The sequence below is a fragment of the Dipodomys spectabilis genome, unplaced genomic scaffold (genome assembly GCF_019054845.1).
Source record: "Dipodomys spectabilis isolate Male_0828 unplaced genomic scaffold, ASM1905484v1 ptg000009l, whole genome shotgun sequence".
Classification (NCBI taxonomy): domain Eukaryota; kingdom Metazoa; phylum Chordata; class Mammalia; order Rodentia; family Heteromyidae; genus Dipodomys; species Dipodomys spectabilis.
The window spans coordinates 16,105,672-16,368,193 of NW_024870686.1; the positions used below are offsets into that span (position 1 = coordinate 16,105,672).

Below are 262,522 nucleotides of genomic sequence, written 5' to 3' on the forward strand. Positions count from 1 at the left end.
TTTCTAAAATATGGAAAACATTACTTCAACAGTTTCAAAATTATATTCCAAGTTCTCATTCATTAGTACAGTTCCAATGCTTTCTTGGACCAAATGTCATTACAGTACTTTGGCTTTCCATTTGCATTTAGGCCCATATTTCTCTAAGAAAACAATTACCAATAGACTCTCAAAAGCCTATGCAAACTTAATTTTCTGGGGCATATTTGGAATGAGCAAGCATACTAAGATTTATGTTTATGCATATATGGTATGTATGTATATATGAATATTTGGACAGATCTGTATAGATACACATATATACATTTATATGTCTGAAATTATACACATGTAACAAACACTACCATTTGAACTACATCCCTTGCCTTTTTTGGTTTTTAAATATTAATTGTGTTAAACATTAACATGAAATGTGAATTGAATTAAGTGTCTTGTGTAAATCTCTACCAAAAAAACCATGAATTAGATGCTAAAATTCTCATTTTGCATATGAAAAAGTAAGATAATAATCCAACCTTATAGAATTGTATAAAACTTGATTATCCATTGGTATGCCATTTACAGAAACGAACTATGGCCTCAACTATTCCTTTACCAAGCCATTTGATTTTAAAACTATGCTAAAGGTATATATTAATTGCATGGTTTAGTAGCACTAATTGCTTAACTCTTTACATTTGAAAGGGTTTAATTAGGCAAACTTAAAAGCACAGAACCAACAGTATTACAAGGCAATAATCTCAGGAGCTGCATGCAGGAGGCCATTAAATTAATTTGAAGAGCCAGTTTCTGGAATGTTGCAGCTTTGTTGGACTTTCAAGAAGAAAAGGGACACTGACCTCCCCAGGAAAAGAATGTGGTGGATATGCTGATGAGTTACTTATCAGCCCACTCTTGTAGCTGTGCCAACCAGACATGTTCACATTACTTGGACATGATGTGCACTGGTAGTTATAGTCAGACCGGGTGATAAAGATAAAACTATGAGTTCACTTTCCCTGGATAACTCACCCTTTGTTCTTTGGAATTCATCATCCTAAAATCACATGGGACAACATGGAGTACCATAAAATGTTCCAACTCTGATTACTAGTGCTTTTTACACATTACTTCACCCAAACTACAGTTTAGAAATAGCAAGTCTGTTAAACTTTTTTAGTAGTGTTCTATCACAGCAGTAAGAACAAGCTTTTTAAAAATCAAACCTTAGCATAACAGCTGAATTTAGACTAATGATTATTTGTTCAAAAATGGTTTCCCTCTTAATTTTTGTTAGTGGATTTAGATTTTCTCAAAATCCTTTACAAAGAAGAATTATTCATAGAAAGGTTTCAAAGATGCTCATATCCAGTAATGTTTTTAAGCAAATCTTTGAGCACGAAAGCCACACCTAGACAAATTAGACTACTTTTAAGTTTGGGGTTAAGATCACATCAAGACATAAGAAACTATGATCAAGGGATAATTCCTTTGAACCAACTATTCACAAAATTATGCATTAATTTACAATAATCCAAACAAACTGGGACTAGATGGCCAAACCAATTGTTTGATGACCAAATTCTTCTTTCATTCACTGAATATCAAGACCTTATTTCAAAGTGCAGAATTTGTTTTATCTTTAAGCAACCAAACTAAAGAGAGATAAGGCTGATGAATGTGATTTCATAACAATTTCATTAGAGTAGATCAGGGTTGCTGACTGTTTTAAGGCCAGGTCAGCTCTGAGGTGCTTAAACAAACTATCTTGAAATTAAGAATAATACAGTATTTTCAGGTATAAATAATGGTTATTAGGAAAGGTTGTCTACATGAAATAGTTTTCAGACAAGGTTTAGAATATGCTAGCTGTTTTTTAAAGCCCACTGTCTGCTCAGAAAAGATAACAGATAAGGGAACATCTACATATAAAATGACTAATACTAACTGATAGAAATTATTCTGACCTATGTACAAAAAGCAAAAGTTTAACCCAATTCGTGGTATCACCCAAGTTGTTTAACCCATTTGAACTTCACACATTTTTTATCTTCGTCATTTATTTCTGACATCTTGTTTCTAAGAAGTATTTGAAGTATCCTGATAAAAGAACCACATAAGACTTTTAGTGCAAAGACAAAAGGTGAAGTATGACATACTATAACAAGGGGTAAATGGCAGGGCTCGGTGGCTCTTGCCTGTAATCCTAGCTACTCAGGAAGATGAGATCTGACGATTGTGGTTCAAAGCCAGCCCAGGCAAGAGTGTCCGTGAGACTCTTAAGTCCAATTAACCACCAGAAAACTGGAAGGGATGCTGTGGCTCAAGTGGTAGAGCACTAGCTTTGAGCTGAAGAGCTGAGGGACAGCGCCCAGGCTCAGAGTTCAAGACCCACGACCAACCAAAATAAAAAAGAAGGGGTAAATGACTTCCAAAATCAAAGCTCAGGATAGCTGCTTCTAGAAATGAGCTTGAAATTTAGACTGAAAGTTTGTGCAGAAAACAGAGCATCTGTTTAACAGAACCCACCCCTCCTACCCTTCTCTTCTTCTGCTACATTTGGCCAAAGCAATCTGCTTCTGTAGGAGTCTTGGAGAAAAGAAGAAAGTCTGAAATAACAACTTTACTGTCTGATTATTTTTAATTATTAAATCAGCCCAGTTCTAGATGATTCCGTTAGGTCCATTTCAGAGTACATGATCAAAAATTTAAACAGCAGAACACCTTGGGAACAAAAGTATGTATGTTCTCAAAAGACCCTAGGAACAAAAAAATCAGAGTAGCTCCAATATTAAGGAAAGATCTGAAGGGCAGGCTTAAAGCAAATCTCACACACACACACACACACACACACACCAGCAGCAGCAACAGCAGCATAAATGAGCCTCAGCCCTCTCCTGTACACTGCCCTATTATTGGGAACACAAGCTACCATGTGGAAAATAAGAACATGTTCAGCTAAGTCACAGGGACCCACCTTAAAGAGATTACTAACTGCCCCAGGAGGGTTGTTTGTTTTTGGGTTCAGAAAGCACAATTTGATAAGAAAAGAATTTGAGCTGAATGGTGAGAAAGGTAAATAATTAACCAGGTAATTTCAACAAACAGCTGCTAGCTAAGATCCGCCAAGTTTTACCTCCCAAACAGAAGACATCACACCACAAGGCTCCATCAGTAAACATTCATCATTATCCATGGGTGTCAGCTTTTACTTTCACCTAAGAAGCCAGGACCGTGTTGCACCTCACAGATCAAAAGGAAACCTTTTCCTGAACACCAGATACAATGCTCCTATTGCTTCAGTGTTTATGATGGTGTTTGTTCACCTGCTGCCTCCCATAACTGCTTTCTGTTTGCGATTAAGCAAAATCACTTTTTATTACCCCATAGCACCACACATGTCTTCTAAGTTTCCTATTTCTATTTGGAAATCCTACATATTCCTCTATTGGGAAACTCTCGGTAGCTCAATGACTCACTTCATTAACTATTGCTCAAGAAAATCTAATAGCCAACCATAATGCATCTTCATTGTGCTGCACCTGGGTTAATACCAGGCACTAGGAATAAAGGAATTTACAAAAAAATAAAAACTATATGAAGAAACAAAAACAATACTCTGTGTGTGTGTGTGTGTGTGTGTGTGTGTGTGTGTGTGTGTGTGTGTGTGTGTTGTGTGTGTTCAGTGGGTTTGGAACTCACACTTGCTAGACTGGCATTCTACCACTTGAGCCACACCTCTAACCCTGCTTTTTGTTGGTTATTTTGGAAATGGAATCTAGTGAACTTTTCTGTCCAGAATTGTCCTTGAACCAAAATCCTCCAGATTTTAGCTTCCTGAGTAGCTAGGACGACAGGTGTGAACCACTATTGCCTAGCTGACTTGGAAAAATTGCCAGTATAAATGTATAATCAAATGACATGCAATTTTGTGCCTCTTAAAATTATATCATGCAGAGACATTGGAACACTTGGAAAATTATAGTGGAAAATCACTTTGAATTAAAAGGTAGAGTGTGAAGGAATGTTAATTATACATCCCAGGTTCTTCTTCAGTCCAGTTCAGAAACATCATTTCAAGTGAAGATTTAAATTTGAAAATTGAACTGTTTTGATCTGTGGTACTGCTCAAAAAGTTGGGTGGGAAAATTAACAACCATGGATCATATGGGCCAGATGACTGGAGTCAATAATTAATGTAAAATACCTTATGACAATTCTTATGAATAATTTTTTCATTGCTGTTTTACTCCAGTGGGTGAGTTTAGAGTAGGTGTTCACAACTTATAAATAAAAACTATATGACAGAAATTGAGAGCAAAGCTTAAAGAAAGAAATGTTGCTTTCCCTATCTTTTGGTAAGTGGGATGTTCAATCTGCTTCATTTAAGTCGTCTAAGTCATCTTTTTTTGTGTGCTTGGCTGTCTAGTAGGTATCAAGAAAGGGATAGACATTACTTTCCCGATCATTCTCTCCCATTTCCCCCTAATTTTTATGTTATTCTGTCCAACATTTTATTTATTTTGTGTGGATACGTGATTGCTTTTGTAGGCATGAACATCCTTAAAGAAAGTATCAACCAAGATCTCAATAGTTGGAAGGAGACAAAGTTGAACTTTACATGAATCTATGGGGACTGTACTAGCATTCAAAACCAGCCTGCTTCCTTAGTACAAGATTAGAGAAAACATGGCTTAAAACTAATGCTTGATTTGCCAACCGTATAACACCATTTACACATAGAGATTAGAGGACAGTATTTTAATACTAAACCATCTGGCACAAGAAGGAAGAAGGTTGTCTTATTCTTCTTTACTTAGGTTACAAAAAAAAAAAAAAACTTGGAAACAAAGGAGGAGGCTGCAACGCTTGGTAAGAAATGTACGCATTATCCTGCCCATGTAATTGTAACCCCTCTGTACAGTATGTTCACAAATAAAATAAAATTAAATTAAAAAAAAAACTTGGAGTAGAGATATCACAGTTAAAAAGGAAAAATCAGATATTTACAGGGTCAAAGCCAATAATTTGTTTTGAAAGTATTATGAATTCAAGGACAACTTTTGGGAACTGAGCTTGTTTCAAAACAAGGCACAGTTCAAAACTCTGAGTTGTATGCCTATAGACGGTAGCACATAGCACAGTGTGCTATGTGTTGTACATAGCACAGTGGTGGAGGAAGAGAGGAAAAAGATGAGAGAGAGGAGAGGGAGAGGGAGAGGCCCACTTGGAAGAGGATTCTAGTCACTTAGGAAGAAATCCCTGACAATAAAATAAGCTGGCTGGGAATATGGTACCTCTTCACCACTGATGCTGGTCTATCTAGTAGGGGCTAGATTAACAGTGTTGTACAGGAAGTTCAACCAGAATGGTAGCATTTGAATCAACTGACCTTCAAAGTCCTGCCCCCTCTTGAGAATCTATCATAATGAATGAGATGGAAGCTGAGGGTAATGAATGTAGAGATGAAAGCTACTGATGAGGAATCGGTGTACAGAGTCTGCTTCTTGGGCTACTTAGGAATTTTATTTTGCCATGATTGGGTAGTAGGTCATAGTTTCGTGCCTTGTCACGATGCTTTTGAGGTTTAACTATAATCTGGTGCCAATAATCAGGAGGATTCTTTCTTTTCATGTTATGTTATGGAAAAGAAATGAAATGAGGACATTATGTCCTCTTAAACTCATTGAAGCCTATCCCAAGGCCCAGACGACGCTAATGGTAATTTCAGTGAATATTCCACTATCTCACATTTCCTTTTCAGAACCACTGAGCTAACCCCAGGCTCCACAAGGCTGCTTTTAGTAAGTCCTATCTTGTTTCCCATTTTAACATTATTTTACCTGATAATTTTACTCATATTCATAATCATATTTTATTCATAATCATAATGTTTACTATTTTGAATTATTTCTTTCCATAAATTCATTTCACTAGATTATATGAGTAGCTGTGTTGTTCAAGAAGTATGATGGCTTGCAGCAATCCCACTTTTGGGCATTTACCCTAATGTTTACAAACAAGACCACACTAAAGCTACCAGCACAACTATGTTTATTGCAGCATTATTTACCATAGCTAAGATATGGAACCAACCCAGATGCCCCTCAGTAGATGAATGGATCAAGAAAATGTGGTATATATACACAATGGAATTCTATGCCTCCATCAGAAAGAATGACATTGCCCCATTTGTTAGGAAATGGAAAAACTTGGAAAAAATTATATTAAGTGAAGTAAGCCAGGCCCAAAGAAACGTAGGTCCCATGGTTTCCCTTATTTGTAATATCTAGTATATGTATGAGTCAAGCGGAAAAGGTCAGATAATGTGATATCAGGAAAATGAACCCTTAGATGTGTATTTTAATGTTTTTTTCTTTCATGCATGTGTTTCTAACACATTTATAAGATTATCTCTTTGTTGCTTTGTATGTCCCTCCCCCACAGTATAACCCTTGCTTTCACTATATTTGATGTCAGTATAACTTGTGGAGGAGATGGGAAAAAACCAGTTGTTTAAGGATACAGGTGGACCTGTTGCAACAATGAGAAGTACAAGTTGTCATGTCCAAAACGAGCTTTACAACGTTGGTTCCGGGGGGGGGGGGGGGGGGGGGGGGGGGGAGGAGAAGGATTGGGATTAGGGGGGGAGGGGGGAGGCTGGGAAGGGATGTGAAGGGTAAACAAAGGAGGAGGCTGCAATGCTTGGTAAGAAATGTACGCATTATCCTGCCCATGTAACTGTAACTCCTCTGTACAGTATGTTCACAAATAAAATTAAATTAAATTAAAAAAAAAAAAAGAAGTATGATGGCTTGTACATAGGCAACCTACAAGACAAAGAAAAAAATAATATTAAAAAGAAAGCTGGCTGGGAAGGTGGCTCAGTGGTAGAATGCTTGCCTTGCATGCCTGAGGCCCTGGGTTCGATTCCTCAGCACCACATAAGCAAAAAGAAAAAAGCCGGAAGTGGCGCTGTAGCTCAAGTGGTAGAGTGCTAGCCTTGAGCTGAAGAGCTGAGGGACAGCACCCAGGCCCAGAGTTCAGGCCCCATGACTGGACCCAAAAAAAAAAAAAAAAAAGAAAGAAAGCTTAGCCAGGTGCCGGTGGCTCACACCTGTAATCCTAGCTACTCAGGAGGCTGAGATCTGAGGATTGTGGTTCAAAGCAGCCCAGGCAGAAAGTCCATGAGACTCTTATCTCTAATAAACAAACAGAAAACTAGAAGTGGTACTGTGGCTCAAGTGGTAGAGCACTGGCCTTGAGCTGAAGAGCTGAGGGACAGTGCCCAGGGCCAGAGTTCAAGCTCCATGACTGACCAAAAAAAAAGAAAGAAGGAAGGAAGGGAGGGAGGGAGGGAAGGAGAAGGAAGGAAAAGGAGAGGAAAGGAGGGGAGGGGAGGGGAGGGGAGGGGAGGGGAGGGGAGGGGAGGGGAGGGAAGGGAAAAGGAAGCTTAAAGCCAGACACCAGTAGCTCACATTTTAATCCTAGCTATTCAAGAGACTGAGATCTGAGGAGTGTGGTTCAAAGCCAGCTTGAGCAGAAAAGTCCCTGTGCAATTAACCGCTAAAAAACCAGAAGTGGCACTGTGGCTCAAATGGTAGAGTGCTAGCCTTGAGTACATATGCTCCAGGACAATGCCCAGGTCCTGAGTTCAAGCCCTACAACTGACCAAAAAAAGAAAAAAGAAAGAAAGCTTGAAAAAGATTTCTGTGGCCTTCTGGGCTGTACTTCTGGGTTTGTGTTTGTGTTAGACCAGAGTAACCTGAAGAACAGGTATTCACGGTCAGTGAGTACACACATTTCAGCCAGATAAGTGCTCTTAATGAGACACTGTAGGAAAAAAAAATTGCCACCAAGTTCTTACTACAAAGAAAACCTTGAGAGAAAATCCCCATAGTTCTACAGTTCACATGAACACTGAAAAAGGTTTCTTACACTCTGTCCACTTTGATGTGGCAAAATGAATTCAAAAGAGTTCTGAGTCCACATACGATGAGATATCTGATTAAAATACAGCTGACTAAAATATTGCTTCCCACCTAGATTTTCCTTGAATGCAGTGCTTGTTTGGCTTGTTAGTCTGGGGACTTTTGTGGATTGCAGGCCAGCTTGTTTAACCACAGAAAGACTTTCTTGTGGTGACTTGAGCTGTTTGACTTTGTGAAAGATTAGGTGAAGATATTCTATGGCAGAGGGAAAAACTTGAACAGGCCATGGGCTGTTGCAACTGAGAGGAAATCAAAATGGTTCTTATTTTCTTCACAACTGATTTAAGTTCAGCATGAAGAACAGCTGGAAACAAACTTCACCTTAAAAGCAACTTAGCAATTTAGAGATAGTTGGTGCTAATAAGAAATCCAACCTGTAATGAGGCTTTCTCCCATTTGTTGGGAAGGCAAAGGTGTGACGTGATTCCTCACCTAATCTAAGGGTCACAGCAGACAGTTTTATAGGAAAAATAAAGTAATGGGAGAAAAGATAGCAAATCTAGTTAACCATTTCATGTGACATGGGAGCCTTCAAGAAATGAAGATTCACAAACCCAGGGAAAATCACTACATTGGTGTTTACAGTGATTGGACAAGAAACTGTGTCACATAACGTCATAGACTATGGGGAAACCCAACAAGGCTGAGATTATTCACAGCCTCCTCCTGCAGTGCCGTCGCCTCCTGGTAAGGCCCCTTTGTAGAATGAGGGTCTTCTAGGGAGAAGGGAAAAGAGAGAGCATGATCTAGCTTGGTTTTGTGGATTCCTTTGTAAAGAGATTTTCTAGAGTCTCTGGCCTGGCCTCAGGGAAGAATTCAGAACCAGTTGACTGGTGCTTAGGGAGGAAGAGAAGGAACAGTCAAGGAGAGACAGGGTCAGAAACAAGTTGGTTCTAAGGCCTTTTCATATTCCTCAGTTCAAAGTACTTAGCATGCGATATGCCGATCATAGCCTACCGTATCCTGAGCCCCCGCAGTCCTATGTACAGTGCCTTTTATCAATGGAAAATGGAATACCTTTCTTCTACATTACAGAAATGGTCATAAGTAAGATCATAATGATTTAAGGGGAAAAAATCAAAAGGACATGGAAAACATCATCACTTTATGGCTGACTTTCAGAAATGTGATCCAAACAGAATGAACAGGAATGAATTGGAAGTGTATTTAAATAAGAAACTTTGGGTAGTATGAAGATTGTGCAATTCTCTAACTTTCCAAGTTGTAATTTTGTAAGCCTAATTTCTCATCTGTCAAATAAACATAATTCCTTCTTGGCAGATTTTCTGTAAAGAACAGATTTAATATTACAAAACCTGTAGCCTACCTGGCACATAGTAATTTGCTAAATAAATTACGCTGACTTATTTATTACACTAAGCTTTGGAATATTGTGTAATATATTCTTTTAAAAAGCAGAGCAAAATGATCAAAAGATTTTTTTCAGAAGATGTTCTCTAAGTATCTAATAACCTGGAGATGTAAGGCTTTTGAAAGCTACAAAAATTACTTTGGATTTCTGGGGTAAATTAAAGCTTCTAAGAGGACATGCCCCACCACCAGAGGATGGTGGAAGGTCTTGGAGAGTTTGAATTGGAAAGCCATATCTGCATGTGGAGATACAGCAAAATCTTACATATTTCAGAAAGTACTGGTTGTAGACTAATCCCACAACCCATTGATCTCAGAAACCATGTCCAGGCACTGAGCTGCTTGCTCCCCAGTGGGCACACACACACACACACACACACACACACACACACACACACACACACACACACACTTTGTCCTGGGAATTTGGATTTGGAGATGTTCCTTTGGAAGAGTCCTCTTTTTGATTTGGAAAATTCCACAATTAGAAAAAAAATATTCAGTATGATCTTTTCAACCTATTGGATATATTGCTTTTAATTGCAGTTCCTTCCATTTTATGGTGATAGAACAGTAAGGGTTCCTCTGACCAATTCAATATAGAAAGAGAAGAACAGTTAAATAGAATATGATACTTACACCAGAGCCCTGGAAGTATTTTTTTAAATTCCGATTGATTAAGCTGTCTATGACTTAGTTCTTTGTAGGATTAACTAGAAAACAGCAAACAGCTTTTTCCTCAAAAAGAGATAGATAGATAGATAGATAGATAGATAGATAGATAGATAGATAGATAGATAGATAGATAGATAGATAGATTAGATAGATAGAGATAGGTAGGTAGATATGGATTGATGCACTTTTATGTGCTGAGTTCTATTCACCAAAGGACATATGCCAGTCCTACCCTCTAGAAATTGTGAAGTGGCCTGATTTGGAAATAGGGTCTTTCCAGAGGTGATGACTGAATGAAGTCAGATTTGACTGATTCATGTTCTTAAAGGAAAGAGACATTTGGACACAGGCAGACACGGAGAAGGTATTTCTAGAAGGTGGTGGTAGAGACTGGAGTTACCCTGTCACAATTCAAGGACCCTTGAGGTTTACCTTCTCCAGCCCTCAGAAAGATCCTGGCCTATGGATATATTGGTGTCAGATTTTCAAACTTCAGAACCCTGACATAAACCTTCTGTTGCTTAAACCACCTAGCTGTGGTGATTCGTTTCCAGCCCCAGGAAAGGACCACAATAACTGTAATCATTGTAATGCAAAAAAATGAGGACCATGAAAGTTAAGAAAATCATCCAAGGTCCCCTAATTTATAAGATTCTTCTAAATTGCAGATAGGGCAAAGCATCATATTCATAATCATATTGGTGATGGATCATAATCTAATTAATTAGGAATAATCGCCATTATTCCTATGTACTCTTTTCGAAGCTTATTAAATTCCCAGCCTCTTTCTTTTCTAAGTCTCAAAAGAAAGTGCCATATTTCAATAATGCTAAGATTTGCCCCATTTGCAATTCAACTTGCCAGAAAATAAAACATATCTCAAGGAAATCTCAGTCATGAAAAACGTGTCATGTGTTCATCAAAGAAAACTCGCCAAATAAAAGGAAAGTATTGCAAACAGAAGCAGGGCACTTGCCTAAATGCTTCTGTGCTGACAGTTCTCCAATCTTTGGGGATCTTGGAATTTTATAGACTAGAATAACAACAAAGAATACAGAACCTTAGATTTGTTAGCATGGAGTACAGACTGGATCTCTTTTCTGCTTACTTGTTCTAGTGGTTCCAGCACATATTAAATTTTGAAAAGCACAGGACAGAAAATACTGTTTGGAGAGATTCATAAATACCAAGACTGTGTGTATAAAAGTCATTTTCTAGAGTTGAAATCCATGTGTGAACTAGCCCCTGGATCATCTTAGCAAATAACTCATGTTTTTCTCTTGTGTATAGAGAAAAAGACAATGAAATTTAACCAAAACACATGTGAAAGAGCTCTTCCAACAAGTATTCATAAAGATTTCAATGTACAAAAGTACATTATCTTATTCCTTCGGCAACCTCTTTTCTGTCTTCATGTGTCTTATAATTTATGGGTCCTCCATTTTGTTTGAACCTCTCTTGGCACCTAATATAAATACCTTATATAGAGAAGATGTTCAGCAAATGTCTGATAATAATAATGAGTAATAAAAATAACTAGAGCACAGTCCCATGACTGGCTCCATTAAAATATATTGCTGAAGTAAATGTATCCCAAAGCTATCTTTTGAAACTGCAAGTATGGTTGCATCTTTGTTCTTTTCTAAAGCCTGTAGAAATGATTGAAGAGGGAACAGTAACACACAATGAAGCCAGCTACTGAGGAGGCTGAAATCTGGACAATCACAGCTCTAAACCAACCCCAGACAGAAGAGTCTATAAGGCACCATCACTAACATAACCAGCAAAAAGCAGTGGTTGGAGACAGGACTCAAGTAGTAGGGCACCAACAAAGCAAGAAAGCCAGGTGCCAGTGGCTCATGCCTGTAATCCTAACTACAAGGAGACTGAGATCTGAAGATGGTGGTTCGAAGCCAGCCTGGGCAGGAAAGTCTGTGAGACTCTTTTCGCCAATAAACTACTCAGAAACCACTGGAAGTGGCACTGAAGCTCAAGTGGTAGAGCACTAGCCTTGAGCACAAAGAGGCTCAGAATAGAGTCCAGGTCATGAGTTCAAGCCCAAGGATGGGCAAAAAAAAAAAAAAAGCAATATGTAGAATTAACAGTATTTGAGTACACTCTTATGTTGTTGTTGTTGTTGGTGGTGGTGGTGGTGGTCATGAGGCTTGAACTCTAGGCCTGGGCACTGTCCCTCAGCTCTTCAGCTCAAGGCAAGCGCTCTACCACTTGAGCCACAATGCCACTTCCAGTTTTCTGGTGGTTTATTGGAGATAAGAGTCTCATGGACTTTCTTGCCCGGACTGGCTTTGAACCTTGATTCTCAGATCTCAGCCTCCTTAGTTGCTAGGCTTACAGGCATGAGCCACTAGCGCCTGACTGAGTACTCTCTTGACTCTACCATATTTCAGTTAATACATTTTTATACACTTGCATATCACCCAATGTACTTAACTTGTAAGTTTATAAGCTAAATCCAGCTTCCACATATAAGGGAAAACATGCATTCTTTGTCTCTCTAGGTCTGACTTGCTTCACTTAACATAATATTTCCCAGATCTTTCAATTTTTTATTTCACAATGGCACAATATCATTTTTTGTAATGGATGAGGAAAATTCCATTGTGTATATATGCTACATTTTCGCAACAGTCTTAACCTCCTAAAGGAAAGCTCTTGTCCAATAATCTGCCAGAGAACAGAACTGACTTTCTCAAAAGGGGTACTCTGTCACTGCTAGGCCTTTCACTGAGCATCTACTCTATTTCAAGGTGATTTTCAACTTCTTTTCTCTTTGGACTAGGGATTCTCAGTGCATGTCATGCTGTAAATCACTCCTGTGTGTTACTGTGATGAATGTATCCCTCTGAGTATTTTGTAGGAAGTGTTTCTGAAGGGTGAAATGGGACCTACCTTATTTTCCTTTTTCTGGGACTTGCGTCCTTGGCTGCTGAGAGCTTTGCTGTGGTATTTGTTTCTTCAGCTCTGGTAAACGCTGCCAAGTTTCACCTGTACCTTGCAGTTTGCTTCAGTAGCTTGGGTGAAACCAACTGCATTTGTTTTAAATGCTTCTTGCCAAGCTTTGTTTGCTGAAGCTGATGGGCCTCGTTACTAATTCAACACTGCAGTGACGGCAGAACCCAGAGTCTTTTCTGTCTAACCAGGTATGATGGCATATTGCCCACAAGTCCCTAGGACTCATTGTTTCCACACGACACCATGTGAAGTGGAAAAGGTCACGGGAGTTACACCCTGTTAATTTGGTCAGAGTGCCTCCTTCTCCCAGACTGATAGCAGCCAGCCTCCTCCTCTCAGGTCGTTTTTTTTCAAGCTTATCATTACAAGGCATAAACCATAATCAGATTCCTTGAGGGCAGGGACAGCCTTTGCTATGTTGCTTCCAGAATTTCTCAGCCTTATTCATTCAGGCACAGTGACAGTTCCTCCTCTGTATCTGGGCATGGTAAAGCATAGTAAGGTTGTGGGCAAATGCTCAGGGCTAGTAGTGGGTGGGTGGATGGCTTAATTGTGGGTTAGATTTTGTTGTTGTTATTGGATAACACCACAATTTTCCCCTGAGCTGGTACTGACACATATAAATACATAGCTTAAGACAAAGTAGCCCTTTAAACTACTGCAATCATAGACATTAGCAATGCAAGAACTGGATATACCTAGAATATTTAAATCAACACAGCTATTATTGACCAGTTAGAAGCAGGCTGTCCACCCTAGGCCAGGTGTTAACCCTTTTACCTAATCCTCTTTCCATATTTTCTTTATTTCTCTTAATCTAAAACTGATACAGAACCTTCAAGGCTTCTGGTAACTACTAGTGGAATTCTCTTCTGTGGAACACATATATTGTAGTTTTGTGTTCATGGAGTTTACTTTATATATTTTATGTACTTACTTTATATATTTTAATTTTATGTCTGTTATTTTTAATTTTTTTATCAGTATTATAAAGGTGATATACAGGGGCTGGGAAGGTGGCTCAGTGGTAGAGCGCTTGCCTTGCATGCCTGAGGCCCTGGATTTGATTCCTCAGCACCACATAAGCAAAAAAAAAGAAAAAAGAAAGAAGCCGGAAGTGGCGCTGTGGCTCAAGTGGTAGAGCACTAGCCTTGAGCTGAAGAGCTGAGGGACAGTGCCCAGGCCCAGAGTTCAGGCCCCACGACCAGAAACCCCCCCCCCCAAAAAAAAGGTGATACACAGAGAGGTGTTGTTACAATTTCATACGTTTATCTTTTTATTTTTGTAACAACAGTTTTATACTGCTAACATGTACATGCTCATCATTTGGCCCATGGTCGTTTATGATTCTATTCTTCTGTCATCTTTTATTTTTCAGTTTCAATTTATTCCACAAGTGGATTTCATAAGGCTTTCACTGGACTAGGCTTGTTTGGGTTCTGCGTATCTCTGATAGATCGAGGTCACTCTAGATATCAATGAAGATCAGACTTTCTGAGATGATGGGAAGGCAAGTGATTAACAGCCTGTAGGTCTGTCAACTTTTGAATGTAGATTTCTCAGTGGCTAGAACTTTAGAAATCAACCTAATTTGTTTATATGAGACCTTCCATTATTCTACTTCATTTTGCTCATTAGACAATCACACATGTCATCAAATTCCAAATTCCCAGCATTCATTCGTGCTATGGTAAAAAAATAAATGCAAGATTTTGGAACAAACTTTGGCCATATCTGTTATTAAGAATTAGAAATGTTAAGCTTTATAAAAAGTCTATATGACCCCATTTAAACAAATTATGCTCAAATTTTTATTTACTATATTAAGTGTTACATGCAGGTTTCTTTGTTAAACCAGACAGTGGAATCCTCTGAAAGAACCTAGCTTTGGAGGCTCTCAAAGAATTATATCTGAAGAATACATTGATTTAAGCAACATGGATCTTGTTGGATTTTTACAGCAACGAAGAAATCGGAGGAAGAGAGATTACAACATGATAACCTGAAGATAAATGGCTTTAGATCAGGATACTAAGAAATAGTCAATGTAGGAAAAAAGTGAACTTCTTTCAAAACAGTGCAAAATTTCCAGCAGAGATTTCCAGTAATTTATACCAAATATCAATAATAACAATAGTAAATCCTCCTTGGTCCATAATTGATCAATTTCTTTACTTTCAATTTTGATAAAGTTTTATCTCCACCAAGCAACCCTAACTTCAAAGGTGTGCCTTTTCTAAATACTACATTATTATTATTTTTTACTCAAAAACTTTTTAATCGAAGTTATAGAAAAGCAAAATAGTAGAATATTATTAAATAATAAAAACAACTAGAAATGTCCTACATCAAAATAGTAGAATATTATTGAATAATAAAAACAACTGGAAATGTCCTTCATTTACCAGGAATTCATATTTGCACATTTGTGCCTTCCTTCAATGATAGGAAAATATTGAGGTAGATATGCATCACTAGATTTGTGTATGTGATATAATTTAGCTCTTACAATGATTGATAGAGTCTAGTATTAGAGTATTATATTGAAAATTTCTTCTGAAATATTGTATTCATTTTAGAAAATACTATTATAGTGTGGTAGTACATGATTTCGTACTGAAAGTAATTTCCAAATGGAGATTTCTACCCATGTTCTTCATTTTTATTTCATCATAAGAACCAAAACAATTAGTAGATGAATTTTAGGGCATCTATTCTATCTCAATGGATATATTACTACCTTTCAACCATCTAAGAAAATTTTTAGTGTTTAGACATATAATAACTTGAAAATATTCCCATGACCATTTTACTTCAAATTCCGCATTAAGACAATACTTCAATAAAAAAAAAAAAGAAAACAGGCAAAAAACTATGACCAGGAAATTGGCAGAAGAATATCCCCAAAGACCACAAAAAAAATGAGATGTTCAATCTTATCAGTAGAGACAACAACAACAACAATAAGCAATCCCTTCATGGCCATTTCATTGATAAAACTTAAAAACTGAGCAATGTCAAATATTTCTGGCATAGCTGACTGATCCAAGACTAGACAGTACAGGTATACAGGTGCTGACTCAGAAAGTTGAGCTGGAAACAAATATATTTGTCTCCTGAAAGTCTGTATTTAGGAACTTGCTTAAGTGAACACTTTCAGAAGAAGAGCAGTCAGCGACTTGAGGTGGAGGTGGTAGAGAGCCAGAGCCACATGGACGGTCCCTAGGACACAGAGACATGGGAAAGGAGCTTGGGGAAAGGTGAAGAGCAGAGGGCATGGAAGGGCCCATATGCTGTAGATAGCTCCACACAACTGCTCTCTGCGTGAGGGAAATCAGCATCTCTGGATTCAATCAACTGCTAAAATAGTTGAAAGCAAAAAGTACATCTGTGCCAGACATGTGCCAGCTTCTTTTCTTATCATTATTCTCTAAAGAGTCCAATTTAACCATTTACATCTAACTTACTTTGAATTAGGTAGCATAAGACATATCTAAAGATGATTTAAAGTACACATAAAGATGTATTTGCTGCCTAGCTAAAAGGGGCTTGAGTACTTGAGGTTTAGAGCATCCTGAATGTGTGTCCGGGTGGGATGCCCTGGAACCAATCTAATGGGGTAACCTAGAGACAACTGTTTGATGATAAATACAGATGTCAGGAGGATGCATTGGGGCCACAGAGAGGAAAAGGATTAATTTCCATTCTAACCAGCTTTCCAGTTCCCAGCCCTGTGCAGCTTAAAAACTTTTCAATTCTATCATCATAGGAGGGGAAGTTGAGGGTGTATTAGATTAAGTTGTAAAATAAAAGGAAAAAGGCCCTTAGCAATCCAAGGAAAAATGCCTTCACAGATTCTTCTATTAAACCAATCAAGCAATGATGTTTGTAGAAGAAGATTTTCAGACATATAATGAAGAAGAAAAAAGCTATCATAAACACAAGATGAACTTGGAGTGTTTTCTGTGCAAACACTTAATCAAAATCATTTTAAGTTTTTCTTTCCTGAAGCAATAATGTCAATTAATAGGTGATACTGAAAAAAAATAAGTTAAAACATTGACTTCACCCTATCCAGTCATTACTAAAGGTGCCATGTTAAATGCTTCTAGTTCTAGCTACTCAGGAGCCTGAAACAGGAGGATCACATGACTCCAGAAGTTTGGGCAACACAGAAGTTTCTGTCTCATAATAGTAAGAATACTCCAGGCATGGAAAACATTGACCAGATTGGCTTGCAGGCAGTTGACAGAGAGTTGAGGAGTCAGGTATCAAATGAAAGCTGCTAGTAAGTGAACAGGGCATGATAACTACTTGTAATGGTAGATGTAGCTTAGAGTAGAGCAGAAGAGTAGCAGTGGCCACAGCAAACTCCCCCTGAAGTGCCACAAATAAGCTATTTGAGCAAACTGTCCAAACATACAATAGGAGACAGTTGGAAAAGGAATTGAAAGGTGCCTCCTCCCAGGAGGTAGAGACACCTACAGCAAAGGAAACAGCAAAGATTCTGTAACTCAAAATTCTGAACTTTGAGAAGAGAAGGGTAGACTAGACAGGGGCACCTTCAGGAAGAGCAACCTTAGTGACTTACAGGAGGCAGCTTCTATGACAAAAGGCGAGCAGGCTTAAGACCAGGTGAGGTGTGAGAAAGGACTCCAGCAAGCAGGGAAAGTCTGCCCACAAGCTGCTCAGACCTATCAAATATAAAGACAGGGAAGAGAGTTGAAACCCCCAAATTTACAGCTAAGGATTCTGATGCGTGCCAGGCCTGGTGGTTCATGCCTGTAGTTTATCTTAGCTACTCAGGAAACTGAGATCTGAGGATCATAATCTGAGACCAGTCCAAAAGACTCCTATCTCCAATTAACCAGCAAAAACAACAACAACAAAAAACCTGGACGTAGAAGCATGGTCCAATAGCTCAATGGCTCAAGCTTACCAACTCTGAGCAGAAAAGCCCAAGAAGAACATGAGGACCTGGGTTTAAGCCCCAGTACTAGCACACACACAAAAAAAACAAACAAACAAAAACTCAAAGGATTTCTATGCATATTAAGGTTAGGGAATTATCACCAGAAGAAGGAATGTTACCTTGATTCCGAAAACATAGTAGTTACAAAATATAAATCAATAACTATTAGCAAAGCAAACATCTATGTTTACAAGTCCAAAGTTTTAACATACTGTCTCAGATTCCTAGACACAGAATAAATGGGACAGTGATTTGGAAAGATATTGGCTAGAATATTGCTGGTGACAGTGTCTAAGGAGAAGAAAGAGCTGAGGGGTTTGCAGAAGTTTTAAATTATTGATGGCACCAAGCATCCTTGCAAAGGTGAGATTTAAAAGAAAAGTAGGATGTGAATAGTTTAGGAATACATCTATTTCTGCCTTGGAGGTCATGTTTAAAGACAAAGGATTTTTTATTTGTTCCATATTGTTTATGTACTTTTTTCAACTCAAAATAAATAATTGAGTTAAAGTATCATTTTCTATGGCAGAAACAGGAGGACTTAAAAAAATCTATTTAAACTTTAATGAGATAATGAGATAAACATGTTCTCCAAATAGATACTTTCAAAAATCATATTAAAATATTGCATTTGATTCATTTATTGTTTGAACCCTCAGTAACAATCCTGAGGGCTTTGTTTCAGTGATTGGCTAGACTATCCCTTCAAAGCAAAAGGCACAACTTCCCCCATTTTCCTATTTCCGTGGAGTTCCTTCCATGACTAGAAGGTAGAGTCTGTTTTGACAATGGTTACAATTAGTGTCTCTCCTGTAATTTGCATATTATTAACCTGATAGACACTAATGTGGCTTCACTTCCCTAGACTTGATGTGGCATTGGCTCCTATAACAAAAGTTCTTCAGGAGAGGGGGGGAGGGGAATCAGAGCACATGCATTTATTGGTGACACATTGAGAAAGATAACAGAAACTGCCCTTCTCAAAAAATAAAATTAACACGATGAGTTGGATGAAAAGAAATTAACAAGCTGTGTCACAGGCTGCACTTGATCAGCCATGCTTGCGGTCTAAGTCTGTCTGTTGGTTGTTGCCATGGCTACGAAAAGCCAGTGGAACCCAATGAGCTGTCTGCAGCAGAGCTGAGAGGACCAGCCATTTTACTTATGGAAAACAGTGTGGCATATTTCTGCTGAGCTTTGCCCTGGGTGAAGCATTAAAAAAAAAAAAAAATCTATTCAGAGTAGAGGAAAGCAATGGGTATGAGAGCATACAATGATTACAGCCACGCATGCCTGCAAGCAGCCCTTTCAACAAGCTGCTGCAATTAGCTGATTGGAGAAAGTGGAATGCAGGGTGATAATGCTGTATCAGGCAGCAGAAAAGGGTTTTGTCTGGGGAAGGCAAGCCTTCCTTCCCTACAATATCATCTCCGCTGTCCCCTAGCTGCTGCTTCTGAAAACCAGTGATCCAGAAGGAGGGTGTTGCCCTCTGCTAATAGAGGTCTTGTGCGTGGCTGTCGCACAGGAGCGGCAGGTCTGAAAGAGCAGGTGTGTGCTCCGATGGGCACTGGGCTGTAACGCGGGAGGACGCTCCCGGGTTTACCTGCTTCCTGTTAGAGCAGATTGTTTCTCCAGAGCATCTGCTTGCACGCTGAGGCCGAAGCAGAGAAAGGGGATTCCAGGCATTTCATTTGATTGACAGAGGTAAGCTTTGTATTTCTTTTTTCCTTTTTCGAAGGCACAGCCTAAAAATAACTTGGAGCAAAACTTAACCTTGAAAGATACAGATTGTTGATATGATCTGAATTTACCCAGGAGACACACACGCGCGCACACACACACACACACAATAGTGTAAGAATCATCGAGTTATTTCAGTGAATTTAGGCTCTAGAAAACATCTGAGAAAGAAAATAAAAACACTGTTGCTAGGCCATGGGGTTTTAAATGAATATTTAAAAAACTATGATAGCTTGCCGTTCTGAATAGTCTTTATAGCCTACAACCTTTTTTGCCCTACAAACAATAGATTCTTTTAGGACCTGCACTTTGACACATAAGAAAACTACATGGAAAGGCCAGTAGCCACGCTTTAACTGTGAGACATGGCTTTTTAAAAGATTTGCGTGGCTCTTAACACACCTAGGTACACCTTTAAATTAAGGAAACCTGCCTTATGTAGGTCAGAATTTGCTAGTGGGTTTTGTGCTTGCTTATTCTGGACTGAGGAGCTCTGTGTACTGTTGGATTTAGTTTGGGGCAGCGTTAGAGCAAACAGTGCAGGTATTGGAAGCTGCTCACACCTCCTTTCTGAGTATCACACATGCCAGGCTATCCCAGAGCACAACACCTCCATTGTGCTCCTAGGCTCAGAATCAGGGAAAGAAAGGAAGTAAAGTCTCCACATTGAACTCAAGCACAGCCTTCGTATATAGGGGTAAAATGTCTTTATTGTGCTATTTTTCTAACAAGCAGATAGGTTTCATAAACCCCAAACACCACACACCTCGTACACATGCACCCCAGTGATTACAGGGTATGTTTGTTGCCAGTCACTGTGTGTGATAGCACAAAGTTTGAGTTGCACTACCAATTGCCCCTCAGTGAGTATTTCCTTGATTTATAGTCTCTCTGGAACAAAGCTATTACTGTGAATTGTAATTGGTCAGTCAAATCAAAGTCCCTGGTAAGGAAATGACCAAGTGATGATTAAATTCTGTTCCAGACACATTACCAAGTTTTCCATAAGTCAATTCTATTGTTGGTTTACCAGAAAATGCCAGATAGTTCAAAATGCTATGAAAAATCTTTAATGAAAAATATTGGGTTGTAATTATTTTAATAAAATCTCTGTCAACAAAAGGCAAACTTTACCATAACATTTAAATTAAACTATTATCAAGAGCTCACTAAGAGATAATTTTTTATTTGCTACCTCTTTTCCCCCAGTGTGGCTTGAATGAGGAGTCTCCTTAGCATTTTAATGTTTTCATCAATATGTATATGCTTAATCCCCTGCTTCACAGGTATAGAGATTTAATAAGCATATTTGTAGAGAATTTATGAGGAGAATTCATTCAAAACTTTTTTTCCTATTATCAATATTCAAGTGGTAAAGATGCAGGCTAAGCTTCTCATCATAGAATATCAGGTGTAACTGTTCAATACGGGAAAGTGGGAACATGGTTTGGGAAAAAATGGTAAGGTGATGACATTGTATTTTACTTACAGTTAACTTTACAAGAAAATCTAGACTTAGTTTCAAGTCAAATTCTCTGAATAAATATCAACCAAGTAAATTATTCTATTGGAATAAATGAAGGGTAGAAAAATTCTTACCAATTTCATTGCCTTTGTGAGTCCAAAGAAATCCTTAGACTGAACACCATGAAAAGACCCAGGGCAAGAAAAGGTTTCTTAGTTTGTCTGTGGAACAGTTAGAAGAACAAGATGTAAAAATCCTTAAGTCACACCTGACTGCTGTCGCCTTTGGGATAGCTTTATGCAGGAGGAAACCTTAAGCCCACTGGAAGACTGACACACAAACTTCATACACACTCTGTATTTTCTTGCATTACTAACCTTTTGGGTGCTAGCTATGAAAGATGAGCAGTCTAAGTCCATGTCACCAGAATATATATGCACACTTCTTCATTCAACCGCCCAGAAGACCAAATTCAGGGACAGTTTTCATGCTTCAAGACGTAGCTGGATTTTATTCTACTTGGGGACTTTCATTTTCTACCACTTTCAAACTTTCTTGCTGGCAAAATCGCATATTTTATAATTTCCAAAACACATTCTATCCAGTGTCGACAAGTTTAATACCTTCCATGTAGACTTTTCCTTTAAACCTGCCCCAGCAATACCAGCCAACCACCTTGCCTGCATCTTTAAAACACAGCTAGTATGTCTCTCCAGACCACTGCTTGCCATCTTCAGCAACTTCAGAGTTTCAGGTCTCTGGTTCTACTTCACCATACTGCATTTACCTCTACTCACAGAACCCCACAGGTTTACTGATGTCTGATTCTAAAGCACTGTGTTTGGTGTCTAGAACTGGCTGTTCAGACATGGTACTACTAAACTTGGACTTTATTATTTGTTACTTATTATAAACTTGACCTCAAAACAGAAATCCTAATACTAGTTTGTCTGGTTTTTTTTAGTCAGAGAAATGCAAATCATTTCTAAAACCAGTAAGGAGGATTTAACTTCTCTAATACGAAAATATTCCTTCCAGATCATAATTTTATAAAAGCTATAAATGTTCTCTATTAGATCAAAATTTTCTGAGGGAGAATTTTACAACATATAAGTTGTAAACAAAATAACTTGTAAGCTTTAATACAGAGGTAATGCTATTTTTCTCTTTAACTGTTACAAAATTTTAAAGGGAAATATATATATTCCTATTTGGAATTTGCTGTAATATAAAACTGTTTAAAACTACTGTTTAATTGATTAAACTGATTATAATATAAGATATTTATGCAATTGTTGCTCATACTGAACTCAGAAAACAGTGAATTATCATGAGCAAATAATCAAATAAAGTCAATACTAGTGGGACTGCTTGTAATTTTCCTAAATAATCCTGGAAGTTTGCTGGTAATTGCAAATTATCTAAGTATTTTCTATAACTTAAATTCATAGATTAAAAAAAGTATACCACTCTTGATATAGACATAGTTTTGTTATATAAATTCATCATTTTTGATATTAGATGGCACTATTACTTTTTAAATGCTCTAATTTTAAATAACATTTTTCTGGAAAAATTGCTACAATGTTGTCATCAAAAATAAGAACATAGCGGACTTGCATACATAGTCTCTCTTCTATAGATAGCCAGGTTGAAAGCAGAAGTTGTAAGTAGTAAAGTTTTGGCAAATAAAGCAATGTAGATTAGGAACTTCAAAAATATCCAGATGTTTGGAATGAAATAGCAAAAAATTCAGATAATTACTTAAATTTATATTTCTAGATAGTTTTACATTACTATTCCAGTATTATATTTTCTTACAAAAATAATATTAAAAGTGGTTCTTAATTGTTATGTTGTCCCTTAAAGGTTTATTTTGGATATCGTCCAGTCAATTTTAATGTATTACATGCTATAATTAAATGATAGTTAAAGCTGACATCATAGGTTGAAATTCATCTTAAAGGTTAGCCATATTTCATAAATTATCTCAAATCATATATCATAATTAGATTTGAGGGTGCATAATTTCATAGTACTCCTGTGCCATTTCAACATTTTGTATTTTAAATTATATTCTTAAGCTATAAAATATATATAAATACGTTGGGTAGAATAATGAAATGAGTTGCACTTTTAATCAATGATTTTCTAAAAGTTTAAAGGAATGACTTAACTATAGATCTACCTGCTGAATTTTGAACTTACCGCCAAGAATTATATTGAGGATTTCAAAGTATCTGTATGTCATTTCTTTAAAGACATATATATACATATATATATAGCTATATGAAATGCTTCCATAATGGTGAGTTCTAAATATTGGTGAATAACTCTCATTTCGTCTTAAGCTCAGTTATTATATTAGTGGAATGAAAGACAAGGAATCTAAGCCTTTATAGCATAGCATGTTTACACAGAACTGTACAGTATTTTATTATCTTCAAACTAGAAATATATTAGTTCACTAAGTAGGAATTCTGGGCAAGAAAAGGCAGTGGTTTCTTTCTTCCTATAAAGATCAAATATACAGAGGTCCAGCATTACATATCTTAATTAACACAATTTTGCTTTCATTAAGGTGTTTTACAGAAGAGTTACAATTCCATAAGTCAGGTAATGAGTACAACTCTTGGATAATGTCACTCTTTCTTTTGCTTTTCCTCAGTTTCGCCTTCCGATCCCTGTCCACATTTGCACAGTTCATTTTTGTGTAATATTACAACTTGAAAAAGTATTTTTTTGAGCAACTATCCAGAAACCTGTGCTTTTTTTTCATTTAACCAAGAATCCAGACAAAGACAATGTTCTCATCAAAACATTCTCATATTTCCTAATTTCTTTTTTATCCATGTTAAAATTTAGGAAAAGTTAGAAAGAAGCTTGTAATTTATTTTCTGTCATTTTATACTATTGCATTGTTTACAGGTTTTAGTGTGCTTTTATCTATTTTGGCTATTAAGACATTTAGTTCTTCTATCTTTCCTTAGAGATACTTTCTCAATAGTTGGCATAGTGTCAACAGTACTTTATCACAATGAAGTTCTATCATTTCCCTTGAGAAGCATATAGCTTTGTATAGTACTGAAAAACAAAAGTTTAAGAAACAAAACCTGCTTGCTTGAAGAAAAAAAAAACCTAAGCTAAGCTTTTGGTATATTATGAACCTGATTTCTTACCAACCAGTGTGTAAAATGAATATTTTCAGATTTCTTTTTCTCATGACCTTTTTCTGGAATGACTGAAGTGGAGTGCAAGGGAAACATCAATTCCTCAGGTACCCATTCTCCTGATGTCCTATCAATCTGCATCCTCCTAGAGACTAAAATAGAATTATGAGTCTCAGTTCTAAGGATCCTACAAGCTCCTATGAAAAGTAGCCTTTAAACTAAGAGCTACAACGAAATAAAGCAGAGGATACATTGAGCACAAGCAAGGACTGAGAGAAAGAAAGATAAATTTTAAATAGACAGCAAAAGAAATACAACTATGTGAAACATTCTGACCTCATTGGTGAAAATGAATTTGCATACATCTTCATTTCATCCCCCTCTACAAAGGAGTCTCTCTGCCTGCTTCTAGCTGAGAATAACCGCTTCTCAGGGTCAAGGAGTCTTGCAAGCAAGTGCATTGCCGAGGCTGCATCCCTGTTGGTTGAAACATGCTTACGCTTTGGGCTGTATGGAGAGTCATCTTCCACCTATTGATGAGAATTAGCTATCTCTGCCTCAATGGGGTATTTCAGTACCACATCTTAATACTTTATACCATTTGCTTATATTTCACAAAATATTTAAACAGAAGTTTAAGAAGTACACACTTAGATGCTTTAAAAGTGAGCTGACTTTTTATAGCTTATCAAGGTGCCTTCACACCTACCCATTACAGTTCTCTGTGCTAAAGTTAACAGAATGGAGATTAGATAACAATACCTCCAGCTATTCCTGTTCTCAGTGGTATCTGCTGAAGTTTTCCCATTTACTGAAACAAGTACAGTTAATCTGTTAGATGTATTGTTGCACTAGAGGAAGTACTAGGGAGATAAGCAACTTTAAAAATAAAATTAAAAACTTGCCTCTCGCTATCTAGAGCTGAACATTTATCTAGCATAGCATTTACTGGTGGTTCAGATAAAAAAGATTAGTATTTGTTTTGTGGCTACCTTGTTGTTCTGCTAGATTGGGAATAGTCTCCTATGGTTTTATGTATGTAGAACACCAGTTTACATCGATTTAGGTAAATGGAAGCCAGTGGCAAACAACAAACAAACAAACAAAAGCTACAGGTTGTTTAGGCAGAATAAAAGCCACAGGAGGGGCTGGGAAGGTGGCTCAGTGGTAGAGCACTTGCCTTGCAAGCCAGAGGCCCTGGATTCGATTCCTCAGCACCACATAAGCAAAAAGAAAAGAGCTGGAAGTGGCGCTGTGGCTCAAGTGGTAGAGTGCTAGCCTTGAGCTGAAGAGCTGAAGGACAGTGCCCAGGCCCAGAGTTCAGGCCCCACGACTGGACCTCCCCTCCCCCCAAAAAAACACCACAGGAAAAAAGTCAACTTGCTTTATTTAGAATGGCAGCTGGGATATTGCAGGCATTCAGCAAACAGGTCGGCCTATTAAATATTCAGTCAGCATTTGTTGAATGAATGAATGAATGAATGAATGAATGAATGAATGGCTCACATTAATGGAATCATGTCCTGGTGTTGTGCTAATGCTAACATGGGATTAAGAAGTGGATGTTTGCAACTACGCATAAAAGGAAACTTTAGAAACTTTTTTCTTTTTTGATGTTATAAAACAGATGAAAAGAAACAGGAAAATTTTAGAAAGTGTTATTTTTAAAAATAAACAAGGGAAACCATGGGACCTATATTTCTTTGGTCTGGCTTACTTCATTTAATATTATTTTCCCCAAGTCTTTCCATTTCCTAACAAATGGGGCAGTATCATTCTTTCTGATGGAAATATGGAATTCCATTATATATATATATATATATATATATACATATATATATATATCACATTTTTTGATCCATTCATACTGAGGGCATCTGGATTGGTTCCATATTTTGTTCCATACATTTATCTAATTTGGGGAGGGGAAGGGGAATCACAAAACATAGAAACAGGATGACCCATTGCAACAATGATACCACAAGACAGTATATTGGAAATGAACTTTACAACTTGGGGAGGGGGAAGGGGAGGAGTGAAGGAGGTGGGGGAGGGATGGGATAGTGGGAGAACAACAAAGGAGGGGGTAACAATGCTCCCCAAGAAATGTGCTCATTGCCTTACTCATGTAACTGTAACCCCTCTGTACAGCATCTTTACAATAAAATAAAATTAAAAAAATAAAATGTAATGTTTCTGAGAAACCCTGTATTTTAACATTTGTTTTTTACAAAGGAGTATTACCAGAACTTTAGATAAAGCTGAAACATAATTCCTAAACAACTGCTCCCTGAACTGTCTGAGGTCTTCTGGTTATAGTCATACGAATAAAAAAAATATGATCAACACTGAAGAATTAAAATTTTTCTCTTTAAATAAGCATAGGAGAGAAATTTTACCTATACAGTCACAACATTTAAGAGCTTTATTTTTTATGCTTTGGAGTATAAACAAAACAGCCTTTAACACACTAGAAGTGTTAAAGATAGTCAGGGTGATCCATTCAGGCTGACAAACTCATAAGAGCTACAAGAGTTTGCAGGATCACACTGCCTGCTTTTCAGTAAAGTCAGGAAAGCAAAAGTATTAGTAATCCTATGGAGTCCAGAGATTAAAAACCCTATGTATTTCAATTATTATTATTTTTTTTGGTGGGTCGTGGGGCTTGAACTCTGGGCCGGGGCACTGTTCCTTAGCTCTTCAGTTCAACATTAGCGCTCTACCATTTGAGCTACAGCACCACTTCTGGTTCTCTGAGTGGTTTATTGGAGATAAAAGACTCATGGACTTTCTTGTCCAGGCTGGCTTTGAACTGCTATCCTCAGATATCAGCCTCTTGAGTAGCTAGGATTACAGGTGTGAGCCATTGGTGTCCAGCTTATTATTATTATTATTACTCTTTAACAAGTACTGAAACCGAAAAGAATGTCCATTTTTAATTTGTGCAAGATTTATTTTTATCAGAGATAAAAAGTTTAAAGTGTCCTGGGAAATATGTTCATCCTAAATATTGGAGATGATGATGGTGATTGAAATGCAAAGCTTTTGATATGAAATGCTATTAAACATGATGTAAAATATTCTATCTGATGGAACTAGGTACTCTATTGAATTTGAAGGGTTTGTTTATTTTTTAAGAGAAGTGAGTTTGTTTTGTTTTGTTTGGCTGGGGCTTGAATTTAGGGCCTGGGTACTGTCCCTGAGCTTTTTTGCTCAAGGCTAACACTTTACCACGTGAACCACAGCTCCACTTCCAGATTCTTAGGAGTTAATTGGAGATGAGTCTCAAGGACTTTCCTGGGTTGGCTTCAAACCTCAGTCCTCCAGTCTCAGCGTCCTGACTAACTAGGATTACTGCCATGAATTTCTGATGCCTTACAAAGACAAGTGTTTTGAGTGCTTTCTTGGTATTATCTTGGGGCTGAACAGCCCATGATGTGGCTGATGTTTTATAAATCTATTTCATCGCTGTGAGTGAATCTCAAAGTTGCAAGGCAGTCAGATTAAGAGATAAATTGAGACATGGCAGTAAGTTTTCAATGGTGCTCCTATGATGGTTTAAATGTTTCAGACTGTATCCAAGAGCTGGGTCAAGCCCCCAAAGAGTTAATGGACTGGTAAAACTGGAAGAACATAGGAGTATCTTGGGAAGAAGATGAATAGAAGAGATTCAATCCTCCTGGGCCTCCCAAGGGTTTCCAGGCAGTTCTCTGTCACAGAGAAAATGAATGCTATCTTGGTGCAGGGCACATAAAACAATGAGACCCCAACTCAACCAATGCATAGCTGGGTGTGTGTTTCTACCTATCATCCCAGCTACTCAGGGACTGTAAGTAGGAGAGTTTATATCCAGGATGGAGATAAATTACAGTCCTTGTTCAAAAAGATAACTAAAATCAGAGGTCCTGATTTCAAACTGCAGTAATGGAGAAAGAAAGACAGAAAGAAAGAAAGACAGACGGACGGACGGAAGGAAGGAAGGAAGGAAGGAAGGAAGGAAAGAAAGAAAGAGAGAAAGAGGGAAAGAGGGAGAGAAAGAGGGAAAGGGAGAGAAAGAGAGAGAGAAAGAAAGAAAGAGAGAGAGAAAGAGAGGGGGAGAGAGAGGGAGGGTGGGAGGGAGGAAGGGAGGGTGGGAGGGAGGAAGGAAGAGAGGGAGGGTGGGAGGGAGGAGGGACGGAAGGAAGGAAAGAAGGAAGGAAGGAAGGAAGGAAGGAAAGGAAGAAGGAAAGAGAAAGAAAAAGGAAACAGGAAGGAGAAAGAAAAAGGAAGAAGGAAAAAAGGAAAAGACTATTTCCACTGATCTTAAACTATTTTCACAATGATTTAACATTTACTTCTTCCTTGCTAAATATTCTCAAACCACTTTGCTCCATTATATTTTTATGTCATCTTATTTAAGATTTTCCTTTTGGACCCAATCTTTCCATGTAAAAGTAAAGTCCAATGGAAAGCAATAGTATTTAATTTATGTTTTTGTCCTATCTTCTTGCTGTGATCCTGACCAGAACTCAATGAAGGCTCGATGGCTGTTAGACAGTTGGTTATTTTATGGAATGTTAAACATAAAATTTATGTGAAAGACTAAACATCTACCCAGAGTAAAATAAGGTGTTACTCAAAGAGCAGTGTAAGAACCTACCTCAAGGACCATAATGATAAAACGCAAAAGGACTTTAGCTCTCAGAACACTTGTTATTCATATGGCCACCTAGCCAAAGGAGCTTTAGGTTCAAAAAGAATTAAGAAAAGTGTTCATTTAAAATTGAAGTGTTTTCATTTCTAACTCACAGTAAATCATTTTCAAGAAATGTATATATGCTTAGAGAACACAGGCCAACACAACAGAATGGCTCCTTGCTGACTTATATTGGGAAATGTCACTTCCCAAAGGTCAGATTATTCATTGGCCAATGCACCCCTCTGTATACTCATTATATGAGTACATTGAGAAGATTAAGTTGACTTATATATACTTCGCTTGTTTTTTTATAGGATTTTTGTTTGAGGCTGTTTTTTGTGCAAAGTACTAAACTGAATGTTCACACAATCCTTTGAAGTCATCAAGATATCAACAACATAAAAACACTTGGCTCATTTAAGCCACTCTAGACATTGTTCTCCAGATTTTAATCTTTTGAACAATGTATGTATTGAAATGTTAGTTATTTCTGCCAATCAACCCCCTGCCCCAATGCTGGGTGGCCGTGGCTCACTGTAATCCTAGCTACTCAGGAGGCTGAGATCTGAGGATTGTGGTTCAAAGCCAGCCTAGGCAGGAAAGTCTGTGAGACTCATATCCAATAAAGCAACAGAAAACCAGAAGTGGCTCTGTGGCTCAAGTGGTAGAGCGCTCGTCTTGAGCTGAAGAGCTGAGGGACAGTGCCCAGGCCCAGAGTTCAAGCCCCAAGACCAACAAAAAAAAAAAGTAGAAGGGGAAAAGAAAAGAATCCTTACCTGGCCCAGGTCCAGTAATAGAATAAACATCCAGGTTAAACTTCCAATAATAATAATAATAATAAAGAGTTATCTCCTCTTCCAGAAAATAAGTTGTTCACCTTTTGTATCTATTTTGCAAAAAAGTTTTTCTTAGGTTAAATCTCAGATGTCTAAAAATACATCTTGAATTTGCTGAATACCTGGAAACATGCCTCCTTATTGGTATGTGCCCTGAAATCGGGTTATATAGTTGACTTCCTTTCAACTATAGCTTTAGTTTTATAAAACTATCATTACTAATGAACTTTTCCCTTAAATTGAGAGGAATTTAAAGTTTAAAATTAAAAATGCCTTTCTTCTAAAGTGGCAAAGCATTTTTTACTACATTTTTAAATTAATTTTTAGATTTATTGGCCAGAAAGGGAAATTACCATCTTCCGTATTTAATAAAAGCAAATGATAATTAAAACCATGAATAACAGCTCAGTTTGAAAATCATCTTCCTTTAGCCCAAAGTTTCAAATGTCCTCTCAGTGATTAATAATGACAGTTATCTGGCAAAACAACTGGATTCGATCTATAGATTATTATGTGATATGCTATTACATCATAATCAGTTTGAACCTTCAACTTTTACTTCCTTTAGAATGGGTGAGGAAAACATACCCTCAAAACTCATGTTTCACCCTTTTGACTCCCATACTTACTTTGGCAACTGCTAAGAATAAAATGATTGTGATTATAAAATTAAGTTTCTGAGGAAATATTCACAAACTGCTTCATTCCAAGACTTCTATGTCATTTTGCATGTAGCTTCTAGCCTAACCTGTGAGAAGAGGTGCTATATTTCCATGGTAGAGATAGGCCTGTAAGAGCAGTGTAAGGACCTACCTCAAGGACCATAATGAAAAAAATCAAAAGGACTTTAGCTCTCAGAACACTTGTTATTCATATGGCCACCTAGCCAAAGGAGCTTTAGGTTCAAAAAGAATTAAGAAAAGTGTTCATTTAAAATTGAAGTGTTTCCATTTCTAACTCACAGTAAATCATTTTCAAGAAATGTATATATGCTTAGAGAACACAGGCCAACACAACAGAATGGCTCCTTGCTGACTTATATTGGGAAATGTTACTTCCCAAAGGTCAGATTATTCATTGGCCAATGCACCCTCATGGGAAAGAAAGTCATAATCTCACTTGACAAGTAGCATGCCAGGTATCAAAATAATTTTAAGTCTATTAGAAGTACATTCACTTAGCCAACATTATCAGCACCATGAGTTCCTATCTGCCAGTTGGTCTAGAATGTCTGGAGTTACCCTTTCCACGATTATAGGCATCATCATAATTCATGTCCTAACTTATATTTTCCAGATTTTAAAGACTATCTCTTGATTTTTGACCCATTTGTATAAGGTACTTGGTCATGCCCATTTTAAATTTTATCTGGTATTGAAAGCAAAATCTTGATGAGGGAATAGAGAATATGAGAAATATCCTAACCTTCAGGTATAATTTAAAGAGTCATAGGACTTGAGGGTAGATGTCAAAATTGTTATTTTATATTTTAAAAGATATTTTCCACATAAAGTATTTACTTCACACCTGTCAAAGATGTGTCATGAATTTAGGGTAGAGGAAAAGGTTGAAAAGATAATCCAGGAAGTCTGCAGTTCAGTGAAAGAAATAAGGCAGGGATTCTAATTTTTTTTTTTGGGTCCGGTCGTGGGGCCTGAACTCTGGGCCTGGGCGCTGTCCCTCAGCTCTTCAGCTCAAGGCTAGCGCTCTACCACTTGAGCCACAGTGTCACTTCCGGCTTTTTTCTTTTTGCTTATGTGGTGCTGAGGAATCGAACCCAGGGCCTCAGGCATGCAAGGCAAGCGCTCTACCACTGAGCCACCTTCCCAGCCCCTCTAATTTTTTAAATTAGGGATTCCAATTATTATAACGGAAGAGAGAAGGTATTAAAGTGCTTTAAGTTAGGTACCATCAATGCCTTGATTTATCCCTTCAGAAAGATCTGTGTAGAAGTTACTTATATAGTATAGAAACTCTGGGTCTCAAGACATACAGTCCAGAGGATAGCAATAAATGGCTCAGAGAAAGAGGTTTCCTTTCTTTATTTGCTTGTTGTTTTTTTTTTCAGGTAATGGGGTTTGAACTCACAGCCTCCAGCTTGTAGGCAGGTGCTCTACCTCTGCACCACACCACTAGCAGATTTCTTAGAGGGTCAGGCAGATGGCTTGGGAGAAGCAATAATGACAGTTCAATCCTCATTGGATTGCTCTGCCAATTAAGACTCTGCATGAAAACATGAGGTCTTGCTAAACTGATGCTTGTTGTGTGAAGTTATTCTAGATGCCACAAAGCTTGTTTTTTTTAAGCAAATTATAACTATCACCTCACTCAAGGCCAAATTTAAATATTGTTTAACTATGCCATTGGTGAAAACATAAATGGGTGCAGCCACTGTGGAAAACAGTATGGAGGCTCTTCCAAAATAAAATCTGTAATTGCCAGGTGACCTAGAAATCCCACTTCTGCGTGTATATGTAAATAAGAAACACGGAAACAACCTAGTGTCCACCAATAGATGAACAGAGCTGTTCAAAACAATAGAATCCTACTTGGCCTTTTTAAAAAAAGTTAAGAAGTCCAGTTGTTTCCAATGATATAGATGAACCTTGAGATCATTATGCTAAATACAACAAGCCAAATAAGCTAGATGTTGTGGCACATGCCTGCAATCTGGGCGCTTATAAAGCGGAGGCAGGAAGACTGGGAATTCAAGGCCAGCCTGGGATACATATAAGACAATGCTAGAAAAGAAAGAAGTACAGTAGGGAGCAGAGAAGAGAGGGTAAGAGAAAGGGAAGAACTGAGAAGAGAGGAAAATGATCTCAATTATATGTGGAATCTAAGCATGTGGAATTTACAAAAATAGTAGGAGGGTAGTTGTGAGGGGCTGAGGAGTAGAGAAAATGGAGGAGATACAGGTAAAAACATACAAATATTCAGTTATAAAAATAGTATGTCCTGAGCAGGTAATGGTGACCATAGTTAACAATATTGAATGATTTTCTTGCAGTATGCTGAGTCAGTCACTTGAGCCACAGATGCACCTCAGGTCGTTTTGGTAATTAACTGGAGATAAGAGTCTCATGGACTTTACTGCACAGGCCAGCTTTGACCCAGGATCCTACACAGCTAGGATTACAAGCATGAGCCACTGATGCCTGACAATTCTAGTTGTTTTGTACTTTGATATTGAACAAAGGGGTTTTTTTCCACTGAAGTTTATATTGCAAACTTAGTTTGTGTAGGACATGCCTAAGGAGGCAAGTGATAAATTACGTTAAAGAGACTTGTGCAGATTAAATGGATTATGTGTTCTAATTGTGCAGAACAGTGTCTGACATGTAAAAAGTATTCAAAAAATGTTAGCAATACTATTGTTCTTATCATACAAGAGAGTTTACTGGAAAGACAAGTGCTGAGGTCCCCTGAGTCTCCTGGCTATGTGACTCAGTGGTAACTAGTCAGAGTTGCTGCTGTTGGAGACATTTCAATCACTAGGGACAAAGGAAGTTAAGAATCACACAGTCACAGGTCCAAGAAAAAGTGAGCAAGCTGTATAAGGGAAGGCATGGAATTGATATGATTGGTCCTATATAGCCCATTTCAGACAAGGGAAAACACAGGCCTGTGATGGAAAGAGACCCCTGTGCAGGTGAGCAGGCCATGGAAGAATGCCAGTGGTAGGTTCCTGCTTCTGGAATGTAGGGACAATAATGGTAATCTGGCCTGGTATGTTTTCGGGCGAATACAAGGTCTTTGCAGTCACATGAACTTGGAATTCATTCCCAGGATTGTAATTTATGACTTAGGGAATGTCAACATGTTCCAGGCTTCTCTGTAACTCTTTTTCCTACATTCACTCCTGAACCTCCCCTTCAGGGTAGACTGATATGATTGCAAAATAATCAGCATAACTCTTGAAACATCGTAGACACAGGATGGATGGGAGTAACACCTGTTTCTATTGCCAGTACCAGGCTAAGCAGTTACAACTTTCCAAAAAGAAGAGTGGGAGGAAGAGGAGGAGGAGGGGCAGGAAGAAGAGGAGGGGGGGGGAGAAACAAGAAGGAGGAAGAGGAGGAGGAGGAGGAGGGGAAGAAATAAGGAGGAGGGGAAGAAACAAGGAGAAGGAGGAAGAGGTGAAGGAAGAGGAGGGGGAGGAGGAGGAGGGGGAGGAGAGGAAGGAGGGGAAGGATGGGGAGGAGGAGAAATAATCATTGGAGTTTCTTTAAGTGGGAAAAGTAATGACCAGTTTGGGGTGTAAAGACAAGCCTTCTCCAGTTCAGCATTTAAATCCTCCAGTTTTCCCGAAAAGGAGGGGACAGACTAAGCAGGAATCTGCAGAACTAGAGACTGAAGTCCAGGCAAAGACTTTGGCATGCATAAGTCTGAATGTCTTTTAACCACAGTTTGTGTAGAGGATATGATTTCTTTCCTTCTATAGTGCTAGATTCCTGGCTGAGGCACCAATAATTAAAAAAAAATAGATTAATGGCAGTAAAGCATGCAAATTTGTTATAAATTTTACATGACGAGGAGCTTTCCAAGGAAATGAAGACCCAAATATACACTGGAAAGCTGCACATGCATTTCTCTTCTAAGTTTGGTGAAGAAGTAGAGAGTTATGGACACGTGTGATTGGACAAAGCTGTATGGTCTGTAGCAACAAGGGGGAAGCAGCCAAAGGGTCCCACAAGTTTTCTCTTGTCCCCTGTCTTCAGAGATGGGCATGTCTTTTCTCTAGGAGTAGAGTGAGTTCCTCTCATATGAGTGCCTACTTTAGAAAAGGGTCAGAATGTTCTTTTATTCTCAGAAGAGAAAGGTGAGGAGAGGCCAAAATATTTCTATTGTTTTCTTGAATACCACATCATCTATATTTGGGGGCAACTTGTTCCAAGCTCTATCTTTTGGCATCTGAAAAAAAAGAGATACATCCAGAGGAAAGGACTATTCATTATATCATATGAAACAGTTTATGCCTGGCATATAACTGGCTCAGATTAAGTAATAACTTTGTCAGCAAACCAATAATATAACTTATAGGATAAACAGAGGAATGAGGAATCTCACAGAAATTTTGACATAATAAATTTTGAGTAGGCCCAGAACAAAACAAAAACAAAAACAAACAAAAACCTTACACACAAAAAAAGTTAAGATGTTTACTATAAAACCAGCCAGGTGCCGGTGGCTCACACCTGTAATCTTAACTACTCAGGAGGCTGAAGTCTGAGGATCATGGTTCAAAACCAGCCTGGGTGGGAAATTCCATGAGACTCTTGTCCCCAATAAATGACCAGAAAACCAGAAGTGGTGCTGTGGCTCAATGGTAGAGTGCTCACCTTGAGCTAAAGAGCTGAGGGACAGCACCCAGGCCCAGAGTTCAATTCCCTCGATTGACAAAACAACAACAAGAAACAAACAAAAAACAGACTTTCAATGATCAGTATGTTCTTAAATTTCCAGAAGAGCATATTAGCTCACTTGCTTGTCTTCTAGTCCCACCTGGATTACAGTTCAATAATGTCAATTATTCTTTGGGTAGAAAAAAAATATGTATATAATATTATATATATTATATATATTATATGGCTAGAATGCATATTGTTTTACCCAAGTGAATTGCCTGCTTACCTAATTGTTTTTTTGAGCTAATCTAAAATTAGTTTTTACAGCCCATAGTATTGAACTTTTGGGATCTGCAGGCTGAATTAGGAATGTAAAATAATGTAAGTATTCTTACAAATAACAATAATGTAGGCTACCATTCACTGGATGCATACTGTGTCAGGCAGCATGCCAAATTCTTTAAATACTTCTCATTGAGTAGTCACAAAAGGACTCAGATGAGGGTATTATTCTCCTTTTACAGAAGAGGAAACAGCTCCACTGAAGCTAAACAACTTGTACAGGGTCATACGTGTGGGGAAAGTAGGATTCAAACTTGAATCGGTCAGATTCCAAACTCTTTGCTTTTCATGCCAGTCAAAAGAAAATGTAATAATTCTCATTTGATCATTCTCTGTCTAGTTTTTCTTGTGGGCTCTGTTACGCAATTATTTATAGGCATATACCAAATGCCTTTTTAATTCTCAAAGGCCAGAAATAACACAATATTTTGGCATGGGGAAAGAATCTACATGTTAATAATTTTCCTCGAGTGTCATTTCTTTTTGTATAATCATACTTTCTAAGTCTGAAATTTCTAAGTTCTGAAATTTTTAAAATAAGGAGACACTTTGAAATGAGGATTAAAGGGAATTTGTGGGGTTCCAATCATGTTTACGTATCTGGTTATGATGTTACAGAACTAAGCAAGGGAGATCAAAAAAAAAAAGATTCAAATAAGCCAAATGCAAATATTTTATCAATTTCTATTCATTCTTAAAATGTTGCATCTACTTCACTGTGGGAGATTTATTCAAAAATACATACCATTGGAAAACTGGTCACTGACAACTTGATATTCTCTGCTCAATGTCAGTGGCGTGTGTTTATCGGCAAAGATGGTTTTACTTCTGGATTAGGAGTGATTAACTCTACTTTGGAACCAAATACGGTTTAGCTGGAGTTCGAAAAGAATCAACAGTCTTACGGCTTTGTCCTCTGGTGAACAATTTCCCTTTGTGGACTGTAGCTCTCTGATATAAAGAAGGAAATTCTGTCTTAGAGTTGTGTTCTTGGGTGGAAACTATCTATCTTACTTTCTCTACATGGTTAAGAGACTATCTTGTATGATAGACAGAAAACATGAGCACTAACTGATAAATTCCATTTCACAGTTAAATAAATCTTAACTTGCTAGGTCAAAGAGTTCATTTACCAATTTGAAAAAGGGGTTGGTTGGGTCTCAGTGATAAAACTCACTGAACCCTAGACCATAAGGCCCTGACTTTAACCCCTAGCACCAAAATGTAATAAAATAAATAGAGTAAGGAAAAATAAAGAACAATTCCACACCTCCACAAGGCATTCACCATTCATTCCACACAATGCTGGTGGCCCTGGCTAGCCTTATATATCCATTATGTATATTTTGTTGACATAAGGTAAATTTTATCTGGTCATCTAGAATTATATGAATAGAGATCCTTGAACTCAAAAAATTTATTTACTATTTAGGTTCACTTATACTTTGTGTATGAGGATTAAATGACTAAATCATGGACCTATATGAACAAAATCTGAGTAATTTTTCTTAAGTATATACTATATAAATGTGTTTCCTATCTTTTGTCCTTCTGTAAGTGAAGCACTTACACATGCCATTGAAAGATAATAAAATATAACTTGTGGCAAAAATGTACTCATTCTAATTTAAATAAATTGAGCTTCTAATTTATAAGTGGCATAATTTTCAAAATTAGTAATTTGAGAAACCTTTAAGTTGCCAATGAAAAAGAGCACTTAATAACCATTATTGCAGTGTTATGCTCTTTAAAGCTCATCATCAAAATTTAACATTTCTTTCTCTTGCTCATGGTTTTTAATTTGGTGTTCAAATTTTTCAGAGGACAGACACTGTGGACTATTATAACTAAGTACCAGAAGTTGGAACTTCTTTCCACTTATCCGATGTAGAAGAAGGAAGTACATTAAATGCCAAGACATGAATGTGGTTGATTCTAGGGACATGTAAGCAGGCAATCTTTAGCTGGGCCCTAAATTAATGAAGTCTTTTGTTAAGTAATAAACACATTTTTGAGTTTTTGAGAAATGGGAGAGATTTCCTACCAGTTCCAGGGACTATTTTATGAATAAGGATCTTTATATTATTAGCACTTAATGATACCAAAATTTCTTTTACATGGATAGGACATTTCTACTAGCTGTACACAACATTCATGGAATCAAGCACAAGTAGAGATTTCTTAGCTCTTTCTTGAGAAGTCATTTTCAGTGCTAGAGTCCCCCAGCTACTCAGGTACCTTGTAATCATCCCTACATTTGGTAGCCCTCATCTACTTAGGGGAAGCTATTAGAACATATCCAACAGATGAATTGACAAAGATACCTTTATTTGACTTGTAAAACCACAATGGGAGTCATGTAAGTGAGAATGAGGAATGTTTTCATTATAATGTGTCTTTGTGTGAGTATGGATGATAATCAGTATGTGTTAATGGCCTGGTTTACTTTCTTCATTATTTGGGAATATTGAATCTTACCCCAGCACTAGTTTCTTGTAAGACAAGTTAACATAACCACTGAAGCAGGGAATAGAGATAACTGTAATCAGAAATGAAACTCTAAACCTCCTGCCTCCTTGAAAGCTGTGAAATTAGAGACACCTCCTCAGCCTAGATATTAACAAACACCATACATAAGCCTGTTAAATGTGGAAGGAACGTGTTTGTTCAAGGAAATGCCAACCACAAGGGCAACCAGTGGTGGAATCATTTAAAATACTCACTTTAAAATGATGCAGGTGTTTTATGTATTTAATGTGTAGGAAGAAAGTTCACAGTCAAAGGTCATTTCTAAATACACTAAGAAAAACAGATAATGGCCAAGAAGCCAGTTTAGCAAAATTATGAAACAAATCTCCAATAAACTTTAAATACTTAGAATAAGAGCGTAATAAAAAATTTCATTGAAAATTTAGACAATGTGAAGTCTAAATATTATGACTCCTTTCTTGAATGGACCGTATTATAAAACAGATTCTGAAAGCATATTGCAACTTTATCTTTTTTAAGTAAAAAAAAGAAAGAAGGTGGAATATAATTATTACTTTATTTGTTAAAATTTACTTATATAATTCCTTATAAAATATGGTTCATTATTTGAAAAATACCTTAGATAGTATTTAATAAATAACATTATATATGATATTATATGTAAGAGCATATTATTACCATAATCTATAATTCATTTGAGAAGCTACAATTTGGTCAATAAAGTCATTATTATAATTTTAATTTAAATAACTCCTACAGGAACCTAAGATAAATTTTCTATATTTCTAATTAGAAGTATATTTCCAGAACTTTATATTTCCATGTATTTCCATCACTTCAGCTCTGAAAAAATCTTAAGTTCCTAATCTCACATACCTGTCCTTCACTTCTGACCAGTATCATTCACTATTTTAAGAAAATTGTAGCAAGTGGCACTGTGGCTCAAGCAGTAGAGCACTTGCCTTAAGCTGAAGAATGCAGGGACAGCGCCCAAGCCCAGAGTTCAAGCCCTACGACCGACAAAAAAAAAATAGAAAAGAAAATTGTAAATAATACTCTTAGTGGGTTTTTCTAAGAAGAAATAAAGAAGGCGGTCTCATTTCCTCTGAATCATAAAGGTACCTATTGTTCATCCTAACACACTACAGGCTTCAAATCAGACCTTAAGCTGATTTTTGAGAGTTAGAGAAAGAGAGAGAGAGAATTATTCTATTAACAAAAAGAATAGAAACATCACAACAAAGATGACATAACCTGGAACTGATCAGCAAGTCAAACACCCCAAAGAATAACAAGAGCCCTCAGGTGTGTTCTATAACCCTCAATTCCTGTATTCACCAGTTTATGTTCTGAAGTTTATAGGTCCAAGGCGTTTGTTTCTACCCGAATTTTCCAGTACTTTTGTGATGACTACAAACAGAATGTGGAGTCTGATCTGGAGTCTCTATGGTGTGTTCAGATGTGTGTACGTCTCTTAAAAAAGAGGCCAAGTGGATAGATCTTAATCAGTAACATGAACACAGAGTTCACGTTACAGGATGAGAGAGAGAGCTGTAGCCAGATTGGCCCATATGATGGGTATTATTTGTTATAATCCTTCTAGTTCCTCCTTCTCTTACCCAACACTGCATATGCAAGTCCAAGAACAACTCAAATTTAGTCTCTTTATCTGTCTTTGCTGGTAGGATCCATTGTAAGGTATAACTATAAAATTGACTGTGTAATATACCCCCAATAGAACGTTAGTCAATGAATTCTGCAAGGTTTTTCTCTTTTCAGTAGAATTTGACTAAGCAGGCTTGACAAATATTCAATCCAGTTATCTCAGAATTATCTTATTTCTTGAGTCATGTTTCCTAATTATTATATACTATTTTATTCTCCCTTCATAACTAGTTGATCCTAAGATTTATTCCACTCAAATGTCTGGTTACACTTCAACTAAAATATTTTTGAACTTCAAAGCTCCAAATTTTTGTCTTTCTCTTAAGGAAAAGAATCTATTCGTTTCTTTCCTTGCTAATTTCATTCTCTCTAAAATTTTTCACATCTCATCTTTGCTGGTCATTGTGTTCATTTTCAGGTTTCTCCATCAAGTCCCTTTTTTTTCTGCTCCATTGAAACTATCATCTGATACTTAAATGAGCTTGCTATTGTGAGCAACAAGCTCACCAAGCTTTGAAATTGCCAGTCTATCAAGGCAGCTCCCAAGCAAATGAAATCTATTCCTCTCACCTGTTAAGGGAATGAAAGTCCTCCAGGCTCTGACAAAGTCAATTCTTTTCTGTTTCTTCCAGTTGTTCCTTTTAATGCCAGTATCTTCTCACTTCTACCTTCTGCTTAGCACATGGGGTAATGATAATGCCATTAATTTAAGTCGATTATTAAATTAACTATAGGATGATGAGAATTTTCTTAATCCAGTTGTTAGACAATCCCCTTAATTCTTCTTTAAAGATGCTATAAAAAGAGAACATCAAACTCTGAATGTGAGATCTCGAAAACGAACTAGGAAAAACATAAATTCCACATCTAGGTGTCTGCAATCCATTTTATTTTCCCCATCAGCAAAGTAAAAGTAAAGTACATCAATTTTGAGGATCAGTTATATTTACAAATAATTTTCTATGAGAAAGTTAAAAGTTCTTTTCTAATAATGAATGTATTCCTGGTATAGTTTCCCATGCACTCTGTTCTACAAACTATTTTTTAAAATGCTTTCAGCCATTGAATGATAAATCATCATTGACGTTCAGAGATTATGCCCAAAACCATGGGATATTAAAAACAGAACCAGATGTTTAATTTAGAACTACTTATGCAGAGTGCCCAGGCTTTTAGCTACACAGTATTGGGCATTGATATGCTTTTGCTGCTACAATTTCTGCTGCTGTTGCTTTTTGGTGGTGGTGGTGATGACCATGATAACTTATAGCATTAATCGATGTTGAGTGGCCACTGTGTGCCAGGCATTGTTTTAAGAATTTTACATCTGCTAACTCTTTTAAACTCCATAATAGCCCTATGAGGGAAGTGCTTCTATGGTTCTTATTATGCTACTAAGAAATCTGAAACACAGGACAATTGGAATAGCCATGCCAATTAGAAACAGTCGATTTGGTGGGCAGTATTTACTCTAATGAAATTCTTGGCATCTATGGATAAAAGCTGAAGCATTTATAAGAGACTACCTATTTCTTTATTGTGATTAAGTGATTACATAAATTTCACAAATTTCACAGTATTGTGAGATAGTGGTATGTAGTTAAAGTCACAAACACATTCTAACCTTCATGGGGCAAATTGTCTTTATCATGGTCTATAAAGTTTGTGAATTCTATGAGCTTTGACAATACAGTGACTACCTATTGTAACATCACACGTGTTACATTTTATAATATGTTTTCCAGCTTAAAGCATTTAATTAGAAACCATGAACAAGAAAGCCCATAATAATTCTTATGCTTTATATGTAACGATAACATTATATATTAAAACACATATAATATATGTTATATAACTATTACACATATTTCCAAAAGTTTATTTAGTTCTGGAAAGTTTTTTTAAGTTCCTAATCTCACATACCTATGCTTCAAGTATGACTGACAGCATTCACTATTTTAAGAAAATTTTAAGTAGTATACTTAAGGGTATTTTTAATATACGAAGTCAATATATTGCTAGTCTTATCTTTCAAAATCACCTTTTCGGTAACAAAGACAAATGCCATCTTTCAGTTTAGATCTTAAAAGCTCTGTAAGTGGCATCGAGTGACCCTGCTCAAAGTTTTCTGAACAATGACCTGGCAATGGACACTGAGAACAGGATAAACACTGGGTTCCTGTTATGTATTTCCTGTGGATTTTTGCTATGTTCTTATTTCTCTTGATATTGCTGAACATTACATGTTTTAGAAGAATTAACTACTTTGCTCTTATTTAGATCTAAATACTTTAAATGCACCTCCTAGCACATCAAGCATGTTGGCTCTCTTTTTCCTTGTGATTTTGACTCCATTAAGAAATGATAATAGGCCTGAAACCTAATGCCACAATGATTGTAAGAGCTGGTTGTTGATGTCCAGAAGTTCTTTCAAAACATCTGAAACTATTATTTTACATGATATTGTAATGGCAGGCCTAATAGTTTCCTGCTATCTTTCAGCCAACCTCACGTAAGAGTTGATTTTAGAGGATTGAGTTAATTGTTTGAAGTAACAGACTACCTCAATTCAGCCATTTAACTAACCAGATGAGAGACTGAATTTGCTTTAAACAAGAAGTCCAGGGAAAGACAGCCAGAATAGATTCAGTTTTCTCTACCTTAGCCTGGGTTTCCCAGGATGGTACCTTGTTTCAGTGAATAATGACAACAGTAGAAGGTACAAAGAACCAAAAAGGTTAAGGAAGTTTTGTGGTGCTGTGTATGTAAAGAGTATACTTTGCCAGACTCTGGTGGCTCACACAGGTAATCCTAGCTACTCAGGAAGCTGAGATCTGAGGATCGCAGTTCAAAGACAGTCCAGGCAGGAAAGTGGGTGAGACTCTTATCTCCAATAAACCACCTAAAAACTGGTAGTGGTGCTGTGGCTCAAGTGGTAGAGCACTAGCCTTGAGCTGAAGAGCTGAGGAACAGTGCTCAGGCCCAGAGTTCAAACCTCATGACTGACAAAAAAAAAAAAAGTATACAAAGAAACCAAGGAAAACAAATAATAAATGGCTCCTATGTTTACTTCCTCTGATTCAGAAGTCAACCCCCATCTCTCTTCCTGGACACACAGCACCCATCTTTGCAGGCCTCTGCCCAGTCTAGCTCAGTCAAGAGGGTCTGAGCAAAGATCCTATTTGTGCTCTTGTTTGGGCTAGGACAGAAAACTGAAAATAAAGATACCATTACTGGTTTCTCTATACCATGCCCCCATGCTCCCTTACTTTTTGTGTTTCTTTATTTTTGTTGCTATTTTTAGGAAGCTGTTCTTGCTGGTTAAAATATTTCCACCCTGACTTCTGTGTGTCATGGTACATGTGAAAATATCTGTAGGCCCATTTCCTGAAAGGTTGAGAATAGCCAGCAGTGACAGGTCCAGGGACCTCAGCACCGAGACCTCTACTGGACACCTGAGAACTGAGGGACTAAGTTCAGCAGTGAGATGCAGGTAGATCTGTGGCCCACACAAACAGGCCACATGAACAAGCAGGGAGGTTATGGCTGAAAGGATGGGCAGGGTGGAGACTATTCCTATGTCCAGCCTGCATTTATTTAAGAACAAGTTTGTGCTATGCAGGTAGCATAGTAAGTCCATAGTTCCTTCTTTCTTTTTTTCTTTCTGATTTTGAGCCAGAATCTTCCCAGGTATCCTAGATTCTTCTTTGGCATGACTTGTGCCTTTGCCAGGAAACAAGGTTACAAACCTCCCAACTTCTCAGTCAGTGACTAGTAAGTCATTGTACGTCTGTAACTAATCCACAATATGAATAGGAGAAAGGCTTTCACACAATGAGAAAGTAGTAGACCTAGCCATTGCTGGTGGCCTGGTTGATATGATACTTCATACATGTCTGGTAGTGTGTGTGTAAACTGTCTCATAAACAACATCAGATACAGTTTACAGAGAACCAAGTAAAGTAATTGGCTGATAATACGTAGATCAGCATATAATTTCCTCAGCAACATTAGTCAGAAGAAATACTTATTATGAACCACATGTAAGGGATTAATCCATCAGAGTATAACACAATTTAACAAAAGGTCTGGAGACAGTGTGTATGTGTGTGTGTGTGTGTGTATGCACACATGCGCATGTGTCTGTGTCTGTGAGTCTATGTATGCTGAGAATATGTTTTGTTTCAAATCTATTTCAGAAGGTAAATGCAAATTATCAAGACAACAGAATTTATTAAATCCTCAGAGGAAATCCAGTGACATCTGTCTCTTAAGATAGTTTTTAATTTAAGCCAAATATGTAGCTATAAAGCAGTGGACTTCAGAGAAACATCTTTGTTGGAAACAACTGCTTGATGAGATCATTTGGGTTTATTTCTGTTGTTATTTTCACAGTAGTTTCTAATTTCACAAGTTCTGAAGTATCTGAAAGAAAATGTACTTGTATGTTGAATAATGTCTAAGGATTTATTTAATCATTCAGACATTCAACAAATCTGTAGGGGACAATCACACCGCACCAGGCACAAGTACAGTACCTAGGCAGGGAGTCAGTGTGAGAGGAAAACAGGAGCTCAGAGACAGAGGAGGAAAAACTCACTAACCAACCCATCACTCCAGCAAAGGGACCTGAGTTTGTAGGAGGAATGTGATTACATAAGAGCTAAATGGAGAAAACGTGACGTAGGAGGGTGGATGAGGAAAGGCCTTCCTGAGGAAGGACATACCAACTAAAAGCCCAAGGATGCAGGCCATTAAGTGCTGAGTGGGGAAGGTAAAGGCTTCCACTTGCAGGGCATTACACTCACCGAGGCCTTGAATGTGGAACTTTCCAGAGATTAAGAGAAGGCCACAAAAACGGAAAGAAATGGAAATAGAATGAACTTACTGGAAGTGGGCTAAAGATATTGGAGGGTACTAGTCCAGTGGGGCCATAAGTTAGCCACCATAGAGGGCTTACCTTATATGACTTTTATATCCTATCTAGCAGCAACTTTTGTAAATGTTCAACTCAAATAGAATATAAATACCAAGAAAGGGTAAATCTTACTTGTTACGTAGCAGAAGTACTTCTGAAATGCATAAAGAATTAAAGCAATGGATTTAAAAATAACAACGTTTTACTTAGAAAGTTGAGTTTTACGCTATTGTTTCTAACATATCGATGATTTCTTTGTTGCTTTGCATGTCCCTTCCCCATGGTATAACCCCTGTTTTCACTGTATTTGATGTGGGTATAATTTTTGGAGGGGAAGGGAAAAAACAAATTGTTTTAATAGGGATACAGGTGGACCCATTGCAACAATGAGATGTACAAGATGTTATGTCGAAAAACGAACTTTACAACTTTGGCGTGGGTCGGGGCCGGGGAGATGGAAAGGGATGGTAGGGGAAATAAAGGAGGAGACAACAATGTATTCATTACCTTGTTCATGTAATTGAAACCCCTCTGTACTGTATTTTCATAATAAAAAAATTATTAATTAAAAAAGAAAGAAAGTTGAGTTTTAACAAACATTTACTGAGTTATTTCCACATGACCACTTGTAAATTATGGAGATGTAAATTATGGAGACACCAAATATAATTTATATAAGCTCATATAAAAGTATAGATTTTTTGAAGGTACCTAGCATTGATTTCTAGTCATCTAATTGCATTATGTGAGCATAGGGGTCTCATGTGACTCACCTGAAGGCCCTCAAGCTTTAGTCTTAGGTTTTCCCACTCAGCACATTTGTGATTCTCGTCATACACCTGACTCAAGGCTCCCAAGGATAACCTGGTAGATGTTTAGTGCATGATGCTACCAATCATCCTTATTCTTTGTGTGTGACTTGCTTTGCTGAATATAGTTGAAGTAAGCAAGTGTAAAAGCATTATTATCGCAGTCGTTTTCTACCTCATTTTGCATGTCTCATACCAGTGATCCACTCTTTCCTTTAACCAGACTTATCTGGTTTCTATAGTCTCCACAGTGTGGGATTGACTGACTATCTATTCAGTACATTTTCGAAACACTTGCCTGGGGTTTCAGACAGTCCTGTTGCCTATCCCTCAACACTAAAACATTTCATTGGGAGAATGACACATTGTTCCACTGGAAGATTAGACAATGCTGCTGAGCTGACATGGGCCACAAAAGACTCCAAACATCTACAGTGCAATTCACTTTTCAAAGGACTTTGGGAGGAAAAAAAATATACTCTTGAAAACAATATTCATGGGAAAACGACATCCCCTTCCTTCCTACTGAGATCCTCTGGAATATAGGAAATGATGATGAATCAATGGAGAATTCTGAGTTCTCTTGGGAAAAAAATTACACAGCACTCAGAAAGTCTCAAAGTTTGTATGCATATATATGAATGTGTGTATATATATATGTGTGTATAGTCAAAATCATGTGGTATCTGAAATTAATTACTCAGTTTAGCCATATATGAAAATCTACACATTAGTCAAATATATTTTTGTTATTTAATATGAATAAAACATTGGTGATACAACAGGCTTTATTTTGGCCAAGTTAACAGCAGTTTTGATCATCACAACAACACAAAGATGGATCCTGTTAAGAGGAGGAAACTGAGGCAAGGAGAGGTTAAACGTTAAATGGGCCAAAGTCATATATAAGTACAGAACCAAGGTCCAGGCCCAGGCACCTTGGCTCTAAACTGCTTTGAACCATTACCACCCTCTAAAAGTTTGAAGCTGAGGGTTGAGGGTTGGTGGTATAAGCCTGTTATTCTACCTATTCAGGAGTATCTGAGTGGTGAGATTTGAGGATCTTAGTTCAAATTCAGGCCAGGAAGAAAAGCCAACTAGACTCTATGTCCAATCAATCAGCAGAAAGTTTGAATGGGAGGTGTGGCTCAAGTTGTAGAATGCCATCTGTGAGCAGAAGAATGGCAAGGAAGAGTGCAAGTCCCTAAATTCAAGCTCCAGTCGCAGCACAGTTTTGTTTTCAGTTTTCAAGATGATCAACCAAAATAAAAGATAAGAAGATACAGAAAGTTCCCAACATACAGAATTGACACATAGTTTTTGGCTTGGGTGTCGGTGCTAGTGAATAAACCAGAGGTCTGAGCCCCTGAATTGAGTGTTTGAGATGCCACTGATCCAGAACCTGGATGTTCTCTTCCAGTGAAGACTGACTTTGAATGAGCATTATGGGACACCATCTTTTGTAAACTTCTATGAAGTTCCCGAGCCACTTGACAAAGTGAGGAATTATTTGACAAGTATGCACATTTATTTAGGGCAGAACACAGGTATAATACAGAATAACAGAAGAGGGCTAAGTGCAGTGGTTCATGACTATAAAATCAGCTATTCAGGAGATAGAGACCAAAAGAATTTTGTTCAAGGTCATCCCTGGCAAAAAGTTAGTGACACTTCATCTCAACAAAAAGCTCTGGATGTAGTGGTGCATACTAATAATCCCAAATAAAGAAGAGGCATAGAACCTGCCCCTCACAGGAAGAAACAGCTGTTTTCTGCTGGGCCTCACTACCCACAACTCCATGCTTGCTTACACATTGGAATTATCTAGGTGTCTGTAAGATTGATTAAATAACACTTTTTAGAGGTGAGTCTAGGTTACTGGGAGTTTTGTTTGTTTGTTTTTGGTAATTCTTGAATGCACCCTCTCTATTTCTGTACCAATCTATGCGTAGGTCTGGATGCTGCCCAAGATTTTTGCATTTCTAACAAGATCCCATGTGATGACATTAACATTGAAACATGAATTCTTTTTTTTTTTTTTTGTCAGTTATGGGGCTTGAACTCCAGGCCTTGGCACTGCCCCTGAGCTCTTTTGCTCAAAGCTAGTGCTCTACCACTTTGAGCCACTATGTTATTTTTTGAGTGGTTAATTGAAGATAAGAGTCTCATGGGGACTTTTTTGTCAGGGCTGGCTATGAACCGCAATTCTCAGATCTCAGCCTACTGATTAGCTTGGAGTACAGGCATGAGCCACCAGAGCCTAGCTGCATGGAATTCTTTTAAATAGGGAGGCTACTTAAAAAGAGTAGAACCAAATATTCTCCAAGTATAGTGAAGAATCATCTAGGAATTTATTAGAAATACAATTTCCCAACTGTCCTTGAATCCGATGAACTGGGAACTTCAGAGACTGGACTCAGCTGTTTGTGTTTATCTATCTTCCGTTGACCAGAGCTTGGTACAGAACCATTGATGAGATGACACTGCCCAATAAAAGTACAATGAAAATAGCTAAGCGGCTCATTCTTGTAGTCCTAGATACTCAGGACTCAGAGATTGGGAGGATTGAAACTTGAGTATCTACCGGGAAAACGTTAGCAAAACTCATCTCCACAAACAAACCAGGAACAGTGGTTATGCTTCTAAGTCACAATTATATGGGACAAATGGGTAGTAGGTTTGTGGTTCAAGGCTGGGCCTAGTAAAACAATGTGAGACTCTATCTGAAAAATCACTAAAGCCGAAAAAGACTGGAGAAAAGTCATGGCTCAATTGAGAGATCACCTGCCTAGCAAGTATAAGACCTGGGTATAATTTCAAGTACTTTAAAGAAAAGACAAAGGAAAGACGGGGGAGAGAGAGAAGAAGGAAAGAAGGAAGAAAGAAGAGAAAGAAAGAAAGAAAAAGAAAGAAAGAAAGAAAGAAAGAAAGAAAGAAAGAAAGAAAGAAAGAAAGAAAGAAAGAAAGAAAGAAAGGAAGGAAGGAAGGAAAAAAAGAAAGAAAGAAAGAAAGAAAGGAAGGAAGGAAGGAAGGAAGGAAGGAAGGAAGGAAGGAAGGAAGGAAGGAAGGAAGGAAAAAAAGAAAGAAAGAAAGGAAGGAAGGAAGGAAGGAAAGAAAGAAAGAAAGAAAGAAAGAAAGAAAGAAAGAAAGAAAGAAAGAAAGGAAGGAAGGAAGGAAGGAAGGAAGGAAGGAAGAAAGAAAGGAAAGGAAGAAAGAAAGAGAAAGAAAAAGAAAGAGGAAGGGAGGGAGGGAGGGAGGGAGGAAGGAAGGAAGGAAGGAAGGAAGAAAGAAAGGAAAGGAAGAAAGAAAGAGAAAGAAAAAGAAAGAGGAAGGGAGGGAGGGAGGGAGGGAGGAAGGAAGGAAGGAAGGAAGGAAGGAAGGAAGGAAGGAAGGAAGGAAGGAAGGAAGGAAGGAAGGAAAGGAAAAAACAATGAAATATGTGTAACTTTTAAATTTTCTAGTAGTTATAGTTTAAGACACAGGTAAAATTTATTTGAAGGCAGTATCTTTTTAACCCCAAATGCACAAGATATCATGCCAACATGTAATCAATATAAAATAAATTTGATGAAATCCAGTGTGCATGCTCTATTTATGTAAACATTTCATTTCCCACTAGGTACGTTTTAGAAACTCAATAACTGCACATAGCCCCTGTCATTTTGGATAGCACTGTTCTAGATTTACAAAAGTGACCATCGCACTAACTTGGATCAAATGCTTGCTGGACAACAGAGTTCACTCGGGCGTCTTTTAGATCTACCATACAGTCATTGATCACCTCATTTGTGCCTTTCTAATGGCAACTTCGGGAGCTCATTCTAACATAATCCTTTTGGATTTATTTCCAGTTCATTTATTTATTCATAAAAGAAAAAGGGAGGATGAGAGAAAAAATAGAAACAAGATTTTAAAAAAATTAATGGCATTCAGGAAGACAGCAAGTATGTGTAAATAACTGAATAAGTGGAAGCAGTAGAATTTATTGTTCTCCAGCACTTAAAAAAATATGATTAAAAAATATGACTCTTATGTGACATCGGAGCTGTTGAAAACTGCTTGTGACTGGAGCTACATCAGGATCCTTGGGGAACAAAGGAGAGGAGACCTTAATGACAAATGAACAGAACAGGATTTACTTATTTATTTCCTATTTATTTATTTATTGCCAGTACTGTGTTTTGAACTCAAGGCCTTGATCTTGCTCAGCTTGCTTGCTCAGCTGGTAATTCTATCACTTGAAGAATGCTTCCAACTCAGTTTTGTGCTAGTTGTTTTTGCTATGGAATCTCTCAGGTTCTTCTGACAGAGCTGGCCTAGTACCATACTCTCAGCCTTATGAGTAGCTAGAATTATAAGTGTGAATCACCAGCACCTAGCTTTCAAGTTCAGGCTTTGATGGAATTTCACTCTGTTAGGCTAGGTGAGGCAGTGGGCTTTCCCTAGGATTCCTGTGGGGAGCAGGCAATCTGGAATTTTAAAATCATTCATTTAGGAGTCACATTGTTAATCTTTATTTGTTTCTTTCTTGTCCATAGTTTCTCAAAGAAGGCCAATTATTACATGTTTTTCTGTTTTCTTACATAATATTGTAAGGAGGAAAACAAAATATTTTTAATTTGTCTGAGAATAGATTCTCAGTTTTATGTCAGAATTACCATTCATCAGGTAAAACAAGTATCTTATTTTAAACCAGTAGGCATTTAAGATAGGATTGAGTATGACTAACTAAAATAAACAAACAAAAATTCATTATTCTGCAGTAATTTTTCTATGGTTTATATTCTACTTTGTGTGTGTGTGTGTGTGTGTGTGTGTGTGTGTGTGTGGAAGTTAATCTTTGGTAAAATTCTGATTAGAATTTTTGAAAATTGGAATTTTTTGAATTTTAGAATATTTGAAACTTAAATTGAAGTTCTTTGATTTAATTGAAATATCTGCAGGTTTCATGTCAGCTGGGACTGAGCAGAAGAATATGCCAACTTTAATAATACTTTACCAACTTTAATAATATTTGAAGTAGCCACACACTATCCCCATTTTGTGTCGTATGTAATCTTCATTATTTTCTGTAACAAGTCCCAGTGTCTTTATGGCAAAGAATTGGACTTGACATAAGTACCAGCAACTATTCCTCATAATATTAACTGTGAAAAGTATGGAGGTTTTTGTTCTGGCAATATCTCTACTTCCTTTTCTGATGGATTATGGGCAGCAGGGAAGGGGGAAAAAATTCAGGGATTTCAACCAGGCACCAGTGTCTCCCTTCTGTAATTCTAGCTACTCTGAAGGCTAAGATCTCAGGACTGTAGTTCAAAGCCAGCCCAGGCAGGAAAGTCTGTAAGACTCTTACCTCCAATTAAAAGCCACAAGTTGAGCTGCGGCTCAAGTGGTAGAGCACCAGCCCTGAGTGGAGGGGGAAAATAAAGGTCAGGGACAGCAGCCAGACCCTGAGTTCAAGCCCCAGGACCAGCACACACACCCCAAGTCAAACCATTGAAGGATTTCTTTTCAGGTAATTGCTACTTCTCCTTTTCAGTGGTACAATAGAGGCTTATATGTCTCCAATAAGATCTCTGTTTTGAGCTGGCAGGATTTGAAGTCTCATGAAAAAAAGAGGCTGGAAAATGTCACAAATTCTATTTTTATTTATTCTTGCGGCATGAATGTGCTGTAAAACTGAAGGCCAGAGCATAATTTATTCTATCTATCACTGCCTTTTTAGAGGGTCTGACACAGAGAGATTGAATGAATGAATGAATGAATGGATGGATGGATGGATGCAATATCTAGATCTTAGTAGCTAGTTCTAGAAACTGAAAAAAAGTTAAGAGTTGGTCAATCAATATTGGACCCAATGTGAATTATTTCTTCATTTGTCTGGGAAACAACAGCAGGACATGAGCATCTGTCTATGGCATGTCACTGAATGGTCCCAGGCCTCTGCCAGGAGATAAGAAATGTCAACAGCTTACCCCTGTAGCTTTCAAAAATAGCATAGTTGATGAAACTAGAAATTTAGTTACGTGCTAGAAAGAAACCATTTGGCTTCAGTCCTCAGAAGAATAGGGTAACAAAAAGATATACCTACCTGAGGGATCAAAAATATAGTTTTAAAACCCATATAAACAAGCAACGATTTGAAGAAAAAAAAATCTCCCTGTTAATAAGCTGCAACATCTGATTTTCAACAGACCAGGTACATGGCTTTGAAAATTTGAATATAGCAAGGTATTGTGTCTCTTTAAGAATCAAGACAGACGTGTATGAGAGAGAGAGAGAGAGAGAGAGAGAGAGAGAGAGAGAGAGAGAGAGAGAGAGAGAGAGAGAGTATATTTTCAATAGGGCTGGCAGTGGCCTTCAAAACTTACATGAATGTTTGTACAATGAACCAAGTTGTTGTGGGTTTCCTGGTTTGTGTTGTTTTTCCCCCCTGGGGTGGGGGTGGGAAGGGAGGTATTTTCATCCCTTCACTGTTAATTCTGGAAATAGCTCCAATGCTCCCAGAACAGAAGCGCCACCCAGCAGCTGGGATTCTTCTCTCGTTCATTTGCCTTCTCTCCTGTCCTTTTCTTCCCCCTCTTCAGGCACTTGGATTGGACTTAATCTCAAACCTCTGGAGTTCAAGACCTTTTAAAAAGGGCTAAATAAACAATCTCTACGTGTAAAAGGCCACCAACTCCTGCTTCCTCTGTGAAGATCAACTGTGAAACTCAGCTGCCAGTAGGTAAGGTTTTCATTCTGGACTTACTGAATTGTTTTCCGATATGTTCTGACCCTTGTTTTCAATGTAACTTCTTTAAAATAAAAATAAAGGGAGGCTGTGAGGGATTCCACAGAAAATACTGGGTTCCAACACCCAGCAATAGCATCCGGGCATTTTTATGGCTCTAATTTTAAACTTTGCCTAAAGCTGTCTGTGGTACAGACCTGGCTGTAGCTGAATGTTGGGTCAGAGCTCTTATTAAGCCTGATTGCCACATCAGGAGGAGATAATCTCAGACACTATAATTTTGTTGTTTAGACTGCTCTTATTTTTAACTTTCTGGGGGTATTTTTAAAAACAGGGAAAAGATGCAATCACCTGGGTGAAGAAAATATATTAGTAATTAGAAAATATATTAGTAATGACAACGCAGTGGCTGAGAACATCAATGTGTTTCATCCTTGTCTTGTATATTCCTAGTGTGGAATTAGCCAAGTTACATTTCTAGTTGTTGTTATATTCTTGGAATACTTCACAGGACTCACCAAAAATTGTTTCAGATAGTTTTCTGGGCCTCCCCTCTCATCCTTATATACTTGCACTAGACATTTCACAAAGAACTTTGATCTTGTGGACTTTAACTTCAAACATGACATTTACTTTGTGAGTATTTACTAAGTTTAGTAAAACGCTTTGTGTGTGTGTGTGTGTGTGTGTGTGTGTATGTGTAGTGTCCTGATAATGTTGTCTTCAAATAATTTATTGGGATTTTATTTTTCTCACTGGTATGTCTTAGATTTTATTTTTAAAGGGACCCCCCCCCAAGTGAAAGAAAAGGGTTTTCTGGCAACGTTCTTTCAGTATATACACATTCCAACAAACTAAATGCTCTTCTCCAAAGTAGATGTCTAAAAGCAGTCAGCAGCTTGTGCCTGTAATCCTAGCTAAACAAGAGGTTGAGATCTGAGGATCACTATTTGAAACTAGCCTGGGAAAGGATGTTCATGAAACTCTTCACACTCCAATTAATCACCAAACAGCTAGAAATGGAGCTGTGGCTCAAGTGGTAGAGCTCCAACCTCAAGCAAAAAAGCTAAAGGATTGTATGTACACACGCACACACACACACACACACACACACACACACACACACACACACACAAGCAAGCAGCAAATGACTGCTCCAGAACTGATTCTATCAACCTCCATTTGAGTGTTTAACTTCCTCCAAAATGCCATGTGGCTTGGGACCTAATTGTTGCTTTTAAAAACATGAACACTGAAACCCTTGGAGTTTAGTGATTCCTTTTTCCAAACAAGGTTATTGGTATCACAGACCACATTTCAGAGGAAAACATGCATTTAAACTCATGGTGATCTTCTGAGTAGCAAAAGGGAAAAGAAAGAAAGAAAATAAACAAGCAAGAAGGAAAAAAATTAAAGAAAAAGGAGATTAAAAAACAAACCATTAAAGAGAACTCTTCAGTAGCCAACAGTCTGTTATATTAGTGAAAAATTTTCTATGAAGAGATAATATTTTTAAAAAAGTGTTTTCTGAAATGAACAAAACAGTACATTACTTGTCAATCAAACATCGGTTAAGTTGCCCCTATTTTAAGGAAAGTTCTAGTGAGTTGTTACCTGTGCTGGTTACTCTTCTCCTTCCTATCCCAAGCATAGGGTATCAAGACTCAGGTGTGGACAGTCTACTACTCACATCCCTGCACACTCTGTGAAGGTGAGGCACACAATGAGCCCATCCTGTCAGAAGACTGTGAAGCTCCAGATTGGCTCCACAGAGCTGTCACAATCTGCTCTTAGCCATCTGCACCTTGCTAGAGAGGAAGCAAGTGGCCACAGGGCCTTCAAGGGGTGGAGCTAAGGAGAATCTCAGGGAGAATCTCTTCTCCTGCTCCCACCCCATCCCCCATAAGGAGCACATGTGATATGAACACACTTTGGAAAACATTGAGATGTTTAGTATATTTTTTTCTTTCCCAAACCTGGACAATTCATTGTTACTTTCCCTCTTTCTAATCTACATTATAAGGAATGTATTCATTTATCGCGTTTCTGTGAGTGGTCAATTTTTTATATCCCCAGTTATTTTAAGCAAAGTGCTTCTTTGCTTCTCAGAATCTTGGAAAGGTCTTGAATGCTACCCCTTCACTGGGCTTGGCCCAGTAATAGCAGCTACAAATGTCTTGCAAAAGGCAGTATAAATGCAGTTGCAAAATTAAATGGCACCAGGAAGAAATCTGTTTGGAAGATGGGAGCCAGCCATCCCATTCCCACTCAAGCCATTGAATTAGTTGTACTTGTTGGTATCTCGTACCTCATCCTCCACCCTGTTACTGTTTGCCTTGTAATTTTACTTTGAAATTTGGGCTGGTTGGAGTGCAAAACTCAAGGTGAAACCTAGCCAAAGCCACTGAGTTTCACACAGGTTCTACATGAAAGAAGTATTCTGCTAACCCGGCCTTGCTCGAAACTTGGCCATGTTTGCCCAAAGTTTCATGAATGTCAGCGAGCCCGAGTTTGAAACCCAATCCAAAGCCAGGTGACTTCTGGCAACTTTGAGGCTTTGTTGTATGAGTACAGAAGCTTCCTTACAGTACAGGACTTTCCTTATTTCACATGCATAGGCATTTTTCCCTCTATTTTTCCTACGACATTTCAAAGTGAACTTTGATTCAAATATGAATTTTTGTAGCTGTGGTATTTAAGAACTGGCAAACAGGAGTCTGCATTTTCGATTCCAATGCAGTCTCTACCACAGTGGTGTGAACATGTTGGTATAATTCAGCTGAAGGGAAGAAATCCCTGGAGAGTCATGGAATGTCTTTCTTCCCTTAAATATGCCTCTGAGCTCCTGGGAACAAATGTTAACATTTTGTGCAGCTCTGTCTGCTTGACAGTATCCCTTTTGTTGGCTCTACAAAGGTGGTGTCAAATATATTAGTAGAAAAATAATAAACTTCCAGATTTTTTTTTCGCCTGTTCAACTGATATACTCCTAGGGAACATTGTAAGCATTCAAGAGTTTGGTACTATTACTTGTAAAGTACTGAGTATAAAAAATAAATCAGTTCGAGTCAGTTTCCCTCAAAAAAAAATCTCTAGAGCTAGAGCTGATATGTGAGTTAACAGTCAAATGGACACTTGTTCTGAAGGTGTGTGTGTGTGTGTGTGTGTGTGTGTGTGTGTTGGGAAGGAGTAATGAATAGAAAGGGAGGAGCTTTGTTCAGCAAAATCTCTCCCATTAGAAACAAAAATAATCAAGCCCAGGATCTGAAAACATTCATTTGTTGATGATATAAATTTGTGTTGGCTGGATCCTGAAATCTTTTTGTATTATTTTTCTCATTAAAGACATCGAGCCTGAGGATGCCAGAAATAGTGAATAATCTCCAAAGAAAATAAGGCCATTGGGGAGAGAGAATTGCATAGCTGTAGATTAATTTGCATGAGTCTGTCTCTGAAAAAATATTTAAGGTTCTATGCCCATCATAATGCAAAGTCACCCAAGAAACTAAGATGGGGCTTGGCACTTTGTTGGAAGATTTGGGAATATATCTGAAGACTTTTCATAAAAATGAGCTTGTGACCTCCACAAAAATGTAGTCAGAATAAATTCAGTAACACAGATTCATGATGAAACTAAATTGTTGTCACTTGAGCCACATCTTCTGACCAGCATTTTACTGCTAATTGCAGTTTGGGGGTTTTTCTTCTCAGGTTGGCTTCATGCGTCAATCTTCATATCTCAGCCTCCTAAATAGCTAAGATTACAGGTGTTAGCCACCAGAGCCCAGCTTTCTTAGTTTTAACCTAATGTCCTTCTTCTGTGCTGGGATCCTGCCCAGAATATCATATTACATTATTCACCATCTTTCCATAGATTCCTTTTAGCTGTGACAGTTTCCCTTCCTTGTTTTTGACGGTTTTGGAGTCGACTGGGTCAAATCTTTCTGAAATCTTCCATTGAGATTTCTCAGATGTGTTTCTTTGATTAAACTGAAGTTACAGGCTAGAGACAGGAAAATCAGAGAGAAAAAGTACCATTCTCATCATATGCTAATCCAAGACACATAGTATCAACTGGGCATATGACTATTTTTGATATCTTTGATCACATACTAGTGTTGGACAAGTTTCACTACTGAGGACACAGATCTGCACAAACCACCAGAGAGAAGTCTGGCAGTTAAGTCACTTTACCTTCTGAGCAGAATATCCACATAAATTATGGACTTTTACATATGGGAGATTCATCTATACTCCTCCATTGTTTTAAAGGCAATCATTTATTCATGTCATCTATGAATATTTATTTGACTTTGGGTTATAATCCCATACTTACTTTGTGGCTCCGATTCCTTTGGCATTTTATTCCCATCATTTTGGGATTCTCCTCCTGCCACTACAAGATGTTCCAGGCTCTTTTTTTTGTATTCCTAATTCTCATCCTAAAATCAGCTGTTACCTAAAAGAGCTCTGGTTCCTTCTATCGAAAATGTTATCACTAACCAAGACAGGGATACTCGTCTTAAATTTGGAATGAGACATTTCTAGTTTTAACTCCACTGAAAGGAAAGTAAGCCAAAAAGGGGTGAAGATTACAGAGAAAGACATGAATATACCAGTGGTTTAATGAATGAAAGGTAATGAATCAACAACTCAATGCAGTTTAAATTGAAAATGTTAATCTTATAAAAAGGCAATTCAGCATCACAAAGGATAGGATGGAAATATCCATTTCTTATTCTAAAGATACATTTTCAAAAAGATTGAATTTGTCTTACTAGGATAATGCATACCTTTAAAATCAGCATGTGTTTTTTAAAGTATTGCATTTGGTTTCTTTGACGCATGAATATACTGGTCCAAGTACAACAGAATTCTAGTGGAGTTCTCAGTCTTAACAGGCATTCAGCCCAGTAGTACTTCTTTTATTCAATTTCACAAACCTAAGAAATTTGCTTGGTTTCAAATTTAACGGCAGATGGTATTCAGAAGTTTTGTCTTTGTTTGTTTGACCTTGGAAATATCTTGAAACTATATAACACATTTTTGAACAAATTCTTAATTTAAAGAAAAACACAAGAATGTTGAAAAAGTTATTTATGGTTACTTAGTGAATGAGTTTCATGAAACTACAATCTAATATATAATTTCCAAAAACAAAAGCGTTTCAAGTCTATATTTATCTTTTTGTACTATGAGAACATTTGGTTTCTGGGAGTAAGGTATTGCTGGGGATTGAACCCATGGCTTCCCCAATAGATTATGTGCTCTACCATTAAAGTACACTCCAAGCTCCTACTTTTTAATAAAATGGGTAAAGACTGTGGTTAGGTATTGGAGACTACAAAACCAAATATGGCTATCTTAATGTGCTTGCATCAGAGACCACATTCATGTTGGAAGGTGTGGCCTTCACATGCCAGAGCAGTGAACCTGTAAGGGAGGATTCCAGAGAAATGTTGCAGATAAAGATGGTAGGGCTCATGTTAATCCAAGAAGGGCATTAAATGCCTTATTCTGGTATAAGAAACAGACTGTGTCCTGCTTGTACAGAACAGCAATACACGAACTTTGGGGAGATGGGTATAGCCTGCAGAAAATGACCTTTCCAATGATGAAATCATTGGGATTTTCTTTTGTATCTTCTATGATCATTTTCATTTAAGGCAAAGAGTAGGAGCTAAATTATGTGCTAAAATGTTCCTCAATCTTATAGTGAGATCATAAAAGACCATGATTTGCAATGAAAAACAAAGAAAGAAACTGAGTGAAAATATAAATTAGTGGATGATATATTATGAAAACTATGAGAGTTACTTTTATGATCATGTCTTGTCTGTCTACAAAATAAATTTTGAGTTTCAAATGGCCTTATTCATCATGAGGTATTTATGTGTATGCTTTTTTAGACTTGCTCAATAATGATAATGTATCATCTAAAAGCACAGGGGGTAACTTTTATGCTATGTTTAGAAAACCTGAGTGCAGTTTGATTTTTATTCTTACATTATTTTATTTGAAAACTAAAAATCATTTGTAATCACATTATAATTTTGCATATGCACATAAATCCTTCTTATAATCAATATTCTATAAGACTAAACAAGAGCATATGCATGAAAATATTTAGCAGATCAGTCTGAATTTTCAGGGAACAGTAAAATCTTAGCATGTGACTTATTCTTATTAACCTAAAGAACAATCTTACAAATAAACCTGAAAGAAAAAAATTACTAATAAAGCCAATTGTGCTTTAAGTGAACACAAATAACTACTTCTAATGCCTTGAGCAATTTTATATTCATGGAATTAGATATTTTCAGAAGGATCTTTGTACAGTACTTCAATTGCTTGTGTTTTAAGACTGTATTTGGGGCTGGGAATGTGGCTTAGTGAGAGTGCTTCCCTAGCATGTATGAAGACCCGGGTTCGATTCCTCAGTACCACATAAAAGAGAAAAAGCCTGAAGTGGTGCTGTGGCTCAAGTGGTAGAGTGCTAGACTTGAGCAAAAAAAGAAGCTCGGGGACAGTGCTCAGGCTCTGAGTTCAAGCCCCAGAACTGTAAAAAAAAGAAAAAGAGAGAGGGGGGGGAAAAAAGACTATTTGTAGGGATCACCTGAAGTTTGTGATTTAAAACTTATAGTCTAGCTTTTTAAAAAAATAAATAAATAAAAATAAAAGTTATAGTCTACCAAGCAATACTAATGTAAAAACATTAATTGAATAACAGCTTTTCAAGATAAAAAGAAACCACTTATGATACATAATTTAATATATGCCAATAAAAAAGCAAAGAAATAAATGATAAATATTATAGTTAAACAAAGTTTTATGAAGCACTTTGTAGAACATATGGTAAATGGAGACTGGAAAAGCTCTTAATTAAAAAAAAATCTCAAAACCAGACATAGGAAAGTATTACTTTCATATTAAAAAGAGAATCTATTAAAATCTACTTTGCCATAGTATAGAGAAATAAATGAATTGATAAACAATAAATTCATATACGGTTACTCTGGGAGAAAGGAAGGAGATTTTAATTAGACTGATGTACAATGGGTTTTAATCAAACTAATAACATACATTTTAAAACAAAGGATAAGAACATGACATATTATTTCTTCCTATTGTTCTTACCTACTTAATGTCTGAATAAACACCTGCATGAAAAACCCTTCTCCTTCACACTCAGGACTTCACCCACTATCAGCTTGATTGCTCACTGGGCTGCTGCTCTACCACTTGAGCCACAAGTCCAACCCAGACACAGAGCACCAACAGCAGGCTGTGATTGCTTTTTTAATGTAAGGACTTCATTCTATAAGTTAATACATTTCTTGCAATATAATTTATTCAAAAATGTTATTCACAGCTGTTCATTAATATTTATATTCAACACTTCTTTAATAGCACAGGGAAAATTTGGTTGCTTTTCATCATCACTTGGCAGAAATCGCTTAATTTTTTAAAATTCCATTTTTTCTGTTTGTTTTATCCCCTAGACTTAGTCCAATATGTTAAATTGGAAATACTGGTAGATACATATATCTTTTATTTTTTATTTCAGTGATGTATAGGGATTTGAGCTCAGGACTTCAGCTTGCTTGCTCACAGTTGGCATTCTACTACTTGGGCCACACCTTAACTCCTTTATTTTTTTGGCTGTTTCTTTTGGCAGATAGAGTCTGATAGGCTTTTCTGACTAGGCTGGCTTTGAACCACAGCCTCATTTCCACATCTCAGCCTCCTGAATAGCTAAGCTTACAGGCAAGAGCCATTTGCCACCTAGCTTATAATTTTAAACCATTAATTTGAAAGAAAAACTAGTTTTTTGTTTCTGCGCTAATTTTTTAGAGTTGAAAGTGGAATGAGCATAAAATTAAATTGGCATGAGACAGGTTAAAAGGATGAATGCATAAAAATTTATTCAACCCAAGAATGTATATGCCACGGGAGCCTTCATATTTTGAAAGTAAAGAACCAAAGACAAGGTTACAATCAACACTTACATGCTGAATTACACATCTCCTCCCACCCCACCCCCCAAAAATGGTAAAAATAGTAAATTGTGACAATGTGACAAGTCAAAGACAAAGGATGGTCTAGGGTAAGTGGGAGAAGAGAGGTTTCCATTCGGTAGAGTGAGGCCAAGAAAAGTAAGGGTTAATCTAACCAGTCATGTTTGCACAGATTTCCCTTTACTTCAGCTTCTAGTCCTTGGTGGTGAGAATGGTTACTCTCCTTCAGGAGCAGAAACGAATTTGGAATTCTGCTTTTAATGAACAGAAAGGAGGTCAGACAAATCTTAAAACTGCTGTTCATGGAGTACCTTTGATTTAAAAATGTCAGTGTACTAAAGTGGCACATTTTGGGATAACACATTTTTAACTCTTTTATAGGAAAAAACTGAAAGAATATAAAACTACTCTAAAAAATAAGCAATAAATATATTGTGAGAAATCCTGCAGTTCTAGTCACACAAAGAATCACCTTGTATTTCCTCGTGTCATTGTTGTTAAAGCAGGAAGCCAAGTATCACATAATTAGCAAGAATAATATTTGCAAATGAATGGTAGGAAAAGACTTAGATTACTGGCATTGGACACTGTTGACTCCTTGACCTTCATTAAAATCTCTTCTCCTGTGCGTTCTATGACATAGGCAGCTCTCAATTCCTCTTCAGAGTCTCTGATTTCACCCTCTGAATTCCACTTACATGTCTTTTTCTTTGCCTAGCCTTGCACTCATTCCCATGGATTCCGTGTTAATTCTCTTCTTGCCTTGCCTGAATCCAGCTGTTTATTCCTTCACCATGATTCTGAAATCTACATCTCTGACCCTGATCTCCCTCATGGGTTCCAAACTCACTTCTTCAAGTAGCTCACTAGAGTGCCCTTTGTGTACCTTTTTTATTTTTAAATAAGTTTTTTATTGTGAGAATACTGTACAGAGGAAGGATTACAGTAACATGAGCAAGGTAATAAGTACATTTCTTATCAAGCATTGTTGTCTCCTCCTTTGTTTTTCCCCTACCATCCCTTCCTTTCCATCTCCACAACTACATCCTCCCACCTCCCACCTAAATTGTAAAGTTCGTTTCTCGACATAGTGTCTTGTACATCTCATTGTTGCAATGGGTCAACCTGTATCTCTGTTTAAAGAATTTGTTTTTTCCTTCCAATCCCCAAATTATACCAACATTAAATACAGTGAAAATAAGGTTATACCATGGGGGAGGGACATATAAAGTGACCAAAAAAATCACATGGTACCTTATAAATATGTTAGAAACAATAGAAGGGAAGAAAAAACCACTTGTGTCCCTATCTTGGGGTTCATTTCGCTTAACATCATCTTATCTGAGCTTTTCTGCTTGTCTCAGTCATATACTAGTAATTGCGAATAAAGGAAACAATGGGACCTATGTTTCATTGGGCCGGGCTTACTTCACTTAATAGTATTTTTCTGAAGAGGAAATAAGAATGGCAAATAGACACATGAAGAAATACTCAACCTCTCTAGCCATAAAAGAAATGCACACAGCATTGAGATACTACCTCACCCCGATTAGAATGGCTAGAATCAACTCTAATAACACTAGATGCTGGAGGGGATGTGGCCAGAAGGGAACCCTACTGCATTGTTGGTGGGAGTATAAACTTGTTCAACCACTTCGGAAAGTAGTATGGAGGTTCCTCTGAGTACCTTTGAGTATGTTGAGTACCTTTATGGAGGGCACTCACCCTTCTAAAACTCACCCTCTTGCAACTACCCATCCGTCCTTCCTCCATGGGCTGAATCTTGATAATGGGGTATCTTTGATAAGCATTCACAAGATATTCACACCAAAATGGTGATAACTCATGAATTCTTCACTAGATACAGGATTATTGCAACAGTTATTTTTTATTCGCACAAACTAATTGTACAAACGCCTTTTTATTAGAACATTTCTGTAAAGCATATAATGTGTTTTCATCAAACTCATCCTTCTATCAGTTTTTAGTGGATTTTATTATGCTGTTTTCATATTATACCATCTGCTTTGATCCTATTTACCCCCATTATCCTCTCCTCTTCCCCTTCCTCTGTCACGGACTCACCTCAAGGCAGTTCCTATTTGCAGTCATGCCTTATTATTATTATTGTTATTATTATTATTGTGTAGTTTCTGTATATGAGAAAAAAAGTGATACTTGTATTTCTGAGGTAGTATGATTTTGTTCAGCAAGGCAAATAACATAATTTTACTTATATTCATGGTCCAGTGTACATATACTGCATTTTCTTTAGCAATTCATTAGTTCTTGGGCGCCTAGGTTGGTTCTATATTTTGGCCATTGTAAAGAATGCTTTAATTATATTTGTGTACAGGTGTCTCTATTGTATGCAAACTTACATTCATATATATATATATATGTACATATATATATATACATATACTATATGTATATATATGTATATACTATGTATATACATATATACATATATGTATATATGTATATACTATATGTATATATATGTATATATATATATATATATATACATATACTATATGTATACACCCAGGAGTGGAATAGCAGGATCATATGGTAGTTCTATTTTTAGTTTTTGAGAAATATCCTTACTGATTTGCATAGTGGCTACGCTACTTTACATTCCTGCCAACAGATATATGGGCTCCTCCCTCTGTCCCATCCTCTCCAACATTTGTTATATTTTGTTTGCCTGATGACGGCCATGCTGACAGGTGTATGCTAGAATCCCAATGCTAGTTTGATTTCTTAAAAATGCTGAACATTTCTTCCCGTGTTCATTTACCATTTGTACTTCTTTTCACAACTATCCACTCATTTCATTTGCCTATTTACTGCAACACTTGATTAGAATTTCTCCGCAGCATTCTGACTTCTCTTTGCCTCTTTTCTCTCTGCCTTCCTGTCTTACCTCCTGCAGCAATAATTATCTTGCCAAAATAAACAAGCTTTCCATGTTAACTCTTCATCCACCAAACTCTCTTATCATATAGCAACTTTCCAAAATAGACTCTGTCAACCTATGGATGTAAACTCAGTGCATCCTATTTAGGTGTAAATAGCTCTATGTGTCCCAAGATACAAAACAGAGTTGGCAACATTTTCGAATCATTAGTAAGGAAAGGGTGTGACTTACTGTGATGGGCTTAGAATGGAAATCCACTGTCAGCCCTATTTCTCGTGTCAGATTCTCTTGATACGATGCTAACAATGCTCACAAATGATTTGCCGCATTTGTTAAGAGCAAAGGCTAACTTAAAGCATTTTTGTTACAAAATTGGCCTACCAATAACTTGCAGAGGTCAAAAACACTAACTCCATATCATTCATAGTTACTAGGAAAGACTCCATATATAATATTAAGAAATAAATGAAACACCACAAAATATTATGACAATACTTCATTCAACAAAATAAAAATGCTTAAGGAATTTAGTTCATGATAATTGAAAACACCATTTTATTTTATGACTAAACTTCTAGATTCTTCGATGATTCTTACACAAGATCATTCATTTTAAATAAATAAACAAAATAGTGTTAAAAATACCAAGTTATGATGTCCAGAAAATAATAATAATAATAATGAGCCAGGTCTGGTGATGTCAGCCTATAATCCTAGAATTTGGGAGGCTGAGGAAGGAGCAACATGAGTTCCAGGCAAACTTGTACTATATAGCAAGACTCTTATCTCTTAAAAAGAAAGAAACATGGGATGGAGTCGTACTTTGGGACATCCTAGAGTAATCATTCATTGAATTGCATTCATTGAATTCTAAATAATTAAACTCCTAGCTCTTCTACCATTTATTCCAGCATTTTATCACTGGGGAGAATCTACTGGGTACTCTGTATTGGCCTCTGTGATGAATGTTAAGGACATAGTCTTTGGCTTCATCATGGAACATAAATGCAGAAGAGACACAGGCAATTACCCACCCAGCACTGGTGGTTCATGCCTGTAATCCTAGCTACTAAGGAGACAGAGATCTGATGATCATGGTTCAAAGCCAACCCAGGCAGGAAGGTCTATGAGATTCTTATCTCTACCAAAAATTCAGAAGTGGAGTTGTGGCTCAAGTGGTAGAATGCTGTCCTGGAGCACAAAAGCTCCAGGACAGTGCTTGGCCCTGAACTCAAAGTCTGGGACTGGTACCAACAAAAGGGGAATTACCCAATTATGTACGTACCTAACATCATAATAAGTGCTATGTAAGGAAGCTGCAGAGATGAGGAGAGCAGAATCTATTAAGACCAGCCATACAGGACAAAAAGACTTTTAGACTTGAGCTTAAAGAAATGATTAAGAAGATCAACTACAAAATGTCATGTCAAAACCAGCTTTACAATGTCGGTGTGGGGGGGGAGGGGGTATGATTGGGTGGGGGGGAGGAGGGAGGCTGGGAAGGGAGGTGAAGGGTAAACAAAGGAGGAGGCTGCAATGCTTGGTAAGAAATGTATGCATTATCCTGCCCATGTAATTGTAACCCCTCTGTACAGTATGTTCTCAAATAAAATAAAATAAAATAAAATTTAAAAAAAAGAAGATCAACTAGGTAGTTTAAGAATCGATGGAGCATGGAGGCGTGCTAGACTAAGAGTCCTTTGCATCCCTAACTGAAGGTGAAAACTAAAGAAAAAATGGAGACAATTGCTACAGAACCATCACAAAAAGACATCAGTTTGACCTTTCAGACAGCTGCTCTCTAAACATAGGTAAATTTAAATGATGACCTTTGTCCTTTGGGAAGACAATCTCAAGAATGATAGCTACCTGTACTAGTGTATATAAAATTATTCATGGGTTGTGATAATATTGTTGGTTTTGTTCCTGTTTAAATATTACAGGAGTATTATTTCTGAAACAGTCTATAAAAGACGAATACAACTTTAAGGGAAAAAAAAAAACTTTTCTGAGCTTCCAGTACAAGATAAACATTCTTCCAAAAAAGTTTAACAGAAGAATATTCAAACAAGATTTCTCAATGAATAAAGACATTACTGACTGCAACTATGAATTGGAGTGTTTGAACATATGTTCAGGTGTTTGCTTTGGGTCATGTAAGGAGTTAGAAGTGAAAGAAAATGTTTAAAGTTTGCTTCTTCACTGTGAACCTCATTCAAAGGAAATATGTAGTTGTACTATAAATGATATATTTTCTCCATAGGCCAAAACAAATCTATATGTGCATGTGTTTGAACTAAACTTCGTGTGTTCAGGGTTATACCAATTAACTTTCATTATGCAATTGAAACACACACACTCATTTAATATATAATATATTATCTTTTCCAAGTGTGATGACAAATTATTATATATGTATATATTATATAGGATTTATAATTCTTCCCTCTGTACCCTACTCTGTCATTTGCTTTTTTTTTTTCATTTGCTTTCTTGAAATTGGCAACAGGGCTGATTTATTTTAATGATATCAATGTTTTCAAATAAAAATATCTGCATGCAGATACAAAGAGATTTTTTTTTCATATTGCTTTGCACATTTTTTGTTTTTCTGGATCTGTTTGTGAACTTGCATTTGTGGAAGGGAGCAGAGCTCCCTTATGGATTTTCTTTATCAGAGCTCAGTATTCTTCTTTAGCAAGGAATGCTGCTAAAGTCACAGAGACTGCAGAGATGCATTATACAGATATAGAGGCCTGGGACAGGGTATGTTATTAATTTTTGGAGCATCCCATCTTCATGTTTGGCAGAATCACACAGAAATTTAAAAAGACAAATTACTTCCAGTTTAGTGGACACTAAGCACAATATACTACATAAAGGTTATTTCTGATACAAGATTGGAACTTAAGGTGAGAAATGGAGCCAGGATGGGAAATGAGTATATGTTCAATAAATGAGAAGCCTTCATGGCATGGAATGTTGTAAGCTATCTTTGAGTCTGTAACGTTTCCTGAGCCAGACTGAAATGTGCCACAAAGGAATAGCAAAGTGCTATGGTTAGACTATTTTAAAGAAGTTGAAACTCTAACCTTCATTGTCTGCTAACATTCACTTCGAATATTGAGAGTAAATATAGGGCTCCTCAAAATGTGATGAACATTGAAAACACTAAGATCAGAGTAAAATAAGACCATGAAACCAACATGGAGAATTATCACAATGGCATCTCACAGGATTATGCTACTGATTTTTCTCTAGAGCATCACCATCAGTTGTTCACTAGTTATGACTAGCGATAAATTCTGAAACACGGCTGAATCTTACCAAATTAGCCCATTGTTCCATATCTCTTTAAATTGTGAGGAAAGCCTTTTGAATTCACAGGAAGCTCATGTTTCAGAATTTCGCTCTTGATGGTGAGAATGTGTGAGTGGTAGCTAAGTATGTCGTATCACGTCATCATGTAGCTCCGTCCTTGGGAAATGATGCCTTCCTCCCACATGCACCATTTAATCTGCACTGACCATCACCTATAACCAGAAAGGAACAGAACTTGATGGTACATGGTGCTATGAGTATTACTGAGGGAAAGCACAGCCCGTCTTAGAGGTTGCCGCCGGAAAGCTGCCTTCTGTATATTATACAGAAATAGTTTCTATCTCTCAGCAAAAAGCAGTTATCTTCCTTGAAGCCTTTTGACGTACTACTGGATGAGCTTCCAGTCTAAACTTAGAAAGACTGACGTGCTCGCCACTCTTGAGATAGCTCAGCCATTCCCTCATATGCACTCAATTTGAGAAGCTTCTAAGAGCAAAGAACTGTTCCAAGGACTCGGGACACATCATTGAGCAACTCCAACTTTTTTTTAAAGCATTGATTTCTAAGGTTTCTTGACTCATCATAAACTAAAAAAAGAAAGGAAATCATTTTAAAAAAATATCTAAAAGTCAGAATAAATAGTACAAACTAAGATAAAAGAATGAATAGTACAAACTAAAATAAAAGAATGAATAGTACAAACTAAGAGTTGGACAAATGTGACTGCACATGCCAATAATCCCAGCCCATTGAGATTCTGCCCCCAAAGCAAACTAAATCAAATCACAAACAACAAAAGCAAGACTCATAGGAGGTCTAATTGTATGGGTTTTTTGTTTGTTTGTTTGTTTTGGCGGGGGAGAGGGGGGTCCGGTCATGGGGCCTGAACTCTGGGCCTGGGCTCTGTCCCTCAGCTCTTCAGCTCAAGGCTAGCGCTCTACCACTTGAGCCACAGAGCCACTTCCGGCTTTTTCCTTTTTGCTTATGTGGTGCTGAGGAATCGAACCCAGGGCCTCATGCATGCAAGGCAAGCGCTCTACCACTGAGCCACCTTCCCAGCCCCTTGTATGTTTTTTTCACACTTAGAAAATACAAATTTGAAAAGAAGCATATAGGTATCATGCCCTGCTCTGACTTCTTTCCATCCGTGAATATTCTGTCGTATTTCTGAGGCTAAAGGGACAACGTAATCAACCCGACAGTACTTATAAAAGCCCTATGTGCTGAAGGGATCTTCATCATAGCTCTGTGTTATGCCATGGTAGAAGTCATTGGGGTCCAAAGAAGAGAAATAACTTTGCAATATCTTGAAGGCTTTTTTTCATAGACCAGGCCCTTTGAAACACAGTGCTGCTTACGTATCCTGCAGTCTAGCCATCCCCATAGTGAAACAAAGGCTTTACCTACATGAAGTAGGTGCTCATATACCAAATATGTAGGGCAAACACAGATACCCAGCCACACTCAACAAGAGGCAGTACTAGTGTTTGGGGATGACTTACACGCACACTTTATTAAGTCTGTGGACTGATGGACAGTATTCTACCTCAGACCAAGATCCAAGAACACAACAGTAAAATGTCACAAAAATATTCCAGTTATCAAGCCTGTGATCTTGAAAGGTATACACAATTAAAACTCCATTAGCTACAAACAGTAAAATTACAGCTCTACTAAGGGGGAAATTTTTTATTTGATTTATAATAATCTTTAAATTTTACAGAGCTATAAATTCCATTGTGAGTAATGGGCTGTATTGGAATAAACAAAGTGATATTTATGAACTGGATAGAGCAGAGCATGTAGAACATGTAGGACTAGATATTCTTAGTACATGCTCTCTTTAGGAAGATACAAATGAAGAGCTGTACTGATCTAATATCTAGTTTGGCAGCCAATGATCCAAATAGTCCATACACTATTAAAATTCTTGGACGCCTTTGTTTAGAACTATTTGATAGTTCCTTTAAAACAACATTTGTAAAAAGCTGGGAATTTTAAATTTTGTTTTGTTACATTTTATTTTTATTTTTGCATCTTGGCTGGTATATACTTGAATTTGTTTTATGATGCTCTGAGTGAAATTTTAGCTAACATGGCTAGGTATATGATCCGTATGGTATACCAATATGACTAGGTATGCGGGCAAGACAAATAAGAGGAAGAAACATGAGACGAGAAATATGAGAAATTTTGAGATGTTTCCTTTCTTACAGGAAGTTAAAAGGAAATGTCTTGAAAGAATGAGTATGAGAACCACCTAGTTTTAATGCAGAAGGATAAGAAAGCCTCAAAGAGACTTTTAGCCTGTGTGACACATCCCTTTGCAATCCAGCCTCTGCTTTGATGGTCACACATTGGTTTTCAAGCTTTTTGCTATTTCCTTGCTTTATGACACTTCGCATGGTGTCATCTCCTGCTAATGCCTGCCTGGAAGAAATGTGGCTGGCATTCTTCAGACTCTGCTGTTTATACCAAATGTCAAGTTATGTATTTATGACTAACTTCTGTGGCAAACTCTGCCCATTCGTGTACATCTCAGGGACCTTTTTTCTTGTGGCTTTTCCTTTAAAGGAGTATGATCCTGATGTAGGATAAAGATAGTAGAATCTCTAGTCACATTCCCAAAAACAGTGATTTCTTCCCCATGAAGAAACAAGTGACACTAATCAAATATTTCCTCATACTTTCATAAGCAGCAAAACAGGCAATCACAAGTCCAAAGATGACCATATCATCCTGGCAGGCAGGGAGGTCACCTGGGAGGTATGACTTTTGACTCAGTGTAGGGCCAGCTAATGCAGGTACACTTGGATCATCTTGACACGGGCCTTAAGTTCAAAACTATACTTCAGATCATTATTCTGTCAAGGAAGAGAAGTGATGGTTGATACCTACCAAGCATAGAATGACACCTTTCCTTTCCAATGTAATTGTCAGAAATGATGCTATGTGTTTAAGTAAATGTTTTTCCTCCATTCCAGGGCACACAGGTAGATTGCATTCCCAGCAGTTAAAAGGAGTCTTTTGACTGATTTCTGACCAGCACAAATGTTGTATTTCTGCTTCAGGATCTGCCTCTTAAAGTCTGAGCCTTGCCTCCAGATTTCCTCTTTCTTATATCAGCCAGATGAGTTCATGTAATGTAGAAACCCCTTGAGACCCTGAGTAATAACAGATGAAAGCAGCCTTATTCCTAAGTGACTGCTACACAGAGAAACATCCCTGTCTCCCACTGATGTGCACTGGATGTTTAATTTCTAGTGTTAAACCAACTAAGATCTAGGAAGTATGGGTGACACAAGATGACTAACCTTTCATGGTTGATGAACCTGTAGAATTACATAACTCTATAATACGTAAATATGCCTTAATAGATTTTGTGACTATATATGAAATTGTATTTCCTCATAGGTAAAATTTTAAACATACGTAAACAAGTTTAAAAAACACCTATCCAATAATACTGTAACCTTAAAGGAATAGAAAATAAGATTAGAGAATTTAACTTTGCTATTCCATTTGAAAAACATTCAACTAACATACATAGTTTGTCTTTGAAAAATGCAGCTGAAATATTTCCACCCCAGAACAAATTATCTTATTAAAACTAAAGGAAGGCAGGGTACCAGTGGTAATCCTAGCTACTCAGGAGACTGAGATCTGAGAATCATAGTTTGAAGCCCCTCAGGGCAGGAAAGTCCATGAGACACCTCCAGTTAACCAGAAAAAAAGCCAGAAATGAATCTGTGTCTCAAGTGGTAGAATGCTAGCCTTGAGCAAAAGAAAAGATAAGGGACAACGCTAAGGCCCTGAGTTTAAGCCCCAGGAATGACACACAAAACAAGCAAATAAAAAAAAAAACAACTAAAAGAACAGGCATTAAAAAAATTATTCCAAAAATTATTATCCTTTTTACTTCATCTTAGAGGAATACATATATATGTATATATATTACAACTAATCTTTAAAAACACATTTGAAATCCTGATGTTGGTGGTGGTTAGGACCTATAAACATAGCTACTCAAGAGGCTGAAACCTGGAGGATCATGATTCAAGACCAGCCCTGTCAAAAAAGTAACTTCCCATCTTCAAACTAACCAGTGGGAAAGCAGAGCTGGAAGTTTAGCTCAACTGGCAGAGCACCAGCTGAGTGAGCATAAGGCCATGAGTTTCAAAACCCAAAACCAAAAAGAAATAAAAAGCAAAATAGACATTAACCTAGTCAAATTACAAATGTGTAACCCAAACTATATAGCTATAATATGTATGTTGTATAAGATATAACTATATATTTGCCAAACTATATATGGATAGAGATAGAGATTTTTGGGGGGGTCAGAGATTTTTTGGGGGGTCAGTCGTGGGACTTGAACTCTGGGCCTGGGTGCTGTCCCTCAGCTCTTCATCTCAAGAATAGTGCTCTAACACTTGAGCCACTGTGCCACTTCTGGTTTTCTGAGTGGTTTATTGGAGATAAGGGTCTCACAGACTTTCCTGCCTGGGCTGGCTTTGAACTGCGATTCTTAGAATTCAGCCTCCTGAGTAGCTAGGATTACAGACGTGAGCCATCAGCGCCTGACTGCCAAACTATATTTTTAAAAAGCGTCTATAACTTGACCTTCTCAAGGAAATAAAATTAATTAAACCAAGGAATTTTTTTATTCATATGAAGTATATTACACTAGATCTTAATGTAATTTAAAATGCTCCTGATGCTTTCTTTCTTTCTGATGCTTTCTTAACTACATCTATCTTTTATTTATAAAAGACTTCTAGTTGGTTCTTCATTAGCATTGCTTTCTGAAAATTAATAAAAAATGGAAAATGATAGCAGTGGTATTAAAATAATTACAGTTCTAAACCCATTCTGCACTAGTCTTTTTTTTTAATATCCATTTACTCAGTGTCCTATAAAGACATCACCAATTCAGAATTAAAATTCATTAAGTCAAATTAGGATCAAATATTTATTATGCACCAGTAAATCCACTAAGTATACTTCCTAGGATGGAAATTGTTTGTGGCTAATGTGTTGGCACAACCCATGAAGCACTCATGGTTGTGTTAACTGGTTCTAAGATAGGCTTCCCCTTGAGAAACGACTTGCATCTCAGTGGCTGCTCCACAGATCTGTCTGGAGCTGCCTCTAACGTTCTAAATGTGGCCTATTACTGCCAATTTAGAGATACACTATTGTGAGTACATGACATGAAATATTTTCTTTTTGCTACACATCTATCAGAAGAATATCACAAAAGATTATTTAGGATATACAATTTTGTCTCCACTTAAATGGATCAACATTCACTAGCAATTTGGAAAGATAAATACAAGATGGAATGTATAGGTTCATTAAGTTACCATTTCTTTTAAACTTTAAGATAATTTTCTACTCTTTACACTTGCATTATTTCTGGAAAGGACTGCGCTTACCATTGGAATCATTTGGGTGGAAGTTGACAGAGCTCAATCTATTTTTTGAAATATCTTTTTTTATTGTGAAAATGCCATACAGAGGAGTTACAATTACATGGGCAAGATAATGAGTACATTTCTTTTTTTCATGTGTATTTTAATTGTAAAGATACTGTATAGAGGAGTTACAGTTACATGAGTAAGGTAATGAGTACATTTCCTATCCAGCATTGTTACCTCTCCTTTGTTTTTCCCCTACCGTTCCTTCCCTCCCCACCTCCATTTTATGGTACATGGAAAGATTTTAGAAAACTAGAAATATAATAACTGTTGCTGAGGTTCAATTTTAATAAATGCACAATGTTATATATGTCAATTGGGTGAGACTATTTTGCAAATAAGTAATATCATTTATTTTTCAGATATTGTTCTATTTTCAGTAGGATCCTTTGAATTAGGTTTCCTACTTTAGGCACCATTAATATTTGACCAGCTATTTTTTACTGCATTGTATTATCTGTAAGTAGTTACACAAAGGAATTGCCCTTCAATAGAGCAGTTTATGAGTATGATGTATCTTGACCAATGTCACACCTTCCATCCTTCTCCCCACATTTCTTCCAACCCTAGCCTTTCCCTCGATTTTCTTAATTTTGTAGGCTATGCATTGAATTTTATGACTGCATCCCCCTATACACTCCCTGCCACTTTCCTGTCTTCATTCACCTACCCACTTCCTTCTCCCCTTGACATTTCTTTTTTAGTGCTAGTCCTGGGGCTTGAACTCAGGGCCTGGGCACTGTCCCTGAGTCTTTGATTTTTTTTTTCTCTAGGCTAGTGCTTAACACTTGAGCCACAGTTCCACTTCAAGCCTTTTTTGGTGATTAATTGGAGAAAAGAATCTCATGTACTTTCTTGCAGGAACTGGCTTCCAAATGTGATCTGATCCTTAGATCTCAGCTTCCTGAGTCTTTGAGGTTATACACATGAGCCACTGGAAACCAACACTACTAGATATTTAGTAGCATCCCTTTTTTTTTCACCCTGAGATGTCAGCTAACATTTCCTCACAGCCCAGCTAATGACAGTCGCAATCTCCAGACTGTCCCATGAGCCATGGGGAACAAAATCATCATGGCTAAACACCATTGTCTTAGATAATACAATATTCCTAACTTTCACATATTAAGGCAATTTTGCTTTATTGTAGATGCTAGAACAAGTCAAAACCCTTCTCTGGCAGTACTTGGTGTCTTTCCTTACTCTCTTTGTTGGGTTTGCTCTCTTCTCTGACACCACTGTCCTTTTACATGCATGTACACATGTACACAAAATTGTCTCTGCTGTGATCCACATTCTGCTACTTGTTCAGAGTGCTGGTGCCATCTCTCGAAGCATCTGGACATCTTCTTTTAACAGTATACCACTCTTTAATCAGCCCTCATCAAGTCAAGAGAGAAATCAGCTTTGCCCTAGGGTCATGCCCACTGTCCCCTAATTTTGTAAAATATCAAAGATGATCACCAACCTTCTGTTTGTTGCGATTTTTAACAGGCCCGTCTCATATCAGGTTGCCATTGATTTTTCTCTTCACTTCATGCTTAGTGTCAGTTCTAGCCAAACTGACTTAGCCACCCATGTCATTTTCAATGAGTTCATATTCTTGAACATATTCTTGAATGTTCCCTTGTTATGTAACCATTTATGCTCTTGTTTAAGTCCTCTATCATGAGCTTCTCAGGGAGTGAGGGGTATTTTTTGTCTCCCTAAATAAAACTATAAACTTTTTGAGACAAAAACTATGTGTATAAGTCCTTTGAGCTAGAGAGAGAGAGAGAGAGAGAGAGAGGGAGAGAGAATTTAGTGTCCTTCAGCATGGAGGAGGTAACCCCCAAGATTTAAAATAGAAATGAAAGAACAACAACAAAAAGAGCCCTATTTTCTTATGCAAATTTCCTGTCACTATTGAGTAAGATTCGCTGTACTAAGAGGAAGTATTTCATTTTCAAATGAGTAACTTATTAGTCGATGTGGTTAGAAGGGGCAGGTCTACTTGCTATTTCGGATAGTTAATATATTTTCAGTATGGTACAAATTAACTGTGTAAATGTCCATCAACACCCAATGTTGGAGACTCCACAGCAGCAATTGGTCTACTTTGGATTTCCTGGTGTGTAATATGACTTGGATATGTGAACAGTACATACCAGTCATCTTAGCTGTTAGGGTGTTGTAGGTGATAGGATCATATTGAATTCATGAGAGTCTTTTCAAACATACGGTTTGAGCAGTGTGGCTGTAGAACATAGATGTGCTCTAAATTCATACTTAACAATGAGAAAGACACTACTACCATCATTGGGTTATGAACAAATTTAAAGCTCCTGTTCAAAAGTGATGAACTTAAGGCAGGGTTTTATAACATGTTCATAAGTACGCAGTTGATACTTAGAAATGATCTACCACAGTTGTTCCCATCACACATCTAGGAAAAGCCTGAGGAGAGTTAAAAAAAAATCTTGCTCCAAGTCACATATCCAGTTTATGAGAACAGTGATTCTGACTTAATTTATAAGTCAGCTCAGTGGATAGTATCACATTAGATCTATCATCAACAAATCAATACCATCAGAGAGTATATTTAAATGTATACCTACAAGTGGTCTCCTTTAAACAGTTAAGTATCTCCACAGATAATCCACTTAGCAACCAGTTCAACCAGTGTTTGTGACACAAAATGAAGCCATACACCAAAGTAGGCCAGCAGGCAAACAGGAATTCCCAATGAACAATTTCTAAAGTTTTGTTTATAAGTTTCTTAAAGGATATACATTTGGTAGACATATGGGTTTTTTCCCACCTTTGCTTACATGGCTTTGGTCTCATTTCTTTACACAATTTGTTTCTGTCTAAATGGGCAACTGAAACTCTTCTTTCAGCTCTAGTAAGTCCTGCTGAACTAGTTTACTCTGGCACATCCTGCTTTTACCTGTCCAACACCAGCAAACTTACTTCCTCATACATTAATGGACTAACTTATCTTTCCAGTTTCTTCCCTGCATAAAATGCTACTGGTCTAAAAGTCCATGTTACCAAAGGTTACACAATTGAATCACACTGGTCTTTGTAATTCTGAATCCAAATTATGGGAGTCAGACACCTGTGTGATTGAATAACTGGTTTCCAATACCATCAAGAATTCAGATGAAAGGGGTTTATTTTATTTTTTTTTTGTTTTGTCTCTCTCTTGTTTCTTAATCCAAATGAAGACTTTCTCACCCTGTCTCCAAGGGCCGACTCTCAATGGGATATCAGGAAGGCATGAAGGTCAAACCAATTAAATCTTCCCTGACTGTCTCTGATGCTCCCAGAGGTAGCTCTGAGCAAGTGTGATTGCTGGAGTGGCTCTAAGCAACAGTGCTGGAGCGTCATTAGGCTGTGGAGCTGTGGTGTTCCAAGATCCCAGTTTTGTCTGCTGACTGTTCTTCTATATTCAGGGAAGCTGAGTAGCCTCCCCTCATGGCGCCACCTCAGGGGTTAGACAGTGGTTAGTCAATGGTTGCATAAGGAAGTTCTCTGTTGGGTGGGGAGTGGCAGAATTTCCTGGCTTTTTTCAAGGAAACTTTTTAAAATTTTTATTGTATTGGAAAGATGCTGTACAGAGGGGTTGCAGTTGCACGAGTAAGGCAATGAGTACATTACTTGTCGATCATTGTTACCCCTTCCCCTGTTGTTGTCCCACTAGCCCCTCCCTCCCCCACTTCCCACACTCCTCCCCACCCCCCTACCCCACCCGACCCCCATTAAAGTTGTAAAATTCGTTTCCAATATACTGTCCTGTGGGTATCTTTGCTGCAATGGGGCATCCTGGGTCCTTGTTTCGCCATTTTGTGATTCCCCTTCCCCTCCCGAGACTAGACAAATGTAGATACAAGATGCAGGGTACCAAAATCAAGTACGGTGACATCAGGGAATATGCCATAGGAGGAACATACAAACAAAACAAAAAAAACACATAGTACATTTAAAACAACATCAAAGACAGACCTCTTGTGTCCCTATATTGGGTTTCATTTCACTTAGCATCATCTTACATGAGCATATGTACATAGCGTTTGAGCTTTCCAGCTCATCTGATAAGATTATTCAAGAAAACACTTTTATGGTAAGATCTTACTCCAAGTTCTGTAAAGGTACATTTCAACAACTACAAAAAAGCGATACGTATAGCAAACAGAATCATACTTTTGAATACTTTTTTAGATTTCCATTTAGTATTTGAGAACAGTTTCCCATCATAGCTTGAGATTCTCCTTTATTCCTTCTCAGCTTTTCTTTGGAGAATACTGTTGGTGGGATGAATTACTCTCTTCAGTCAGGATAATATTTCTTCTTGCAGGAGAGCACAGAAGTTTCTCAACACATTTGACTTCAGATATTTCCCAGGGACACTCATAGCCATCAAAAGTAGAAAGTAAACCAGATCTAATAAAAAGTCAGAGTTACTTACTATTTTCCAGAACATTACTTAGATTACAAAAGCTGATGGATACGTTCACTAGCAAAATCTAATTGTATGCAAGAATTATTTCACTGAACTAAACAACTTCACGCTTAAAATGCTACTAATATCAAAACCCTATATACAAAACACAATAAACCTTCTCTAACCATTAATGTCAGGTACCACCATAAAATTGTCCCTCAGCCTTTCCTGGATAACTTAGTTTAGTTATGGATGTTGTAGTTGCTTTCATGTAAGGGAGATGTGTGCGATCCTTTAAAGGATTTTAAAACCACACTGCCAGCTCACTTTATTCCAAATTCCTGAAGCAAATATAAATATAAAATGGTAAGATTGATGGAAAATAAATTGAAAATATTTTCAAGAATGTGTTGCATAAACCAAAGTCTGCATAATTAAGGTGTTTTCTTGGTGAATATATGAGGCTTCTGTTAATGGAACTAGTCCTTCTCAGTCACCCCATTCACACACATGATGGCCCTGGGTTGAACTTCCTTTCATTAAAAGGCCCATAACCAACCAATAAGACCAAGATGGAATAACCAGGTGTTACAATTAAATACTGATTTCCCAGTTCTACTGAGAGCAAGCTTCTCTATGTAAAGTGGGTCACCCCAAAACTCACAAAGTATACTTCAAATAAAAGCAAACTTTGTAGACTAAGCCAAAGAGAAACAGAAGGATGCTTAACAATTCAGAAGAGAGAAAATCAGTGTACCCTACTCCAGGTATAGAGGAATGCATGCTGAGGGGTGTGGCAAGGAGATGCTATTGGCCTGACCACTTGTGAAGAATTAGCTCATTTGTCTTAGGCTATGGTGGGCACCATCAGGATATTGGCAATGGTGGGCACCATCAGGATACTGGCAATGGTGCCATATTGGAATCCAGTTGCTTCTGACAGAGAACCACAAGGCCTTCTTTTCTAGGTGGTTTTTACTGAAAGAAGTCAAGTACTCTGAGCACACTGTCTAGGAACTGTTGCCTTCTAGTCCTTTCCAATCACAGTACTGAATGCTGGCAAACATCTGCATCTAAATTGACATTATCTCGCCTACAATAAAATTGCATCCTGTACTCAAAGTTTCAAGCCCATAGGCTTGTATTAGTCTGCTAGTAATACTAAAGGACATGCCTCAGATTGGTGACTTAGATAACAAAAGTTTATTTCTCAAAGATCTGGAGATTAGAAGCCCAGGACTGAATTGCCAGCGAGCTCTCCCAGCTCACTACACAAACATAGCTTGTTCTTCATCTTGCCAATGGACACTTTCTCACTCTCTGGTCCTCACCAGATCACTATTCTTTTCCTGTGCATACATCTCTGGTGTCCCTTTTGCTTGTCCTTTTCTTTTTAGAATACTAACTATGTTAGATTAAAGTCAAACACAATGAGTTACTTTTCATTAATCTCTCTTTTAGAAGGCCTATCTCCAAATACTAGAGTGAGGTAGGGGCAGGGCTTCAACATATGAATTTGGAGTAAACATAACTTATTAACTGCAGCTAATTTAAGAAACAATCTAGTTTATCTGTTGTCATAGAGTGCCTGAATCTCGTACTGGGTGTTCCTAATGAGGAATCTATCCCAGGATGCATGCGTTAGCTTGTCAGTGCTTGTCTCAGTCTGTAATCACAGACTCCATTCCCACTTAGGTAATTCTAATCAGATAAGAGATGATATAAAAACCTATAATCTATCACACTTCTGGAAAAAGCCCTGACTGATAGTGATGTTGGAATACTTTCAGACACAAGACAATGTGTTTGCTTTATATCCTTACGGAATCAGCTTCTGCCTGTAAACTTTTCAAGCCACTTAGATAAATCATCCTGAAAAGCAGCCCAGGTGAAAGCCTGTCATTGTTATTCTTTCTGTGCCTTCTGATTCTTTTTCCATTATTTCACATTGTAGAAAGGCATAGCTAGGGTTTTGCTGCTATATCGAATGACCAAAAGTAGACCAAGAAGACATAAAATTTTCTGACAGTGGGATTGTCCCTAACTTTTTGAGATGCTCTAAATTGTAGTAAACGTCAAGGCCAAGATATAGTGACTACAAAGACCAATTAAACAGTTTTTCATCATGTACATCCTGTAAACATCCTAAGCTGATGTCTTCAAATTGCTGTGTATATGGGAGGGAAGGGATATGTGCCTAAAAAAACTCTATCACCTAAAAAGAAAAAGATTGAACCAATTGAGAAATGATGTTTTTCTGATGGTATATTTTTATGTTTTATATATAATAGTATCTAGCTGTATATAATCCACGAGTATTAAGCTAAGGGTGCTACAAGCTGTGATTATAAACTATTCAAGCAAATTGAAATATATTGACATTCTTAAATCAGAATGCTGCTATGTAGTACAAAGGTACCATGAATCAAATATTTTTCAACATACCTTCCTACAAGGAGTGCAAATCAAAGGCTCTACTACATCAACTCCTTATTTCAGGGATCTTGCTGATCTGACTTCTGTTCTCGTTGGTTCTCTTCAGAACATTTTGGATGGACACTATTGCTTCTAAACTCATTGATACCACCCACTGGGCCATTTCTGTGGTAACATTTTCCTCCTCCATGTTCATTATCACTTCAAAAATTTCCTACAGTGAATGGGAAAGTAATCACCCCACCCCCGCTCCATATGTCTGTGTATCTCAATACAAGCCATTGCTACTCTCCATTCTTGATCTAAAGCATAGTGTCCTTTCTTTGATTTACCATCTCCTTATACCTGCATGTCAAACAAAAGAGCTAGATCAAAGAATTTGGCAACTCTCTCTCATCTGAACCCCTGTTCCAAAAGAAGGTTTACTAGTAGTAAGAATTCCATCGCCAAAGTTAAGAAGGAAATCTTACATCATATTTCTAAGAAAATCATTAATGGTAGGTAAGACTTTTAGTAGCTTGATTTTCAGTGTATTATGGCCATGAGGTTGTTAGTGTCATACAACTTCATTCTGAATGGTCTATATTTTCAGTCTGCCAAGCATTATTGAATGTGTAAAAAATAAAATAAAAAATGTTCTCATTTCTGGGATTCTGAAAATTGAAATATTAGTTAACATAATTGGGCTTATTAGTACAGTCACTTGTATGTATAGCTTGCAAAATTATATAACTTTATTGTCTGACCTGAGCTAGAGAAATCTGGTGATCTGAAAGATGAAAACTTGTTAATTCTGCCCTGTGTGAATCAAAACCACAGGTTTCTTTTACTGACTCAGAGTCAAAAATACTCACTAGTTTGTTCCTCTCCTGACAGTTGCAGAACAAACTAGAATAACTCACTGATTTAGTGAAACAGAAAACTGGATTCAAAACCAATTAAACCTGGGAAGCCTAGTAAAGGCCACATGAACCTACAGAGGTTCCAAGTTCCATATGAATGCAATCACTTATACGACAGGGAATATTGTTTTGAAACCACTATCCCACATGTGGTCATAGAGTGATTATGGAATTATAATGGCATCCAACCACATGAAGTTTAAGGGAGCAAAAAATGGAGATGGAAGAACAAAAAAACAGAGAAGGAAAGCAGAGGAAGGGATGGAGGAGGAAAATGAAACATCATCTTATAGGTTGCTTTGTCCAACTCTTCCTTGGATATCAGTGAGATGTGGGAAACACAAAAGAATTCAATAGATTAGGGAGCATAGGAAGATTAAAAGAGTTCTAAATTACTAGAATAGCATAGTTAAAGGATGCCATAAGCCATCATGTATCATAATTTTTAGCTGTATGTCTTCATCTTCATCACTAAAATATAATACGGAATAAACAATGTCAAGACTCATCCTTGTTTTAGACTTGCTATTGATGGATTATCTGTTCTTTATCATTCTAGGTAACAATTAGGTGGAAAATATTTGCAAAATCAAAATGAAAAATGAAACTTGCTTTCTAACTGAGCTATCAGGAATAAAGTGGGTATATAAAAGAGATTCAAGTCAGGTGCCAGTGGCTCACGCCTGCAATCCTAGCTACTCAGGAGGCTGAGATATGAGGATTACAGTTCAAAGTCAGCCTGGGCAGGAAGTTCCATGAGACCCTTGTCCAATAATCCACCAGAAAACCAGAAGTGGTGCTGTGGCTCAAGTGGTAGAGCGTTAGCCTTGAGCTGAAGAGCTAAGGGACAGCACCCAGGTTCAGAGTTCAAGCCCCACAACCCACAGAGAGAGAGAGAGAGAGAGAGAGAGAGAGAGAGAGAGAGTTGAAAACATGCTATTACTGCCCCCCCCTGCTGTGAGGTCAAATGACTTATGAACAGGAAATTTCTCCGTACTAGAATGCTATAAAAACCAATACATGGAAATGACTGTAAATCTATGATAACTTAAAGAGGACAGTGTATGGAATAAAGAATACTACAAACTTCAATCCTGCCCTCTTTCTGATGTTAAGATCTAAGGTTCAGATCTGAGTTGCTTTTGTAGGTAGGTGTAAACAAGATGCCTTTCCAGGAAAATGAAGCTGGTGTTGATGGGGGCCAAAGGGCTAGGAGCTGCTCATGGCAATGCTCAGCAGGCTTGCTGGCATTGCTGTGCGACAAATGTGGGAAGAAGGGCAATGTGGTATTGAATGAGCAGATACATATGGATCTGAATTACCAGTTCCAGGTATGGCAGCGCATCTACTAGCATAGATCCAGGAAACACTCTAAACCTACACAGTATCATATTCCTATCCTATTTTTACCAAAAAAAAAAAAAAAAAATTCCCCTTCCCTGACTTTCCTATATTTTCTCTCCTTTACTTATATATTTTTTTTGCTTCATGTAGTTAAAACTCTGCTACAAGTTATTTCTTATGGTTAGCATAATAACTAACAGCTCTGGAGTATTTCCCACATTTAAGGCCTTTTGCTGTGCAGTTAGATGGTTATTTTATTTGATCCCTATAAGCATCATTAAAACGTCAACTTCAGGAAGGCAGAGATTCTTTTCTGTTCTGACTACTTCAGGATCCCTTTTACCTGGGAAGTATTAGTGATCAATATGAATTTGCTGAGTGAAAGCACAACACATAAAATAGATTTTCATTTTCTGATGTGAAAGTAAATTAATTATAGCAGCCAAATTCAGAGCCAGGCCTTTTAATCCCAGTCATGCTGCCAGTGTGACTAAGTCTCACCTTTTCTTAGATTAGTTGTTTTGGCTTTGTTTTGTTTTGTTTGTATTCACTGGTACTGGTTGCTTTCGGAGTTGAGTAGCTCCAAAGTACCAGTTAGCAGGTTTGAAAAAAAAGGTTGTTTATACTCTACACCCAAAGTTTTGAGCCAGGGCAGGGCCCAGAGAATGAGAGATTATATCTTCACTAAAAATTAGCAAGGAAAACAAGCCAAAGAGGCAAATTAAAATCAGAAATAATGCAAGGGCGTTGAGAAATGAACTTCAGAGAAAAGCAAGTCAGGAAGAGTCTCCAATCTTGGAAGGACTAGGAGTATACCAAACACGAACTAACAGGTCTGAAACTTAGAAGATAAAGCAAATGCAGACCAGGCTCAAGGAGTTGGTAGGCATCTCAGTATTTATTTCCAAGGCCAGGATTTCAAGTTTGCTCTTGCAAATCATAATCATACTCTGGATGGTGTAGAGTTCGTCCAACTTAATGGACTAGAAATGAAGCACATAATAAAAACAAGAACACATCTCCAGTTTATTTGGTAGAGTAACCAAACAGGATAACAAAAGCAAGGGCATAGTGAAAAGAGAGGAGAAAGGTGAGTCTTGGCCTGGGTCTGTGCTTTAAAATAATGATAGGTTAGCTGGGCGATGGTGGCTCACTCCTATAAATTGAGGAGGCTGAGACCTGAGGATTGCAGTTCAAAACCAGCCAAGGCAGAGAAGTCCTTGAGACTCTCACCTCCCATTAACCACCAAAAAGCTGGAAGTGGAGCTGTGGCTCAAGTGGAAGAGTACCAGCTTTGAGCAAAAATGCTCAGGGGTAGCTTCCAAGCCCAAAGTTCAAGCTCCAGTACTGGCACCAATAATGATGATGATGATGATGATGATGATGATGATGATGATGATGATGATGATGATGATGATGATGATGATTAAGGGAAAGGAACAAAGGGGATTTTGAACACCTATCTTCCAAGTCTTCTCTTTGCCTCTCTTCTTGATGTCTCTTGGTTTTTCTTATTGTTAAGTGGTGTTTCTCTTTAATCACCTTATGTCATATTTTGTATACATACATTCATAGGCATTATAGATTCTACACAAGGCACAGACTACAAGTCTTACCATTGCAGTTAGTGGTTCATTTTTCTCTACATATCTTTGTGCTTTGAGTCCATGTCAGAACATGTAGTTGGTACTGGGATGAGCTGCCTCTTATATATTTTGGCTTCCCAGAGTTATTCCATACCACCTGGAGATGGGGGAAAACTTTAAGCCTTTATGTCACTGACTTTCAACTTTCTTTAAGCCATACCCATAGCACATTCTTCGGTTGGAAATTATGTTTTTGCAAAAGCAAACAGGAAAACCCAAGCCTTAAAGAACTTGGCCTGACCACTGTACAGTGATATTCCATGCTCATTAAATTCTAGCAGGAGTGTGTATGTTTAGCTCGCTGCCATTTATGTAAATTGAATCAGGCATTGCCTGTGCCCACAGTGCTAAATCCCTGACAGATGTGTATACTGCATGGGCTGCTACTTGTCAGCACAGACAAGCCTTAAGATTGAGGAATAGACAAGACCACCATTTCTGTCTGCTCTGTTCCTGTGCAAGCCACACACAGCAGACTTCTGTTTCTGCCCAGAGCTCCAGTTTTCCATCATCTATTTTTTATAACACTGATACTAAAGCAATTGCAGCAAATGAAGGGTATTATTTCTGACCTGGGTGCATCACGATGCTGATTTACTGTTTCTACTGTGTTGCATTTTATCATTTTACCATGGGAGATCTGGTTCAACAAAACGTAAGTCTTCTAAGATGCTTAATGGTTTCACAAGGTACATATCCAATCCCCATGCATGAGGGGAGAATGGGTTATGGAAAAATAAAATGGGAGAGAGATGAAATAATCACTTAGTACAATTTCTAGAAGGATGATGGTGGGTTGCAGACTGCAGGAAAATTTGTCACATCCTCTAGTTTCTTGAGCTATCATTGATCTTTAATAGTATTTTGATTTTTTAATAGTATTTTGATTTTGAGGAATTTTTATGATATTTCAGAATCATATTTCCACATGCTGTATCTGAAATGTTTATAGCTCTATCTGAAATGTTTTTCTTTATCCTTGTAAGTTCTCCAAATACAATGTTGTTGCATTTTTAGATTTAAAAAAAGAACAAAGATCTGCTAAGAAGTGTAAGGAGCACCACTTATAAAGACTAGAAATTTTCCCTGTTTCTTGAACATGTACACACACACACACACACACACACACACACACACACACACACACACACATCTTCACATGCTAACAAATACTGACTTTAAAAATTAACCTGTTAAGGATAAATAGCAGTATCTACCATCTTAGAATACTTTCTGCTTATAGTAATTTTATTTTTAATCTTTAATTATCCGTAAAAAATAAATATATTTCAAGTTGCCCAACTTGAAGCTTTAAATATGTAGTGTAGTTTGTCTCTCTTTAATGGTTTTAATAAGAGCTAACACCATTGAGCTTATTTCTATGAGTATTTACCTCATTTTAGATGCACAGATATTCTTTTCCATGCAGGTAGCTATCTCACCCTTTATATCCAATTACCATACTACCTTTCATCTTTTTTGCCTTGATGAATGTAATTAGCTGGTTTTTTTTTTTAAAAAAGAAAGAAAATACCAAACCAACTGCTAACTTTCCAGTGTTTTGTGCTCTACCCCGGATGTAAGATCAATAGGCTACCAGGTGTAGAAATAAGTCTGCTCTCAGCTGCACTATTCATTTTCTATTAAACTTGACAGCTAATTTGCAAGTTCACAGTTTTTTTAATACTAGAAATTTTGAAACTCTGACAGTGGAACTCTTGGAACCACAGCTGACTGAGCAACTAGAGAATGGAACCAGAGAGATCCCTTACATTGGTATTGTTTCCAGGGAATTATTTTGGTCAAAGACAGGAATTACTTCTGATTTAATGCTTCCTAATACAAAGGAATAGTGTAAGGACAATGAGAGGGAAAAAAAGCAAACCTAAGAAGATTAAAAATCAAGCCTGAACTTTGAGTTCCTAACAGACTTCCCAACCTTTTATTTTATCCAAATTAATTTAACAAAGTCATATTGAGCCAGAATCCTTCCTTAGACTCACTAGCAGATGTTTCAAATGCTTTTTCTATATAAAGATATGTTTAATCTAATAGACCAAGTGGGCATTTTTATAACCCAGAAAAAAATTATTTATTCTTAGAAGAGAAGAAATCTTGGACATGTGTCCAGATATGGGGAAAAATATTTAGGGATGTGTGTGTGTGTGTGTGTGTGTGTGTGTGGCATTTTTGGCATGAAGTAGAAAGAAAATAGATTTTATGAACACTTGGTGGAGCAGGAGCATCAAAATGTCTCTAAACTTGTCCAGTTACAAAAACCACACAGTATGCTTGGCTTTTACTGCTATTGAAGTAGGAAAATCCCTATGCTGGAATGGACTAGCCATCTGAGTCCTGTCACTCCACTGCTCCTGACGGAAATTAGTTAAATTAATTAAACCTCCGTTGGAATGTCCAGCCTGTCATCTATTCTGCACAAAATTGAAACATGTGACATTTAAGAAAGAACCAAAAGCAGCCAGTTTCTCAGAAAAAAAATATTTGAATAACCCTTAGAGGTTAACAATACCATCATTCACACGAAAATTGCTTGAAAGGTGGATAATGTCTTCTCCTAGGTCAGTAAAGTTTTTCTCTGCTAAAAGCTATGCATAAACAGACGGCCTTGATTCAATTACTAGTGAAGACACATGTTGGAAATCACAGACATGTACTGTTGTTTTTCCTCATGAAGCCTCTAGCTTCCCACTGCTCAGTGCTTTCCCTCTCAGATTATATTTCATGTATGTGCTTTGCTGAACCGGTGAATTTATTCTTCTCAATGGGTAAAGAATGGCACTCTTTTGGCCCTCTGTTTTGAGTCAACAAAGTGTGTTTTTGTTTGCTGAGTGGAGAACAGAAAAGTCTGTTAACTGAAATGAAACTTTACTGTCCTATTAATTTTTTTTCCATTTTTACCTTGGGGCTCAGAATGTGGTCTAGCTGTTTAGACAGTAGACAGAACCAGCTTTTGTGGAGACTGTACTATTTCGCTGGGGAAATCCTTTAAATTCCCCACACCTGCCCTCCCATGTATGTAAAATGTGAGTCTTCTGGAAGGGGTGGGTCCGTGTGCACCAGCCTTAGCATGCATCTGAACTCTCAGGGGACTTGTGGCACTCTTCGATTTTGACTAGACAGTATTTTAAAGCTTTCTATTTTTTTGACAACATTTTCCACTTCTCCCCATTCCCAATTGCTGTTCCTTTTTAATTCTTTTGAATTGCTCTGATACTGACAATATAAGCCTCCCGAAACAGTACAATTTAGAGCAGAAAAGAACTTGCCGTTGATTAGGGGAATAGGAGACTTCTCCTGTCCCACCCCTGCCCAGCTCTTCATGGTCCCCTTGTTCTCCATCTTTTCTTTCTTCCTGCCAATTCTAACGCTGGGACCACCAAAGCTCCTCTGTAACAAGCTAATTTAAGTCCCAAACCTGAAGCTTGAAAGCAGTGGAAATTCGAATTCAATTGCCAAATTAGAACAGTCATTAGAAAAACAATCCTTCCTTCTATCTTACCTTTAGAAACAGCAAAAGAAATAGTGTTTTCAGGCACTTACATAATTACAGAAAATGGAGACATTGTGGGCGATCTTGATGTTCAGTTCTTACCTTGCTTTCTATTGTTTGGTAAAGAAGCTCAGATTAATAGGTGTTGCTAAATGCAACCCACAACTGAACTCCTTTTTTGTTTTTTAGAAAAATTATGCTTTACTTGGGATGTTAACTTGGAATACACATATTAGCAATGGGACACAGGGAGAAATTATGCCACTGTGTATGGTATTGTGTGGTAAAATGGGTCAAGACTTCTTGTTTGGGAACTTTTCCATGTACCTTAAATGGGCTATCAGCTTTTGCTCTTCCAGATCATTGCTGATATAGCAGGGTGTTGTATAAATGACATATTTTTACTCCACCATGGCTTTGGGGAAAATAAAGTAGTAGTACAAATGAATGATGCTCAGAGTCTTAGAGTACCCTGGCATCACCTGAGGGGTTGTTAGAGTGGACCAGGATGGAAGAAGACCCCATAAACAACTCTGGAAAACCGATGAGCATTGGGCCTCAAAAACATTGCATAACTTCAGTGAAGCAAACTTTGGCTCCATTTAGAAAAGATATTTCTAGGCTGTTATAGGCATTAAAAAATAATACTGAGCTCAGCATATAGCAAGAGCTACATAATGGCTTCAACTCTTCTTGATCCTCCTTCTGTTAATACCTGCCCTGGGGTCCTATGGTCTGTCTTCAGTAACGTCCAGATGACCCAATTCTTATGTCATCTGAGTTCCTTTAACTTGATGAGAATATTGATTTGCTGTTTGTTTTGATCTATGATTGCCTTAGGTTCATGCACACTTTTTAATCTGGTATGATCTCAGACTTAGTCTTTCATGTAAGTTAGTCACTGAAGTGGGGGTGGGTGGGATGACCAAGCTACAAAGTTTACTTCAGAGATTTCATTTTCATTGACTCAGTATCCAAAAAGCAATGCTGAAGAAAACTACTTGGGACTCTCACAATAGATCACATTGACAGCAGCATAGCAGAATGAATTTGACACTGATTTGAACAGATTTTTTTTGTCAGTTGTGGAACTTGAACTCAGGGGCTGGGCACTATCCCTGAGCCTCTTTGTGCTCAAAGCTAGTGTTCTCTACCACATGAACCACACCGCCACTTCTTGGTACTGATTTGAAAGCCAGGATGCTGGTGTAGAAGACTTACCCCACTATTGATAGCTGGGTAAACTTGGCCTCTGGCTATGGCCCTGTTATCCATCTTTAGATGGCGAAAATAAGCTTTACCTTGTCTGTGGTTGGAAGGATAACCTCGTTTAATATAAAATCTTAGAGAGGGACTTACCACATAGTAATCATGGGAAGTGTTGGCCGCAGTGAATACTATCTTTGTGTTATTGGGAATTCAACATTAGGATTATACTACCTTGCTAAATTCTAAAGGTTTTTCAGGATATTTATTAATTGCTACTGTTAAGTGAGGGGAATTTCATCAAGGCACCTGGTGCAGAATTTTAATCGTCTGTTGGTAAACTACTTATGTTGATCCCTTATATGCTAACAAAATTACACTTACATGCACAGGTACACAGTCAAATATAAGCAATACTGTAGCCCAGAGATGACAAACGAATGATAAAGGATAACACAGAAGCAAGTATATGTCAGTGAGATTATGATCTGATATTATTTTTATATAACAGGTAGATTTAGCAGAATAAAGGCTAAAAGAGATTCGGGAGATGGGGCAGGGTTTATGCTCATGTAATTATTTGTAGTTTGCCCTTCCCAAACTTTTAAATACCTGCAAATAGTATTCTGCCCAGAATGGAATATGTATTACTGTTCGAAGGTTGGTTTGTCTGCAGAAACATGCATTGCTTTTCACAAGAAGAATCAGAGCCATTTCTTGAAACAAGCTGAAGAAGAGAGACAAAGACCTGTGACAAATTTCCTCTGGTCCCCAGTGGCTGCCTCATTTCCCATGACACATTAATTACCTAGTCTCAAGTTCCTACTACAGGGGTCAAACCTAAATTTAGATTTTAAAAAAAAACTTGTTTAAAGTATCTTATAATTTACCTGAGAGTCATGTGGTCTCAGCTTCCCTTCCATCAGCACAGCTTAGAGCCTAAAATGGTCAGATAAGCTTTTGTCCCGCCCCCTAGGCTGCAGAGATCTGTCCCTGGCAGGTGACATCTAATGAATGATAAGAGTGTATACAATAGAAATTTGAGTGATAGAGAAAGGATCCTCTAGAACTAGCATAATGATCAAGAAAAGATGTTTAGGCTGAGTGGGGACACACAAGGACCTTTGGACATTGTAAATTGGCTTTAGGAAGAGGAAAGGCACGGTAGAACCAAGTGGAGGTGTACAATGAGAGTCCTTTGGGAAAGGTGATGTGGGAAATCAGTTCCTTCCTCTTCTTCCCTGTATTACTCTCTCTTCCCCTATCCCACTCCACACCGATTGGGAAAGGACTAGAAAAAGCACAGATGCAATGAATATGACAGATGGAGTATATTAATACTATAGTCTTTACACTGCATGGCTCCATCGTATTAACATGAGGATCAGTCACACATGAAGCTTTCCTATGGGAATTTTGTATTAACTAAGGTCACACATGAAGCTCTCTTAGGGGGATTTTGTATTAACTAAGGAGAAGGAGGAGAGCAAATGAATCAACCGAACAGGTCACAATCTGCCAAAGTGGTGAAATGTCTCTGGCTTATCTCCATCTATATAATTGCTAAATGGTAACTTATGTGGCATGTAGCAATGTAAAAATAATAGCAAGTGTTTACATATGGTGTTTCGTTTTTTTTATTTTTTTGAAAATATCTTTCTAGGAAATAGGTCTCAAACTTGGTTTACAAAAATGTATCATGGTCAAGTTAAGTTTTTTCCAGATTTGAGCTTCTGTGTCTGCTAGGTTTTGCAATTGGGGAGAGCCCACATACCTATTTACTGTAATATTTCTCTTCTAGAGGCAGAATAGAACAGACTCATATACCATTGTGATCTGGGTGCATTTCTTCAGAAGGTATGCTGACCTCAAGGGGTACGGGGTTGACAAAGTCAGGAAGAAATTGCATGCATGTACCTTAACAAAATATTTCTTGGCAAAGTTAAGAAAATAAGACAGTGAGCACCCAAGAATATGAGTGTGCCCTCCCCTGCCCTCTGACATTTGTGTCTCTGGTATTTCCAGCAGAATTTCTGTCCCAAGATTCTTCAGAGATATTCTTGATTTAAAAGAACCCATGCGGGGAGGAGAAGGAGGCCAGGCATGAGGGATCAAGATAACTTGCTTTTTTGTCTTTCTCAAAGTATTTGTCTAGGGGGCAGGTAATTGTTTGCTTTGGGTCTTTTGTCATGTTTTATTTAACCATTAATTTTTGTTATTTCCATACTTGGGGTGGAACCCGGGATTTCATGAATTCTAAGCAAGTGATCACCTATCTAAGCCACATCCCGGGCACACACAATGGGAAGAAATGGTATTCTAACCCCACCAATCCCAGAACCACCTTTCTTCTGGCTCCTGGATAGTGACCATTCCCTGTATCGTCTATACCTATGACACAGAATGTCTCTTGCTCATTGACACTTTATAGGGAATGCAAATGTGTTTTCACCACACACACTCCGAGTGTCAGACTTCTGACTAGGTATCAGACTTCTAATTCCAGGTCACATATTGCTGATCTAACTCTCCTCAAGAGGAATTTACCCAAATTTACTTCCTCTGCCCCCCAGAAAAACCTTTTCTTTAATTCCCTTACCTCTTCAGGTCAAATCACTTCTCTTCTTTTGAAATGCCAAAGAAGAGAAGCCAAGAAACCATAGCTTAGCCCTTAGTAGAGACCATATTAATTTCCTAGGGCTACCAACAAAAGAGAAACACTTAATACAAAAGAGAAATACCATTTTCCAGTTTTGAAGACTACAACTCTGAAATGAAGATATTTCCTCTAAAGGTTCGGGGAGAGAAGGCTGTCTCTTCCAACCTTCTGGTAGTAACCAATGACCCTTGACCCCCATGGCTTAGGGTGACATCCCTTCAGTCTCTGCCTGTGTTGTCATATCATGTCCTTCTTCCCATATACCTGTCTTTTTGTAAATCTCTCTCTCTCTTTTTATAAGAATATTATTGTTCAGAATTAGGGCTTACCCAATTCTAGAGTGTCATCAATTAACTTGATTGTATCTGCAAAGATCCTATTTCCAAGTAAGGGAACTTTCATGGACTGAGATTTAGGACTTCAGCATATCTTTGGGGGAGACACAACTCATCCTAGAGCAACCTCTTTTAGACACTGGGTCATCTCCAATTAGGAGATGTCTATTGCAGACTCAAAGTACATCTTTCAATCCCCAAACTCAATTCATCCCTTCTACATTCATGAAACTAGCCAACTCTGCAGGGGCCAGGAAGGGCATAACCTAAGTCCTGATTAGTGGGTGACACCAGCATACAGATAACTTAATAACCTCACCTTTTATCCTACCACTTGCTTTTCCTGGGAATGGAGAAACCCTTAAAAATATGTCTATGAACATCTATATATGGTCACAACTCACTTTTTCCCAGGTATGAGGGTCCTCCTTGTAATTGATAACTCTTCTGCTTAACATTCTTTCTGTCATATTTCAACACTTTTTCTATTCCCACGCCAAATTGAGATAGTTATTTCCAAGTATGAGTTTTTATTCCTGCCTGACATGCCCTTTGATTGTTCTGAATTTAGAGAGCTACTGAATACCAGAGTTGTTTGCTCCCATGCAAACAATTTAGAAGGTCACCAGTCTCTATTGAACTTCACATTTTCTACTGATGTATTACTTACGAAAGGGAAAGTTTGACTTCTTCCATTGTAAGTCAAATTTCACGTGTATGTTTTTCAGAAAAAGTCAGACATCAGGGCACAGATGTCAGATTGTTTGTAATCAACAGTGCTAATCTATGTGATATTTTTAGTCTTCCAACTGCATCTGGATTTGAATAAATATTGAGAAAGAGAGTAAGTGAGTGACAGAGGGCACTTTCTAGAAGTCAGCTCTTGGTTATTGCATCTGTTTTTTATGTAAGGACAAAGATAATCCTACTGAAAAAGAAATACCAAGAGCCTTAGTTAGATATAATACTGCAGAGACATTTCATAAACATTTTTCTCAGTGTATCTGAGAGAAAGTGATTTGTGAGGTAGTTATTTTGCCTATGCTACACTCAAAGCCAATTGAAATTCCTCATTTGCATTAACCAGCTGAGCTGTTTTCCATTTGGAGCAATGCTCTATTCTAAGTTCCAGCTCCTCCTATTTTAGGTGGGAAGAATTAGAGTCTCTGTATTTGAATCTGTCAGGATGAGACTGTATTCAAGTGAGCTCTGTGTATCATTGGTGAAGGAAAGTATTAAAATTAACCTCTTCAAGTTTTTAAAGTTTGTTTAAACCATTTCCTTAGGGCTGATTGGCCATGAGAGAAACCTACAAAGTAGTGAGAGACAGTAGTTATTTTCTCCCAAGAGAAGAAAATGTACTGATTGATGGTCTCTATGGAAGTGGTCAGTAAACATATATTAATTAACATTACTTTATCAAGAAGAGTCAAGTGCTGATCCACAGCCCAGTCAGGAAGAAACCTTTCCCTGGTTTCATGATGACTTTTACCTACTTACCTGACAATAGACAAGCCAGGTTCTGGGCCTGGGTGCTGTCCCTCAGCTCTTCAGCTCAAGGCTAGCGCTCTACCACTTGAGCCACAGCGCCACTTTGGCTTTTTTCTTTTTGCTTATGTGGTGCTGAGAAATCGAACCCAGGGCCTCAGGCATGCAAGGCAAGCGCTCTACCACTGAGCCACCTTCCCAGCCCCTGTTCTTTGAAATTTTTAATTTATTATCTATGCAGGAAATTAGCCAGTATCAAAGTAAATTACATCTCTAAGGATAGACTACTGACAGCTGACATCTTCTGATATTAAAGGAACTAGAAACTCTTCCACATTCAGTGCTATTTCAACTCCCTGGGGGAAAACTTACATAAATTGTACTATACATGAAATACTGTGTTTGGAGGTTTTTTTGCTTTTTTTTTTTTTTTTGGTCGGTTGTGGGGCTTAACTCTGGGCCTGGGTGCTGCCCCTCAGCTCTTCAGCTCAAGGCGAGCACTCTACCACTTGAGCCACAGAACCACTTCCGGTTTTCAAGTGGTTTATTGGAGATAAGAGTCTCACGGACTTTCCTGCGGTGATCCTCAGATCTCAGCCTCCTGAGTAGCTAGGATTACAGGCATGAACCACCGGCTCCCGGCTAGAGTTTTTTTTCTACAAAGAAAATGATTATGCTCACTGGAAACAAAACCATCTGGATTGTAGGTCATTAGACTAAGTAAAAGCAAAACCTAACAAAGCCCTTCTCCAGAAAATTGAAAGTCTGCATTGTTCCTTGTCTTTCACAGACTGAGAATGAAGGATGTAAGCAAAAGATAACTGAATTATTTTCCAGAATTAATGAGCCCTAAGAACTTATGACTCATGTGTTACAGAGCTGTGGTTCCCAATTGACTGGATGGTGAAGGGTGTTATCCTAAATGAGTTTAACATAAGGATGTGGCAGACAGAGTAGGCCCTATGCATCCAGTTTTGCTCTTTGGTTAAACAAACAAACAAAAGAAAAGAACTACAAGAGAAAATCCAGAAGGGCATCTTATTCTGGTCGCTAAAGGGGAATTTGACTCTGAGAGAACTGAATAGAGAATCAATGAAAAAGCTGTAGTCCCTTACCTTTTCACCCTACACATAGGCTTAACAGCTTTTAGCAGCTCTATCCGGATCAAGAGGTTTAACTTTTAAAGAGTGGTATAACTTATCCTGGACTATGCAAGAAAATGCAGGAGAGTAAGATAAAAGATGCAGTTTCTATGTATCAGAACTGTAGCCTACCTGAAGGAAAGTGAACAATGATCACTTGTAGAATTCTTATCCCAGGGCTGGGAAGGTGGCTCAGTGGTAGAGCACTTGTCTTGCATGCATGATGCCTTGGGTTCGATTCCTCAGCACCACATAAGCAAAAAGAAAAAAAAAGCCGGAAATGGCCCTGTGGCTCAAGTGGTAGAGCGCTAGCCTTGAGCTGAAGAGCTGAGGGACAGCACCCAGGCCCAGAGTTCAGGCCCCACAACCCAACCCTCCCCCCCCCAAAAAAAGAATTCTTATCCCATATCATTTTCTGTGCTAAATGCTTTTCATGTGTCATTTAATCCTCATGGCAACTAGTGGCAAATATTCTATTTTACCATAAAAGAAGGAAAGCTGGGAAGGCTTCCATTCACTCTTCCACTTAGTACCCACAGAAAATATATGTTTAGCTCCTGATGAGTCCACCTCACTGCAGGGGAAACTCTGAGCCACATGGCCACATGGTCATCATCCTTACCTCCTCATGTTGCAGACATGGTGTTTTTATCTGGACTAACTTTCTCCAAAGCAATGAAAGCAATGTGATTTCATGAACTACTCTTGCAAGAAACCAGGGCCTAGATTCCTCATTAGTGTAGTAAGTAGCCCCTTGATCTCATAAGAAACCTGGGTACCATTAAGTGGCACCACACTTTAATTTCTTATCTTCTTGATATAAGAATACCCTGATTAACTTTAGAAATAGGAATGATGCTCTGATTAAAATAATTGGCATACTGTGCATTGCTTTATGACAACTAGCTACATACAGAAGGCAAATGTTAACCATAAAGCCCATTGGGTTGGCAGTCCCCCTAAAATAATCTTACTAGCCACTACATTTTCTAGGTGACAAATGGTAGAACTAGAGCTGGAAGCATTAGTTGCTCCCCAGATTTTTTCAGCATGGCTTCTTTAGTAAAACCTCTTGTTTCCATAATGGAAGACAGAACCTTAATCCTATTCCTGGTTCTTCCAGATAGAAACACATGTCCAGAAAGCAAGCTTTTTGTTTGGGGAATAAAAAGCTTTTTAATATAATTTGATCATGCTAGTAATCTCTCCAGAAGTTTTTCTGCACAGGTTTAATAAAGACTGAATTAATTACAAGAAGGCCAGCATGGTGTTGGTCAATATCTGACCCTTAGTCGAGAACTATACCATAAGCATTGGTTTATGCCATCAGATTGCAATGAGTCAGTCATCAAAGAGGACAAAAATCATTAACTACTAATTCAAAATGGTGTCCCAAGTGTGCTTTTCTGGGCCTTAATTCTTCATGAACAAGCTATTTATCTTGCTTTACATTAAAATCTGGAGCAAACATTGTTTTTGTTAAAATAGGCCTACTCATGAAGCATTTTGGAAATCATGTCTTGTTTTTATGTAATAGTTAATAATCTTTAGGATCAAGGCTTGCTTCCTAATGAAGTAAAATTCATGCTCTGACTTTTAATTTTTATATCAACACAATCTCACAATAGGAAATTTAATAACTTTTAAGCAAAACTGTTAAATTTTTTATAAATTTTTAAATAAGCAAAAGGCATTGACTTAATCAAACCAGAGATGCTTATTATAAACGTCCTACACATGAGTGCAGTAAAAAGCCAATTGCTGCATTTGATGAGCTATCATTATGTCCAACTAAGCAGTAGCATCATTCGTGTTAACTATGGACATTCTCTAGTACTCTGTCCACTTTTCAGAGAGGATGAAAACTCAGTTGGCTGAGGCTGTTTATATCACATTGATGCTGACTGAAGTGAGTAACTCATTTAGTAACCATGGAAACAGTGCTGCACAGAGAGATGATAATGTGTGTGTATGTTGTGTTATGTGTGTGTGTGTGTGTATTTTCAGATGTTGCTGCTTTTGTGGAGACATCTGTTCCAGCTCCTAATCTGTAAGAAAAACACTTACCATTGCTAAAACCAAACACATTTGATTTTGCTTTCCCTTCTCACTTTTGTTGATTCCCTATAATGGTCTCAAGTAAATATAATACAAAGCAACCCAATCCTTTCTCCACAGGACCCTATGTTCTTTCCAGAAATGTGTCTCATATTTAAAGATGCATGGCCAAAATGTGCTAAAAACAGATTCCCCTCCCAGACAAATTTCTGCCCCTTCTATTTCTGAAATCCCTGGCCAGTGTTCAGACTCCCATTCTATATTTATATCTTTCCTTTCCTGTATCAGTTTCCATGATTTTCTAATATATTAATATGTATATATTTGTACAACCAAATAAGTAGTTAACATCAAGAAAATAATCAATCAATCTCCTTATTCATTTAACTTAAATCAAGTTTATTGACTTTTTAAAAGTGATTACTAAGCTGTTATATGTTTCATATCAAGGAAGGTGTATAGACTAAGTTCAGCCCATGAAACTTTGAGTATTTTCCTGCTTATAAACAAAATCTACAATTTATGTTCCTTTGGTATTCTACAAATATTTATTGAAAGCCTACTATGCATAAGGTGCATTATATGTACCCCTATGCATAAATAAATCATGTTCCTGCTCTCAAGAAAATAGAAACACAAAGTTAGACCAGATGAAATGGTAAAGACAAGGTGCTGTGTTCATTTAAAGAGAAGAGAAATGGATGGGAGTTAATTTAATGAACTTCTAAAAATGTATGTGATTTTAAAAGCAGTTAGTAGTGATCCTATTGTATCACATTATATCATATCACAAAGAAAATTCTATTACAAGGATGACTTAAAATCATATTTGTTTTGCCACACCAGCACTGTGTTCCTTCCTACAACACAGGAACTTTCACCCCTAAAGCCAAACCTTTCATGGGTACCCAGGTGAGACGTGCTGATTAAACTCAAATGAAGGTTAAAGCATAAAAGATGTATTAAGAAAGGCAGCAAATAATGTCCTGTAGAATAAAATATGAGAGTAGAAATCAGGAATAATGGCTTGAAAATTAGGTTTGGGACTATATACTGTGTTGAACTTGACTTGGAATTTATTCATAGATAATAGCAAGTCCTTTTCAAAATACTAACCTTAAAACTTCAGCTTGGCATGAAAACAGAGAGTAAGACAAGGAGAGAAGAGACTGGAAAGCTAATTAAAAGATGCCCGTGGTAATTTAATTGATAAGATCAAATGACAGAAATAATAAGCCTGAAATTAATGGCAATAGCAGCAAGTACTATATGAACAATAGCAATAACAGGAGATATTTGTTTCTAATCAGTGCTTCTGATGAACCAAGCACAAAGACAGAATTTTGATTAATAACCTTTTAGGATTCTTACAAGACAAAGTTATTATTCACAAGGGCATGGGTGAGTAAATTAAGACTCAAGAGATTAACTTTCTCAGCGATAGGTACAGTGGCTAATTCCTATATTCACAGCTTCTTTTAAGGCAAACATAGAAGAACCAGGACCGTGGTAGGAAGCCAGTATGGGTAAAAAGTAGTTTTAAAAAATCCTAATCAGAGAACAATCCGGGTGTGGTTTGGGATGCCTATAAACCTAGCAACACAGGGAGTGGGGTAGGAAGATCGCAAAAAAAAATCTAAAGCAAAATGGGGTAAGGTTGTAGCTTAATGGTTAAGTAATTGCCTAGTAAGAATGCGGCCCTGAGTTCTACCCTAAACAATAGAAAGGTAGGTAGACAGACAGACAGACAGACAGACAGACAAATATATAATAAAAAAACAGACTGATTCTAGACAATAACTTCCTCAAGGAAGCTCCCATAGAAGCTAGTTTTGGATGTTCTAATGGTGACTTTTTTTTTAACCTTTGGCATAGAATTTTCATGGCAAATATTAGAAAGCTACCATTACTTACACTGTCAAATGCAGCTTCTCTGTTGAACACAAATGAGTAGTTAGAATATCCAGCACATCTGGTAATCATTCTAAAGTATGACCTCTCATTATGGTGCTTTTTGCCAGATACTTCTGATCCTTTTGTAACTACTGGATTATAGGCAGGTAACTGCTGACCTACAAAAGGCTGAAGTTCAAAGTAAATATTAACAAGAGAAATGCTCAAAAACAGACCAAGATCTTTTTATGAAACTAGTCAAAGATTTACCATAACTACTTTCAAAAGGCTCTTTGTTAACATATAAACTGACCACACAATTTTATAGATGATTTTTAATGCACTGAGCATGTCAAGAGATGCAAGGCACTGAAGTCAGAGTGAGAGATAGATGGTAAAAGGAAATTATCCTTCATTTTCACAGAAATTACAGAGAAAAGACAGACATAAAGGAAATAAATATTCTATCATTGCTTAGAGGAAGCATTTCTAAGGATAGAAAAATAGCAATATGGGAGTAAATATAGAATTTGATTGAATAAAAAGGCTAAAGCAATTCTAAATCGAAAAGCCCATGAAGATGCTCAAGAAGAGTAACAGACAGACTGAGCTGAATGATGGGAAGTGGTAGAATATGGTACTGAAAAGGGACAAAGAAGCCACATCATGAGGCAGCCTTGAGGTTATGGTATATGCTTAGAAGCACAGCAGGAAGACCCTGGAATGGAGTGACCTAATTGGCAAAGTTTTAGGAAGAACTCTTGTACAACAGTATGTCAATGAGGAAAAGAAATTTAATTAGGCATACCTATTCAAGGTCTCAAGGACAGACTGTTAATCTGATCATCTATTGGCTCACTAGGAGAATTGGGTACATGACAATTGTACAGGTATCAGAATATTCTAGGAAATTATCAGCATTGAGGAAGCATCTCATGGCTATGAAGACTATTAGATAGAAGTGTTTCCTTTCTTTCTATTTTCAGTGTGAAAGAAACCATCCAAAGTATTCAGTAAAACATGTAGAAATAATCCCCTCACAGTTTAAGATCTAAATTTATTATATGTTCTCCTTCAAAACACCTAAGCATCATAAAAAGCCAAAGCTGGAATGAAAGAGAGTATGTATAGGCTTTTTAAAAAAAAAAAAAAAAAAGAGAGATCTTTATGATGCTAAAGTTTCTGGGTTGTTAACTCCACTTGGAAATTGAATTAGGAACAGATAATTTATTATATCCTCATAAACCTTCCCTGCCATTCAACTATAAAGATGTTGGTATACGGAAGAAAGGAGAGAAATAGCTTGGAGTAACAGGTACTAACAAGTTGTTGTTGAAAATTATTGCTTTTTAGGTTTTAAGCATCTGTTTTGTATGTACAGGGCAAACTAAGAGAAGCTTAAAATAAGTAATGTGTTTGGAAGTACTGGAGTTGCTTAGCTCTATTAAATGTATTTTGCTAAGGCTTTACTTCATTAAAACATATTCTCAAGCCAGGAGTGATGAAGACTGAGACAGAAGAAGAATCCATGTTAGAGGTAGGCCTGAGTTACATAGTAAGACCCTGGTCAAAAAGTACATCAATAAATTCCTGCTTTATGTGTTTCATAATGGATAATAAGGGCATTTACTTCCCCCAAAACAGAAGATCATTTTCAAATTTCTGAAGGGAAGGGAGATAGAGCAAAAGAGTCCTGTCTTTGTGTTTTCAGTGAAATGGTTCCTGTGCACACCAGCAGGAAGGCACCTGTGTTATTCCAGGTGCTTGTCTGTAAGGCCAAAGTCATGCCCAACGAACAACATAGCTTTACTGGCTCTGAATTGCATTAATTTCTCCGATGTTTTTCTTAAGCCACATCTACTACTAAATAAAATAAAATTATATTTAATTTAGAAAACTGGTGATTTTTTTCACTGGGCAACGTTGGCTAACGTTTTGAATAACATAAAAGGAACGCTAAGAAAACTTTTATGTGCTTCTGGTGAGTAGACATTTGATATGAACAGTAATATTGAGGTTCCTGCTCCAAATTCCAGGAAAAAGGAGACGGATCTCAGGTCCAAGGGTAAAGATGAAGGAAGAAGATGCTTATGGGATCCCGGGGCCTCACACTGTCATCAAGTTTTCGCCAAATTCTATCATTTGAGGATCCACTGTTGATTTTATTTTAACATCGACCATACCACCAAACACAGATTTATTGCAGAGAACCATTCTACAAAGCCTGAAGGGATAGTCAGAGTTTTCACACCTTTAAAAATACCCAGTGAAAGACAATACAGCTGCTTTGTGTTAAACACCATTTGAATGAATTGCAGAATGTTTTCTAAATAATTCCACTTTTTAATTAAATACCTCCATATATCAATGAGAAATCAGAACAGATGAATCTTTGTGATCCAAAGAAAGAAGAACTCTTGCATAGGTCCCATAGTTTCCCTTATTTGCAATAATTAGTATATGTCTAAGATAATCTTAGCAGATGAGCAGAATAGCTCAATAGCTATGTACATATGACCGTATAAGATGACACTAAGGGAAATGATCCCCAAACATGGACACAGAGATTTTTCTTTGTTGTTGATTTTAATGTACTATGTGATTTTTTTTTGTTTCCTTTGTATGTTATTCCCCCTATGGTATATGCTGTGTTGTCACTGTATTTGATTTTGCTACCCTGGTATTGTATATAGCTTTATTTGACATGGGGAAGGGAAGAGGAACAACAAAATGGTGAGACAAAGGAAGAGCGGGTAATCAATGCAACAGGGACATACACACGACAATACGTTGGAAATGAGCTGTACAACTTGGGGGAAAGTAGGAGAAAAATGAGGGAAGGGGTAACAATTTTGACAAGAAATGTACTTATTACCTTACTTATACCACTGTAACCCCTCTGTACATCACCTTGACAATAAAAAAAATGTAAGCTCTCAAAATAGAAAGAAACAACTCTCATCTCGTTAGACTTCATAGATGCTTTTGTATTTTTAAGCAGAATTGAAATTACATCAATCCCTGATATTCCTCTCCTAATAGAGAAATGAAGTTTACACATGGTCTTGGCTTTTTCATCCATTCCAACCCATGATGCCTCGTCCATTAGTATTTGTGGACGGTTCTGAAGTTCTATTTGTTCTAACATTCCTGAACCCGCAGTATAAATGGTGTTCATATAGGTAATGCCATGGGACTTAAATTTTTGTTTGGCTAACACCTATATAAATGGTGTTGATATAGGTGATGTCTTGGGACTTAAATTTTTGTTTTGGCTAACACCTAAAGAACTTTCCTCTTTTTTTTCGTCCTTATTACATTTTATTACACATTGTAAAGGTTGTTTTAGAGAAAAATTACAATCCTTCATGATATTTTTCTCTAAGTGATTTGGAATTTGAGCAACCCAGTGTTTGATTATAGTGAACAAAAGCCTGTAATTTCTAGGAGACTTCAGTTGTCTGGCATGGGGTCATTCCTAAAGTGATTTACTTACTCTCCTCAAACAACCCTTGCTTTCTCCTTTCACCCAGTGCATGTTCAAACAGAAGACATTCTATTGTGCAGAAAGATCTGGGTATTTTCTTCTACTTTACAGTAAATTATTTGGTTTCTCTGAAAATGTGGTCTAGGGTTCATTGTCTGGTTAGACCAGAAAAAAAAAAAAACTATTTTTCCTGTCATGTTTTCTTTCTAGTCTGTTTGCATTTCCCATTGGAATCAAAATGCCAATGGAAAGTGATATAAAAAAAAAAAGGGTGGGGGGAGGGATTAAGACTTTCACAGACTGCTCCAAAGAGTTTGCCAATGGAGCTTCAAAGGCTTCCGGCTACCTGTGCTGTTGTTCCCACAGGAAGTTAGGGCAAGGGTTGGCCAATCACCAGGCAGGCTTGTCTGCAGAGATAACAGATCAAACGTTTATATCTTTCCTTGTTAAAGAGTAGGGGGTATAGAATGAGTCAGGAAGTTAGCCTTCCATGTAGTGTGTGTGTGTGTGTGTGTGTGTGTGTGTGTGTGTGTGTGTGTGTGTGTGTTGCAATAAGCTGTACTTTATCTTGCAAAGTCCTTGGAACAGTCCCACAGGTAGGCACACTGGGAACTTCAGGATCATTCCCACCGCAAAAGTGAAAACATCTAATACCTAGGGAAACAAGTTCCAAAGACACATATCAGTGCCAGGACTTGAATCAAAGCTTCCTAAGTCCTGGTCCTCTATGGTTCATCTCACCCTGTCCCACTTCAAGAGATAGATTACCAACACCTCCACTCTGAAAAACCGCAGCTCCTTCTGTAGGATGATAACATAAATAGCTTTCAAAAACTCCATAGAGCGCATACTCAAGACCTAATTTTTTAAGCTGATAAGAAAAATGTCATCCAGCACATAAGATTGATTGACAAAGTGTAACACTGGGGCCTAGGCTAGCCTCTTAGATATAGGAAAGACTCCACTTAATTTTTATTGCCAAGATATAGCCTTGGAATATTTTAGAAAATGTGCAAAAAGTTTAACCTTGTCCTATTTTCTTTATTGCCAGGACACTGGGCGTTATATATAGAATGCTTCACCCAAGCTAAGATTACAGTTCTCAGTTTCTCTTACTTTGTGGCCACATGTAAGCCACTGGACAAGAGAGGAAATGATATGTGTGCCTTCCAGGATACCACAGCCTAACTTGTAAGAGTCAATGGAGGGAAGGAGGGAAGAAAGCAAGATAAAAGAGAATGAGGGAAGGAAACATGGCAGGAGGAGAAGATGGAGGGACCAAAGTAGGGAGGAAATAAGATCTTTGAATGAGGTGTAGATGAGGTGATCTAGGACTAAGCAAGTGAAAACAATTTTATCACATTATTCTTGAGTTCTAGTGTCACCAGGAATATATTTAATAATCAACATTTCAGCCAGCTTGTAACAGAAGGAAAACAAAATTTAGTATGAAATTGGCCACTTTTTCCTTACAACAAAACATACATTTATTGGAATCGTTATCATTTTCTGAATTCCAGCTGTGGCATGACACCAGCGGGGTAAAATGTCAGCTGCTAAAACTGAAATACCATGTAACAGAGGCTTAAGGAAGAGAGATCTTTCCTGCTCACTCATGTGGAAGTAGAAATCGGTGGTTTAACAGTCAGATGGCAGCTGTACAATTTCCAGGGAGCCTTTGCTCCTTCCATTCATCATTCTGCCTTCCTCCACTCTTGACAGTCTTCTTTTTTGTGGCCAGTATCTTACTCTGGATCTTAACATTAAGTCTACATTCCAGCTAGCAGAAATGAGGAGGAAAAAGGAGGAGCCGTGACCCTTCCCAGTTAAGGCCACGCTGTCCTGGAAGGCACAAGCCTCACTTCCTCTCCTGCGCACTGGCAAAAATGTGGTCACAATGTAAGAGAAATTGAGAACTGTTATCTTAGCTTGGGTGAAGCCATGTGCCCAGATAAAACTTCTTTAAATAAGGTTAGGAGAGATTGGGTATCTGAGGAAAATCAGCTCTCTCGGCTACAGAACCCAGCTCTATATAAGCAATGAGTTCTTGGTCTGCATTACTATTACTAGGGCTTTTGCTGATTTAGAATGCATGCTGAATGATTTCAATAGTCAAAGGAAAACTTCTCACCTTGTCCAGTGATACTCATGTGTAGCTAGAAACTGACACCTTATGTTAAGCTAGTCAGAGCCAAATATTATTAATTTGATTATGCTTGCCACCAAAATATCAAGACAAATTTTCTTGAAGTGTGCCACTTTATCCCACTGTCTTTTTTTCCCCCATTTTGTTTATTTACAATAGAAAAGTAGGTTAAGGAATGGAGTTACAGAAACTGATCCTTATAATGATTGCTCTGTAGATCATATAACAAACAACCAAATGCTGGAGGAGAAAAAAATGTCTGAACTGTGTTAGTATAGACTGCCTAGCCTGTATTACATGTAATAATACAGTCACCCTGGCCTAAAAGTCTCTATAAAAATAATATTGGCAGGTCTGCTTACCCTGTGCTTCAGAGAGTTTTCTCACTTTAATTCAGAACTACAGCTCATATCTTACTGCTTCTCCAAACCAGGAAGTATAAATTTCTCTTTTGAACTCATGGCTTCATGCTTGCTAGACAGGTTCTCTACACATCAAGCCATGCCTCCAACCTTTACAGTTGCCTCTTCTTTCTTTTTGGTCATTTCAAAGGAAATGATTTGTCAGAGCTGTTTTTAATTTGATGACATGATGTCATATCTTTCTGTATATAATTGACAATAGACAAGCTGATGTTTTGAGAAATATATTCCATTTGAGAGTGATTGAGTGAACTGGGGCTTCATGAAACCTTTGTGTAGAGAGAGGGTGTGAATCCTTTATAGAGCAAAAATACATGATCCAACTGTTCCTGGTTCGTAACTGGGTTTTTACTCAGGTTAGCTTACAGCTAACCCACAAAGAAATTGACCTTGTAAAGTTAGGTTATAAAATTATAAAAATTAAAGACATACCATCTAATCATGTCTCTCCTACTTCAAATAAGGAAAAAAATTACAGAAGTTGAACAATAACTAAGATATCCACCCAAGTAACCACTGGGTGGCTTCTCTCCCAAACTGAGAGAAGTTTTCTTTGTTTTTTGATGCTCAGGACAACAGAAGACTTTTAGGTGGAATAAATGTGTGTCCTTGCACGTAGCACATGCTCAGAAACCAGGTGAATATACAGAAAATTTGTAATTCTAATTGAATAAAGTGGTTAGCAATTAACAAAACCAAAGGGGGAAGAAAAGCTTTCCATTTTGTCTTGAACTTGAACTTTTTCCTACTATAGCTACCATATTCTATTTATCTAAACTTCTAGTACCAAGGGCTTTCCAATAGCAGAGGCATACAACAGATCCTCTGCCTCTTGGGAGTTGCAGTTAGGGTCTGTAAAATAATGCCAATAATGCTAACAGTCACATAACTCTATTCCTTTACTTTATGTGCCAGATTCTTCTCTATCACATACCGTGTGTTATCCAGTTCTCACATAGATCATATCTTATTTAGAATTACAGAAACTGAGCACAGAACTAATTCACTTCAAGTCCAGAAGCTAGCAAGCAACAAAGTTATGATTAAAGCTCAGGTTGTCACTTTTAGTCATTTCACCATTGTTGGCTATCACAAAAAAAAGAATTACATATCTCATAACTGTACATGTACAGGAAACTGTATGTACATACATTCATATGAAGTAAGCTCTGGTCTTGAGGCCAGGAAAGTCAATCTTCTATTATTTTAACTCAGTCCAAAGAATTGAGCTAATTACAGTCCTTGGTTGGAGCCACTTTATCCTTTGACATTTATAAGTTTCTCTCTCCCTCTCTCTCTCTATATATATATCCATACATATGCTTTCTCTCTCTCTCTCTCTCTACATATGCTCTTCTTTTAAACCAGAAGCCTCCTATTAGTAGTAATTTAAGAAATGACCAAAGCAGATGATTAGTTTGATTTATATATTAACATGTATTAATACATTAGTAAAAGATGTTGAACACTGGGCAATTTTTGAAAGAAAGTGGCCTTGGTCAGCTAACAGTTCAAATTCTCCTATAGGTATTGATGGCTCTCAGATTCCTCCCTTTGTGCAAAGCAGCCTGAGTTTTAATATCTCACTGCAAGCAATAGGAAAAAATAATGTTAAGCCATCACTTTTTTTTTCTTGGCACTATGACAGTGGGGCAGTTAGGCCCTATAATCAAAGGAGAACACAAACTGGTCATCTCCTAGCAACCCACTGAAGATTACTCTCAGGGAATAATTTACGGGGCTGAGTGTAAGTGCATGAAACTTGTAAGTTCAAAGCCAACAGAGCTCTCAGACTTGACCACTCATTCCTTTCAATATGCAGAACATGTTTTTGATGATGGCATCAAAAAATAAGCACTAAAGCATCCCAAGCATAGGTGACTTTATGTAAAAGATACTGAAGAGTGTTAGCATCTTCTTTAAAAAAAAAAAAAACCCAGTCACAATTAGAAGTCATTTGTGATTACAATCATCTTGCTACTTTGCTGAGGAAGCCTATTTCCACCTCTCTCATATAGAGGGACATCTGTCACTCAGGGGTGGACTACATCACAGCAACCTCACCTTCTCTGGCATTTTCTCCCAGTGGGTTTCTTCTCTGCCCCCCGCAGTCTGGTGTGCTGGTAAGACCAGTCAATCAAAACTGCCTTCTACTCATTCCCAGAAAGCTGCTGCTCAGAGCCTTAATGCATCAAATGAAGATGAAATCAGCACAGATTTTATTCAGCCATCTGTTCAGTTAAGAAAACAACAACGATATGACTCCAGAATAATTCATTTCATCTTAACATGTTGATAAAAAAAGACCTTAAATAGAGAATTCATTTGCATGAATGACCAAAACAAGATAAGGACTCAATTAAAATGATTTGGATACTATTCACATGTTTTAGTACCAAGGAAGCATTCATTTTTTAAATCACGTAGATGTAGTGTTTTTGGCACTGTTTATCAGAACCATTTCTAAGTATCCTACAAATGTATTTGACAAGTTAAAATTAGTCATCATTTTCATTTCTTTTTCTAGAGGAGGAAACTCAATTAGTTTCAAACAGTTATCCATCGGCATATGGTGGAAGGGACTTTTAACAAAAATGAGTATGTATCAATGACATTGCTCTGGCTTATTGCTCTAGCCTGGTCCAGCAAGAGGCACTAGGGTCCACCATTCCAATTTCTTTCTGGAAACAGAAGACAGCCAGTGATACTGCTGTTGCTTAAAAGAGTTCATACTCTGGACCATAAACATTTGTTCTGAGAAACTTCTCCTTTGAAACCCTCCCATACAAAAAGAGTGTCTATTTTTTTGTGCTATGAAGAGGAATAAATAGACATCCCATCTTTGGGTTTCTTACGGAGCAATTTTGATAAAGAAAATGACCATCATTGTGAGCAGGCTAGAAAAATGTGACTTACTTAAGCTTGCTCACTGTAGTATCATGGGAAATAAGCAGGAAGTGTCACTATTAAGAGAAGCCTTCATTTGAAAACACCGTGTGTGTGTGTGTGTGTGTGTGTGTGTGTGTTTGTGCGTGCGCGCGCTCGCCACCATGTATACAGTGGTACTGGGGCTTGAATTTGGGGCTTTATGCTCTCTATTGGCTTTTCTACTCAAGACAGGAGCTCTATGACTTGAGTTACACCTCTATTTCTAACTTTTTGCCAGTTAATTGGAGGTAAGAGTCTCAAATTTGTCTACCTGGACTGACTTTGAACTTTGATCCTCATATCTCAGCCTCCTGAGTAGCTAGGATTATAGGCATGAGCCCTTGGTGACTACTTTCCAACAACATTTATGGGGAAGTTAGTATTTGTTATCTATCTATTGAATGTTTAATATTTTTCAGTCTTTATGATCTTTGTCTCTAAATCTATAGGCTGGGGGAGGGGGACACTGCAGGGAGCTGTCACTCACACTTTCTCCTGCAGGATCTAGATACTGTGAACATTTTCAGTGATTTATATTTCAGTAATGGAGCTTCACAAATTTTCTACTTGCTACATAAAGTATTTTTAAATCCATTTCTCTTTTTAAAAATACGTCCAAGCAAAATTACAAAGATTCTTATCATCAAGAAAGTAATTTTTGGCAGGTACCAGTGGCTTACAATGTTTATTCTAGCCATTCAGGAGGCTCTAATCAGAAGATGGAAGTTCAAAGCTATCCTGGCCAGACAAATCCAAGAGACTCTTATCTGAAACCAACCAGCAAAAAAGTAGAAGTGGATTATGAATCCCATAGTAAAGTGCCAGCCATGAGCAAAATAGTTAAGCAGAGCTTGGAATGTGGCTTAGTGGTAGAGTGCTTGCCTAGCATGCATGAAGCCCTTAGTTCAATTCCTCTGTACCACATAAACAGAAAAAGCCAGATGTGGCTCTGTGGCTCAAGTGGTAGAGTGCTATCCTTGAGCAAAAGAAGCTCAGGGACAGTGCCCAGACCTTGAATTCAAGCCCCAGGACTCGAAAAAAAAATTCAGCATGAGCACAGGGTCCTGATTTCAAGCTCTAGTAACAGTGTATACACACACACACACATACACACACACACACACACACACACACACACACACGAAATAAAAAAAAAAAAACAAAGAAAGAAATTTTCTCCTTATACTTAAGGATAGATGGTAAGTATTTCACCTCATTAAAGAATTCAAAATTAAGACTGCAAGATGTGGTGGTAGTTCCAAATTTCACTAAACTGCATCATCATGATTTGGAATCAGTGCCAATAATCAGATGCCAAAGTTAGAATATGATGCTTCTCTGGTCTCTCATAAGATAGCAAAACACAGGGCACTGGCTGAGATGAGACAGAAAACAATCTTAGCTACTCAGAAGGCTGAAATCTGAGGATTACTGTTCAAAGCCAGACTGGGCAGGATTTTCCATATGTTCAGAACTAGCCTTGAGCAAAAAGGGTCAGGTATAGTACCCAGGCCCTGAGTTCAGGCCCCAGACTTGCCCATGTACACACACACACACACACACACACACACACACACACACACACACACACACACACACGTTAACAAAGACAAATAATAGTGGTCAATGTGAATACACAGAAGAAGAAATAATTTATACAGTGTTACAACATAAAGACAGCGGGAAAACCAGAAAATAATAATGATTAGAGTTTCTACTGACCAAATTATGAATCACGGATTTATTCCACTCTTTGACTTTGTCTAGCTTTCTTATGTACCACAGCCCTACAGTATTTCCACAGTTGCCTAGGCGGTGAAGTAGAATGTCTCTTTGCACTTCCCAAAGGAGAAAGAAATCTTGATTTTCACGATTTGTAATACTCATTCGTTCCCTGATGCCAGTGTGTGGGCTGAACCTCCCAGTAGGTTCCACCCCATGATTACATTTCCTGCCTCTGAATCACATTCCCCGATGTTGAGAAAGACACAATAAGCCAATGTGTAAGATGCGAGGTGTTAAGAAGTGTTCTGCAGAAAAGCTTCTAAACGGGACATATGGAAAAGGGAATTCAATATGGGGTTAGTTAGGGAAGTCTTCTCTGAACCAATAGCATCTGAGCATTAACCTGAAGAACTGAAGGTTAATGATGGACATAATATAAAGGAAATGTTGGAAGCAGAAGAACAGACTCTGGGATAGTTGTGAGCTTGCATATTCCAGGAGAAATGAAGTGGTCAGGGAACCTGGAATAGAGTAAGCCTCTAGAACAAGGAGGCCCTGGCAGGCCATGACTTATAAACAATGGCAGATGAAGGGTTTTGAGCAGCAGATGAGTGCTCTATGATGTTAGAGGCATCAGTATGAATACTGTCTGAATACAATACAGGTGAAATAAGTTGAGAAAGGAAGAATAATCATAAGGAATTGAAACTTAAGACAGAATCCAAGATACAAGACAGTCACGAAGAAATTGACATGTCTGGGTTCTACATGTCCTTTGCAGGGAGGGAGGGATAGTGGGGTTTGTTTATCAATGAGGATGGTAAAAGAAGAATTGAGTCAAACAATGCTTTGGAGAGGGACAATGTGGATGCCATTTACAGAGAGCTCCTGGGGTGGGCCACAAGCCCCACGTGATGCACCTGTTAGACATTGCTACGTGAGTATACTAAACAGGAAGTTTGTATCAAAAGTCTGGTATTTTAAGACAAGTGAGGAAGTAAATTCAGGCATCTTCCAATAGCTGTAATTGAGGTCAAATAGTCCTCTCTCCAAGCACATTCATATTTTAATCTGTGATTGCCTCAAGTGCAATTTGCTAAACCCCAACAAATGTTGAGAAGTTTAATTGGGAGGAACATAGAGTGCAATGAGAAGGAAAAGAATGGAAACAAAAACCAGATCCTAAGAAGTGAAAACAGAAAAAGGTGATTGGACACAAAGATGCAAGGTGGTGGTTTGACTCCCAACTCATTTGGGGAGTGCTCAATGGCCAGAGCCTGTCTGAACGGAAACGTTAGCCCCAGACCTCTAACCTTCTTCACAGTGGTATAGCTGAACTTGACACATGAAAGATCTGTACTCAAAAGTTGTTTTTGTTGGTTCTGTTATACAATCACTGTTTTGTTTAAATGTAGAAGGCACTAAGTTGGCTTTCAAATTATTGCTCATGTCTAATTAGTGTGATTTGTGTACTTTGGATGTATTCATCTGAAATTTACTGATAGGGCTATGACTCAGTGTTGTTTCTGTGAAAGCACATCAGTGCTTATTCAAAAAGTCAGGATTTTTCTAAATGCCAACGGGCAGCATGACCGTCCATCTTTCTACTGGCAGCATACCTATTTGTCTCCCAGGCACTGTGACCCGCAGACTAGTGTACAGTCAATTCACCACCAGTAGTCATATTAGTACACAACTTATATTTCTCTAACTCATAAAATGGGAACTTATACACATCAGAGCAACAATAACCCCCACAAAACATACACAAAAAAAAACATCAAAATCCATTTTCAGAGCTAGAATCCTGTGATCATTAAGCAAATACAGGAACCACATGGGAAAGAACTGAAGTGCTAAATATCGGGGAAAGCAATCCATCGTGAAAAACAAATTCAAGTAAATGAAGATGTAATAAAAAAAATGTAAGAATTTCAACACTTTTGATTGCCAATAGAACAATTTCTTCTTGCTTATTTTTTAAAGGTATATAACCTGGGAAATTTGAATGAAGTTTGAATAACTTTGTCCATTGTGCTGTTATTTTTATGTCACAACAATAAAATAACCCCGCCGGGTGGCTCATGCCTGTAATCTAGCTACTCAGGAGGCTGAGATTTGAGGATCATGGTTCAAAGCCAGCCCAGGCAGAAAAGTCCTGAGACTCTTATCTCCAATAAACCACTAGAAAACTGGAAGTGGTGTTGTGGCTGAAGGGGTACAGTGCTTGCCTTAAGCTGAAGAGCTGAAGGATAGTGCCCAAGCCCAGAGTTCAAATTATAAATAAAAAAGACATCCCCTTCCAAGAATCCTGAAGACAGAGACATTCCAAGTCTTCTAGTCCAGGGTTAAGATCTGAGTTGAGGAAATGTCAGATAACAAAATAGCAGAAATATTACTCATTGTTTTCAGTCTTAGGAAAAGAAATTACAACTTTAAAATAAATGAAATTTACTTATATATTTATTGAACTATATTAGTGGCACAAAGTGAAGGGTTTTATTGTGATATTTTTGTATATACATACAATGTGTTTTGATCATATTTTCCCATGTGACTCCCAACATTTCTTTATTTTCTGTCTTTTCTTTTCCTTTCCTCTTTTTCTTCTTCCTTCTTCCTCTTTTCTTTCCTTCTTTCCTTTCCTTCTTTCTTTTAGTTCAAGCCCCACAACTGACAAAAAAAATATTCCATTGATGATGTGTACTGCATTTACTGCATTTTATTTTTTCATCCATGTGTTGATGGGTACTCAGGTTGATTCCATAGCTTAGCTATTGTAAATAGTACTATAATAAGCAGAGCAATTCCCATCTCTACTGGATGGGAATTGGCAAAGTTCAGAAATGAGAAAGAAAAAAAAACTGGCCCCATTTTACAGATGAGGAATGAAACTGAGGCCACATAGTTTATGCAACAATCTCTGCGGTTAAGAGACTCATAGCCAAACATGTACAGGTACATGAAATAGCAGTAATATTTTCCCCCCAGTTCTGGGGCTTGAACTCAGGGCCTGGGCATTGTCCCTGTCCTCTTTATGCTCAAGACTAGTGTTCTACCACTTGATCCACAATGCCACTTCCATTTTTTTCTGAATAGTTTATTGCCGATAAGAGTCTCACAGACTTTACTACCGGGGTTGGCTGCAAACCACTATTCTCAGATCTCAGCCTCCTGAGTAGCTAAGATTACAGGTGTGAGCCATTGGTGCCCCACTGGAATGGCAGTAATATTAGAAAGGTTACACATTTATAGATCCTGTCCAATGAGTGGCCCATGTGGTAATCCTGCAATGCAAAAGTGTGGATGACCAGGCAAGAGTAAGAAGACCTGAAGAGCAGGGAAGTGGGGTTTAGATGAGGAAAGACAGGATTTAAGAAGAGCAAATGGACTAGAAAGGTTTATGTTTAGGAAGCATATATAAATTTCCCTGCCTTATTACAAAATATATTCTTTTAATCATAGATACTTATGAGTGTGCCTGTGCACACATTCACGTACAATTTAGCTATATCTTATTTTTCCTTCATTAAAAATAACAAAAATGCATTTAGAAAGTAGAGTACTACATTACAAACATTTGGAAAACTGAAAGGAAAACAGTCTCCAAAATGTATCCCCACCCTAGTACAGAAGGTTAGTCTTTCATTTAAACATTTCAAGAAAATATGTTTCTTTATTATACTTAGTTTATCCTTTTATTACAAATTAAAAAGTTAAAGATTTCTCTAGTTTACAAGACTGAATTAAAACTGTTGACAAATAGATTGAAAGGTATTCTGAGTGCTACTAAATTATCTCTGGTTATATGGTAAGTGTTCATATATATTGAAAATCTGTATGAAAAAAGAAGAAATAAGAAATATACATATTCAAACACATCTGGGGTGAAATGTAGAATGATGAATAGAAATCTAGAAATAAAGTTCCAATACAGACTTTAAGGGAGAGGATACGCTAATGATAAAGGTAACAAACTATCTTGAAAACCCTTTCTTTATGCCTAAAAAGATACTCATTACTAAAATACTAACTTTTAGGACACCTTCTCCCTTGCTTGTTTTAATGGTCTGAAAGTCATCCATGCTATGTATTCTTTGATCTGTTTCTTCCTCATTAACATGACCAAGAAAGCTCTTGGAATGGAGAAAGAGGGAAACTGACTTAACAGAGGGTAGAGAGAATAAATGAGATAATTCCAGGAAAAACCCAAAATAACTAATTAGCCCTATGCCAAGTGTATATGAAGTAATTTATTTTTTATAAAGTTGGTTCAGCTGAACGAAATGATTTCATTTTCGAGCATTCCAGTGATTATAACTATAATGTGTGACTCATCTATCTGATGGCTCATTCTTCCTCTTGGGATAGAAACTTCCAAATCAGGATGTACAAAATAAATTAATAGAGCAGTGACGTGGGCGGGGAGGTTTCTGATGATGGCTTTGGCCCTTGCCATATAAACAAAGGCTGTAGGTGCATCCTGTCTTTGCAGTTTACATTTGTATCTATGACAACATAGTCTGACCCAACATATTTATTTTAATAATTATTACTTAGCAATATATGTGAACTTAAGGAAAGTCACATTGCATATGTTTACTATAGACATAGACCATATACATATATAATGTATATACACATATACATTTGTAATATACACATACACACACATATATATTCACAAACACAGAGTACAAATATGGAACTCAGGAAGACCTCAAACTCACTGTGTGGCTGTCTTTCCTTGAACTTTCTGTGTATCCCAGACTGGCCTTGAACTCAGGATCTGCCTGCCTTGGCCCTTTGAGTCCTTCTCTCCTGACTTGGGAAGGGATTTACTCATTATTGAGTAGCTGTTCCTCTTCTAAGGAATGAGAATTCCAATCACCCTAACCTTAGCACTGGACCACAGAATAAACTGTGGCTCCTTTGAGGAGAATACAGATGGAACTAGAATATCCTGTGATGACTGATCAAGAATCATGATGTGTGTCAGTGAAATACAGAGAATTCCAGGTTAGAGAGAGCTTTCAGTGATTCCTTCCGCATTGAAGCCATTAAAATTACCAGGTACAGTTGCTCATATCTGTAATGCCAGAAACTCAGGAGGTAGAAATAGGAAGATTACACTTTAAAGCTAGCTCATGCAAAAAAAAATGTTAGTGAGATTCTAAGAACAAATCAGATATGGTAGCACATATCTATAATCACAGCTACAAAGAAAGTAGAGATAGGAAGTTCTCGTTCTTAATCTGATCCTCAACAAAAAGCAAGAGGCCCTATCTGAAAATTAGTTAAAGCAAAAAGGGCTGAGAGTGATACCCAAATAGCGGGATACTTGCTTATTAAAATGCAAAGAGCTTTATGCCTGCGATTAATAAATAAGAGAAATTGAAATTCATATTATGGTAGACAATAAAAACACAAACATTTCAATACTGCTTATTGCTGGATATGTTGTGCCTTGGTCAATACAAATTACACTTTTATATTCAAATGTTGGTCAGTAACAACAATAACAAATATACATCTATATCTAGATGTATAAGTATATCTAGATATATAAGTATATAGACATAGAGATATAGAGAGAGATTCCATTGAAATGCATCAGGCTCTTTGTTCTAATAAATATTGGTATTAGAACAATCTTGAAGAATACAAACTCTGAAATCACACTGCCTAAATTCCTAAGCTTGATGTGGCTACTTACTAGCTGGGTGATTTGGGGGAATTTTCTTACCCTTCTCTGTTTTGAGTTCTTTTTAAAAAATGAAATAAAATAGTAGTATTTATCTTGTTTGGTTATTGTGAGGCTCTATATACAGAAACATTCACAGAACGCTTCTTGTAACATAGAAAGAACTTTTTAAAAGCACATCTAATATTATCACTTATCCTCTCTGGTAAGCAGTTAACTAACAAGCAAAGCAATAAGAACATATACACATGTGTTCATTGCTTCCTTATCTGAAGTAGCAACAATTTAGAAGCAACCTAAATACTCCCGCTCAGGAAAGCAGATACACAAAATTTACAATGTTAAACAGGAAGTGAAATAAGTACCTACAGAAATAACCAACACAAAGAATGAACCTTATTGGACAAATGGGATTGCATGAAGTTGCAGAGCTTCTGCATGGCAAAGGATATAACTAGCAAGATCCACAGATTGGGAGAAGATCATCACTAGCCATACAACAGACAAGGGTCTCATATCTAAAATATACCTGGAACTCAAAAAATTAAATCCCCCAACAACAAATCCTCAAAGAAACACCTGCCCAGTAAATAAGTGGGCTAAAGACTTACAGAGAAACTTCTCTGAAGAGAAAGAAGGATGGCCAATAGACACATGAAGAAATGCTCAACCTCTCTAGCCATAAAAGAAATGCAAATCAAAACAACACTGAGATACCACCTCACCCCAGTTAGAGTGGCTATAATCAAGAACTCTTATAACACCAGATGCTGGAGGGGATGTGGCCAGAAGGGAACCTTACTGCATTGTTGGTGGGAGTGTAAACTTGTTCAACCACCTTGGAAAGTAGTATGGAGGTTCCTCAAAAGACTCCACATAGAGCTCCCTTATGACCCAGCAATCCCACTGTTGGGCATTTACCCAAATGATCATAAACAAGACCACACTAAAGCTACCAGCACAACTATGTTTATTGCAGCATTATTTGCCATAGCTAAGATATGGAACTAACCCAGATGCCCCTCAGTAGATGAATGGATCAAGAAAATGTGGTATATATACACAATGGAATTCTATGCCTCCATCAGAAAGAATGACATTGTCCCATTTGTTAGGAAATGGAAAGACTTGGAAAAAACTATATTAAGTGAAGTAAGCCAGGCCCAAAGAAACATAGGTCCTATGGTTTCCCTTATTTGCAATAGCTAGTATATGTCTGAGACAAGTAGAAAACATTAGATTAAGATGATGTTAGGCGAAATGAACCCCAAGATAAGGACACAAGTGGTTTTTTTCTTGCTTGCTATTGTTTCTAATGTATTTATAAGGTGATATTTTTTGTTGGTTTGTATGTCCCTCCTCCACGGTATAATCCTTATTTTCACTGTAATTGATGTTGGTATAATTTGTGGAAGGGAAGGGAAAAAAACAACTTGTTTAAATAGGGATACAGGTGGACCCATTGCAACAATGAGATGTACAAGATTCTATGTCCAAAAATGAACTTTACACTTTAGACCGGGGCAGGGGGTGTAGTTGTAGAGATGGGAGGGCAGGGATGGTAGGGGAAAACAAAGGAGGAGGCAACAATGCTTGATAAGAAATGTACTCATTACCTTGCTCATGTAATTGTAACCCCTCTGTACGGTATTTTCACAATAAAAAAAACTTATTAATAGGGGAAAAAAAGGAGACACGAAGGCTCTAAATGGAAGCAATCTTGGTTTGAATCCCAGCTATATAACCCTCATTGTTAAAGCACCTCATTCTGAAATTTAAAAAAAAAAAAAAAAAGAGGGGCTGGGAAGGTGGCTCAGTGGTAGAGCGCTTGCCTTACATGCCTGAGGCCCTGGGTTCGATTCCTCATAAGGAAAAAGAAAAAAGCTGGGAGTGGCGCTGTGGCTCAAGTGGTAGAGCACTAGCCTTGAGCTGAAGGCCCCACGACCGAACCCAAAAAAAAAAAAGAAAAAGAAAAAGAAATGTACTCATTACCTTGCTCATGTAATTGTAACCCCTCTCTACAATATTTTCACAATAAAAAACTTATTGAAAAAAGAATGAACCTGAGCACTGTAACTATATATAATGTTGTGTGACATAAAGATTAAGACAATTAAAACAGGAGGAGGGGGGAGGCTGGGAAGGGAGGTGAAGGGTAAACAAAGGAGGAGGCTGCAATGCTTGGTAAGAAATGTATGCATTATCCTGCCCATGTAATTGTAACCCCTCTGTACAGTATGTTCTCAAATAAAATAAAATAAAATAAAAAAAAGACAATTAAAACAAATATACATTTAGAAGTATCTAGCTACAGTGAAATGCTGTAAAAAAAGAAAATAAAACCATGATAAGGAACTCAGAATGCTAGCTACTTAGTTGATCAGAGATGAGAGCTATGATTTTAGCAGCAGAACACCTGGTGAGAGGTAGGTTCTAACCAAGGCCTGTCTTTTGTTTTAGATGACATGTGTGCAGATGTTTAATAGTAGACAGAAAGGAGGAAGAAAGAGGAGAGCGGATGGACTAATATAAAACTTGGTCATGCATTAAAAGTTGATTTATCTAATGAGAAAGATATATCAAAATAACATCAGTATCCAGTGTTAGAACAATTCCATCTATGTTATGTTTTAAACAACTCAAAGACAAAGAGTCAAACTTAGTTCCTTGTTGATTTAACTTTGATTGGGATAGGTAAGATAAATATGCACAGTCTAAATACAGAGGATTTTCCTAAAATAAATACCGTTTTTAGTATTCTCTTGGAAAAAGAAAAGCATGTTAAATCATGGTCACGTCAGTGTGTAAGTGTTCCACAGTGAAGATACTTTTACCTAACATATACATGTAGTCTGTACACTGGTCATTTCAAGTTGATAAACAGTGGGGCAAGCACAGGATTTTTATGATGATGGTTTGTACTCAGCAATCCCAAATCATTGCTGAAATACGCTGCACACGTCTAATAAACCCATCCCAGCCACGTGCCAAAATGTCAGTTCAGTAACCCATAACATCTGCGAGAGATTTTGTGAGTGTGGATTTATTAGCCTGGCCCCTCTAAATCATGCAGAAAGCACCCAAGTGACACATACCAGAGGCATTATAAACATCTAGGGACACCACTACATTCAGGGTGTCCAAGAAGCCCTTGGAAAGGCTCTCGACAACTAGCAGGAGCCAAGGGGTGGAATGTCATAGACAAATGAAGGGGATCTCCCAGATGCTTTGCCTGGCTCTCTCTCCCTGATGATCCGCTCCCCCATGGCCACCATTCCATCATGTGAGTAAATGAGACTTGGTTCTGAAGTATTTGCTGAGTGAATGCAAACTACTATATATTTTAGGAGCTGTATAAGCCCCTAAGTAGAAAAACTGCAAATATCCAACTAGGTATGTATACACAGAATAAAGCAATGTTAAGCTATACATCACCATTGCAATGAATATGTCTGGTACTAAGTGAATCCTTCTCCATGGATGCATTCTTAAGATATTTTTGTGAAGCAAAGAGGATTAGATAACAAATTTGAACCAAAGTGATATGATTAGTCTTTTGAAGCTTTAACTTCTCCTAGTGTTGTAGTAGTCAGATCTATTCTAAGAAAATAAAAATATCTACAGACAAATGTCCCATAAGACAACAGAGCAGAAAATCTAAACTGTGTGTATGTGAGTATCTGGGTTTGTGTTTGCATGTCTGTGTGTATAAGTGACACAATGCTTTTCCTTTCACTCTTTGCCCTGTAGGCCCCCACGTCTGTATCCTTGGCATATCATCTTTTTAAGTTGGTTGTTGCCATGGGATGGTAAGCAACAATATTAGCCCCCTATGCCACCATTATTTTATCATTAACTTCCACCTTCCCAAGTCTGTGCCCAACAATGCTTAATTTAAACTTATCCTATATGAACTCAAATTGACTAAAAATTCTTACTTATTGTCCTAACCAAAGCTCTTGGTCAAATGAAGTGTGACTAAAGTAGAAGCATAAGAAATAATAGCAATAGCTCTTTCTACAGCAAAATGCTTCTTGTTTTACTTCTCAAAACATGCAGACTTGAGAGCAGGGCAATGTGAAGGGCAAACCTCAGATTCTGGCTTACAAGAGATAGGTGAAATGAAATGGGCTCTAGAAATGACAGATCAATGTGTTAGAAAATGAACAAATGACACCATGTTTCTAGGTAGGAGATGAAAGTCTGGAGTGAGGCCTAGGGACAAGAGAATTTCATAAATCCAGTACACAATGAAAATTAAGTATGAATTCTATTTTAATCTTAGCTTATATATAAAAACTTAAAAATTGGGATGATACAGTGAGAATCTTAGGTGTAATTTTTTATTTATTCTTTTTTTATATCGTCAAGATGAGGTATAGAGGGGTTTTAGTTACATAAGTAATGAGTATATTTCTTGTGGTTATGATATTTAAAGCCAAGTTCTTACAGAAAATACTAATATAGAAGCTTAAGTTACATAAAGAAGCCTTTAAAAAGAACATTTACTACATGTAAATTGACATGTTCAGGTAGCTTTAGTATGGCCTTGTTTACGGTCATTTGGGTAAATGCCCAGAAGTGGGATTGCTGGGTCATATGGGAGCTCTATGTGTAGTCTTTTGAGGAAACTCCACACTGTTTTCCAGAGTGGTTGAACAAGTTTACACTCCCACCAACAGTGTAGTAGTATTCCATTTTGGCCACAATCCCACCAGCATCTGTTGTTATTATATTTCTTTTCTTTTTCTTTCTTTCTTTCTTTTTTTGCTAGCACTCTACCATTTAAGCCACAGTGCTACTTCTGGTTTTTTCTGTTTATGTGGTACTGAGGAATCAAACCCAGGGCTTCATGCATACTAGGCAAGCACTCTGCCACTAAGCCACATTCTCAGCTTTTTTATTAGATTTCTTGATAATGACCATTCTAACTGAGATGAGGTAGAATCTCAATGTTGTTTTGATTTGCATTTCTTTTATGGCCAGAGATATTGAGCATTGCTTCATGTGTCTATTGGCCAATCATTTCCTCTTCCGAGAAGTCTCTCTCTAAGTTTTTAGCCCACTTATTAATGGGCAATTGTTTCTTTGAGGGTTTGTTTTGGGGGGGACTTAATACTTGTGCAGATCATTAATTATGTAGTCATTCAAATAAGCCAGTTCTATTTATGTGGATATTGTTACTGGGCCTAAAATTTATCTGAAGTTTTAAAGAAAATTAGTTGTTTCTTTACAAACATTTCATAATTCATAGGGCTGGATCCTTGAGTCATGTATCAGACCAGCCTGCCAAATGCAAGGCCTTTTTGTGTTCAAACCCCGGGTATCACCAAAGCTAAACCCATAATTCACTCTTGTCTCTAATTCAGATGATTGCTTTTCCCGATCATCATAAGTTAACAATCTATTAACATATTTACATATCACAAATTAGGCTTAAAAATAGCCAAGCATACTAAATCATAACTTAGATTAAGTAAAAATTCTAATATTTCTGAATAGGGGAACAAACTGATTAAAATTCCTGAGGGAATTTTAATGAGACTTTGGCAAATGTTAGTGACCTTGGCAATTTTTTAACAGTCACCAAACCCTTAGAACAGCAGGATTTACATGAAAAATAACTTGAACTGTCACTGTGTTCCCCGTGCTGCTGTAATTTAGCAAGTGATGACATGACTAATGCAACCAGTAAGAAAATGTGATGAAAATATTGGCTAGAAATCCAAAGTACTTACATCTTTCAGACATGCTTCTGCAAAGTCAATGCACTTCCCTCCATAAACAGGAGCTGGGTACGAGAATATGGCATTTGGAATTGTAACGTGCATTTGGATTAATCTGCTTTGAAGTACTTTTCGACTATAAATTCCAGAAGAAAATGAAAAAGAAATTATCAATAATTCTTGTCACTCTCAATATCCCTATCACAACTCATAGTGAGGAAAACTTTTCACAAGTGGTAATGATTTATGGACTGCAGTTAGGGGAGGTTGGCTGTTTCTTTGTTTTGGGTGTATACTTACGAAAATGGATATTATCTGACAATCAAATTCAAACATGGAGAATCTCAGAAAATACAAAAAGGTATGCCTCATAGAGAGAGCCTACATACTTTGCCTTGGATATTGTAGTACATTTTGGCTAGTAGAGAACCAACCTCACCTTGATGCTTTCAGAATACAAATCTTTAGCAATCTCTTCTGAATACTGATATGCAAATGAGTCATTAAATTTTGGCTTCAAGTTTGAAGGTGACCATGGTGTAAGCAAAATAATTGTTGACTAAACAAACCTTACATTTGGCAAAACTTTGGGCCAGGAAGAGACCTTTCTTTTGTGTGTTTTGTGTTTGAAAACAAGTCCTTCATTATGAATTTTAAAAATCAAATGCATAGAAGTGGTCTGTCCAGCACAACTTCATTCAAGGGACTTAATGTGACCTCAGCATTAGGGCAGCAAAAACATGTGATTCGATCTAGAAGCTTGAGGTTGAATCCTGATTCTGCCTCTCACTAGATGGTGTGGTGTGGTGTGTGTGTGTGTCTGTGTGTGTGTGTATGTCTGTGTGTGTGTGTGTGTGTGTGTGTGTGTGTGTGAAATTGCCATTAGCAAAAGAAAAAGTTGCCCACATTCTTAAGTCACTTGTGCTTCTATTATAAGTAACATTTCCTTCCTTCAATCCTGTACAAGGAGCGCAGACAACCACATCTCAATAATAATTGCACATATTAGAAATTTTCTATATTCTACAGAGAAGAGATTGTCTTCCTCAAGCATTTTTCTAGAATTCTCCACATTATTTACAACACACTTCCAGTGTTTTTACTATCAAAATAAGTGAGGAAATTCTTGTGCTTTTCATTAAAAATAATCAGCTCTTGCTTATGAAGCTGTTGCTTAAGTCAATATCAAATTTTATCATTGATCAACACAGTCTGCACCTGTAAACCTGAAGTTGAACAGCCCGTGGATGCTAAAGCTAAGAGTCCATTCAACCAAGAATCATAGCCTGGGTCTAGCTTGGGTCTGTATGGTAGTTCATATTCCCACATGACAAGTTGAACCTTCACTGGTGATGAATCCAGATTGTCATTAGGAGTTTGTGTCTGCGCAGTTGGAGCATTAAGAGGAGCTCTTACCTCCTTTTCTAAGAGCTATAAGAATCCATGATAGACAAAGGTTGAAAGGGTGAAAAATGGCTAGTAGTGGTTAACCCAGGTACAATTTAATTACATATATTAAAATTTGCTTGTCGGTCCTCATACTGAATCTTCCAACCACCTCAGACTTAACCACAATGTCATATAAGGGATTTAGGAAGTGAAAACTGGAAAAAAAAATCTTTGTTCAAGTAAGTTCCCCTGTTCCCCGATGTATAATTTAAGTAAAAATTTGTATGTTGTTTTCTTTGACTATTTTTGGTGGATTGAGTGAAAGTTTTAGCTTTAAATAGTGGCAGGGTATGCAAGACTATATTAGGTAGAAAAAATAAAGACTGCTGGGAACATAGGAGCTGGTAAAGCTTAAAAGTGAAGTTATTTGGGTTGGCATTGTGCTCAACAGAAGTGCAATTAGATATTAAATCCCATTTTGTTGTACTACTCAGAAGTTTTAAAGCACTTAGTTGTAGGATGGGTCTGTTTGTAATCTTTCCATTCTTGTGAGCATTATAAAATGGACTGCTGAAAAAAAACAGAACTAAATAACAATCATATTTGGTTGTCATGTTTCTTAAATTAATTTAATTTAATTTAATTCAGGTAAATCCTTACAAGAACATTGGCACACCTAGTTGCAACTGTTACCCAAACATTCTGTCAACCCAGAACACAAATTTAGGCTAATTCAGACCACTAACCCAAAGGGTGTCCAAGATGAGTTTTCTGAGAGTAAAATAAATAAAATAAGCCTGGGGCTAGACATGGTGGTGGACACCTATAATCCAGCTATTCAGGAAGGAGAAATAGAAAGACAATGGTTTGAAAATAGACCAGGCAAGCTATCAAGACCCTGTCTCAATCACCAAATCAAGTTGTGCATAGTGGTACATGCTTGTGATTCCAATTACACAGGAAGGGGAAATAGAAAGATTACAGTCCCCCCCCCCCAGGGGGAAATCAAAATTACTATATTTTAATAAATTGCATATTTCTTCAAAGACATATTTTCTTCTTTTAGCATATTATAAGAAATATATTACTTAAAATTTAAGATTAAAAGACTAATGTAATGGATATTTCTACTTCCCACCTATCCAAAACTTAACTCCACATAGTAAGTGAAATTTGATGAGTTCACCTGTGAAACATATATGAACACATATTTATAATAATACCAGCAGTATACAATAAACTCTGACATTGCTAAGTTGCTCAAAACATTTTTCCTGGCATTCAGGAAACAAGTTATTTAATCAGAAGAAAAAGATGGCTATAATCCTTAAGAGTCAATTAGAAATACATCAGATTATTGAACTGCAGTAATTTCATAAAACAACATTGCCATGGAAATTCTTTAGAATATGCATGCTTATTAAAATTCTGAGGTTTCCAAGGAAATTAGAAACGGTTATTGGCCAGGGCTTCGAAAAATCAGAATAATGGTTTCCATTCGGACTGGTGTAGCAGCTGGGCCAAAGGAGTTTCTGTCACAAGGAACTATTTGTAGCCCTACTTGTCTTAGAAAAATAAATATATAGACCCTATATTAGTTCTTTTTATTTTATTCAGCAAAACCATTTTAGTCTTCTACTATACATTTTATTCTTTCCTCCCTACACCTGTCTCAAATGATTCAACATTGAGTTCAACACTGTGCAGCCTGTGGGGTTGGTCTTGATGTGAAATATTTTAAGACACCTCCACAGAAGGTATCTCTTCTTTTCTCAGAGACAGGGTGAGGTATCTGCTTGTCAGATTGTCATTTTCATCTTAGCACAATCATTTCTTTTCTCCTCAAATAGCTAACCTCAAAAATAGGGTAATTAATCTAAAGCCCTTTTCAGAGTTGGAATTTAAAAAAATAAAACACACAGAAAGTGCAACTCTCTATTCCTCCTAAAGCATTTGATGTTTGCTCCCACTTAAATTCTAAGAATGAAACATCTAAAACTAAGCTACATAAATCACCTTTGTTGGGGAGGAAGTCCTAGGGCTTGAACTCAGGGCTTGGGCACTGTCTCTGAGCTTTATTGCTCAAGGTTTTAACACCAGTTTGGGCTTTTTTGATGTCTAATTGGATATAAGAGTTTCATGGACTTTCCTAGCTTTGAACAGTGATCAGGTCTCAGCCTCCTGAGTAGCTAAGATTACAAGCATGAGCCACTAGCACGGAGCTTTAAATTACTGTCTTTTATGTCAGATGCATATTCAGGAAGATTTAAAAATTAAAAGTAGAGGGAAAATTCACCAAGCACACAATTAAAAATACTTCTTTATAAAATCAGACTTCCCCTTCAAGATAGAGATTGGTGCTCCTCAAAGACGAGATTGATACTTGTTCTGGTGGGAAGGAGAGGGCAACTTCCACTTGGTGAATTAAAGGCAGGAATGCTGCTATGGGGTGTTATTCCTCTTATTCTATAACGTATCAGTGAATTAATTATGTGACATTTTATAGACATCTCTTTTCCTCTAATCATCACTTTGAACTATAAGCTGTCAATTGTAATGGGACAGATATTTAGGTTTATCATAACAACAACCTTTTGGCTGCCTACTTCAGATTCAGTAGCTTTGACTTGAGCTGGTCTATGAAGCTTGTGTTTGATTAGACAATAGCTTATCACTGCAGGGGTGGAGGGAGGAAATCTCAACTAAGTGAAATATCTGTTGTGGAATAAAGAGAAAAGAAAGATGCCCAGAAAGCAGAATTCCATCTCAAAGACAACATATGGATAAGTTGAGATGAGATCACTGGGAGATGCGAGAATCCATACAATTTAACCTAGTAGCCAGGATGTGGTGTGGCAGAGCTAGAAGCCCAGCTACTCAGATGGTGGAGGTAGGATCAAGGTTCAAGACCAGCATTGGCAAAGTTAGTGTGAGACTGTATCTGAAAAGCAATCTAAAGCAAAAAGAATAGAACTATGACGCATGTAGCAGAGTACTAAGTATAGATATGAAGCCTTACATTTAATCTCCAGGACTATTAAAAACTAAAAGAAATGAAAAAAGTAAAGAACTCCATGTCTTTTGTCAAGAAAGTATAGGTTATTTTCTGAAGACAGAAAGGTAAGGGGCTGCTTTAAAATATTGGTGAATAAGAATTATGTCCATTTGCCAAACCAAGCATGACTTCCAGTCAGTTGCAGGAGGGGAGAAGTTTTTATCCTGCTGAAGAGCTGAAAATAATGATGATGATGATACTAACGATTAGCTACAAGTAGGATTTGAATCCAGGCCTGCATAGTCCCACAATCCCTCTATATCAGCCCCATTTCTGTTGCTAATAATAGAACACCACAGACTAGATATATTATAAAGGAAAGAGGCTTATTTTGGCTCATAGTTCTGGAGGCACAAGGGACCAGAGGCCACATCCCTCCAAGGTCTTCTTGTTGGCAGAGTCTGGAAGCAGCACACAGCATCACATGTCAAGGAACAGGAAGTGTGTGCGCACATGTTTGTGTGTGTGTGTGTGTATGTGTGTGTGTGTGTGTGTGAATGTTCTAGTCTTTCTCCTTCCTATAACGTCACTAGGATTCAATCACTGGGGCTCAATTCTAATGACCTTGTCTAATCCTAATCAATTCCCAAAGGTTCCGCCTCTAAATGTTGGGTTAAGTGTCCACTGTCTTAATGTCTCCAGGCAGAGATTAACTTCCAATACAAGAAGCTTTGGGGAAGCACACTCAAGCCATTTCCAAACCATGCATCCTTCCTTCTAAATCCATCCTTCTCATTGACTGCATGCATGTCTCTTTCACAATGTGTCACTCACCAGATGCCCCTTGGAGACCTTGTTTCTTTTCATTAGAATCCAGTTGGCTTTTGATTTACGTCATATATGCCCATACCATTTTCCTGCTATGATTCAATCTAACAACTTTGTCTTAGAATAAAGAAGATGCACTTTTAAGTATTTACAGGCATACTTTAATTATCTGCAAGGAAAGCAGGATGCTGGAGCAATATGAAATCACGTGACTATTTACAGCAAAACAAAAATCAACATCCATTTTGAGTGCTTCTAAATTGAGGGTTCTTTGAGCTTGAAGCTTTGGAAAGACACCAGAAAGAGTCATCTATCAGAAGATCTGCTTCTAATCAATGTCTTGAAGGAAAAAAAATCCATATTTTGAGCAACTTGCATTGTAAAGATTTGAAAGTTTCAAGTTTCCATGAAAGTCATACAGTCTTCTTTCAATCAGAAAAATTTTCTAGGTATCAGAAAACTTAGTATGATTAAAATAACCAATGGTTGACTACCTTTTTATCTTCCTTTGTATCTTGTGGTAATAACTATTCCTCCTTCTTAGAAATGATGTTGGATCAGTTCTGACCTCTGTATACACTCATAAATACTGTGTATAATTTGGCTGTAAATACTCCAGGCCTACATTCGAGAGCCATTAGCTTAAGAATGATGCAAGGGATGTCATGTTCTTCTGAGCATGGGCAACCATGGCGATGCTATTGAAGGTGATGAGTCTCTACTACTCTCTTGGCGACAGAAAAGGCCCTGACTTGGCATCACACACAGGGCACTAAAGTAAAGGAAGTACTCAGAAATGAGGTTGAGGTGGCTTTTATGTTTCTAAACTTGGACTCTAAAATACAAAATGAACTACTTGGAATTTCCCAGTAAATATTTGACACACTCAAAAAAGATAAGTAAAGATAAATGTCAACTTGAATTAAGTCATTGGAGTTTAATTGAAAAGTGAACTCCTTCAACTTTTTTCTCATCTTACCACAATCAGACACAGAAAGAGAAATGCATTGGCACTTAGAACAGTTTAACCAGAAATGCTCTCATTTCAAAAGAATGCATATTCAGGTTATCTTAATGTGTATCCTATTTTGAAATATCCTTATATTTAAAATATACCTCAAAATAATCATATATTGCAATACTTTCCCACCACTTAAGACTGTATGTTCTTTCTTCTAAATAATATATAAGCTGACAATAGATTAGCCCCAAAACAACCATATCAATTTATTGGATCAAAAATTATTGAATAGGAAATGCTTTTGTGTCAACTCTTCACATTGAATTTGAGCTCCAAGTTAATTCTTTGGTTTTATTAATGGCTTTGATGCTTAAACTCAGCTTGATACAAATAAAATGACCTACACAGGATTCTTGACCACAATTGTAGAAAGGCTTTGTTTCAACTCTTTACTCCCAGATGATACCTGATAACTGACAGAGAGAGAGAGAGAGAGAGAGAGAGAGAGAGAAAATCTAAGTAAAATTACATCCTTGGGCATGTTGCTACCAAGGCACAACCATCTAACTTCACTGAAAAGTTAAATCACTCAGTCTCTTCTCCCATATACAGTGCATGTGTCTCCCATGTATTTTCTCCATTTTAGGCTAATATATTAGGTGTGTTGCTGCTGAGAGATTGAAATAAATGATTTGAAGGAACTGCTATCTACAAAATAACAAGATACCTGGTAATAGGGAAAATTCTTAAGAAAAATCAAGATGGTAGACGTGTTGCTGTCCCTCCATGAACCACTAGAATAATCTATTGCCACCTGCTTTTAGAGATAAAGGCTAATCTGACCCTTTAGTAAAACATACCCATTGCCATATACATATTAGAATACATATAATGTTGCTTTCTGCATAAATGCTATCCTGAATGAACTAAAGTAAATCTGGCCTCACACAACCTGGGGAAAACCATTCAGATACCCTAATGTACAAAGGATTGCTTTGCTTTGTGGGTTCGGAGTCGTCTGCATTTTATAATCTGTATTGTCAAAGCTTTGGCTCTGCTTCAATCCCGACTCAAGAGAATACTGAAATGCTGTCTTTCAGTAGCATGCAAACACTCTAGGAACTCGATTCCTTCCAGGATACCCTGTATTTGTTATATGAGGACAATCAAAGACATTTTTGCAGAGCAGAACAAAAGATATCCTATTTGCCTTAGTTTAAAATTGTCTAAGACATTCTCTCATTTGTGGATTTGTTAATGGCCTTAGTACATACAAGGGAAACAAAATCACACATTATTTATTAGTTACCCAAGAGGCCTCGGGGTTTCAGGTTCTTCTTAAGAGTTCAGTCACCACAACTCTTCCTTTAACAAATTAGAAAATGTCTTGCTTGATTAGGAAGTTAGTCATTTTACATTTTGACATCTAAAACAATGCCACGTTTGAAAACCTCACAAATTACCCAATAAGAAACAGGATACATCATTTTAAAAATGAAAAGCTCAAGGGTTTGTGACGCCTTGCTTTATTTAGCTCATGTTATTTGATTTTTTTTTGAGCTTCAGATGTTTTGTAAATATATATGTGTGTTTGAATTAAACAACAGTGCTGATCATTATTAATTCTCTAATTTGGTATCAAAAACATGGTCTGATACATTAGCACGTTTTGTGATTCCCATGTTAACTTTCCTTATGTATTGGGTGTTTTCCTGATCAATCAGATTTACTCTAGTGCAAATTCTGTCTTTGGAATTCAGTTTTAAGCAGCAAGTGTTTCCGAGTTCCACAAGGAATGGCCAAGTAGAATTTGGGAAATGTCTTTATAGTCCTATTTATCCCCTCCTGTTTTAGAAGTCATTTGGCTTTGGCCTTGGCCTTGGTCACAGTCATCCCCTGAGACACTTTCCCATGTATTTTCTCCATGTAAGGTTAATACATTAGGAGTGTTGCTACTCAGAAGTTGAAATAAATGATTTGAAGGAACTTTCAGGAAGCTTCATTCTACCCTCCCCCTACCCAACCTTCTTTTCTTCATTGTATCCTTTCCATACAGGCCAGGGGCTACTGAGTCCAGATGTTAGAAAAAGTCCAGATTCTGGAAAAAAAAAAAAGTCAAATTACAACAACAACAAAATAAACCTACACATATTCCTATGTATTTATACACTGAAAAAAAAAAAACAAAAAAATAAAAGTATCTTAATAATATTTCCCTCAATTACTTTTTTTATTTTGGTCCGGTTGTGGAGCCTGAACTCTGGGCTTGAGCACTATCCCTCAGCTCTTCAGCTCAAGGCTAGTGCCCTACCACTTGAGCCACAGCGCCACTTCCGGCTTTTTTCTTTTTTCTTATGTGGTGCTGAGGAATCAAACCCAGGGCCTCAGGCATGCAAGGCAAGCACTCTACCACTGAGCCAACTGAGGGCTGGGAAGGTGGCTCAGTGGTAGAGTGCTTGCCTCAATTACTTTTTAAAGCAAATTGGACTGTGAAATTAATCCATAAGTGTAAGGCATTGACTTCAAAGTACCAGTGTACATTTTACAGTTTTGGTAGAAAATACGTTACAACGATGATTACTTCAGGCTTAAAGAACAAAAACTGATAGGAATGTTTATACAAAAATATGATTTTTCTTTTTATTTTGTGATGCTGGGGTTGGAGCCCATGGCCTCATGCATGTTAGGCACAGAATTTAAAATTTTAAAAGTGAAAATTTGGGCTATGTTTATAACTGTGTGGTACAGTGCTTGCCTAGTGTGTATGAGGACCTCAGTTCAATCCCTAGCATAGGACATGGAGGAAGGAGGGTTGTCAGATAGCGTGGAACAGAGGGCTGGAGGAAGAGGAAGAAGGAAGGAAGGAAGTTTTTCATTTTTATTCATTAATGGTCATTATTTTTTAAAAATATGTTTATGATCATAGGATCAGGAATAATTGAATTTAACTTCAGAAGAGCACTCCTTATTAAACTGAGTCTAAATAATAGTAACTAATAATTTATAGGTATACCAAAAATAAAAGCATTTTTATATCCATATTGTAGTGAACAAATTATGCATCATTTTTTCCCTTACAGGAAACCTGAAGATTTTAATAACAAACCCTCCAAGGTCAAAATGAATACAGGTATGCTATCTCTCTTAGTTTCGGACTTCTTAGCTTTGCTCTCTAAAAATAAGTTTTGCCCTAAATCATTAGCTTAGCACCTGCTAATCCTAAATGTAATACTTAGTTTCTGAGTAGATTGTTAAATGCATTAGTTTATTTCATTATCTTTATATTCCAATTTCATAGCCATGAAAATAAGAATATTTTATTGCTCCCTTTTTCTGTAGTCATGTTTTGAAATTGACTTATAGATGCTAAAAATCTCTTACTTAAAACAGGCTAAGTTCAAAGGTATGTTGCTCCAGTGAATAATATTTTAACTTTCCCAGTCAGCAGATAGAATGCTAAAGCTTCATAGAAAAAGCATTTTAATTAATTCAAATTCTCAATGTAGTTCAGCTATGAGTATTTTAAATGTTTTTAATTAGTTTAACATTCATACCTCTGAATTCTGTTGTATACATTTTAATTGCAAAACTGTCTTGATACATGCATGTACATACAAAGTATAAGTTTTGTTCCACAGTAGAAATATTTTGGTTTATAATTTCACCTTTTCTCCCTTCTTTCCCCTCCCCCCACTTCTTTGCACAGTATTAAGTAACTCAGGAAAATAATGTACTCATTGAAATTCTGTCACTTCTTTTTTAAACAACGCTATTTCCTACCAAGTACTTGTGAAACAGTTGTGTTAGCCAGTTCCTCCTGTACAAGGCAAAAACAATAGCTGAAGATATTCTTTTATACCTCGCCATTTATTTTATCAGGCTGCCCAGAAGCAAGATTAATAGGCTGTCAGTCCTGAATGAGAAGGAGTGGGAGAAGAGCATTAGGATTCCTCAAGATGACCAAAAGTGTGAAAAACTATTCTTATTTTCAAAGAATATCAGCAAGCTATCAGTGCTAAGTTGAAACAGAACAAAATATATTTCTCTTCTACCAATTACAAAACTTTTCACCAATACCTCGACTTTTTGAAATAAGCTCTTTACTAAATATTAATAAAACAGATTTTCTGTTTACTTGATCTGTATCATAAAGCTTCCTAAAACACAAGACATGTTTAACCCAAAGTTCCCCAAACTTCCTTGGCTTACAATGGCAGTGTCTCAGTAATTTTTCTGATAGTTTTTCACACCAAATGAAAAAAATCTCTGGTTATTAAATAGTTTGATGTGAACAACTTAAGCTCCAAATAATCACTTAATAAGCATTTATGTTCTAACAACTTAAGAAACCATTCCACAAAACAATACATGTAAGTTGAAGGAAATATAGTTGCTTTCTTTCATTCTGTATAGCCAGCATTACTTGTGAATGGTATGTATATGCCTGCTGAGCACTGAAAAACTTTACAAGATGTAGAATTGTACATGACAATGTCTGTTTAAATGTATGAAATGACTTTTGCAGTGTCATCATTTTTTTAATATAGCAACCACCAAAAATCCACTTTAACTGAGGTGCCATGTCATTCAAGGAGTAGAGATTTATCCATGATGTGGGACCATGACCCACTTCAAGCCCCTAAATAGGTCATGAAGTACACTATAGATAACCACTGCTTTCCCAACGATCAGAAGTATACCCAGCCTCCTGTGGACTCACAGAGGTGGTCCAGGGAATCTCAGCCTGTACTTCAATCCTCATAACATTTAAACAATGGTTGTGGACCTTGTCATGCTCAGAGTTGTAGAAACAGAAAATGAAATCATTGAGAGTGATGTCAGCTTTTCCTCACCCTCGTTACTCAGCGATTTTAGATCAGTCAGGACCTACTAAGCACCACTGTTCAAAAGCATTCCCTCAGTTTAGCATGCACAGTTGTCTCTCATGGCTATTTTCAGTTTGTCAAGTTTGCCAGAATCCTACTGGTACCTCTCTTGGAGGAGTCAGTTGTAGATTTCTACCTTTTGTATCTTTCTCTTTTTATTCTTACTGTGGTTGAATCATTAGGCTTATTTTATTTAATGTTTCAAATCAAGTTTCTGTTTTAATTGCTTTTAGTATTAAGAAATTACCATGTTAAACAAAGTTTAAGTTATTTTAATATAAAAATAATTCCACCAATTCTAAGATTTAGCAACATATTTGTGAATTTAAGTATAGTTAATTCAAATCGTACTTCCAAGTGTCTTTGCTAATTTCAATTTGCTCATGTCTAAAAAATAACAAACTAGGTAGTTTTCCTGTAAAGTAAAAGCAAAGAACAAAAAGGGACAGCATGTAACAATAACTAATGATTATATTATCATATTTGTGAATATATGATTTGTCTTTGAGTCCTTAAAAAATATCTTCAAAGAGTATCAGCAAAATGAGCTGAGCAAAGTGAAGGGAATGAGGGAAACTATTTCTTGCGCATGTTGTATTACAAAGGAATGTGGGAATGGAATTGGAAACTACTCATAAATAGAACAGTAACCTTTCAGTTTCGGGAGACTTGTCTTCCAAATTTAGAAGTCTAGCCTTCTCACAGTACATAAATTGTGCCTGGTAGTTTGTTTGGGTTTACATGCAATTCATAGTTCATATTGTTCATTTGTAAATTTGGTTTTAACAGAAGGTCATTCAATACTGTAATATATAATGCTGTCCCTAATTTTGAATAAGCTAATAATTCCATATCTATTAGAAGACATGAAGATTCATACGTATTCATGAAGTATTTACATTCATGTGAATCTTGTACATCAAATGTATCATAACTAAGCTAATAACTACTAGCTAATAACTTTCACTTCAATAATGAATTCGATCAAGGTGACTCATTTGTGATTATATTCAAATATCTGATTGGTAAAAAAAAAAAAAAAAACAAAAAAAAAACAGGAAAATCTAAATGATATGTACAAAGTGTACTTTCCTATAGCTCTGAATCCTGAAACATAGATAAGATATATTAATCTAGAAGCTACTGGCATTGTTTATTGATTCGGCATGCATCAAATTCAAATGTATAAACACACTTGAGTTCTATGTCTGAGTTTTCATTGCAAAGAAACCATTGAGTGTTGAATATAGTTTGTTCTTTATTGTATTGACATCTATTTCAAAGACAGACTTCTGTTTTGGTTTTCCTTTGCTGGTTTTACTTTTGGGGGGGGATGAGATGTGCAGATGCAGTTTAGGGTTACTAATTCTGACTTCATCTTTCTCATGAACATCTGGCACATTTCACTTAAATGCATGATATTGCATGTGCTTTCTGTTGCCTTGGCCTGTGCTATATTGTGTTTTTGCTTCCAGATAGCGGTGGGTGTGCTCGCAAACGTGCCGCCATGTCTGTTACATTAACATCTGTGAAGAGAGTTCAAAGTTCTCCAAACCTATTGGCTGCAGGTATAATACCACTAACTCACAGAATGTCACACCTAAATGGCTTTACCTGACCTCTCTCTTTTTCCAAAATTTGCCTGTTTGGATGACTACAGTGTGTGTAAATACCTTTCAAATGCCCCCTCTCCCCACTTACCTTATTTTTCTTTTCCCAGGAATAGCTTCTATCTCCCCTGGTTTTGCTCTAAAAATAGGAAGTCAGACGAAACTGATATAATGTTAAAAAAAATTTTTAATCTAATTGAAAGGAGTCACTTGCCAGAAATACGTTAATTAACTCAAATGCTAATGACTAAATTTTTATCTCATTATCTAAAATAACTTGAGACTTTGTTAAGAAAACACAATACAAGAAGGTAAGAGCAATTTGCTCACATTATAAACAAAACACTAGAAAGACTAACATTTTAGAGTCCAATCTGCAAAGATACTTTTTTGTGTGTGTGCTAGTCCTGGGAACTGAACTCAGGGCTTGAACTCAGGGCCTGGATGCTATCCCTGAGATTTTTTTTTTTTTTTTGCTCAAGGCTAGCACTCTACTACTCTATCATAGCTCCACTTCAAACTTTACTTGATAGCTAATTGGAAATAAAATCTCATGGACTTTCCCGCCCAGGCTGGCATCAAACCACTATCCTCAGGTCTCAGCCTCCTGAGTAGCTAGGATTATAGGTATAAGCCACCAGAACCTGGCTCTTTTCATATGTTTTTTTTTTTTTTTTGTCGGTCGTGGGGCTTGAACTCTGGGCCTGGGCGCTGTCCCTCAGCTCTTCAGCTCAAGATGAGCGCTCTGCCACTTGAGCTACAGCACCACTTCCGGTTTTCTGGTGGTTTATTGGAGATAGGAGTCTCACAGTCTTTCCTGCCCGGGCTGGCTTTGAACCGCGATCCTCAGATCTTAGCCTCCTGAGTAGCTAGGATTACAGGCGTGAGCCACCAGCGCCCGGCACATATGTTTTTAAACATAGTAAAATCTTGAACAGTATAGATTAACATTCCCACAGATAAAAATACATTTTTATTTTGTTTGTTTGTTTGTTTGTTTGTTTATTTAGCCAGTCCTGGGGCTTGAACTCAGGGCTTTGGCACTGTCCTTAACCTGCTTTTGCTCAAGGCTAACACTCTACCACTTGAGCCACAGAACCACTTCTGGCTTTTTCTGTGTATGTGGTACTGAGGAATAGAGCCCAGGCAAGCACTCCACCACTAAGCCACCCTCCCAGACCCCAAAATACATTGTAGAAAGGAATTGAGGATGTGCCATTTCTACCTTCAGTAAAGTAGGTCTCTTTTACAAGATCTCCTGCTCAATGAAGGCAATACCTATACCTACAGATATCGCCTTTACTGCACAGGGACTTTAGTTATAAAGCCCAGCCAGCCTCTCCTTAGATCCTGAATAAAATACCCAGACTACTTGGTGGCTTTCGGTTGGTTTTATTACTGAGTTTTGAGTTGCACTTTATGGTTTCCTTGGTTTTTGTTTTTAAGATTAATGAGTTTTGGAACAGAAGTAGGAAAGAAATAGAGAATTTTAAAATAATTTCAATTCTCAGCCTGTTTTCTCAGACTTTGGCATATATACATTTACTAGCAGATTACATATTTAAGGTGATTTTGGCTTTAAAACTACTTGATCCCCAACTTACCCAGCTTTGTTGGGATAAAAACAAAAACAGGCTTCCAAGAATTCCACTTCCATTTCACCACCTCTAGTCCACAAGTGATTTCAATGACCAATGTTCTGTAATATATTAAGTTTAAATAAATGTAAGTTGCATTGCAGTGCATGTACAATGATTTCATTTTGGTTGAAAAATATTTACTCATGTGTGTATGAATATGTAAAGATGTTAGAAAAACTACAGACATGCTTACATTGAAAACCTCAGGGAAATGAGGATAAAGGGAAGTAGGAAAATATAAAGCCCAGGCCATCATATATTGGAATTCCTATGCCATGAATATCATTGACATTTCAACCAAGTAAATGGACCAGTCATGCACATGTTAGGGAATGACATCACTTTTACCATGCAGATTTGCCATCCTGAATCAACATAATCATCAAAAGAGAATATGAAGTTATGCTAGAGATTGCCCTTTTGGATACTTAAAACTAGAATAGGAGAAATTTCATATTATTTACCTTATTAGAACAGAAGTAATGCTTTACTATCAAGATAGGAATTTGATGTATTCCAGAAATAGGAAATATTCTTCAGCAACAAGAGTATCTACTGGCTCTGGGTTATTTTAATTTTTTTATCACTAGGACTATGATTCACAGAGAATGATTTCTCCTGCATTTTGGATCTAATTTTTAAAACAGGACTTTTTGGTATCTATTAGACAGGTCTTTTTCAAGTAAGTTTTAATTACAATTTCAAAAAATAAGTTATCATCTTTTCTGCCTAATTTCATTCTGTAGTCACATTATTATTATTATTATTATTATTATTATTATTATTATTATTGTCAATCATGGGGCCTTGAGCTCTTTATGCTAGTGCTCTACCACTTTGATCCACAGTGCCACTTCTCATAGTCACTTTTATCAGAACTTATTTAGCCAGATTCAATGTTAGTTGAAAGGGAATTAATAAATATTTATCAAAGTTGATATGGCTGACATACAACAGACTGTATATAGGGGTTAGACTCCCTCCAGAAAAGGTTCCAAGCCTTCTGTGTTCCCTTGCCTACTAGAAAGTCGACTGGGGGGCCAGTCTTGTCCTCTTACTTCCATTTATAAGAGGTTGTATCCACTAGATAATTCATCATAACACAGACCAATATGCCAAAACTATGAAGAACCAAAACAAGAACCGTTAGATAAACAATTGGAGTACATTTCATCTCACAAAAAATATGACAGTCAGATAGTGTTGGTAAGGGTGCTATATCTCACATGGTGACAAGGCCACTGTGAGGAACAGGGTCCTGACACTACCATTGGACTGGCTCATGCCCTTAAGGAAACTTGTGGTTTGTGTCTCAAGTTTCCTTCCTTAGGGGGAAAAATGGAATTTTCCATTTTCCTGCCTCTGTGAGAATTTTATTATTCTCTGAGATTAAAATAGACTTTCTATTCTCAAGCAAGTAATTATAAATAATTAGTATTAATGCTGTCCTTTTGGTTTTCCTTTCTTCAGCCTCCATATTTGTTTTTTTGTCCACGCTGTGTGGCACCTGAGCAGTCATTAAATCTCTCCCCTTGAGTGCCCAAGAGCAGAATTCTAATAATGCTCTACATTATTTAATAGTGTCTATTTGCTTTATAGACTCTTAATTCTCATATAATAAAGTTATCAGGTATAATAAACAATGAGAATTTGTTAGTCACCTGAGCTGAAGTCATGGTAAGGTGCTCAGTACTGATTTGCGTGTATTTTTTTATTTCTTTAATTGGAAAATAAAGTCTCAAATATTTTATCTAAAATTGAACATTTGGAGCTTTGTTTGGAGGTATACACCTGTAATTCCAGCTGCTTAGGAAGTAAGGATAGGAAAATCACATTTCAAGGTCAGCCCAGGAAAAATTAACCTGGTGCCTTAAAAGCAAAAGAGTAGATATGTAGTTTACGCTTGTTTAACAAGCTCAAGGCTGAGTTCAAACTCCAATAATGAAAAGAAAATAAGTAAGCAAATACTTTAATACTTGTATTTCTTTACCCACTTTTTTTGGTTAAGAAAATTTTTGTGGTTTTATTGTATCACGAGGCATTTGAAACATCTGAACAAATCAGTATCTGGGCGGTGAGACAGCTGCTTTCTCCTTCACTTCTTGTCAGTAGATTAAAAAAAAAAAAAAAGACAACCTTTTGCATTACTTAAGGCTTTCCAAGGCATGCGCTAGTACAACACAAACGTCTCTTGTCAGATGCAACTAATCTAACATCCAAACATCATGCACAACACCTTGGTGGGGGGGTAGAGCACTGCACCTACCCCCACTTCGGCCCTGCTTGTTTGTGTATGATATGTGGAGGATCTGGAGGAGTTTGATAGTATCAGAAAAAGGAGGGAGGAGGAAACAGCATGAGTAAGTGGTCAGGAGGAGGTCAGCCAAAGTTGTGCAGGGCAAGCCTGCACATGTCATTGGTGCAAACCCAAGCATCATTGATGTTCTTTAATAGAAACATCTGGTGGAACCCCGTGATGGGGTCTTCATCAGCCTTGAGCTGTCCCACAACCTTACTGATGATACAGCTATCTGGCGTGGGCTGATGATCCTGTGCTGTGATACTGTGCTGGATTTTCTGGAACGGAAAGCTAGACAACTATACAATGGCAGCTTTTCCCTGGAACTACTATCCTTCCCATGTAAGGCATGATGCATCGACACAAATTGCGCCTAGTTGGGTTCTGTCATTATCAAACAACTGGTAGTAAGGTTGGATGAAGCTGGATCCAGTCTGCTCCCAAATTGGCTTGTCTCCCATCCTGGAGTCACCCAGCCTCGCTGAGACCCGAGGGGCTGGTACGATGGCGGCAGCCTCTTTACCCATTTTTATGATTCCAAATTTATGTGTTTGAACTTCAAAATCATTATTGGAGAAGCATTAGAAGGAAAACAAAGAATGATTGAAATAATAGCAATTTTTAAATGGTCCCAAGGAATACATAAAGGAAGCCAGGGCATTAAACTAAATGACTCCTACAATTCTTTCCAAATTTGAGGCTATCTACATCTACATGAAGTGAGTCAGATGATATAACAGAACTCAGAAATATAAACAGATTACCTCAAAAAGGCATATAGATGACTCTTAAATCTACAATCTTAATAAAACTGATAATTAATATATGATGAGGCAATTCCTAACCACATTACCAAATGGAATTTCTTTTCCATATGCAACTAGATTTTAGCTCTTTCATGTTTGAGTAAAAATGACTTGTGAAGGCTGGGAAGGTGGCTCAGTGGTAGAGTGCTTGCCTTGCATGCATGAGGCCCTGGGTTCAATTCCTCAGTATCACATAAGCAGGCTCAAGTGGTAGAGCGCTAGCCTTGAGCTGAAGAGCTTAAGGACAGCATCCAGGCTCAGAGTTCAGGTCCCATGACTGACACCAAAAAAAAATGACTTTTAAAAGATGACAAGCAATCCTAAAAGTCTAGAAAGTAGTTTGGAAATACCATATAATGTAGTAGTTACATTTTTTCCCTTGTGAAAAGATAAAGTACAAACTAAAAGACTCTAACACTGGAATTAAGTATAGTTAGTAACATAATGTTATAAGAACATCCATTGTTTACAAACCAAGTTCCTTTTTAATCCTTTAATTTTATATTCAGAAATTCATGTATTCACCTTGGGTAAGAATAAGCTTAAAATTACATGGTTGCAATATTATTGAGGGGGGAAAATAGTGTTTGATACACGAGTTAATTACATGCTATAGGTATTTAATAAATGATACCCTCACTGAAGTCAAAGCTAGGGCACAAACCTCTCATTAATATATTTAATGTACCGGGTTTTAAAACTGAGATAGCATCTCCACAAACAGTGCATGTGGCCCTTTGCCAAGTACTTTTACTGCAGTGTCATTTGTTTTTCCCTTATGTTCATTTCAACTGCTTTTGTTTTTTCAGGGCGAGATTCTCAGTCTCCAGACTCAGGTACAGAAAAGATATTCTGAATAACTATTACATTTATTGTGAAGATTTGTTTTTTGCTGTATTCACCATCACACATTGATCTCATATGAAACTCAAGTTTCAAACATTGTGATGCATATTACATTAAATTTTAGTAGAAAACTTTATCTTTTGAAAATTTAATTTTCTTTATAAATGTTGAAGTGAATGTAGATTTTTGTGTGTGTGTGTCCAATTTGTTTTTCCTTAATAAAAGCTTGGAGAGCTTACAATGATGGAAGCCCAGAGGCATTGAATGGAGATGGTACATATTCCTCTCTTGCAGCCAAAGGCTTTAGAAGCGTTCGTCCAAACCTACAAGATAAAAGATCACCAACCCAGGTAATCCTACATGCTTGTGTCTACTGTGTGGTTATTAAACTACTGCTTTGGAGATTCTTTCTCAGCAATGTCTTTCTTAGTGTTTTGTTTTAAATATATTTTTGCTTTTGTATTTTGTTGTTGTTGGCCAGATTTGGATTTCGAATATTGAAATGTTGAATATTGAATATTGATATGTTCTTCTGTTGTTTGGGCTTTTTCTCCCCCAATTAACCTCAGAAAGTGGCAGTTTTCAGCATAATATTTAGAATCTGTTCTAATTCTTAAAAAGCTGACAACTAATGCTTTGGAGTACAAAGCCAGCAATAACTATATTGTGCATTCTATAGCTATGTCCTATATAACGGTTAGGATGTTAATTAATGGGACTCTCTGGATTGGAGATGTGAGTTACACTGTGCCTCACTCAGGAAAAATTGTTATAAAAATAATATAAATAAACCATAAGCTCCAAGAAAATATATTAACATCATTTCCCAGGAGGTGAGTGGAGCCAAAGTTTATAGTATATTCTAAAATAAAACAAAACAAACTTTTTCCTGAAAGGGTAACTATTGCTATTAAGTTAAAATGCATTCTTAATGGGAAAGGAAAGGAAATGCAGCCAGCTTAATACATAGCAAAATATGAAACTATAACATTGCTTTATCTTTAAGTATACCATTAGCACTGGTTTCTTCCATGACTAACTTTGACTTTCTCTCCATTTTTCCTTCAACATATTTTCTGGACACTTTTGACCATCTAGGAACCCTTCCTACCAATCAGAAAAGAGAGTTTTTGTAGGTCCTTGCTAACCAGTCATACAAAGGGTGACATCTTAGACTCATTCGTAACTGATGCACCAACTCCCTCCTGTACAGAGTACCTTACGAACCAAAAACCTCTTCAGGGAACCATGCCTTCTAATGAAGATTCTAGCCAGACAATCATATATTCAGAAGAATCCAACACCACTGTGTCATATACACAGAAAATCACTAATCCACGACCAGTAGATCCTATACCAGCAACTGAAAATACCCTGTATCTCCAGGAGGAATACATGCAAGATTCTCAAACTCGGAGAATTTCTGCCTTGAAACTAACCCATAACCAGGATGTAGGAAGTAGTACTCCACAATTTCCCAAACCTGTTGAAGGGTCATCCTTTCCCAATGATCCTTGCTTACCGCCCTCTACCTCAGTGCCTGAGATACACACAGCATCTCTATCCATTCAGATAGCTCCCCACTCAGGACACAATCCTGAAAGCCACAGACAGCTACCTGAGCTTTCTCCAGAGACTCCAAAGACACCTCCTTCTCAAGCGAGACCAAAGTCTGCAGATACTACAGCCTCTCAGTCCTCAGACTACCCACTGGTACCTTATGTTTTCCAATCTCTTCTTCTATGTGTATGGTAGAGACCCTAACTCCTTTGGTTTGGGCGACTTATGTAACCTCCTGCTTCATTAGTTTCCAGACATGAAGGGAAAGGAGAACGAAACCATCTTATAATTTTAAACATAACCAAATTCGTCAGCAAGTTTTTAAAATCTCTTTTACATGAAATAAATACACACAGATCTTTTGTCCAGAATTTGTGTTCTGCAAGTTTCTTCCTTCAAAATATTTATTGAAAGCCCTTATTGCATGAATAATCGCGTCAGAAACTGAGACCAATTCAATACTTAAATTACTTTCAGGTTTTCAAGAGGTCATAAAACGTCTAGGTTTCCTATAAGACCTTCTGGTTGCTAGAGGCACTTTATTTAAAGGTGTGAGATCTTTTCAAATAATTGTCCATTCTAATATGATTGGGTAGAAGACATTTATCTTAATTTTAAGCAGAGTGTGCCTTTGGGGCTCACTATTCAGTTTCACTGAAACTTATCCAGTTCACCTCTGCAGATAGTACACTGATCAAACGCTTTTCTATCATAGCATCATTCTTTTGACATTATCTGTTTCAAAGAGACATATGGCCTTCTTATCAGCTTCTCCACTAAATAATGCAAGAGAGTAAGCTTTAAGGATAAACTACAGATTTTAATTCAGGCTCATTCACTGGCTGTGTGATGTGCCCTTCACAGTAAGTTCTCTGTGAGCCTAAACCATGAAATGAGATATTCATTAATCCTTCATTTCTAGCAAGACTATAAAGCTATTAGATGTCAGCTACCCAAGACAGAGCCAACACTCAGTAAACAAGAGCCACTAAAAAAGATACGATTATAACACAACAGTACTACTGATAGTATAAAAAGTACTTGTACCAAAATAAAAAGTTTGTATACCACTATTTCCTACAGCTGATGTATGAAATATCATCCAGAATATATTCTAGAGAGAGAGATTTTTTTAAATATAGAAAACAGATATCTGATTGACACTAGATCTCTATCACTTGCCCATAATGGAGAAAACTTAAACATGGATGATTTGTAAGTTAAAAGAAAAGTGGATGTTTTATTATCTCTTAAAGTACTACCTTCATTAGCAAACCATAAGTTGTAAAATTCATTTGGTAGAGAATTTTGTAATTAAGGTAAAATTTTCTGAGAACCCTGATGAAATAAGTAAACAACAACAATAATAATGGCAGCTGATAAAGACAATAACATACATTTTACTATATGCAAGTATTGTTTCAATGTATATATACTATATATACACCTAGCTGTATATATAGTATATACTATATATAGTATATACTATATATATTATGTATTTTGTTAGATGTTGTATATTATATACACATTGTATATAATGTATTATATAAAATTACATACAAAATTTCCATACTCCCCATGAGGTAGGAATTGTGATTACCATCCCTATTTTAAAGAGAAGGGAACTGAGGCACCAAAACAAATCGATTCACAACATTCAGCTGGCAGGGAGTAAGTCAGAATATAAACTCAGTGACCACAAGGCGTATCCTCTAGGCTAGTGGTCATTATGAAATGGGCAGTCACGGAAAACAAGGAGACACAAGCCATGACACAATGGGGATTAAGGCAGATATACATGGGGGAATCCCAGCAAGGGCTGAGGGAGCAAAATCAACCTGAGACTTTACAGATGGGCCTGAAATAGGGGAAAACTACGGCTCACCTGTCACTCCAGGAGTCAGGAGAAGTCATAGGAATATTTATAACTGCTTAACTCATCTAACATATCCTCAGAATGGCTGTATTATATTTGAAAATCTAAGTTTGACAGATTTCCATTTCCATGCTTTTGTGACTCTCCAGGCTGACCTGAAATAGTAGGCTAAATTATACAGAGTATCAGCCTGACTCCAAAATTAAGATTTAAAATCTTGGCACATTTTGTTAATTCATCAAATATTTACTAAGTAGAGCAAACAGGATTTTCTGACAGCTTGTGTGAGGGAGACGTGAGAGAAAGAGAAGTCAAGGTTGATTCCATTAGGGAGATAGAATTACCATCCATGGATTCCCATTGGCTGTGGGGAGAGAGGCAGTTTGGGGCAAGTATTAAGGTTAGAGCAGGGAACATGAAAAATTTGAGGTGTCTCGTAGACACTCCTGAGGAGAAGCAGAGTGTCCTGAGCCAGGTTGGAAATACAAGCTATCATCAACTTATGGATGGCCTTTGTAGCTTTGAGACTAAGTGAGATCAACAGAAAAATTAGAGTATAGAAGTGAGAGAGGCCAAGGTTTAAGACTAAGGAAATACCAACATTAGGAAAGCAAAACCAGCTGTGGAGATTGAAATCAGTGTCCTGATAAGGAAAAAGAAATCCAGAAAAATGCGTGGCATTGCTGGATGCCGAGAAAGGAAAAGATGAAGGAAAAGAGACAGTTAACTGTGTGGTGTTACTGAAATGGCAAGTATAACATGAGCTATGAGAACTCACATTGATTGGAGGTGGGGGTGGGGACTCTGTTGGTGTGAAATTCAGAAACACCTGTAGCTCAGCAATTGCACAGTCGCCTCTTTCAAGATGTGATTATCACCAGACCTCATGTACAGCTATTAATCTTGGCTGAGCCTCATGTTCTCAACTATAAAAGGGGGCTAATAATAGCCCTCACCTCTGAGAGATGCTGTGAGGGTTGAGTGAGATGATGTATGTAGGGATTGTGGTATAGTATCTGCTATGTAGAAATTCCTTCCATTTACTAGATGAGTCTTTAAGCGTCTTTCCAAACTGTGCACCTGAGTGGAAAATGAATTATTTTCAACAGCCCTTTTTGGTAGCTATAAGTTTACGAGGTTATTTCATCAAGTGTATTTCAGACACATTTATTTCATCAGACTAACGGTTTGCTTCAAGAGAGCGAATAGTCTGACAGTACTTTGTCAAAGGACAGCATAAAGCTGTGATTTTTTTAAATTTGATCAAGCCCGTATAGCATGAGATCTAACCTCTTGACAACTTTTAGGTGCACTGTACTATACACTGTAGGGATGATGCTCAACAGAATTTGCTCCTCTTGTACAACTGAAATCGACACTTAAACATGGTCTTCATCGTATCCTAACCACAGCCACTAACAACCATTCTTCTCTCTGCTTCTATGGGTTCAACTATTGAAGATGCCTCAAATAAGTGGAACATGCCATATTTGTCTTTCTTTGACTGTTTAAGACCCCCTATATAACATCCTCTAAGCTTTTCCATGACATAACCATAGCCTTACTTCTTTTTGTAATTGCTGAAGAATAGTCCTTTGAATAAATATACTACATATTCTTTGTGTGTTCATCCATCAATGGGTATTTAGTTTCCCCACTTTTATTATTGTGATAAACTTCGTAGTTAGGCATCATTTTCTATGTGGTGGTCTTCTACAATGTGACCTTTCCATCTTTAATACTTACATTCCACATCCTGACACAAACACTTAGTAAATGTCAAGTCTTGTAAACTGTACTCTCTATGAATAATCCAACTATATGCTGTGGTAAAGAATTAGACTCCCATGAAACTAGCAAACACAAAAAATAGAAACACACCCTGGTAAGAAATGAAAAGTAAGTTTTTACAGTTTAGAAGTTTCATCGGTGTGTTTGTTAGCCCCACAGATTGACCATTAGTGTAAAAAGAAAGCTATAGGTCACTGTTGGGAATTATCTTCCTATGTGACAAATTTGATGTATGGTTTTCTATACTGTAAACTTTTAAGTGTACTTCCCACAAATTTATGCATTGCAAGTCCACTAAATAAGGTATGCTATTGGGAAAACAAATATGTAGTTGCTAAAATTGTCATGTCAGCTCAGTGATGAGCCAGAAGCTTGAAGAGCTAGCAAAAGGCCACACCCTGGAGTTCCATGAATTTTCAAACTGTGCCTTTTGCTTTTGAAGGATAAACTTAGTCCTTCCCTTATAAAACAACATAATCAATCATCTGCCCATGCCTCACTCCCACAGCTGCTACTGCACTTAATTTGGGAACTCGGAAGAGAATTTGTCTGACTGTCATGTAGAAAGGAGGGAACACTCACTTGGTTTGCTCTATGGGATCAAGGCAGAGAAGTTAAAGAAGGCAGTGCATTTGGGTGTGCAATATGAACTTTAAAATCACATAGATTCCTCCTTTCAATGTCTCCAAATCAAATTAAAAATCAGCCCCTTCTTGAATGAAGAGCTCCACTATATATGAGACAGTAATTCAGTGCTTGGACAAACATGAGATCAAATTCCTAGAAAGTAGTTACAATATTGGTCTGCCCTCCTTAAACTCAACATATTCATCTCCTGGGAAAAAGAAAGATGAGATTTTTCTTCCTTCTCCAAGATAGCTTTCTTGTAACTGTTTTCTCTTTGCTGCACTTGGCTTGGTGCAAAGAATCCCTGCTCCTTCTATGCCTTTTCCCTTCCAATAATTCTCATTTTTTATAGCTGAGGCCATATCCCAGACACTGCACTCAACATTTGCCTGATCTCACTGGATTTTCACAAACTTCAGGTGATGGGCTTTGGACTTTACACGTGAAGATACTAAGATCAAGGGAGATTAAGCAAAGGTCCAGAGCTGTCTAGAGCAACGACCAGCAGATTCTTCTCTCTGTTTTGCATGCCATCTGATACTTATTACCCATCTTCTGCAATGTTCTGAAAATAAGACAGCTTCCTAAGTGTAATACCATGTTCCAAATCTGAATACCACAGAATACAGAAGACATATTTCCTTTCCTGTTTCACAAGCCACATTCCATCCATGTTCCTGTATCTGTGCAGCCATTTTAGACCACCAGTTATACCAGGACCTTGTCTGTGGAGGTCTCTGCTTAAGATAGTTCTTAATGGCAAGGCCATGGGGCCATCCTGTATCCTTGGGATGCAAGTAGCCTTAGGGGACCAAGGGAATGACAGGAAGCCACTCAGTCCTAGTATCTCCTTAATTCCCTGTCCTGCCTTTTTTCTTCTTTTAGTTTGCTTGTGATACATGTAACATTCTCTAGCTCCATGCATTTGAGTATCTGGACTAGGGCATTTAGGATCACAGAATTTAAATTTCTAGATGTAAGCAGAGCCCAAGTGACCTAGTTTATTTCTGTGAATTTTCCTTCTTCTACACAGACAGCTGTGACCAGAAAAAGGTCTCTCATGGTACAAACACAGTTGCTGGGCAGCTTTTCCCAGCCACTTAGGAAAGTATGCCCTGTCAAAAGAGAAGACAGAGCATTGAGGATGGATCTTGGGGTAGGAGGTAAAAACTGATTTTCATATAAATCCAAGGGTAATAGTTTTTCTTAGTGTGTTATTAACTCAAATTTTTTAAATGCAAAAATAAAAACCAACAAAAATCCCTTTGCTTGCTCGTTCTGACATTGAGTAAGCTCATACCTAGCAAGCACAAAGCCCTGAGTTCAAACCCCAGGACTGTCAAAAACAAAACAAAAATATGTTCTTGAGAAACACCTGTTTTCAATTTTTAATTACTTTATAATCAAATCAATGAAATCATCAGTGACCATGTGATTTTTAGAGAAAATATGAGTTAGCTTCGGCCATGCTTTAAATCAGAGGAAGTCTGCCCACCCTTGTGGGGATGTGCTTTCTCTACTCTGTCACAGTCTTGTCATTCTCTGTCTCCTTATAGCCTCCTTGATTTGTGTATTCCAAATATCTTCCTGGCCCATGACCAACTCTTGTATTTGCAATGCATCTAACATAATGTGCTTTTTCCCCTCTAATGTTCAGCCTCTTTGGAGTTCACGCCTCCTTAATTCCTCAAGGAGCTCTAAATTGCCCTCCCCACCTGCCCCCCCCCAAAAAAAAAACCCTGGGTTTTTTCCTCCTGTTCTGGGTTGAACTTGTTTGGACAGAGTGGCTCAATGTGGTTTTGAATTACAGGTGTTCTCTGTTAGTATGTAGGTATGTTCAGGTTTGCTTACTCTGTCTTTCTTTGCTGAAGACTAGGTAAGCTTGGTGTTTCTAGCTCCTCCCTGAATAGGTAAAGACAGCAAAATCAACTTAGATTCATCAAAAAGTTAGTGCCCCTTGATCCATCTTCTAATGCCTTATCCTCGCATGGTTTTGACATAAAGAAAGCACAAAGCAAGTAGGGTGACTTTTTTCTGCCAATAAATGCAGTGTGCATGTGGGTCTGTTTTAAAGCTAACTTCCCTTGTTGCAATGTAATCCAGAGTGGGGAAAAAACTGTTTCTTCCTTTTCCCACAGAATCTTGCTTCTTTTCTCATACTTTCCTCTGGGGAAATCACATCTGAGATGGTTCTCTTTCTTCTTGAGTGTTAATGTCCAGATCAAGGTAATATAGAAGAACTCCAAGGGCACAATCTCAGAAGTATTTCAAATCCTTTTACAGCTACTGGATTTCACAGAACTAGTTACGTAAATTCAAATGTACTGTGATTTATTAAGAGTCATGTATTTCATCTGTAACTTACACACACATATATGCAGCCATGCATATATTCACACACATGCACTCATGTGCACATGTACTCACATACAGACTCACATGCATATGCATGCACGCACACATACATTCATAAATGTCTATATCTATGCTTTAAAAGATAACAGGAGAAGGTGACAGAAACTCCAAAGGTGAAATCTTTCTGTGGGCATTTTCTTTGGAAGAATAAATGAATGGATTAGAAACCATTCCTAGACACAATACTTTAAAATCGAACCAATGATCAAATTATCTACAACTGTGGCAATTTTAGAAAGAATATACCTTAGTTTTTGACATGTTTCCAGCCAAAGTCAATTAGAATTCCATGTCAGTCTTTTAATTTACCTTCTGATTTTAGAAGGAAAAAATTGCATTTGAGCTGACAAATCCTTTTTACAATTTATGTTATTTAACACAAGCAATTTTTTAAAATTCAGGTTATATGGAAACTAAGTAAAACTTCATATTTGCATAGAGATTCTGCTGACACTGTCCAGGGACTGCTTTATGCCCAAGTCCATTAAGAATTGGACAAAATTGGAGTATAGTAAATTATAATCATTATAGTTTTATAATATTATAATTCTACTTCCAATCAAATCTGAAACTTTTGTAAATATTTAAATATTTACTAGTGAAAGGGATAGATTTCTAATAAAGTATTTTAAGTCGAGGTGAAGGTTCTGTCAGTTAAACCTAGGAATTTAAAAATCACAGAAGTAAAATGTATCACATTTAAAATAACAATACTTAAAAAATAGAACAAGGACATACATATCATATCATATTATATATATATATATATATATATATGAAAGGATAAAGTTTCTTAACCTAGGTAGATTAAAAATGTGCTTTCAAGTGTTTTTAAACCCCTGAAGTTTATGTGGGTTTTCTTCCAAGAACAATCAATAACATTCATCAAAGTTCTAAGTAATCTATGGCCCAGAGAGACTTTTAAAGGTTTGTTTTTGTTTTTGTTTTTGTTTTGCAAGGGTGGGTGCTGGTACTAGAGCTTGAACTCAGGACCTCACACTCTCACTTGACTTTCTCACCTAAGGCCGGCATTCTACCACTTGAGCCACCCCTCCATTTCCAGCTTTTTGTTGGTGAATTGGAGATAAGCATCTCATAGGTTTCTCTGTTCAGTCTGACTTTGAACCAGATTCTCCGATCTGACTCCTGAGTAGTTAAGATTATAGGCATGAGCCAACAGCACCTGGTGTTTTGTAGTAAAAATCTGAAGAAACATGTAATTATGACTTTTATAAAACCAACAGTCTGCATGACAGAAGGGACTGTTACAATTATGATTGAACAAGACACCCAATGGTACCCTGAAAAATCTTTATTAAGCAATAGCTCTAAGTTTAGACCTTTCTCTTTCATCCGTTCCTCATCTTTGTACTAGTATCCCATAATACTCCTAAGCATCTTACAATCAGCACCACCTCAAACACACTTCCAAAAGAAAACCTTCTATTCTGGCAGGTGGGGAAGGATAAGGGGAACAAACTCAGAGTTTAGTTCATTTATTGAGTTTGATGTTTATCATCATATCCAACATATGTGGTCAGACAGTAGCACTGTACCTGAAGGCTACAAAAACCTGTCCCAGTTAGGTTTTCCCTTTCCTTCATCAAGTCTAGCTAGGTCCTACATAGATAGCTTTGACAATCTTAAACCTTCTATTTCTCCTTCAGTTTCTTTCTCCTTTCCCTGAGAGTTAATACCATTAGTAGTTCTAACCATTTATCAGAGGCTGGTGTTTGTCTTCACTCACTTTCACATGTAAGCACCTAGTTTGCACTGCTAGGACACTCTAATGTGCAATTCTTTTAGTATTTTCTAGAGAAATTAAAGAACAGACCCAGTAAGTGGAAAAGAGTCCCAATATACCCTTTCTATTCAGTGGTTTCTAGTTTGATGAATGCTGAAATCTATAAATCAGGGGGTAGTATTAGGCATATTGATTTATTCTTGGGAGTCAATTTGCCAGTGGAAAGTCAATAAGAGAAACTATGTTATGAGATTGTTTTAAAGGCCAAACTAATTCTGCCAACCAATCTGCCAACCAGTTCTGCCAACCCCATATCATTTCACCATCACCAGGACAAAAACTTGTTAGAAAGAAATTCCATTATGCCAACACTCACGCTGTTATCCAAACTCACATTACTGTGCTGTGTGAAAACTGGTCTCGTTTCCAAAAATCACTGGCTGGATTCATTTTCATGTTTTTCAAGCTTCTTCTGTGCTGTGTGTTTGGCACCTAATCCATCTGAATATAGTTTCCTTAAAGTGCTTGCAAATAAAACCAGTACTCTGCCTTCTCTGCCAGTTGCAAAAGAGAGCTGTTTTTATTAATTGGATGATTTATATCTCTTCTTATTTTTTCTCCAAACACAGCTTGGGAATCAACACTTAACTGCCAGTGTGTTGGAGGGAACTGCTTCACAGACACACAGACAAACCACACCAGAAGCCTCTTCATCCCCTTTTCATGGGATGCCTTTGAACCAGTCCACCTTTTCACCAGACATTGGCTCAGCCCAACATGATTGATAATCTGGAGCTCTTTCACCTTGAGAAGCTCCAGAGCCATCTGCATTGTCTATATAAGCACTTTCCTCTGGCTCCTGAAAGTTTTATCCACAGCCCGACCACAGGCTGTCTCCACCTTGGATGAGCTCCTCCCACTCTGAGAGTGACTCCTCCACAGGTAGTCTGCAGAGCTACAGCTGGATGAAGCTGACACCACTGACTGCTCTGAGACACCTTCCCCAACCTGGATGGGGGGAGGGACGGGGAGGGGTCAGAGGTCCGCTGTGACAGATGGCACCCTCTTAACTACCCCTGCTGCTAGTCATGTAATTATTCTTCCTTCCTTTGCCTCCACCATTTTTTTTAAACGACTGATTTCTTATTTGCCATCTGGTTTTGCAGCTGAGCAATTCGATATTCGTGTAGGTGTTGATTAGCAAACCAATCCTATACCATCTGTCAGGGAACTCCACTAGTTACCCTCATTAAGCCCACTTTATGCTGAAAATCTGACTTATATTCCCTTCATTCAGTTTGGAATGACTTAAGGTGGCGCTGCTATGGTGTGGTTTGCTCTGTGGCTGTGGCTCGTGAGCACAATCGTGATTTATCTTAAAAGAACAAGAAGAATGGACCTCAGGAATTTAGACAAATGTTGCCACGGTTACATTATGCAGAAAATCTAAATTTTTTTTAAAAAGTTTTAGCCCAGTATTTATACCACTCACACTTTTACATTAATATGTCCTGAGTAAATAGTTCAGATATCTTTGTTTTTTATATGATTACTTCACTGCATGATACTAGTTTTTCTTACTTTTCTTTCACTAACTGCTGAATCTTTTAAACTTCTTTGTCATTTAGGAAAGATGTAAATAATTTTATCTATACTCTAGAAATTTCACCCTGTGATTTTTTAAATTCTTTTTTTCTAAGCAATTATATCTAATTTGGAAACTTGTGAATATAATTTTATATTATATATCAGTGATATCTTTTCTACTACAGAAATACGTTTTCCACACATATATATATATATATTACATTTTTATTGTAAAAATGCTGTACAGAGAGGTTACAGTTACATGAGCAAGGTAATAAGTACATTTCTCTTTGAGCATTGTTGCCTCCTCCTTTGTTTCCACATATATTATATAGTATATCTTTGTCTATATGTTAACCACGCACTAGTAAATGATTTATGAGTTGTTAATGTGCTTGAAACTTCTATGGCATAGATTCTCATGTATATAATGTGGAGGTACGGCTTCCATTTGAATGAAACTTAATTAGAGATCAAAGTATGGGAATTTTTTCTAACACTGATATCAAGAACTTCCCAGTGATCTCTATCATTGATAAAATTTGTGTTGTGTTGTTTTGAAATTATACCAAGGCCATAGGTCTGTAACTTTAATGCATAGGGAAATGTTACAGGAAGCCATAAAATTTTAAGACATGAAGTTACAAAAAATAGAATATACTTGGGTGTTTTATTTTTTTCATTTCATTTGAAATGATTCAGTGTTGATCCTATGGCTTGTTATAAAGTATTTTCCAATATTAACCCTACTAAAATATTAACCCCATCACTACAGATAACCAGCCATTGGTACTAGTGGTACCAAGTTTGTCAGAGATGGCTCTCCCTCCCAAGAACTACTGTTTTTTAATTGGTTCTTAAATTCAGAAACATTAAGGAATATTCTTTAAAAAATGACAAGTAGTAAAAGTAAATGAACTCATGTACAAACCTATTTAATTTTCTATCTGTAAGACTCTATTGCATCCTGTTGTGTGTATAGTTATGCATGAATAATTAGACATGCCTATGGCTGAAATTGATTCCAATTATCAGTGTATTATATATAGATTTCCCATGATGTTTATCATAATCATTACTTCATTCTAATGATAACATGTTCTCTAAAAGCCAATAGTACTTGGATTGGTTTACCACAATAGAACAAATAGACTTTACCATAATAGAAAGAAATAGACTTTATTTTTAAATCACTACTTGAATCTCTGTTCAATATCATTAAAACTATCAAAATAGGATTCAGAATCAGTTTCGTAACCCCATAGTAACATACAACTTAAGTAGCCCTAATCCCAATATCCAAATTCAAAAATTCTACAAAATCTGAAACTTTTTGAGGACTAACATGAATCTGTAAGTGGAAATTTTCACACCCTGACTTCATGTGACAGACTACATTCAAAACACAGGGGCACTAAAACTACTGTATAAATTCCTTCCTATATGAAACATAAGTGAATTTTATGTTTAATTTTGGGTACATCCTCAAGAGGTTTCATTATGTGTGTGTGTGTATATATATATATATATATATATATATATGTGTGTGTGTGTGTATGTAGACACATATACATATATTCCAAAATCCAAGGAATATGAAAACTGAAACACTTTTGGTCCCCAAAATTATGGATAAGGGATACTCAAGTTGTGGTAACTTGACAATTTTTAACGAAAAAATTGATTCTCGTGCTTTTAGCATTCATTATAACACATTATAACAATAAAACTAGAATTATGCTTAACAAAGATCTACTAAACTTGATACAGGCCAGGAGGCAAACCTTTCCAAGTCATTCCGCAGAGGGTCCTGAAGCTTTTCACCTATCCTGTGTCTCACAGTTATTTGAATGTCTCGTTCCCTTCAGCTAGAAAGTTCTCAAGATTTTCTAGCAGCTTGAAGTATTTATTAAGTACAATCCTAAGACATACGGGACATGGCTATAAAGTACTGACACTGGGCTTCTTTTAGGTCATTTTGGAGGAAAAATTATTTTCAAGTGAAATCACAGAAATATGCAATTACTTTTCTGCGTGTGAAACCTATGTAAATAATATCAGTTTAAAATAGGTAGAAAAGGTTCAATGAATTATGAGTTTTTCTCTCTGTATGTATGAATGTTAGCATGTTTATAGGTCATTTTGACTAAATGTTCTTACTAATAATTTGCATGCAGTGTGTAATCTGCACAGGACTGGATGCTGTACAGTGCATAGATTGTACTGGGCTTAACTTCAATGAACTAAAATGATCCAATTCTATTATATATTTATATATATATAAACTATTGAGTATCATTGATATTAACAGCACTAAGATATATCTTGTAAAAGTATAAAAGAAGTATATATGTGACTGTCTCCAACAAGACATGTATATTATTGAGGTTATAAAATAGTGCAACAATCTAAACAAAATTATTAGGGAGAGAACTAAATGAGACTGACGTAGGGAGAAACTAGTGTTGGCGTCTGTCATTTTGAGGCTGTACCAAGTAGAGACTGTTCTAGAATAGGTTGCTATGTGACATCTAAATCTAAGCATTTCAGTTTTAAGTTAGTCACCTTGCTTTGGAAATATGCATTCACCACAGGATATCCCTGACTAAGTCTGTGAACCAAACCCTTTCCTCTTCTCAAAGACCATCCCTTTCAAATCCTGTATGCAGGACAAGGTCTATGTTCTCACTGCGTAAGTCATAACTGTTAGGCCATATTTTCCCCCTATTTATTTGGCAGTGACTCCTACTGACATTGGACATTGGCAAAGGGGCATATCCTCTGGCCGGCAGCTTCCATTCTTCCTAACCGTCTTTGCTGCCCTCTGACAAGTAGGAATGATTTTCGGCAATAAAAGAAGGGAGAAAAGAGACAGTGAAAAAAGTCTGCCCTGCCTCTTTGGCGTCCGTTTTCAGAATAAAAATTTGGCAGTTGTTCAGCAGTCCTTTAGTGTCACCTACAGGAGAGGTGTTTGCAGGGAACTATGCGCTGTAATGGGACTCTGTGTGCTTTTCTCAGAGCCAGGTAACAGTGAACGGCAACGCTGGAGGAGCTGTGAGTCCCATGAGTTACTATCAAAGGCCATTCTCCCCGTCAGCCTACTCTCTTCCAGCCTCTCTCAACTCGAGCATGATCATGCAGCATGGCAGATCCCTCGGTGAGTCATTCCATTCCTGTGATGGCCATGGCAGTTCCAAGCCAGGTGGCAATCGTATGCAAGGAGCATGCAGTACTCCCCCATGTGACAACCCTAGCTTAGGGAGAAGTTGGAGCCGAGGATTCACCTGGAGAAAATGGGCATCTGACTGTGCTGAGAGGAGGCCTGCATTTATATCTGAGCCCAGAGAAGGTTATTTGAAATTTCCTGTTGCAGATGAGGAGGAGAAACTGTGTGGTTAGGAAAGCAAGAGCTTATGTGGCCCACAGAACATTCATATAACAGTTTTGTATTAAAACAGCCTATTCCTTGGTGGAAGACCTTTTGTTCTAGAACATAGTGTAAGTGTTTTATGTATATATGTTACATGTTACATACATATAACACACATATATGTGTGTGCTACATATGCATATATACATTTATGTATGTGTATATAGGTACATATATATGGAACGTAAGAATTGTTACACAGTTCACACTGTGTAACAAAAGAACAGGTTGCTTCGCAAAGCAGTAAAACCATAAAGTACCAAGTCACACAGTCATAGACTGTGGCTTGAAGGCCATTAGTCAGGATTTGGGAATAGAAAGACAAAGAGACTACAGAACTCCCTGAAAGTATGACTCCACGATTTTATACAGAGACAGCTCTTAAGCTCTGGAGAGATTACAAATTAGATTAAAGATGTAATTCTCCTCCAGGAAAAAAATTGGATGTATGAATATTTGTTAATACTCAATGCATATATGTGAAAATGGAACTAGGAAAATTGAGGGGATAGGTAGAGTGTGGAGAGATGGGGAGAATGATGAAAGGGGTAACATGGATCAAGATACATTGTACTCATAAACTGACAGGTTGAATAAAAACTCCTTTTTACAGTGATTTAGAGATATTTTTTAAAAATAAGCATATAATTTTGAGGGTCTCATGAATCTTGAACAGATGCTGTGCTATGTAAAGATAACAAACATTCTATAGGTTAGGGAAAGAATGCAACCAATATTTCTCAGTTTTTAAAATTAAAACTTCAAATGATATTTTTAAATGCCAAAATGAACTATGGGAATTCAGACTGAAAAGCTTTCTGTCAGGTTGATAAACTAGAAGCATCTGGAACAACAAGAAGCAAAGCAAAGAGGAAGCTGAAGAGAATGAGCCTACAAACACTCCTCAAAAGAAAGAGAGCGTGCATCCTCTAGACCCCACAAACCCGCAATGCACAGACTCACTAGAATACAGGCCTCTACCACTTTTTTGGTTCACAGCAGACAGCAAACACTCTCCCTTCACTCCACAGCCTCTGCCCAGAAAGAATATGATACCCCTAGCTTACTAATGAACATTTTATGTCCGTCTTCAGCCTGTATATGGTGGAACTCAGCTTCTATGGTCAACAAAAATCTCTATAAGACTTTAAATATAGCCATGGGACTCATTAAAGAAGTCTAAATATACTTGTGCCGGCTCTAATGCTACTCCTGGGAACCATCTTTGCATCCTATAATGATCTCTTTTTTTGGAGTATAAGAAACTAGAACTTTTTTGTGCCAAAATTTTTCCCCTTTAACAATCAGCATGTAGTCTGGTGTGCTAATAGGAGTCCACTCTATCCAGATTTTTTTAATGGAACTATGCATTATCACATATACAAAGTAAAATGCCATCCATTATTCTAGCTGTAACATTTTCCCAAATAATTAGGATCAAAATGTAACTCTTCATTCCATTGCTGGTAGTCATGAACAATTTTAGCTCACACAAATATAAAACCACACAAATATAGACAGGCTTTGGTGTTGGACCATATCAATAGATAGATTACATGGAAGTTATACAACAGAAAGAGAAGTTCCCTATATAAACGTTGAACGAATTCCAGTTGGTTAGGGCTGGGAAAGGAGAAGCAGTTATAAGAAATTATAAGTCTCCTCTCACTCAGTAAATTTTATATTCAGCTGAAGAGAAAAAATTGTAAAGGTATCAATCAGTGAATGAGCCATATATAATAACTAAAGAGCTCATTTCCAGTTCATATGCTGTTTATACAATCTTATGAGCCATAGGTGAAGATAGATTTGATACTTTCTGCTTTGGGTAAGTCTTTGTACATAATAAGTACTCAGTCCTTTTATGGAATTAAGTAGTTTATCAGAGCCGAAAATCATATCATTTCTTAATTTGGGATAGCTTGGAAAAAATAATGTTTTATAGCCAATAGCACCTAAAGTATTCTTAGTCCTAGCCACATCCATTCTTTTCAAAAATGTAATAAGAAATTTTTTCTGTTACATGCTAACAAAAGTAAATAATAGCTATAATAATAGTATCTATTTTAAATGTTATAATTCTTATCTTAGAAGATGTACCAGGGTTAGAATTCACAACCTTGCCTTTGCTTGGCTTTCTTGCTCAGCTGGACATGCCTCTAGCCCAGCTTTTTGTTGGTTATAGAGAGATTAGACCTCTCAGACTTTTATATTTAGGCTGACCTAGAACCCCAGTCCTCCAGATCTCAGACTCCTGAATAGCTGGGAGGTAGTCACTGGACTAGCTGAGAGATCTTAATTCTATCCTTATAAAGTTGAGAAAAGCATGCTTACAGCCCTGTGTTTAATACATAGTACAGAAAAACCAGTTAAGTTTGTTTAATGCTTACTCGAGTTGCTTTATATAAATTTTTCATGCAAAATCCATGTGTATGTATTGTATCATCTTTGTGCATAATTCCCCTCATATACATGTGTGTTTGAGTGAAGTAAATGAATCCTATCCTGGTATAGAAAGGCTTTTCTGTTTCCATTTGTAAAAGAACTTCCTAAGTGGTCCACCTGCCAAATTGTGACCTAAATTGTATAAATGAAGTGTCATTCTTGGTCTCTAAAATTTTGACATTAACTGCTGAAAAGCAGGAAGTCATATTACTAATTGTGTCAGGTGGGTGACGGTATGTTGATCTTTCCAAGTACTTTTGCACTCAGAGTAAATGGAAGGTATAGTGCATATTTGTGCTTTCTGTTATTTCTGAAAGTACACTGGAAGTTAGTGAAAATAACAAGAAGATAGAAATGTGTTCCACCTTATCTAGTTTATATCCTCAGATAAATTATTTCCTTCAAAAGATAAAAAGTCATGGCTTTGGTATTTTAAGGCCTAACCAAAGATATCATGCCTATCTTGGATACTTAAATCAACTTCAGTTCATGACAATCATTTTAAAAGTTATTCATGGGCTGGGGAGGTGGCTCAGTGGTCGAGTGCTTGCCTTGCATGCATGAGTTCCTGGGTTCGATTCCCCAGCACCACATAAGCAAAAAGAAAAAAGCCAGAAGTGGCGCTGTGGCTCAAGTGGTAGAGTGCTAGCCTTGAGCTAAAAGAGCTGAGGGACAGCGCACAGGCCCAGAGTTCAGGCCCCACGACCAGACCCAAAAAATAAAAAAATAAAAAAAATAAAAGTTATTCATAATCCTTCACCTCCACATTAATGTTATATAATTCATTTGTTCCACTGTTAGAGTTTGAATTCAGGTCCTTATATTGGCTCTGCCACTTGAGCCATGTCTCCAGTCTTGATTTTGCTAGTAACTTTGAGATAGAGATAGGGTCTCACTTCCCATCTGGGTACACTTTTGAGCTTGGTGGGGGTAGGGGTGCCTCACACACCCGCCCCACCGTGTCCAGCATCTCTCCATAGAGAAGGAGTCACACCGACTTCTCTGCCCAGGCTAACGAGGAATTGTGACCCTTCCATTCTCACCTTTTAGTTGTTAAAATTCCAGGTACCAGACTGAATTGAACATAAAACTTTTAAGTGATTTGTGTTGTTGTTTTTTAAATGAAATCTCTGTCATTGGCTCAATAATCTAATCTTTTCTTCTCAAAGTACATTTTATTGCTTTTTCTAAAATAGCTGTCAGCAATCTCACAAGATTAATATTTGTATAAATTAGGAGCCGGGAAAAATTACTAAACTTGTCTGGACTTGGGCTTCGCATCCATAAAATTGATTTTTATCCTCTCCCTCCTCCTCCCCTACCCCAATGGAAAGAGGAGGCAACACAGTAAAGTGCTCTCTCCCCACCGTTCTGTACAAGACGGTGAGGTCTTTGCTGTTTGAAGCCTGTCCGGTACACACCTACACGATCTATCTACATGTGAGTAGGGCAAAAATAAGATCCATGCGTGTTAAAACATGGTCATGGAAATAAGGACTCGTAAGTCACAACTGGCAACAAGGTTCAAGAGGCCCCGCTAATTTACGATGTGTTTTCGGCCCAGATTCTGCAGAAGCGTCCTCCCAGCATGTGCAGTCTCTGGACGGCACCACAGGCAGCTCAATCCCCCTGTACAGATCGTCCGAGGAAGAGAAGAGAGTGACCGTCATCAAAGCCCCGCATTACCCGGGGATCGGCCCGGTGGATGAGTCTGGAATCCCCACAGCAATTAGAACGGTGAGAATCGCCAGCATGGGCGTCTGCCTGGGTCTGCGCGCAGCCACGACAAAGGGTGGATTGTGCGCGGCTTTGTGCATGCCTGGGGTCTTACATAATGAGGATGCCCTCCCAGCTATCTGAGCTCCCGGGAATATTGCGCTCTGTCACAAAGACACAGAGCTGTCCACTGAAGACAATCAGGCAATCCGGTTTGCCATTGCATTACAGACCATGAACATTGTGATTTTATGAAATGACATTTCTTTTCAAAAAAAAAACCTGTTTACCAAGGAGACATAGAGCCATAGAGAGAAAATAGAAACAGAGATGAAACAGCAAAAACAACAACAAAAATAAAATAGTGAATTCTCTTGGCAGCATGAATTCCCACATGCCCTGCAAAGAACCCAGCGATGTGTTTCTTGAAATGGATGTGTGTTAACACCAGGAGACTGGGAGTATTAGCGAGGTGAGATCAGCTGGAGCAAGGCAGGAAGAGCTAAAGGAAGCAAGGCACCGCACACACCCAGTGGCCCGCTTCAGCTGGGCCTGCTGAGAGCTCTCCCTCCCCGGACGATCAGTGAAAGTGTTGGGATTTTTTTTTTTATTAATTCTTTTTTAGTCTTTAAACTCTGCCAAAGCATTGCTCAGTGTGTTGGGGCAGCCTCTTCTGGCACAGCTCCTCAGTAGCAGAGCCTGGGCAGGCAGCTGCTGGTGCCAGGCAAGTCCACTTGAGGAGGAGGCTTGTGCTAGTCGGCAGAAAGAAGCCTGGGAAACCAGGATGATCGCCTCGACTTCTTTGCAGGTGAAACTGGAGGTGGGGGGTAGGAAGGGGCAGGGGCTATGAGCTGGGATCTGGGGCTGAATATGCTGTTCCTGGTGAACCCACATAAAGGGCTGAGGTGTTGCCAAGAGGGGCTTCCCTGGAATGCGAAACATGGAAGGGAAGGCACACGAAGAATGGGAAAGAAAGGGGGGGGGGGGGGGGAAGCTGCAGTAACATTGGAAACATCCCAGCTGAATTAAGGATAAAACAGAGGGGGTTTTCTTGTCTTTTGAAGTGCGTATTTGTTGGATGAGACTCACACATTTTACATACTGAGAGAAAAGTTAAGACCTGATTGTTCTAAGCATCTGTATTAGGGTTGATGTCACAGTAAATCAGCACAGCAGGTGCTGGGCTTTGTAGACCTGTTAGATACTTAGACCTGAATGTTAAATGTGACTATATATTCCTAGAGGTCTGGGTTGGAACTGATAATGATCACATTTAACAGGAAAAGTTCAGGCAGCGATTGTGACTTTTTTGTTTAGGATGATTACATGTTTCTGGTGGTGGTGTTTTGATGTTTGTGTCTCTTTTAGGATTTCTGCCTCCAGTGTTAGCCATTTGAAATTTGTCTCCTAATATCATAGAAATACTGAGTCAGGAAGGCGTGGGTTGAGTTTATCAACCCTGGGGTTCATGAATTCAATGATCATTGCTTCCTATGTAATTAGAGTTCTATCCAAAGGAAAAAAAAAAGATTTTACCTGAAACCTCTGAGTATATTTTTAAATTATTAAATGACCATGAAAACATGATCCATTGCTGTACTGCATAAGGCACCTTAATTTGTAACTGGCAAGTTTTTAGCTACTAATTTTTAAGGGGAAAAAATGAAGCCCTGAATTGTTGAAGATGATTAATAAAAAATCAAGTAATATTAAGATTTTCATCTTAATATTTGTTAACTGTCAAATCAAAAGCATGCATATATATATATATATATATATATATATATATATATATAAGCAAATATACTCTTAACATGTTATGCTGGTTTTTCTCCCATATAAACTAGAAAATATAAACAACCCTAAAGTTCCTTATAAGGGCCTCTCATTTTTGTTTACAACTGTTCTCTAACTCAGACAATGAAATATCCTAAGAGAGGTTCAGGTCTGTGAAGACGCTTCTCTTCCTCATGTTCAGTACTTGCAGCCCTACGGAGCAAGTCTAATTGTGTTTATAAATGTTGCCTCACAGCAGGTCAGGAATCTCTGAGGTTATTTTCCTCCCTCATCTGTGTAGAAAGCAATGGTTATTGGATTCAAATTGCTTCCAATTAGTTTTCTACCCAATGTCCGTATCAGGGTCTCAATGTACTGTGTCATGGTATCCTCTTATACAACCAGCGTATACCATGCCAAAGACTCATGTAAAGTAATCCAGAAACCTCAGACAGCTATGAGTCTCTATCTACTATTTTTGAGTTATCTTAATAAAGGGAATCAGCACTCCAGATTGCCCCTTCTCATGTGATTCATGTGAGCCTCTTACTGCCAATCTTAAAAACAGCCCAAATCACTAGGGATCAGGTCCATGAGACTGTGTAATTAAGGCCAGCTAGTTAAGTAACATTCAAGATTCCTTTCTTCTAATTCAAATATAACACTCATCTGAGCATGTTCAAAACTAGAAAGGGGCAAAAAAAGAATCACTATATACTGGTGTATAGTAAATAAGTCTGTGTTCTTTTTGGAAGTCTCTGCAGTCTAAATCAGCATGAAACTCTGACATTTCACAATCCAGGAACATAAAAACTGAAGTCTATTCAGTCAAGGTGATAGACAACTGCAGAGTGCAGTCCTAGTTGTTAGGGTCCATGGAAAAATGATGTGTACAATGCATGCAGATGTAAACTTCCATTTGACTGGCCTTCTACTGTTACAATCTTGATATTGGACATAACAGTCTCAATGATGGCAATGCTAAAAGGTGCTTTCAATGTCATAGTACTTATTTTCCAAAGGGACATTGAGTGTGGGTATTCCTATTTATCTACTTTCCTGTCTGACTTGCCAAACAACTGAGCATTTCCTGGCATCTCTGTGCTCACCATATAAAGCTAGCAGATGGCCTGACTGGGAGATCTTGACTGAAGCAGGCCCTCCAGCAAGTGCAGAGGAAACCCTGTCTGTCAGGATGCATTGCCATATACAGTGAGATAACTCACTTACTAGGCTTGCTTGCTTCTTTCTGTGGTTATGTCCAGCTATGGGTAGAAAACGTTTTATACAGTTATTTTCGTTTTGTGGTTGTTGTAATGCTATAAAGGAAACAATGCCCCATGAGAGAGAAATCAATCTTTTAGGCAGATAAGTGTCCCTTAAAGTTTCAGCTGTTCTGCTGCTCCATCATGACCACTCCCTCCACTAGTTTCCACCATTTGACTAAATATTCAGTCAACAACTCAGCTTTCCATTGTAGAAAAGCCAAAAATGCAGACATGACTCACAACAAAGTCTCTGGCCCTTATTCTCCATGTGGGACAGTTGATGACATCATTTATTCTCAGAGATCAAAATAACTTTAAATATAGCACCACACCTTTGATTTCCAGATGAAGAATGCAGTACCCACAGTTCTGAAAGAAAGACCAGGGTGAAAAATCAAAACCAATGCTCAAACAAGCACAAGACTAGATTAGAAACAGTCCCAACCATTTTTTTAATTTTTTTAAAAAAAAATTTATTGTGAAAATACTGTACAGAGGGGTTACAATTACATGGACAAGATAATGAGTACATTTCTTATCAAACATTGTAGCCTCCTCCCCCAACCATTTTTTTAATCAAGACAACTATCCCTAAAAATCTGACATACGTAATTAGCTATACCCAGAACAATTACTTTTTTTGCCCAAGTGTCTCTGAGTTGAGATAAAGATCATGCCAAACCAAACATTTAATTGTGATTATAAGGATGTATGTCTTCTTTCATAGATAAATAATAATTACGCCCAATAAACTAAATTCATTCATTACTTTACAAATATTTGAGATTACCTTTTATTTATTGAACATTTAGTTCATTCTAGGAACTATTCTTTTTTTTTCTTTTTTTTCTTTTTTTTTTGGGGGGGGGATCCGGTCATGGGGCCTGAACTCTGGGCCTGGGCGCTGTCCCTCAGCTCTTCAGCTCAAGGCTAGCGCTCTACCACTTGAGCCACAGCGCCACTTCCAGCTTTTTTCTTTTTGCGTATGTGGTGCTGAGGAATCGAACCCAGGGCCTCATGCATGCAAGGCAAGCGCTCTACCACTGAGCCACCTTCCCAGCCCTCTAGGAACTATTCTAAGCCTTTGTGTAGACATTATTTCATTCAATTTCTATAAAAAATACTATAATATAGATACTGGTATTTCACTCTAAAGAGGAAAAAAGTACAATTTTAAAGGATCACATAACTTGCCCCAATTCATATTTTTTTCTTTTTTTTTTTTCTTTTTTTTTTTTTTATCAGTCGTGGGGCCTGAACTCTGGGCCTGGGCACTGTCCCTCAGCTCTTCAGCTCAAGGCTAGCGCTCTACCACTTGAGCCACAGCACCACTTCCGGCTTTTTTTTCTTTTTGCTTATGTGGTGCTGAGGCATCGAACCCAGGGCCTCAGGCATGCAAGGCAAGCGCTCTACCACTGAGCCACCTTCCCAACCCCCATATTTTTTTCAATTTTAGTGCTAGAAGGTATTAAAAATTACAATGAAAGCAAGCCAGGTTTGAATTTTTGTTCAAGACTGAATGTTAATTTTGTTTTTCCACTACAGCCTACTCTCTCTCTCATATCTAAAGTCTACATAAGGGATGTACGACTAAGTTGTGTGTATCCTATTAAAGAAAATCCTGATTAAACAAAATTTGAGAGCTTGTTTGTAGGTTCTAGCAGGGGAGCGCAGCTACTCGTACACCCTTGACCGAGGACCCGGTCCTCCTCTATTGGGGATGGTCATCCTCTTTGACCGAACACCCAAAGAAATTTGAAACTGTGCATTTTTTTCTTTAATTTGCTCTAGGATAATAGACTGAGTATTGGACTAGTAAAGACCAGATTTCTCTTCATTGAAACTGATCAGAATACCATTTGATTCAAAAATATTCCCCAGCTAATTCTAAAAATAATGCCTTAATAGAACACTCACTAGAGGGGGCAGAGATAGGAAGATCACGGTGGAAAGCCAGCACAGGCAAAGTTTACCATGAGACTTTGAAAAACAAACTAAAAGCAAAAGGATTAGGATTGTAGCTCAAGGTGGTAGAGTACTTGCCTAGCAACTATGAGGCCCTGATTTCAATCCCCAGCACTGAAATACAAAAAGAAAAAGAGGTACAAATATGAGAGAGAGAAAAACATTGAAATCATTGTTGACTTGAAACTAGCTTTGTCACATTGGGATAATCTCTCTTACAGACAGTGGACCGGCCGAAGGACTGGTACAAGACAATGTTCAAGCAGATTCACATGGTGCACAAACCAGGTATGTGTGTGCCCCTGGTGGGCTCAAGGATATATTCACTCGTTTCCTGTAGATTTTGTTCAGAAAAAAATGCCATGGCCCTCTGCAAACTGCACACCCCTCTTTTTTATCTGCATTCCTCCTGTTCTACTTTTATCACCCCTCAAAGCATAGATCTGTGCCTCTGCCTTACTCACCCAGGCTGCCAAGAAACCTCCTAGCCTGTAGCCTTGGACAATTGCCAGGCATCCTGGTCTTAGACCTCTGCCCATCCTTATCCACAGCTACCCTGATGTGTTGCCTGCTTCAACAGACTCAGCGCTCCTCTGTCTCCCCTATCTGCTCCATAGGACAACAGATCCTTAAATCACTTACTAAAAAACATCAAGGCCCAGAAGAGACTTCTGTCTAGGGAAGGGAGAACAAAGGACTGGCTTTACATGCTTTGACCAGGGCACCACAGTAAATGAAAGTTACAGACCAGAAAGGCAGTCGGCAGAGGCTCAGGAAAAGCCAGTATTGGGAAATTCAAAATAGTATTCATACATGAGGAAAGATGTATTGTTTTCCTGGCAGATATGTATCATCTCTCTGAAGCTCAACTGTCTTGTGACAAGGTGATGGAATCTGTATTGCCATAATATTTATGTTTCATTTTCTAGATGATGACACAGACATGTATAATACTCCTTACACATACAATGCAGGTAGGATGGCTTTGATTGCTTGCAATGACTACTTTATGCTCAGGGATGTTGGGAAGAACTATAGCCACTTGCCTTACCTCTCTACCTGACCACACACGTGGGCTGTCATTTCCTATTGTTAGGAACTGCTTGATTTCTTTTCTCAGAGCATGCATAATCAAAATGATTGATCCTTTCTCGTGGGTATGAGAACTAATACTGTGTTATCTCACTCATTCTCACTGTGAGTGTATTCTCAGCTCCAGGAATGTTTCACCAAAGTGCCAAGGACAGTGTTAAAGAACATGCTGTGACTGGAGTTACAAAATCAGATAAAAATCTTCTTTTGTCAGCAAAGAGAGGGATTGCCAATTGCGTCAAATTCCCAAAACAAGTCAAGCAAAGTGTTTTGTGCCCTTTATCCAGGCTTTTGCTCCAAAATAGAGCCATTCATTGAAAGGTTTTAAAAACTCCTTCTTGGCTGGGCCACTTTTCTGACTCAGAGTAGCCAGTGATCATAGTAGAATAACTTCAATTCCGGGCATTTCCACTTGTATTTGAATGTACTGGCTTCATGAGAAGTGTGTCCTGACTCTAGTCTAAGGGAGCCAACACCTTTCTTCTAAATGGTGCATGGGGTCAGAGAACGCAGGCACCCAGCCCAAATGCAGGCCCATGACTGTCACACATTCTCCACCAGCTGTACCTTCATTTGGGGGTCCGTTTGCCAGCCTGGCAGTGAACACCCGGAAGCCACTCCCTCCTTGACACCTGACGTCCAGTACTCAAGCCCTTTAACTAAGTTAAGAATTTTGCTACTGGTCTCAAAGACAAATGTAGGGGAAATGAATAGAGCAAGTTTGGAAAGCTCTATAACCTCTTGGATTAGATCCAGTGTTCCTCAAATGATAGCAAGAAATTTGTTAAAATACTTTCCTCCACCTTTATTCCTGATTTTGCACCAAACTTGCTTCCTTTATCTAACTCAAAACTTGAAGTCTACCTGTGAAATGAAGGGGGGGGGGGGAAGTAACTGTAGGTATAATCCACTTGCTTTTGTTGTGGAAATGTTCATGAACCTGCAGGAGAAGCAGATGAGTATAAACAGATTTAGCCCAGGAAACAGAGGTTGTAGGAAATTTAGAATTCCCAGAAGCTCTTTCACACAGGTTTGTAACCCATCAGTAATTAGTGAATTGAACGAGAGTTCACCGTGCATGCAGAGCCAGGCACAGTATGCAAAGCAACTCTATCTAGTCCTTTTTCCTGCCAGCACAGCCTTCTCCTGCTTTGTGTCCTGCACTCTTCTGCCTTTCCCCCTTGTGCTGTCCCTGACATCCTCTTCTGTCTCCAAGCCAATCAATTGTTCAGCGTTAACTCCAGGCCTGTGGACTCCATAATACCTCCTCTGACCAACTAACCATGTTTCTAACATTATTAATGTATATATTTCCTCATTAGATCTTTATTAAATGTTACCAATTAGTTTCAATGTTCTATTTGTGTCTCATTCCCTAGAGACAGTAAGTTTATTGAGAGATGATGCTGTCTCATGCCTCAATATCTAGCTTGTTTAATATTTTGTTGCAGTGTAATCACATGTGTGAGAGTATTTTAAGTATTAGCAGGGGTTTTGAAGCAATTCTAGGATCTTTTAAACTTCATCTGAAACCCTGCCTGTCATTCATTAGCTTGTACGACCAAGAAGAAAATGTGCTAAGTCCCTGTAAAGTTATTCTGATTACCAGTTTGAATTGTGATTAATCCCCCAAAACTGATCGCTGATAAAGCTGTATTATAATCAGTGCCTAAATGTAGAACAAATCAGTAATTAACAGTGACTAGTAAATACATATCAAAATATTAATATGCAATGGGCCATTATGCATACGCTTACTAAAACTTGAGCAAAATCATTGGGTATTCTCAGGGGTAGACAAGTTAATGCCCTTCTAAAATGTTGTTTCCTTCTTTTTGTTTGTCTTTTCGTTACTGTTGTTGTTGTCTTTTGGTGTTAGGTCTGTACAACGCACCCTACAGCGCTCAGTCACACCCTGCTGCTAAGACCCAAACCTACAGACCTCTGCCCAAAAGCCACTCTGACAACGGCACAGATGCCTTTAAGGATGCGTCCTCCCCAGTGCCTCCCCCACAGGTTCCACCACGGCCAAGGGACCGGTCTTCATCAGAAAAGTAAGGCGGTTTCCCCCAAGGCGACCTATAGTTCCTCTAGGATGAAGCCGAAGCTGCCATCACTGAGTAGGAGAACCAGCGCTTCATTCACGCAGAGTTTGTGCACGTCGTTACAGTTCTGTGCGTAGGCCACGTTGGCCTCTTTATCGAGATGGCAGCAAATGATTTCACCGTGGTCCATGCTCTCACGGTGCTTTAAGTTGAACTCAAAGTCATTGAATACAATCTCTACTTTTGAGCCACCATTGCATATAAGAGAGAGAAGGTATAGCTCAGCAAGAAAAAAAAGCACTTGTTTAGGGCTAGGGGAGTCCTTAATTGGGACCCGGTGCCCTTCAAAAAGCAAGTAAAAGCCATACACATATTGTGTTCTTGGGCTGGCGAGGGTAGCTCAGTGGCTGAGCAGGTACACACCAGAATCTGGATTTGATGACTAAAAACAAATAAACTTTCTCTCTCTCTCTCTCTCTCTCTCTCTCTCTCTCTCTCTCTCTCTCTCTCTCTCTCTCTCTCTCTCTCACACACACACACACACACACACACACACACACAGAAATAGAAAAAGAAAAATTGGCCTACTTTGCTATCAAGAGACTAGGAAATTAATTTTTGGTTTCTACAGATTTGAAGTGTTGGGACTATTAATAAGATATCTTTTATTCATAAATCCTAAGTAAGACATTAGTTATTAATGTCTGTCTGTGATTCATTTCCACCAGCTTTTGGAGCTTTTTGTACTTACTCTTTTTTGTACTTACTCTTCACATTCAAAAATATTTATAAACACAATTCTATGATGTCATTTTTAACTGGGATTATGATGAATATTTCTAGCTATAGGAAAGTTTTTGAGAGTTCACTAGGAGCTAAGCACTAAGCTAAGCACTTATATTATATCATTTAATTATGAGATCAACCAATGAGATGAATTCTACTTTTGAGACAGAGAATTTGTCTTAGTTCATACTACTGGAAAGTCTAAGCCAAGAGTCAAACTCAACTTGGCCAGAATCTCAAACCTGTCCTATATTTACTAATAGGCATTAAAAACTTATTTTTATTAATACAAGTTTTTAACATCCTCTATCACATACATTTCAGAAAAATTACATTCAGCACCCTATTGTGCCATTAAAAGTAACTGATAACCATATAAGGTATAAGATATAAAAATAAATTCATAACATGTATAAAGGAATTCTCATTTTAATACACATCTCCTCACAATGAATTCTGTGTTTAGGAAACATGATTTCTTGAAACTTAGAAATAGGTGCCTATATCTAAAGTGGTATGATCCAAATTAACTCAGAGTTGAATGGATTATTTGTCCTATATGACAGTAAAAATTTTTCTCTCAGAAAAAATGAGTTGATCCTACTGGGCACCAGTGGCTCACACCTGTAATCCTAGCTACTCAGGAGGTTAAGATGCAAAGGATGCTGGTTCGAAGCCAGCCTGGGCAGATTAGTTCATCCACGAGGCTCTGTACCCAAAATAACCAGCAAAAACTTCAACTGGAGGCATGGCTCAAGTAGTAGTGTGCCAGCTGAATAAGCATATACAGAGCCCTGTGTTCAGCCTCTGATGTGGGGGAAGAAATATTATTATACCTTATTTAAAAAGAACACAAAGAGTTTTCATGTATTATAAAGCTTAGATTCTACTTGAAGAAAGAGGAGAGAAGTTGGTTTCTGTATTTTATAAGGATGGGAAACTAAAACAGAAATTTTACTTTAAGTTTAGCTCATTAAAAAAAAAAAATCTGGGCAGAAAGCTAGGACTTGCTTCTAATCCTCTTGCTTACAGCAAGAGGATTTTATTCCCAGCATACTGTGAGGCTAGAATTCCATTTCATTCCATGAAATCAGTTTTCCCCAATATATAAAGTCACAAAATCCTTCCTAAAGCACTTGTAATCAATCATTTCTTCCTCCAAAGGAAACCTTTCTCTTTAGTCCCAATTGCCCAGGAAATGCTTGAGTTGAAATTATCATTGAAGCTTTACTTGGAAGTCCTTCTTCAATAGCCTCTGAATGCCAGTAGTTCAGGAAAAAGAGCAGATTCCAGTAAGATGTTCCACTCCAGTGTTTCGGAGCTAATCCCCAAAGAGATACCCCCATCACTCTACTTGTTGTTATGCATGCTGACCCAAGTGTTCTCCATACATCTCATAATGCAAATACACTTCTTGCAGATGCCACTTGCAAGAAGTAAGACCAAATAGTGTGTGTGTGTGTGTGTGTGTGTGTGTGTGTGTGTGTGTGTGTATGTGTTTGATTCCTTGTCTCTGTAGATTAATAAGCCAATCACATAGTGGTAGACTAAACTCACAGCTCCACAGAGCACATTGTCAACTTACTTTAAATGCAAACACACACAGCTGCCATTAGTGACCCAGGGAGTCCATAAGAAGTCACTGTCTGCATGACTACAAACTCTTCAATTGAGTTTTAGCTAGCAATACACACACACACACACACACACACACACACACACACACACACACGGAAAAATAAATTTAAAAAAGCAAAACATAAATGTGACATTTATCATAAATTAAGCTTATTTTTTAAGCCATGCTAAAATTACCTTTGAAAGTTGATAGTGAGTGGTATTACACAACCACATTCAGCCCATAAGATCACTTTAATGTGTGATTCATTGTCTATTCCTAGGCATGACTGGGATCCTCCAGACAGAAAAGTGGACACCAGAAAATTCCGGTCTGAACCAAGGAGTATTTTTGAATATGAACCTGGGAAGTCATCTATTCTGCAGCATGAGAGACCCGTAAGCATTCATCGTTCTTTAGCATACCATAGGGTGAGGCTACCAGGGTTCCCCAACAAACCTGAATTTCAATCTGCATAGCAATTATTATTATTACAAAGGTAATTTACTGTCTCATATAATTGAGAAATTGTGTTTATTTTGAGTCACGATTTGTTTATTGTCTCAGAATTGAGTGTATATATTTGTACATATATATATATATATATACATATATATATATATATGTATGTATGGGTATACATACCTAGGAAGAGTTCACCAACATATAATTAACTATGCCTGATTATGGGATTGGGTATATTTTTAAGCACTCATAAATGTAACATTAACTGGTTACAGGTTGCTAATGAGAAAAATCATTAGTTAATCTAGCTAGTTTATACAGACACTGGTAGGTCCATTCCTTGGCCTCCACGTTGACTTCTTAATATTTCTTTCCTTTAAGAGGATATTTTCTAAATATATTTTTCCAACAAGTTTGTTTAATTGATTCTTATTAAATCCCTCTCAGGTTACCAAGCCTCAAGCTTCCTGATTGGTTGCCATGCTAATGGATCAAGATAATAATTTCACTTGGCAATATGTTTTCACTTATTTCCATCCTATGCAAACAAAAAGACACATAAATCTGATAAAACCCACTTACCTATTCTAAATGCACATTAACAAAAAGCTTTTCATTGACCTCTTTTCTTTTGATTTCGCCCATTCCTTCTTCTGTGGCCTTTGTTTTCTCGGGGAGATCAATGTCTTCCTCTTCTCTTTATAACTCAGCAATTTGCTCTGCCTCATTAAGTCTGCTTCTCAACAAACATGTTCATAGTAACTTACTTTTCTCCTGACTTTAAAAGAATCAGTGAACAGAATCAGTGAATCTTCTTTGTTAACTCTTTTTGGAGTCTCAAAGAAGTCACATGTTTATGTACGTACGTAGAATGTAAGGCCAACCCTTACCATACCCAACATGTGATTAACAAGACTTCAACAGGAAACCTGATAAAAACAAAACAAAACAAAACAAAAAAATCCACTGGTTTTCAGACTCCATTGTAAACTTACAACTCATCAACTAGATCATCTGATCAAGTATCAATATGGCTGAGGTTTCTGAGATGAGACTTGGATCACAATGTTACCATTACTTAGAATAAAAATGGCATAAAAATATTTATATTTAAATATAAAACTTTAATGCTTATTCTAATAATTTGTGAGGACAATGACAGAACCCGTGAAAGATAACCCTGAAATGGTTAAAACAGAGTCATATCTATAGCATTTCACTGTGCCTCTTCTGGGACTCATTTATGGATTCTATCATTGTGACTGAAATTCCTACATCCCTCAAGTCTTTGGATTAGAGCTTTGAAAGTTCTTTGTTCTAAAGCAGTAACAGTAGCTCCAAATCTTCACTGAGCACCTACTTTGTACCAGACACTGTAATTCATAATATGTTCTTGATCTCAGTATTCCCATCAGCCGTATGAAACACATGCATTGGTATTTCCATTTTACACATGAACAGTCTGAACATGCACTAAAACTGCCACAGGGCCACATAGTTAGGGGATGCAGGAAGTCAGGTAAAACGAAGCCTGATACACTTACTTGATTACTACCATATCACATTACTCCAGTAGGAAGCCTTTAGCTAGCAGTCACTATCCAACTAATCAGATTTATATTAGTCTAATTTTTTTACAATATAAATGGGTTTATGTAGTAGCTAGATCATAATACATTAGTGCATTTGACTAACTTTAACAGAAACCAGAGCCCTAAGTAACTATCATACAAAATCAGTATGTTTAACTGGTACTCAGAAGAAAGAATGATCAGGAGTCCTGGGTTTTACTAGAGACTCAAATTCCTACAGTCACAGAAAAACAAAAATAAAAGGAACCTAAAAATGTGGTAGGAAAAAAAGAATGGATATCTTATGAAGCAATAGGAAGAAAAAAGCCTTCTGTTTCTCCTGAAGTTGCTGGTGCCAGTATTATGAAAATGGATTGAGCAAGTCATGTATATTATTTGCACCAAGTATTTTTGTTATAGGACTAATCTTTCTAGTATATGATTAGACATATATCATATGCACACAGATGTCTAATTATATTATATATGTCTAATCAGATATATGTCTAATCACATCTTAAATTAATCAATCTTAAATTAATCCCAGTTGCCTGTATAAGTCAGAAACATAAAGGGTTTGATCAACAGTGAGGTGGCAGAGACTGGCTACATATTAATGTAGTTGACAGAGGAACTTGGTGTCATGACCATACAAGATGAAGAGGACATAACAGCAAAGGGAAAATCTTAGGAATTTCAAGGTGTCTTTTTTTACTTGTGGCAGCATGAGATCATTTCTTTTTGGGTTTTGTTTCTAATTTTTAAAAGTTATACACACCAGCTAGAAATTCTTTTGAACTGTGCTTTAGAATTCTGAGACAGCCCCTCCAGCTGCCCAATTTTCTTAGGCATCGTATGGATTCCTCTTTCTTCAAATGAACAGCGAATCCTACCCATTTCCCTTTACCAGTTCAAAATTACCCATTGTCTGGTTAACAATGGCACCTGATCCATTTCTCTAATCCTCAAGTCCAGTGTCCATACCACTTCTAGAGAAATCTTGAGAAAATCTGTATGAAATCTTCAGCCCCAAATTTGCTCCTCCTCTTCTTGCAAAATCCAAACCCTTCACATAATTTATTTAATTATTTTGAAAACCAGCCTTATATTTTGGCCCAACATGACCCCAGCTTCACCTCTCTCCCCACCCTCCTACCTCCCTGTGCTACAGAGACACAGAACTTTCAATCCCCTTTTTGCTGCATTCTGATGGTGCCTTCTCTTCTCCAGGAAGCTCTTGCGGCCACCTCTCCTCTCTCATGGGAAAGTTCATCCCATGCTTTATGTCCCAGCTTAGTCCCACTTTCTCCCTGGACTTGCTCTTTCTCAATACTAGCCTTAAGCTGACCCAGCTGTGTACCATTGGCTAATTGTGGTCCCTTACTCTCATAGCTTTTCCACACTGGGCTGTAATGGTCAGCTCACCTGTTTGCGACCTTCATAGGGATCTTGTCTGCTGTGAGCTTGTGTCTCATACCTAGCACAATGTCGGGCATAACATGAGGAATGAGTATAGGCTTTACCTTTGCAGTTAGTGGGCAAGACTGGATCTTTATTCTAGTACTCATCAATGAAATCTGTACATTTCCAGTTATAAAAGGTCCAATGAGGCTCCATCAAAGTATACAGGAGAATCAACACTCTGTCATTAATAACTGTAGCTCACAGTTTCCCTCTTACCCTGGAGTACAAGGGAAGTGGAGAGGGCAACACTGGTTAGGCAAATGTCTTGCCAAATCCTGCCCCCCCCAAAAAAAATCAGTTCTTCTTTGGGCATTCATGGCATATGAATTTATGTTCTTTAATAAGAAATAGAAAGTAAGGGCACTTCTTTGAAGCACATAAATATTCACTTAATCATAGATTTATATGTAGATTTAATGTTTGATGCAAAAAAGGACTTTTTAGTCACCTGGGGTTTAACTGGTTTTTCCACAAGTCAGAAACATATTTCCACAGTTTATTTATCTTGAGACAATTATAACAGTCTTTACTAAAATTATAGAATAAAAGGCTTTACATCTCATCTAAGTTGTATACACTTAAAAAGGAGCTAAGCTAACTTTTTTCTAATTTTAAGAGAGTATTTCTTTGGGGAACTCTGTTTAATAAGATTAAAAAAAAATAAGGGTTGGGAATGTGGCTTAGTGGTAGAGTGGTTGCCTAGCATGCATGAGGCCCTGGGTTCAATTCCTTGGTATCACACAAGCAAAAAATAAATTAAATAAAAATTTAAAAATGGAAATGTTAACTTTCCCTGCAATTACCAAGTCTACACATAATAATAAATCAGACAAAGATAAGCATCAAAAGGCCTATGAATAGCTAAAATGCATTTTTTCTTAAGTGTAAATATTTATACAAGACACAAAGGAACTTCTGTATTAAAGAGGGAACTATTGAATTAGTGAGATTATTGTCATATATCCACTTCTGTTGGTTGCCTGTTTGCCTGTGTTTCACTGATCACTGTGAGGTTTTTGTGTGCCCTTTTAGTAGCCCTGAACTGCTGCATAATACATTTAATTTTTATATTATTTAAAGGATTCAACTAGTCAATTCCATTCCAGTCCTGCCATTTAGACTTTCTTTAAAGGTTCTGTTCATGTGTCTATGGTTCACCATGTCCCAAAGTTAATGATGAGTGGTCATTATTACTTAGGGTGTTTTTTTTTCTGTTATTTATCATCATAGATCTTAATTAGTGGCATCCTGTAAGTTGGATTTTAGCAGAGAAGCATGTAATTATTAAGAGATTATTATGATGTAGAATTATAAATGTTTTCATCCCTTTCCCATATTTTTTTATAAAAGGATTTGATGGACCAGAATTTAATCTATTCATTTGTTGTACATTTTTCTTAAGGTGCAAGTCACAGTGAAGTTAGAATGGAAATAGCTACACTTCTGGGTTTAGTCACATTACTGCCCTCTGCTGTTTAAATTTTTAAGCAAATTTGTATCTTCCAAGTTTGTTTCTCTCTTCCCTCCTTAGCTAAACAAATTACTGTACCTGAAAGCAAAGATCATAAAAATCAAGGATTAGTAAGGGTAAACTACATCAATATGAGCATATATGGCATTTGAAACAATTAGAGCTTAATTTCCTGTGAAAGAAATAGTATGCCTCTCTAAAGAGCAAAATTCACTAGAAATTTCAAATGTTAAGAAGCTGAGAAACAGCTCCAGAAAAACAATCCTCTGAAATAATTATATATGTCATCTAAAATTGACTAAATAGGTGCTGTGGCTCAAGTGGCAGAGCGCTGTCCTTGAGCTCAAGAGCTGAGAGACAGCACCCAGGCCCAGAGTTCAGGCCCCACAACCGGACCCAAAAATAAAAATAAATAAATAAATAAAATTGACTAAATATTTGCAATAAGTATAGGTAAAGTGGTGAACCTCTGTGCAAAAACAAATGACACTAAATAAATAAATACCATTGCTATTATTGCAATAAAAATTAATTTTATAAGCTAAAAAATATTTGAAGTAAAATGATATTCAATAAATAGCCATGTCTTAGTGCCTTTGCAGCTACCAAATAAATTTTTTAATTAATTCTAAAGTAGTAGATTAGTTACTTGAATATTTTCTTTCTATGAACCTGTTACTTCTGAAATGTAAGTAGAAAATGATACTGGCATATAAAAGGGAAAATATCTCAGGATTTCTGCAACATTTTCCCATGTAGGATAGAATATTCTTTCTGTGCATTTCTTTACTATGATCAGAGAAAGAGCAGCTTGCAGTGTCTTCTTAACTACTGTACAAGTGCATGGCTATATTGCTTTTAACACTTTGTGTCCTCTCAGAAACATTTGCCAGACTTACAACAGTCATTATAATGATCACTACAAATGTTGGATAAGTTAGACCTTTGCACTATTACATTACAATGCTCAAAGTTTTCTAGCCTTGTGTGTAGTTACTTTTATAATCTTCTATTATAAAGCACTGAAACTAAGCTACACTAAGACTAAGCTACCTCACAGAAAACACTTGGGGTATAATTTATCACTCAACATAGACTATGTATCATTATCAAGACTATTATAAATGTAACAAGTCAATAAAACACTATAACAAGTTCATGTCAAATAGTGACTTTTGTTGGACTATGGAATGTTTGAAGGCTTCCAACAGTGCAAAAGTTATAGAGCATTTCTTTCAGATCTGAGTTATAATTACGAACTGGAAGACTTGGAATCCTATGAAAATAATATGGAATGGCTTCAAAGTACTGATGGCTTAAGAACTCTCTGGAAATAAGTCCCTGGAGTCACAGTTTGTCTCCTGGTGAGGGGAAACAGCTTTTATGGAACCAAATAATTTTTCAGAACTTTTATTACTTAATATACTATATAGTTCAGTAGTATCACATTTACTTAAGCTCACGTAATAATATCAAAGAAGTAGCAATGCACATATATCACTTTAAGTGCCCAGGATTTATATAAAATCTACGGTTTGGATCAATTTAGCCAAGTATGTATTATGTGAATATATTAAGAATATTACTGGGCTATGGAAGGGTGTCTGGTTTCTATTACTGAAGAAACTGGATAGAATTTCTCAAACTGTTTTAACACCCTTAGTTTTTCCATCTTAACTACAACATTCAGAAAATCCCTGAGGATCTGAGCAATATATATGTATGTATATATATATATGTATATATATATATACATACATATATCATAAGAATTAGATTTTTCTCTAAATCAGAATGACCCAGAAGCCAAGACGGGATTGCACCCCAACTCCTTCGGGGCCTCTAGCCATACACCGAACCTACTGTGAAAGTCCTGCTTCCTCCCACCCCTATCCAAAGTAGGCATGTAAAAAGGTCCACCTTGAGGTGTCTTAGGAAAGGAGATCTCTCCTCGCTCTCCAGGAGATCCTGATCTTCCCCATCTTTTCAGTGGTCCAGACCATCCCTGAGAAATCTCCTCTCCATCTCCACCAGGGGCCGTTGCGGCCTGTTTTGCTTGTTTCCTTTCTCCCAGACTTAAAGCAGGAGACAAGGCCCTGCCCCACGGAATCAGTGTCTAATCAATCAGCATCTCCATCACCCCTCTTTTTTTCAGCCCCCTCTCCCAACATCTCCGACACCTGTCCCAAGGGAACCTGGCCGGAAGCCTCTTTCCAGCTCGCCCTACGGAGAAGTGGGAGAAGGGCTACGTAGCCCTTCCCCTCCGCCCCGGAGTGCCATCCCCAGGCCTGGCTCCTGCGGCCCTGCGCTCTCTCCCACTCGGGTGAGCTCCTTCCTTCTCCAATCCACCACCCCCACCCCTGCCTGCCTGCTTGAAGATCAAAGGTAGCCTTGGTTGTCCAAGGGCTAAGGAAACTGAGCCAATCAGACTGAGCCAGGCTGACCCTTTTTCTTGAGACTAGGACCTTGGGAGTCTCCATCATGCCAACAGACCTGCCCGTTACCTCTGATTCCTCGCCCCACTTTTCCCTGCCCCACCCCAGGGCTCCCCAGATGCCTGCTCCTCCTCCGGAGGGAATTGTCCCTAGATTTCAGCTCCTTATGTTGAGACTGCCAGTCAACCATCAGGGGGAGAGGGATCATGGAGTGACTGGCCCCCAAAAGACCCCTTCGGTGCCTGAATTGAGTCCATTTTAACTCCGAGTATTTTTAACAACCCAAGGCCCATTGTCCCTGCCCTGGTGAATTTTCCATTCCTCTATCAAGCCAAGGAGAGGATTAGCAATGGTGAGCCGAGGAAGTAGCAAGGGATGCAAGCAGAGCCATGGGCACTCACCTTCATCTCCTAATGTTATTCATTTTACTTTGCTTCTTCCATTCTCTCCTGCTGAGGTGCGTGGGAATGAGAGCGGGTGCACGTCTGTGTGTGAATGAATGCACGGTGGTTTTCATCACACGCCGGGTCCCTCACTTCGCTCAGTGTGCCTTTTCCTTCCCTTTTCCTTCACATCTGCTCTAGACTGATCGCATAAATCCAGATGACATAGATTTAGAAAATGAGCCCTGGTATAAATTCTTTTCAGAACTGGAGTTTGGACGCCCGGTAAGTGAGGCTAGTCTATTACTATAAGACAAATAGGAGAATGTTGTTTGGCTTATTAAATATATCATTACTGGAAGAGGGAAGTGTGTCATGCAGAGAAAAGAGAGCTGAACCCAGAAAATGCACACAAATACCATTCTGCTTTGATGAGTCGACGTGGCCTCACATCTCGTATGTGGCTTTACCAAATCACAATTGGAATTACTTTATATCTAATTAATTGCAAATTTAACATGTTAAGGCACTTTCTTGCTCGGAATATCTAGGAATTATTAAAACTTTAAGGAAAATGGGTATGTGTTTACAGTTCATTTTGGTCTACTTCAAACAATAAGCCATGGCCATTTATAATAATTACTATGGTTACTATGTGCTAAGGAATCACCAAACCATTGCAGAGTACTGGGCTTGGTTCTGATTCACTAGATTAATCCTCTAATAAGAATAAAGTGGACCAAAAGGGATCAAGAAATTTGCCCAAAATTGTAACTCACAAAATGAGAAGTTAATCATAAGCCTGTTAAAAACCACTAATGATAACAAAAAAAAATCCTCTTGGGCAATTATCACTCTAATATACTACCAGATTATTCCTAATATAAAATATCAGATTTGACAATAAGAATATAAAGAAAGAAAAAAAAAACAGAAACTCCTGTGGAACTTTATTTCTAGTCTTAGTAGTGAAAGCCATTATTATATTATTCCCAGACCCCAACCAGAGAAAATTCCCTGATTGAACCTTAGGGTAATTGCTTGGTCTCAAGCTTGAAATTACAACTCCCTTTAGTGTGGAGTTATGCCTGCCAAAAACAGTGAATTTGATGTGTCAGTCACATGTTTTATAAGGTTTCAACTGTTCAAAACGTGTCAACTACACTGTAAAGCAATTTTGAGTAGAAGTCAGAGGTTTCTGATCATTCCTGGACTCAACTGTAAAGCAATTTTGAGTAGAAGTCAGAGGTTTCTGATCATTCCTGGACCCCATGATATATTTTTAAGATACACACTTTGTTCTGATCATTTGTTACATACTGGGTAGTTATGGGTTTTATCCATTAAAAATGTAAAGACATTTGTCTAGATTCATTACATTTTGTCAAACTGAATCAAACATGATTATAAACAAATATAAACAAAGAACTTAATAAGAGAAATATTACTCTTATTTTTCTCTAAGTTGTATCCTAGTATCACTATCAATGCATTTTATTTCAGAGGGAATCCATTGCATTGCTTTGTTTTATATGTGTTGTTACTGATGACAGAGTCTATAGGGACTATGCCAATTTCTGCACTGAGCTTAAAGGATTCTCATTTTCTATCATCATTCTCAGCCACACAAGGGAAACTGACTAGCATGCTCTCCACTTGCTCCTTTAATGTTTCTTTAATGTACTTGCATCCCTCTGTGGCCAAAGCCTAGGAGTATTCATTTTTTTATTTGATGAGATGAGTTTTATAAATATACTAATCAAACACCAGCAATTTTGCCCAGTGCTTGAGAATAGTTACAAACACTGTACTCTTCCTCTTAGGCTACCCCATTTTGCTCCATTTGTGTTCCTCTGTATGTGTATCTGATGCTCTCAACACTCAATTTCTAACTGTTGTCACCTTCTCTCCATGTTCACTCCTTGCTGCCATTGATTCTCCTCCATTCCATCTCTGAACTTCTGCTTATGTGGTTCCGTCTCCACCCAGCCTCCTAAAAAGGCTCTGGACTATGTTCAAGATCATTCTCCTGGTGTTTCCAATGAGGTAAAAACAACTTATTCTCTCTTTTTTCAGAGTTCTCCGGAGGGGCTGTTATTGTGAATCTGAGCTTCATGTTTTATAGTCTGCTGTAATGTCTCAGTTAGTTTTCAAAATCTGTCTTTGTATCATTGTGTTGTGTCCACTGTAGCTTTACACATTTTTTATTCCAAACAGATTGGCTTTTTCTGAATGTCAGGTGAAGATTGTTCTAGCTACGAGTTTTAATTAAGCTATTTAATGGAGCTTTCATATTCAGTACTAGGAAAATCAAAACTCAATAGTATCAGCCTTATTATATATATATAATATATATATGGATATAAACCACTTTTTTATTAGACTGAGTAAATTACAACTACAAAGCTAAAAGCCACCTCATTATCAAGTTTAGGGCCATATAGATTAGGAGTTTAGGTTCTTAGATACATGCCCTACATTTGCCTAAAATGTGTACTTATTCTTTCATTTTCCTAAATACTTATAATTTGTGAGTTTTATTATCAATCAAGAATAGGGATGACAAATACCTGGCAGGTGTTACAATGTCCCAAGTCCCCACCTTTGACAGACATCACTAATCTCCCTACATTCTGTAATTCAGGAAGCTGTTCTAGCATATCATCACTGGTTTATGTGATAAATTTTACTTTAAATCTCTACTTAAGAATGATTGTGCCATCAGGCGCTGGTGGCTCATGCCTGTAATCCTAGCTATCAGGAGGCTGAGATCTGAAGATCATGGTTCAAAGCCAGTCCAGACAGAAAAGTCCCAGAGAGACTCTTATCTTCAATTAACCACTCAAAAGCCAGAAATAGAGCCTTGACTCAAAGTGGTGGAGCACAAGCCTTGAGAAAAAGAGCTCAAGGAGAGCACCCAACCCCCTAGTTCAAGCCCACAACAATAATAACAATAGAATGTTTTTGCCAAATTGCTAAGTGAAAACAGTTATGCCAGTTCATGTAAGTTTGCCTAATTTGCAATAGGCAAAGAGAATTTGAAAATAAATCCCAGAAATGGTCCTGAATCAACCACTGATGTCTACAAAGAAAATAGGAAAATTATTTTTAAAAATACACAGCTATTAGAAGACAAAGTAAAAATGGTGCTGTTTTGTTAGCTCTCATGTAAAAAAGTCTTCTTTGTGGGATCTCTCAGAAGCAGCTAGGATAGGAGCAACTGGAACAAACTTATTTTTCATACTATTTGCTCTATTGTCTTAAATTAATGCAGCACATGAACATCTACACGAAAAGACCTCACTCGATTAAATATGTACAACTAAGAAACAAAACTAATTGAAAACTTACGTTGTAGGAAGAGAACTGACACATAGTGTTAATCTCTGGAATTGCAAGCCTTGACAAACAACCTCAATTTCTAGAGATCCCATTTACAATTCCAAATTATATCCTTGTAATAAGAATCAGAGTAGCCAGCAATTAAATAAAAAGTATTAAATAAAACGTAAAATGGAACAATAAGGAGCAATCTGGGTTATTCCTTTTTTTCTAGGCTTATATTTTGTTTTCTAGCATATTCTCTAGAGAAAATTAAATAAAACACGCGATTCTACTCTGTATATTATCTTTTTATATGAAGAAATGCTATCAGTTCAGCATTTGAATATAACTTAAGAATTTATTTTGAAATTCGACTTAGTGTGACATTTTTCTCAGGTATTTTGCTGAAATCTTTCTAGGATGTAAAATTATTGGATCAAGAGGATCCTTGATCCTCAGAAGATCAAGACTCTAAGCTAACTTTGTCAAAACTGAAAGATCCTATCTGAAAAATAACTAAAGCAAGAAAAATCGGGAAAAAAGCAAGAAACAGTGCTGTTCAAATGGTAGAGCACCTTCCTAGCAAGTGTGAGTTTAAATCACAGTACCATTGAAAACTGTGGGCTCACTGAGAATGGAAATGGAATTTAGAAAGCATTATGTCCATTCACTCACTTTCTAGTTGAAACAGGTGTGTCTTAACAATTTTAAGAAACATGTCCAAAATCATTGTAAGATAGTTGCCAAGAAAATCAGTACTGACCTCTCAGCCTGTTTTTCATTGCAGTTTTCTTTATACCATTTTTAACCTCATCCAAAAGATTTAGAGCGTGAGCTTTCTCAAACAAATTACTACTTAATACTTTCTCTGCTGAATTTATGTGAAATGAATCTTGAAACTGAAAATTGAACAATAATTCTTAAGCATTGAAACAGGAGAAACTTAATTTGGCACATTCTTTAATGTTCAGTAATGGCAAAAATAATCACATCCAAGAGCCCTTTACTGGTATTTAAACTATTTTTCATTATCTCTTAAGAATTGGGGCAGACATTTTTATGATTTTAATGACACATTATCTATGTTATTTATTTAAGATCATGGTTTTTCAACATGGAAGCAAATATATTCCCATAAGATATTTTCATTTTTCTTCTTTGATAGTCTTTTCTGGCAAAGATTAGCTCAACTACTCTTTATCAAGTGACTGGAATATGTCACAAACATCATACTTTTTAATGCATAAATATAACTGAAACACTTATGCTAATGAAAAGTTAAGAACTTCTAAGGAGAGCTTAATCACATAATTATTTTACAGTGATTCAGTATCTATACCTTACTGAAATGGCATGGTGGATGTGTTAAAAATAATACTAACATGTCAATACTCAGGAGAAAATCAGGGGTAAACACACTTCCTCTTTACTGGAGATAATTTCTATATTGAGAAGTTCTATGTTATTCTTGTGTCATCAATCTATGCTTTTAGTAAAATTTAATACTGAACTTTCTGTATGTATGCATAATAACAAACAAGTTTTCATTTCTTTTGTGTGTGAGAACCAGCACAGAATGAATAATTGGAGTTTCCTAGGCTAAAATAAAAATGCAATTGACTTAATAACTCTACACAACATTTTATTTCATATTATACTATTGCTCAACCTCATCACAAATGGACAAGTCAGAATTTCTAATCTCTCTAGAGGTGTTACAAGAGGAGTCTGAACTAGAGCCTTTTTGGTGATGAGCTGTTTGTTTGGCTTCCCATGACAACTCTGATACACACCAATGGCATGTTCTGAAACTCCTTGGTGTTGCTCTTCTGCAAAGATATAGAATTAAAATTTCTAAATCATAATATATCTCTTTTTATTTTTAACTTGATTATTTCCTTTCTTATTTAAGTTTTTCTTCCTTCCTAGTGTCTAATTCACAGTGTGCTAATTATTTTAATGTATTTAGCAACTTAAAATAATCACATAAACTTATCCTACCAGCAGATCATTTCCTCTAATTTCTTATTTGTTGAGAACCTTATAGTTTAACATTATCTAGGAACTAAATATGCTTCTTGTGTCTAAAACGAGGAGGCCATTGTCCTGTGAGAGGTCTTTCTTTGTCTCTGGAAAGGTTGCATTTTCATTCAGGAAAATAGAATCAAATTCAGATGGCAGTTAGTAGATGCAACTTTAGAGCTATCCATTAGGGTGCTTGGCAGATTGAACTGCATAAAAAATTTCAAATTTACACGCTAATGTTTACTTGGTTAACTGGTACTAATTTAATTTATTGACACTAATTGATACTGATTTGGCATTTAATAGAAATAATTATGAAGTCGCTTGTACAGTGAGGATTAATTGCCTTTATATAACTTATAATATTCTGTGAAATGTGTATGTGTGGTAAGAATTTAAGATAAGTTTTGATAAATTGCCCCTTTCTAACTGATATTTTTTAACTTTCCATAGATAAACATTTTCAAACTAACGTTTCAGTTTTTCAACAAGGCACAATTGGTCTATCATGATGAACTGAGCAATGACTATGATCAAAGCCCAAGGTGTATTTAGTCAGTGTACCTTTCCCTTTGCATCCTGGACTGAAGCACAGATACTTGCATCATATATTGTCATCTCCAATATGTAGAGGAGCTCAACACCAGCCCTCTCATCTTAAGATACCTCAACAATTGGCCCAGTGAAGCTCATGGGAAATGAAAACTACATACCTCTATCAGTTTTGTATGCTCTCCGTTTTAATGTACTGCCCAGAATAGAGGAAATGTTTAAGTACCATTTGAAGAGGTTATAATTTGTTATATTCTAGAGTTTATTTTAGACAGATCCTGTTAAGTTTTATTAAAATATCAAGCTTCCATTGACAGATGAAAGGTATCTCAAGTTTGTTTATATGTTATATTTTAAAGATAACTCCCCACAATAAGAACAAAATTATAAAGGCTTATATTTCAAAAAGATTTAATGGTGAAGGAAAATATATTTTAAAAAACTCTCATTTCCACTTCCCATCAGTCTATGAGCAAAGTTTTGGAGTCAGTGGTATAGAATATCTTCACTCTTTATTCAATTCAGTACTCCTAAGAAAATGCTCATTTTTCTTTTTTCTTCTAGTCGGTGAATTGTTGGGATGTGATTAGCTTGTTTTGCATCGAGAAATGCAATTTAGTGTATCAGAAAAGAAAAAAAAGACAGGACAAAAAGTGAAATCAGGTTGTACAGTTTCTCCTTGGGAAGACATCTTTAAAATAGTAATAAACGTTATTTTTAATCTTGATGTTTGTAACATTTCTTTCAGCAATCTAACCTAATGTTGTCAGACAAGTGAAAATTGCCATTGCAATAACTCATGGATCTATTATTCTATCTTAACAGGCCTCCGTATATCAGTCCTCTATAGACAGAAGCTTGGAAAGGCCCAGTAGGTAAGAATCTCAATACATTCACAACCAGGAAAGTCAAAGTCAGTAGCTTCTCTTTCAATATTGACTTCACTCAGTGCAATGACAGTGAAATGACATATCATTCATTTTTATTTTAAATGCCATAATTCATGAAATTTATTTATTTTTACATATTACTTCATATAATATTCAAGAATTTATAAAAATAAGTGAAATAATTATGAATTCCTCTCCAAATGAATGAAATTTTCCTTTTCTTGTCTCTGATATACTCAGTGTTCTTTCATTCTAATGGAAATGATAAGTAATAATAAGTAATTTTCAGGTGATTGTCAGGTAATAATATAAAATTTTTATAGAAACTGTTATGTGCATATTTATTAATTATATTCTGACCACATAAATCAAGTGCTTTTACTAGCAATAAATAATGGCTTACTATCTACTAAGCATTTTAAGCTTAGACATGATTCAGTCCAAAGACACTACTATGATCTAAATATCACTGTTGCTACTGGTCTCTAAAGAACCTTAACTCTTAGACTCAGTAACCCAAGTTTACATAGCCAGAAAGAGGGAGGTAAAACAGAATTAAACCAAGGTAGTTTGAAGTACATTCAGATTCTGACTAAAGTAATTGTGTTACTATACTTACAATGTCACACTGACTTGAAAATATTACCAAATTCAGATACCATCCAGTAACAGTATTAAACAACAAACTTAGACATATTGTATCATTGAGAAAAAGTTCTAGCACATAAATTTACCATTCTGTAAATTTTTAGCAATCTAAATAGTAAACTTGGTGAACTCAGCCCTTTACAATTTGAATTCATATGTGATATCCACTTACATTAATATCATGGGAGAAGAAATTCATGTTGCCTTTTGCATCTCTGCATGCACCTAAAATGTTTGAAATGTTTGAACTCTAGTGTTTTGATCTGACCTAATAATTGTTACGAGGACACAGTGACCTTCCCATGGCAGGATAACCTTGGAAATGCATGTGTGGGAGCTGCAGCATTCTCTTTAAAAAGAGGTCTGGCTCTATCTCTGTACTATCAGGCATGCGTGTTTCATGTGCTCATTTGCAGACATGTGATAATCTTCATAGGATGCTAAATAAGATGAAAATATGAAGACAGCATGTAACACACTACTGGACTCCATAAGAGTCATACCCAGTGTCCTTACATTGTTTACATAAATCATTATTGTTTCCATTATCCAACCCAAGGATTTCTCAGACAGTACAATGTATAGTGGATCCCTTTGCTCATAAATGTTTTCCCCAAATGTTATGATACTCACTCCCTGCCATTTTAGACCATCAACATCATTTTATACAAACTGGGTAAAAGGGATCTTTTAATAATTTACTTTACCACCAGCTTTTTCATGATTTAAATAAAAGAATGTTACTCCAACATCTGCAAGGATGTGTAGTACATAGCATGATCTCTGTGTAAACTCTAGATTTAAATAAAGACAAGTCAAAAATAGACTCACCCGTTGTCCCAAAAGTATCATATAAGATATAAATAATAGAGAAAAGGGTGCACAGGAGAGAGAGAGAGAGACAGAGACAGAGAAAGAGAGAGAGAGATTCTCTATATAATTGTCTTTTGATACCTACAAGGGATGGATCTAGGAACTCAAAGGATACCAAAATCTACAGCTGCTCAAGTCTCTTAAATAACTACCATAATATTTGTACAACCTGCTCACATTTTATAGCATACCTGGAAATAACTATTTGTACTTACAATAACTAATACAGTGTGAATATAGTAAAATGATATAATCATTGTTATATTGTATTTCTTAGGGAGTACTGCCCAAATAAGTACAGATGCAATTTTTAAAAATTATTTCCAATTACAATTACGTCTATAAATTCAGAACCCACAGATATGGAGGGCCTATACATTCTAGGCAATCTTTCTATAAGCTTGAAATTGCTTTTTTAAAAAAAGCTACGTCTGTAAAATAAAAATCTTTAAAAGACATTCTAAAAAATAGAATTCCTTATATAGTTCACAATGTATCATACCTCATGCCAAAAAAAAAAAAAATTGAATTCTAATAAGATCATTTTGAGTCCTTCAAAACACAGGAAGTTTGGGGGAGTGGAGGTTTGGGAGATGACACCACCAACTCTAGCATATCCCACAGGTCTTTCTAGTGCACATGCTAACCTACCCTCTCCTCCCGTTGTGAACACACTGATGCCCACTTCCTCTTTCAGCTCTGCAAGCATGGCCAGTGACTTTAGGAAACGGAGGAAGAGCGAGCCTACAGTTGGGCCACCTAGGGGCTTAGCAGAGCAAAGCAGAACCGGCGCAGATCGGGACCTCCCAGGATCAAGCGCCACCCTTACCAAGTCTTTTATTAGTTCTTCTCCTTCCTCTCCCTCAAGAGCAAAAGGTGAGCAAGAATGAGTGAACACAGCAATGTTCTAGTTCTAGATTTAGACTACAGTCGGGAGAGCCGATCCAGTAGCAATGATACATGCTCCTTTACCTATCTTTTTTACCTATATGTTTTGAATAATGTGTAGCTTCAAGGACTTGGACTAACATCTGTAAGTGTTTTGTCCCCCAACTAGTTTTTTTTAAACAATGTCAAAATATGAAATAACTAGTCACGTATATAAGGATGACATTTATGAGCATTTAGAAATAGCTGAAATTTTCTTATGTTTTCTATAGTAGCAAATGAATTAAATTTCTGAGCTAAGAATTTTAAGTAGTAACAGAGAAAGTTATTGCCTAACATATTCATTGGTTTCTATTCAAAGTCATTTCTTTATTCAATCTATATTCTGATCCACTTTTATATATCTATATTAGAATTTCCACATTGAGCCATCTAACATGTGGTCAACTCACAATAGTGTGAAATATGTGGTTTTAAGCCACAGTTACAAAATTTAGAAGCCAATAAGCCACTTTCCTGGCTGATCTGTCTCCTCTTTGGAAATGTATTAAGCTAAGGAAAGGGAACATGTCACTAGTTTAGAGGATCATTGAGTGCATTATTGCCTTGGAGATTTCTGAGATGGAGAGTGAGAATTGAACTTCCATCTTTGTGGATCTAGGGTCCTTCAAATTTTGGGATTCTCCAATCTTTTCCAGTCTGTTGAAGCTGAAATAGAAGGAAGAAAGAATTTTAAAATGTGTGCAGAAAATGTACACTAACAGAAGTTTCCATGAATTAAGACAGATTCAGCTCCACATACCAATGTTACACAAACAAATTACATGATAGTTAAAGGTAACCAGGCTATCTCATGGGTGAGAGATAGACTAGTTGTGATGGACAGACTCTGGGTAGGTGAAAGAAGCTGAGATTTCCTAAGGCCTGGTCAAAGCTCTGAGTAGTAACTGGATGGTCAGAAGGAGTAAGACTCATTCTTTAGTGAGATCATTCTTTATACCTTTCTTCATGAACAGTGATTCTTTTATTAGATCCTATGCTTTAAAGTAACTAGTTGGTTATGAAATCGTATTGATTTATTATTCTTGGATACCACCCAAAAGTTAAAAGGATTTTGACGAATTTGGATAACTATTTTATCATAAGGAGTATCAAGTCAACTTCCTTTCCCAAACACCATATATCTATTTAATGTGCTTACGTACTTTGAAGAATTCCGGGAAGATCTTAACTCTTAAGTTGTTATTAGATATGTTCCTCCCCTATGTTTTATTGCTAAGAGGAAGCAATCTTGAGACATGTGGTTTAGTCTCTCCATTATTACTTAACTCTGCAAAGCAAAAGAATATTTCCACAGATAATCTTAAGTTGATGTAAATTTGGCTTTATCTCAATTAGTTTATTAGTTTGGTTTCCAATTATCCAATTGCAATTGATTCTAAGAAAATAGAGAAAGAAAGCATGATGCATTTACCTCAGATAGTTTTACATTCTGTCCAGTTATCTTCATGTGAATAATATATGCAATAAAAGGCTGGGTATCAACAACTTATAAAAAGTATTTTGTTTAAAGAGGCCATAGTTATTTTCCAGGAAAAAACCATTGATCGTAACTATTACCAAATTTTGACAAAATCCTTTTGTCATATGGCTTTTTCTATTGGCAATCCAGGGAAAGTTATTATAATTACAATTTGTTCAATGTAAATTTTCAAATCTTATCCCTATTTAATTGAATTGTTAAGCCTTGAAACTTCTATCTCGTCATACTATCTGTTTAAGAGGTGCTATGATCTGCCCACCATGCTGATGGAGAGCTACAAGAACTATGCAGTATGAATTAGGTGTACTGGCTCCTGGTGGCATGTTGGTGCATTATATGCTGACTTTGAACTCTGCAGAGCTATCTTCATTGAAAAAGTACAAGCTTGCCTTAGAGTTAGACTTTTTTCTCCCACTCTCCGGTGTGTTAACAATCGTGTCTAGAGTATGCCACACTAACTGCCTTCTCTTTGCTATGCTGTCTGATACTGACACGCTCTCCTCTCTTGGTGAACCTTTTAACTTCTCCCAATGTCTCTTTCCTGCCATGCTGCTCTGGATTGAAAGGTGGGGATGATAGCAACCTATGTCCATCCCTTTGCAGTTACTCAGGGCTCAACGGCGCCCCCTGCAGTGAGTTAGAGTACTGTAGCAAGTATAGACAGCACTTGGATGTCCCCCGGGACTCTCCCAGGGCCATCACTTTCAAGAACGGCTGGCAGATGGCCCGACAAAATGCAGAGATCTGGAGCAGCACCGAAGAAACGGTGTCCCCCAAAATCAAATCCCGGAGCTGTGACGACCTCTTAAATGATGACTGTGATAGCTTTCCAGACCCCAAAATCAAATCGGAAAGTATGGGCTCCCTCCTCTGCGAAGAAGACTCCAAGGAGAACGGTTCAGAGGCATGGGCATCTCCCTACATCCAAGAGGGTCATGGTAATGGCAGGCCAAGGACCAGGCACAGGGCGGCGCACAATGCCCCCGGATTCCTCAAGATGTACAAGAAGATGCATCGCATCAACCGCAAGGATCTGATGAACTCGGAGGTGATCTGCTCTGTGAAGTCGCGAATCCTGCAGTATGAAAAGGAGCGGCAGCTGCAGGGCCTGCTGCAGGGATGGAGCCAGTCTTCCACGGAGGAGGTGCCCAGGGACATGGTACCCACCCGCATCTCCGAATTTGAGAAGTTGATCCAAAAGTCCAAATCGATGCCAAATTTAGGAGATGAAACGTTATCTCCCATAACCCTAGAGCCCCAACAGAATGGTCTGTGTCCCAAGAGGCGGTTTTCCATCGAGTCTTTGCTGGAAGAAGACACTCCAAGCAGACACACTTCGCAGGTTCAACGCAGCTACCCGTCTAAAACCCTGGTGCCCGTTCACATCGAAGTCACCAGCGACGAGCAGCCCAGGGCTCACGTCGAGTTCTCCGACAGTGACCAGGATGGAGTCGTGTCAGACCACAGTGACTACATTCACGTGGAAGGGTCCTCCTTCTGCAGCGAAAGTGACTTTGATCATTTCTCCTTCACCTCCTCGGAAAGTTTCTACGGATCCAGCCATCACCACCACCATCACCACCACCACCACCATCACCGGCACCTTATCAGCTCCTGCAAAGGCCGGTGCCCCGCCTCCTACACTCGATTCACCACCATGTTAAAACACGAAAGAGCCAAACATGAAAACATTGAACCACCCAGAAGACAAGACATGGACCCTGGCTTGTCTAAACTTGCATTTCTGGTCAGCCCTGTGCCTTTCAGGAGGAAAAAAAATGTAACTCCCAAAAAGCAAGCTGAAAAGGCCAAATGTAAAGCCTCTGTGTTTGAGGCTCTGGATTCTGCCCTTAAAGATATCTGTGACCAAATCAAAGCTGAAAAGAGAAGAGGAAGTTTGCCAGATAACAGTCTATTGCACCGTCTCATCAGTGAACTGCTGCCAGACATTCCTGAAAGGAATTCCTCCCTAAAAGTTCTAAGAAGGAGCCCCTCCCACCAGCCTTTCCACCCCCTGCCTCGAGATGGTGCTATCCATTGTCCATTGTACCCAAATGATTGCGAGAGAATGCCTCGCAGTGCCTCTTTCCAAGAAGTGGACACAACCATCAATTACCACCACCAGGACCCTGAGTGTGCACTGAGTTTCCAAGGTGGATGAGCTTTTCTTTCTTTATTCTTGTCCTTCAGCTATTCCCTCTCCAGCTCTTCCATTTTTTCATTCGTGCATCTTCATCATTCCTGAGCTGTGAGACCGACCCCTTGACATGTTTGTGTGTCACAAAGCAAATGCTCTTGTGCTAACTTGTCTTACTGACTACTTCTCATTTGCCATGTGATAGTCAGACTTCACTGTAGTTTAAAGTGATCATCAATTCAGAAACATTTTCCTCATTCCAAAATGAAGGGAAAACCATGTTGTAGTTTAATGTTAGGGTTAAGATGACAGGTACATACAGACAACAAATTAAATTATCTATGGCATTAAAAAGACTATCTTGAGACAGACACTATAACAACATGTCAGTAGCCTCAACAAATATTATTTTTTAGTGTAAAATGAAAAGAAAAACACTTAACATAAAGTTTTTTTACCTTTGAATCTTTATTCCCATTGACTCGTATAGTTTGTTCATGTTCTATGTAGAAGATACAGCCTCAAAACACCCAGCAAACAAAACTGAATCTGTGATTTGTGATTGATGAGCCACCAAAGAGATTAGAATTTATGTTATTCCTTTCTCCATTTAAAGAACACAATTGGGATAAATTTTTTATGAATATTTCTTTAAGTTGTACATATAAAAGTTTCATTTCCATCATTCAGTGTATCCATCTTCTCTTCTTTTCCATTACTCAATTAATTTTTTATTTCTGCTAAAATAATTTGTACATTGGAATTTGAAAATGTCTAGGTTAAGATGACTTTCAACTACATTGTCATAGTCAATGTCAACATGCCAATACAAAGCCACATAGTAATTCAAACGTAGAGATGTTTACTTGAACTTTACATAACTTAAAAACATAAGCTTTTCCAATATTTTATCCAATTATTCCATTCATTGGTTTTTTTTGTCAGTCATGGGACTTGAACTCTGGGCCTGGGCGCTGACACTGAGCTCTTCAGCTCAAGCAGAGTGCTCTACCCTTGAGCCATAGCACCACTTCATATTTTTTGGTGGTTAATTGGAGATAAGAGTCTCTCAGACTTTTCTTCCTGGGCTGGCTTTGAACTGCGATCCTCAGATCTCAGCCTCCTGAGTTAGGATTACAAGAGTGAACCACCAGCTACAGACTCCATTCATTCTTAAAGTGCCCTGTGTAGCATATCAATTAGAGGTGGCTAGAACACACAATCCAGGAAAGTTTCTATATGCCAGGTACAACCAAGTACTTTATCTACCTTACCTAATTAAGGTATAATCCTTAATATAATCCCTGACTGGCATAATCCAATGGGGTGCTCTGTTGAACAACTGACAAAACTGAGACCCAAAAGATGACAAGAAACTTGCTCAAGATAGCACCATTGGCAGGTAACTAAGAAAGTGAGTCAAGCCCCTTTTGGTTCATAGTTCTTATCATAAAAGCAATTTCTGCAGACAAAAAGAGATACAAACAAAATTTCACCTTTCTATAATATATGACAAAAAATTTAATTATCATTTCACAAATTTATTTTGTTAGTATTTACCCTTACTTTTTTATTTATGCAACATGCTTCAAAAACAACAAATTAGAACCTTTAAAATCAATTTCTACAATAAGAAATTTTCAGAGGAAGGTCCGAATACAATTTTTAAAAACTTTCCAATATCCTGAATCAGTCACATCTCATTTTTATGTACAGATAGGTCATATTAGGGAAACATGACCTTAAAAGGTCTTAGGAATCAGTGAAAGAATATTTTGCTCCTTATAAAATATTTACTTTGTAATTATGTTCAACCCCAGTAAAAGTAGTCTATATTCCAATACTTAAAAGTAATTTAGAATTTTTGATCATTATGAAGACCTCATATTCACAATATAGTAACTAAGAGTGAAAATGTACCATACATCATCTTCTAATATATGAAAATAATTGCCCTCATTTTACCTGAAACATTTGTAAAGACACGTTCATTGGTTCATGCCTGTAACCCAGCAACTTGGAAGATGGAGATAGAAGGATCTCATTTTGAAGCCTCAGTTGAAGCCTACCTACAATAAAAAGAAAATGTTAGTGTGACCCTATCTCAAAGAACAGGGGGTGGTTCAAATCTGTAATTCCAGCTAGACTAGAGACAGAGGTAGGAGGATTGTGGCCTGAGACTAGCATCACGCAACAGCATAAGACTGTCTGAAAATGAACTAGAAGCTAAAAGGGCTAGCGATGTGGCTCAAGTGGTAGAGAGCTTGAGGTCCTATGTTCAAATCCTAGTACCACCAACACTGGAAGGAAGGAAAGAAGGAAGAAAGGAATGGAGGAAGGAAGGAAGAAAGGAAGGGAGGAAGGAAGGAAGGAAAGAAGGGAGGGAGGGAGGGAGGGAGGGAGGAAGGAAGGAAGGAAGGAAGGAAGGAAGGAAGGAAGGAAGGAAGAAAGGGAGGGAGCAAGGAAGAGGATGTTCATCACCATGTTACCTTTCTATACCTAAAGCCTTTGGAAATAACACCTCAGACAGAATTAGCTATACCATGTAAAAGCAGTCAAAAATTTCTTCCATAAAGGCAAAGTACTCAAACACTAAACAGTGTTTTCTTCATATAAAATAAAGTTTGCTTCATTTCTTGCTATTTAATGTAACTTGCTATTTAATATTTCTTGCTATTTAATGTAACAGAAATTTTTAAAGAGATAAAAGAATTGACAGACTGACCCAATTACACCAGTAAAGTTCTGTAGCATAGTGTGCTGGGATAGTTTCAATCTACACACATTGACACATACAAGTCATATAAGTGGGTAAGGAGTAAGATGCTGCTAAAAAAATTGTAATAATTATTTTGTAATGAAATAATTCATACTTGCTTTAAGATGAACAAACTCCTCAATAATTCATAAACCATTTGGTGACTGATAGGAGGCTCTGTTTAACCCTTTGTTTTTTAAAATAAATTCTTTCTCATAAGCCTATAAACATCTTAAGACTCAATCAGTATTTTAAAAACAGAGAAGTAGATGGAGAGGAAGAAGGAGAAGCCAAGACAGAAGGAGAGAAAGAGAGAAAGGGAAGAAACAACCACGGTTTTGTCATCATCATATTTATTCATCTCTCTTTCATTAATATCTGCTTAAAGTGTTGTTCCACAAAACATTTCTGTTTCTACAAATTCTTGTTGTTTCCATATTCTCCATCTTCCATCCTTATAGCAATAGTAATAAATATGAAACAAACAGAAGTGGTAACTATGGAAAAGGAAGTTTTACTTGAAAAATCTCTTTTACTGTCTACATTGCTGCGGTGCAATCAATCAGCAGTGAAGCAATCATATTTATGTATATTAGAATGCTACTCCCGGGCTGGGAAGGTGGCTCAGTGGTAGAGCCCTTGCCTTGCATGCCTGAGGCCCTGGGTTCGATTCCTCAGCACCACATAAGCACAAAAAAAAAAGCTGGAAGTGGCGCTGTGGCTCAAGTGGTAGAGCACTAACCTTGAGCTGAAGAGCTGAGGGACAGCGCCCCGGCCCAGAGTTCAGGCCCCATGACCGGACCCACTCCCCCCCCCAAAAAAGAATGCTACTCCCTTGGGAATCTATGCTTTTGAAACGTTCTCATTTTATGTGTGTTACATCTCACCATTATCGTGGACTATGGCTTTTGCACCTACATTTTCATCAGTGATGTCTCTCCAATGTGGAGGAAAAATTAGTTGTCACAGGGTGGGCGGTGGGGGGGAGGGGGAGGGGGCAGCAGGGAAAAGGATGAGAAATCTGTACTCAGTGCAAAAAAAAAAAAAAAAAGAATATTCCCTCTGATTGGTCTTGTCCTTTCCAATAGACCAAGAGTCCCCGAGAAGTTACCCATCGGTTTTGACAGACCTGGGGCGAAGTGCGCAGAGGGACCGACGAGGAACTCCAGATAAAGAGGTAGCTCATTACACAGCACTGGAATCTCTTCTAACAATGTATACGATGAGGTATTCACCTGCCCAGTATATATCCCAACCTTGGAAAGAACTGAGTTTGGAACGGTAGCTAACAGCTGAGAAACCAGGAAGAGCTTTCCTTGGAATTGGAGCCAAGCCCTGGAGGCAGTTGACTCCGGCTCCACTTGATCCGGTTTGGGCTGTGAGGCCTATCTGAGGCCTCAGAGTTAACAGCTGTAAAGAATCCTGAATCGCTGATGGCACAAAGCTTTTCTCTGTACTGTCTCCTTGCCCTACTGGTCTAGGAGTGAACTCAAGGTCAACCTTGATGCAAATACAAATTCTATATAAATAATTTTTCTGGCTTGCTTTTATTGGAGAGGATACCTTAAAAAGGGACCAACTGGCTCTTAGTCCGTGGCCTCCAGTACCAGAACATTTGTTCCTGTCCTGGAGCTATGAGAGTTCAACCAACATTGAAAGCCAGTGTAGGACTGATAACCATTCCAGGAGGAACTTCCAGGTGTGGAAGTGCCTGAGGGACAACCCCAAAGTCAAATACTGTCCAGGTTTCTTGAAGTTCAGAGAATGGGCTAAAATGCCACCAACCATAAAGTACTAGATTTATGAGCCCAGAGCTTGTGTCACGTAGTAACCAAATGATGAACAGCCAGCTGGCTGTGTGTGCATTCCTGAGCTCACTTGAGGATATAAGACAATCACACCTATACTTTTTGGCCTCCCAGTGATAACTGGACTAATAGTTCTTGGCTAATATGTCCACAATGTTTATGAAGAAGATGCTGGCTCTCCACATGTCTTTTGGTCCTTCTCTTGAGACTCAGACTTCTATCAGTGCACAGAACATAGAGCAATGGTCCCTCCGCCCCTGTCTCAAGAAAATAGTTACCAAAATTATACTTTTCACCAAATTCTCAGCAGGTACTTTATTTTCTTATAATAGCATTGTCCCTGTTAATTCCTAAAATGAAATCTGATGGTAAAGAGGCCAGCTAGCTCACCATTATAATTGATAAATCTAGATTTAGAATTCACTGGTTTAATTGTAAATTGAATGTAGGAGTTACACTACATAGGTTTAATCATTCCTTGAAGTGTCATTTTCCTTTAACACTTGTGGAATTGCTTTCTTGCAGGAAATCAGCATTCTACACTAGTGCTAATTGCTGATCTTTCTTTTCAGAAATTGCCTGCAAAAGCTGTTTATGATTTTAAGGCTCAGACATCTAAGTAAGTAGGACACACATTTTCCATATGATTTAGGTGAGATTTAACTGTGCTGGTAAAACCTCAGGAGGTAAGTATTACAATAGAATGGGTTACAGCTAAGACCTCAGACTAATTCCATCTTCCACTTGAATTACTTTGTTCATTTAGAATTAGTAATTGAGATGCAACTATTTTATTTTCATTTTGAATTCAGTTGGGAAACACTAAGCCTCAAATTTACATGAGCATGTTAGAGCACAATGTAAATAGGAAAAATGAAAAAGAAATAAGAAATCTCTTTTTCTAGAGAGAGAGAGAGAGAGAGAGAGAGTGTGTGTGTGTGTGTGTGTGTGTGTGTGTGTGTGTGTGTGTGTGTGTGTGTGTGTGCTGGTACTAGAGCTTTTATTCAAGGCCTGGGTGTTGTCCCAAAGCTTCCACCAAAGCTGGAGTCTACCACTTGAACCACATGATCTTCAAATCTCAGCCTCCTAAATAGCTAAGATTACAGGTGTGAGCCACCAGCTCTTGATTCTTTTTCTAAATTTTTTGGTCAAGAATTAATTTAAAATAAAGTTACAGGGAGTAATTAACCATAGCTGAGAAAACTTGAGACTTATTTGTCAGGTCTGTCAAAGATGGTCTCTGAAATGGATAAGGAAATGTTCAGACATTCCTATAGGGAAATCTCCATCTCTCAGCCCTCAAAGCTCAGAGATTTTGACCAAAACTCCTTCCTGTTACTTTCATAGTCTTGTGCTCCACTATTTCCCTGACTCAGTTTGTTTGGGAACTTTTTCATCTAAAAGAAGTGTTTGAAGGTTAGAACTGAGCACATGATAGAATGAAATAGGAGCCAGTAGTCTCTTGGTAGAACATGGGCACCGAATACTGATGTAGACATAATGATAAATTGATGTCTGTGTTACTCAAAATGAATAAGGTCTTTAGAGTTTACATTTTTAAAAGTCCCTAATTCACCTATTGTCTTCTAAAGAGTCAAAATGGAAAATAGGCTTAATACCATTAAAACATTTTTATTTTTTAAAAACAAAATGTATAAAGATGATGAGAATTTTTGACTGTGTTTGGATTTAAAAGATTCATCTTTGTGCCCCACCAGACACTTCAAAGAATAAGATCTTTTCTGTCACACAAAAGTAATTGCTTATCAAAAATACCTTAAATACCTCTGAACCTCAAAAATTTACTAATAAATTTTTTCTGTTTTTATTTTCCTTGAGACTACCTGGTGTTTGTCTTTCTTATGAATTTTGGCACATTAAAGGTATACTGGGGGAGTGGATTTCCATAGTGTAAACCTTTTGCACAATGTAACAAAATGAATACCAGGAAGTAGAGCCATATCTGGTCTGAGGATAGGGCTGAAGGAGAGAGGAGCTGTTGAGTGGAGAGAGCGGATGAGTGAATTTAATCATAATACTCAGTGTGAAAATGGAACCAAGTAACTTGAGGAGATTGGGTGGGGGATAAATTCAGGTGAGAATGATGGAAGAGTAAACTGATAGGACACATTGTACACATAAACTGGTACGTTGAATAAAACTCCTTTCTATAACTATCTAAAGATTGTGTTGTATGTGTGTATGTGTATGTGTGTGTATTTGTGTGTCGATATGGGATTAGTCTCTACTAACTAGCTTCAGGACAAAAGAAGAACTCAGTATAGCACGAATCCATCATTTTCCAAGCATTATAACATTTCTACTAAACTAATGATGAAATAGCAATAATCTGTTCTTTTTTTACATTTCCTGTCCAACTGCCTGGGATTTATACAGAATGTGATGCTTGTACTTTTCTGAGTCATTTCTAATTTCATATTGTAAGTGAATTCGAGGGATTTTCAAGAAAAAAAATTTACCTAACAGAGCTTAATAGATTGTTACTGGTTGGAAGGATATTTCCCAGACAAACACAGATCTAAGGAGGGTGCTGATCTTAAGAATAATTGCTAGTCATCCAGGGAGGGAAAAAACAAAAACACCTCTAACCCATCTCTTTCAGGGAGTTGTCCTTTAAGAAAGGGGATACTGTCTACATCCTAAGGAAAATTGATCAAAATTGGTATGAGGGAGAGCATTATGGACGAGTAGGCATTTTTCCAATCTCATACGTAGAGGTAAGGTCTTTCCCCTTCCCTCCTGACTGATTGTTTCAAAAAAAAAAATCCCCACCAGTTGAAGGACCAATGTGTGTTTTCCGTGCAGAAACTCACCCCTCCTGAAAAAGCACAGCCTGCAAGACCCCCTCCCCCAGCTCAGCCTGGAGAGATTGGAGAAGCCATAGCTAAATACAATTTCAACGCAGACACAAATGTGGAGCTGTCACTGAGAAAGGTAAGCTGGCTGGGTTCTTCATAGATGTGTTTGAAATGATAGCAGGTTTCTGAAACTACAATTGTAGTTACCTTGTTATTTTAGACATGGGACAGGGGAATTAATTAAAAACAATTATAGGCCATTTTGTTTGTTAAACAATGGCATATATTTGTAATAGTCAATCACTACTACACAAAGTAAGAACAGATTAATAATAAATAATAATAACAATTCTTTATTAATTAGAATCATCTGGATGTCCGAGGCCTACAGGTCAAATATTTAGCCAGGTAAAAGGAAGGCAAATTCCACAGTTGTGGTCCTAAAGGATCCACATCTCATTCTCTTTTCAATTCTAATTGTACTCTGTTGATTCTCTGCTACATTCCTTTTTGCACTACTAAACATAGACAGCCATGTAGCATGACATAAACAGTACCCATCTTCTGTTTCATACTATGAAGAAAGCCTTTTCCAGGCCTGGATATGATGATGCCTATCTATAATCCCAGATATTCAGAAGATGGAGATAGGAACATTTCTGCCCAAGACCACTCCTGGCAGAAGTGTGAGACTCTGTTTAACGAATAAACAAAAGCAAAAGAACAATGTAAACCAGGCTCTGGTGGCTCATGCCTGTGATCCTATCTACTCAGGAGGCTGAGATCTAAGGATCGCAGCTCAAAGCCAGTCCAGGCAGGAAAGTTGGTGACACTCTTATCTCCAGGTAACTACTAGAAAACTGGAAGTAGCCCTGTGGCTCAAAGTGGTAGAGCATACTTTTGCTCAAGGACAATGTCCAGGCCCCAAGTTTGAGGCCCATTACTGACAAAAAAAAAAAAATGATATGACTCAGGTGGTAGAACACCAACCTGGCAAGCATGAAGCCTTAAGTCTGATTTTCAAGTACTACCAACACTAAACAAACAAGGAAATAAAGGATTTCTCAGTTTAACCCCAAAACAGCCTTGTCACTGACTGTTTTGGGTATAATAAGAATTTTTGTATTGATTTTTTATTGTAAAAATACTGTACAGAGGAATTACATGAGCAAGGTAATGAGTCCATTTCCTATCCAGCATTGTTACCTCCTCCTTTATTTTTCCCCTACCATCCCTTCCCTCCCACCTCCCCAACTCCTCCCTCCACCTTCATTTTCAACATAGTGTCTTGTACTTCTCATTGTTACAATGGATCAGCTTATATCCTTATTTCGACATTTTATTATTTCCCTTCCTCTCCTCAAATTAGAAAAATATATATACCAGATCCAGGGCACTGGAATCAAATATAGTGAAAACAGGGGTTATACCATAGAAGAACATACAAATGAAACAAAAAAAATCACATGGTTCATTATAAATACATTAAAAACAACAGTAAGAAAGATAAAACCACTTGTGTCTCTATGACCACCTAATCTTCAATAGGGGAGCTAAAAAAAAAAAAAAAGCAGAATGGAGGAAAGACAGCCTCTTCAGTAAATGGTGCTGGCAAAATTGGTTAAACACCTGTAGAAAACTAAAGCTAGATCTTTATATATCACCCTGCACCAGAATCAACTCCAACTGGATCAAAGACCTTGAAGTTAAAGCAGACACCCTGAAAACATTACAGAAAGGAATAGGAGAAACTCTAGGGCTCCTTGGCACAGGCCCAAATTTTCTTAATAAAGACCCAGAAATACAACAAATCAAAGAAAGTTTGGACAAATGGGATTGCATGAAACTGCAGAGGTTCTGCATGACAAAGGACATAGGTAGCAAGATCCATAGAAAGCCCACGGATTGGGAGAAGATCTTCACTAGCCATACAACAAACAAGGGTCTCATATCTAAAATATACTAAGAATTTTTAAGATTTGTGTAAATTCACTTTTCCTTTTCAGTATGTTCTGAGATTAGGACTCACTAGGTAAAATATCCACAACTTGGACAACAAAAGAAAAGAGAATCTTCAATAGGTAGTCCTTAAACAAGAGTCTCATTTGGTCCTGAAGTTGTTGGATATATCTCCTTATCCTTATTTGACATACGGTGATTTCAACTTCTATATCCTTTTTGGATGCGGCTTTAAATTTTGCTGTTCAGCAGCAATTTGCTGATTTAATTCTGTATCAGACATAGTTTTGAGTTCAAATTTAAATTATGTTCTGTAGCATTGATTTGGTGGCTACAGGTGGCAGAACCGTGAGTAGTTTTATGACTGCAAGAGCCAAGGATTCTGTTCAAATACGTAGTGAACAGTCATGTCATGGCCATCACACAATCAGAAGGTACTCCTCCTTCCTGATGCAGATGGGAGGCTGTCAGTCCTGGGCCACAGCGATGGATATCGCCTGAATCCTTTCCATTCACTCTTTATCACTGGTTAGCATATGGACATTTCAATCTTATCCTACCAGAGGTTTGACCTCTGCCACTCATTTTCAGACTCAAGCAATTGCTACAGGTTCATTCCATCAAATCTGGAAGAAACAGGAATGTGTTATGCTCATTAAGTTATTATCTTTCAAACCAAGTCTTTAAAAAAAACTTATGCAAGTCATCATATACAGTACCAGTATGAAATGTATAAACCCATTCATATTAACCGAGTACCATTAAAGAAGAATCTACTGTGACGACTCGATGACTTAATTGCATGAATGTGGTTGATCATCTGTATTTTTCTACTAAGCACTAGCCCTTATTTATGTTCCTTTGGCTAAACAAAAACTGGGATATAAACCTTTCCCTATAGAAAACTATTATTTGTGAGAAAACAATAAAAATTATGCTTTTTATATTATTATGTATTTATGATGCATTTTCTTAATGTTTATTTCAGGGAGATAGAATTATTCTTCTGAAAAGAGTTGATCAAAACTGGTATGAAGGTAAAATTCCAGGAACCAACAGACAAGGCATCTTCCCAGTTTCCTACGTGGAAGTGGTCAAGAAGAACACAAAAGGTGCTGATGATTACCCTGACCCTCCAATACCCCACAGCTACTCTAGTGATAGAATCCATGGCTTGAGTTCCAACAAGGTAAGGAGATATTCTATCACAATAATTAATATAGTACTTGGGGGCTGGAGAAAGATAACCAGCATGTGATTTGGGGGATATCAGATTAGAACATCATATCTATTGCAAGGAAAGGAATTTATATATTATATAGTTATACCTGAGAGTACCACGTCGTAAGTATAACCTAGTTTTGCCCAAATAGGTGCTGGCATAAAGGTTTAATGCTTCATTTTGATGGTTCCATTATCAAGTTTAAAAAACTGAAAGAGGTAAAGAAAACATCAGTGTCATCAGCTTGCACATTACATATATTTCTGTGTATATATATTTTAGAAAACAATTTTATTTCTGAAAGTTGATTATTTGTGTCACAATGTATAAATAAGGTAATTATGTACCTGTATAGATATGGTTACAAAATTATACAAATATATATGTGGACACATGCAAATAACATGTCTATACATTATGTATATATGTGCATATAAATATATGCATATATGAACATATATATGAACATATAATATATTTTCCAAAATGATGTAGCTCAAAAACACATGGTTATTAATAAAATTCTACAGAAGTCTTGGGAATCTTTTGCAAGAACTCAACATTTAAATTGTATCATTAATTCCACTTATTTATTCGTTTGAATGAAAATGTGCATATTGGAAGTTTTCAGTCTTATTTCATTTGTTTCAGAACTATCAATTCTACTGTTTCACGTGAACTAGTAACTAAAGATGGTTATTTTCTTCAAGATGTAACTTAAAAGGGGATTTTCTTTTTGAGTTTGCTTATTAGAAAAAACTATCCTTCTTTTTTCACTATGTAGATTTCTTCTTTTTTTTCTGTTGAATTCTATTTTTTATAAAGAGTACTTAGTAATTGCCTTCTCCTCACTAACTTCATAGCATAAAAATTAAAATTCCCAATGAATTACTTCCCAACATCTCAAAACATCTACTGAGATACATAGTTTAATAATTTGCATAGTATAGTAGTTGTTTGTAACATGGATGCTGAGAGATGTAAAAATTATGCATCTCCAGCTAGCAAGTCCTTTCCTGTCCCAGATCATTTCCAGATAGCATACTAGGTAATGGAAATCACTCCTGAAAGATGATAAGATTCATTTACATAAGTAAATGATCTACAAATCGATCTTTAGAGAGGTGCTTTTCCATTAAATGAGCTAAATCTAGGTATTTTACTTATTCTGATCCTCTTTGAAGACAGAGATTTGGATGGGAGTAATTAGCCTCAATCATCCAGCATTAGATAATGAAAGTCTCATCCTATCTGATTTTATTTGATTATTGTAAAGTTCTCTAATATCTTCCTACCAGTAAATATATTTACCAGTAAATATACTTAAGTATTTACCGGTCAATATATCTTTATTGAGCTATTTGCATTTTGAGATCAATATCCTTCTGCAATAATTCCTATTGATAGAGAAAAGATAAGAATCTTCAGGCATAGATGTGTCTTACCCATCACCCAGCTAGCTTAAAAGACCTGCCAGATAAATCAAGTGTCTAAGCTCTTATAAAATGTCAGGAAGTTGTTTAAACAAGGGATTACTTAGCATTAAGAACCATGTAGCCTAATTAACAATGACAATGTAATCATTTAGAACACAATGTTTTATCTTGATTTCAAATGTGGTTTAAATATATTTTCAGCTTTTCTTAGCATACCAGGTTTTAAACATAAGAAGGTACAGATTTCATTAGTAACTAATTAGTATTTTAATCTTACTGAAAAGAAAAAATAAGTTAAAAGTTTATGTCCACAAATTTGAGAAAAATTCTTACTGGTTTCAGTACAACTAGAAATCATGCTACGGTGTAATTTGCTTAGTGAAAGGAAATTTCTCAGTGCTATTGCCCTGAACATGTCCTATTTCATGGCTGATACTTTCAAATAGAGAAGAGCTCACTAATGGTTTTTAACGTCCCTTTAAAACACTTGCATGTTTCTTGGCATGTTATCAGAATTTTAGGGGAGACTGAAATGTAAGCTAGTATTATTTCTCCTTTTAGTACAATAGAATCCACTTCTTATGCTTTGGAAGACAAGGTAATTGTATAACTGTGGTATTATGGGTATATTGTGGTGGTATAAGTACTCCCCAATACTAGATTTGACTTTGAGGATAATCAAATCCATGATCAAACTAAGCACTGTTAACCTGCTAAGATGTATATTGGTGACACTGGGGCTAATGGATATAGTAGAAGAGGTAAAGAGCAATAGCAATACTGAATAGCAATGACCGTGGACTTTACAGGTCTTTCTTTCTCATTCATATTATTGCTGTCTGTGAGAGGAAGCAAAAAGTGAATTTCAAAATCAAATAATTAAAATCAAATCTAACTTTTTTTGTATAACAAAATTCATAAAACAGAACTTTAGCCAGTAGAAGAAATTCTATAGACTGAAATGAAATGCAGATGATTTATATCTCAGTGAATAGTTCAGTGTCTTCAGGACTTAGTAGTTCCAAAGCTCACATGCAGTCTCACTTTGTATCAGGTGTTAAGCAGCCTCAGGTTCTGAATCTTCTCTTGAGATGCTCACTTTAGTCTTATGCCATTCACACAACCCCATGATCATGGTGTTCTATTTCTTCTTTCTTTTTTTTGAAATATTAAACAACACCATTGCTATGGTTCAAAGCCATTTCTGGAGGAAAGTCTGAGAGATTGCACCTCCAATTAATCAGCAAACTGTCTAACTGTTGATACAGTTCAAATGGAGGAGCACCATCTGTGAACAAGCAATCTGAGAAAGAACCTTAAACAAGGAAAGAAAAGGAAGGAAGGAACGAACGAAGGAACGAAGTAACGAAGGAAGGAAGGAAGGAAGGGGGAAGAGAGAAAGAAAGTAGAAAAAGGGAGAGAGGGAGGGAGAGGGAAAGGAAGGAAGGAAGGAAGGAAGGAAGGAAGGAAGGAAGGAAAGAAGGAAAGAAGGAAGGAAGGAAGGAAGGAAGGAAGGAGCAAGATAAGATACTAGAATTAGTTTTCATGAGTTTGTATAAAAATTTGCCTTTTACTCTTTTGTTTGAAGCATTCCAAAATACATCAATAATACTAAGATATACAGGAGTATGTTTCACTTCAGGAGATTAATCTTCAGAAATTATACTCCTCAAATTTGCAATAACAGTCGAAACTTTGAGAAAGAACGGGAGTCTTTGCAGGTTACTCTTACTCCCTCTTTCTGTAGAAGTATTGAACTTTGAAGCAGTAGTTATGGACATTGATTCATTGTAGTCATGAACTTACCTAGATAGAAATATGTTCATGTATACAATATTTATTACATGTGTTATTATCATCTCACAGACATAAATGAGAAGATTTGAAAGTTCAAAGAATGGGCACTGTTTCAGAAAGGGAAAACAGTAAATAAAAAGGACCAAGGAAAGCTTTCCTGTTGGGTTTCTTTCTACATTAACACACTTAAAAAACATTTGAACTGACCCAATATCTGGAAACCAACACTATCCTTAGTGTACGAGATGGACAGTGAAACCTCTTAAGATTTCACTGTCCTGGTAGTATCTTCTCATCTGATACCTAAGACCACTTCAGAACTAGTCAAGTTTCATTGTGTACATTTTTAATTAGCATAAATGATGTTATATATTTGAATCTCAATAAAATACCTTCAAACTTAGATTTCTTCTACATGTCTTCAAATCCGTGTTATACCAAATGATTATTCGATTCAATGCCATACTTTCTCTGCATTTCTCTGTCTCTGCGTTTTCATGCTTGATTGTTCTTTTTCTTTGTTTATTGTGTTTAATTTCATGGTCCCTGCTCATTTCTAAGTTGGCTTCCAGTGAACCATCCCCTCCTCTTATATCCAAAGCTCCACCTGGCTCTGACATTAATTCTCCTCAGGGAGTTCATCAGGAAGGACTGTCTCTGACTGACAGGTGTCCACCAACAAACTCTGTGGCCCCAACAACCACCGCTTCTTTTCTGGACAACTTCTTGGATGAATTAGAGAAATTTAGTGCCTTAATCTTACCAGCTGATCAAGCCAAACCAAATACCCTAAAGGACACCATCCTTGAAATCAAGGAAGAGCCCCCAGTGCCCCTCCCACTGCCTCCAGCACCCTTACCTGTGGAGTCATCTTACTCTCTCTTGTCCCTCCCCAACTCGAGTGTGACCTCACGTGCAGCCAGGCCTTACCTTACAGCACCACTGCAGGATCCTACAACGACCACGCAAAACAAGCTGGTACATTTGAAAAAACTGAGGAGCTGCTCTTCAGACCCTAAAAAGGCTCTTGAAGTCCTGGGTGATAAATTTGTGGCCTCTGCATGCACCAGTGTGAGTGCCTTGCCTGTCACCCTCCCTGCCATTGGAGAGGAAGAGGAGGAAATCTGTGAGGGGGTTGTATACCAGAGATGGCAACCAGAATCTGAAGAGCATGAAGCCTTGTGGTGTGACCATGAGGCTGCAAAAGTGACACCAAAGCTGCAAATTGAAGAGGAGGAAGAGGAGAAACCCAGCTGCTTAAAAGCTCTGGTAGGCACACCCACAGACACTAGGATCCCCAAGGAAAAGAGCAACACAGCAAAAGATATCAATGAGGTATTTAGATAGTATCTAATTGCTAAAGAACTAACTGACCTTACTACAATTAGCTAGGATAGTTAGTTAGCCATAGTAATAAACATCTGTTTTGGTACTGCCTTAGCATATTTTCTTACAAGGCCTAAAAGAATTGAGTGAGTCAGAGGGTGGAGGGATACATAAAAACATACTATAGTTTGATAAATTGACATAAATATCTAGTCCCATTGTCCCATTATTTCTGACTATAAATTCCTACTTCAAGTTTTTTTTCATTTATATACTCTTTCTAGTTTTCTAATATTAATAATGACAACTGATGGTTGACTCTTACTGCCAGGTAATATTCTCAGGCTTTTCCATCTTTAACTTTTAGATCTTGGAGAGGTGAGAGATGTTATTACCCCACTATAGAGACAGATTAATTCAACTCCAGGGGGAAAAAACATATATACACAGCATGCCCTTGATGTGAAAACACCTTGCAAAAAATAAATAGACATTTAAAATAAGGACAAAGAAATAAAGAAAATAAGGAAAAGGAGAAAAAATACTATTTCAGTCCCCATTTGACTTTTCTGAAGTGATCATTATATTCAAGTTGATAATTGCTTAAGAACTGGATCCTGAATCTTTCTCTTACAAACAAGGTATCTTGAACCATAGTTTTAACCAAAGAAGGAAGAAAATGTTCTGAAACTTTAATGTATAAACCTCTTCTTTAAAAAAAATAATAATGCTCTCTCAAATCTATGTCATCAGATTTTAAAAGTGAGTATAATTACTTGAAAATATTAAACAAGGCTGGGAAGATGGCTCAGTGGTAGAGCGCTTGCTTTGCATGCTCGAGGCCCTGGGTTCGATTTCTCAGCACCACATAAGCAAAAAGAAAAAAGCCGGAAGTGGCACTGTGGCTCAAGTGGTAGAGCGCTAGCCTTGAGCTGAAGAGCTGAGGGACAGCGCCCAGGCCCAGAGTTCAGGCCCCACGACCGGACCCCAAAAAAAAAAAAAAAGAAAATATTAAACAAAAAGAATGATTCAAGCTGGACTCAGTGATAAGTACCTGCTATCCCAGATATGCAGGATCAAAGTCCTGGCTGACCCGAGGAAAAAGTGAGACCCTCAAGTCATCAAAAATAGTATGGCATGAGTAAAGTGGTACAACAAGTAAAAGATCTTAAGATCAAACTTCAGTGCTACCCTCCCCACAAAAACATTAAGGAAAGAATAGTGTAACGAGGCATGGTGACACATCACTTCCCTAGCTGTCTAATAAGCTACTCAGCAGTTCGTAGCCAGCTTCCAACAGACTAGAAAGAATCATTTTAGGGCTTTAGCTACTTGATTTCCTTCACATTTAGAAAGTGTCTTCCTATAAATATATCATGAAGTACAATCCAGATATTCTTATGTCCAGCCATCTACATCCAAAAAAAATTAAACTGATGATACCTATCTAACTTTTTAAATCAAACTCCAAATGCAAGTGCTTTCAGAAATGTCATTTCCAAGGGTTGGTGTCATTAAAATTAGTTAAGTTGGGAAAATACTCTAGAAGCCATGAATCCTCATCTTGGACATAAACGTATTCAAATCTTGTCTTTTCTCAATGTTTAAGCCACCTTCGTTTTCTTCCGGAGATCCAAGGACTACACCTTTCCCCAGCTGTCTGTTTTCCTCCCCTCCATTTCATCCTCCTTTGGTCTCTGCACTTTCTCAGCCCACCCAGCCTTACTCACCTCCTCTCCTCCCTAAATACTCTTATCAGCAGGAGATAAGTTCACCAAAAGTAAAGGTAACTGCATCTTGAGTGTGGTTTATTGCATGTCTTTGAATGAACTTCAGTAGAGATGTACATTTCAATGTGTGCCTCCTTACAAAATCTAAGAAAATATGTAGTGATGGCTAACAACTTGTAGCATCATTAGCATGGCCTCTGCTCAACACTTGAAAAGGTACATCTGCAAAACAGCTATACTTACTCACATTCAAGAGAAAAGCAAAGTAAAATTTATATTATGATCACAAGTAAGCATCAGGATTTTAAGAAGGCTAGAATCTGCTTGAGAACCATCTCATTCAAAGAAACCAGCTTTGTGTCTGCTGTCTTCTGTTATACCACAGTGGATGTATTTCCCAACTTGAGCAGGTGCAGAAGAGTAGCAAAGCAGCATGGTCCAACAGTGACTATTTTAAGTTTTGCTCTTCCCCCAAGGTAAAGAAAATAAGGATGTAAGAGGGATGCTTTGTTGGTAGCAACTGTCAGAGCCTTCATCTCTAACACCTTTATGCTAGTGCCATGTTGGTATTTTGGTCTCCCAAAAGATATCATTTAAAAATAAAAAGTGGGACTGGGAAAGTGGCTCAGTGGTAGAGCGCTTGCCTTCCATGCCTGAGGCCCTGGGTTCGATTCCTCAGCACCACATACGCAGAAAAAAAAAAGCCGGAAGTGGCGCTGTAGCTCAAGTGGTAGAGTTCTAGCCTTGAGCTGAAGAGCTGAGGGACAGCGCCCAGGCCCAGAGTTCAGGCCCCATGACCGACGAAAAAAAAAAAAATTAAAAATAAAAAGTGTTGTTTTAGACAAAATGAATGATTAACCTTGGAAAGAGATCATGACACTGACAGTGTGGAATCAGTTCATCACAGAAGGTTTCAAGAATGATCTTGAAACCTCTTTTATACAAAAGGTGATATAGCCTTTACGTAGTAACTTATCCTCATATTTAATTTTTGACCATAAAAATGAGAACATCTACAGATTAGTGAAAGAATAAAGCTCTGATACAGCAATGTCTCCATATTCTGATACACCTGTGTGATACGTGAGCATTGCCATTAATATGATCTTCAACATTCTGATGCCTCCACTACTTCAGCCAGTCTGTGTGATTTCACCTCTAGTGTGGAGGAAACTTCTGATAAAACAACATATTTTAAATTGCTTTTTGCTTAGTGAATTTTTCTTTTAACAGGAAGAAAAATTGCCACAAATTTTAACTACTATAATTTCATTTTAACTACTATAAATTCGTTTTATAATGACTTAAGAATTTGCCTTCCCTTTTATGGGTTTTTATTCTTATGTGTTTGTGTGTGTGTGTGTGTGTGTGTGTGTGTGTGTGTGTGTGTGTGTGTGTGTGTGTGTGTGTGTGATCCTGGGGCTTGAATTCAGGGCCTGGGCACTATCCTTGAGCTTGTTTTCTTAACTCAACGCTAGCATTCTACCACTTGAGCCACAGTTCCACTTCCAACATTTTTGGTGGTTCATTGGAGACAAGAGTCTTAGGATTTTTGATGATTCTCAGATCTCAGCCTCCTGAGTAGGTAGAGTGTGAGTTACCGGTGCCTGCCAGTCTGTGGTATTATTTTTAAGGCCAGCATATTTACCCATTGCCTTTTCTTATTACCTCTTGTGCCTTAAGCTCAATCAATAAATGAGAAAAAGCTCTGGAATCTTAGTCCTCCCATTTAAAGAGATAGAGAGCTTAGATTGCAGTATCAATGAAAACCTAAGATTTAGAAGTTCATTATGCTACAAAAGCCAAGCTCATTTCAATTATATCCAGAATGATATGATGGAATGTAGGTATTCACAATAACTATATTTCACAAGAATGTTTTAATAACTACACAAAAGAGTACGTTCCACAAAAACAAACTCTTTTCTCATGTTTGGCAATAAATGTTGCTTTAATTTCCCACTGCATTTTTAATTGCATCTGCGATCCAAAATTCTTCCACAAGAGCAAAATTTGCTGCTACTCATTTACCACTGCTTTGTGGATTACAGACTGCTTAAAAGATAAACAGATTGTAGGCTTGGCATATAGTCAATACTTTCCCTAGTGTTTTATTTTTTATTATACTTTGATCTTTAAATAGTTGTACTGAGGAGTTTCAATTCAACATATCAGCTTTGACTACAATACATCTTGATCAATGGCACCTCTTCCAACATCCTCCATCTCTCCCAACCCTTCCCATTTCCCTCATGTCTCAAGGTCCATTTCCACAGATACACATTGAATATTGTAACTGCATTCTCCCACCATTCCTCTATTCATTCAGCTCCCCTGACTTTTTCATTATCTGTTTTTAAAATAATGTTTTTCACCATAAAGCTTACTGTGAATCTCAGATCTTTCTCCATGTTTCAGAATACTTTATAAAAAAGAAACTTGTTGGTTGTGGGCTCAAGTTGCAAAGGAAGTGATTAATGAGGACCAACGATGTCTTTGTCTTGGGCTTCTTTCTAGAAACTCAGCTCTTGTGATTCTATGAGGAAGTCTCATCACCCTTAAGCAATTACATCAAAAGGTGGTGCCTTTGACCCCTTTCCTAATAGGAAGTTAAGCCCGACTGGGCCCTGGTAGCTCATGCCTGTAATCCTAGCTATTCAGGAGGCTGAGATCTGAGAATCCTGGTTCAAAGAGTCAGCTGGGGCAGGAAAGTTCCTGAGACTCTGGTCTCCAATAAACTACTCAGAAAAAGCCAGAAGAGGCACTGTGGCTCAAGTGCTAGCCTTGAGCAAATGAAGCTCAGGGACAGCACCTAAGTCCTAAGTTCAAGCCCCAAAACTGGTACACAAAAATAATTAAGCCCTGATTCTTTCTAGTATAATCATATGATCCTTTTAGCTATTATTGTCCATCATTTGCCTTTTATCTATGACTCTTGATAGTTATAGGAACTCTGCATTAGTCAAGAGTGAAGTAGTTGTGTTTGCAGTAAACTAAAAATAAGGTAGAAATATGTGTCTCTTGCATATACTATAAAGTACCCTAGAGAGGTATGATGACTTCAAAGACATCAGGAAATACAGAAGATTCCAAGAAATTACTTCTATCCCAATATTCAAAATATAGTACTTGAGCATATCCAGGAACAAGGAAAACAGGAAATGTGTCTTCATATAGAGTGGGTTTGAGTCAACTAGCACCCTTGCCCCCATTACTGAAGAAAATAAGAGAACATTAAGAATTCTCTGCCAGGACCTTTAAGCAAACAAGCCACACGTGTTTTATCTTAAGAGATTAAAGATATAAGTCAAAAATTTCTAATGATTACTAAATTTTGCCTAAATGAGAATTAAGAAAGCCACATGTTTTTAATAAAAATTATTTAGTCCTACTAAACTTCTCTTAAGCCAAATTAACTACAAGATACAACATTGCTAGATACTGTCTACTACTAAAAACTTAAATGAAGATTAGCTAATTTGATGTATTAAAAAAAGAATTTACTGGGCTGGGAAGGTGGCTCAGTGGTAGAGTGCTTGCCTTGCATGCCTGAGGCCCTGGGTTCAATTCCTCAACACCACATAAGCAAAAAGAAAAAAGCCGGAAGTGGCGTTATGGCTCAAGTGGTAGAGCACTAGCCTTGAGCTGAAGACCTGAGGGACAGTGCCCAGGCCCAGAGTTCAGGCCCCACGACCGGACCCAAAAAAAAAAAGAATTTACTTTAAAAAAAAATATCAAAAGAATCAAATTTGTTGGTAGGACAGAAATGAGTATTTATAGTCCACCGTTTTTCCAAAAAGAAGCTTTATGAGTTTTTTTTCCTTACGTATTTTGGTAGACACTTTTGCCCCTAGCAACAGTTTAATACTTGCCATGAAATTTCATGGGTACTAAATTTGTTTTTTGTTTAATCTCAATCCCACTTTGTCTAATCAGTACGCACAAAGAAAAACGTCAGTTTTGAACCCAATGGTTACGGCTTCTGCTAAATATAGAACATTTCTTATATATGTTCTTAGCCAGGTACGTGGCATCCAGTAACTCTAGCCTGCCAGCTTCCTTCTACAAACCTTTTTCACTCTGCCTCTGAGTCCCTTATCAAAGCAGTAGCTCATCCTGGGCAGTTGGAAGCTAAATGGAGGAGCCAGGAGAACTGTGTGCAGACTGCTCATCTTCCTGCCCTGTCCTAACTTCGGCATGCTGTGTGTGTATGGAAAACAAAGTCCCAGAAAGAACCTTCCTAAAGATTGCATCATGAAGATGAGATCTAACTAACTTCTTACGGCTTTTCCAGGCTGATTTAAAGCAAGAGTTATTTGTCCTGGGTAAACCTCCTCTCAGCCCAGTGATGTCTAAGAGGTCCTGCGGCTCGCCACTCAACAGGGTAGGGTCAAACACCCCCATCTTGTCTCAATCATCCTGGCCACCCTCTCTGTCTGTGGGCTGGCTCTTCTCTAGTTCCTTTGCTTGCAGCTAGCAGTAACGTCAAATGGTAGATTCCCTTGACAGAAGTGCTCAGGAGGCTATGAGATATAAAATCAGATCCTAAGTCTTTGGATTGTGTGCTTCCCTACTGAGTGTTGAGTTTCTCAAATGGGAAAAGAGAGGGAGAGAGAGAGAGAGAGAGAGAGGAAAGAAAGAAAGAAAGAAAGAAAGAAAGAAAGAAAGAAAGAAAGAAAGAAAGAAAGAAAGAAAGAAAGAAAGAAAGAAAGAAAGAAAGAAAGAAAGAAAGAAAGAGAGAGAAAGAGAAAAGAAAAAGGAAAAGAAAAACCACCATGGTCACATTCACCAGTACACCAGCAAGAACAGATGGTGTTTTCTACAACTGCCTCATGTTGGTAGACTCTCTCAGTGCTTTCTAGTCAGTGTTTTTACTACAAATAACAAAAATGTTGCTAATCATACTCTGAAGGAATCTATGTGTTGGCTTCAATGTCATTCAATTTGTTTGGTTTTTTTTTTTAATCCATGATTCTTATTTCACAGTATTTTGTTGCTCTGGTAATATGTGATTCACTCACCCAATGTCCCTTTTATCCCAAACACATGGGCTCCTGATTTGACTGCTTTCAATTCCAAACTGCTTTTTCTTTAGCTACACAGCTCTTTAATATCTACCGAGGTTTACAGCCAATGGAGTCTGAGGAATGCAGGCAAGGAATTTGGGGATTTTCCTAGGTCAGGATTTCAGTCGCCATCTCTATTTTAATGGACCTTGATTTAGCTGTAATAGGTTTATTTCACAGCTGATGGCTCTACATTTCAAATCCTCAAAAGCTTAATGTTTAAATCTTCCTTTCTTAGTTTCTAAATGTCGATACTGTTCAGTGCCTATGCCATCTTGTGAGTTTTACAACAAAAATCAGGAGTTGTTGAAACAACTCCTCCTGTTGCCATAGAGAAAGAGGGGAATGTGGATTGGTAGAGTTTTTAGACTCTATGAACAGCCTTCAAAGTGAACACAAAAACAAAGCTTTTTCCAAAATCATTAGAACTTACGCATAAATTCCCATAATTCACTGAGATCATCCTAAATTCTTTCTTTGCCATAATTTTACACCATGAATTTGTACATTAGACATATGTTTGTGTGGACCATAAACACTCTATTTTTCTTTCAACTTATGCAAGGTTGTGCTCTACCTTCAGAATCAAAAAAAGAAAAATAACCCTATAAACATAGTGCTGTTACTAGCATCATTTAACTCTGATTGACTAGTACTTCAACAAACACTCTCTGAAAAAAAGTTCCCTTAAGAACCTTAGTTCTGCCTGGCACTGGTAACTCATGCCTGTAATTCTAGCTACTCAGGAGACTCAGATCTGAGGATCGAGGTTCAAAGGTAACCCAGGCAGAAAAGTCCATGAGACTCTTACCTCCTATTAACCACCAGGAAACCAGAAGTGGTGCTGTGGCTCCAAGTGGTAGAGTGCTAGCTTTGAGGGAAGTAGCTCAGGGACCATTTCCAGGCTCTGAGTTCAAGCCCTATGACTGACCAAAAAAACAAAAACAAAAAAACCTTAACTCTGAGCTTTTAATGAGTTCAATTTTTTACATTAGTATTTAAAGTAACAATTTAGCTTTATTTAAGAATTATTGAATAGAAGACATGGCTAATCTTTCACATATATCTTTCTTTGCAAAAGCCTAAGTAGATGGCTGTCAGACAACTATGTCTCCCCCTCTAGGAAGTATGTGCTCTCTACTAAAGCTAAGATAATAGATCCCAAACAAGCCTTCAGTGACTCACAAATAATCCTGGCTTTGAAAATTAGCATGTGTTTGGAACCTGTCTCTATGCATCCATTTTGACAGTACTAAAAAATATTATGTATACCATAACAAAACCCATAATTTTTGTATGATTATTGTATGATACCTAAAAACTAGACACGCTAAAAAAACAAAAGATTCAAAAAATAAATATTAAAGATGCCATGCAAATAGAATTATATTTCATTGGATTTTTCTAAGTTTAATAGTTTAATTGTGTTCTTAAGACTCAGCAAGGAAATATGATACAATTCTTGCTCAAAATTTCCAACACAGTGATAGCAATGTGTTAACTTGAAAACTATTTTCTTAATCTCACAGTTCAAGTAAGCCTCTCTGAATGTCACAGATGTATATTGTTCTATATTTATCTCAGAACTGCTAAGAAGTTATGAGTAATAGAAATGCCTGAGCAGATAGCTAAAATAGAAATGAACATAGGACAAAAATATTCCTGGCTAACAATTAATTCCTCCTCAAAAACTTCAAACCTGGGATGGAAAGAACATAGACAGAGAAATAAATGATTGTCTTCTCACATTATTGTGGTCTTTAAAATATCCTTTCAGAATTAAAATTTGGCCAGACTTAACCAAAGGCAAAAACAACTTTCAACTTGTTGCTACTACTAGTCACCACTAGGTGGCAACAGAGTAAAGACACGGTGCCAGTCTTAGGGTAACTGCTGAGAGTTTCAACCTGGGAAGACAGGACAAAAGCTCCTCTCCTGAGACAGTTTGCTTGAATAACCATACAGAACAGAAATACTGGCCTTAGAGACAAAGCAAAGATGCTGATTTTAAACAAGTTACGCCATCTATTCCGTCCTAAAAATATTCTACTCAAGAGAGTGTTTAAAAACACTACTCTATTCCTTTCTAAAAGTTATTTGTAATATGAAGAAAGTATCCAATATATTTTAGTTCTAGTATATTAATCTGAAATATAATGTTGAATCATTATCTTATAATTTCCATATGATGAGGACATGTAAGAATTAACAAATGAGCATCAGTTATAACAGCTGTCTAACAAATGAACATATAAGGTAATGAGAGACACCTTCACACAGCAGAGGGAAAATGTCTGAAAACCTGTGGATTTCTGTATGGGTTTCCTGAGGAGAGAAAGAGAAATCATAGTTTTTTTTCCAGCTCATTGATGGTAGAGATAAGGAAGCTGGGATGCATTCAAGTGTAAGACAATGCTCAAGACAGGAAGATAGATAGAAATATGCCCTCACAAATAACTACTAGCTCTACTTGCTCTTCTATTGTTCAGATGCTTTTAAAATAAATTAATTTGACTGTGATTAAGTAAGTCTCTTCCAAACTAGTTTCTAGTTATCTGTTAACACGAGGGCAATGGCTGTGCTAGGCAAGCTTTGAAACTTCCTTGTTAAAGAAAATTGTGATTCATTCTGGACTGAAAAGTAGGCAGTGTAAAAAAGGGGATTACTTAGATGGAAACAAGATGTTTTGAAGGATAGGAAAGGAGGAGAAGAATATTGGGAAAGATGATGAAAAGTAAGGCTATTATTGTCTGACACACCCAGGAACACAAGTTGACATGAAGGGAGCTGTGGAATTTAGGGAGCTACCCACTTAAGTAATAGCCCAGTATTGGTAAAGGGACAATTCATTTAAATGATTGGGAAAGTAGAGTGAAAATTGAATAGATTGCATCACAGTGATGCTAGTAAAAGGGGAGATATCGACTGAAAGTACACTGCTTTACATTCATGAACAGTCAAAGTGATATATTTTAATGTAAGGCCAGCCTGTTTTATCCAACACTAAATATCATGTATAAAAGCTTCAATTTTGCAGGGCAAATGGTAGCTCATGCCTGTAATTGAGCTATTCAGGAAGCTGAGATCTGACTTGGTTTAAAGCTAGTTCATACAGAAAGTCCATAAAACTCTTATCTCCAATTAAAAAGAAAACTATCAAAAAAGCTGAAAATAAAGCTGTGGCTCAAGTGGTAGAGTGCTAGCCTTCAGCAAAAGAAGCTCACTGACCAATGTCCAGACCCTGAGTTCAAGACCCAGGACACACAGGCGCGCGCACACACACACACACACACACACACACACACACTTCAATTATTACTCTATTTAAACCATATTAGAATGATTTAAATATATGGAAATAGGCATGTATTTAACAAAATATTTTCTCTCTTCATTAAAAGAGCAGATCATATTTTCTTATAACAAATGATGCTATGCACCACAGATAATGCTGTGATTTTTCAGTTGTGGGGCTTGAACTCGGGGCCTGGGTGCTACCCTTAAGCTTGCTTTCTCAAGGCTAGTGCTCTACCACTTTGAGCCGCAGCACCACTTCCCATTTTTCTAGTGGGTAATTGGAGATAAGAGTCTCAGAGACTCTGCCCACGGTTGGCTTTGAACGACAATCCTCAGATCAAAGCCTCCTGTGTAGCTAGGATTACAGGTGTGAGCCACCAGTGTCCAGCTTGTGATTATTTTTGAGACAACTGTCATCCTTTTGATTGTCACTTGAAATGTAGGGAAATTCGATTTTTCTAAAGTTTCTTTTATATTTATTTTTGATTAACAAGAGAATTTTCAACATCATGCAACTCTAATGCATACTCTTTGAATGTGTTCCAAGGAAAATTTGAAGGAAAGAAACTGCTCCCTGGATAGAATGTTTAAAATATCATTACCTATATTAGAGTAAAAAGATTAGCCCAATTGTAACTTCAGAAAGAAAAAAACAGAGCTAAAAGTTTACTTGTAGTTTATAGAAACATATGCAAGTGAACATTACTGTGAAGTAATTTAAAATAAGAAAACCAAGAAATTATGAAATAATGTAACATGCTATTAATAGCAATTAGTATATACAACTGTGCCATGTGAAAGTTTCATATCTATAGCTTATCTATATCATGTAGAGACGTAGAGAATACATATATATGTTTCTGAATAACTTACAGTTGCTTCTTTTTATAAATTTAAATTTGATTTGGTAATATATTGGACTAAATAATCTCAAATATCTGGATGGTAAGTTAATCTTACTCGTTCTTAAAATAATATATTTAATACCTTATATTTTAATAATCTAGCTTGATCAATTTAAGTACTATTAGTAATTTTATACTGCCTTATAGGAGTAAATTTTGTCACTGTTTTGAGGTAGCCATGTGGCCAGTAACTTTAGTTTTACATTGATATATTCTTTACATAGACTATTGAGTAAAATTTCTAATAATGTTGTTAATAAATGCTTCCAATTAATAGTAGTATGGGTAGAAAGAATATGAGCAAAGGATTTAGGAAGGCAGCAGATAATCTCAAGAGTTCCCCATTCAAGCTTGGAGCAATGGGGTTGCTATAAACAATTTGCAAGAAAACTTCCCGGTCTCCCGTAATGCTCTCATAATGATGGAAACCCAAGAACTGAGCCTGATATCTAAGAACATAATCTAATGTCATTAAAAAGCCACGTATTTGGGGCTGGGAAGGTGGCTCAGTGGTAGAGTGCTTGCCTTGCATGCATGTGGCCCTGGGTTCGATTCTTCAGCACCACATAAGCAGAAAAAGCCAGAAGTGGTTGTGACTCAAGTGGTAGAGCGCTAGCCTTGAGAAGAGCTGAGCGACAGTGCCCTGGCCCAGAGTTCAGGCTCCACGACTGACAAAAAAAAAAAAACAAACAACCTACAAACAAAAACAATAAAAAAAAAACCACATATATAATCATCATGCAAAAATTTATTTTATTATTTCACCATGCAACTATTATTGAGAAGAGAATGCTTTTTTTTTAAGAGAATGCTTTTGAAATGTGTTGTGAATAAAGTATGCATTTCTCGTCCTAAAAGGTAACACACAATCAATACTAATTACACCAAGTTGACATATTCAACAAATGTGGTAACTTTCATTCATTCAAGTATTTATGTAGCTGTATGGGATATAAAGGCTTGTCATTTCCAATATTATAAGTATCTATTACAGATACTGGTCTTGATGCTTAGTTTAAAAAGAAAGGAAACTCTTTTGAGAGTTCAGTGCACTGGAAATTTCTACCAATATTTCTCTTCTAAGGTAAAATGTTACATGTTACCTGGATATTGTTTGTTTCATTCTAGTTAAATTTCTCTGTTTACTCTTTTTTTAAAAAAAATGCATGTGCATTCTCCACACTGAGAACAGAGAATGTTAATTCAAATGTAGCATGGGATGTCTGCCTCTGGCTATTTTTCATATGTACCGTATGTGAAAATGTTGTCTGTGGCAAAAAGTTTAGAGTGAATGTGGATATTTTGCTGTTAAGCTAAATGTGGCTTATTTTCTGCTTGTCTGAGACAAAGCTGGAAAATCTGATCGAATGAAGGTCTCCATCCCTATTTCAGTGCTGTACATGCTCTTGCCCTATTCCTGACCTTGGAAAAATCAATGGGACTAAACCTCTGCTTTTCCTAAATGCTAGAGAATACTCAATTGTGGATGTGTTCAAAAAAAATTGAACCTTGGCCATTTTAAAGCATCCTTCAAAATATCTTAATATTTTAACTATTAATCCAGCAGAAGCCCTTTATATGATGGTTTTCTTTTCTTCTTCCTCTTGGTTTTTTACAACAGGAAATAGTAAATGTCAAGAAAAGTACCCATGACATTATCCAAACTATCTATTAATTTGTACCAATTTAAACATTGATTACATTGCTAAAATCATTTCATTTCAGCCTCAGCGTCCTGTGTTCACTCATGAAAACATTCAAGGTGGGGGGGAACCGTAAGTATTCTTCTTGTCTTCTAAACTCAAGACTAGACCTCAACTCATAAAATGGTCAATGGATATGCCAACTCAGGAGATAAGTTAGCAAGCAGGAGAGTTCAAAATAACTAACATGAGTGCTCTTAAGAGAAATTGCAATAGTCCATCTTTTATAGCTGAAATCTAAAGCTAATGTTTAAAAGAACAAAGAAAAGGTTTTTACTGATGCCCTAAGAAATCCTTCCAATGGGGCAGTCATCCTTAATATGTATAAATGTCTCTTCCCCCATTCCCCTGGCTATCTAATTACTAACTACAGCTATAAAGTTGCAAAACATGTCCCAGCATCGTTTTATTAAGAACAAACAAAGCGACCCTTGACTGCTTTGAAAGTAGACATAAAGCCTGCTTTAATGACACAATTCCAATGTTACATGCTTTTAAGTGTCTTTTGAAAATGCCAGTATTAAAACATTGGAGATCTATCTCAATGGTAGAGCATTAACTTTACATGTATAAGGACCTGGGTTCCCTAGTACCCCCTACACAGAGAGGGGAGGGCAAGGGAGGGAGAGAGAGAGAGAGAGAGAGAGAGAGAGAGAGAGAGAGAGAGAGAGAGAGAGAGAGAGAGAAAGAGGCGCATTCTGCATTCCGTTACATATTACTTCTGCAGCACCAAGAAAATAACTTAATAAACTTTGCTTTCAAATTCCCTTTACTTCCTGCCACACAACTTAAATCAACCTGAAGGTGGTCTTGTCTTTAAGATTCTTTTTTTTGTGTGTGTCTTAACCACAAGAGATATTTACCTGTGGTAATTCACAAGTGGATATTCACCTTCCGGTTGGCCTAATTTGAATCTGTAGCTAGACACATGGAGGACCCATTGTGGGCCTAAGCTTGGCCCTACATCCTGGAGACCTCCTGCCTCTATCTAGCCTTCTACCCAAGCTCTGATCACGTGACAAAAGATCGTTCTAGCCTGTGACCTGGCGCCTTTAGCAGCATCAAGACCCCTTGTTCCTCAAGCTTAAAAGCAAACTCTTTAGAAAATCCATCCTTCTTGGAGACTGTCTCTCACAGAAGGTGTTCTTATTGAAGAAGAGTCCATTATCATGAACCAAATAGGTTAAAGGTAATATTCATTTAAAATCTCAGATAGTTGAAAACCCTTATTTAAACATGGCTTGCTAAAGTGTCTGTTTGTTCTCTTATTTATGCTAACAATAATCATGAAAACATACTCAAATACAAATTCCACTTCTCATCTTAAGTTCCTCTCATTATCCACATGTTCTATTAAAGCATTTTTGAGAAATTCAGGATGATACATTGTATCATTACCCTGTTTTATATCACATATAACTGTGGTCATTCGGCTATTGTGAAAGCACACAGCCCACAGCAGGGCGAAGAAACATGTTGGAAGTCCTACTTCGGATATTGCAAAACATTAATAAAAAATTGCTCTTTTTGGAGACAGGGTCCAAACATATAGCCCAGGTCAGCCTCTAATTCAAGATTATCCTGTCTCTATCTCCTAAATGCTGAGCTGGGATTATAAGTATATTCCACCATACTTAGCTAAACTTTCTGCTTGATTACAACCTCAATTAAAGGGATGATGGGGTGTTACTTAATTCTGTTCTTTAAAAACTAGGTTTTGAAGCAAAAACAAAAACATAATCTTATGTTGCTGTAATTCAGTTTGGGGACGTTATGGCCTAGAAACAGGTGATGTTTTAGTTTCCAGCTTGGCTCATCATTTCCTAGCTAAAAGGCAAATTTCTTTTGGGAGCCATCCTGACCGCCAGCACTGTCGTTCATTTTACCAACACATTTTTCAAAAGAGCATTGTTTTTCATTGCCATTCAGCATTTCCTGCCACGTAGTACTGATTTTGAAAGGCAGCAGAGGTAGGAAGAAATGGTAGAAGATTTGTTGATGTTTCCATAAAACTCTTTTTCTGTATGTTTTAACTAAACCAGAGTGGTAAGTCAACTTGACAAGCATGCTGACTTTCATAATACAAAAATGAAGTAGGAGTCCAGGCCAATTTTGATTTGTTCGCTCTAGGAAGGGACCTTGAGATTCTTGAAGCAGCTGGGGTTTGTGCCTTAAATAGTCCTGTCTCAGAAATTGGCTGGAGATGGGCCTAGGTGAAGGTTAAAAAGCCTGTGTCTCTCAGTTTCCCAGAGTGAGAGACAAGGTGTAAATCCATCTAAATAGCAGCCCAGGTATAACCACCTCTTTCCAGTGTGAGAGCAAGAAGGGGACTATTCACTTTTCCCATGAAGATACAAAAGATACCATTCCTTCACCTGAACTGGCCTCAAAACCAAATTAGCATAAGCAACAAGATAATCTCATTATCCCCTTCAGGCTGGCCTCAAGCCCATCCACATCCAGTACTGCTGATCTGTTTCAGCATTTCTCTGGGATTCTGGCCTTCTGTACCATAGCCACAATCAGAATCTTCTGCCAACAAAGGACGTCAGAAGACTAAACTCAAAAGAATATAAATAGCTAAAATAGTTTACTAGAAGGACAAAGTATTTACAGAGAAGCGATGTCTGACGTTGAAACTCCGGGCTTTTGTAGGAAAGGGAAGATTATGGTCTTTTACTGAAGGGTGTGAGACTTCTGGCTCTAACCAGCTCATTCTACTTTATTCACATCCACCCATATGAGAAAGTTCAGGAACAAAGAGAAAGGCCAGTGGATCAGCATTTTATACTCATAACAAAATTTTTGAGTCTGAGTGGGAGAATAGTTTGATTCTACCAAAATAAGATTCTTTTCTGGCTCAATAAAGTAATTATAAATAAATCATTCTTGTTCTTGAACAGAATTCAGTATGATCAAGTTTTTTAAAGGTGGCCCAAGCAAATCAAAGTGCTACCGATGTTACTCAAATTGTCACTGATTTATATCTATGCGCACAAGTACACTACCAAATGTTTACTAAATATTTGTGAAGTTTTCATATAAACTGCAAGCCAAATTCTTCCTGACCTTCTTAATGGTTATCATTTCTGTCTTCACTTTCCAAAATGCCAGTCCATGTTAATATCATTTTTAATCGATTATAATAAATAAAATATATAATAAATAAAATATTATTTTTTACCATGAATTCAAACTTTGAAATCATTAATGATCAAGATCATCAGAATGCCTGTCACAGAGAGAATAAAATGGTAACACTGGATCGGTAATTCTTCTTCATATAAAAACTTTTTTCCATGGAGATTTTTAAGTCAAACATAATTCTTCCAGGGCCAATTTTTAATAATATTTATGTCCAGAATCTACACTTTGAGACTGGCTTAGAGGTAACCTAGGATAAACTATATCACTCAGTTTTATAGATGAATTGTATCTAATCTTAAAACAGTGATTAATCCCCTCTAAAGAATCCCCTTGATTAAAAAAAAAAAACATAACTTCTCCTCTTATAGCAATTCCACACAGTGATTTAGAAGACATAGATCTGAGATATTTTATACACTTGAGATATTTTATACATCTCAATTTAGTCATTTGAAAATTTCATGTGATTGTGGCTGACTACAACTGCAATTTCTTCTTAATGTAGCTAGATAACACATGTATTGTCTATTTTATACTCTGTGTCTGAATTAGAGACATTACATGATTGGACAATTGAACTGAAGTTCTGAATGTTTTAAGCCAATTCATTAATATTGTAGTCTTCATTATTTGTATATCTACTATCTAATATATTAATCAGAAAAACGAATATTGTATAGTCTTCTGTAATTTTGCAAAGATGTAAAACAAAATTAAACACACCCATTTGTCCTGTTTAAGGTTTCAGGCTCTATATAACTATACCCCTAGGAATGCAGATGAGTTGGAACTCAGAGAAAGTGACGTCATTGATGTAATGGAAAAGTGTGATGACGGATGGTTTGTGGGTAGGTAGACATTCCTTTGCCTAGCACCCTGTTTTATCACTTGCTTGAGTTTGTTCATTTGCATGGGTCACTGTGAGCAAGCTTTCTTTGAATTCATTTAATTGATATTTCATGAATCTATATGCATTATGTAATCCCAAGGCCACTGCATTTTCATGCCATTTGATATTTACTGTTTCTGGTGTATATGATATTTGCTAGTTTTGTTCCAAGTCAACTGAGAAAAGAAATTTTCTTTAAACAGCCTCAACCATGAAAGACTATTATTGAATCATAAAGCAAGCAAAACAGTAATTGTTCTCCAGATAAACACTATCGTTGCTCTGTTCAGTGAAAAATGTTAGTTGTCAACAGTAAAAACCACATTTGAGAGGGAGCAAGACGGAGTGAAGAGCTGACCTTTAGGTCTGAGGCGGTTAGCCTAAAAGTCCAATCATTCTCCTTAGCTTCAATTTGTAACAGAAGAAAAGTTTCATTCTTATTGCTTCAAAGACAATTCCATTCTGACCATCTTAAAAGGCTGGAGTCTTTAATTCAGCAGTGAATGCTTAGCATGTAGGAACCTTATGTCCTTATGTTCAACTCCTAAACACACACACACAAGAGGGAAAAGAAAGAGATGGAGAGGGAAAGAAAGAAGGAGGAGGAGGAGGAGGAGGAGGGGGAGGAGGAAGGGGAGGAGGTGGGGGAGGAGGAGGAGGAGAAAGGAAAAGAATAGTGAAAGAAGAAACTAGGAGGAGGAAGAAAAGGAGGAAGAGGAGAAAGGAGGTTTTCCAAGGAAACATTCATAGACAGAACAATCAATACGGAAGAACATGTGGAAAGAAGAAAATCTGGAAAGAAAATTGAGGTATAAGAGGGTAGAGAAAAGCAAAAAATGAAAAAAACTAGAGCTTTCTGTCTCTATAACAGGTCCAGAAGGCACACACAAGTCGTGGACATTCTTTTGCTTTCTATAGTGACCCTAAATTTTTCAAAATTTCTGAATTTTTGAAGATTTTCACATTGTTATTCATTTGTTTGCTTTTTTGTCTGCTTATATTTTGTGGGGATTGAACCTGGGACTTTGAGCTGGCTAGGCAAGTGCTATATCACTTGAGCTACATTTTGAAGAATGAATGAGGCAGTCCTGAGCAGGAGAAAATGACAAAGTTTTGATGTAGTCTGTGTCAAAGGTGATGCCTGGTAGAAAAGGCCTCTTGACCCTGAACTAGGCCTTGCTCTTGTGTGCTTTTCCAGCCATCCTCTTACTCTATCAGCCTTCATCCTTACTCCTCATTCCTGAATTTTAGCAGATCTGGAGACCTGAGCCCAGCTCTTCTGAAGGAGGATTAAGATCCCTTTGTAGCTTAAGAGACTAAGCATTTCCATGAAGTTTGCTAGGAGCCAAACAAATCATCTATGTATATGAAGTAATGAATACATCAGACAAGACAACTAAGTATATTTTTAATTCTTATTGTTTTAATGTGAGGTCCCTTTCATTTCTAAACCTTTCAGGACTTGTTCTCTTAGTGAATCCTGTAAGTACAGTTGACAGGAAAGAACTGATGGATAGTTCATTGTGTACACCTTTTCACCCATTGCTCCTATTTTCAGGAACCTCAAGAAGAACCAAATTTTTTGGTACTTTTCCGGGAAACTATGTCAAGAGGCTGTGAATCACTCTCCTTCCTTATTTAAGCCGCATTTCAGCAACACATCTGCATAAACTTGCCTCAAACACCACCACCGCCCCCCCCCCCTTGCAGGCCTTTGGTTTCCAGTAATATCATCACCATCTCCATCCACCTGCCATCACCAAGCCATCAGCAAAGTTGACTGCCACTGTGAGCCTTGGAGAAGCATGGCAGACACACAACCACATGCAAGCACGTTTTCCTGCTTTCTGCTCCAGACTTTGAAAATCTCATGGCTGAGATCAGAAAGAAAATCGTCAGTAAAGGAGAATGTCTCCAAGAGGCTCTCTGGTGTCATGGTGATATTTCAACTTCTCTGGAAGATGCTCTCCCTCACAGGGCAACCAGAAGATTGTTTATTCTGACTTGCTGTGGTTTGTTTCTTCCCCTTCTTAGCTTGGAAGTATATGTTTCTTTCACAAGTTTGCCTAGTGTCCTGGTTTACACTATAGGAAAACTGTACTTCAGCTATTGTTTGCCTGCACTTATATGTTGTTATATGCACAGTGATTGCAAAATCTAAAGCAAGAGTAGGAAAGTTAATTTGGATGGGTGCGACTGTTGATCAAATATACATTTTCAGGTAGGAGTCTTGACCTGCAATTTTTGTTGTACTTTTTTAGAAGTGCAAACAGTGAGGGAATAAGAGCCTTTGGTGATTATCATAAGACTACAAGAGGTTTAGCTAGACAGCAGGAAAAAAATCTATTGTGTTGTAAAGTTGCATTGCTATTTTATATTAAAATGTAATCATCAGCATCTTGGACAATGAGCTCTTAGTGTTTTATTTATCTGAGAAAACTTAAATAAAGCAGTGTTAGTGAGAAGTGCAAAGAACTATCCAAACATAGACGCTTGAAAGTATCTGTAAGCAATATTAGTAGGTAAGATTTCACTGTGTGTACCTGTACACATTTGAGATTGTATGAGAACATAGAATGCATACGATAGGTTGTACATTTTATGAAAATGTAAAAGAATCCCACATATTATATTATAGAAATAGAATACTTCAGAAGCATCACAAGTGTTAAGGCTGGTTTTAGCAAGGATTATGGTTAATACAATTATTTTTACTATGATAATTATTTTTCTTCTATGGAACCCAGAATCCTGGCTACATTTGAGGACAGGAATATGTTAAGCTTAATTTTCCTGGTGTGCGTAAAATATGTCTTAGAAATAAATTAGGCATGTTTTAATGACAGTGTTAAATCATTCAGGTTATACTTTCTGCCTCACAGCAGAAATTTACAAAATATTGAACCTGAAAGATTTAATAGGGCTAACAGTGCCTGACCTACACACACCCTGAGAACTAGCTTTGTATTTCTTATGACTTTGCATAAGAATGATTCATCTTTGGATCTTGAGCACCTTATAATAGATAAAACTTTTTATGGCATTTCTTCAGTGGATAGTGACTGATCTTTTCACAATACATAATTTCAGATTTTGTACATATGTTTGGGGATTTTTTTGTACAGACTATTTAGTTGTTGAGAAACCAGGGAAGCTTCCCAATTTTGGTCTTTATTCTGCACTTACACCAAGCTAAAACACATTCAGCAGATGACCTTTTATGTATTTTACAGATCACAAGCCCCCCTGGGTAGTGTGACTCTCTAAGATAGCATTTATGCAAAAATTCAAAAGATCTTAGTAGCCAAACTGAACTGCTCATAGGTACTATAGAATGCAAAGAAATTCCATTGGGAGAAGGTAAAGGAACATCTTTGAGCAGCCCACTTCGATTACTACCTAGTTCATAGCCAGCTTTATATTTTCAAGGCTCTGGGTTTGGAATTAAGTCAACTGCATGCAGCTTTGCTAACAAAGAATTCTCTTTGATGCCATTTACAAAACAAGATTTCAATATCTGTTGCCTGTCATATTTAAGAAAAATACTGTTTCTACTCTCTGTATCTGATTTTAAAAGGAAAAATATTCACACCTGGTGTTCAGGTATTTGACTTTGAATTCTTACAAGCAAAGGTCGTTGTGTTTTTCTTGAGAGACATCTAATAAATTTTGCTTGGAAGTATACTTCACTTTCTCTTTCTGATATTTATCCTTAACGTGTATATTTTATTCCAGTTTATTGGCCAATATAAGAAAATGCATTTGCTCTGTTTTCTCTTGCTACATAAATGGAGAAAACATCTGCTAGCATCAAATCAGAAGTATTTTAAAATCTGCCACCAAAACTCATTGGTTAAATATTCTTTGGCTAAAAAAATTTCCCATCGGTTAATATTTTTTTAATGTCTGATACAAAACTGGTTAATTTTCTGAGGAGTTTGTTGAAAGAAATATAAATTCTTTCTTTTGTCTTTCATTCCTTCCTTTCATAAGTAATTCATATGCTATGTATTTCATCTTCATGTCGTTTCTAATTCAACTCTTTCTCGCTTCTTTCTTTCTTTCCTTCCTTCATAATTAATTCATGAGCTGTGTATTTCATCTTTTCATTCCATTTCTAATACTGGAGCTATAAATTGGGTAAAAACGTGTACAGAGTTCCCATTTTTGTTTTTTGAATACTTGATACCATGAAAATGCATTACCACAACACGCGCTTTGTAAGCTATATATATATATATATATATATATATATATATATAGCTTACAAAGGTATATATATGTATATATATATGTATATATATAGCTTACAAAGAGGTATATATGTATATATATAGCTTTGTATATATACTTTGTATATATACCTTTGTGTGTGTGTATATATATAAATGTATATAGCTTACAAAGATAAGCAACATATGTATATATATATATATATATATATATAGCTTACAAAGGTAAGCAACATATATATATATATATATATATATATATATATATATATATATATATATATGCCTACACTTCCTCACACTTGCTTTCAACGAATCTCAAATGAGTGAAGCAGTGAGATCATTCTTTTTGGTCACCTGAATAGTAAAGAGCTAGTTTTCCAGATTGGATGCTTTCTAATGTACTGTAACTTTTTGGTCTATCTGTTTGAACTCTTGTCCATATTGATCAAATGTCAGCAAGATGGACATTGCTCTCTTAGCCACTCAGTTGTCAAGTCAGTTATTTACCATAATACCCACTTAGATCTCTATTCCAATGGGCAATTTCACTTCATGTTGGCTTTCCACTAAGATTTCCTGAAAGACATATCCCATTATATTGTTATTGTCCTGATTTCACTGGACCATTGTTGAGTATCTTACCAAGATCAATCTGATCCTATTTAGAATCAGGCTAGAAGAAGAGAAAGAGGAAGGGACTCCCTGACACTTATGTGCTAAATGTGAATGCCTCCTTTCTATTATCACTAAAAAAAACAAAAACAAAAACAAAAAAAAACAAAAAAAACAGATGTGGCCATTTCTTATTTGATCAAAAGCAGAGCAAGTCTACTTGAGTAACACTGTTTTTATCATCATCATCTACTTGATCTTTCCTTGTAGTGGTCAATTTTGGGGACCTGATAATTTCTCCCTACTGTTAACCAGGTTGCAGCCACAAGGAAGATATACTTTAAAGAATTATTTGATTGAATAAGACTAAACACTCTGTCAGCTTCCAAGTGTCTTAATTTAATTATTTCAGCCTCCTTCTCAGATGGTAACCTTCTGGAAGCAGTTGTTGATAGATCAGTTATGATTTCAAATTATTCATCAATAATGATTTGGTTCATAGCATGAGCATACAGTATTAGTGAATACTTTGGAGTAATTATTCTCATACTATGACCTGTGATATAAATTCAATCCACAACTTGTTTTAATATGCCATGAAATTACGAATACTTTGTTTAGAATACAATATCCATCAATTTGATAATAGGAAACATTTAATGTTATCTCACTCTATAGAAGTTCTTTTGTTTTCATTAGTGAGTTAATATTAGGAAAAATACTCCATTTTATGACTGTCCTCTTAATTCCATCAATAAAAACTGGCAGGAATGTGTTTTCTCTTTTTATTATGAGAATATGCACATGAACCCTCAATTTTGCCTCCTGGCACACAAAACATTTGATCCTTTATTTTAAAAAAGGAAGGGGTTGTAAATTCTTGGTCTGTTCCGATTATCACTAACCAACCTAGAAAGTGAATAGCACGATCTTAGCTAGTTCTAGGACTTGATTCTCACAATAAGTGCAAGAAGAAATCTACTTTATGCCCATTTCATACATTAAAGAAACTGAAATCAGAGGATAAATAGTCATTCCATATGTAGAAGGTATTACATCACAAAAATGGATCCCTAATGTGATATGTCTATCTTTTCAAAGCCTAAATTCCTTATTCTACACCAACCAAGCAAAGGACCATACCCACTGTGGATAAAACTATGCACTCAAAGGCTACCTTTGTCTGCTTTCCCCTCCTTCATTCAAATCACCCACAGCTGCTCTCTCATGACAGCACAAGATGACAAGATAAAGGCACATGCCCAATCCAGCATAATGTATTTCCCTGAACAAAGCTAACTTTGGTTTCTAAATGTACTCAGTGAGGGTACAATGATTTAACTGAGCATGAACAGTCCATGAGCTGTGATTCATCACTTTACGAAAGGTTGATGCTAGTGAGCTCAGCAACTGGTGGTGTTTGAGAAAGTGTTTTATATCCTCCATTCTCCTAGGGACAGGCAAGCCCAGCGGGCTCTAGGAACACAGTGTGCCTGCTGGATGGCTTTGATATACACAAAGCCCTAGGATACACTAGTCATTCTCTGCTGGGTGACTCTAAGTAGCCCGGGGCCTTAGCTCACTGCTAAATTCAGCCCCTCCAGAGTTCAGGAAAGCTCTCTCTGAGCTCATACACATACATATATCTTGACCCCAAAAACTTTTAGTACAAGACAGACATCTGCCTCGCAAATCTTCACCTGTTCCTAGGACGTTTCTTGTTTCATCCTTTCCCCTAAAATATGGCAGGTGACTCAGTTGTCCCTGTGTCTTCCAAAAATAAATGTCATTTCAAATAAAACTCTTGTTACTATTAACAGTATCAATAGATGGGTACCAAATCTCTCATGGACACAGTCACAAGCTTTACAACCACTTTTAAGAGACTTTTTAAGATTGGTAATTGACCAAATGATAGATACTTTTGCTAGAAAAAAAAATTGGATGCTATAAATGGATAAAAATAGGATACTTGAAGAGTTCCACTTGAATGATGATTATACTTTGGAATATTTCCTTCCATCCAGAGAATTTTTAACACTTGTGTTGAAGTGGTACATGTAACCAAACTGGGTTCAGTATGCTTTAGGGATTTTTTTGGTTTTTTGGTTCATTGTATAGAGGGGTTACAGTTGTGTAAGTGAGGTAATGAATACATTCCTTTTTGACCAATGGGACACACAATTTTATAACCTGTACCTATTCTTAAATTGGACTCTGAAATAAAATGAATGTTAATTTGACAATGCCAAAGTCTATAAAAAGAATGGAAAGTTCAAGTCAATCCCCATGATTCATGAAACTGCAATGAATTCTAAACCCAAGGCAATAAACAACTACCACCAGGCTAGAAAATCTAATGTACTTTGAGAAACAGATACAGAGAGAAAGGTAAGATAAAAAGAGAAAATAATATTCAGTATCTCCCTACATGCATTGGGGTTTTTTCCAGCTACGTGATAGCTAAAGAAAAAGAGAGGTCTCTCTGTCTCTCCTCTAGAGCACCCACACTCTGTTAGAGTCGCCCCTTCCTTTCTGCTTGTCTGCTTTTTGTCTGCAAGTCTGCTTGCTTGCTTGATTACTTACTCAATAAAGCTCTGCAAAGGAAGAAAGAAAGAAAGACAGACAGACAGACAGACAGAAAGAAAGAAAGAAGGGAGGGAGGGAGGAAGAGGAGGGAAGAAAAGAGAGGGAAAGAAAAAAGAAAGAAAGGAAGGAAGGAAGGAAGAGGGAAAGAAAGAACGAAAAAAAGAACAAAAGGAAGAGAAAGAAAGAAAGAAAAGAGAAGGAAAGGGAAAGAGAGAGATCAAGTTGAGAAATAGGTGAATGACACAGTAATTAGAAGATCCAAAACAGCTTGAGAGTAAGCAAACTGCCTAAGTTCTAAATTAATACTTCCAGAAAAAATAATAGTTCATTTTAAAAGCCTGTATAATCCTGACGAGAGTTCGAGCTAAAGTATTTTTATAATATGCTATCATAGAGCTACTTACATTGGATGATTTTCGCTTCTCCCTGAGTGACACTTGACAAAGTATGGAGACATTTGGGGCTGGAGCGTTGCTACTTAGTGGAAGCAGAAGGGACTCTTTGGAACTCTTTTATGAGGGTGCTGATCCCATTCTACTCTAATAACTAAACAATTGTACAGTATAGGCTTGGGACCAGGACTGCCAATCTGTAGTCACTACAGCTCTCTGCCTTACAATGTAGTTGAAGCTTCGATTTCCGCTCAGTCTAAAGCCAGAGTTTGAGCTGTGGGTTCTTTCCTACTTTTCTTTCATAAAACTCCTGTTTCTTGGTGCTTTTCAGTCATCCTGTCACTTCTCTTGATTCCTGATGGTGTTCCTCTCTTTTTCTCTGTAATAGTTGACTCTATTCATGGAGTTACACAGAGGAAGTTTCTGATCCTGTACAAAGTACTTAAAATTAAGTTCCCCTGACCCAATCTAATCTCCTTTCTATCACTTTTTCTCTCCTTCCCTCCACTAAAAACTAAATCTTAAAATGCGTATAGGCTCCAAAGTTAGTATTTTTCCAGACCTCCTGCCTACCTAACATCCTTCAAAACACACATCCACATTTGGTCAGCTGTCAGATGATATGAGAAAAAAAACTTAGACATCTGTTTGTGGATTTACTGAGCATAGTATCTCTTTCACTATCAAAGATAAATTGCTAGACAGCTGTATTGAAACCACAGCATACTTCTAACACTGAGGCTGCAAAGATGAGATGACCTGCTTTCCAAATCCAGTCATGAATAATCCTCCTACTTGGGGAGTCTTTTTTTCCTTCTGCATGAAAACATGTAAAGCAATAACAAGGATCACTGTGTCAACTGCAAACCCTAAAATTCTAAGTTTCCTTTTTACTGTATGTGGGTACTGATCATGATATTATTTGAAAATTGTTCTGGATTTCAGTTTCAAAAAAGAAAACATATAAGAGAGTGAATATCTTGCTTAGTACAATTCTCCTGTATAATATGTAAAGCATATTTTTCAAACTCAGTCTCGAGTTTCTAAGGAAGTGAACCTGGATTGATGACAACTACAATTAGCTTGTAAAATGAGTATAATAAAAATAATACTATATAACATTTAGCTGAGAAATAAATGAGCTAAAACTTCAACAATCTAATGCATGATTTGCTATAAAAGCTTTCTTTTCCTTTTGAAGTTCCATGTTGGCTGATCCTAACCAACCTAGAACATTGGGATTTACTTGCTAGTGCTTCTTGGTTGTACTGTCAAGTTTTATTAGCCTAAAAGTTGGAAGAACTCCAGACTACAGCATTCTAGATATGTTTCAAGCCAATAAGGAGACTTAAAAGTAAACATTATAGAAAACCTAGCTATTGCAATTTATTCACAGTAAGCCAAACAGTACTTAAGAAGCAAGTGACATCAAAACTGAGTTAGAAGCCAGAAATAAAAAGATAAAAAGAGAAAAGCCAGAATATGATAATATAGCACCATTAGCCCATATCTGTTGGAATAATTCCTCCACAAAGGCCAGGGCTATGCCAGGCTATGGATCCAGAATAAAACTCAGGGATGATGGCCACACACACACACACACACACACACACACACACACACACACAGACGAGGTGTCTGACATTATGAACCTTTGTCTACCTTCAGCTAATCTGTTCCAATCAGAAAGCTATTTGCATGACTAGGATACCAAAATCCTCACTGGCTAAGTGAATCATCAACATCCTTTCATTTTTTTAAACTATCCATAAATTATACAGGGTGGTATTCGTGGCATTATGGGAAAAAATATCTAAAAAGAGGCTTCTGTGCTTACTGATTAACTTAGTAAACAGATATAAGTATCTTTGTTCAAGGTAATAGCTTATATCATCCGTTTTTGAATCATCAGATATGAATGTTGAATATGACCTTGATCTATCCCTTGGCATAACTCCTACAGAACTTACATTTAGAATGTTAGGTAAGTGATAAGAGCAGAAGAGACAAAGATTGGTGGGGGGAGGGGAGAGCAGTTCTGGCCCTTGAACTCTGGGCACTGTCCCTGAGCTTCTTTTGCTCAAGGCTATCACTCTACCACTTGAGCCAATGCCAGCTCTTTCTGTTTATGTGGTACTGAGCAATTGAACCCAGGGCTTCATGCATGCTACTCAAGGACTCTAATACGAAGCCACAGTCTCCGCCTGAGATAAAGACTTTTGAGTCAAGCCAAACAACAGCAAAAACCAGAAAACTAACAAAAAGATCATTTTGAAACCTTATCTCCATCATAAGTTTATTTAAGAAAAAAAGTTCATAGTAAATGTATAAAATAGAAAGACATAAGGAGAAGGAGAAGGTAGCTTTGATATGCAACTTGGAAGACACTGATACCTAACAAAGGGAATTGGAGAAATCAGTGGGAAATACAGAGAACATGTAAGCAAGGAGAAATTTTAAATCATATATTTTTATTTGTAACATTTAATGTTTCTCAGAGTACTCAAGTTGCTTCACAGAGAAGCAGTTATGCACACAAACTTCCTGCCATGGACATAAAATTTACAAGAGACCAAGACTAACGAAGACGTCCTGTTCCCAAAAGAATTTTAGGCAGCTACCAGCATTAACTCTCACTGGACAAGAAAAGTAAGCAATCAAGAAGCTTCAAATAAAAGATACATTAACCAAAAAAATCATAAAGTCCCAGGCTTGAAAAGACAAAACAGAATTCAGAAAAGAAACCTATGTTGGAAATGAGAGAGTTTGTGACAAAAAAAAAAAAGAACCTTAGATGAAGATGCAAGCAGTAATTTAAGCGGGGTGAGGCATGGTGTGACAGTGTTCAGACTGTGGCTGGCAGCAAGGTGCTTTAGGGAAGATGATTCTGGAGTTTCACTGCCAGTAGGAATCATGGCTGCCCAGGCTCAGGGAGCTGATCATCTGAATCAGGGTAGCTGGCAGGGGAATAGTCTTTTCTATCAAAGCATGTGCCTTTCTGTCAATCTCCTGAGAACTGTTTGTTTTGACCAGGTGGCTTGGCCCTGGTTGATTGTATTTTGGTTATATCCTATTCCTTTTACACTTGAAGCATCCTGGAACAAGCTTATTGAATTTTAGTTACATCCTGTTCTATTAATTAAGGTGCATCCTGTTGTAGATTGTGAGCCAGAGCTCAACCAGTCTGAGCAGAGGGGCAGGGCCAGCTCATTAGGGATAAAAGGGGAACCGCCCACCTAATTAGCCCAGCTAATGGTACACCTTTCTGCAGAAATGAATTTCATCTTGCCAAATCCCTTTCAAGTTGGTGCCCTTATTCTTACATGGCACCCCAACATCCTGAAGTGGATCGAACAGATGCATGACGAAAATCATAGCTTTGTTCCTTTAGGCAATTTCATCTGTTTTATTTTTTGTTGTTGGATCATAATCCATAAACCACGTCCCTTTAAGGTATACAAGTGGTTCTAAGGATATTCAAAAAATGTGCAGCCATCAGCACTGTCAAGTTCTAGAGCATTTTTATCACCCCGAAAGAAATCCCCAAGTTCATTAACTTTGGCTCTCCATTACCGTTTCCCTGAGTTGCTGGCAATCACTATTGTATTTCCTATCTCTATGAATTTGCCCACGTTAGGTATTTCATACAAATGGAATCATTCATGGTATAGCTAACTATATTGCCCCTATGAACTACTTAGCTGGGTGGCAGTAAAAATATGCTTGAGCTCAAATTTAGCAATTCAGATTGCTTCAGATGTTTCCAGTTCAATACAACTAAAGTGTGGTAAACACTAGCTAAGCTCCAAGTACAGATTGTTTCTCCCTTTCCTTTTTCCTTCACAAGTGATCTGGGGCAAAGGAAATCTGAAGAGTCCTTCTGGCAATGGTGGAAGAGCTTCCTGTCTTTCCCGCTGGCTTCTGCAGGGATAGTACACACTTGGGTACAACTGGTCCTTGACCGGTTCCTTGGCAGATAATAGCATCCCTGCTGTGACATCTGAGACCAGTGCTACCTCCAGCCATCATGACCGCTTCCCCTGGCTATCTGCTCTTCTCAGCTCCAAGCTTTGCCCGCTCATGATTCTCTCAGCCCCTCTGGTCTATCTGGGGATGGACATTGGCCTTTCTTTCCACCACTTCATACCTGCACCTGTTATGGTGTCTGGCATATAGAATTCATTCAACGATGTCTTGAGGATGAGGGAATAAGGCCTTTTAGATAAACTATCTTGTAGATAAACAATCTCCTCTGCATGACCTTTGCCCATCCTTTTGCCCCACTGTTTTCTCTGTACTGTGTTGGAAGAAAAATCTCGCTGCCAAGTGTAGTATTTGTTAGTTTGTGTTACAGTCCATTATATGTGTGCATCTCCTGTGTGTCATGAACCTCTCTGCCCAGGTAATCAACTACCAATATCCTCATCACATAAATGATATGCTCCATAAATAATACAAAAAATAATTGAAATTTTGACATTTATAATTAACTAGATTTAATTTTTTTTCCTTTTTACTTATTTTATTAGTATATATTAATTATGCAAAATGATGGATTGAATTATGACATTTTCTTTTTTTCTTTTTTTCACATTTTAATAAGGTTTTTATTGTGGAAATACTGTACAATCACATGAACAAGGGAATGAGTACATTTCTTATCAAGCATGTTGCCTCCTCCTTTGTTTTTTTCCCTCCATCCCTTCCCTCCCTTTCCACAACTCATCCCCCTCCCTGCGCCTAAATTGTAAAGTTTGTTTTTCAGCATAGCATCTTGTACATCTCATTGTTGCAATGGGTCCACCTGTATCCCTATTTAAACAATTTGCTTTTTCCCTTCCGCTCCCCAAATTATACCAACATCAAATACAGTGAAAACAGGGATTATACCATGGGGGAGGGACATACAAAGCAACAAAAAAAATCACATAGTACCTTATAAATACATTAGAAACAATAGCAAGAAAGAAAAAACCACTTGTGTCCTTATCTTGGGGTTCATTTAGCTTAACATCATCTTATCTGACCTTTTCTGCTTGTCTCAGATATATACCAGTTATTGTAAATAAGGGAAACCATGGGACCTATGTTTCTTTGTGCCTGGCTTACTTCACTTATACATTTTAAAATAATAATAGGTACCTTTTATAAAATAATTCATATGACACAAGTAAGTATAAAATGAAAGGTAAGTCTCTACTAATGCTCAAACAGTTTTAAGTAATCTCAGATATATGAAAAATTATGTTGTTCCCAGTATTCTGCTCTCCCAGTTTTAGATGAGTCTCTGTTGATAAAAGAGACCATTTACAGCATTTTCTAAGGAAGAATTGTCTGAATGAACTATAGGCAGAGAAACACTTTGCAAAATAACTGTTCAGATCCTGAAAAGAAAAGTAGGGGACTTGTCAACCAAGACTATGGATTTCATTTTGAAGACAGTATCAACACCTGCTTAATCAGCTTCTACTGACGTGTGTGTATCTCAGCACTACAGCAGAACTGAAATCTGTCTATAGGAACTCAAATATTTCTATGCTAAAGACTGCTGATCTCCTTTCTTCCACCATTTTCTTATACACAGCTTTCTGCACACTTTAGAATCCAAAGTAAAAAACAACAACAACAAAAAAAAAAAAACAGTGTAGACACTTCCATATTACAAAAAGAAATCTGGAGTGGTGATACTGAATTGAAAAGTTCAGATTTTGTACTGTGTGCTATATTACAAGTTAACATGAAATCATTCCAAGTTTTCCAGGATTTTATGCATAAAATCTTCAGTAGGCTTCAGGGAGAAGATGAAAAGTTATCAAGATTGATTTTATTAGTCAATAAAAACCAAAAATACATTTTCAGGGTAGGCAATCTCCATGTAACCGGGAGTAGTGTTTTTAAAAAAAATACGGAATGTCAGGCTTTGAGAATCCCTGGACACTAATAGAAGCCTACTGCAGTGCATGTGAGCAATGATCCTGGGCCAGACTGCCTGGATTCAGGCCACCACTCCAACATTTACTGAGTGTTTTGGACAAGTTATATATGTTCTCTACTTGCTTGTAGATCAAGGTAAGGATAGTACCTACTAGTGCTATAAAGAGGACAGAATTTGCTGATCTGAAGGTAGAGAGTGATTTGAAGAGTTATCTGGCAACACGTTGGTGGTCTTTTCCTCATCCACTGTCACCATCACAGCCAATGCTCATTTGACTTTGTACTATTCTCCCTGAAAGAACGTGGCATGTCCATTTCACCCTCCCTAGAGCTCTTCAACAAACATCATGTCAGGGTCCTCTGGTTTATTTCAGGTAACCAATTTTTATGCTGTAATTATGAAATGAAAAATCCAAATATTTGTTCTCTTAGTCTGTTTTGTGCTCCAATTATGAAATACCTGAGATAGAGTGATTCATATTTGAATTTTAAAAAACAGATACTTATTTCCTATAGTGTGGAGGCTGAGAAGTCTCCGGTTCTAGGCTACCTCTGGTCTGGGCCATCTTGCTCTAGCATACCATAGGAGAAAGTAAGAGATCAAGAGACCAGAAGAGAGAGGGATGTCATCTTTTCATCAGAAACCCACAACTATGATCATTAACCCACTCCCAGAATAACAGCATTAATCTATTCATGAGCACAGAGTCCCAATGACCTAATCATCATGTAATAAGGATCTACCTCTCAACACTAAGAAGTACGTTTTAACACAGGGACTTTGGAGAACATGATCAAATCATAACACCACTTACATATTGTTGTTAAATAGACAGACACCATTATCTCCTTTCAGTTTTTTCTTTTCTTTATTTTTTCCATAACATTTCTAAGCCTGGTATGGTGGTGAACTCCTGTAATCCTGGCTATTTCTGGGTAGATGATAGGAGGATCTCAAGACTGAGGCTAGCATCAAAAGCAAAATACAAACAAAAGGGCTAGGAGCATGGTTCAACTGATAGAGCACCAAGCAAGGCTCAGGGTTCAATCCCCAGCATTGCAAGGAATAAACAACAACAACAACAAAAACTCCAGCCCAGGCACCACCATCCTGCTCCAAACAATAGCATAAGAATAGAATCAATCCTCCCGATAAAGGGCTGAGAATTGATTTGTGGCATTCAGGCCTCTGACCAACTTGGGGAGGAGGAGAGGGAGAAGTTGGGGAGGTGGGGAGGGAAGGGATAGTGAGGGGGGGACAAAAGAGGGGATAACAATGCTCCCTAAGAAATGTACTCATTACCTTACTCACATAACTGTAACCCCTCTGTACAGTGTCTTTACAATTAAAAATATTTTTTTTAATTGTTGCTGTACAAATGGATACAAAGCACTCTGAGGTTTGATTCCTGTGAAACAAAACCTACTTAGAGATTCTATGTATTAAAAAAATTATTCTGCTGCTTACAATCCTATCAAGTTGCAACTGGGGCTGATTTCTGGAAATAAATTTGTCATTGAAAGCACAAGGCAAACACCTTTTTTGAATTGTTTGAAGCAATCGGAGGAATTATAACGCCAGCCAGCTCTCTCAAAGGCTTCATTGTGAGCTTTTGTACTGGAGGCTGCTAATTGCTGGCCTCCTTCCAGCCCTTTCCTGCAAACACAACACCATATTTGTCTTTCAGCTGCCATGATTTGTTAGGAGCCTATAAACAGAGAAGATTCTTTCTTAGCAACCACTTTGAAACAGTAGCTCTCCCCTCCCCCAAATATAAAAGCCTGAAATGAGAATGGGAAATGAACCATACAAAGATGCTTGTAAAAGTCAAAATGACAGTCCAGTTCGCAGAGTTTCAATACTGCTGGCTTTGGGAAAGAAAAAAATACATACTTTGGCTTCCTGAAAGAAAGACGAAAAAAAAAAACTCTCAAGAAACTTTCAGAAGCCGACAGATTAAAAGGCGACTAGAAATGATCTCATCGCCATTTGGAGACGTCTGGTCATGCCATTATCTGCAAGATAAACTAAGAATAATCTAGTTACATTATTCAATTTTATTTCCTTAGAGAATGCTCCAGGCTTCATCTTACTATTTTTAGTCTTGAGCATCAAGCACCGTGAGGAAAACATCGTCAAGAACATTCAAAGATTGCTTGTTCATCAGAACAGGTAAAGTTCTAGAACCAAAATCACCCCTTACAGCAGCCGGAGATCAGAGTGTGAGTGGGAAGAATGGCAAAGAAATAAGCCTTTGTGTTGGCAGCTGCAGAACAACTTCTGATGGATGCTACAGTTCAGATAGAGACTTGCAGAAAAATCATCACATTGTTGGAAAGAACACATGAAGTTGACCTTAACCAAGAACGCTGCAGAAGGCCTGTGGGAGGAAGACGGGCCCTTTAATCTTCCAGGAAGTTAAAAGTTTCTGGAGTAGCGTCAGTTCCCTCTTGTCAGCCTGAGAACAGCCAGTTGGGGAAACAGAATGGGTTGGCATGGAAACCGCAGACATCTTGGAGACAAAATTCATTTCAGGGTTTACATAAGAAGAAATCATGGAAAATCTTCAAGTACAAAGACCAAGTTTGGGGGCAATTGTCTGTAAAACAAGATAGAATGAAGTCTTCACTGAGGCTATGGAGAGTGAACTTTAGGTGAGCCATGATCTTTGTCCTTGAAGAGCTTCCTGTGGAGTAGTAGCTGAGTGACTAATCATCAGAGGAACAGAAGTAAAAGACATCCACAATCATTTTTAATCTATTTTCCCATTGCTTTCTTGTACACATATGACAAAAGATTGTTCAGAACTGAACTCCCGTTGATATCGTTTCGAAACTGGAAAGGATGATAATTTTTACTAAGGGGCTCCTAAGGGAGCCAAGCTAGAGACCAAGGCTTTACTGCATGAGACTTGAAGGACACTGAGGTCAAAACTATACCCATTAGGCCATGATGGCAACCATTCCTGCCACTGGGACTGCCATTCTAAAGGGGACAAATGTGATGTATTGGAGTCCCATTTCTGTACTACACGTACACATAAATTCCTTAAAACTCCTCCAAGTACACAGATAGCATGACTAGAAGGGACACTTGTATTGGTCACACTGTTAACATGGAATCCACAGTTCCTGGATCCTATCTGATAAAAACAATTTACCTGGTTTTTTTTTTAAAAAAAAAAAAAAAAGTATACCAGTTAGTATCTTCTGCTTTTCAAATTCCATTTCTCAAGGCTAGTGGTCAACCATTTGAGCCACAGCCCTATATCTGGCTTTTTGGTGGTTAATTGGTGATAAGAATCTCCCAGACTTTTCTGCCCTGGCTGGCTTTGAATTGCAATCCTCATATCTCAGTCTCCTGAACAGGTAGGATTGCAGGTTTGAGCCACCAGCGCCCAGCTATGGCGAATATTGGATGTATTATTTTTTATTGTTAGAATACTTACTATCTTGGTCATAAATAACGCTCTCTCTCTCTCGCTCTCTCTCTCTCTCTCTCTCTCTCTCTCTCTCTCTCTCTCTCTCTCTCTCTCTCCTTCACTTTTTTTTTTGTCAGTTGTGGGGCTTGAACTCTGGGCCTGGGCACTGTCCCTCAGCTCTTCAGCTCAAGGCTAGCGCTCTACCACTTGAGCCACAGCACCACTTCTGGCTTTTTCTGTTTATGTGGTACTGAGGAATTGAACCCAGGGCCTCATGCATGCAAGGCAAGCACTCTACCACTGAGCCACCTTCCCAGCCCCCTCTCCTTCACTTTTAAACAAGCACCACTGGATCCTTACCATTTCCTCAACACCAGTTCACACTGAACTGGTCTTCTTGTATACTCGCTATGGCCAGCTGATAACTACAGTCACTACCCTACCTGTGTCTTCCTACTCACCCAGGAAATCCCTACTTTACTTCACTGCAGAAGCTTTGCCTGTTGATAACAGCAGGGTCCAGGGGAAAATGGTTGGTAATAAGACTTTCAGGCAAAAATAGAGAATTCTCCACAGCTTACTGCTTTCTCTTATGACCTTCAGTCCCCTGGGGTAAGGGGTACTTAAGAGCTACTTTTGCTGAAGAATATTGACCTCTTACTTGGCCCCATGAGTAACAATGGAGTATGAAAAGCTGGAGAAGTGCATCCTAGAGGTTAGCAAAGGTAGTGTGGCTTAACTCAGCTGCCAGCCTTTTCGATCTTTAAGTGAAGCTATAGCTGGAGGGAAATAAGGGGAGCATTCATAATGAAAACTGTTATGAGAATTACCACATTTGAACCTAGTTCATCTTCTTGCACACACAATTTTAACCACAGTTTCCACTTTGTTCCTCTTCAGTTATATGTCATATATTTAACAAGTTCTTGTTCTTGACGTTTAACAATGTTCTTTCAGGATAAGGTGTGGTGATGGAGTTGTTATAATCGCAGCTGCAGTGTCTCAGGGTAAGTTGAAGAATATCTATTTTACTTCCTAAGTACCTGATCTAATATAACATAAGAAAAGAAAAGGAAAAGAGAGATGCAAAAACTTCAGTCACTATAACTCAAACATTCTTTAGGATTATTTGTGTTAAACACAATTATATCTTCTTCCAACATAAATTTACACTTGAAGAAAATATGATGAATACTACAGTGCTAAATGTTATCCAGGATATGAAGCAACAAGAATTTTCCCACATTGCTAAGTGCAAAATGTCACAGCCACTTATAAAAAGTCAGTCTAAGCTGGGCGCTGGTGGCTCATGCCTGTACTCCTAGCTACTGAGGAGGCTAAGGACTGTGGTTCAAAGCCAGCTTGAGCAGGGAAGTCTGTAAGATGCTTATCTCCACCAGAAAACTGGAAGTGATGCTGTGGCTCGAAGTGGTAGAGAGCTAACCTTGAGCAAAAGAGTTCAGGGACAGTGCCTAAGCCCCAAATTCAAGCTTCAAAAAAAATATATCTGTATTGTCAGTTTCTCAAAAGGAAGAATATTCTTTCTATAGGATCCAATCATTCCATCCCTAGGATTTTACTCCAAAGAAATAAAAGTACAAGTCCACATGAAGCCTTGTACATGAACATTCACAACAGGATTGTTTATAATAATGAAAAGTGTAAAAACCCCAAATATGTATCCACTGATAAACAAATGGCGATATATCTAGATGTTAAGTAGAATATTACTTGGAGAATAGAAAGTAATGGGATGGTAAGGATAGAAAACAATTGATATGCCAACATGTGGGTGAATCTCAAATCATTATGCTGAATAAAAGAAGCCAGACACAAAACAGCCCATACTGCATTATACTGTTTGTATAAAATTCTAGAAAAATGCTAACTAGTCCACTGTGACAGAGAGCAGGTCTATGATTGCCTGAGGCCAGGAATAGAAGGAAAGAAGAATACTTCAAGGGGCAGAAAGAAATGTTCTGAGGTAACAAAAAATATCCTTTATCTTTTTTATTAGTATCTTTTTATAGCAAGATATACTCACTCTAATTAAAGCCATAGGAAACACATGTTAAATGTGCATCACTGAGTAATGACTTCATTCTTTTCCAAATAATATCCTTTATCTTTATTGTCGTTGTGATTTCCTGGATCTACACTGCCAAAGCACAGCTAATTGTACACTTCTAAGCTGAGATGTACACTTTAAGTAGATGCTTTTTACTGCACATAAACTATCCCTCAATGAAATTGACTGTAAAGTATCAGTTAATAAATTAGAAATGAGTGTTTATATTTGGTCAACATGGCCAACATTCTTTTTAGTATTGTAAATTTGACTTTCTTTGCCAAAGCAAAGCAAACTGTCTCAGCCGTCTTCCACATAGCCCTTCCTTGCTATCATGGAAGCTAGTTCCTGTAGGTAGAGGAAGGTTGTGAGACCAGTCAGCCCTTAATACTATATTTCTCTCATCATTGCCTTTGTGTTAACATCCATTACTGACTAGCCTCCATCTTGGTTTCAAATGTTCTTCTGCCTTTTCCCCAATGCCCTTCTTTAGAAACTAACACAAACCCCACCAAGAAGCATCTACTACTAGACAGGTTTACTGAGCTTTATTTTCCCTCCTGAGGTGGTTGGCAGCTTTCTAACTTAGCTCCTCTCTGGTCTTCAAATGATGTCATTTTTTCCAGCAACCTGCCTCCAATCCTTAGGAGCAGGCTCTGCTAAGACCTTCTTCCCAATGCAGGGCATGGATGTGATCACCCATGAAAGCTCAGAATCAGAAAGGAATCAGCCTTAGAAACATCAAACAAGATGCAATTATGGAGATGCATTGTACTTACAAACTGACATGTTGAACTGAAACCCCCTTGGTCAACTACTTAAGGGTGAAAATTTTTTAAAAGATGCTGTTATGATCCACAAACTTGAATTTTATTCTCTTTAAAAAGATTCTGTTTGCTCTTTTCTAGCTCTTTTCTAGCTCTTTCCCAGCTCTCTTCTCTTGTCCAGCTCTTTCCACCTCTTTCCCAGGCCTTCCCCCCCTCCCCCCCCCCAAGTGTGGAGGGCCAAGATGGCCTGGTGCCAGCCAGAATGATGAATAAACCCACCCCTTACCTGAAAAAAATAAAATAAAATAAAATTTAAAAAAAGATCCTGTTATGATCCATAAACTTGAATTTTTTTCTCAGAGTAGCAAGTCTGCCTAAGAAGACAGTGGGAGACTGTTCCAAGAATAAATATCACATCCCCAGGAGCTAGGAAAGTGATCAAACCCAGCTATTGAGGTAGTGATTTAAAGAGAATCTCTTTAGTATCACACCACTTGACAAAGTCTCACAATTATAGAACTTTTCATTTCAGGAGGAGAATGAAATGGAATCCAGTCAGAAAAATTTTTTTTCCCAATCCTGGAGTTTGAACTCACGGGCCTGGGCACCGTTCTACTACTTGAGCCACAGTGCCACTTCTGGCTTTTTCTGTTCATGTGGTATGGAAGAATTTAGTCAAGAATTCAATGTATAGCCTACAAAATTAAGAAGAGTGAGAGAAGGGATGGGTGGGGGAGGGATGGGTAAGAATGTTGAAAGAGATGACATTGACAAAGATGCATTGTATTCACAAACTACTTTGTTAAATGGCAAATCCTTTGCTTAAAGATAATAAAACAACACTCAACACTGCTTATTAGAAGTTCATGATTTTATGCTTGATTTGACTTAGCTGGCAAAATGGTGGCAGAGAGTGGGGTGAATCGATGCTATTCCTTTCTACTTTGGAAAGTGCGTATTACTCTGACTTATTACACTTTTTCAGTTCTGAGCTTTTTTTTGCTCAGGAACCACAAGATGAGTTTAAATAAAGTAAGAGGAAATTGGCTTCCATCAATCAATGAACTACAACACAACCAAAATTAAATGTCATAGGTTATACCATTTCAGCACTTGTAATTAACATTGCCTGTACATGCCCCCTTCTGAGAAAATATTTACACATTTTGTTCTATTTCCTACAAAGAAATTCATCTTCTGATTTCCCTACAAATTGAAAAAAAAAACTTCATTGTAAGTTAGGCAAAAAGAAAACACTAGTTCTATTGCTTAATATTTTAAATTTTATTTAATTGTAAAGATACTGTACAGAGGGGTTACATTTACATGAGTAAGGTAACAAGTACATCTCTTGTCAAACCTTGTCACCCCTTCCCTCATTTTTCTCCCACTCTCCCTCCCCCACAATGCTTCCCTCCGTTGTACAGTTCATTTCCAACACGTTGTCTCATGAGAATCACTGTTGCATTGGTTCTCCCTTTGTCCTTTGTCTCTCCATTTTGTTGTTCCCCTTCCCTTCCCTAATTCAGATAAACATATATACAATACACAGGGTACCAAAGTCAAATACAGTGAAAAAGGGATAAACCCTGGGGGGAAAAAAGAAAAACAATGCAATAAAAAAGAAATGACTGCACCTAGCACATTAAAAACAGCAACAAAGAAAAACCTCATTTCCACACATTGCTTAACTTCCTAGTAAATTTTATGGTTAAAAAAAATTTCCAAAACATATTTTTGAAGATGAAATGAGCTAGTAGCTTTTTTTACTTACCTTAAAATACGTGTTTGATTTTTCAAGTCACTATTGTTTTAAGCCAAGTACTCCTTCCTTTACACAAACCAGAACTCAGAACTAGTATTGAAATCAGGAATGATTGAAAGAGAATTTTACAATGTACTTTTATTTTCTTTAATTAGAAGTGCTTGTTTCTTAGGAGAAAGAAAAGGTTTTCTTTTCCAAGATATGGTATCTAAGAGTGGTATAATCTCAAAAACTACTACAGAGAGTGTTGATAACAAAGCTTTTCTTCTTTCCTCACTAGATAAGCTATGACAGAATATCATCATTTTTTCTCATTAAGTTGGGCTTGTTTCCCCAAATAGGATCTGAGTCACAGAGCCTTGGCTGGCTGTGTAACCATGAGCAAATTAGATTCTAACTCCCAGCGTCTCAGATGCAGAATTGGAACCACAGCAGGACTTGGGATATTTGCCACCACGAAGTCCAGTAAATGCCACTTGGTCACAGTGGTGGTTATAGTCACTATGACTCTGGCAGCTACCATGTCATATACTACCTCAGTGGGACAACAACCAAATTCTCAGTAGAAGTCTGATGAATTTGTTACCTAGTCAACTTATAGGCAAGTATGAATGGCTGTCCAGAATAATGGATAAGTTTCCAAGACAGAATTGGCTCTTTTCTTTTATGGGAAATACTTTGTCAGTGTGCTTTAAGAGCATCTCAAATGCCCTTGAAGCTAAATGCTGCAGATGGGTTCAGATAAAGCACATGGCAAGCGTATTTTTAGAACACTCTGAATGGGCCAGATCATCCCTGGAAGAAAATTTCCAGAAGACTCAGAGTCATCTGTAAACTATATAAAAACCCAACCTGTAGAGTATTAGTTAAGATCATTGTGAGCCGAGCACTGGTGGCTCATGCCTATAATCCTAGCTACTCAAGAGGCTGAGATCTGAGGATCACACAGTTGAAAGCCAGCCTCGCAGGAAAGTCCCTGAGACTTTTACCTCTAGTTAACCATCTGAAAACCAGAAGTGGTGCAGTGACTCTAGGTGGTAAAGCACTAGCCTTGACTGTAAAAGCTCAGGGGCAGCACCTAGGCCCTGAATTCAAGCCCCACAACTGACAAAGGAAAAAGAAGCATAAAACTATAAACTTTAGAGTTACATCTACTTGGATTTAAAACTTACCTTCATTGGGCTTCCTGAGGGAAATATTTCACTTTTTGTAGCTTAGTTTTTCCCATAAGTTAAATTGAAATATTAATGATACTTTCCTTGTGGAAAGTGCCAAATGAGTTTGTATACAACTGCAAAGTTTAGAAACATCACTAAGATGTGATAAGCAGTCATAAAGCTTTAATATTTCTTAAGTTCAACTAATGTTTATTAAACAACTAGAAAACACAAGAAAAGAAAATCATTTTTATTGAGTTTCTGTGAACCTATAACTTACATGTTTTATATGTATGATCTTAACTAATTTTTTCAGTAATTTCAATCAGTAGTGTTATTTTTTATTTTACTTTGAGTTAACATACATTTCTAATATGAGGGTGTTTTCAGAATATATTTCTATATATTCACACAACGTATGTTAATCAAATTCACTCATATTCCTATCCTTCCATTGCTACCATCCCTTATTTATCTTATTAGGTAAATATTATTTACTCTTTCTGATAAATGAAGAACCTGGGATATAGACAAATTTGCACGTGTCTTAAAATCTCAGGGCAAATAAGTTCTAAATCAGGAGATTCCAAGTAAAGACTAAGCTCAGTCCTTGTACTTTGTATAAATAAAATATAGTCCTGTCTTTGAAGAGTGAGCCATCTAGGGCAACATGAAAATACCCAAACATAATTTGTGTCAAATGAGTACTACATACCAAGTAGAACTATTTACCTAAAGGATAGAGAAATTGCATTAGAGTAGTAGCAGTTTAAAGATGACACAGATTCTCTTGAGCACTAAAGTGTGGGAGAAGAAAAGTATGATTCAGGTTTAGAGGGATAAAAAGTGCCCTAAATAATAGAAGAACAGCAACGAAAATGACAAAGAATGCCGTCCCCATGAATGGGAATTTGCTTTCCACAAAGCAGGTTGCTACTTGCAATGATGCCAAGCAATCATGTCTGCCTACAGTGCCAGCAATTTCTAATTGGAAACACCAAACTCTGTATGGCTTATTAGAAGATCATAACTTAGGTCTCCTGCACAATTGTGCTTTGCTACATCTTCAAGATCTTTCAGCTGTGCGCTTGACTGTCAACACCAACTACAGCTTATGTTACAGCATTTACTCTGTTCTCGTTCTATTTGGATTGTTCTACAACAGCTTCTACAAGGTGTTTCTTTAGTTCTATCTACTTCAAAACGTTTTATCCCTGGCCCCAGTCCAGGTTAAAGTGTATCCTTTGCTTAAATTAATCTTTGTTGTCAGAGTGCTCTCCGCAGATCTTTTTTTACAACTGTTTTTGTATGTGTGTGCCAATCATGGGGCTTGAACTCAGGGCCAGGCTGCTGTCCCTGAGCTTCTTTTGCTCAAGGCTAGCACTTAACCACTTGAGCCACAGCACCACTTCCAGCTTTTTCTAAGTATTTCACTGGAGATAAGAATCTCACAGACTTTTCTGCCTGGGCTAGCTTTGAACCGGAATCCTTTGAAACCGTAATTTCAGCCTTCCAAGTACCTAGCATTACAAGTGTAAGCCATCAGTGCCCAGCTTTTCAGAGCTATTATTAAGCAATAAACTGTTCTGTGCCACTCTCTGTTAATATGGATTCCTTAGGGCAAACATTACTCTTGTTGACCTCCAGTGACTAGTCCAAATGCCTAACACTTAAACATTTGGTATCTAAATTAATGAATGAATTGTAGCCCAAAGGCTCTTGTAGCCATTTAAGAGCCTCTGTCAGATCAGCCACCTGAGCTACTACTCAATGTTTTCTTCCGTAAAAAGTGTTAAGACTGGTCTTCTCACTATTCAGTCCTCCTTCGCTCTAATCTTTGCCTATGTTCCCACTGATTCTTTCTTTACCTTTAATCCATATAAGATGGTTTTGCTATTGTTGTTACCTATATAGTTTTGCTATGTAGAGCAGAATCCTCCTCTGCCAGCAAAGATCAATTTGTTTTCACAAGATAAATGATATTCAAGTGTTCTTCTCTATTCCAATGCTATTCTTTTCAGAATTGCCTTTATCTTTTGGGACCTGTCATACTTGGGTTGAATTAGACTCTGGTTATTTTACAAAGCATTTCTTTGGCCTCTTCCAAAATGCCAGACACATAGAAATTTATTAGATGATCAAATAAACAAGAAGCTGCCATGATCTGAGAGCATGCATTACACAATTTGGTTCTTCTGACTTCACACTTCAATATTTGATCCTTTAGCACACAGGCCCGAGCCTAGATTTTACCTGCACCACAGCAGGCGAGCTAACAGAGCGTGAATATTGCAGGCATTCACTCTGACCCCTACCGCTCTACAGGCTTCCACACCATTTCAATTCAAACCATGTCTTCTGGAACAATCTGCTCCATCTTCTTTGCCAGAATAGTCTTAGCCCTCAACCAAACAAAGCAGCTTTTGTGCCAGACTCAGAGGAGCAGTTTAATACTAATGATCAACATGGAGCTAAACCACTGGGGCATAAATGGTAGAATGGAAAGTAATGACGCTCAATTTCCACAGTAACTACCATCATATACATTTTAAAGACCTATCTCGTTGGCTCTGGACTGTGAGCCCTCAATAAAACATAGCTTCATTTATGTTCCATTTCTTTGTGGAAGGAATGTTAATGAAATATTTACTTAAATACTCTTTAAGGGCCTGAGCTCAATACTCATTCTTTGAAAACAAAACAAAAAAATTAAGAAAAAAAACAAGAGTAATTTTTTGACCAAAGAAAAATAATTTCAGATAGAAGTGCAAAGACTTTGAAAGGAAAAAGGCTAACAAGAAAGGTAAAAATGTGGACATAGCTAAATGTTATTAGATGTCCAAAGTTCATTATGATTTTATGAGTCCTTATTTAATCTGCCTAGAAGAAGTATATTATTGAAAGTGTTATTCATAGTTTAAAGAGGAATAAAAAGAAACATAAATTAAGTTGGGAATTTTAGGAAATACTAAGAATGTTTAAGATAAATAGAAGAAAGGTTGAAGTAAAATAGAAAAAAGAATGCTACCTCTCTCCTCCCCTCCTTCCCCCCTTCCCCCCTCTGTCTGTCTGTGTGTCTCTCTGTCTCTCTCTGTGTCTCTCTCTGTGTCTCTCTCTCTGTCTCTGTCCCTATCTGTCTCTGTCTCTGTCTGTCTCTGTCTCTGTCTCTCTGTCTCTCTGCCTCTCTGTCTCTGTCTCTCTGTCTCTCTCTGTCTCTCTCTCTGTCTCTCTCTCTCTCTCTCTCTCTCTCTCTCTCAATAAAACCTCATGAAAAAACCCTGGCTGACTTCAAACTCATGGTCCTCCTACCTCAGCCTCCAAAGTGTTGAGAGTGTAAGTGTGTCTGACTGTCTTCCTCAATTATTCATCAGTTCCCTCCAAAACACCTGCAATCTCAAAATACCAGCTCAAAATTTGCAGCTGAATTCTGTCTGGTTCACATGTCAAGTCTCATTCTCACATTGTTCTATCCTGAGATTTAAAAAGACTACCGTTAAGGTCAGATGACTGCAGCACAACTCTATTCCTCAATTCTGTAGGAACTCTAACTCTCCTTAAACTCAAACCATTTTTTTAATCTTCCAAGGAGTATCTCACACATGCTCTAGAATGCTTTTTTTTAAAAAATAAGTTTTTTATTGTGAAAATACTGTACAGAGGGGTTAGAGTTACATGAGCAAGGTAATGAGTACATTTCTTATCTACCATCCCATCCCTCCCACCTCAACTATACTCTCACCCCACCCCCACCCTCACCCCTCCTAAATTGTAGTTTGTTTTTCTAGAATGCTTTTTTGTATAAGCCAACTCCTATAAGGTTTAAACTAATAGCGGTAGTTTATACCAATTAATTTAGATTAAATCTATATTATTTAGAATTCTTCAAAAAAAACAGTACCAATAGAATGTATAGCAAACATCTGTGAATATATCAGTTAACATATAAGTATATAAGTGGATGAATAGATAGATAAATAGATAGATAGATTTATTATAAGATATTGGCTCATATATCTATGGAGGCTGAGAATTTCCATGATCTTCCATCTGTAATCTGAAGTCCCAGAAAAGTTGGCAGCATAGCTTAAAGACCCAAGAGATGAAGGGCCATTGGCATAGATTCCAGTTTAGATTTGAAGGTCTGAGAATCAGGAGTTCAAGAGCAGGTGAAATAGTCACACTATGTATCTTCAGCTTTCCTTCAACTTTTTGTTCTATTTAGGCCCAAAGTGGACTTGAATAATGTTCACCCACTTCATTCAGTCCACCATTCAAATGCTAACCTAACCTCTTCCAGAAATACCCTCACAGACATACACAGAGATCATGTATAATCAGTTTCCTTGTCATCCTCTGGCCCAGTCAAGTTGATACATAAAATTTACCATCATAAAGTGAAAACCACCAGTGCTCAAAGGAGTTGCCATTTTTCCTATTGATGCCCACTACAATCATTGGTCCTGATAACAGTTCCTAGGAAAATGGACAACAAGGCTAAGACAAGTTCATGTTGTGCTCACTTGGACACCATGATACCACTGCTAATGTCTACCTACTTATGTTCCAAGGCCACTAATGCCCAACAGGTGTTTATGCCAATTTGTGTGTTGTTGATTCAAGAAGTTGCCTTTTGGAGCCACTTGTTTTCTGGCACTATTTTAACTGGCAAGAATGCTAAAATTCCATAGATACTTCATGAAATCATTCTTCCTAATTTATGTATAATTTATACACTTAGGATTTAGAAATGCATTGATATGACTAATCTGAAATGATAACTGCTGGGGTACACTTAGAATAACTTCTACCTTGTTCTAATCTTGGGATATTTATTCAAGTTCTTATTCTCTCATCTTTAAGCTTGTTGTCCTCTGAATGGGTTGCCTGCTAAATTGCCATTTCTAACTGGTGAAATCACATCATCCATATATATCCAACATGTTAGAAATATGTCTTTTCCTTCATTAAGAATACTTACTTTAAAGAAAGAACACAAAGAAAGAATACATACAGAAAACAATCAGAAATAGTCTTATCTTTTTTATTGATGCCAAGTGGTGAAAGAAAGTACAAGTTCTAAACTTGGAGTTGTTTGCTTAGGCAATTGGCTCGATTTTGAATCACAGATTATCTTATGTATGTTTTCTTTGTGTCTCCAAAAGTATCACCATAACATTCCCTCAGTAAATTAAAATATGGGGGGGCTGGGAAGGTGGCTCAGTGGTAGAGTGCTTGCCTTGCATGCCTGAGGCCCTGGATTCGATTCCTCAGCACCACATAAGCAAAAAGAAAAAAGCCGGAAGTGGCGCTGTGGCTCAAGTGGTAGAGCGCTAGCCTTGAGCTGAAGAGCTGAGGGACAGCGCCCAGGCCCAGAGTTCAGGCCCCACGACCAGACCCAAAAAAAAAAAAATTAAAATATGGGTACGAATCCCAAAAGTACTCACCAAGACCTTAATGGAAGAGGCCAAAAATCTTAGGAGCAATGATAAAAGAAGTTTCAGATTCCTGACAAATGATTTAAAACTGTAGTATCCAATTAAACATGTATTTCCTAACCAGATCTCAGTTGGGACAATGTAAGGATCTTGAGATTCTCTTAAGCAATAGTTTGGTAGTGGTTTCCTTTCTAATTTGAAGTCCCATTAAAATAGCAGAAAGAAAAAGCTGATATACTATGGGTTTGAAATGCTTCCACTGGTATTGCTCCAACCGTCTCATCAGAGCTGGATGAAAAGACACTATTAAAGCATGAGGAGAGAGTAATTCTGTGTCCTCTATTTTAAAATGCTTTATAACATGAAACTGAAATGTCAGCAATTCTAGGAATGCCAGCTAAGCTTCCCGCTCATGTCAACAGCCATCTCATCTACCTTCAAAAGAAATTTATTCACCTTTGCAAACACTATTTTCTCTCAAAATAGGTAATGAAACCATGTAACGTTCATCAATGTATTCAATAAGACCAGCCTCAATTATGAAACTAATAAGCAACTTTAATTTAAAAAGATATTTAGCTGAAAGATATCTTGACTCCAGTGAACTTCTGCACTATTATGTATAGTTAGTTCAAGGCATAAATTTAACCTATGACAAAGGAAGATCCAATTTCAGTACTTTCCTAGAATGAAGGAGACTACCACAGCTGAACAAATTGCTATGTGCCACATGGATGGCAGGCAGACATGACAGTCACTTCTCTGTGGCACATATGCTTGTAAGTTTCCCCTTTTAATCTTGGCTTCTTGTAAAGATCAGGCTTCCATAGAAATGTACAATCCATTATTTATACTTTACTTGTAGGCTAACATAATGTTCAAACTAGTTTGTTTGTCTTTTTTAGGCGGCACACTATCTTAAGAAATACATAATCAGCTAAAATATTTTTAAGACTTTTGGCACATCTCAAAATAGCTTTTAAATCATTGGACAGTTTAATTTTCAAGAGATTTGTCATCTGTGACAAGTCAGCCTTCTAGTCAGAGAATAGAAATTAAAGAAACATACATCAAAGGATTTATGTGCTCATGTTAACAAACTATCTCGGATCCATTTCACAACCTTGAGCCCAGGCAACTGTGGAATGAAGACTGGTCCCTAGAGGCAAGCAAAACTAGATGAGAATGTTTGCACAGACAACAAAATTCAACAACCCTCAGTTAGGAAATATTTCCCAAATACGTGACTCTTTGGTAAAGAGTCATTTTTACCTAAACATATATATGATTTACATCTGTTTTTCCAGTTTTCAAAAATCCAGGTTACAATTGCTACTTTTTACCATTCCAACACCTTGATGTACCTCACTGATCATCAGGAAATCAACTTCAAGATGTGACTGTGTCAAGTCATAAAACCATCAGAGAAGTCTAGAGACTCAAGTCGAATACCACAGTTGTGCATTTATCAAAAGCATGAAAGGGCCCCATCTGCCTCATTAGCCACCTTCTATAAGTTGAACATGTGTGTTGATAAATTGAATATGTTCATAGGTCGAATATGTGATGTGTTCTATCAATTTATGTGTCTAAATATGACATGCTCTACACGGGCTCATGTATTGATCACTTGGTCCTCTGCTGTAGCTCTATTTGGTAAGATTCTAGAAACATTAAGAGGTAGAACTAGTTACAGAAAGCAGGTCATTCCTTGGAAAAAATTATATTAAGTGAAGTAAGCCAGGCCCAAAGAAACATAGGTCCCATGGTTTCCCTTATTTGCAGTATCTAGTATATGTCAAGCAGAAAAGGTCAGATAAGGTGATGTTAGGGAAATGAACCCTAAGATATGTATTCAAATGATTTTTTTTCTTTCATGCGACTGTTTCTAAAACATTTATAAGATTATTTCTTTGTTGCTTTGTATGTCCCTCCCCCACAGTATAACCCCTGATTTCACTGTATTTGATGTCGGTATAATTTGTGGAAGGGAAGGGAAAAAACAAATCGTTTAAGTAGGGATAGAGGTGGACCCATCGCAACAATGAGATGTACAAGTCATTATGTCGAAAACGAACTTTACAACTTTGGTGCGGGGGGAGGGAGAAAGGGGGAGCGGGGAAGATTGGGTGGGGGGGGGCAGGGGGAGGATGGGAAGGGATGGGAAGGGGAAACAAAGGAGGAGGCTACAATGCTTGATAAGAAATGTACTCATTATCTTGCCCTTGTAATTGTAACCCCTCTGTACAGTATTTTTGCAATAAAAAAATAAATAAATAATATTGCACTAAAATACTATAATATATATACTGACTCACAAGTAACAAAATAAAGGTACATATTACAAAAAATGAAGCATTAAAAAAAAGAAAGCAGGTCATTCACTGACCACCATCTCCACCATCTATTTCCTGTGCATCATGAACAGCTTCCTTCTTACCAGACTATGATGATTTGCTGTATGATGGGCCCAAAGTGAATGCAGTTAAGGACTATGGACTGAAATCTCTGAAATCAGGAGCTAAAATAAATCTTTCCTTTCCCTAAGTCATTTCAGAACTCAGGCATTTTATCACCGTGATGAGGAAGCTAATGAGAGATGAGACAGTGTGATTTACTGGTCAAATCTTATCCATGGTCCAAGCTAACTGCTGATGTTTAAGTGGAGATCCTTTTGAGGCTTTCTTATGTTCTCTGATTCTTGTATAGAGAACAGTGAGACAGGAACACTGAACATTCCGATAGAGCCATCCAACATTTATTGGACTCTGCTGTGTGTCATGTGTTGTATCTGATGTGAGAAATGGGAAGCGATTAATACCGGCCCAACCTTTAGGAAACTTAATGTCTTTAGAACTTGTAAATTTTGATCATGGGAAACAGGATGAGAATAGGGAACGAATGGCTTTTATCTCTATCACAAAAGACACTTAAAATAGTGACTGTAGTATTCTCTGGTGTGGGTTAAGCTAGGGGAATACACTTGGCCATATTTAAAAGCATCCAAGAGGCAACCAAACCACACTGGAGGGTGAGAGTGAGAAGAGTCAAAGAAGTAAAGATAGTTTACAGAGAAAGTAACACTAGCAATAAGACTTGAAAGATCTGGGGAGGAAAGTAAGCCAAGAAGATGGAAATCAAATTAGCACCCTCATGGCAAAAGTACTAGAAGAAAGATGTTTTCAGTCATCTGAGCTTGTTAATACTCTTTGCCCCAGCCCTGCCCACCACAGATAGAAAATTCGAATCTGAAGTAGAGAATCAAGACCTCACCTTGGGCCTGGAAACAGGGAGAAGAAAAGACACAGAGTCCCCAATCCTTATAAGTTATTGGTAGCTTATTGTGCCCCACCCACTTAGAAATGTTGACCAATATCCTCTATCTACCAACCAAAGCACAAGAAGAGCAAATGAGGGGTGGGGTCAGAAGCCAAGAATGTTATATCAGAGAAGTTTCTCCACATGAAAATAAAGGGTGTAGACTAAGCGCTCTCCTCTAGCACCCCCCGTTTGATCTCCATCTCCTTTTTACTAACTACAGTCTTAATTAGTCTCCCTACTTTCACTATGAGGGAGTAACCAAAACGTTTTCTAAGATATACAGAATATTATGGACTGAATTGCTAAAATGTATGCATTGAAGCTCTAACTGCCAATCTGACTATATTTAGAGTATGAACGTAGTTCATTTTAAATGAGGTCATAAGGTTTTAATATCCTTACAAGAGAAATCACCAGATAACTTTTTCTCCCTCTCCTTCTCTTTTTTCTCTCTCTTTTGCTCTCACTCTTTTTCTCATCCCAACACATACACACAGTGAAAAAAGGTCACAGCAAGAAAGTGACCATTTATAGCCCAAGTGGAGAGCCATCCCCAGACAGCAACTCTGGTGGTAACCCCTTGATTTTGGACTACAAAGCCCCCAAAACTGTGAGGAAAAGAGTTTTCTGTCTTAGTATACCAAAAAAGAAATCGTACACCCATTAGGTATTAACGCTCCATTTTTTTTCATCTGGTAGTTACCATTGAGTTTTTTTTTCTACCAAATAGTAGCAAAATGGAAGCAATAAGAACTTGCTTATTCTGAATATTCATATAAGTTGAGCCGTATGGTGTTTGGCATTTTGGTCTATCATCATTGTTATTTTTTCTTGGTTTCTGAGCTTTTGGTTCAGGTGCTTGAGACAGGATCTCACTGTGTAGAACAAAATGGCCTCAAACTCTTTTGCTGCCCCAGCCTTCCATGCACCTGACCTGTCTGTCTTCTTCCCCCAGAGTCTCATGTTCTCAAAGCTTATCCATGCTTTAGCATATATAAATATTTTATTTATTTTTTATCCCTAGGTGACATCCTACTCTACAGATACATTACATTTTGGTTTTATTTTTCATTCATAGTTGATGGACATTAGGATTGCTTCTACATTTTTTTCTATTTTACACAGAGCTGCTGTGAAGATCTTTATACAAGTCTTTGTTTGAACACCTGCTTTGAATGATGCTGGGTCTATAGCTAAAAGTGACCTGCTGCTTGTGTGGTAACGCTGTGAGGTCGCCTGCTTAGGATCTACCCAGGTCTTCAGCAGCTGCACCAGGCAATATTCCCACCTACCATATAGGAGCTCCCAGTCTCCACATCTGCAAATCTGTGTTGTTTCAGATCTACCTTAAAAATGTTCATCTAAGCATTGCATTCCCCAGTTTAAATGAAAAAAAAAAGAGAATGTTTGCCATGTCTTCAAGGTCTAACCCCATTTGACTGGCCTATCTCTTCATCCTCTTTTCCCACTCCTCCAGCCTCTGAACTTTATCCACACAGATCTTCAAAACACTTGTTCAAAACATTCAGGACGTTCTCAAAACACGGACTCCACACTTTCTGTTTCTCTAGACTACACGACTGTTCCCTGAAGAAAGATCTCTGTTTAAATCACCCCCCTCTGGAGAGAATCTTCCAGAGAACCCTGTGTGAAGTTGTCTGCGCCTTCTCTTTGACAAAACAAACAGGAGAAGGGAAGGGAGCAAAAGATTTGGATTTTGGAAAACCTGAATTTGTTTCCTTGGGAGAAAAGTTGAATGTGGTGACTCTTACATCCAGGGAGGAGAAGGAGAAGAAGGAAGAAAAGCACAAAGGGAGGGAGGAAAGGATGAAAGGAGAAAAAAGAAAGGAAAGGAGGGAGAGAAAGAAGATAAGGGAAGGTAGGAAATACACAGTTGATTGGGAAAGCATCGTGGATTTTAATGAAACTATCCAGTGAGATTGCAAAGCATACTATGAGTCTGTGAATGGCTGGCATTTAAGAAGTAATTACAAAAAAAAAAAAAAAAAGATGTAATTACAGAAGTTACCTTTCCCAAAACTCAGAAACATCCAGTGTATATGTCAGAGAAAACCTGCAATATCCTAGTATTCCAGGATCCAAGGGCTGGACATTTTAACTACATACCTAAATCCCATAGCCTTCAATGAGTCTGGCTTTAACTTATATCATGAATATCCCATCAATGTCTAAAACTCCATGATGAGCAGATGGTCTTGATGGTTTTCTGCAGAGAGAAGACTTTTCCTCCAACTACAAGCAGGATACAAAGTAATAAAATGCTTATCTTTCTGCTCATTATCAACAGAAAGTAAAATGAAAACTGAAGATCAGTACAGAAGTATTCATTTTCCTCTGCTCCAGAATGTGGCTTCCTTTTAAGAGGAGTCTCTTAAAATTATTCATTTATCATAGAATAAGGATAATTTAAATGAGCAAAACAAGGTAGTAATTAGTTATTATCACCATTTTTCACTGTTCCTCAAAGAACCTTTTAAAAACATGAAAGTAGACACCACTAAGATGGCTATGTATGGAACCCAGTTTTCTCTGACTTAAATGACATGTCTAGTAGGGAACACACACATTTTTGGGGGAGGGGGGGCGGTCATGAGGCCTGAACGCTGGGCCTGGGCACTGTCCTTAAGCTCTTCAGCTCAAGGCTAGTGCTCTACCACTTGAACCACAGTGCCACTTCCGGCTTTTTTCTTTTTGCTTATGTGGTGCTGAGGAATCGAACCTAGGGCCTCAGGCATGCAAGACAAGCGCTACCACTGAGCTACCTTCCTAGCCCAGAACACACACATTTTATTTGCAGCAAGAGCAGCCATGGAGCCCAATGGTAAACCAGGTGGGAACACTCAGGGAGAAGGCCAGGGAGTCTGGGATACATTAAATGCTAGCATGAGTGTTTTGCTTCAAATCTTCTGAGTGACTAAACCAAAGGCCAGGCATCCAGCCATCCAAACCCAGAGCTCCCTGTACAATTCCCCAGGGCTTCTCTCCGCTCCATTCTCATTTGAAAGGATTTTATAGCAATGATAAACTGACTCTAAATAGAAAAGTTCCACAACACATGGTCTTTGTTACTAGAGAATAGGTTTAGATGTGTTTCTATGATAAATATACACTCTGGTTCTCCTGATCTTTCCCTAATATTGTTAAAAAACACAGGAAGGGACATCGAGAGTCCAGTTAACCCTATAGCAAGTAGAACACCATTCAACAGAAAATGAGATAGTGTTGATTTGCACAGACACAATAAGAACATCTGGGCTGATGTGAGCAACTTCTGCTTTCAGCAGAACCCCCCTTCTCCACAGTATTGTGTAGCCTACCCTAATCCTTGGAGAAAAGAAAACTTGAATATGATTGAATCTGTTGGATTTTCACGAATTCAAGCCATTACACTAATTGGTTTGTGCAAAGGCACTAATAGTTGTTAGAAGAACTCTAAGGTGAATAAATCTTGAATGTGTGCATTGTTAACAGGTACCATGAAGAAGAAGAAAGAAGCAGAGCTAGGCTGGAAGCCAGCTCTGACACCTGCCAAAAAATCCTCACCTTCTTACAGTCTCTATATTACTTTAGGGTAATCATAGCTATTTTGCAGAATTGTTGTAAGACTTTGTAGCAGTGAACATGTTCAATACTTATCCTAACACTTCATGGTAGCTCTTCTAATCAAGTTCACTTTCACAGAACCAGAAACAAGTCATTAGTATACAAAGAATGAAACATCTTTCTTAAACTGCCTGTGCAGGAAGCAACATGTCTTCACTTGGCTTGAAGTCTAATCCAAGGACAATCTAGTAAAGATGAAAATGCCCCAGAGCTTAAGTGGAAGAAAAACTCTCTCTTTTTTCTCTCCCTCTCCCTCTCCTCCCTCTCCCCCTCCCTTCTACCTTTTTCTCTCATCTCTCTCGTGGACAAACACACGCGCACGCACACACACACACACACATACCATCTTTCTTTACAACTCTAAAATCAGCAAAAGCACTAATATTAAAATGTCAGCTTCTATAGCAAGACTCCAGTGCCCAGAAAAGGTCTCCATTTTTGTCACATGCAACCATGCTTCAGTTGGTGTTTCCCAGCATGCTAATGATCCCCTCGATTGTTATTAGTTAATTCAGAATAAACATTGGAAAACTCAATGACATTTCGGAGGGGAATACCAAATGAACTTGAGCTGAACCATCAAATCACCCCAAAGAGTGTTAAAATGTGGAAATAAAACAACAAGAGTCTCCTGCCAGCTCTGAGGGCAGACACAAAACAGAATTCAGTGTGGCTAATTCCCCAAAAGAGATTTCACAAGGGCCCAAATCCTCCAAAGCATGAAAATCACGTGGGTTCTTACCAAAGAGGAAGTTAGACACAATGTGTGGAAGGGCTTGGGAGCACTGGCTAGCTGCCCAGGCCCTTGGGTGGATAAGTTGGTGTGCCCTGTCAGACTAAAAATACATGAAAATGTAGCAAAGGCAAAGTGAACGTGTGGGAGATGAAATTGTAAACAATGGACATGATAACAATTCTCCAGAAAGATGCTTCTTGATAAGGCTGTCATTGAAGGAAAAATCGGAAAGCAAGAGTCAGATTCTGTGTCCAACAATCTCAGAACTAAAACTTGTTTCTACCTAATTATTGACCATTAACTCAATGCCCAGCACAGGGAGAGCCCTTGAGGTAGACTCCGAAGAAAGACAATGACAAACTACTGTCTGATTTGGAATGCAGTAATAGCCCTTAGGAAAGTCATTCCTGTAAGAACATGTGCCTCTGGTTTCTTTTAGTTTTTTTGGTTTGTTTTGGTTAGTTTGTTTAATCCCCCAGTCTCAAGTGTTTCACTTAAGTGGAAGTAAAATTAAGTTCAAAATCAAGTCACAGATACCAGATATAAATGGTATGGGATGGGTGTATAGCTCATTGATAGAGTATTTGCCTGGTGTGTATGAGATTTTGGTTTTGATCTCCTGAACTATAAATATAGATAAATATCAAGTGAGGAAAGAGTTTGATGTGGCTGCAGATGTTTGACTTTGGCTGAATCTTCCCTGAAAAGGAGTAGGAAAGATAGTAGGATGTGATACAGAAAAAAAAGAACACAAGAAAGAAGGGAAAGCACAGATCCAGTATAAGAAACGATAATATTATGTGCTACTTGGAATTATTTCATAATGTGTGGTCTGCAGACCACCTACAATTCAGTTGCCTCAGCAACTGAATTCAAATCTCTTGAGTACAGGGTCCAGAAATTAGTATTTCAAATAAGCACCTAAATTATTTTAATGCACACGAAAAATGATCTGGTTAAGGGCAAGTTAAAATTGAACCAATAGTCTTCCCTTAAAGATAGACAGAAAGGCTTGGCGCCAGTGGCTCACATCTGTAATACTACCTACTCAGGAGGCTGAGATCTGAGAATCGCCATTCAAAGCCAGCCAGGGAAGGAAGCCCATGAGACTCTTATCTCCAATAAACCACCAGAAAACTGGAAGTGGAACTGTGGCTCAAGTGGCAGAGTACTAGCCTTGAGCTGAAGAGCTAAGGGACAATGCCCAGGCCCAGAGTTCAAGCCTCATGACCGACAAAAAAAAATGATTGGCAGAAAGTAAAGAAGGTAGAGAACAAAGAAGGAGAGGAGAAGACAGAAAGACAAAGATGGAGGGAAAGAATGAAAGAAGGGAAAAGAAGAAATAGTTAATTACTGGATAGAAAAACATATAGGAAGAGTCAGAGCCCTTCTGCCCAAGTCTCTACTCTTATAACTGCAAATGCTTCTCAATTTGTGTGGACTTCCAACATTCTTAGACCAAAGTGGGCCCCTTTGATCCCTACACATCCACCCTGCTCCTCTCTTGAAAGCCCACGGCCTTACTTTGGTCTTTGTTCCTTTCTGTTTCCTTGACATCTTTTTTTTTCTATGATTTCAGAAAATTTTGCCAACTCCTTTCCATCTTAAAATAAGAGACTTCTTTCTCCTTCACCCCCGACATTCCATCATCATGATCATCCTAGGCCTCCTCCTCTTTACTGTCATTCACAATTCCTTGAAAGGATTTTTATGTCTACCTGCACACCTGCTAGTTTTCCAATCATGGCAGGCTGCCTCTGTCTTCATCATTCTATTCACCTGGCTCTCCAAACTCTAGTGACTTCATAATTGCCAAATCCAACAGGCATAACCTAACTTCACTTCCTTGTAGCCTGACTTCACTTCCTTATAATATCTGTCTTCTCTCCTTGAACTTTTCTCATTTGTCCTCCATGTCAACACGTTCATGGTTTCATTAAATTTAGTATAAGAGAAAAGTCATCTCCAGTCCTCTTATTCTCCTGCCCTTTAAGGCTGTCCTTCCCACTGTTCTTCAGGGTTTAATCAGCCTATGAGCATCTGTCCTTCTTGCTTTTCATCTCTAATCTCCTTGAGCAAGTTCATCCAATATCTGTTAAATACAACTGGGTAACAAATTACCTCAGAACTGAGAAACTTGAAACAACCTTGTTTTTGACATGTTTGAGGATCCTAGGGTTTCATCTCAGGGCTTGGGCACTGTCTCTGAGGTTTCTGTTCAAACTAGCCCTCTACCACTTGAGCCACAACTCCACTTCTAGATTTTGGGAGGTTAATTGGAGATAAGAATCACACGGCTGGGAAGGTGGCTCAGTGGTAGAGCACTTGCCTTGCATGCAAAAAGAGGCTCTGGGTTCGATTCCTCAGCACCACATAAGCAAAAAGAAAAAAGCCGGAAGTGGTGCTGTGGCTCAAGTGGTAGAGCGCTAGCCTTGAGCTGAAGAGCTGAGGGACAGTGCTCAGGCCCAGAGTTCAGGCACCATGACTGGGTCCCCCCCCCCAAAAAAAAAAAAAGAATCACATGGACTTTCCTGACCAGGCTGGTTTTGAACCATGATTCTCAGATCTCAACTTCCTGAGTAACTGAAATTAGAGATATGAGCCACTGGTACCTGGCTTGAAACAATTGTTTAATTATTATCTTTAAGTAGCTGTTCAAATGAGTTTCTATTTAACAAAGCAATTAATGAGTAAAATGCATCTTGATCAATGTCACCCCTTTTAACATTCTCGTCCACCCCTCCCCTACTCACTCTTCTTAATTTTGTAGGATATACATTGAATTCTTCACTGCATTCTCCCCCAATTCTCTTCTTCATTCATCTACCCCTTTTGCCTTGACCCTGCCCCACCCCTTTTCAAGTACCTGCTTCCTGGCATTTATTTTGTTCGACTTTGACTTAACCACTTGAATATGCTCAGGGATGTTGTGGGCCAAGAATATGGCGAGGGTACAGTGGGAAGGACTTGTCTTTACCTCAAAATGCCTGAGGCCTGAGCTAAACAGGATGCAGAAACTGGGGGTGACTTAGAAGGGAGAACTTCGATGGGATGAATGTGTGTGTATTCTGAAATTCACATTTTGAAATGCTAAAACTCAATGTGATAGTATACTGAAGTACGAACCTTTTGGAAGTAATTAGGCTTAGAAGAGGCCATGAGAGTGGGGGCTCCTATAGTGGGATTAGTGGAAGTTGGAGGAGGAGGAGGGGGAGGAGGAGGAGGGGGAGGAGGAGGAGGAGGAGCAAGAAGAGGGGGAGGAGGAGGAGGAAGAAGAGGAGGAAGAGGGGGAGGAGGAGAAAAAAGGGAAAGGAAGCAGAGGGGAGGGAGAGGGGAGGGGGAAGGGAGGAGGAGGAAGGAGAAGAAGGAGGAAGGAGAAGGAGGAGGAGGAGGAGAAGGGGGAGGAGGAGGAGAAGGAGGAGGAGGAGGAGGAGGAATCCTTGTCTAAGAGGAATCTTTCCTCACATCTAATGCCTTGACTGGAGTTATCAACTCCATGAATTCCATGACCATGTATTTCCAACATGTGACTCTCCATGCAGCCTAGGTTTCCGCACAGCAAGGCAACTTGGAGCTTCAGGCATGCATATTAACATCAATAAGACATCAGCTTCATCATCTTTTCTGGCCTTCCCTCAGAAGTCACAATCTCACTCCCACACCATTTTATTAGTAACTTAAGAGTCAAACACCTGTGCAATTTCAGGGGGAGAAGATATAGGTGTCATCTCTTGAGATTAAAAAAAAAAAAGTCAAGCCTGTGGCTCACACCTATAATCTTAGCTACTCAGGAGGCTGAGATCTGAGGATCACAGTTTGAAGCCAGCCAAGGCAGGAAGGTCCTAGAGACTCTTATCTCCAATAAACCACTCAGAAAAAAAGTTCAAAGTGGCACCATGGCTCAAGTGGTAGAACACCAGTCTTGAGCACAAAGAGGCTCAGGGACCGAGCCTGGGCCCTGAGTTCAAGCCCTAGGACCAGAAAAGAAAAAAAGTAATTTGTAGCTTCCATTTTCTTTTAAACTATCTCATATCCATAGCCACAGGTTCTGCTATAACTTCAAAATATTCAAGCTCTGGCCTAAATTAGTATGTCCAATTTGTATATGCAATCACTACTACCACTAATGAAAATAACAGCATGTGATTCTAGGTATTTGTATGTGCTAGGCACAGTTCTAGATATTTGGGACTTAATTTACCTGCTTAACTTCAGTCACTCTTTGCCCATTTTTAACATTTCCTAAATTACTTATAAATAACATGTAATATTCATTCATGTTTAAAGAGTGCCATATGATGTCATAGTATATATTTATAATGTGAAATAGTCAAATCCATATCCATCATCTCAAGTACTTATCTTTGGGAGTCTCAATGTCTCATAAAATGAGGAGGCAGGGAGTATATCTGTCACCCTAGCTACACGGTAAGTGGAGATAGGAGGATCATAATGTTAGACCAGTCCTGAGCAAAATCAGAAGACAATACCTGAAAAATACCTAAAAGGTAAGATTAGGGTGTAGAGCAATTTGTAGAGTACCTACCTATCAAGCTCAAGGCCTGGAGTAAAAACCCCAATACCACCAAAAAGAGGCAAATGGTGGAGGAGAGGAGAAGATAGAAAAGAAATGAAAGAGCCATACAGTAAAAAAAAATTCTTCTTAGACCAGTACCCAAACCAAAGCAAGACTCTCCGGAGTCCACAGGATTCAGCCAATGTCTGTACCATGGGCAATCCCTGGAAAACACCTGCTCTCACTCCCTCCTTGACAGTTACCTCTGAGAACCCTCCCACTGAGCTCCCTGAATTTAGGGTGTAGGAAAACCACTCATTTTGTATCCCTGACTTTTTTTTAATCTCTGTAACCCTAAAGAACCCATCAAGTATATTGAAATATATTGAGGTTGTATAGATTTTGCCTAAATCTAAATGCTAAAATACCCAGCAAACCGATGAAAAAAAGAGAATCATTTAACCAACTAGAGAACCAGTTTTGTTCATTTTATAACAATTGAGATGACAATTATGGGATATCAAATAACTTGTCTATTTTTTTCCTGAATGGATGTGTGTGTGTGTGTGTGTGTGTGTGTGTACCAGGCAGACATAGCCAGACAAGGATTGACAAAGGAAATCTGTTTTGCAATTATATAGCCAGTGCAACAAGGCAAAATTAAAAGAATACAATTCTCCACACTGGAAATTGACTGGAGCTCAAAAAACACCTCAGGAATCTCCCAATACTCTTACAATCATAGCAGACCCATCTTGGTTCACTGATTTACAGTTTCCCAGACTGGACCACTTTGTTTACAGCTTCCTGAATCCCCTTTCTCCTTCCTCTTTCAGACTTTAAAATGCATCCAAACAGCCTGCTCTATTCAGAGTGTGTTGCAGCTCTCCCCTGGTCCAAGATGGCTCTGTTCTATTGGGCATGAATTCTAAACTTTCATTCCTGGGTTTTCAAAGCATGTCCCTCATCCTTACCCCCTCCTTGGGAATCAAAGCATCCTGACTCATCGCACCAGAAATACTTGATTGCACATGAGAGGACCCAAGGACACTACCCAGAGAGTCTCTTGACCTTTACTCCTAATCATAGCAGCAATCTGAATGGCTCCTGAGGATGAACTATGACCACATGTGTGAGGCAGTCTGGTGGCCCACCAGGCACTGTGGCAATTCATCCCTTCCCTTCTCCCAGGGGTTTTCTCCTGTGCCAGGGGCCTGTGAGTCCTTTTCATTCACACTTTTTGGGCATGCTCACTGTGGCTGCAGCTTCCACACAGAGCAGCTTCAGTTCCTAGGCCACTGTTGCCCCACCTCCCACAGGTAGAGACCAATGGGAGGAAGATGACACTTGCTTAACTCAAAACGATTTAAATTTATATCTTTAATACATCGCTGTGCCTGCTAGTCCCTCATGCCTGTAATGTTACCTACTCATGAGGTTGAAATCTGAGGATGCCAGTTTGAAACCAGCCCAGGATTTTAAAAAATGTTTTTTAAGTCTCTGATATTCTTACCACCAACTAACCAGCAAAACGTCCGAAATGAATGTGTGACTCAAGTGGTAGAGTGCCAGCCTTGAGTGAAAAAGCCAAGCAAAAGCAGAAGTACACACACACATGCACTCACTTGAATTTATTTATGTGTACAAATATAAGTGTAAATCATAGATTCCTACAAATATGTATGCACATGTACATATATTTTTTATTTTTTATATTGGTATATTTATTTATTTTTGCTAGTCCTGGGGCTTGAACTCAGAGCTTCTTTTGTTCTAGGACAGCACTCTACCACTTGAGCCACAGCACCACTTCCAGCTTTTTCTGAGTAGTTTATTGGTGACATGGGTCTCAGAGACTTTTCTACCCAGGCGGGCTTTGAGGGTGATCCTCAGATCTCAGCCTCCTGAGTAGCTAGGATTACAGGCGTGAGCTACCAGTGCTGGACTCACACACACACACACACACACACACACACACACACACACACACACGTTCGTTTGTCAGTCGTGGAGCCTGAACTCTGGGCCTGGTCACTGTCCCCCAGGTCTTCAGTTCAAGGCTAGCACTCTACCACTTGAGCCACAGCGCCACTTCCGGCTTTTTCTGCTTATGTGGTGCTGAGGAATCGAACCCAGGGCCTCATGCATGCAAAGCAAGCACTCTACCACTGAGCCACCTTCCTAGCCCCTACACATATATTCTAACGGCAGAAAGGCTTGCTATTTGTTGAGCGCCTTTCCTGTGCCAGATACTCTGCAGATGCAGCTCATTTAATTCTCACATAACTCTCGCAGGATCCTATGAAACAAATACAATGATCACTCCGATTTGC

At 37.6% G+C, this 262,522-nt stretch overlaps 1 protein-coding gene and 1 pseudogene across 4 annotated transcripts; one reads left to right on the forward strand and one right to left on the reverse strand.

Moving 5' to 3' along the window:
- Nucleotides 1-89,173: 89,173 nt before the first annotated feature.
- Nucleotides 89,174-223,300, forward strand: Sorbs2 (sorbin and SH3 domain containing 2). 4 transcript variants are annotated; one of them, XM_042700277.1, is made up of 25 exons: nt 89,174-89,225; nt 128,335-128,384; nt 131,616-131,708; nt 137,305-137,331; nt 137,567-137,691; nt 151,963-152,101; nt 156,384-156,556; nt 161,766-161,832; nt 162,474-162,518; nt 164,516-164,690; nt 167,369-167,483; nt 174,212-174,379; nt 175,076-175,159; nt 176,864-176,920; nt 181,601-181,650; nt 183,884-184,062; nt 186,184-187,770; nt 191,601-191,689; nt 192,893-192,939; nt 194,944-195,058; nt 195,147-195,275; nt 198,087-198,287; nt 215,603-215,652; nt 219,469-219,575; nt 221,175-223,300. In XM_042700277.1, exons 2-25 carry the CDS (start codon nt 128,375-128,377, stop codon nt 221,234-221,236), a joined length of 3,894 nt encoding a protein of 1,297 aa, XP_042556211.1. In that variant the 5' UTR covers nt 89,174-89,225; nt 128,335-128,374; the 3' UTR covers nt 221,237-223,300. The 4 variants fall into 4 exon arrangements, with proteins under 4 accessions (XP_042556211.1, XP_042556218.1, XP_042556226.1 ...); XM_042700284.1 differs by lacking the exons at nt 89,174-89,225; nt 128,335-128,384; nt 131,616-131,708; ... (3 more) ...; nt 156,384-156,556; nt 175,076-175,159 and adding an exon at nt 157,320-157,343; XM_042700292.1 differs by lacking the exons at nt 89,174-89,225; nt 128,335-128,384; nt 131,616-131,708; ... (5 more) ...; nt 175,076-175,159; nt 176,864-176,920 and adding an exon at nt 157,320-157,343.
- LOC122125737 lies at nt 135,620-136,150 on the reverse strand (annotated as a pseudogene).
- Nucleotides 223,301-262,522: the final 39,222 nt, after the last annotated feature.

Bases quoted from the DNA above. Each gene is read 5' to 3' on its own strand.
- Sorbs2 (XM_042700277.1), top strand. The intron at 195,276-198,086 runs GTAAGCTGGCTG...TGTTTATTTCAG, and splicing joins TGGAGCTGTCACTGAGAAAG to GGAGATAGAATTATTCTTCT. The intron at 215,653-219,468 runs GTAAGTATTCTT...GTCCTGTTTAAG, and splicing joins ATTCAAGGTGGGGGGGAACC to GTTTCAGGCTCTATATAACT.